At 48.6% G+C, this 280418-nt stretch overlaps 20 protein-coding genes, 4 long non-coding RNA genes and 2 pseudogenes across 42 annotated transcripts; 11 read left to right on the forward strand and 15 right to left on the reverse strand.

Moving 5' to 3' along the window:
* Positions 1 to 9183: 9183 nt before the first annotated feature.
* Positions 9184 to 11809, reverse strand: LOC120640326 (annotated as a pseudogene).
* Positions 11810 to 13544: 1735 nt separating this feature from the next.
* Positions 13545 to 15117, forward strand: LOC120641706. Its single transcript, XR_005662366.1, has 2 exons — positions 13545 to 13931; positions 14446 to 15117. It is a non-coding gene; the product is annotated as an uncharacterized LOC120641706 (long non-coding RNA).
* LOC120641705 (probable cation transporter HKT7) lies at positions 13694 to 19626 on the reverse strand. The gene is made up of 3 exons (XM_039917914.1): positions 18320 to 19626; positions 14376 to 14597; positions 13694 to 14139 (listed from the first exon to the last, which is right to left on the reverse strand). Exons 1-3 carry the CDS (start codon positions 19618 to 19620, stop codon positions 13941 to 13943), a joined length of 1722 nt encoding a protein of 573 aa, XP_039773848.1. The 5' UTR covers positions 19621 to 19626; the 3' UTR covers positions 13694 to 13940.
* Positions 19627 to 30665: 11039 nt separating this feature from the next.
* Positions 30666 to 36819, reverse strand: LOC120641707 (galacturonokinase-like). Of its 5 annotated transcripts, none has more exons than XM_039917917.1 (14): positions 36516 to 36819; positions 35368 to 35481; positions 34500 to 34571; positions 34185 to 34228; positions 33889 to 33997; positions 33745 to 33810; positions 33295 to 33374; positions 32927 to 33026; positions 32312 to 32487; positions 32107 to 32147; positions 32001 to 32029; positions 31863 to 31932; positions 31284 to 31373; positions 30666 to 31188 (listed from the first exon to the last, which is right to left on the reverse strand). In XM_039917917.1, exons 1-14 carry the CDS (start codon positions 36582 to 36584, stop codon positions 30920 to 30922), a joined length of 1329 nt encoding a protein of 442 aa, XP_039773851.1. In that variant the 5' UTR covers positions 36585 to 36819; the 3' UTR covers positions 30666 to 30919. The 5 variants fall into 5 exon arrangements, with proteins under 5 accessions (XP_039773851.1, XP_039773854.1, XP_039773852.1 ...); XM_039917920.1 differs by lacking the exon at positions 36516 to 36819 and adding an exon at positions 35934 to 36490 and having other exon boundaries at positions 33889 to 33962; XM_039917918.1 differs by lacking the exon at positions 36516 to 36819 and adding an exon at positions 35841 to 36486.
* A 10119-nt stretch (positions 36820 to 46938) lies between these two features.
* On the forward strand, positions 46939 to 47816 carry LOC120641708. The gene has a single exon (XM_039917921.1). The coding sequence runs from the start codon at positions 47030 to 47032 to the stop codon at positions 47558 to 47560; it is 531 nt and encodes a 176-aa protein (XP_039773855.1). The 5' UTR covers positions 46939 to 47029; the 3' UTR covers positions 47561 to 47816.
* Positions 47817 to 54311: 6495 nt separating this feature from the next.
* LOC120641710 (nuclear pore complex protein NUP88-like) lies at positions 54312 to 60484 on the forward strand. Of its 4 annotated transcripts, none has more exons than XM_039917928.1 (10): positions 54312 to 54798; positions 55712 to 55863; positions 56213 to 56335; positions 56518 to 56662; positions 57181 to 57242; positions 57469 to 57682; positions 58327 to 59241; positions 59467 to 59716; positions 59826 to 60094; positions 60171 to 60367. In XM_039917928.1, exons 1-9 carry the CDS (start codon positions 54373 to 54375, stop codon positions 60092 to 60094), a joined length of 2556 nt encoding a protein of 851 aa, XP_039773862.1. In that variant the 5' UTR covers positions 54312 to 54372; the 3' UTR covers positions 60171 to 60367. The 4 variants fall into 4 exon arrangements, with proteins under 4 accessions (XP_039773862.1, XP_039773861.1, XP_039773860.1 ...); XM_039917926.1 differs by having other exon boundaries at positions 54318 to 54798; positions 56195 to 56335; positions 60171 to 60484; XM_039917927.1 differs by having other exon boundaries at positions 59826 to 60367.
* A 611-nt stretch (positions 60485 to 61095) lies between these two features.
* On the reverse strand, positions 61096 to 67084 carry LOC120641709 (26S proteasome non-ATPase regulatory subunit 1 homolog A-like). 2 transcript variants are annotated; one of them, XM_039917923.1, is made up of 13 exons: positions 66825 to 67084; positions 65664 to 65727; positions 65473 to 65578; positions 65270 to 65381; positions 65020 to 65188; positions 64697 to 64831; positions 64278 to 64621; positions 64051 to 64186; positions 63718 to 63966; positions 63416 to 63636; positions 63083 to 63341; positions 62168 to 62911; positions 61096 to 61837 (listed from the first exon to the last, which is right to left on the reverse strand). In XM_039917923.1, exons 1-13 carry the CDS (start codon positions 66971 to 66973, stop codon positions 61502 to 61504), a joined length of 3024 nt encoding a protein of 1007 aa, XP_039773857.1. In that variant the 5' UTR covers positions 66974 to 67084; the 3' UTR covers positions 61096 to 61501. The 2 variants fall into 2 exon arrangements, with proteins under 2 accessions (XP_039773857.1, XP_039773856.1); XM_039917922.1 differs by having other exon boundaries at positions 65020 to 65381; positions 66825 to 67065.
* Positions 67085 to 70355: 3271 nt separating this feature from the next.
* Positions 70356 to 82125, reverse strand: LOC120641711 (probable nucleoredoxin 3). The gene is made up of 4 exons (XM_039917929.1): positions 81732 to 82125; positions 80751 to 81242; positions 79442 to 80091; positions 70356 to 70427 (listed from the first exon to the last, which is right to left on the reverse strand). The coding sequence occupies exons 1-3, from the start codon at positions 81813 to 81815 to the stop codon at positions 79510 to 79512; spliced, it is 1158 nt and encodes a 385-aa protein (XP_039773863.1). The 5' UTR covers positions 81816 to 82125; the 3' UTR covers positions 70356 to 70427; positions 79442 to 79509.
* On the forward strand, positions 79320 to 81541 carry LOC120641712. The gene is made up of 4 exons (XR_005662367.1): positions 79320 to 79461; positions 79532 to 79665; positions 79786 to 80076; positions 80794 to 81541. It is a non-coding gene; the product is annotated as an uncharacterized LOC120641712 (long non-coding RNA).
* A 1968-nt stretch (positions 82126 to 84093) lies between the features above and the next one.
* Positions 84094 to 88043, forward strand: LOC120641713 (YTH domain-containing protein ECT4-like). Of its 4 annotated transcripts, XM_039917931.1 has the most exons (10): positions 84094 to 84340; positions 84974 to 85047; positions 85133 to 85307; positions 85630 to 85706; positions 85819 to 86056; positions 86194 to 86261; positions 86436 to 86891; positions 86999 to 87211; positions 87276 to 87407; positions 87498 to 88043. In XM_039917931.1, the coding sequence occupies exons 2-10, from the start codon at positions 84979 to 84981 to the stop codon at positions 87648 to 87650; spliced, it is 1581 nt and encodes a 526-aa protein (XP_039773865.1). In that variant the 5' UTR covers positions 84094 to 84340; positions 84974 to 84978; the 3' UTR covers positions 87651 to 88043. The 4 variants fall into 4 exon arrangements, with proteins under 4 accessions (XP_039773865.1, XP_039773864.1, XP_039773867.1 ...); XM_039917930.1 differs by having other exon boundaries at positions 84095 to 84340; positions 87276 to 88043; XM_039917933.1 differs by lacking the exons at positions 84094 to 84340; positions 84974 to 85047 and having other exon boundaries at positions 85134 to 85272; positions 87276 to 88043.
* Positions 88044 to 88220: 177 nt separating this feature from the next.
* LOC120641714 (serine/threonine-protein kinase STY13-like) lies at positions 88221 to 92289 on the reverse strand. Its single transcript, XM_039917935.1, has 3 exons — positions 92036 to 92289; positions 90584 to 91572; positions 88221 to 88925 (listed from the first exon to the last, which is right to left on the reverse strand). The coding sequence occupies exons 2-3, from the start codon at positions 91495 to 91497 to the stop codon at positions 88586 to 88588; spliced, it is 1254 nt and encodes a 417-aa protein (XP_039773869.1). The 5' UTR covers positions 91498 to 91572; positions 92036 to 92289; the 3' UTR covers positions 88221 to 88585.
* Positions 92290 to 100677: 8388 nt separating this feature from the next.
* Positions 100678 to 101172, reverse strand: LOC120641715. Of its 2 annotated transcripts, none has more exons than XM_039917937.1 (2): positions 100923 to 101172; positions 100678 to 100821 (listed from the first exon to the last, which is right to left on the reverse strand). In XM_039917937.1, exons 1-2 carry the CDS (start codon positions 101127 to 101129, stop codon positions 100684 to 100686), a joined length of 345 nt encoding a protein of 114 aa, XP_039773871.1. In that variant the 5' UTR covers positions 101130 to 101172; the 3' UTR covers positions 100678 to 100683. The 2 variants fall into 2 exon arrangements, with proteins under 2 accessions (XP_039773871.1, XP_039773870.1); XM_039917936.1 differs by having other exon boundaries at positions 100678 to 100851.
* Positions 101173 to 105397: 4225 nt separating this feature from the next.
* Positions 105398 to 108834, forward strand: LOC120641717 (coniferyl alcohol acyltransferase-like). Its single transcript, XM_039917938.1, has 2 exons — positions 105398 to 105877; positions 107563 to 108834. The coding sequence occupies exons 1-2, from the start codon at positions 105464 to 105466 to the stop codon at positions 108487 to 108489; spliced, it is 1341 nt and encodes a 446-aa protein (XP_039773872.1). The 5' UTR covers positions 105398 to 105463; the 3' UTR covers positions 108490 to 108834.
* A 6463-nt stretch (positions 108835 to 115297) lies between these two features.
* On the reverse strand, positions 115298 to 118024 carry LOC120641718. Of its 3 annotated transcripts, XR_005662369.1 has the most exons (4): positions 117716 to 118024; positions 116665 to 117613; positions 116373 to 116571; positions 115298 to 115722 (listed from the first exon to the last, which is right to left on the reverse strand). It is a non-coding gene; the product is annotated as an uncharacterized LOC120641718 (long non-coding RNA). The 3 variants fall into 3 exon arrangements; XR_005662368.1 differs by having other exon boundaries at positions 116373 to 117613; XR_005662370.1 differs by having other exon boundaries at positions 116373 to 117613; positions 117901 to 118009.
* Positions 118025 to 122082: 4058 nt separating this feature from the next.
* LOC120640327 lies at positions 122083 to 134639 on the forward strand (annotated as a pseudogene).
* Positions 134640 to 139484: 4845 nt separating this feature from the next.
* LOC120641722 lies at positions 139485 to 140159 on the reverse strand. The gene is made up of 2 exons (XR_005662371.1): positions 140018 to 140159; positions 139485 to 139835 (listed from the first exon to the last, which is right to left on the reverse strand). It is a non-coding gene; the product is annotated as an uncharacterized LOC120641722 (long non-coding RNA).
* Positions 139825 to 141965, forward strand: LOC120641719 (coniferyl alcohol acyltransferase-like). Its single transcript, XM_039917939.1, has 2 exons — positions 139825 to 140554; positions 140747 to 141965. The coding sequence occupies exons 1-2, from the start codon at positions 140150 to 140152 to the stop codon at positions 141689 to 141691; spliced, it is 1350 nt and encodes a 449-aa protein (XP_039773873.1). The 5' UTR covers positions 139825 to 140149; the 3' UTR covers positions 141692 to 141965.
* Positions 141966 to 143228: 1263 nt separating this feature from the next.
* LOC120641721 (probable protein phosphatase 2C 44) lies at positions 143229 to 148081 on the reverse strand. The gene is made up of 5 exons (XM_039917940.1): positions 147659 to 148081; positions 144846 to 145097; positions 144458 to 144740; positions 144214 to 144368; positions 143229 to 143880 (listed from the first exon to the last, which is right to left on the reverse strand). Exons 1-5 carry the CDS (start codon positions 147779 to 147781, stop codon positions 143740 to 143742), a joined length of 954 nt encoding a protein of 317 aa, XP_039773874.1. The 5' UTR covers positions 147782 to 148081; the 3' UTR covers positions 143229 to 143739.
* Positions 148082 to 151938: 3857 nt separating this feature from the next.
* Positions 151939 to 189859, reverse strand: LOC120641723 (protein FORGETTER 1-like). Of its 2 annotated transcripts, XM_039917941.1 has the most exons (32): positions 189196 to 189856; positions 188555 to 188620; positions 188251 to 188424; positions 188040 to 188170; positions 187848 to 187924; positions 187322 to 187503; positions 187142 to 187219; positions 185951 to 186083; positions 185249 to 185309; positions 184971 to 185052; positions 179033 to 179161; positions 178684 to 178827; positions 178461 to 178563; positions 178010 to 178135; positions 165660 to 165730; positions 165050 to 165219; positions 164879 to 164972; positions 157777 to 157874; positions 157543 to 157678; positions 157335 to 157441; positions 156658 to 156753; positions 156497 to 156584; positions 156295 to 156412; positions 155855 to 155954; positions 155664 to 155787; positions 155511 to 155588; positions 155251 to 155369; positions 154484 to 154537; positions 154240 to 154342; positions 153558 to 153686; positions 152492 to 152606; positions 151939 to 152380 (listed from the first exon to the last, which is right to left on the reverse strand). In XM_039917941.1, the coding sequence occupies exons 1-32, from the start codon at positions 189757 to 189759 to the stop codon at positions 152349 to 152351; spliced, it is 3882 nt and encodes a 1293-aa protein (XP_039773875.1). In that variant the 5' UTR covers positions 189760 to 189856; the 3' UTR covers positions 151939 to 152348. The 2 variants fall into 2 exon arrangements, 1 of the variants encoding a protein (XP_039773875.1); XR_005662372.1 differs by lacking the exons at positions 151939 to 152380; positions 152492 to 152606; positions 153558 to 153686; positions 154240 to 154342 and having other exon boundaries at positions 155511 to 155584; positions 189196 to 189859.
* A 3352-nt stretch (positions 189860 to 193211) lies between these two features.
* On the reverse strand, positions 193212 to 199002 carry LOC120640328. Its single transcript, XM_039916169.1, has 9 exons — positions 198479 to 199002; positions 196534 to 198037; positions 195158 to 195387; positions 194921 to 195085; positions 194690 to 194782; positions 194177 to 194284; positions 193784 to 194090; positions 193593 to 193662; positions 193212 to 193486 (listed from the first exon to the last, which is right to left on the reverse strand). Exons 1-8 carry the CDS (start codon positions 198911 to 198913, stop codon positions 193637 to 193639), a joined length of 2868 nt encoding a protein of 955 aa, XP_039772103.1. The 5' UTR covers positions 198914 to 199002; the 3' UTR covers positions 193212 to 193486; positions 193593 to 193636.
* Positions 199003 to 203309: 4307 nt separating this feature from the next.
* On the reverse strand, positions 203310 to 204395 carry LOC120640329. The gene has a single exon (XM_039916170.1). The coding sequence runs from the start codon at positions 204393 to 204395 to the stop codon at positions 203310 to 203312; it is 1086 nt and encodes a 361-aa protein (XP_039772104.1).
* A 46366-nt stretch (positions 204396 to 250761) lies between these two features.
* On the reverse strand, positions 250762 to 256295 carry LOC120641724. 2 transcript variants are annotated; one of them, XM_039917943.1, is made up of 10 exons: positions 255769 to 256295; positions 254256 to 255099; positions 254054 to 254175; positions 253587 to 253729; positions 253323 to 253512; positions 252807 to 253238; positions 252623 to 252733; positions 252198 to 252515; positions 251508 to 251570; positions 250762 to 251159 (listed from the first exon to the last, which is right to left on the reverse strand). In XM_039917943.1, exons 1-10 carry the CDS (start codon positions 256219 to 256221, stop codon positions 251088 to 251090), a joined length of 2748 nt encoding a protein of 915 aa, XP_039773877.1. In that variant the 5' UTR covers positions 256222 to 256295; the 3' UTR covers positions 250762 to 251087. The 2 variants fall into 2 exon arrangements, with proteins under 2 accessions (XP_039773877.1, XP_039773878.1); XM_039917944.1 differs by having other exon boundaries at positions 254173 to 255099; positions 255769 to 256255.
* Positions 256296 to 266121: 9826 nt separating this feature from the next.
* Positions 266122 to 267182, forward strand: LOC120641725 (ethylene-responsive transcription factor 4-like). Its single transcript, XM_039917945.1, has one exon. The coding sequence runs from the start codon at positions 266264 to 266266 to the stop codon at positions 266891 to 266893; it is 630 nt and encodes a 209-aa protein (XP_039773879.1). The 5' UTR covers positions 266122 to 266263; the 3' UTR covers positions 266894 to 267182.
* Positions 267183 to 269612: 2430 nt separating this feature from the next.
* Positions 269613 to 272879, reverse strand: LOC120641726 (methionine aminopeptidase 1B, chloroplastic-like). 3 transcript variants are annotated; one of them, XM_039917946.1, is made up of 9 exons: positions 272543 to 272879; positions 272162 to 272390; positions 271854 to 272015; positions 271700 to 271741; positions 271506 to 271577; positions 271052 to 271131; positions 270492 to 270589; positions 270012 to 270059; positions 269613 to 269887 (listed from the first exon to the last, which is right to left on the reverse strand). In XM_039917946.1, the coding sequence occupies exons 1-9, from the start codon at positions 272725 to 272727 to the stop codon at positions 269742 to 269744; spliced, it is 1062 nt and encodes a 353-aa protein (XP_039773880.1). In that variant the 5' UTR covers positions 272728 to 272879; the 3' UTR covers positions 269613 to 269741. The 3 variants fall into 3 exon arrangements, with proteins under 3 accessions (XP_039773880.1, XP_039773881.1, XP_039773882.1); XM_039917947.1 differs by having other exon boundaries at positions 272162 to 272481; positions 272664 to 272875; XM_039917948.1 differs by lacking the exon at positions 272162 to 272390 and having other exon boundaries at positions 271854 to 271981; positions 272664 to 272874.
* Positions 272880 to 274695: 1816 nt separating this feature from the next.
* Positions 274696 to 276182, forward strand: LOC120640330 (probable metal-nicotianamine transporter YSL17). The gene is made up of 4 exons (XM_039916171.1): positions 274696 to 274737; positions 274834 to 275163; positions 275283 to 275425; positions 275516 to 276182. Exons 1-4 carry the CDS (start codon positions 274696 to 274698, stop codon positions 276180 to 276182), a joined length of 1182 nt encoding a protein of 393 aa, XP_039772105.1.
* Positions 276183 to 276206: 24 nt separating this feature from the next.
* LOC120641727 (protein FAR1-RELATED SEQUENCE 5-like) lies at positions 276207 to 280351 on the forward strand. The gene is made up of 6 exons (XM_039917949.1): positions 276207 to 276595; positions 277446 to 277710; positions 277812 to 278496; positions 278678 to 279133; positions 279248 to 279526; positions 279629 to 280351. The coding sequence occupies exons 1-4, from the start codon at positions 276495 to 276497 to the stop codon at positions 278983 to 278985; spliced, it is 1359 nt and encodes a 452-aa protein (XP_039773883.1). The 5' UTR covers positions 276207 to 276494; the 3' UTR covers positions 278986 to 279133; positions 279248 to 279526; positions 279629 to 280351.
* Positions 280352 to 280418: the final 67 nt, after the last annotated feature.

The following is a 280418-nucleotide window of genomic DNA, read 5'->3' on the forward strand; positions in this document are numbered from 1 at the left end:
AAGGTGGCTTCCCAACGCGGCCACAGCCCACAGCGGTAGCGAGCAGAATGGGCCCGGCGATGCCCGTGGGCCGCGGCGGCCGAAACCACATACCTCCAACCGGATTTTTTTTCTTTTTTATATTTAAAAAAATTTCAAAAGTATATGTCCGTTTCGAAAAATTTCGAAAATATATCCCGGTTGCCCTCCCAAGAGGCGAAAGGACCTGCTTGTAATTTTTTTCTTCTAATTTGCAAATAGGTCCCTGACCGGGGTGCGTGGGGGCCTGTCGCCCCCCCTCTCGGGCGACTGGGGGCCCCACCCACAGGCGACAGGGGGCTGTCGCCCCCCCCTCGGGCGACATGGGGGGCCCTGTCGCCGCCCCCCACGGGCGACCGGCTCAGCCCCCACTATATAAGCCCTTGATCCCCATTTTTTCTCATTTGAGTCCAAAAATTCCACCAAAAATCTAGAAAAAAAGAGATGGGTGACGAGAAGGGAAACGGTGAAGCCCTGCCGAATTGCGCACTTGTGATCTGCAAGTAAGTACATTTAACTTATGTATTTTTCCATTGGTATTGTATAGTAATTTAATTTAATTAGTGCTATAGTAGAACTATTTAAGTAGGAGTTTAATGATACTTTAGTTACGTAGTAGTAAATTAGTTTAGAAAATTAATACTACGCGTTTATTATTACAATTGCAGTACTATTAGAGACGTGTTTATAAATTAATTACGATTTAGAATAGAATTTCGCATATGCAGTATAGAATTTGAGTGTCATCACGTAGTTATGAATACTTATATGTTGTAGTTGAAATCCATACTTAGTTTTTACGGATTATTGAATAAGGTAGTGAAGTAAAGAGTATAACTCGATAAGTATTCTGTGATATACAGATATGTCGAGCATGATGCAGTTTCAAGTATTTTTTGGTGACTACAATGTTTTGTATGGGCCAAATAGAGTAGACATTTCTGCCTTTAAGTGCACATCTAGCGCCATAGATAAACCTCTGGAGAGGAGTTTTGATTCCATATATAAGTGGCTGCAGTGTGGGTTACGTGTTGATCCGGAGACACATGTGATGACCGTCCAGTCTCTTGTTAATTGGGAGGTAGAAAGTGATTTATGGGAATTGATGATGATACACAGCACTGATGACTGGTAGAAGTACATGCAATCAGCTCTAGAGCGTGGGTGGCCTCTGGCCATTCTTGTTCAAACCCGGAAAAAGACACAAAATGAAATCCAACATGGTGCAGATCAAGCAACTTCGAGTATTCAAAGAGAGACCAACTATGTTGAGCAAGATGAGTCAGAAGAGATAGAGAACCAAAATATCGGACCACAGGGCCTTGCTGATGAGGGAGAGAGGATACATAGCATTGTGGACGAGATGGAGGCAGAAGACCAAACCGTAATGGAGATGGAAGAATATGAGGCTCATCTGATGACGAGCAGTACTCATTGCCAAAAGAGTGGAAGGAGCATGGTTTTGACAATCATGTCGTAGAAGACGTATGAAATCAGGAGTGAGAGTATAGAGGGAATGAGGTAGTGCAAGGTGCAACATATCCAAACATTGAAGCCGTAAAAGATGATGTGAGACTATGGGCAATATCATTGAAACGAGAATTTAGAGTCGTAAAGTCTGGCAGTAAAGAATATGAGGTGAAGTGTGTGAATGATGGATGTCCATGGCGAGTACATGCATTCAAGGGAAAATAGAAGTCGAACTGGAAATGTTCCATTGTGACAGAGCACACTTGTTTGCTGTCAGAAGTTCTTCCCTCGCATCGCAATATAACATGCGATTTTGTTGCAAAGCAAATATATGGGTTGATTATGGACAACCCAAATTATGAGCCAAAAATGATTGTTCGACACATTGAGCAGACTTACCAGTACACCATTAGTTATTTGAAGGCATGGCGGGCTAAACAAAGGGTGTTCGAGATGCGGTTCGGCACATACGAGGCATCATATGATAACCTACCTCGTATGTTATCCCAGGTTGCTGCTAGAAATCCTGAAAGGTTTTATGACACATACCTCGTACCAGCCGTGACTAGGGGGCAAAGCATTATGCAACGAGCCTTCTTTTGCCTAGGTGCCTGTGTTAGGGCATTTCAGTGTTGTCTTCCGGTGCTCTGCATTGATGGCACATTTCTGACTGGAAGGTATAAAGGTCAGATACTCACCGCAATCGGGGTAGATTGCAACAACCAAATAGTTCCGCTCCCATTTGCATTTGTTGAGAATGAGAACTTAGACAGTTGGTATTGGTTCCTTGAATGAGTGAAGGTTCATGTTGTTGCTGCACGTCCAGATGTGTGCCTTATTAGTGATAGGCATGCAGGTCTACTACAATCAATACTGAAATTGCAACGTGAAACTGCGACAACGCCTCCATTGTGGCCCGATGTCCAAAACAGGTGGTGTATTAGGCATATGGGTGCAAACTTCTATGACCACTTCAAGAACAAGGATTTTAAGAACATGTTTAAGAGGTTGTGCACCCAAAATCAACAGAGAAAATTCAATGTATTATGACAGATGCTTAATCAGTTGACTGCAGAGCTAGTGAAGGTAAGGGCATCAGGAACAAGCACGAGTCAGGCTGCAGAGGCTAGGGATTCAATTGAGAAGCCATTTTCACACTAGATTCGAGGTGCACTTAAGGAGAAATGGTCATTCCTTTATGATACCAACGGAATACGGTATGGTATTGAGACAACGAACCATGCAGAGTGTTTCAATATGGTTATGCGTTCTTGTCGTGCCTTTCCTCTTGTGTGAATTGTTGAGTTCATCATGTATGGGTGCATGAAGTATTTCAGAGAGCGTTACATGGCTGCAAGCATAAACATCAGCAACCCCCAAATTCAGTTTTGCACAAGAGTGACACAATATATGCAACAGAAGATTGAAAATGCCAAACTGCACTGCGTCATATCGACAGGTACAATGTAGCATAGATTTGAGGTTCTATGCAAGAATAGAACTGGTCGTGGTATCCGTAGAGATAGGGTGGTACAGAAGAGTTTGATTACAGTAGATGGCAAAGCCTTCTGCTCCTGCATGAAGCCTAAGTTATTGCATTTGCCATGCTCACATCTCATTGCGACATGTGCAGAGTCTGGGTTGCAGCCAGGAGTATTTGTTTCACCTTACTTCAGCAAGGAAGCAGCTGTATCCACCTGGAGACATGAGGTATACGGGATTGGAATAGTGGGACCTTTCATTCAGGATAATGAGGATAAGATGTTTATTCCTGATCTAGCCACTAGGAAAGGCAAAGGCCGTCGTCAGACACGTCGTATTCGGAATGGTATGGACGAGTCCGAAGCAAGCAAGGCACAAAAGCGTTGCAGCCAATGTGGAGCATTGGGTCACAACTATAAGAAGTATCCTCAGAATGCACTTCACGATGCTGCTGACGTCGGTCCTTCCGGAAATCCCAGAGATGGAGCACCTCCTACGTTCAGACGATCATCGGCGAGAATTGCTCGTGGAAGGCACTCGGTGTCATGATCCACCAGTGTGCAGTTTGTACCTATATACTAGTCGTACGTGGAGTTTGTATCGAACATATCTGTAATATGTAGTAATCGTGCGTCCAGTTTGTATGGAATATATCTATAATGTATAAATATCGTGCGTCCAGTTTGTATCGAACCTATCTGTAATATGTAGTAATCATGCGTCCAGTTTGTATCGAACCTATCTGTAATGTATAAATATCGTGCGTCCAGTTTGTATGGAACATATATGTACCTATGTGTTCTCATATATTTTTGAATACAGGTATGAAGATGGACTCCTTGCTAGACCCAGTTATCGACTCGAGCCACAGGTCTTTCTTTGCAGCAGTTGAGCACCGAGCCCTAGAGGTGCTACGTCCTCGTCCACCTGGGGAGACGATCTCTATACACCACGATTGGGTTGACAGGTATGTAATGAAATATTATTGTTTATCACTTATGTATTCGTCGGTATTCCTTTGTTTCGACAGTTTTGTTTATTGCAGGTTACGTGAGTCCGGTCTACTGACTCTGGGCCGTCTTGTCGAGGGTGGGACAATTCAGCTCGACCGATCCCTCCTGACGGCGCTCGTTGACAGATGGAGGCCGGAGACACACATGTTCCACCTCCCGTGTGGGGAGATGACTCCTATGATGTAGGACGTGGCCTACCTCCTCGGCCTCCCTATCGTCGGAGAGGCTGTAGGTCCGCGTGTGGTGGCGGTCTCGTGGAAGGATGACTTGGAGGCCCGTTTTGCCCTGGTTGACCGCGTGGAAGAAGCAGGTCCGATCAACCCACACTCGCGAGCAGCAGATCCTTTGAAGACCTGGTTCCTACAGTTTACAGTACGTATTCATTGCATATTTAAGTTTAATTATTACAATTCACATGTTGCATTGTTAGTTCAAACCATTAATCTTAATTGTTTATGCAGCCTACCCTGTTGCCTGCGGATGCCGACGAGTACAGTGTGACCAGATCGTTGGAGGCGTACCTGCTTTGGTTGTTTGGTTACATCATGTTCAACAACACTCATGGCAACTCGGTCGATAAGATTCTCCTTCCGTATGCACGGGAGGTTGCGGATGGGGATGAGGACGTACCGGCCTACAGCTGGGGTGAGGCGGTACTTGCAGCCACTTACCGTGGACTCTGCAACGGCTGCAGGAAGACACATGGGAACACTATCCTGGCAGGGTGCCCACTACTGCTGCAACTTTGGTCGTATGAGAGGCTAGCCGTTGGTCGGCCCATCGTCAGCCACGAGCCTTACCACTAGGCCATGTACGGCGATGAGGAGGATGACAGGCCCACTATGGGAACTCTCTGGATCTGGCGTCAGGTATGTTCGCAACAAATCTAATTTTGTTATTCATTGTTACACGATGCATTAGTGCACTTTTAATTTTACTTATTCGGACTGCAGAGGTCCTGGGCGCATGCGTAGGTTAGACGCGCATATCCTGAGTTTGTTTCGGAGCTCGACATGCTGACGCCCGAGGACGTTTTCTGGGAGCCTGTGGCTTACTACAGCCGTCCTGGTTTACGACATCGCGGTTGAGGCATATTGCCCCTGGAGAGTCAGGAGACAATTTGGGCAGCGCCAGGAGTTTTCGGTGCCCACCGCGTTGGAGCGTGTCAGTCGCCAGGACCACAGGTAATTATGAATGAACTTGGCTCATACATTCGTGTCGAATCTAATGATTCTTCGTGGTCCACTTTTATAGGTTGTCAAGGAGTGGCTTGCCGTGCTCTGCGATTGGCTCACCAAGATGCAGCCGTGGGTGGACCAATGGGAACAGGCAGATGAGCACTTGGTCCATCCAACAGGACCACACACAGACAACTCCTTTAGGGCTTACCTCACCTGGTACTTACCCCAGACTCGGGCTCATCTGGTTTATGTTGACACTCACTCGCAGCCACACCAGGCGATGTCTCAGGATGGCTATGCCCGGCACCACGTGGAGGCACTAGCTGGCGCGGTGAGTCTCTTGATCATATTTGCACATATATATATATATATATATATATATATTAATATTCATATGATAATTTATGTGTTACTAACTGTTCCTTTACTCAATGGATGCAGTTTCACCTTTGCAACATGATGGAGACAAACTGCTCGACTTACCTGACGAGGGTACGTGCCGGATCCCCAATGACCCAGTTTGAGCAGACAGAGGCATGGTCGAGGCAGCGTGACCAGTTGCGTTCAGTACTGCACAACTTGAGAAGCCATGTGCAGTATGAAGACAGCCACGGGTCGTCCCAGGCCTCGTCGTCGTTCCCGTGTCCGGCGACCGTGCACGGGCCGACGTCTTAGTACTACACAACTGCAGGTAACGTAGATATCTCTTTAAAATTAGATCAAGTGTTGCTACATATTTACTAATATCACAAACAGGATACGATCCAGCTACTGCGTTCGGCCATACTGGAATGTTTAGAGGGGCAGCACCAGTTGGCGGACCGTATCCAGGGATGGTACCAGGGCCACAGATACCTGCCTACACAGGTTAGTTTATATTTCGTATTTCGGTTCCTACATGTCATGACGAAAGACACGAGCGTACGCTAACATCCGCATTTTATGCGTAGGATTCTACCCCGATGCGGGTGCCGGACCTTCTTCCTCCTTTCGACCAGGTACAAAACACTCTCTCAATACTCTCACTAATTTACCACGCAACATATGTTGGTTTACATTTATATGTTACGTAGAGTTTGTTTCGAGTACGTTTGTTCCAGATAACAAGGGCGTCACCTTAGATGAACTCGACAGCTTGACTCCAGACTCACATGGCACGCACGGTGACCCCGATGTCTTGGGGTATTCACAGCTAGGAGGAGCACCACTTGGGATCTCTCAGCAGCAGACACCGTAGCCCTCTTTGCGTCCTGAGCGACAGGTGAGGTCTCCGGATCGTCACACCTACTCCGAGGGCCATGTCTGTGCCCAGCAGAGGGTTAAGAGGGTCCGACGCCCTAGGGGTGGTTAGATATATCTGATGTTTGTATCTCTGATGTTTATTTGTAATGAGATAGCTGTGGACCGCTTATTAGTACACTTCAACGTTCGCATCTGATCACTCTCGTATTTTCCATTACATACGATAGATGGTATGTTTATGTTTCGATGCTCCATTACGAATAAGTACGATTCAAACTCGACATTATGTACATGTCCAGTGAATGCAAGTTAGGTACGAGACATACATACAAGCATAATACAACATTAACAATACTAAATGCGAATACATCTTAAACCGATGAACATCATATGTTATAGATCATGACATGAAATCATCTAGGTCGTCATCCCAGTTGACAGATGGTGGTGCTGCAGGTGGTGTAGTATGGCTCGACGAACCTCTTGCCTTTCCCTTTCTCTCTTTTCTGGATCTACGTTCATGTACAGGGGGAGGAACATCATGTGTTGGAGGCCATGGTTTGGGGGGCATGAAGTCATCCATGTCGTCATCCCAGTTAACACAAGTTTGTGCTGCAGGTGGTGCAACATGACTTGACGAACCTCTTGCCTTTCCCTTTGTCTCTTTTCTGGTTCTAGGTTCATGTAAAGGGGGAGGAACATCATGTGTTGGAGGCCATGGTTTGGGGGGCATGAAGTCATCCATGTCGTCATCCCAGTTAACACAAGTTGGTGCTTGAGGTGCTGCAGCATGACTCGACGAACCTCCGGTCATCTGTTCTTGCGCAGGCCAAGTACTATCACCCGAAGATCTTATCTACCTCCTTCGTCTAGTTTGCGGCATAAGTCCACCGAAGATACATACCAATTTACGGAAATTTGGTATCGATTTGTTAATCAACTCCGTGTCCTCAGGGTAATCCTAGCATATAATTAAACAATAATGTTACTGAAATCATAAATATGGATTCCAAATGACGGACGGGATTAGAACTGAATGAGAGTTATCTTAATGTGCATCTCATACACCTCTGGCCGCATCCATATCTTACAAGAACTTTGTAAGAATCCAATGATATTAGGATGATTCGCTAGTTCACATACTCTCTTGTATATCTTTCGACGTTCTAGCAGGTGTCCTTTTACATCTTGCGTTGTAATACCTCAAAATAATGTGAAATCTTTAAAATCTACTACTTTGGACAACACCATCTCTATCGTACCATCCGCTAACGGATCCAACTTCTTACTGATAACAAGATGGGTCATGATATCAAGTATTATTCTAGATTTTTCTTCGGTCCATGAAAATCCTCCACAATTGGAGGCAGCCATTGCCTTATGCTGCAATATCAATAAGGTACTGTCATAATTCTATTCTAATTCATAATTAATTTAAAAATAAGTCTGTAATAGTACTGAAATTGTAATACTAAATGAGTGTTCTAAAGCACAAAATCTAATTCAGCTAATCCGCTAACTAAATTAAATTGTTATACAATATCAATGGATTCATACGGAAGTTACCGGTAGATCACAAGTGCGCAATTCGGCAGAGTTTCGTCGATTTTCTTCTCCTCACCCCTATCTTTTTTTCCTGAATTTTTGGTGCAATTTTTGGGTTCAAATGAGAAGGGAATGGAGACCAGAACTTATATAGGGTGGGAGACCCCCTGTCGCCCGTGGGGGGGGGCTGTCGCCCGTTGAGGGGGCGACAGGACCCCATCCCTCCACACACCCTCGGCCAGGGATCTCGTTGCAAATTCAAAAAAAAATTACATTAAGGTCCTGTCGCCCGTTGCTTGGGCGACAGGACCCCTGTCGCCCCTGGGGCGGGCGACCGGGGGCTATTTTCGAAATTTTTCAAAACGGACATATCTTTTTGAATTTTTTATTTTTTTTAAATATAAAAAAGAAAAAGACGCACTACTTCCCGGGCGCACATGTTGTGATGTCGATGCCCCGCCGAACCCAACTTACAAAGGCTTAAGCCATACGCGCACGCTTGCTAAAGTGACCATTCCTCCTCCCACATCGTCGTCGTCGTGCAACCTCTTGTTTCAGCAAGAAATCTGGGCCGATCCACAAATTCTGAGCATTCGGTATGTGGGCCCACGGTTTACGGCCCAAGTTGGTCCCGACCTCAAACCTGACCTGCCTCCCTGGCCCAGCAAACTGGAGATTTCGGTATGATTGGTTTGCTTGCAAAATGTTGGTACGCCAAAAAATGTTGGAGGCGGCGAGGGAAGCAACTGCGGCGGCCGGCGGCCTGCGGGTGCGCGATGTCCGCGGAGCTGGAGGACGTCCATGTGCGGCGCGGGGGCATCGGTCTGCACGCCGGCGACATCACAGCTGTCCCCTTCCTCCCTGGAGCGGCTCACCTTCTGGGGTCACCACCGCACCATCCTCGCTCAGTTCATCTCTTGACACTCGGTACATTCCAGCATATAAGGTTAATATATAATCTAGTTGCAATGATGTGGTGGTTGTACCATGAGGATTCCTCCTGACCCAGTTAAGAGTTCACGGGATTTCAGTGGTTCTCACACAACCTGCTGGAGCTCCGTTTACTCATTCCCCCCAAATCCCTATAATTATTCGTAGCACAAAACGCGGGATGCAATTTTGGGTGATGCATGAGGCAGGTCAGGTTTGGGCTGATTCAATTTTTCCCCCTTTGTAATGTTAGGTGATGCCATTTTCTCATCAATTTACAGCTATAAACTTTTGCCTCATGCTCACAGTTTGCTGACAGCACGGTTTCCACAATTTTGATGGATGTGATGTTTTACATGGTCACTCAAGGTTTCCTTGCATTCAGACTTGAGCCTCTTAAACCTCCCGAGGAACATCACCAGGATAATGATCAGTTTACCTTCGTCAGTCCACTTGCCGACGAACCCATACGAAACGGCCTTGCAAGTCGCATCGGGTTTCAGCAATCTCTCACAGCTGTAGCCTAGTGAGTATCCCACATTTCTATATGCGCTGCAAGGGGGGGGGGGGGCGGGAATGTGTGTCATGGTTGTCTGGAAACAGCTAAGATAAAGGTAGATATTTAAATGTTTCAGATCCGATGTGTCTCTGGAAATTTTATTCATTCTAGCTTTTGTTGATTGCTTTTACCTATTTATGCTATACAAACTAGTTCCTATTTGTTTTTGCTTTCCAATATGCACATAGTTTTGGGTAAAGGTGATAACATACCTGACCACTTCGAATATTATGCTGAATATGTTGAAATTTAATGGATCGAGTGACATCGACTTCCTTTCTGTTATACATGCTAAAATTATAAATGTTGCTAAACTAATGGGCTTGCTATTGATGAAATTCTTCCATATTATCCCGTTCTTTTTATCTTCTCCTTTCTCTGTCAGTGTCAGGTCGTCTGCACTATTTGGAAGGGATGAGCCACCAGAAGGATGGTACCTGCAAGGCAATGGTCTCTTGTCACTGGAGTCTACTGGTATCATGTTGATCATGGTATAATTATAAAATGAATGTGAACCATAATAGCTTCCTTTTTAGGGGCACTATGCAGATTGATGTGAAATTTTGTGTGCATGTGTGCTATGTTGACTTTTATCAATGCCTGTTAACTGACCATGTGAGTTTGGGGCTTTTATGTTCCTCCGCTTGTTGGCCTCTACTTGTTTGGCTTCCATAACAATGCAGTTCTTATGAAGTTTTATGTACTTGTTATGACTTTGGTCTATCTTGGTGCTTCTGTTACGCGTGCTGTGGGTGGTATTCTGACTTACTTTTATGCAAGAAGGATCAGCTAGGTAGCACAATTCATTTTTTTCAAGTTATCACCTGGAATTTCATTTAAACAATAAAACCATTGTGAGAATATGCAGCAGCCTTTTGCATGCTAAGCAATTTATTTCATTGTTTGGTCCATTGTAACTATTAGCATCTTCAATCCAGAATCAATCTACACATATTAAGCTTAATTTGCTCTTTGCTGTTAAAACTGAGAAAATGAAATAGTTATGGTGCTTCTTAAACTCCTATAATAATGCATATACAGATAAGATATAATCTACTCATCTGAGTGATAATGAACTTACTGAAATTAACAATGTGAACAGAGGTTGGGGGGCTTACTGACATGAAAAGAGCAAATAGCACCAATATTGCTGGAGAAAGGTTTGAGATGTCAATGACTGCTTCACCAGCATGTCTTGTATTCACACTCTGGAACAGCATGCACACCAACTTCTGGAACCAATTCAATCCCTCCAAGGGCTTTGAGTCCCACCCAAAATAGCAAAGAAGCATCATTTGCAGCAAAGTGATCCCTACTGCAGTCAGAACCAGGTTAATAGCATTCTTCTGTTGTTGCATAAACGTGTAGCCAGTCTCCACAGGGTACTGAAGAATGTAGGTATATTCCTCTCTTCTGCTGACCCTCCCCAAGGCCCATATGCTTAGCCTCAAGAGTGGTGTGAACAATGTATTGCCTGCTAAAATCTGTGGGATAACTAGAAGGAGAAAACCAGGGTTCTTTCTGAATATTGCCATGTTATCATTTACTGGAGTGAAGCCACAGTTTACAATTGAGGACACTGCTGTGAAGATGGAGAACGTCCATATTTTGATATTTTTACTCTTCAGCAGATATTTTGCTTCTGAATCAGTCCAAATGTAAATGGTAACAACTAGACAGCTGCAAATAACACCCACTACAAAGTATCCTGCCACGACATGAGCCAATGTTTTGCAATATTTCTGATTCATGCTTTTGCTTTCCTGTACCTATTTATGTGATGTGGTTACTTCTGGATTAATATCTTCCATATTACTCCAACTCCTGTTTACAGAATCAAGGAAGTCAATGTCCCTGCATGATGAGGGCAGTCTCTTCTGGAGGATCTCATATGTGTTAGCCCTGACATTCAAGTGTAGCCCCAACATTGAAGTGAACACTTCTCCACCCAACAACATTAGAAGGATCAAAACCCAGATTTGCTGGTCAGAGAAGTCCTCCATCTCGACCATTGCCATGCTTGAGACAGTCAGCGTGGACACAGAGGTGAAGGTGAGGTCCAGGCTCCTTGGAGTTGGCTTATGCTGCGGAGTGAGATTCTTAAGGGCAAGGAAACCAATAAACGATATTGAGATGAAGTAAATAAGGTGAACTAACAAGGAATTTCTTTGGAGGACCATGTAAGAGCGTCTGAAGAAATAGTTTGCACATTTGGAGATGGAACAAAGCCTCAATGACAGAAACTCATGAAGATGCTTAACCTTCTCCTTAATGGTCCTAACAACTTCGGAACTATGTATCATGGGCTTCATGGCTATATTTGATGGAAAATGCTGCATGGTAACTAGAACTAAACCAAATCGCTGCATTCTGCACTGTTGGAGGTCTGTGGGCTTTGAGTTCAAATTGTGGGAGTTGGCAACTGATTCTATTTTCATGGTGTTAGAAGGTCTCAAGGATTCTCTCGTCACCATCTCACAATGCGGTTCAGCTCTGGAGCTCAATACGTAGGATGGAGCAAGAGAAGGTGCCAACTCTGTAGTTATGATACTGATTGTGTCTACAGGGCCCAGTCCTCAAGTATTATTGATGTATGGGCAAGCATGTGCTTCTATTATTATAATATGTAACCACCATATGTTCCTGAGTGGAAGTATTCTTGGTGATCAGCATCCTTTATTAAGGATTGTGTTTGCATATGAGGATTATCCTTTATTTATGGTTATCACTTGGCTCAACAATCAAACCCATGATGTCTCAAATACTATCTTTCACAATTGCATCATTCTAGTTCTGAAGATCTGCACCAGTGGTCTATTGCTGGGGCTAGAGGAGTTTCCTTCCTCCTTGCCTTGGCTCTTAGGGAGTGTTACAGTCCCTTCATATCTGTAACCCTTCGGGGGGATGAAGCGTAGTTTTCCCGCGCTTTCGAGTTTTCTTTTTTTAAACCACCGATGTAAATTTCTATATTTAGTTTCTATTCTGCAATGATCCACAGAAGATGGCAATATTTTGGTTATAGATATAAATGATGGTTATGACTTTGGCTGCTCCTTTTGCACTCTCTTAACTGACTTCAAGTTTACAACACAGATTGGTGTTTATTTTCATCTTATTAATTTTTACTAGCGGTGTGGTTTTTATCATCCAGATTCCTTAAACCCAAAGATGAGCTTTATAACTTCATTACTCTACAGTATCTATTGTTGTGGGAACAAATGTGCCACCATCCACAAAGTCTAGTGGAGCTTTTTTCTTTATCTTTAATTTCCCTCCATTTTTCAATGTATCGTAACCTCAGTTGCACATGTGTTACCTCCTTTTATTTCTATGGGAAAGTAATGACTACTGACGTTGGGATATTTTGCAATGTAGTGTTTCTCCCTAGAAACCAGTCTTTTATGATGTCAAATACTTCTAGATATACGATGTAAATTGGCCACCACTTGATGTTGGAAAATCCTCCTCATGATGGGGGCAATGGGGAGAGTAAATGCTCACTGTGAGCTGCCCCACATGTAAGAGAAATATAGCCTAAGGTGTGGACCAATCTTGGTGCATTTAGCACCTAGTGTGTTTCCTTATAAGAGAAGGAAGAAAACTCTAGAAATAGGCGGAGAGAGGGAGCTACTAGATTTCAGAACAGAGCCCCCAAAAGGAGAAGAGAAGAGAGGGAAGAAGGAGATTGAAGAGGAGATCTTGCAAGGGAGCAAGAGGGATTCGTCCTCAAGGTTGTGAATCTTCAGATCCACATCCTTGGTGCCTCCAATCTGCAGTTCCATCATTCCTTGGTGAGGTCCTTCTAAACTCGAGCTTGCAGCCCCAAATCTTGTTGCTGTCAAAGATAGTGAAATCTTGATGTATATGAGCCTCTAGTGCTATTTAGAGAGAAACTTGTTGTAATCCCACGAGCAAATAGTGGAAGAAGATTTGGTTGGTTGGTCCTGTGGGGGTTTTCCACGTTAAATCTGGTGTCTCTTGATTGATGTGATGCTGCTGCGATTTCCTCTACAATATGTGTGATGAATATGTTGCCCTGTGTGAATAGGTTGACATCTTGGGCTGATTTCCGCTGCTACTAACTTGCTGCGTTAGTGAGGTTTTCCCAATCTTTGTAATCACTTCTAACATATTTTTGTATCTGGATGTTATAAACTGCATGCAACCGCTACAACATTCAGCTTTTTTTGGCATCGACCAATTGCAAGAAACTATTGTTGCAGTTGCAAAATCTTCTCTGCATGTGAAGAGAATCAGGCTAATTAGCACATTGATTTTTTTTTCTTGATTAACTTTTCTTGACCTAATCTAAAACTGCCAACACTTGCAGGAGAATCTGTGCAAGGATGACAAGTAGAAGGTTCCCTTCTGCATGAAAAGGAACATATAGTGGGGAAAGAGGAGAGAACAGAAGGCATTTCTTCTTTGTTTTGTGACCTTATATGGATTCTTCATCGGATTCCATAACTGCAGGAACATGCAATGTATCAGGTGCTGCATCTAACTAAGCTTCCAGGCTTTGCCTCCGTTCATGCTGAACTTCTTAAGCCTTCCAAAGAACATCACAATAATTAGTATGAGTTTGCCAGAGTCGCTCCACCTCCCAGCGAAACCAGTCCATTTATCTGTACAAAGTTGGTCAGGATTGATCTGTCTGCTGCAGCTGTAGCCCATTGAAAACCCCACATTTCCATAAGCACTGCAAAACATAACTAAAACATGTCAGATTCAAGGAAGCAAACGTACCAAAAGATAGAAATGGAAATGTGTTTCTTTCAATCTGTATTATTGTCAGACATGTACATTTCCTTAGACGTTTTGCAAACATTTACCACATAACCGCAACTTGAAGTTCTTATTATCGCATATATTATCGATTGGTTCTGTATGCATGATAATTTTATATTCTGTTAACTACTAGGAGTAACCAATTACCTGACAACTTCGACGATAATGCTGAGCACATTAAAGTTGAGGGGATCTTCTTTGAGCTTTCTCCTCTCAGTGATGCAGATGGCGATGACAAAGACTGTCAGGTAGGAGAGTTGTGACAAAACTGTGCTCTTGAGGAACCTGATTCCCTGGCTCCCCGTGGAATTATCCCTTGTGGTTGTATTCTCATCAAATGGAAACCATGTTGTGTATGGAGGTAGATACCTAGAAGCAATAATGAGCAGAATTTGAGACAAGAACAGCTGAAAAAATGTACTTCTACTCAAAGTTTCGGAACACGACTGCTTTACTGCAACGAAACTCAGGTGTGTGCATGCAGTTTTGTACTAAGGCGGATCTAAAACCACTGCGTCATGTAGCATATCTTCTGTTTTCTCTTTGGATGCCAAAACTAGACAACAGGTCAGCTAAGGTGATGTAACTCGGCCTCGATGAACACTCTGGTGCCTTGATTTATCCTCAGCAACAGCAAATGAAGTGACAAGAAGATGGGAACTGTGGCTGAATTGAAATTACGTTTGACTGCTCGTGGCCGCATAGTGGCATGAACCACTGATATGAATGGACTTTAGAGAACAATATGAGAATGGCTTAGAAACATGCAATATCTACTAAAAATCCTTGTCAGTGAAAAACTTCGGTGCTAACTATAATTGGCAGAAGATCATTGGGAAAAAATCTTATTGCTTTCCAAATGTCAACTTAAATGCTTTGTTTTAGTGTACAAGGGCACTCAGTCCGCCTTCAATATCTATGATTGGACACGATAGGCAGGATATATCCATCCATTTCAGTGAAATGTCACCCTCAGAGGATACAGGGTGGAGTTTTTATGTGATTCTATCCTCATGTTCTTTACCCTTTTGGATCTTCTTGGTCTGATGCAAGGCAAGGTGTTGACTCTTCTTGACTGCCTGCATAACTAGCTATTGCCCGTTTCAAATTGGGCGCTTTGGACCAAAATGATGGTACTAACTTACTAGTGCATGACTTGTTCATAAAATTGGTGTAACGGGTGGGAAAGAGTCGTCGTCTCTCATCAACTTGTGTCAACTTTGTCATTCATGAAAGGCAAAGTAACCAAATCGTTCCTCAACACCCGGCTCAATTTAGTTCTTGAACTATAAAAACATCCAATTTAGTCCGTGAAGTACTATCCTAACTGGTCCAACTTTATTCTACGTGGCTCCTCAAGTCACCGTCCAGTCAGCTTGGGATGTGAAATACCATTTTTACCCTTCATCCATAGAGCAGGTTTAACACAGAAAGCTTTCATCCTACATCGAGCCAGACCGCTCCCTCCTTTGCCAGGTCGCCTCCCCTCCTAGGTAGCCTAAGTCGCCGCCCCTCCCTGCCAGCGAAGCCACCGCAGCTAGGTCGCTCGCCGTCCGCATCCAGGCTGCTCTCCTTCCCAGCATCGTGGAGGTGTGAAACACAACTATGGCTGCAAACCTGGTAGGGGAGGAAGCAGTTTGGCTCGATACAGGCTGGAATTCGCCTATGTTAAATCTGTTCTATGGATGTAGGGTAAAAATGGCATTTCACATCCCAAGCTCACTGGACGATGACCGGATGAGCCAACATTGCATGCCACGTCAGACTAAAGGGCGAAGTTGAGCCGATTATGATAGTTCAGTGACTAAATTGGATATTTTTATAGTTCGGGAACCAAATTTGTTCGAGACCCATAGTTTAGGGATAATTTTGGCTATTTTGCCTTCACAAAAAGTAGGCATCCATTGCGGCAAATGTCTGGAACAATTGAAAATTTGTTCTGCAATAAAAAAATATTTCAGCAACAAAACACGAGTGGGCCGGTTTAGGCTCAAAACAAGGAATCTTGTATGGAGTGGGCTAGTGTGGTAGCTCCACTCGGGTCCACAACCCCCCCCCCCCCCCCCAAAAAAAAGGAGAGCATATTCTCGGCAAGTTGATGAAGGCGAGTGGCACATGGGCCTGTGTTTGAATGGAGAGACTTGGAATATCAAAGCTAACCGGCTACCACCATATCTGGTCAAAAATTGTGTGCTTAGAAAATATAATATATATATTTTACTCTATTATTTGGCAGAACAGTCTAGACAAGGATAGCCCGTCCCCGTGAATAACAAACGGCACGAGTGAAGATTTTGGAAGTCGGAGGATAAGAAATTCCTGCCATCACATGCTTGCACCTACGTAAGACGGAAACCGACCAACTTGTCCATTAAAAAGGTTGCAATAATTCATGAGTAGAAAATTCCGGTGTGGTGCTTGTCCGTTATAGAAGATTCCGGCCGGCGCCGATCGCAGACTACCACCGGTTAAGCTTTGCAGGTAAGTGAACATCCTAACTACACCTAATCTTAGATTATTGCAACGTTATGATATGACCTGTGCATTTTACAATTTCCACCTTAAGTAAACTTTACTACTATAGAAAGGGCATTGTTGCAACATTATGATATGACCTGAGCATTTTGCAGTTTCCACCTTAAGAAGCTTTACTAGTATAGCCCGTAAGGCTGACAACTCGCAAAACAAATCGAGCTGAGACTGCGCGACTAGTAAAGTAACGATGCAAGTTTTGTTTTCTTTAGCTCATTGATTGAATCGACCCAAAACTTATGCATTCCATTTTAATTAATTTGCATCTATTTTTCAAAAACACAGCTGAGATTTGCCGTAAATATTAGTAATATAGGAAAAAGAGAAAGCAACCAGCAAAGTACAACTAGCAACTTCTTTTTAAAAAAAAACAAAGAAAGCACACCAGCCACAACTAAACAAGACACTTCCTAAGACCACGAGTAAATTAATTTACATTTCAAATAATAAATGTAGGATAAAAAGAAACTGAACAATTACACAGTACTTAGCTACTTGCATCCTTACACCTAGCTTTGTGACTCAAACTTTTATGTGCGGCCACCAACGGGCTCAACTCACTGAGCTCCCTCTGTTTTTATTTACATATCGTATTAGGTTTGTTTTAAGTCGAATTTGACCAACCTTGATCAAATTCATAAAAAATATTAATATTTATAGTACTAAATTAATTTTATTTAATCTACCATGAAATATATTTTGATAGTGCATATATTGGATAGTATATTTATTGCTATATTTTTCTATAAATTGGGTCAAAGTTAGCCAAATTTAATAAAAAAATAGAAGGAGTAATAAGAAAAGAATATATTAAATTAATCTAAAACTAATAATGGGTTTGATCCTTTTTGGACCCAGGAATGATTAGTCGCGGGGAGCTGCCCGCGAGCATCAAGCTTTTATTTTTCTGGGAGACAAGTGTCACTCGAAACAAAAGGGACACCTGGCTTGCTAAAATATTTATCTCTCAGACTAAAATTATAATTTATTTAATTTTAAGTCAAACTTATTTAGTTGACCATAGAAAAATATATAAATATCTAAAACATCAAAATATTTTAAATAGATAGACCATGGATATATTTTCAGTGTATTTATTTGATATTGTAGATGTTAATATATTTTTCTATAAACTTGTTAAAGTTAGACAAGTATGGTTAGGAGTTAGGACAAAGCTAAAATGGTATGTAAATTGGAACGTATGGAGTACTTTGTGCTGCATATATAGTCAATATGCTTGAAACAAAAGGGACAATAAGCAGCAATCAAGCTATAGAATATACTCGAATAGGTAACATGCACGACGAAGCGCCTACACAAACAAAGTATTGAATAGAGGTCATTGTTCAAATATCATGCATGGCTTGGAGAAAGTAGAATCCCAGTAGCTTGTGTCCTCTGTAGCCTGTAGATTCTAATGTGCTAACGCAGGAAAGTAACTAGTCTAATATGCATCTATCGGCGAGAGAGAGAGAGAGAGAGAGAGAGAGAGAGAGAGAGAGAGAGAGAGAGAGAGAGAGAGAGAGAGAGAGAGAGAGAGAGAGAGAGAGAGAGCTCACATCATGAGGACGAAGAGCACGAGGACGGCCGGCGCGAGTGTGGAGAGGTCGAGGGTGGCCTCGCCGGTGTGCCGGGAGTTCACGGCGAGGAAGAGCGCGTTCGACACCTTCTCCCCGGCGCTCAGCCCCTGCAGCGCGCCGCCCCACTCCATGGCGCAGACCAGCGCCGCCTGCACGGCGATGAACCCGACCACCGTCCCGGCCAGCCTCCAGCACCACCGCGCCGGGAGCAGGTGGTAGTACCCCGTCGCTTCCCTGCCCTTCCTGGCGACCTCCGCGAGGTCCTCGCGCCCCGTCGCCGCGGCCGCCGCCCACACGCACGCGGCCAGCAGCGGCGGGAACAGCGTGTTGCCCACCAGCGCCTGCGGCGCGAGCAGCAGCTGCAGCGGCACGTCCCGCCTGAACACTATCATGTTCTCGTTGGTCGGCATGTACCCGCAGCTGGAGAACGTGGACACCGTCGTGAACACGGCGAAGGTCCACACGTCCAGGGCCTTGCGTCTCAGCATCCGCAGCGCGCCGGGCGCCGCGCGCATGTACGCCGCCACGGCGACGGCGCCCACGACGTGCACCACAAGGAGGATGGCCAGGACGACGTAGAACAGCGAGCGGACCGCATTGCGCCGCAGCATTTTCGCGTCGACCATCGGGGTGCTATACTCTGCTTCGGTGGCCGTGGTAGCTATCGACCACGATTCGTAGGCGTCGGCAGCCTCGGCGCCGGCGGCCGCCACCGTGGGCGTCTCGAGCTCGACGTCGTCGTGGCTGTCTACGCGCGATCTGTTCCTGATGATCTGCTTCCTCAGCTCGAGCCATTTGGACGCGAGCCCCACGAGCGACACGAACACCTCGCCGCCGATGAACATAAGCGCGGTGAGGACCAGGAGCTGGCCGTTGGAGAACACCTCCATCTCGACGGCGGACATGCTCGACACCGTCGCGGCCGACACGGCGGTGAAGAGCATGTCGATGCCGCGGGGCCTCCTATGCGGCGCCCGCACCTTGAGCGCCGTGAGGAGCCCCCACCCGGCGCCGGAGATGGCGGCGAAGTAGAGGACGTGCACGAGGAGCGAGCTGAGGCGCGCGGCGCGGCGCCACACCTGGCCGGCGCTGCACCGGAGCGCGCGCCGCGACCGCGCCACGCGATCCGTGACCTGGTGCTGCGCGTAGGCCTTGGAGAGCGAGCACACGAGGGACGTTGCGCTGTCGAGCACGGCCACCGAGCACCGGTGCAGGCGGTGCAAGAGCTCGCCAAGCTTGTGTGCTCCGGCCATGTTGGACGTGCGAGCTATACTTTGCATGCTCCTTCCGTGGCTTGGTGGTACCTGAGAGCTTGTAGGTCCCTGTATTTATAACTAGAGTCTAGAGAGATGGCGTACTCCGTTCGTGCATCGTTCGTTGAACACGTGGAAACTTAACGGTTGGTCTATCAATTATTTCAGTTTCTTTTTATCCCAAGAAGACAAGTTGCATATATGCTGTGGTAGAAGCGGTTGTTCAGCTTGCTTGTCAGGTGAAAATAAATTTCAAGTTAGAAAGTGGAACTGCAGATAGAATAGGACTCGAAGTGAAAAATATAATCCCACTTGAACTAGTTTTTTTGTTGAAAAATCACACTTGTACTAGTTTCCTGTTAGCAAACAATGCAACGCACTGCTTACCTCCCGTCACTGAAAAGGTACTGTTTTGAACAGGAGAAACAATTCCCCCCTTCCTGTTTTTTTAATCGTGTAAAACTTCATCTTTTCGTTACTAGAGCTGGTCTAAAAAAGGGTGTTTTTTAGTATTTGTCTAAATTTAAATTGTCTTAAGTTTGATCAAATTTATAAAAAAAATACTGATTTTTTTATATGGGAAACATATCCGGTGGAAACTACAACCTTCATTAACATCTATGGAGAAACTTCACAATGGCTATGTGCGTGGTATGTCTATCGATAGCAATTTCATCAATACCACGATTTGTCGATCCAACAAGGGCAGTGGCTATGCATGTAATAAACGGTGTTACGTCTATATTGTGTTTCAAAAAGAACCCATATTTACCCGGTACTCACAAACACCAGAACTCGCGTGATGACATTTCATATTTATTTTCCGTTTGATCTGTGTGAATAATGCGAAATATTTTAGGACCTAGCAGACTAACAATCTGATCTGGCGTGGTCTTTTTCTTTTCCAAGGTATACTAGGTTAAAATCCAAGCATGCAAAAGGCCTGCTTGTTCTAGTAGTAATACTATTATATTTATTTGGCGCTCCGCAGTCAGCATATAGCCAGTCAAGCGTTGGGGGGAGCGAGTTATATAGGTCCCGTTTGTTAGAGCTCCGGCTCCTCGAAAAACAGCTCTGCCTCCGGCTCCTCTGGTGGAGCGGCTTCTCGGGTGGAGCCAAAGTCGTTTTGAAAAATGTTTGGCAAAACAGCTCCACCAGTTGGATTGAGGTTGTGAAATGTCTAAACTGCCTTTTCTTTTTTCTTTTTTCTTTTTTTTCCATTTGCTTTCTTTTCCTTTATTTCCCCTCTTTTTCTTTTCCTCTCCCTTTTATTTTTCCCCTCCTCCTCCTTATCCATTCGGCGCACCTCCCCGGCGCCCGCCTCGCTCTCGCCGCCGCCCAACCCCCCCCCCCCCCCCCCCGCCTCGCTCTCGCCGCCGCCGGCTCCCTCCCCAGCCTCATGATCCCGCGCGGCGGCGGCCCCCTCCCCAGCCTCGAGTTCCCACCGGCGGCGGCTCCCTCCCCCGCCTTCCACCTCCGTCTTCCACCTCTGGCGCCCTCTCCTTCCACCTCTGTCGTCCGCCTCCCCTCCTCCCGGCGTTGCTGCCGCGCGCCCAGCGCCGCTCCCGCCCAGGCCCGACGCCCGGCGCCGCGCCCCTCTCCGCCGTCCGCCTCCTCTCTGCCCGGTGCTGCTGCTGCCCGCCCAACGCCCCTCCCTCCCTCCCTCCCAGCGCCGCTCCCGCCCATGTCCGACGGCCGACACCGCCGCTCCGGCGCTCGGCGCCGCTCTCGGAAATCATCGCCGCTCCTGCTTGTGGGCCCATCGAGGGCACCGGTGGAAACATAGGTCCAAGTGCGGTTTCAAGTCTGGAGCAACTCCATTTTAGACCTTTTGGCAGGGCTCCGGTTGGAGTTGGGTTTGGAGCCGGTTTTGGAGCCCTGTCAAAGAGGCCCATAGAGTACCTAACACGTCACACACGTGGTTGGCTACTAACCATCATTTACATGCTTCTTTTTTCAGCACACATTTTGCACTTTTGTTCCGTTTCAAGAAATGCAAGGGAATACTACAGGTATACCTGTGGTGGGTCGTCAGAGAATAGTAAAGGCCATAGGCTAGGGTGCGTCGAAAAACATGGGACGGAGGAGCATCAGCCAACAGTATTTTTTTCTCACTCTTCGCTTCAACCAGCCAACAGTATTTTTTTTACACCAAACCAACACCAGCCACCAGCCACCAGCCAGCCAACAATACTTTTCTCTCATAATAAATCAGCACCAGTAACTAACCACAACACAGCAAACAGAGTGAGAAGGAGCATCTATCAGACATGATGCATGCTCTGGAAGTGCCAGAGTTCAAGCTGCATCAACCTCTACAACTACATCGGACCTCTATAACTACATGGGTCCCAGGAGCATGCATCATCCAGTTTGGGGTGTGTTTAGTTCGCGAAAAGTTCGCGAAAAAGTTGCTGTAGTACGTTTCGGCTTTATTTGGTAACTATTGTCCAACCATGGAGTAATTAGTCTCAAAAAATTCGTCTCGTCATTTACAACCAAACTGTGCAATTAGTTATATTTTTTAACTGTATTTAATACTCCATGCATGTATCGTAAGATTTGATGTGATGTGCGTCAGTGAAAATTTTTGGGTACTATCAACTGGGGGACAGGGGAGTGTTCAGCGCTGCCAGCCTGCCACCGCACAGGAAGCGATCTCTGAGAGCATGGATAAGAGCAGGTACAATAAGTACACCTCATCAGTCGAATCGACAAGACACGTAGGAAGAATCTAACGTGGATGAGAGAGAATTGGAGAGAGAAAGCCAGCTTGTCGATGCTGCCCGCGCCGAGCGATTCGCCTGGTATGCGACCGCGATGCGCCGAGCTTGTGGCGTCCTGACGCGGTTTGTGGGACCGCCCTCATCAAGACTGCTCGGCGAGCTCGGCGCAGATGGTTAGTAGTGGGGCCTACATAGAAAAAATAATTATGTTGGTGTGTGTGAGAGACTAGTTGTTGTACTGCTTGTCTGTTAAGTTTGTCTATTGGTGATGTGTTTTGGCTTATAGTCAAGCTTATTAAACCTGCTCTAATGGATTTCGCCGGTAGCTAGCTGAGATCGTGCTAGGTCAGAGCGCACTCCAGTAGTATTTATTGTGCACAGTAAGAGGAGTAAGTGATTTCGCCGGCTCACAGGCGTTTCGCTAGCCGCCCGCACACTCTCTCTCCTGCTCTCTCTCTCCACACACATAGGATCCCAACCGGCTCATCGCCAATCACTATACTTGCTCTGAAGATTTTGTTCTCCCTTTTTTATTATCACTAATCTCTCATGTGGGCGCGCCTAAAATACGTTAAACCTAGTTTGAACACAACACTTTGTGCTTTGTTTCTTTGAAATAAAGAGGGGAAACTTATTCTTCTAAAAAAACATGGAAGGCTACCTCCTCATGTGCCTGGCGCGTTGTGGGACCGAAGCCGGCGACCAGAGGGGGGTGAATGGGAGCCGATCAAAATTTCTTCCGAAATTCAAACCGTCGGCCTATATCCCGAAAATCACCCAAGCCCTTAAGCGTTCTGGCCAAAGTTTGGAATAGCTATGGAAAAGCTAAACCAACACAAAAGGCCTCGAACGAGCGAGCAAAACCACGAAGCAAATCAGAAGCGAATTGGGAAAACTGCAGAACTGATCTGCCTGGACCGGTCTGACCGGTGCGCTGGACCGGTCTGACCGGTAGTGCCTACCGGTCTGACCGGTAGCACCCAGAAAACCCCCGAGAAATTGGATTCAAACGGTGAATCTCGAACAAACGACCACGAAAATCGGTGAAACTTGGGGGATTGCTTCGCCCCTATCCCGTGAACATATCCCCAAGAGATCTCGGCCTAAAGATCAACGAATCTTGAGAATTATGGGGAGATCAAAAGGGATTGGGGTTTTCTCAAAAACTCAAGAACTCGAATTCGAACCAGCCAGTGATTCCAGAGGGTTTAAGACTGAGTTAGAAGCACGGGAATCACAGCAAAGAACTCATAACCTCCTCGCAATCAAGTGCACCAAAAACAAAATCGAAATCTCATCAAACAAGGCACAAAACGAGGAGATGGATTGATTCCAACCGCCCAGAGGGCACGAGGAGGTTAGGGCCTCCTTTCCCAATCAAATCCACAAGAGTTCTCACACAAATAACATTCAAATCTACCCTAAAGAGATGAACAGGGAGAGAGAGACGCAGGGGCGGCGGCCTGGGGAACAGAACAATTCACGGACGCAATACAAAAGCCGCAATTAACCTAACACAAGTGAAGGGGTATTTATACCCGCGGGACCGGTCAGACCGGTACGCTGGACCGGTCAGACCGGTTGGTTAGACCGGTCAGACCGGTGCCAGTGACCGGTCAGACCGGTTGGCCTGCAGCACCCCCTGTACAACGATCTCATCCGACGGCCGAGGTTCTTTCTTTGGAACGAAGTCTTCTCCACGATGCCGCCGTCTTGATGAAGATCCATTCAGCGGTTTTGGAGGGTCCGCGAAACCCGGGTAGGTGGCCGGTTTTGAGAAAACCGCCAAAACCTCACGCGCGGGAAGATTCCCGCCTCCACGCCGTGGCCCTAGACGCTGTTCCCGCCTCGGCCTTCTGACGGCCCTAGACGCCGCCCGACGCCCGTCACCTCCTCGCCCGCAGCGAGGCCCTAGACGCCGTCGACGCCCGTCGCCTCCGTCAGTTCCGAGACCGACGCCCGTACCTCCACGACTTGGCGTCTTCAACCGTCGTCCGCCTCCTTGGTTTTGTGGCGCAAACCAAGAAACCCGCCTTCCGTCGCCGCTTGCGCCCTCGATCCAGGAGTGGACGCCACAGCTGCCGCCTGGTCCGAGCTCCGGTCCCGGCTGCCCTTCACCGCCGTCCACCGCACGGTCCATCGGCCACAGCACCTCCACGGCAGCTCCCCGTCGACACTCGACGCCCGTGTACCTGCAATCCAAAGACCAAGCGCACGATTACACCGCACGGTTGACAATTCACTCATCACAGACAGGATAGAGTACTCTCGTTCCTCACGCGTTGTACTTTGGAGCACTCGCACGAGCGCGTCCTCTCTGTCCACACGCAGGGTTATAAAGAGCCGTCAAATTTTGTCTAGATAATCTAACAGTCGGGTACTAAAAAGACCGGACTCTAATTCTATACAATAATTTTAAGTTAAAAAATTAAAAAAATTAAATTGGACTGTGAAGTGATCAATAGAGTCGTGGCATATTACCACCCCTGCCCGCACGTAGTACGATGACGACCCATCGTCAAAGCAAAATTCAGACCGATCGATATCTCGATCGAGAGAGAGAGTCACATGTTGAACGCGTCCATGATCTGATGATTTTGCGGCGACGCTGGTCAAGTTTTTGCTCGATCGGACCTAGCCGCCCGGCATGGGTCACCGCCGCCGGCGGCGCGCGCGCACGCGTTTGGCAGCTGCTGAAGAAATCGAAGACGACGCACAACAACGGCACGGCGCCATTCGAAGACGACACTGCACATGATGGCTGCTGCTGGCTCCTAATGCTGTTCAGGTAGTAATTTGCACCGGCCGCAGGTGGGAATGAATTATAATGCATGATTGCAGGTTGCAGCGAACAAAACAATGCAACAATAATGTTACTGACCCGGCGTACAAACATGTTCATCGGTGATGGGATTAATTATTAGATTATTCTTTATTTTTTAAAAAAGCTTTTATTATTAGATTATTCGCAGGAAGAGGAGGAGCTCCCATGTGGCTCCGGCTTATCCATAGGTTCGCGCACCGTTTCTTCTTTTGATTCTGTATAGATATGGAGATATGTGTGTGCAGTGACTTTTGCTCCAATAAAGAATATGCGCAATCATTTGTTGCGGATTGAAATTTTGGTATTATTTTATAAATTTAGTCAGCATTAGAAAAGTTTAGTTTAGAATAAAACTAAACATCGTATATTATGGAACGGAATTGGAGTAGCTAGCTAGTAAACTCCCCGTTAAAGAAAAATTTCAGATGTAATAACTCAATGTTCATTTCTATATATAGATCCTCGGTGGATCCTCACTAACTTCCAAAATCATAACGATGCAAAAGTAAGTTTAAATAAAAATATATGTGAACTAACTGTTGATAAGCATGAACTTTTTTTGTGGCTTTGATAAGAATGAACTAGAACGGTTAAAATATGTCATATAAAGATCATCAGAGGGAGTAGCGAGAAGCCGAGAAATGTCGAGAGTGGGAGCAGAGCTTCTTAAATCTTGATGGCCAGGGGCAGGGAGTGCATGGCCCCACCTGCTAAAGTAAAATCAAAAGCACTAGATTTAAGCTATTTTCTATAAAGATGAATTGGGCCCCTCTGGGATTTTATTGAAACTCTGCGAGTGGCGGAGGCCGGAGAGCTAAGCTACGCTTAGTTGGTAAGAAAGAGTCCCGAATGGATGTTGTTGTCCATGAGTACATACTCAACACATGTTCACATGTCTTTTATTCTTCTGAAATCGAATTCCAGGATGGAATCATGGAAACGCTGCATGTAGTAGATGGATGCACATAGTGGTAAATCACATGTTAATGTTAAGCATGGTCAAACCTCTAATTATATTTCGAGATGCGCTAGGGCGCATCAATATAGGTATGGATGGTGTCATGGTGGTAGGAGAGTGTACCCCGAGCGTGATCGCGAAAGGGCATCTAGCTGACTTGGTTAGATGGCTCCGATGTATTTCTCAGGTCCTGAGTTCGACTTTTAGTGGAGCGAATGTTAGATAGAGGTTAAAAATTTTCCCCTCACTGGCTAGAAAAGCCATAGTTCGAGGGATTTTCTCGGCCGAAAAGCCGAAGTCGTTTGCTTTTAATAAAAAAACAAAACATGGGGCCATCATACCCCTCTTCCCGATCGAGTTTTATGGTGTACGTGCGCACGCGCGTGTGTGTGAGAGAGATAATGCACGCAACTCTACTTAAAAGAGTTAGAAAGGTTAATTACGTGAGTATGGTGTCAATCAACCCATTGAGTTTAATTCTCCTTTTTCAGTGAAAACAAAAATAGGACTTATATATCTCTTCGTTCATTAGTATTTTAATCTTTATTTTACAAATAAATAGTGGTTCTCTAATTTAACTATAACTTATTTAGGAAGATAGATGCCCAATGTTTTCAGAAGCTCACTCAAAGTAACAAGGACCTATTCTGATATCATACAAAAAATTTTGTTAAAAAAAATTGAATTGATGAGAAAAAGATACACACACACACACAACATCATTATATATTTTTTGGTAGAAAATTTATTCAAGGGGGGATTCAGCCATTGATAGATATAGATACATTGTTTTTTAGCTCAATCTCAACTGGAAGTTATTTAAGTTGGCACCATCGCATTGGTACGGATTTAGTACTTCTTCGACGCTCCCAACCCTGTCAGTTTTAACATTAATAAATCAGAATTGAAGAGAAGTATTTAACTGCATTATTTCTACGCTGATGAGGACAGACGGACTTCAGCAATAAAATGATCTGCATTTGATAATGCATGCATTATGTGCATAATTAACTAGTAATCATTGTGTTGAATACTTAACGGCACGCATGTGAGATCATCTTTTCATCGGGACTAAGCATGTCAGATATCGATTAATTATCATCAATCAATCAGTCCAAGTAGTGCTGAAAGCGTTAATGAAGGTCTCGTGATATAGACTTCAACAAACTCAGACACGCAACTAAAAGATAAAGTTCCTGAGAAGAAAAAACAACCTGCATTAAGCATCTCCTCATGCTGCAACTCTGCCAGTCCTGCAGCATGAAACTTTTAATCAAAGCAATGCATCTCTGAGACCGTTGAAGAAATATCAGTTGTGGCCTGGCCTGAATGACCCACCCCGACCCCTCTACCTCTGGACCAATAATTGCGTATTATATATGACCCATTCTTAGTCCAACTTTGATCGTCCTCTAAATGATTGCTGAATATACAATCCGTACACAGCCACTCCTCATGGCAGCCAAGCAGTTAAGCCATGAGCTCATCAGCTCCTAACCTAAGTGTCGTCGTCCGTTGTGCTGCCGTGGTAGGCTGCACCCGGACCGGCCAGGACACAACAATCGCCACCCCCTCCCCCCAAGTGGCTCTAGATCCTAGAAGGCGAGAACGCCTCATCAGATTTCGTGGATAGCGTGACAGGATGCGCCGGCCGTTGCGTCGTCTGTCCTCGTCATCCTATCCTGTTCTGCTCTTGGCCGGCCGGTTCCTTGGTGCGTCCTGACGCTTCCTCCTCCCGCTGCTGCTGCTTCTTCCGCTTCTTCTTCATCAATCAGAGCACTCGTTAAGATTCTTTTCGGGCGTTTGCTACAGTGCTATATTATTGTCCTTGTGTTGATCTGCGCTTCATTCAGCCTGCTACCGGATGTCGCCAGAAGATTTAGATTACTAAACTCAAACCGTCAACGGCGAGCTCTAATTTTATTTGGCCCAGTGCGCTGGACGCGATGAAATGCTCCATTCCGGCGTAACATGCGTCCCGTTTGGAGCGTACGGTACGGATCGGCCGGCGCGCGGCCTATGATTCTGCCGCTGACACGGAGCACTCTAGCTGGCGGAACGCCCGCCCCCCATGCTGATTAGTGGTTGGACTCCGATCCATCACCAGCCACACCATCTCAATCATTCATCAGCGCCTTGTTTTATTTTAGAGTAAAATGCACAAGGGTCCTTAAACTAGTTGACATGTTCTGTTTAGGTCCATAAACTTCGAAAGTGCATTTTTAGGTCCATGATCTATTCAAGTGTGTCAATTGAGGTCTAAAACGCCTCTGTCAGCGTTGACCACCTACGTGGACCGCCACGTCGGATCTAACGTGGACAACATATTTGCACATTGACCCTCCCGAGCCGAGTCTTCCTCAATTCTCCCCGTCCTTTCAGCTCCTCCTCTGCTCCCGCACCGTGCGGCCGCCGCAGCCCTGTTGCTCGGCTCCTGCCTGGCCGCTACTCGGCTCCCTCCCCGCGCCGGCCATGGGCGCGCCCCTCCTCCCTCCCTCTCCCTCCCTCTCCCTCCCGCTCGAGCTCACGGGGGGCAGAGCAGGGCGCCGCCGCGGCCCCTGCTTCATGGCCAGCAAGGCCGGGCACGCGCGGCGGGCGAGCACCCTGCCTGCTCGCGCAGAGCAGCGAGCCGCGCCGCCCCTCCCCACCTCGAGCTGGCCCGTGCGCTGGCACCGGCGGCGCGGAGGAGGTGCAGAGGACGGCGGCGTCAAGGAGGCGGCGGCGGGCCTCCCTCTGCTCACGGCGGCCACGGCCCCTGCTCGGCCGGGCGCGCGCGAGGCGAAGGTGGAGGCGACTGGGCGAGCGCCGCGGATCCCCGGCCCTCCCCTACACACGCAGCGCGGCGGAGTAGTGCGGACGGCCCGCGGGTGGCTCGCCCACGGCGCGGCGGAGGCAGGGCGGCCCGGGCCCCCTCTCCTACTCCATGGCAGGCCCGCTCGAGCTCGGCCGGAGCGGCGCGCAGGGCGTGGAGGAGCGGGAGCGGGAGCGGCGGCACGGGCCTGCAGTAGGGGAGCGGCGCGCGGGGGCGCGCGTCCAGGCAGCGGCAGCACAGAGCAGCGGCTCCGGCTGCTCTTCCTCCCCTGCGCTCCCGCTCGCCCTCGCACGCGGTGAACCCCGCCATAGCCATGCTCGGCTCCGGCCGCCGCCGCCATGGCCCCGCGCGAGCTGCAGGGGGCGGCGACAGATGGAGCAGGGGATGGGGCGGAGCCGGCGCAGGGGAGGAGAGGAGGGAGGGGCCGCCGCAGCTCCATCTCCCCAGCACCGCAACTCCGTCCGCCCATGGAGCCACGGAGGGCTGTGCCAGGCTCCGTCCACCCATGGAGCTCCGCGGCGGGCCTCGCGGGGCTGCGGCGGGCCGGCGGGGGCCAGGCACGGCGGCCTCCTTCCCCCTCCCCTGCGCCGCCTCCCTCCCGAGCTCCGGCGGTGGCCCTCTGCTCCCCATCCTCCTCCATGCGCGGGCGCGGGGCGGCGACCCTCCCCTGCTCCCTCGGCGGCGAGTGCGGACGGCGGAGCGCGACGGGGAGGAGAGGGGGTGATTTGCATATATGCCCCGCTCTCGCAACAGGCCCAGTCCACGTTAGATCCGACATGGCGGTCCACGTAGGCGGTCAACACTGGTCAAAGACGTTTTGGACCTCAATTGACACACTTAAATAGATCGTGGACCTAAAAATACACTTTCGAAGTTTATGGAACTAAACAGAATAGGTCAACTAATTTAAGGACCCTCAGTGCATTTTACTCTTTATTTTATATATCTACTATCCAGGCGCTATGCAATAATGCGCCTTGTTTAGCGCTAGGGTTCGTTCGGGATCTATCCGAGGATCATGCCGAACTCAACGATGCCACTGGCACGATCGCATCACGACCTCGCACCTGCTCTGCTGCTCGGCCATGTCCCTTCCGTCCTTGGGAGGACGGTCCCGGTGTACTTGTGCGGTTGGGCTTGCTCAAGTTTTTGTTTAACAATTGGAATAAGAATATGATAATCTTTTCCAACTGATTGCTCGCGACTCGTGAGGCCTCCGCGGAAAGGACGCGTCGGAGGCATCGGACCCGCCGCACCGATCGGGATTCGGGAGCCACGAGGCAAGAACATATACCAACCTTTTAATCCGCAGGCACCTAAATCGGTGCAGGTAAAACTAAATAAAAAAATGTAGATAGATGGAGCAAGCAATCATCTGTGTGCATGCAAAATTTGAGCTTGCACAAAAATCTGTGAAGGAGAAACATAAAGGTGAAATCAGCACTTAAATAGTTGCGGGTGGAACTGTTCGTGTGTCCACAATCCGCAACTATTCAAACGATGATTTCTCTTTTTTTCCTTCTTGCATATATTTTTGTTCAAGTTCAACCTTTGCATGCGTGCAGATGATTGCGTTCTCTATCGATCCATGTAAATCCGTTTATAAGGTGGCTTCCCAACGCGGCCACAGCCCACAGCGGTAGCGAGCAGAATGGGCCCGGCGATGCCCGTGGGCCGCGGCGGCCGAAACCACATACCACCAACCGATGGTCTGCCAACCAGTAGATATAGAACATCGCAAACGACGAGAGATTAGTCTACACAGTGCATCCCACCTCTTTTTCGCTCGAAAATCTTATTGTTCGATACAAACGCGAACGCCACGCTTATTGCTTCGTAAGTTCGTATACAAACGAATGGGTCAAATGGACAGCACGCAACGTACAAGGATGCTCTGCACCCTCACTCACTCAGATACTATACGTCGCAAATAACTGACACTCCCAGGCCCAAACGACACGAGGGTGGGGCAAGCCCTCTTCACACCGCCGCCCCCGTCAGGGCCATCACGAATGGAGGCGGTCGTCGGGCAATATGACGCGCGCGGAGTCCCCGGGCTCGCAGACCAGCACGCGGCGATCCTCGGGGATCCTGGACACCAGCTCAGGCTGTGCCTTCTCGTACTCGGCTGCGACGTACCAGGCCGCCTCCTTGGCGCGGTCGCTCTCCACGATCGCCAGGCAGCAGCCCCTGAAGCCGGCGCCGCTGAACCGGGCGCCCAGGACCCCGGGGGCCTTCAGGAGGATCTTGTACAGCTGTATCATCTCTTTGCTCCCTGCAGGTTTCGGACAAACCATTGTGTCACGGACAAATAACTGAAGATCAACAGTGTACTGGTGCCAGCGAGGCAGTGTAATTGTAGCAACATACCGCATTCGTAGTTGAGTATGGAGCTACGACCAGATGCAGAGATCAGCTGCCCAAGTTCTTGCAGGTTCCCACGAGCCCATGCATCTCTGCCTGAACAAACAATAAACTGTCAGGCTGTTGCACGTCCATTTCAGGCTTGCATGGAGACACAAAGGAATGAAGTATCAACTGTTTCTGGGTAGCATACCCAGCAAAACTGTATGATCAACACAAAATGAGCAAGTAATCAGTAGCCAGTAAGGCTAATATGGCAATATACCCAGTTGTTGAGTTCTCATTGGGATACTACAAGTAACAGATGCCATGTATAATGCTGAACATTTTTTTTTTGGTATCTGCACAGGTCAAGACATGTGCAAGACCAGTTTAAACATGAATGGTTATTTTTGAAACAGCTTAATCATGAATAGTAAAGAGTAATACTAGATTATTAGTAAGCCCACTATGATAAGATATGCAGTGAGTAGTATGACGAACTGTGAATTTGTATACATGAGCACCAAACTATATCATGAGAAATATTTAAACTGGTGAATCAAATACATCGAAATGCAGATACTAAACATGTGATTAGCTCACCCTTAGCAACCCGCTTCATTTCAGAAAAGTAGTGCTCAGCTCTCCTGGAAAGATTTTCTTCCAATACACACTGCAGGATCAAATCATGTTGGAATTGCATGGAAAGTTTAAGAAATTGGAGCTAAAAGTAATCATTACCTTCTGAGCCTCATATACAACTGAGTCAACTGTAATCACACAAACAATGGATTTCAGACAAATTATACTTGTAGTTACAACAACTAATATTTCTTAGATCATGTACCATTACGAAGTATATTTGATGCTTCTTCACATCCTGAAGCGCTGAGGATTCAAAAAAGATAGTCAAAAAAAATTTGTCTGCATTATTAACATGGCAGCTATTAAAAGATACTGAAAAACAATAAATCTCAACCTTTTTATAGTTGAACATAAGAGTTTTTTTTTTTTGTATGACCAAACTTAGCTACACTAACAGAAGAACTCACTGCAAAAGAGCACAGGCAGCCTCTTTGCACTCAAAAACTCGTGTATTATATCCACGCTTCTTCGGCAGATTATGTTGCAGTCCTGAAAATGCCAACAAAATATTGAACGGTAGATGTCCCTGAGGCTGCTGGCTTTTACTCAGCTCTGAGAAGTAGACGTAGGAAGGTGAAGCAGTCTACTGAAGTAAGAGAATCTCAGTCACAACAAATGCAAATGGAGAACACTGTAATGAACACCATCCAACAGACTATATGCATGAAAAACACAAAATCCGCTAGGCAGAAGTTAACACAATCAAGGGTCCCCAAAGTTTAGAAGCATCAGCAATTTGAACTTATGTAAAAAGATGGCACTTGAGAAAAATTTAAAAACTAGACCAACCTAGGAGGAACTAGGTGGCTTTATATTTTTATTAAGAAAATAGGCACCCAAAACGAGGATTTGATCTAGGTGGACATCCACACCCACAACCAACTGAGCTACTAGAGCAAAATTTCATCATGCAAACATATATCATAATATTTGTTTTCTTAAATAAGTGAATAACTCAATGTTACCCTTCGAACATGATTAGAAAAAAATCATATCAGATAAAGAAATAAAATAAGTATTACCTTGCAGTCCATGAAGGTGAGATAACCATACTGTGACAACAAAATGGCAGATGGATCTAGAATGCCATTTTCAAGACCCAAGTATTTATTTTCAATGGACCTGACAAATAGGAATAGTGAGTTAAGTGGACTGCCAAAACCCTAATGCCCATTAAGAGTTTTTTAAACACGCACACGCCAGGGTGTGTGTGTTGGGGGGAGAGGGGGGGGGGGCAAAATATTAACTATAAAGTAAGGAGAAAAGGCACGCTGCTAGCGTATTGGACTATGATTTTAGGAAGTTCAACAAAGCTGCTTGTAGTCAAATCAGGTACATGCATCCATGAATCGTATCCTCATAAGATCTTAATGGAAAGGGAAAAACTTACTTGTCCAACTGAATGTTATCCACAGATGATACAACCAGATCATTTACATTTTCTAAAGCCAGTAAATAGGCAATGCCAACCTGTTGAGGAGCATACACAGACAATTAGCTTATGATCGTATTACTGGTCAAGATATTATTTTTCTTACAATATTTTTTGAGGGCATAGGGGAATGTAACAGAAAAATCAACTTCACAATCGTGCACAAACCTTGCTAAGGTCTCCAAGTAACATAATGTGTTTCAATTTATATGCTTGTGAAGTTGATTTTCCATTTATATGCTTGTGAAGTTGATCAAGTTATATAGCAAGATTTAATACATACATAACATGCAAATAATTTAGAACCATGTCTATTGTCCTAATTAAATATTAAGCTCCAACATACAACATATAGGTCTAGAAATAACTTTGCTCAAGTAAATGGATATAACATATCAGTTAGATTACCGCTGCAGAAGAACTAAGCCCTGAGCTATCAAGACCTTTCACACCAGAAATATAGCCTATGATACCCTACAAGAAGTCATTTGTTAGTACTTTTAAAGTTTAAGGTATTCTGGACTGTTTAAGAGATAAATGCAATGGGGTTACCTTCCTGAGATCATATCCACTATTCTGCAGTGCATAAACAGCACCTCTTGCATAGCTTTCCCAGTTTATGTTCTCTGGGTTATCAATAGGCTTTTGTAAGTCATCAACTCTGTTGCCCAAAAACGATGGAACATGTGCGATGCATGTTAGCTTGGTGGTATTGAAATATTAAGTAAGCAAGGATTAAAGCATAAGGAGTCTTATATTTTATGAGCAATCTTTTCCATCAGATTGGGTTAGCTCACTATGCTTTTTGATGGTTAGAGTGAAAACTTTATAGATTTGTATAGTGTTACCTGAATCGTATAACACCTTCAAATTGGCCAGATTGGAGTAAAACCTGTAATCAAAAAAAAATTGCTGGTTTTATAGACAATACAGCACTAATCTGAAATCATCAATAAAATCGCACAAGAAGAACTTCTACTTTGCACAGAGACCATACGTTATCCTTGTGATGGCACATTTATCAAACATGTAAACCAGAAAATATGAATACAAAAATATAAATGCCCAGGAGCCAGTGTAGTGCAATCTTATTAGTTCAGCACAAAGAGTTTAACTTGTAATTTTTTAAAAAAAAACTTCAAGTAAATGTAGTATTTACCAACCTCAGAATCGTTAGAGGGCACAAAACCAAGGAGTACTCCATAATTTATGGTCATTGTTGTGACAATTCCACCCTGTCAGATTGCAAATTAAAATTTAATAAGCAGAATGTGGTGACTGTTAATACAATGTTTCGAGTAACAATCAATGGGGTAGCATAACATTCAAGCATTCATCAGAATGAATTTGTTGGTTCATGCACTCTGATTGGTTAGGCTGCCTTTGTCATAGTACGTATCCAGCACAAAACAGAATAATTCCAGTCAGTTTGATATAGTACGTATCCAGCACAAAACAGAATAATGTATCCTTAGTCAGTGGCACAGTTGACTTCTTATGGTGCAATCCCCACTGTATTTACTCGCTCCTGCCCTTTCTACACCCTAAATCAAAATATTTGAACTGGGGCACTAGGCACATGTTACAAATAAAGGCTTAACTTTTATCAGCAGTAATCAGTTATCACCACCAAATCAAACCATAAAGTTCGTTTATTACACAATTGCTATGCCTAGCTTGATGCAACTTCCAAACATTTGACCAAAAAGAAGCCTAATATGGTCCTGGAATTCCGGACATCATCTAAGGAGACAGGGGGCATGTAACAACTAATAACCAGATTATCAGAAGTCAGTAACCTAAAATTATTGTGAAATCATCAAAGCTTGGCCAATGTTGGAGATGGTGGCACTATGTCAATATATCTCAAGAATAATACAACAGTACATCCAGAATATGACATATGTTGTCATGAGAAAATACAATTGAATGATGTCAACTGGCGAATTCGGGTAACTAACCATAATTTCTACTTTTAATTTCACCCTAATCATTACTTTATGTTCTGAAAAATATGAACAATATAGTCACCTGATGATCAATGTGAGCCCCCAAAGGGCAAATTCTGTAAGGGCAAGCGGCGACTTTAACCTCACGTTCATCCCTTCCACTAATCTCCACAACTATCTTTCGTACAATTTCCAACTGCAATACCACAAACAAGATGTAAAAAAGAAAACATTGCCATATACTAACTAACGAAATGAGCTTAAGGTCAACACCCTGCACTAACATGAGGTTTCACTAGTGAAGCTGCACAAATTAAAGATATTTGAGATCAAGCAATTTTAACGAGATCAATTTCCATCTCACTTATTTGGCTAGTTGCATGAACATGTGAGGTCATAGGAAACTAGCATATGGCAATAATATGCGCACAACCTCCCTGGCTGCTAAAACGGTCATAACTCATATGATGCTTGCTTATTTGAAAATTGAAACCAGGAAGATTTAGGTTCCAATTGAGACCAAGTCAATTATTCGAGAACGACAGCTCATCATACCTCAACACAACTCATCAATGACAAGTTTACAAGACATCACCCCAACACACACTGCACATCTTTGTTTCAGAAGGGAAAAAGTAACACCCTTACTCTTTATCTTCCACACATCATATGAAGCAAAAGCAGGGCAGGATCTTATCCCAAAATGCACCGTATCTCAATAACTACCGCCCAGCATTCCCACATTGATTCCAAGCTATGAAAGGCGTCTCCTGTGCTGAAACTTACACTAGCAAAAGGGACTGCAATGTGTTTAGCTAAAAAGGAATATTCGCATGCACCAGTGACCAGACTACCAAACCAGCACACTAGTAAAAGGGCTATCAACTCAATCAAAAGGACGCATCTGCAGTTAGCAGACACAGCAGAACCGAATCCAGATATAATGCTTAGAGATCAATTAACGGACAAATATATGGAGTACTGGTGCCGAAGCTGTACAACGGAGCAGCCATCGGTGGGCGCCCCCTCCCGAGCATATACACAGACACAGGCAGCTAGTATTAAGCTATACGATGCGGCATCGCACAATCTGAACCCGCGACCAGAAGCCACGCCCCTGAATCCCCCGAGCCGGCAAAATCTACGCCCGCGAGACCGAACCCCACAAGCTACACCCGCGACCCATGCGAATCGCCCCCTGGTCGGCGCGCAATGCCGCCAGCCTCTCACCTCCTCCTCCGAAGGCCACCGCGCCGGGCCTCCTCCACCACCACCACCACCACCACCCGGCGCCACCATTGCTTGGCCACCTACCACCGGTCCACCGCTCGCGCGCTCGCCGCCGGTGGCTCTGGCTGTGGCTCCACGCGTGCGGGCGGGAGCGGGCGTCGGCGCGGCCGCAGTGGCGCAGGCGCGGCCTCGAGTGGTGGCGGCGGGCGCGTGCGGGTGCGGGTGGTGAGATCGTGACCGGACGTGGTGGGGTCGGGGGGGATTTGCTCGCTCCGGCTCCTATTCCCCCCATTTATTATCCCCCCGCGTCCGCTCGGCGAGTCCTCGATTGGGCCGGGTTGGCCTCTTTCCAACCTCCATGGCTGCCATAATTGGGAGAGTGCAGTGGATGGATCAGTGACGCAACAAAGATGTTTTATTAACTTTAACAAATAATATAATTGCTAATAGATGTAAACTCTAGCCTGCAGTATTTTTATCTCACACCAAACAAGTATTAGCTACCGACTACAGTCAGCCAGCAGTATTTTTCTCTCACAATAAATTAGCACCTGCCACCAGCAACCGTCAGCCAATGAGTAACCTATTAAACGTGACAACGTGTTCTGATTTGTTGTGCTTCCAAGTTCCGAGCGCGGGGGGGGGGGGGGGGGGTGTTTGGCGTTTGGCGTTTCGGGCCTTGAGGACGAGGTGCGCCGCTGTGATTTTGCGGCATTCGGTGGTGTTTGGTTGCAAAATTTAGTCCCTGCATATTTGGTTTTAGGAATTAAAAGAAACTAGAGATCATTAAATAAATGCACAAAATACCATATTACTCCTAATCTGTATGCATCCTAGGGGTGAAATAATAGGCCTCATGTAGACTTTTAGTCCCCCAAAAACTTTTGAAGAGTGACTTCTATTTCCCCAACTACCGGTTTAGCCCAAAAAATCTTACCTATTTACTTCTTTAGCCCTATAAATCTCAAAAAAAAAATTGCGTAAGTCTCAAACCAAGCACCACCGCAGCCGCAACCTGCCATCGGCGGCGGCCAGCTAGAGTTGGGAGCTCGCACGTCACCCGCCGGAGGTACAAAAGAGCGCAAGCGATTCGCGAGGATAAGGACAGAGCAGACGGTCCTGTGCTGCAGCGGCCGTGAGTGACCCACTGACCCATGAGCCCGTGATCTGCAGCGCACCAAACAGGGATACAGGATGGTGGGATTTTGTTCTCTTCTTCAGAGATGAGAGATCAGATCAGGAGCGTCATCACCACTCAGCAGGAGGAGGAATTCATGACGAAAACACACTTGCTCGTCGCCACGGAGGCCCACTCCAGGTTTGAGTTATAGCCCAGTTGAAACCGAGATATTTCCGGGCCGACGCAACATGCAGGCCGGGCTGTGAGCCTAGCCTAGCCGCCGCCGCGGCCCCCCGACCCATCTCGCCTAAATCGTGTCAGCCCAACACAAATGGCCCATATAGGCAAAGGCAGCCCACAGCCCAGCTTGACCCAAGTGATATTCCGTCGCTCCATCTCCAAGTCAGTACAAGCGTTGAACACACACAGGTAGAAGAAGTCTCTCGGTCTCGGCAGTCAGCACTCAGCAGCGAAAGCAGCAGCATCTGGAAGAAGAAGAAGAACACGAGTCGCCATCGCTGCGCACGAACAAACTCCGGCGACTGACCGCGACGACGGCGAGTCCGCAGCACGTTTCCTGCTGCTGGTGAGACGACTGACGAGGAATCTTCGTTCGCGGCGCGCGCGGCTTTCTTGACCACCACACCAATTGCTGGCCGGCCGGCTCGATCGATTTCGTTCCCCTTCCCCGGGTGGAACGGCGAATGCCGGTAAGAACACGCTGGTGGCTGCTGGTCGATGTCGATGCGAATTTCCAATCTCGTGGTCGGAGATATTATCGATCGACTAGGCCGAGGATCTGTGCAGTGGTCGCGCGCGTCCCGCCGTGTCATGCTGTCAATACCTCTGCCAATTATAACTTACCCAGTAGTCTTCGTTCTCGGTCGACCTTGCCGGCGGGAACTGATCCTTGGGCGGCCGCAACTTGGTCCTTTGGGTAGCATTAGCAAGCAGGTCCAAGACCCCAAGTGATCTGATCGATCTCGCTCGACCTGTCGCCTCAACTGCGACGGCGAGCTCGGTTCGCACCGCGCGATATGATGATTATCGGATACTGTCTCTGTCAGTGAAGTTTCTTGGTTTCGTATATGGACCGGAATTCCTGTGGTCGAGCGACACGCGCGTCCTCGGAATTGCAGCCAGGGTTTTTTTTACCGACAGGTGACGTCAAACCGCCGCCCTCCGGTAGCGGTATACCGGACTGATTTGACCGGTTACTGTTTAAAACCGGACAAATTCAAATTTGAAACAAAAACACCAGTTCAAACGGCTCCAACCGGTAAGCCGGACCGGTTTGACCGGTTACCGGTCCGGTGAACAAAAAAACCAACGAAAAACTCATTTTAGTTCAAAATTTGAAAATTTGTATAATATGTTTTAGCCTAAATGAACTCTTCAACCCTCTTTTGTACTATTTTTACATTAATATAATGTATAACATGTTTTACATTGTATTTGTATATTTTTGTATGCACGCTTTTTTTATTTAACTTCAAATGCCCGCAAAGTATACTAAATGAACGAATATTTGAAAAAATTTGACACCATTAGATTCGTCGCAACTTGAAGTATTTTTAGAAAAAAAATTCTTTTTTTTGAATTTAAATTTAAATTTAAATTTTAAATTTGGGCCGATTTGAAACCGGCCGGTATCAAAATAAGTCTGGACCGGTTTGACCGGTTACCGCGGTTTCCAAACTGGTACCGGTCGGTAAGAAAAAATCCTGATTGTAGCACGGCATATCGGCTTTGGGACTCAGCTGGGACCGGAAAAAGCTGAGAAGCTCGAGTGCCGCATGCTCCAAAAGCACGAGAAGCGAGGGTTCCAAGCGACATCGATGACCGATTAAGGGCTCGTCCTTTTCGCCGCCTAAGACCGTCCACAGCGATAGGAGGAAATGGAGGAGTAAATCTACTGTTTGACACTGTAGATGCACTGTTTGGCACTGTAGACAGAGAGGGCGTGGGAAACGAGGCAAGAGCAAATTTGCTCTTGCTCTTGCCATTGTGGACAGCCTAAGGCGCACATCATACTACTAGATAATGGTACTGTAGCAACGACAAAACAAGTAGTAGTGGGGATGGAACAAGCTGATGATTATTACTCCCTCCGTTCCAAATTATAAGACATCCCAAAAAGTTTGGAGAGTTAAATAATCTCAAATTTGATCAAAATTATAGAGAAAAATATAAAGATTTATGATATCAAATTGATGGACTATAAAAATATATTAATAAAGAATCTAATAGTACTTAATTTATATAATAAATATTATTATTTTATTATATAAATTTGCTCACATATAAAATTTTTTGACTCTCCAAAATTATCGAAATATCTTATAATTTGGAACGGAGGGAGTACTACTTTATATATCAACATGCATGTGTGGCTCGCTGAAAGTTCAGCGGTAAACAAAGCACAGCTGAACAAACTTCCAGCAATGACAACCACTGCGTTCGGCAGGCTGGAGCTGGAGTGCTGTGAGAGAAAAATACTGTTACCTGGCTGGTGGCTGGAGGCTAGAACTGGAGGGATGTGAGAGGGAAATACTGTAGTGCTGAAGGCTAAACCACCAGCCGAACGCAGTGAACATGTTCAGCGTTCAGCTTTGAAACATCCCTTTCCTCGTGCGCAAGCGCAACCCCTTCTTTTGTTGAACGGTTGCGATGTGCGTGTGAAACCTATACTCCCATGATTCCATGACAATTATATGGTGCGATGTCATGTAGCCATGTATGATGTATCCCGACATTGTTTCCAAGCAAGGACGATTATACAAAAATGTTCGTCCAACGAAGCTGGGACAAGACGAACGCGCCTACTCCAATGATGTGACGGGTGTCCACTTTTCAAAGTCGGGTAATGGAATTGACCGTTGGTTCGCGACAAACGAACCTCCTACGCAGGACTATATATGACGACCTAGGCCTTGGCCTTGTTAGTTGCCTTTAAAATTCCAAAATTTTACAAGATTTTTCATCACATCAAATATTTCAACCTATGCATGAAGTATTAAATATAGCTAAATAAAATAACTAATTACACAATTTGTCTATAATTTGCGAGACGAATCTTTTGAGCCTAATTAACTCATGACAGAATAATAATTACCAAATACAAACGAAAATACTACAGTACTTTGCACCCAAAAGTTTTTATATCTAAACAGGGCCTTTAGTTGATCTTATAAAATTTTTGAAATGAAATCTTTTCACATTTGATGTATTAAATATAGATTAATCATAAAAATTACAGAATTCGTCTGTAAACTGTGAGACGAATTTATTAAGACTAATTAGTCCATCATTAGTAAATGATTACTGTACCAATTACTGTAGCAATTTAGTATCTAATTATGATCTAATTAGGTTCATTAGATTCGTCTCGTAATTTACAAGCAAACTATGTAATTAATTTTTATTTTGTCTAAATTTAATAATTCAATACATATAAAATTATTATTCGATATGATAGTTTTGGAATTTTAAACTTTACAACTAAGGACGTTTTAACCGTGCCAACTAATCTAACTGCCAGTGCCCAGTGCCGCTCCAGTTTCGATGGGGCGGGCGGGACGCTACATCGCTGCATGCATGCATCCTCTGCACAGCTGCACAGTCTCCAGTTTTCGATTATGCTTTTTAGGCCCCCTGCCCAGCGTATCTTTGCATGCAGCGTGCACCGGCCTAGCAGGGAAAAGTCAAACGTAGTCCAGCCAAGAATCTCTAGGACGCACAAGTACTGTTGGTACTGATGCTGTGCCCGTACGGATCAAAGGTAAGGCCATGTTTGGTTGAGGCATGAAAACGTTTTTATGAGAGAGAAATGAAGCTTTGACCACTAATTAGGGGTATTAAATAAAGTCTAATTATAAAATTAACTCCACAACTATGGTACTGTAGCAGTTACTCTAACTAATAACTAATGAGGCTTTTGACCGTACGATTAGTGAATAATTGAGCGTGTTTACTGTAGCATCACTGTAGCCAATCATGATGAAACTTGAGTCATTAGATTCGTCTCGAAAATTTACACTCATTCCTAAAAAAAATTTGCAAATAGACTTCATTTAGTACTACATGCGGGCATTCGTCTTTTTGTGCAAACTTGATGTGACTGTTCGCCAAACATGGCCTTAAGTTACCATGCTGCAGTGCCGGTTTGCTTAAGTTGGCAGTTTTTTTTTGAAATAAAAACAAGTTGGCAGTTGAAGGCTACTGTTACACTACCAGTACAATGCTAATTGCTAAATTAAGGGATCAATTGAACTGCAGAAATGTACTAGTGCTGAAGTGCTGATTGTGAATGTTAAGCCTTGGCTACTAGAAAAACTAGCATTAGTATAGGTCAAACAGTGTGGTTATTAACACCGGCGTCTAGCCGATGGAGGGCCCTTTAATACTGGTTGAAGCGTATCGTCACAAGTCACAGGTCACTAGAAAGGCACGCGGCAAAGCCGCGTAGGACTTGTATTTTATGTCGTAGTATTGTAGTTGGTAAAGATTTTAGATCATGCGTAGAGTAGCAATTATGGTATATAAGTAAATGTACAACATTTTGAAGTAACGTAGACAAATGCATCATTTCGCTGTTTTCGCATAGATGTCATGATGTACAGTCCGTTGTTGCACTTGATATATATTTTGGGCACCCTAATGTGGTGCCAATATTATTTAAGTAATATATTATTTTAGGTATCAAAATGGAACTATGATATTTTTTACTATATTTATTGTGGTGAAAGAAGGAGTAAAGTTATTTATTAGGGAGGACATGCAGTCTAAAAATGCGTATAATTCGACTTTGAATCATAAGATTTCGACTTTGAATCATAAGATTTAGACGCGACGACCACGAGGATGGCGAGAGGGAGGCGGGACGGGGGAGGGCGCGCCGGCGGCATGGCCATGAGACGACGGCGAGGACCGGGTGGTGCAGGAGTTGTCCGCTATCGGGTTCGCGAGGATTCGCGATGGCTCGGATCGAAGATGAAGTGGGTGGGAGACCCGTGCCAAACCGCATTGGACGGACAAGATTGCCTGATCGCTTCATCCGACGATTAATGGGTTATGGGGCGACGTGGCTTGATGGTTTACCCGCTTTTGATGCAGAATTCGTATATACAGATGTGAATTTTTCAAGGGTAAATGTGCATGCACGGTCACGAGATTCAAAACCCACAACCTTCGGTGTGCATGCACGGGTACACGCATAGCTACCCTACCATCTCATCTACGTATCACATGTGACTAGGTGTGAGATGTTTTCCTTTTGAAATAACTCATAGCTAAGTGCAAGCGTCCGGGTCCGACGATTTTTTGCAAAATCAGTGGTAAATCACTGTTTCCCATTGTTCCACAATGAAATCGACTGTGACGTGCAATGAAGCAGATCCCGGCGACATTCTCTGCTGGCTTCACCCTGCCCGTGGAGGATCATTTAGTACCAGATCAAGACACCGACCGGTACTAAATGACCGCGCCATTTTAGTACCGAGCCAAAACACCAACTAGTACTAAAAGGTAACATGCATTTAGTACCGGTTGATGTTTTGGTTCCGGTAATAAAATGGTTTCGGGAGCTTTCAAATTAAGAGTCGATACTAAAATAGCTCTATGCCACCTTTAGTACTGGGTAAAGAGTGATCGGTACTAACCATGTGCGACGAAAGGTCGTTTTTCTAGCAGTGATTGGTCTCTATAAAGTTTTTGACATCCTTTTCTGAATTCCGGTCATAGGATAACACTCGGAGTTTTATTTGTGTATAACGCTACTTTCACTTCCATTTTCATTTCCAATGAGGTTTAGGATTTATGGGGCCTGCAGTTGTTTCTCACCACCAAAAGAAAATCACAGCACATAAAAAAGGAAAAGTTTGAGTTACACTCTCAAACTGTTGCAGAAGTTCGATTTTCAACCTTCAATTACATAACCAGATAACATAGGCTGTCTAACTGTTGAATCTGGACGAATTTGGCCCTTAGGTGGTTTCTAAGGTGGTTCTGTATTTTTAAAAAATAAAAAATCTAATTAGATCTAAAAAACCAAAATTAAATCAGAAAAATATGAAGCTAGTGCCAATTTTTTTTCTAAAAATGCAACCTATCTATTATTACTTTATTTGAATCTTAGTTATTCAAAATAATATATATATATAGACATAACTATGAGAAACCAAATATTATAAAAATAAAAAATATATCTAAATAACTAGAAAGTATCATGCCAATAGATAGGTTACATTTTTAGAAAACTTTTGGTACTCATTTTGTATTTTTTTAATTTAAAATTAATTACTTATAAATTTAAAATGAATCCCCTTCACTCGGACTTTTGTATAGTTCGAGTGTGTAACCCGGACTTTTACCCATAAAAAAATATAAGAAGGAGATTGAGCTTGAAGAAGTCCTAGTGAATTATAACAGCATGCATGACAGTTGATCTTAACTGCTAGCTGCAAGAGAGGAACAAAGGCCGTGTTTGGTTTTCTGCACTAGAGTGTACTACGAAACTTTGACCGCTAATTACGGTGTTAAATAAAGTCAGTTTACAAAACCAACTCCAGAACTCCGTGCTAGTAACTCTGAATAATCTAACGAGGTCTTTGACCGCGTGAGCAGAGGATAGTTACTGTAGTATTACTGTAGCCAATCATCGATTAATTACCATCATTAGATTCGTCGCGAAAATTTTTACCTATTCCTAAAAAGGTTTTGCAAATAGATTTCATTTAGCACTCCATGCATGCGAGATTTTTTCTCAGCTTGTGTGCACTAGGACCTCTATTGTGAACCAAACAGGGCCAAAGTAAATGCATGCACATCACGAGAGCGGTTGTTTAATTGTGTTTCAGCTGCATCTCAGAGTTTAAAATAGTACTCTTCGCTAAGCGCTGGCTAGCTAGCGGAATAACTGCATGTTCTTTTCTTTCGAAATTGCTGTGTCACGTTTCCGTTCATAAATGTTACGAGCAAAAGGCCGGCTACGAAACAAATAAAATTCAGATGCACGTACGTACGGTAGTGTACCCGCGCCAGCAGAGATCGTCGTGATGCCAAGAAGGAATCCACATGACATGCACGTTGCCGAGGCCCGAGAGGGGTAGAGAAACTTTGTCCAAACTCCCACTGATTAGCGGTTACTAATGACTGCTACCTGTTTATATTAGTATGTTACTGAAAAATAGAGTGAAGGGCTTCCGATCCATGCATTACAAATGACTGCTAGCCATGTCGATGCTAGTGTCTCCTTCCCTAGGGCATCTGGATGTACCACCAGGCCTTGTTCTTATTTTTTTTAAAGAAAAAATAGGCTTTGTTGTGGGGGTTTCAACGTTTCACCTCCTGGCCTGTACTTAAAAACACACACTCGGCCTGTGTATCAGATCGACCGCAACTTTCTAGAGGCTACGACCATTCTGAACTAGTACATTATAGCAACATTATGAAGTGGAGGAACTTCCACATGTATACTACTTAACGAGTGAAAATAATTGAGTTTGCTTGGTTTAGTGATGAGAGATGCTCCCATTAGTGCTGATCTTACTGGAGCTTCAAGTGTGTCACGTGCCTCACCGCAATTTGCCACTAACTTACAACGAAAAACGAACTGTAAACAACCCCCCCAAAAAATGTCGTTTCTCATCGGTTGTCACAAGTCACAACCATGACCGCTGACTCGCTGTGTGAGGACTCCACATGACGGAGCGCCTGGGAGAGTACGTATACTACTACGTAGTAACAGGAGCAGCCACATGTCAAGTGTTTTTCCTTTTTGGCAGGTGAGGAAGCCACATGTCAAGTTGTCATCAACCAAGGTGTCAATCATGTTACATCTCTAGATCAAGAGCACAACATACAGTGACACGGGGCTTATGAAATTAAATGAATTGTAGCTATATTAGTACTAGTAGCATTTGGATAGTGAGGAACGGGCCAAATTCTCAGAGCAGACACTACTGCACCAGTAGGCAGCAGTAGCGATGCAAGAAAGGTGAAAGGGAATCCGCCGCTACACTGACCAAAATGATTGGTCTCCTGCTGCCAGCCGGTTCGGTTTCCCCGTCGTGATCCCAAGTAATAATCCATCAATCTTATTACCAACCAAATAATGATCATCGGCCTCACCCTAGCTCGCGAATAAAATCAGCCACCAGCAACTCCTGCAGGGAGACGACGACGACGGCGATGCAACGAACCCCTCGCCATGAGACACTTGCCCCCCGCGTTTAACCACCGCAATGGCGGTGTTCGGACTTTGGTTAAGCACTCAGACTAAAAAAACACGCAGCCATCATGTGGTACGTTCGTACAGGACGACACGATCGGTAGCGCCGGTGCAGGAAGAGATGGACGCCGCCGCCGTAGATCCCAAAATCTGAAGAAAAAGAAAATTTCAGGCCAGAATACTCTATCCAAGTCAATGCTGCCATTGCCAACCGCCAAAATGATTAGAGGCAATCACAGGCAGCTGGCTGGCTAAGCGCAGGAAATTAGTTCTAGTATAACGCCTGGCTGGTGCATTATTCAGTGTGATCATCACACGTCGCTAGTGCCTTCGATTACCTGCCATGTTCTGAATTCTGATCCCTCCCTCTCTCTCTTCCAATGCGTGCATCCAGCAGCGAATCCAGAGGACGTCTCGCTGGATTCCTGGCCGCCCAAAGCCGCTAAGCGCAGAGGCTCCGACGCCCGCGAGCTGCTGTGGATCTGCAGCAGAGGCTCCGACGCCCGCGAGCTGCTGTGGATCTGCAGCAGAGGCTGGAAAACTTGGTCAACTTGTGCTTTTCGAAGCAAGGCTTGTTGGTAAGGTAACCGTAAGCTCTGCAGATCGGCGGCGCTTCATTTGACTGAATATTGAGTGAGCGCAGGTGACGGTAGATTTGCAGCGGTTTTCGATCCGTTTTCCCTGGATCTGAACCGCCCACGGTGCTTGAGCTCCTCGACAGAAAAGAAACAAAATTTCAGATAAGCTTGCACATTGCCAGACTGACGCAGAAGGCCGCATTTTGCCCTAGACTAGATGGCATATTGTACAGTAGAAGCCTATTGAAAAAAAACTGGCATTTTTTTTGAAAAAAAAACTGAACTGGCATTTTTTTTTGAAAAAAAAAACTGAACTGACATTCTCGTTCCAGCAGAAACCTCAACCTATACTCCAGTTAATTGGAACAGAGAGAGAAAACCACAAAGAAAAATACAAGGTGGGACCCACCGGAGAAGGAGCCTTAACTGGGGCCCACACACCCACTCCTGCCTTTAAATTCCCCCCTCCATCGGCGCCGCAGAGCTCCCATCCCACCACAGCATCCCAACGGAACCCGTTGAAAACGCACCCAAGGCCACCATAATTTCCGTCCCCCCAAGTTCGTAGCCGAGAGAAGGAGCGGAAATGGAGCAGTCCGGCCCCAAGAAGTCGAACAAGATCACCGAGATCGTGCGCATGCAGCAGATGCTCAAGAAGTGGCGCAAGCTCTCGGTCGCCCCCAAGCACCCCGGCTCGCCGACCGCCGGCACCGGCGCCGATGGCAACGGAGGCGGCGGCGGCGGCGGCGGCGAGAGCAAGGCCAAGAAGTTCCTCAAGCGGACGCTGTCCTTCACGGAAAGCCCGCCCTCGGGCTCCCCGCCGCCGCCGCCCAAGGGGCACCTGGCGGTGTGCGTGGGCCCCGCGATGCAGCGGTTCGTCATCCCGATGGAGTACCTCAAGCACCGCGCCTTCGCGGCGCTGCTGCGGGAGGCCGAGGAGGAGTTCGGGTTCCAGCAGGAGGGCGTGCTCCGCATCCCCTGCGAGGTCCCCGTCTTCGAGACCATCCTCAAGGCCGTCGAGAAGAACAAGAAGGACGCCGCCTTCTGCTACTGCAGCGTCGAGTACGCCGCCGACGAGGTCGCACGCGGCACCCCCAACAACCCGCTCTGCAGATAGGTGGAGTTCAATAACAAAACAAAGCAAAAGAAAATGTTCTATTTTTTTCTTTTACATTTTCCTTGTGTTTTGTAAGCGTGGTGTGGTGAGGGATGAATCGATAGTATCTCCCCCCACGGAGTAGAATTACTGCCTGATTTTATCTCTGTTGAGCTGAGCTGATCTGGACTGGGTAATGCAGCCACCATGGATGCAACCGAACTATGGAAAGATTGATTGGAAATGAAGGATTTTTCTGTGTTCTGTTGAAAGACAATGAGTAGGAACTATTCCTAACTGAAAGACTGTGAATCACCGATACTTCACTAACCAAGCCGTACCCATATCCGATACTTGCGTATCCGATACTTCGATACTCTGATACTCTCTCTATACTACCACTATGTCATTTTATAAACTCACGTATCGCCGTACCCGTATCGCGTATCGGTGATAAGATTTGATATTTTTTTTTCGCTGTTCGTCCTTTTGTCATCCTTGATTTGCAGTAATTGCTCTTCCAACGTGAAGTGCATCACGGATGTTGATAAAGAATCTTGACTAGTTGGGCATACTATATTGTGCTTCATCAGTACATTTGTGTACTAATCTAATGAAACGGTTGCAACTTTGGAATTAATTTGTGTGTAGTTTGATCAGACGCTGGAATATCAGACTATTAAAGTAATCACTTGTTTTTTTCATTTAGCCAAGAGCCTTTTAACTAATACGCTCCCTATCTCAAAATTTCTCTATTGATGTATCATTGTTATAATCCAAAATCATAATCATGATTATGTACTTTTGAATACAAATTTGGTAACATCAGTTTTGGGTCACAAAATATATGTTCTAATCATTGGTCAAATCTTACCCGAACTCCTTAAAGAAACAAAATATTCCTGTATATTTTGAGATGGATTACTACTCATTAGGGCAAATTATGTGGCATGTTTTTTTTGTTTTTTTATTCAACATGTGGTAAAGATTGATGAAGACTTACCTGAACGAAGGAACCAGCAACAAGCTCTAGCAGCCAGTCGTTTGGTGGAAGTCAAGAACAGATTTCTGTAAAAAGTTACTGGTCCTAGAGCAATGTACCAGTGCATTTCGGGTGTCCACACTGGTAATAGCTAATACTAACTACGTAGTTTGATGATGTGAATGTGGGAGATAAAGGAAAATAATATTTTATACTATTGGACCCACATGCTCCTCTCACATGTTCTTGAGCTATGTGAAATAAATCAACTATTTGTTCGTCGTTAGTGACTACTCTCTCCTATTTTTTTATTGTCACATTAGATCTAGCTAGCTAAATAGCTAACTACTGGGGACGCTCTTAGTTGATTGTTTAATAGGGCCGGCCAGAGGCTAAAGTATCCCTTGCGTCACTGGACTCTAGGAACCGGGGCATCCCCGGCTGGACCGCCCTCCACTCTAGCGAGGACGTGTCTAACGGGATTCGAACCCGGGGTTGCTACTCGAAAGTTGGAGGAGCTACCCGGGTCCTCCTTCCGCTCCTACTTGCTAGTAGCAGCTACGTAGTCTGCTAATGTGGAGGTGAGAGATAAAAGAAAACATTATTTTATATTATTGAACCACACGCTCCTCTCTCATGTTCTTTGACTATGTGAAATAGATTAGTTATTTGCTCGCCGCTAGTGACTACTCTCTCTTCTACTTTTTTATTATCATATCAGATCTAGCTAGCTAAATAGTTAACCATTACGGACGCCCTTGACTGCTTCCAATCAGCCCTTAGTTGTAAGAAGGCAAGGTGCCATGCTTTAAACAGGGTCAGGATAGGAGTTTCAACGGCTCCTGCTCTCACCGGTCCACTACGAGAAGCTTGGCAACTTACGAACGAGCAGGGAATCAACACTTCGTCCTTTCATGGAAGTCCATCGAGGCATCAAGTCTATATATTCCTTATGAAATTCAGATTTGGCTCTCGTTTTGCTGCATCAGGTTCTGTATATTTCATGGTTTGTCTTTTCAGATTTTCATTCTATCTTGAAGGTAAAAGGTTGGAACAATATCTTCAGACTTCAGTCCTTCAGTTCTCATCGCTTCCGTGTTTTTGTGAGCTTTCCATTTCGTTTTAGTTTCTTCTTTTATTTTCTCTTCATAAGGTAACTTCAAAAGACTCTCTATATTCATTCTAATTGTTAAGAATAGAGAGTTTGATGGAAAAATAGGCTCCAAGAGCTTTTCTAAGTGCCTATTCAAATATAGCCGTCATCTATTCCGGATTTTTTGCTAGTCAAAGATAGATAGCGAAAATGACTCTCTAGAGTTTAAATAAGATATAGAAGTATTGTTGGAGAGTGAAAATGTATAGAAATTTTTATGTAAATGACTCTCCAAAAAATAATTTATAGAGTGAAATTTAGAAAGACTCTCGGAGACGCTCAAGCAGTGCTGTTTCTATAAGGATCTATTTGTACTCTTTTCAGGTCAATGTTTTATCCACTGTTTCCCACCTTTTTCGTTGGCTTGAACGCAAAGGAAAAGTGAAGTGCCTTTGTCGGTACCCAGGATTGGGGTACCCCCTCTTGCTGTGCCTAGGCAAGAGTCTCGTAGTTATTCTTAACTACGTCTCGACGGCTGAGCGTCCGGACCCCTGTAGTCCGGAGCCCTACTCTCCCGGCAAACGGACCCGGACCCGCTCCCCGCTTGGGGAGGGTCCGGTGATGCCACGTGTCTCGGAGAAGGGAGTGCTCGGCTAGGGGGCCCGGACCTCCCACCAGGTCCCGGACCCCCAAATACTATCCGGACCCCTTAGTGGGGAGAGAACAGACACCCCGCTTGTCGGGGTCCGAAGCCGCCTGGGGGGTCCGAAGCCGCCACGCGTCCGCAGGTGCGGGCACGCGTAGGGGCGCGGCGCTTCCTCGGGAAGACACGCCCACCTACCGCATTCAATGCGGTAGACGTAAGTGCGCTCTGCCACAGCAGAGCCCGAGGCGACTTTTGCCAGGCTGTACTATTGACCGCGCGTTACCAAGGCGCGCGGTGCAGCCTCTGGCACCGCCCACGCCACGCACGCCAGTTAGACACGACAACTCGACGACGGAGTATCATAACGCCTACGCGGTAGACCCAACAGCCTACGCCGCAACCTACACTACCTCAACGGGCGCCTCGCCGATGGGACAGGAGAAGACCCCCCTCGGTCAGAGAGTCTACAAGACGATGAAGTATATCCAGGAAGAGATTCTCCATCACTATAGCTCCATTAGTGTCTATAGTATACATCCATGTTGGGCCCACCTGTCGGGGTCCAACACCTGTGTACGCGCCCTCCTTGCTCTATAAAAGGGAGACGCCCGTTAGAGAAAGAGGAGGCAGAGGCTTGACTCATCCTGAAACACAAGAGCTATACATCACACAGTGGACGTAGGGTATTACGCTCCGGCGGCCCGAGCCACTCTAAATCCTCGTGTGTTCTTGCGTTCTTGCCCCCAGGCTAGATAGGCCTAATCGCTTAGCGCAATCCCGAGTACATCCCCGCTGGGATTAGGCGGGTGCGTTCCGTCATCCGGCTGTGGGTACCCTGAAAAGTCCACAACAGCCTTTTTTTTAATTAAAAGCTAGGAACAGCCTAATGATTTCATCTGTCATCTTATCAGTGCATTCCCAATAAATGTGGCGAGAAAATTAGTCCTTCGAGCACGAAGAGATCTCCATATTACTCCAAGAAAAGTGGCGTCAGACACCTGATCGCTCGCCGACCTCGGCTGGTCCAACAATTCATCTCGATAAGGTACCGCAGCTTCGCCTTCCAAATCAAACGCATGCAGCACCTCGCGGGAGGTCTACTACGCCTACGTTGAAATTCTGGTTTGGAGCACAAGGTTGTTACGCCCGAGAAGAGAGATGCCGATCCCCTGGAGTCCAACCCAATTATGCATGCTTCTTTATTTTGAAAGCTTGAGAAGCTTCAGCCCAACTCAATTATCCAGTGGCAAGGATACGACATTGTGAATAGATGCGTCATTTGACAAGAAATTGGCCTCGACTACTTCACACACGCATCTCAGTAATCAGGAGGATTTCACCTTCTGGAAGGAATGGCTTGGGCTGGTCAATTATCAAAACTGGAGGCTGAGATTGGCTGTTCTGAACATTGGCTGTTCGCGTCAAAAAAGATTGGCTGTTCTGAACATTCAGACTGTTGACAACTGCATTGTAAGTTCTCTCTTATCCGGTTCTGAAAAATGAACTGCCGCCATTTTCAACCGTTGTATATCTGAACTCTCTTTCTTGGATTTCATGCCAATTCCCAGGAGCCAGCGAGCCTCTCAAGAGCCGGCCATGTGAGGCGGGCGATCGGTGAGTGGGCATGTGCCCTGCACGTTGCGAAGTGCCAGACAAGTCATGGAGATCGTCCCCGTAGGTTGGGGGCGGATTAGTTTTATGGCCATCGATGGCTCGCCAGCAAGCCATTGCCCCAAGTACCTGCAAGGACGGTCCTTCTGATGCGGCTACAGTACTTGCACTGCGTCTGCGTTGGATCCCACGGATCCATTGAATCGCGGTTACCAAGGCGCGCGCAGCACATTGCGTCGCAAACTACCAGTGGTTGCCGGCTGCCGCTGCTTGTTTCTCGGCAGGCGGGTCGCCGCATGTGGGATTCACGCGACTGCGGATGAGGAGAACCGGCCTATGCAATCATAGACAGTAGGATACTGATTGATCTCCTCTTGCTGTCGTTGAGTATGCTGAAAAGGAAATAGGAGCAGATGCAAGCTTTGCTACGCAGAGAAATGAATTGACATTGAAAATAAGGTTCAATTTTGAGACATCACACATCAGTGACATGTGAAATAGATCTCCTTTTCCTTTCACATGTAAGGCGCAGAATTTTCCAACAGAGTTGGAGCTGCAGGGAAGTATTTTTTTTTTGAAGCGACTGCAGGGAAGTAATGAAAGCAACAATTTGCTGAATTCGTATGGTTTATCATAGAACTAAAGACCTATTACTGAATGGAACACAAAGGAAATTTTAGTCACCCTTAAAAAAGAGAGGAAATTTTAGTCAACTTTTCATCTTTACTTCGCAGTATAAGATTCCTTTTTTTTTGGAATATCTTTACAAGTTTGACTGAAGAATTCAAAGCTACCCTTGAAAAAAAGAATTCAAAGCTTATAGTTAGACTGCATATTTGTTTGTTTTCTGAAGCAGTTAATTATTAATTGAAAGTAAAGAACGCTGGATCACTATCGTTATTTGACAGGCAAATGATCACCTTACTGCTTACTTCATCTTTCTGAAAAGAACTTTCTCGTTGTTGCAAGCAAGATGGGGCACAGCAAGGTAGCAACAACAAACAACCACCCTGCTCACTGCTCCTGGCCTACTGACAGTTATGCAGCTGAATCAATAAGTTGGGTCTGTTTCATTTCTCGCAAACATCGAAGCGTGAACGAAATGAGCTTGCCATGCAAGGACATGTGACAGGGCACCTCGATTTGAAGGCAACAAACAGCTCGCATTACTTGTTCTGCCCTGCGGCTGGATGGCCAAGGAGATTTCGTTCATGTGGAGTTGTTTGCAACTGTCGATGACACAGAAGCATGAGAAGCCGATGCAAGTTGTTGTTGTTGTTGATTTGCATGTGATGAGATGTGGAGAAGATTTCTGCTGGTGTTTTGTTTCGAAGTTGTGTCTGAGTTGCCTCTTGCACAAGAGAACTGAAGAGAGATGTTACAAGTGAGGAGAAGAGGCACGTGGTTCTACCAAAGAAAGAAGATACGGAAGCACATGTCCTAAATCCTTGGACATTTTGTCCCAAGTTTCATGTGTGCAGGGAAGAATAAGAAGGCTTAATCCTGATACTTATCAGTTACAATGTGTTCCTAGACTAAACAGAGCTACCAGCAGTACCAGCATACATCACCTAATACTGATATCATGCACACCATAAGATCTTATCTCATACTATTTCGTGCATCCTGATGTCGTAAGGATGTCTAAACCCTTGTCGCCTAACGCCCTAACCACAGCAATGCTGCAGACGAACCTGTGTGGTTTCAGCAGTTTCCCGAGGAGTGAGGTTTCAGGTTTCTTCAGTGCTCAGTGTAATGGAGACAAGGTGACCTAGCATGACACGCAATCAGAAATTCAGAATCACCGTTTGATACTGATAGAACAACGGGGACAGATGAATCACTGGCAGATCAGCACCTCGTTCGCAGCTGCATCAACTCATGAACACACATGGATTCAGACATCGCGTCCATGCCATCCACGTGTCGGAGGTACTAGTAAATGGTTTAGGCTCCATGTTTCGCTGTCCTCGGTGCTAGCTGCCATAAGGATCCTTTGAGCAATCACAAATTGTACGGAAACAAGCAGGCAAGAGAAGCCATTCAGAAATGTTCAGTAGAGCTGGTCGGCCCTACTGCCAAGAATCGGATGCATTCAAACTGCAAACTGCAAAAGCGAGCATCGAAGCATATGAACCTTTCCACAGCATCTGTTTTTGAGCAAATGCAGGTGCCCATCGTAGCGATGTCATGAAGGTGAGTGACGGAGGCGCAAATGGCCCAGGAGAGCCAGAAATGGCGCTGACAGTCGCTGCTGCTGATTTTGGAATTCCAAATTTCCAACCCTCTGCTTCCGTTTCCATTAAGTTCGCTGCCGCTCGGCGTGGCTCTATTCTCCATCTGGGCCGAGTTTCTCAATGGGCCCATTACAGAAGTTGGGCCTGTGTTATGCTGCGTGGCCTTTTTGTTCTTTTGGGGTCGGGAATCGAAACCTCGAATCGAGCCCAACGCCATTTTGCTTCCGACCGACCGTTCCTCTGCACTCGCCCTCGTCGCCGTCGATGACTCGCATCACCGCGCCGCCGCCGCCGCCCTCGCCCCCGGGGTCCCCGCCGCCCATCCGCCACTCGCCGGCGCCGGCGACCCCGCTGTCCCGCCGCCGCGGCCGCCACTCGCCGTCCCCGTCCCTGGCGCTCACCCCCTCCTCATCCGCCTCGACCTTCGCCGCCACCTCCTCGAGGCCCAAGCTGCGCCCCACGCCGAAGCGGGCCTACGCGCCGTCGCAGTGGGTGCCACTGTCCTCCCACCCCGACTTCTCCAGACGCGACGGCGGCGGTGGCGCCGCCGCGTGGGACGCCACAGCGTCGCGGCTGTACGCGTGGGACCCTTCGGCGTGCGGCGCCCACCGGATAGGCGTGCGGATTAGGGACCCGGAGGCGGAGAATGACGGGGAGGAGGTCACCGTGGAAGCCGCCGTGCATTCCGAGGTGAGGTGTTTCCCATTGTGCTCGCGCTTTTCTTCTAAGGTCATGTGAAAATGCTAGGGATCACTTGTGTTCTATCTGCAAATTCGATCGGATAGGAACGTATGTTTGAGAAATCGCTCTAGAGACGACCTCAGTATGCAATTCACTGCCAGTGAACCTTAGTACTAAATTTGCCAGTGAACCTTCTGTTGCCAAGCTGTGCAACAGTGTGCACAATTGGGATTGTTAGTGCTGCGAGTGTTAGGTTAGTGCTGCGAGTGTTAGGTAGTACTCTATGCCATACAACCGTCTGTGATTGCAAAGACTAGAAGAGGCGGGAGTTCCTTCCAATCACCGTTTGCAATATCAGTTCCAATCTCTAGTTTGAAGGGCCTTTATCCCTCTTTCCATTCTGTTGAGCCTGTTATGGAAACAGGTTATTATGAAAGCCTATTATACAAGATTGAAGCTTCTATACATGAAGACTGCAGTTGAACACCATCTTAGGTGATCATTTCTATCTTCTGGTGATTCAGCGGGAACATGGAGGCAGCTGGCCCCCCATCCCTATTATTTCTGCAAAGAAATTCTCTGATTCCTTGGTCACGAATCAGGATAGTACATTGGTGATATTCCCAGTGGGAGCGATATTTCCTCCCCGCAGAGTGATATGATTCTTTTTTGAGATGGTGGTTCTTATGTGATGTTGAGTGCCACTTTCTTTCTGCCCATCTGATTTTATTCTTTGCAGTATCACTTCATCTGACCTCAGTTTTGTGCATGAAATTATGTCATAATTGAGTGAGGGAAAAAATATGCTATGCTTGTACTCCGGGGGCAGAAATCTTTTAGAAGTTGCAACACTTATGCGTTGATTTCTTATGCGTATCATATTCCAGGTACCTCATTCTGATTTATTACTTTTGCTGTACAGATGTTGATGCCAGAGACTGATCTTGGTTATGTGGTCACTCATGTATCACTCAACACTGATGGCTCATCACTGCTTCTTGTTGGATCACATAATCTAAGTGTCCTGTATGTACATGAGAGGGTGTCTGAAGACGGTGATACAATCATATGCAGGTATATCATATATATCTGCTCCATTATGGCTTTATCACGCATTGATGACATTCACTTTTTCCTTCATTTCCTGACCCATTATTTAAGTTGCGAAACTAAAATTGCAACAAAATCAATGGGAAAACATTTTCCCGACGTTCCATTAGTCGTGCACCTGAAGATCATTTTTCTACTTGATACTGTTATAGCTAAATTATTAATTATTGGAGCAGGCGCTCCAAAAGCTTGCATTTTTGTACCCAATACACTAATGAGCTGTTTTGCTATATCTTAGTTTGTTTTGGGTGTCTTTTATACTACATCATTTTCTTTTCCTACATTTGACTTATAGATATGAAATTCACAACAGGACTGCACCAATTGCTTCCCAGATTCTACCTAGCAACAATGATGGCATAAAAGTTCTGCAGGCATCTTGGCATCCTTTTAGCAACAACCATTTTGCAGTTTTGACATCAGATGTTGTTTTCAGGTATGCTAAATGAACTTTGGTTCTATGTGTACAAACGCCATCCTATTACTGTGTAAGCTACACTCCTATGTCTTCAGTTTATTAGTCCATGTGACTGAGAAAGATGAGAAGCGTGTCTTATGCCAGTTTTCCTATATTCTTCTCTATAATCCTTTGATAGATATCAATAAATCATTCTGCAGATTATTTGATCTATCATCCGATTTAGAGCAGCCAGAGCAGGAATTTTTTTTGCAGCCAATACTACCTGGAAAATGTCAGAATGCTTCGGCAATTTGTCCAGTAGCATTCTCTTTTGGGAGTGATCATCTATGGGATAGATTTTCGGTATGTCACATAAATAAGCTTATCAAGATCTTATAAAAGTCCTCGAGGGAAAACTGAACTGTTGATATCGTCCATATTACGTACCAAGAAGAGAAAAATTCTGAATTGGTTTCTTATTCATCTGGATTATTATGGCAACTAGCAACAAAGATTGTAACAGTCATTTTCTACTTAAAGGAGATAATGTGGTCTTGTTCAAATCATCCTCAGGCAATTGACTTATATAATTATAATGTACATGATTTGTGTTAGTGACATTTTTGTACAATGATCATGGGAATAACATGCTTTTTTTTGTGTGTCCACACTATACATATAGTATTTTGCTGTGCAAACTACTCCTGCACCAAGTCATAATAAAGTTACAGAAATACATGGCATGGCTAGCATTTATCGAATTTGTTTTGAAGTTAACATTTGGACATTGCCCAAACTTTATAAATACCATTTAGTTTTGTGTTCGATGGCTTATTCTTCTGCCTGATTTCACATGCACATTAAAGCCCATCTTTATGCAGGTTTTCATCTTATTCAGTGATGGTTCAATTTTTGTGCTATGTCCTGTTGTTCCATTTGGAAGGTAATATGACTTCTTTGTGTCTAATTGTTGAACTATTATGATTTTTCTATAATGTCTGACACTGTTGAGCTACAAATTTTTATATTATTTGTATTTTGCAAATTGAAAATATGGTGCATCTGTTAGGCAATTATGTTGAAATTTAATGCATCAATACAAATACACATGTACTTTCTCTATCTGTGGGTTGATATTTACTTTTGAGATTTGCTTTTCTATGTTGCAGTGACTACAGCAAGAAATATATTCAAGAAATGTATGAAGATGTTAATGCATTTGGATTGGAATCTTCAAATCCAAATGTCGTCACTAACTCACATTTGGCCATAGCTTGGTTGGAGGCAACATTTCCTGACTTGTTACATCAATCAACAGATACCAACTTGCTGATGTCAAAAGCTCATCCATATGCGCCTGTAGATGATTCTCTAACTTTACAGGTTTGCTTCTACCTCGACTTTATGATATATTTGTCTGATATTTTTCTTACCTTTAGTTTTTTTTTTGACCTTTAGTTTTAGTTACTTATGAAATGTTGGGGCATGGGATGCTAGATTTGTACCTTGTCCTAAGTCCTATACTAATGCATCAATTTGGTCACTGTAACATCAAGTGAATACCTTTTTAAGGACAGAACAGCATATTTGCCAGTATATAAAAATCCACACTTGGGGGGGGGGGGGGGGTCACAGTGTTTATTTATGTATGAAGAAAAGGAAATGAAATATTAGAAGGTACCTTACTTTCAATATTTAAGCAGCTTCTATAATTTAATTCATTATGAGCCTTATGTTTCAAGGAACAAAAGCAGTTATCTACTAAATAACTTATCTTTTTTTTTTTAGAATCTACTAAATAACTTATCTGTGATTGCCATTTATTTATTTCAATTTTTTGAAAGGAAAGTCACCAAATATTACTGAATTGAGAAGTTACTAAATAACTTCTGCAGAACTTATCTGTGTTCCTTCATTTATTTGGCATTCCAAATTCAAATTGCTATTGTATATGCCACTATTGTTCTATGCTTTTCAATATGAGGCTCGTGAATGACCTACACTGATCCGGTTGAACACTCATGCAGGGGCCTCTTTGTAGAGTTTGTGAGGAAAACAACGAATCTGAAGGTAAGAGTAGCAATTGTGAAGGCAAAGCTGTAGGTTTTATGTACAGTTCTGCTGGCAAAGATTCAATTCTTGTGACGGCATGGGGTAGTGGACAGCTCCAGGTTGATGCTCTTGCTGATGAAATTCAACCGCAGTGGAACATTGGGATTTCTACTCGACTTAATGTTGATTCACATGGACAAATAAAGAGTGTTGCCATGTTATGTGATTCCAATTCACAAGATCCATTGGCCTTGAGATCGCATCGACCATCCAGTACAGGATCCAATTTGAAGAGCAACATAGAAGCCGTTTGGATGGGGCACTCTCCTCCTTTGCTAAGGCTCGCAATTGTGGATTTGGCGCTATCAAAAGCTCCCAGTGATAGCTCTTTGTCCTTGTTTCCGGATCCGCTTGTTCCAGAGAGATTTTATTGTGCTCATGGTGGGGGGCTTGACATGGTCACACTGCACTTCCTACCATTTTCATACCCTGAAATGGCTTCAACGCCACCCTCCGTGCATCCTATCCTCACGACAGGCAATAGTGACACAAGTTCTCCTTTCCTTTCTGGATTTGTTACCGTAGCTGATGCATATGGTCATGTACAATTAATTGGTATCACATGCCTGGGTGAGTGCTTTGTGGTGGAGATGAAGGGTTGGAAGGAACCAACACCTCTTCAGCTTGACATAGATAGCAAGAGTATTAAGGATGTGGAGCCTCCTGGAACTGGAATGATCAGCAAAGAGCTTATTGCTGGTCCAGACCCACCCATACTTCCATCTTCATCAAGCCTGAAGTCATTGACCCCTGACTCAATTGAAGGAAAATCCACGCTTCATCACTATATTAAGGTCTTCCATGAGTACTATGTGGAGTACGGACACAAGGTATGGAATTTTTACCATGATAGTAGGCAGCCATTATGATATTTGCATATTTTCAGACAATAAAACATGCTATTTGCTATTGTCGGCCATGTGTGGTGGACAACCGAAATCACTCAGTTCTGCAGATACCTGAAATTGTTAGATCCATTACATCATTACTGATTAGATAATAATAAATGAAGGGATGGGAGGAAATATGCTGATCAAGAGTTTAATGATAATTAGGTTTTCATTGAGCTCAAGGAGCATGCATACTATGTGAAGACAGAGCTTGAAGACAAACAGAAACGCTTAGAAGCAGTGAAGAAATCACTTCTATCCATAGAAACCAAAGACCAAGAAATTAACAAGAGGATAGATCGGGCCTTCAAGGTGTATGAATTGTTGGAGAAGCGGATAGATAGCTTCAAGATGCTTCCTGCTGCAAATAAGAAACCATTATCTCAGGCAGAGCAGGAGTTTAAGGCACAGCTTGGTCTGTACATGTGCTAGCTGACCTTTTTTTTTATGTGCTAGCTGACTTCACGTTCGTTTCCTGCAATTTCATATGCTAACAGAATTTTATCTGCTAAAACTTTATGCAGATAGGTTTGCAGATGTGGAGCTGGATGCTTTACGTTCTTCTATTGCTGCCCTTAGCGTGAGGATGAAGCGGTTTGCTCAACAATCTGTGGGAGGTGTAGCTGGCACAGGAGTGGTGCCGTGGCAGGCACCAAAGACGGGACGAAGTCATATTTCAGAATCCCAGATGTCACTACTGAAATCTTCACTCGAGAAGCTCTCGCTCCTTAACGAAGAGAACAATCTGAAGCTTCAGATAATTGATAATGAACTCAAGAACAAAGAGCAATAGGTGATATGTTGACTGTTGTTGTCCGAAGGCAAAAGTGCAGTTGTGCACACAAAACTAACAATCTTTTGGTTGGCAGGTCTTAGCAATACGTGAATTTCTGAATTTCATAGAGACGGCTTGCTATCAAACTTGTACGTGTTCAAGGTCTGGTGGACCTGTGACTGTGAACTCGCCTGAATGCTGCAGCAATATGTTGATGCGAAGTGTTAAGCAGCTAGCATTTAAGTGGGGTATCAGGGTGATGCAACTACCAGAAGCTTGTGTTGATAACTATACTTAACTAGCCCCCCGTAGATCTAGTTCTTGCATCCTGCGAATTGTGATCAGTGTATCTCGTACAGCATTACGGAATTGCAAACTGCCAATCAGATGTGTTTTGTGGGTCGTCCAGTGGTACAGCCGTACAGGTCTAGATGATCGGTGATTGAGGAAGGGTCTGCCTCTGCCTCTGCCGTTTGCCGAGTGCGTCGGATAGTTTCGGGTTGCCGGCTCGCTCCAGTACGGGCGCGTGTTTCGTCTTTCGCATGTTTATGTTAAGCATTTTGTGCTGCCACGGATTATGGTGTTGTAGAAGCATATCAAACACATCAGTACCTAAACCACAACAAAAAGCAACGTCTGTGCATGGAAATTTTGAGGGTGTACAAGGATGAGAGAAAATTACGCGAGTAGTTATTCACGTACAGATTTCTGTTCCTTCTCACACTAAATTTTGCATGCCCATAAATGATTCATCCTCTTCGTACTTCTGTAGTAACTTTTATACACCAGTTTACAGCTGATCTGTCCCTTTCGTGGTGTTCGTCAATTTTGGTTTTGGACGCCGGAAGATGTCTTTAAAAAAAAAACGGCCGTGCCCCTGAAGTTCCTCGGTCCGTCGAAACACCATCAGAATTTCTCATCAGTCTCACTGTTACCCCTTCCTCGTATCTTGAAAAGTACAATTTTCAGGCAAATGCCAGCCAAAAAAAAACTTTGCACGAGTACATAAACATCTTGGGTCAATTCATGTAGAAAATTCTCATGCTCTTATCTTCCCAGCGTTCAGAAATTGTGCAATATCAGCATTGCAACAGAGAATTAAACCGTGGTAGAAACGTGCTTCAGGACAAACATTTGAGCATATTACATCACAGGAAAAAGGAGAAAGCAGGAGGGAGGGTAGGGCTTGACCCAGGCCATATCCCAGATTCCCAACATCGATCCTATAACACCAATTCGAGTAAATTCTCTACTCATGATTCTACTAAGGTCTTCGAACCAACAACAAATTTTCCGCACACTACGTACTCAAAAAAAAAGAGGGGGGGGGGGGGGGGGGGGGGGGCAAGGGCAAAGGTATAGCAGCAGCAAAAGGATTTGTAACTTGAGGCCACCAACACAAACCTCTACAGACCCAGGCATCAATTACGAGGTGTACTCGAAGGGCTGAGGCGGTTGCGGCTCCTCATCGACAGCCATGGCTGATGATCCTGATCCCTGCTGGCCTGCAGCAGCTGCCGTGTTGCCAGTGGTTGCTGCGACTGTTGAGGGGGCATCAGTCAGCGCGAGGTCCTCAGCCTCGGTGGGTTGCAGGTCCCTGAGGAGGATGAATCCAGAGGGAGCAGGCTTCACCGGGACGTATCGGCTACCTTCGATGAACCTGATGAACTTCTCCTGGGCAGGAATCACACGAGCTGGGTTTGTCAGGAGCTGGAAGGTTGGCTCGGGTTCAGGGGCCTTCTTCTCTGAGGCGTTATCAACCTTGGAACAAGAAATACAGGTAAGGTGATGGTGTCTCCAATTATCCTTAAATATAGGGCTCTAAGCCAGCTTATGAAAAACAGAAAATTCATCTAGATCTGGATCACGACAAAGTAGATTTACTAAATGTCCAGACTAGTAGTTTATGAGCTTACCTCAGCTAAGCATCCGGGAACACCATTTTTTATACATGATTATTGATTACTAAAGACTCACTATGGAAAGCATCATTCCAACCTCAAAATATTGCTTAGTCTCACTCATGGATGACAACACAGAATAAAATGTTATAAACGAATACCATGAAGAAAAAAAGAAGACATTTATTACCTGCATCGCCTCAGCATCCTTCTCCTGACTTTTAGCTGTCTTGCCTGAAGAAGAACCAGAAGCCTCTTCTGTGGCCTTCTCCTGGTTAGCTTTGCTTTCTGCATCCTTCTTTGCCCTAGATTTTGCCTTGGCGTAAGTTGACAAAATAGCTGTTGGCAGCTTCACGGTTGAAGTTGTAGTCTGCTGAGTTGTTGGTTTGGGATACTCAAAAAGGGACGGTTTAGCATGTGACAAGAACTCAAACTTCGGCACTTTCAGATCAGAGTTGAGCCCAAGGAAGGCTGTTGGTGAGAAGGCCAGGCTGATGAAATATAAGAGAGGATACCAGTACCAGAACTGACTGAAAACAGCAAGACCAACCACAGCAGTGAGTTTGTCGTGCTTGTTCCTTGAGAGGAGCTTGATTGTGACATTCCTACCACCAGCATCAAGAATACCAGAAGCTAGTATGGCACCCATTTTGCTCATGGTGTCCTCATGCTTGTCAAGAATGATCTTTTCCAGTTGACGCCTGAATGCTCCAACACGAGAATCGAAGGACTCATTGGTCTGGATCATTACCATAGCCATAGCAATCAGAGCTCCCTGGCGCACGAAGTCAACAACATCTGATGTAAGAGGCTCTAGCAAGGAGATCGCATCACTTAATCCGGTTCCTGCACAAGATATCCCAACAGCTAATGCTGCACCATAACGAACATGTGGGTTGTATGATTCAGAGAGCAGGGACACAATTCTTGGAGTCTGCAGAATCACAACAGAAGGTGTAAAGCGCAAATTAAAAAAGACGTATTGATGCTTGTGAGTGAAAGTTCTTAAGTTCATGTATGATAATCCAAGGAAATATAACTGCACAAAACGCATCTAGTTAATCATAAGGTAACCAAATGCAATCTAGCAATTAATTCCACAAACCTGCTCGGGTTCATTGTATAGAACAAATCCAAGAGCCATAACTGCGGTCCTCCGAACATCATCACTGACATCCGATACAGCAAAATGCAACAGCTGGTGGATAGCTTTGTTATTTGCAGTTCCCCTGTAGGCAAGAGCCAATGCATACATACCACCATAACGTAGTATGGGATCTTGATCTCTAGTCATTTGTTCAATCAAGGTGTCTGCTTCTTCTTCCCTACCATATACTGTCAATGCAATGCCCAGAGATAAACCCCTAGAGAAAAAGAGTAGAAATGTCAGAATAGGTGCTTCTTTAGAAATACTGTGCAGCTATTGAAAAGAACTGACCTTATAATCTTTTCATGTTGGGTATCATGTGCATAAGCAAGCATTTCACTAGCCTTCTCGCTGGCAGTCCCAACCATGAGCAGGCCCATGCCAATACCAGCGGCCTCACCAGCCACAGCACTGTCTGTGTAAAGGACACTCTTTATGTCCTCATATATCTCCTCATCCGCAGTTCCCAAAGCTGCAAGCCCAAGTCCCAAACATGCACCATGTTGGATGACCTGTATGGCATTTGTTTGGAGTTAGCGAAGTATGCATGAAGTGAATAACGAGAGAAAAGAACAGGAAGAAAAAATAATCACCTCAGCACTGGTGTTGCGAAGACTTTCACGGAGGAACTGTTTGATTCCTTCACCATGATTGGCATGAATCAGACCTAACGCATAGAGGGCACCACCTTCTGAATATGGACTACCACCACCAACTGCACCACTTTGAGGTAGGTAAGGGGCCATCAAAGCCCGGCCCTGTTGAAGGTGGCCTCTATGAATGACACCTAGTCCAGCAGTTGCACTGAATTTCGCCCAATTGGTTGCTCTGCTTAACCACTCCTGCAATATAACACCAAAATGAGATAGTGCAATGGCTATAATCTCCATATGATGCAGAGACAGCAAGTAGAAGAATAGAAGTACCAGGTTCTCTCTTAGGAAGGTATCTACAGTAGTTCCTGCATGCATGATTGCATTGGCACATATAGTTGCACTGTGGCAAACACTGTTCCTCATTTCCACAGCCTGCTTTATTGTTTTCAGAATTAAAAGATCGGACCTGTTGGCAACCACATCAAATCAGTATCAGGTGGAAAAGCTGTATTCCCAAGGCCAATTGTCACCGTTTAACAAGTAATAAATAACTTTACCTATTGTGGCTATATAGAAATTGCAATGTCAGCTGAATAGAAGTCTCCCCTGATAATATTCCTTTAATTTTTGCAAGCCTGTCAGCATGTGCTATCTCATTTGGATCCACGGTGTGAGCATTTCCATTCGGGGTAGCTGTGTCATCTCTCATCTGAACATCTCCAGCTGTTTCTGTGCCTGTACCCGCACTAGCAGTTTGATCATCTTGTAAAGCTGATCCAGTGTCAGGGTTAGATGGCACAGGAATCGGCGAGGTCAGACGATTTCTCACATTCAAAAGGAAGGCCTGGTTTTCATTCTCAACAAGATCAAATGCAATTTGATATGCGAGAAGAGAATCATCCTGGACAATAATATCTCATGTAAGCAACTGCAAATGCCATCAAATAACGCAGCAGAACAAAGAGCAAAAATGTACCTTGCTTCCAGAAAGCAGCTTGTCCAATATGCTTGCTACGGTTTCTGGCTCACCCAAAAACATCAGACACTGGCAAATACTCAGATAATCTGGATTTGGCAAAGTTTGGTATATTTTAACAAGACAACGGAGAACCTGCAAAGAGAGAAAGAAATTTATACGTCAGAAATAACGACAATTCAAAAAGATCCATGCATTTGCATGGAAGAAAACTATTGAGTTGCATGCACCAACCAATTCAACCCAAGAGCATAAGCTGGTGGGAAGAGGTGGGCAATTCACTTATACTTCAACAAAAACTCAGCCTGCTAGAAATGCTTTACCTCAAAGCGATATTCACGGTGATTAACATATTGATGAGAAAGGTTGATGCAATACGATAGAGCCCCTTGAATATTATCACACCGAACAATTGCTTCCTCCAGCTTATCCAGCCTCCTGCATTCAACAGCCATACCCATGGCCTGTTGATATTTTCCATCAAGGATACACCTGAGATAATGAAATAAGATTAGGTTCATAACCCATCTGATGAACTGACAGATATAACAAAGCAATAGGATATTGTCGTACTTTTCAAGCATCCTCTCCACTATGGCCTCCAATCGAGGATCAATGTTCTCTTCCTCCTCTGTAGCTTTGGAGGCTCTGGTCTTGATACTGGCATACTCGTCTAATGCTTTGGCTGAAAGAGAAAAAATTAAAATTAAAATGATGACCAAAAGATATTACGATAACGGTATCATCATAATAGCTCAACTCAAGACCATTCTCACCTAAAAGAGCATGGGCATAATCAGAATCGTCGGAAACATCAAAAAGAGGTCCAGCACCAAGTGCATATGACAGCGAATCATTTAACTCGCCCAGGTAGTAAAATACCTAAATGATATAGAACAAACTTCAGCATTAAAATGAAGAAGAATGACATTTTCATAGAAATATAAAAAATATCGAAACATAATACCTTAGAAACGACTAGTGCTGCAAGCTGCCTCTGATCAAACTCCTCATCTTCATACAAGCTCTCACTGCAGGAAAAAAGAAACAGTTGGAAGCTAATTAGTGACATAAATTATTGGAAATACTCGGCACACTTTGTGCTTGCTCAGTCATGAACTAATCACCGAAAAATATAGGGCCAGATGGAGTTCATTGTTTCTATGTTACCACCCTAGTATCTAGAATTCTAGCTCCATAAACTAAATCCAAGTAAAATTATAGCTACACTATCAAAAGGTCAGATAACTTCCATGAAGCAAGCAACAATAGTGAAATACTCGGTGAATACAATTACAAACAGAAATTAAAGTCAGATCACATACACAAGGGCTCTCCATGTGGAACAAGCGTTTCAGAAACAAGAAATTTGTAACATAAAAGAAAACAACAACTATCACGACACATAACCACCTAGAAACGATCAGCTTATCATACTGCAACCAAATTGTGCATTTACTGAACATAACAGGGAAAGTCCCTATTGCATGACATAGATTTGATAAAGGAAAAGATAAACTTGCATTTATTTTCCAGTCATCGGTTGAAACCATGCCGATACTTCCCACCCCCAGGTTCACACGATATGTCCCTTATATTTTAAAACATAATGGAAGTCCAAAATTTTATGCTCAATCACCGCTACTCAGTTCACTCCTACTGATATCCCCTTCTCTTGAGGCAAATAGCTAAATCTACCCACCAAAACCCATACTAATCCAAGCAGGGGTAAACGACTGCAGAGCGTTGGAATATTTACTTTGGAGTACCAATTCAGCTACAAGAACCAGTATATAGGTAGGATATCACACTAACGAGCATATAAACGGGAGCTGGGCCTCTGGAATCCCCATCTAACAGATCAGAACAGACCCATGACCTACGGTTCTCTTGCACAAACGCCTGATCGAACTGAATGAATCGAGCAACAGCTACAGAATCAGGCAGCTTCCCCTCCGCAGTCCTCATCAATCAGCGAGGTAGATCGAAACACTAAGAAGTCCAGCTAAGCTGCTGCCTGCGGCGGGCGCCCGAACGAATCGCACAAACACAGCAGCTACAGCGGCGGCGAATAGGCACGCGCAGCGCAAGGGAACGGGGGGACGAGGCAGTAGCGACTGTGACTCACATGGTGGGGACGCTGGTGGAGATCTCGGGCCAGAAGAGGTGGACGACGGAGTTGAGGCTGGCGAGCGCGTGCAGCTTCAGTTCCGGCGCCGGTTCCTGCAGCATCGCGAGGAGCCCGCTGGCGGAGCTCACCGTGGCCACCGCCGCCATGGCCGCGCTGCCGTCCGTACGCCGCCGCCGCCGAGGAGGTGCGAGGGTTTGGGCGTCACGAGTTCTGATTCTGAGTCGGCTCGGCGACGACACGGGAAGGTAAAGTGAAAACAATTACAAAGCGCAAGGTGCGGTATGCAAATATAGGCCTTGTTTGGCTCCAGGACTTTTTTCAGAAGTCCCTATCACATCAAAAAGAATCTTACTATTTTATAGCATTAAATAAAATCTGTTTATAAATGTTTTTTGACAGCTGAGTGCTTTTTCGCGAGACGAATCTAATGAGCCTAATTAATTCATAATTTGCTACAGTGATGCTATAGTAACCATTCGCTAATCATAGATTAAGATATCTCATTAGATTCGTCTCGCAGTTTAGCCCTAGGGTTCTGCAGTTAGTTTTATAATTAATATTTATTTAATACTTTTAAATACTAAAAAGTCCCTAGGACTTTTTTGAAGTCCTGTTTCTAAACACCCCCATAGAGACGATACGAGGGTTGAGTTGTCAGTCAGTCAGTGTAGTCGGACTCGAGGATAAAGAAAATTCTTTCGCTACGGAAAATAAGTTCGAAATTTTCTGTATTTGTTTACTAACAACTATATATATATATCCTTCCACCGAAAAAAACTATATATATCCTGTAGAAAAACTATTCTATGTAAAAGATATTCATTACACTTCTGTAAAAGATAACAAACATAGAAAATTTTCAGGCAATTTTTCTAGTGTTCAATAAATAATCTTTCCCGTAGTCCATAAAGGATACGGGCAATACTTGTGCATCGTATTACGAGCAATTTTCTAGAAGTGGTGACTCGTAAAAAACGACTTATCAATACATGGTTTGTAATTTTGCATACCTAGAATGGGAATGTGAGGCGCGTGTCGATATTCTATCCGCTTGCTCATGCGTGATTACATCTACGTGGATATTCCTCTATTCATTGTTGTTTTGGGCAAATTAAAATTATCTTGCAATGTTTCTAAGCTCATTTGATTTATAATAATTATACTTCTCGTAAAAGTAAGGCTAATATAATTGTTAAGTAAGCTTATTCTTTTCAAAATTGACAATTTTACTACATGGTATAAATAAAATTTAAGTGTGGTTCCGTTAACGTATATGTGGATTCTTCTTTTCAAATTAATTAGTTGTCTTGATCTGCAGATAACATTCAACTTGTTAAAACTAATCACTTGACAAATTCTATATAATTGGTACAACTAACTTAAAGTGCTAATAAAATGCACCGTTTATGTTTGGTAATATTGCATTCTTACCCTTACTTTGAACCCTAATTATGATTTTACTCATACTTTTCTTTGACTTTGCATTTTTATTTCTAACAGTGTTAGTTGCATTCAGAATAAAACCCTACAAAAAATAACAAAAACCCTATAAAAAGACAAACATACCTGTTATCCTTTGTCCCTTTTCCACGGAACACATCGAGCCAAACTCTTCCACTCGTTCTCTCTCGCGCGTGATGGAGGCCGGTGGCCAAGCTGCGGGTGGCGGCGACAAGCCAGGCGGCACGGAGCATGACGACGGGCGTGTGCTTGCCGATTCTCGCTTTCCTCTTTTTTCTATTCGTCGGGATCAGGTAGAGCTTGTTCGGCAGGTTTCGCGGCGGCGGCGAGCAGCGAGGTCGCACCGGAGGAGCGCTAGGGAGTAGATAGGGAGCGGGACCTCCACTGCGGCCTTGAGCTTACTACCCATGCTACCTCCCAGCGAAAGCTTCCTTGACGGCGGTGGCCGGAGCACGGAGCATTGGAACCACCTTCTTGACAAGGCTGGACATGGCGTTGCCGGCGTGGCCCACCACGTTCTCCTTCTCCTACGGTTCAGCATGTGGTTTGAAATGTAGAAAAACAGTAGAAATCCCTCAAATAAAAAAATCGCATGTGGTTTGAACTTACTTTTGTGTGTCATGATGCTGTCAAAATTGTCAATTTTTTGTTCATATATTATTGAAATGTGCTGAAATATAATGGCAAATAAGGATATATTAACAAAGTTCTAAAAAGTCAGGGTATATTCGCAAGGGTAAAATTGTACAATTTAACACTGTTATGTGATGTTCACGGAGTAGAGGTAAAATGAGATTTCATTTCCAAACAATAGGAGTATAAATGCAAAGTGAAAGAAAGTGGAGGTAAGATTACAATTGGGGTTCAAATAGGGGTAAAAACCCAATAGCCCCTTTATGTTTTGCTTGGGATTTGTCGCATTCTCATTGCAGTTCATGTTATCTTTGCTTTTTTCACCGGTAAACAAAAAACAGAATGTATAAGGCACAAGCACAAGTGATTCGTAACTTAGTAGAAGGGCAAGCAAATCAACGAGCTGTTATTTTCAGTTTTGCAGTGTCCAGGGTTAACATCGAGACAGTCGCATTAAGAAAACGAAAACGACCTTGGTTAGCATCGGGAATTAAAGACTGCTATAAGGGCCCTTCGTAAAAAGTGCAACACGTCTGCCATGAGAACTGAGTGTCTGAGTGACGAGGGTCTTAGTGAAATTATCCATGCGATCTAAATTCTTCGCCCTCTTCTTACCCTGTTCCCCTGAGTCTTCACTGTACAGTCGCACCCCGATTTCTCCTCCGTCAATTCTGTCCGACAGCTACTTGGAGTAAGGAAAGGTAATTCCTATTAGCACAGAGTTCTCACAAAGCTTCCAATTATGGTCACGTTTGGTCAGATACCGTTAGGCAATTTCTGCTATCATGATACGCCCCTTTCTTTGCATTCTTCAAATTTGAAGCCGCCGTTTTTTTCAATGATCCCGCTGCCGCTTGGTAAGCTTGGACCCCATCATGCAGCGCCATTAGAACACGGCAACTATATCACTGATTCCTGGAAGTAAAGGTGTGTCTGTCTTAATGTCAATGGCTGCACGCCATATGTTCGTCAAAATAGCTACATGCCTATATGAGATGTTCCATAGGGGTATGGACCAAGTACTCCTTGCATTTAATGCCAATCTAACAATGTTCTTACAAAATCAGCATGCAAACGTATTATTTTTCGAATCATTAGAATTAACTAGCAAATATGCCCGTGTGTTGCTACAGGAAGCTATATAAATATACTAATTAGCATATAAAAATATATACGTTATACACTATATTTATTTTATGATATTATAGTACGTGTCTATTGAGGATTTCAATCTTTTTCTATTTTACTCATCAAATGCTAATTCTAAATAGTTTCAGACCCTTATTAACTTAACATACGGTCACCTGGATTCCGATTAGGATTGCGATTAACCGACCAAGGAAACATTGCTTGCTTTAGTAATAGTAGAGATAGAAATAGAGATAGAGATAGAGATAGAGATTAATTAATTCCTTTTACCAAGCAGGTCTTGCATTAAGCAAATAGGAATCTTATCCATTGCTTTCATTGAGTCCTATAAAGTTTATAGCATGATTGTAGGAGCATTTTGTCATATTCATATATGGGCCGGAGGCCATTACTATCTTATTTGCGGCCTGCGTGCCAGAATGGGCCATGGGCCTTGTACTGAGAACCTGTTATGTACTTATGTGTGAACCTGGAGAGGGCATCGAAGAAAACAACAATGACCTGACTTCTCCGTTCTTCTTCCTGCTCGAGGCAGCGCTGCCGTCCTCCTCGTCGCCGTGCGTGACGCCGGCAGATCCCCACCTAGTATCGTCACATTTGGTATCCAGAGCCTCCTCTCCACCGCGGCGACTCGATCCTATCCTGTCCCGTCGGATTAGTTGACCCTGGCGCCACCATCCACCACCGCCACCACTTCCCGACCTCCACTCAATCCACAACCCAGTTCACCTTCCCCAAGCCCACCACCACCGCCCCCCCCCCCCCCAAAATCTCACCAACGCGGCCGGAAACCACCAACCCTAACAGCAAGGATGGCCACGGCGGAGGAGAAACTCGATCTCCTTGTCACCGAAGTGAAGGCCCTCTAGGCTGGGCAACTCAAGCTGCTCACCACCGTCGACGGTCTCAACACGTGGAGTATCAACGCCGACTCAATCTCCACCGAACTCAGCATGTCGATGAAGAATCTCATGTCGCGCATCGAGGCCTTGGAAGCAGCAACCGCTACTGCTCCGCCTTAGGCCCCGCCGCGCGAGGAAGAGGGGCGGGCCAACGCCACCGCGTCGTACCACACTACCAGGGTGCCGATGGGAGGAACTCTTCTCTCCATCACACCCTGGTCAAGGGTGAGTCTCCACATCCTGTACTGCATACACATGTTGGGGATGAACCTGAGTCCAGTGATAGGAAACACCACAATTTCCATGCCCATCACAGAGAGTACAAATTGCCTAAGTTAGACTTTCCTATTTTCAATGGTGAACTTCCTAGAGTGTGGAAGGAGAGGTGTGAGAAATATTTTGCCATGTACAATGTCCCTGTTCATCTGTGGGTGCCCTTTTCCACCTTAAATTTTAAAGGCAATGCTTCACTCTGGCTTCAGACATATGAGGCCCAGCACACAATAGAGAGTTGGCTAGAACTGTGTGTAGCTGTTGAGGTCAAATTTGGCTGAGATTTATACCAAAACTACATGATGGAGCTCCTGTCCATTAGACAAACCACCACTGTGTTAGAATATGCTGAGCGATTTGAGCAGGCAAAACACAGAGTGCTTGTGCATAACCCCAATATTGATGATGTGTTTTTTGTTCAAAAGTTTTTGGATGGGTTGAACTACTCTATAAGCAATGCAATCACCCTCCATAAATCGAGAACAGTTGATGGCGCTCTCTCTTTGGCTTTCATGCAGGAGGACCTGTTGGAAGCCTCTACTAAGAGGTATCACAGTAAACAAGCCCGAGAGGTTGTCAAATTCAGCCCAAGACCATCCACAGCTTGGTCTGCAGGAGTGCTTGGTTCTAAACCTCAAGATTTTCCAACCGTGTCATCACCAGATTTAACCATTAAACCAATGTGGGATGATAAGTTAGTGGCATTGAGAAAGCAAAGAAGAGCAGAGGGGTTGTGCATGAAGTGTGGTAGCAAATGGGTAAGAAATCACAAATGCCCCAATCAGATACCTCTCTCAGTCTTAGAAGAATTTCTTGAGGCTATGAATGTGGAAAATACCAGTGCAGAGGATCAGGACCAGGACCAAACATCTAGTGAAGAGGAAATGCTATCACTATCTTCGTCTGCTAATGAGGGCACTCAAAGCAAGAGGACCATTAGGCTGCAAGGCCTCATAAACAATCAAGAGATATTAATCCTGGTGGACTCTGGCAGCTCATCTACATTCATTAGTTCAGCTACTGCTCAGAAGTTACAATTTCACCAAGAGGATACAGTTTCAGTGCAAGTAACTGTAGCTAATGGTAGTCAAATTTCAAGTACTAAGATTGTCAAGGATGTAACTTGGTGGACACAAGGTCACACCTTTACTACAGATGCAAGAGTGCTCGATCTGAAATTCTATGATATGGTCCTAGGCATGGATTGGCTAGAAAAATATAGTCCTATGTGGATTGATTGGAAAAGAAAAAGAATGAGGTTCAACCATAAGGAAAAAAGAATCACATTAGCTGGTGTTAAAGACTGCACATCCAAGTGTACTAAACTGCAAGTCAGAAAGCTGCAAGGACTGATCAAAAAAGGCGAGGTAGCACACTTAGTTCAGTTATCTCTCATGCAACCTAATGCCACACCACCAACGGCCATACCACCTCAGCTTCAGGAGCTATTGCAGCAGCATGCTCACTTATTCAACGACCCCACTACACTGCCTCCTGCGAGGGCTTTTGACCACTAGATTACCTTGATACCTGGCGCTCAACCCGTCAATGTTAAGCCATATAGATATGCACCCACACAAAAGGATGATATTGAGAGGCAAGTAAAGGAGATGTTGGCCAACGGGGTGATCCAACCAAGCACAAGTCCCTATGCTTCACCAGTACTGTTAGTTAAGAAAAAGGATGGATCATGGAGGTTCTGCATAGACTACAGAAATCTCAACTCCATAACAGTGAAAAACAAATATCCCCTACCAATAGTTGATGAGTTGTTGGATGAACTCAAGGGGTCACAATGGTTCACTAAACTAGACATGAGGTCAGGCTATCACCAAGTCAGAATGTCGCCTGAGGATGAGCATAAGACAACATTCAAGATTCACCATGGGCATTGGGAATTCAAGGTCATGCCATTTGGCCTCACAAACGCTCCTGCCACATTTCAGCAAATTATGAATACTATTTTTTCACCATTGCTGAGAAAGTTGGTGCTGGTTTTTGTTGATGATATACTAGTCTACAACCCAACATTGGAAGACCACATTCAGCACTTGCAGCAAGTGTTTCGTATACTAGGTGAGCATCAATTTTTGCTCTAGTAATCCAAATGTTCCTTTGCCAAGCAGTCCTTGGAGTACTTAGGTCACATCATCAGTGCTGGAGGTGTCTCTACAGACCCAGCAAAGATTCAAGCGGTGACTTCATGGCCTGTCCCTCAAGATTTGAAACAACTAAGGGGTTTTTTGGGTCTCTCAGGATATTACATAAAGTTCATCAAACATTATGGCATTATTAGCAGACCACTAACATATTTGCTGAAGAAAGACAACATCTTCTCATGGAACCCACAACACCAGCAGGCCTTTGATACACTGAAGCAAGCATTAGCATCTGTGTAACACCCCGGGTGTTTGCACAGTAATTTAAATAGGTGTCTGCACAGTAATTGTGTTTGTTGATATGCATCTTCTGCTTGAAATACTTAAAAAGGACCTTTTTGTAATTATGAAAGGTTATATGTGTAATTATGATTTTATGCAAGGTCCTTTATATAGTTATTTGTGTTTATAGCTTTTATGGAGGGTGTTTGTGCAAAATTTCAGTGCATTTAATGCATGGTAGTCATTTTTGCTTGTAAGTCTACATTTGAAGTGATTTTGCATTGAAAAAGACAAATTTCCTAGAATTCAAAATCCCTTCAATGTTTTTAATTTTAGCTCTTGAATCTTTGGTCAAATAAATTTTTGCACAACATCAAAGTTGTAGATCTTGGAAAATTGAACAACTTTCATGTTGGGCACTTTTCCATTTAAGCTTTAGTTTAAAAGTTATTGCTTGTTTACAGAGAGGTCCCTGGAACTTTTGGAAATTGCAAAATCGCCCTTATCCCCTTCTTCCCCTCCCTGCTCTGCTTCTTGTCGCCGGCCACCGACAGCGCCGCCCGCCGACGCCTTCCCGGCTTTCCCGGCCATTACTCCGCCGTGCGCTGGCGCCCACGCGTCGCGGACGACCTCCTCCCCCTCCTGTTGCTTCGCGCTGGAGCCTCCTGGCCGAGCCACGCGCCCCGCCGCTTCCAGAACCGCCCCGACGGCCGCCACCGCGACGCCGCCGTGGAGCGCCCCCTTCAGAGCACGCCGCCCTCTTCTAGCGAGCGCCCGAGCACTACACCTATCCCAGGACTCGATTTCGTGCATCCCTTTGCTCTATCCTCGCTCCCAAGCCGCAGAACACCACCACCGCCCCGCTTGAACCCCGGCGAGCTCCACCCCGCCGCGGAGCCGCCACTGCAGGCCCGCTCCACCCCTACAGCCCCCACTTTTAGAGTCGCCTCGTCCTAGCGCAGCTCCCAGGCCACTTCCCCTCGCCCAAACCTCACCGGAGCCATCCCGCCGCCGTGCTCCGAGCCCGCAAGCCGCCGCTCGCCATCGACACCCCACCTCCGACCGCCCTAGCCTCGATTCCAAGCACCCAGAGGTGCGCCTTGCACCCGTGAAGCTTACGCACCCCTCCACTCTCGCCGCCGGTGAGCCCCTCGCCGGGAAACGGCCGGTCAAACCCCGCCTCCCCTCTCTGACCCGGCCAGGGACGTCGGTGTTAGAATTTGGAAAAGCCCAGGGGGCTGTCTGCAAAGCTCTAGACTCAGAGGAATAGTGCTCGAAGGACTTGTTTGTAATAGTTTGCTGTGATCTTTGAAATTCAATATCAATTTGTAGAAAATTCTTAAAATAGCAAATCTTGATGTTTTGGAATCCTCTTGAAGAGCTCTATGCATTAGAACCATAATATGTTAGGCTTTAGTTGCAAGTTTTTGCTGTAGAAATTGATTTGTGTTTCTAGTGCATAAATATCAGTTGTTTTTATCTTTTTCTTAGCTACTGTGTGAAGCCTGATCTTGCAATGAAACTTTTATGGTGGTTTACTCATGTGACACTAGCTTTGCTATAAAAATTTCATGATTAGTTCTCTTGTGTAGCCATTTATTTGATTTAATCCTTGTTTATTAGACTTAATTTATGGTAAATAGTTTCTGTTCTTGATAAATCCTGAAATTATTCCTGAGTGTTCATCTGGAGTATCTTAGCTTGTCTAGGAAGTTTGAGCTTCAGTTCATGGCTAGAACAGGAGCTAAAATTTAATCTTGCTAAACTGATGTCTGTTTTGTTTATTTTCTCAGAATAAATTCTGTGTAGATAAACTCATGAAAAATTCACAGTAGCTAGATCCTCACTGTGTAGATCTCATGTTAAATTTTGAGCTTCTGATCTGCTTTATTTTGATTGGTATAATTCAAGCTTGTACTAGGTGTTGCCTGCATAAATAATTTATTGTGTTTACATGGTTAAATGTTTTGGCATGATTTTTACAGGGTAGATTACTTTGTTCATATTCTGTTTAGTGTAATTTTGGTAGAATTTATTACTATTTGTACTCTGATTTGTTGATTTATTTGCAAACCATGACTTAATTGTATAGGAAATCACCACTACTCATTTTATGAAGTTAGTTAACTTCTTTTGTGCTGTTGATCATGATGCCTTGTGTAGTTAGATTTGTTATTTAACTACTCTATAAATGATTGCCCATGTGTGTTTTTAATATTATTCTTGCATTACATATAGATACGACTACTTTGTCGGACGGGACGTACGAGTTGATTCCGGAGTCTGACGGAGGTGATCTCGAAGCTCAAGTAAACACTGCGGAACTAACTGAAGCCCCGGACCAAAGTTCGGAAGAGCCTAGGGCTGAAATAGTTAGCAACTACCGAGAAGGCAAGCCCCGGACATAACCTATACTTCAAATTAATATCATTTACTGTATTATTTTACTTGTGCATTTACAGTTCATAGGAGTTGAATTGAAACCTTAGATGCATGATCCTAGGAACCTATGTCCTGAACACTAGACTTGAGTTCGAATAATTGCTAAGCTTATAGGACCGGTAAAAGTCGAGTGATTGCCTGTCACTCGCGAGCTTTATAGGAATTGATTGTTTACTTTCTGTTATCAATATAAGGACGACAGACGGGGTTGTGTTCGATATCATGACCTTATGTGATACCCCGTCTGTGTTGATGAACTTACTAAGGTCACGGTGTGTGGTAGTGCCGGTTAAGTTTTTGAACGTACTAGCCACATGCCGTAAATATGGTACGCGGTAAGCCTAGTAACCGATTGGACCGGGGAGTGGATATACCTGACACTCTCTCTTAGAGATAGGTTTTATTTTATGTTGCGCAACACTACGACTTCTAGGGACAAGGGTGGACCGGGCACGGGTGGACCTTGGAGCCCTGTAGTCGGGGAGAGTGTTCCTATCCACGAGCCGGAAAGAAAGGCAAACGGTTGTTTGGAAACGACCCGACGGTGTTCCAAACGTGTGTGTTAGGTTATCCTTGCAAGGTTGAATTTCGATTCAGAATCGTCCGCCTCTCACGATGAAATGAGACTGCTTAATTGATCTGCCACACAGAGTAATAAGAGCAACAATATTCTTATTAATTTTGATGTTTGCTTAGAAGTTCCACCATGATTGGACAGTAGCTGCTTACATAGAATGGTTAATCAACTAGAATCTTGAAGCTAAAACTTGAAAGTAAGGACATACTCTTATTGCTTTTCAGCAAAAGGAAAATCAGAGCCTCACAAAACCTTGCATAGTCTAGCTAAGGTGGGCTACATATACCCGTTGGCGGTTAAGTCTTGCTGAGTATTAGAATACTCAGCCTTGCTGTTGAAACCCTTTTTCAGGTATGAGTTTTGAAGATCAGATCGCTAGCTTGACCTATCCTTGCTCGTTGCCTCCTGGCTGGTCCGTAGAGTGGGATACGTCTTCGGCCGGCAATGACTATGACGAGTGATACCATGCTTGGGCTAGCTTGGTATACTTTTGCGACGTGTTGTAGTCATCGTGTTTCATCTTCCGCTGTTTAGACTCTGAACTTATAATCATAACTTGTATAACTGTTTTATTTAAGTTGGCTTTGTAATAATGTTTTTAACTGGTTTGTAATCGTTATTATGCCTGAGTTGTAAAATTGTGGTTGTAATATCTCTGAACTCGCCTTCGTGCGGGGTATGCTTGTTCGATCCGAGAATCGGTGGTTGTATCGGGACGTTACCCGACAGACCAAAAATTGTTCCGTTTGAAGTGCGTTTAAGCTAATGTTGCCTTTATGGTGATGGTTTACGCACTTGAGCCGGGATAATTTAGGCGGTTCTGCCACAATCTGCACCTGTTTTGGCTCTTCCAGATTTTTCCAAACCCTTTACCATTGAAATTGATGCTTCTGCTACTGGCATTGGAGCTGTCCTCATGCAAGGTGGTCACCCCATAGCATACCTCAGTAAGGCACTAGGGGTGAAAACTCAAGCCCTATCCACATATGAAAAGGAGTGTCTGGCTCTGATCATGGCCATCACCAAGTGGAAACCTTATTTGCAGCACAAAGAGTTCACCATTTTAACTGATCAAAAGAGTCTCATTCACCTAGGAGAGCAGAAGATTCACCAAGGCATGCAGCAAAAGGCCTTCATCAAGCTGTTGGGACTCCAATACAAGCTGGTCTACAAAAAGGGCCTTGAGAATAAAGCAGCTGATGCATTATCTAGACATTCCACTTCTGACCAATTGTTGGCCATTTCTGTCAGCACTCCAAAGTGGTTAGAAATCATCATTGAGGGTTATCAACAAGATCCTGATGCCAAACAGTTACTTTCTGAGTTAAGTGTGGTGGGAACCAATGACAAAGGCTATACTTTGACAGATGGTGTCATTCGATATTAAGGAAAAATATGGTTGGGTAATCACAAAGAAGCACATCAGGCTGTCATGTTAGCTCTGCATGCTAGTGGATTGGGAGGCCATAGTGGCATGACTGCAACTTACCACAAGGTGAAATCCTTGTTCTTTTGGCCCAATATGAAAGTTGACATCCAGCATTATGTTTCCAACTGTCAGGTATGTTCCCAGGCTAAATCTGAGCACTGTCGGCTCCCTGGTTTGCTCCATCCTTTACCTATACCAGCACAGGCTTGGCAGATAATTAGTCTTGATTTCATAGAAGGACTGCCGAAATCCAAAAACTATGACACTATCTTAGTGGTTATTGATAAATTCTCAAAGTATGGGCATTTCATTCCTCTGTCTCATCCATATACAACACTGACTGTAGCACAGCTATTCCTGAATCACATATATAAACTGCATGGACTACCCACAATGATTATATCAGACCGATACCGAATCTTCACCAGTTCACTATGGCAGGAGCTCTTCAGGCTAACAGACACCACTCTGAATATGAGTTCCTCATATCACCCACAAACAGATGGATAGACCGAGAGGCTTAATCAATGTCTGGAAATGTACTTACGATGTTTTGTCCAAGCATGTCCATCCAAATGGTCTCAATGGATCTCACTAGCAGAATACTGGTACAACACGACTTTCCATTCTGCATTGGGCCGCACTCCCTTTGAAGTGCTCTATGGAAATCCACCAAGACACTTTGGCATTGTCCCAGACGATGCTTCCACAGTCACTGATCTTCAAGAATGGTTGAAAGAGCGCTCGGCAATGACTCAAGCCATCAAACAGAATCTAGTCAGAGCTCAGCAGAGAATGAAAGTACAAGCTGATAAACAGGCTAGAGAGAGAGTTCAATGTTGGTGACTACTGTCTCCACAGATGAAGAAAGCTCTTCCACCTGAGACTACTGTCTCCACAGATGAACAGATGCAGTGCCTGACCATGGATATCACGGCGACAACACCACAGGTACTTGATGTTACTCTCAAGAAAGTTGGTAACTCTGCTATTCCTCATGCTCTTGTACAGTGGGAGACTTGGCCATTGCATTGGGCAGTCTGGGAGAACATGTTTCTGCTGCAGAACCAGCATCATGGTTGATCAGTGGCAACTTGAGGACAAGCTGCGTCTTAAGGGGAGGGGAATGTCATATTCATATATGGGCCGGAGGCCATTACTATCTTATTTGCGGCCTGCGTGCCAGAATGGGCCATGGGCCTTGTACTGAGAACGTGTTATGTACTCATGTGTGAACCTGGAGAGGGTATCGAAGAAAACAACAATGACCTGACTTCTCCATTCTTCTTCCTGCTCGAGGCGGCGCTGTCGTCCTCCTCGTCGCCGTGCGTGACGCCGGCAGATCCCCACCTAGTATCGTCACACATTTCTCTAGTCCACATTGATGGTAAAACTGCGTAGTTTAACTATACACATATCTTAGATGCTGTCTTCACTAATTACTTTCTTCTACACAGGAGGGATGAAGATCAAAGTTACATTGCTTACAAGAGAACACCCAATGCCTCCCCTCCTGCAGGCATTCATCACAGACATAGGCCTTGGCCATGTCCAATTCGAGCTCATGACTATGTCGTGGATCGTTCACTTGGTGAGGCAGCTTGTCTCCTTCCTTCCTGAGTGCTTCATCCACTTCAGAAACTCTAGATTCCGTGAATGGGAATGCTGTTGCACCATAAGCTGAAATTGCTGTTCTGCCATCTGTTTTTAGAACTTTACCATCCATACCAAGTATCAGGAGTGTTGGGATGCCCTTGACAGCGAAGATTCTTGTTAGCTCTTGCCTGGCAGTGTCAGAATAGGGGATGGCAAGCCAAGGCATAGCACTTAGGCTTGCTTGGAATTCCTCTTTGCTGCGGTCTATGGAAATGAAGATAACCTCAAAATTTCCAGGTCTCAGTATCTTCAGCTCATTGTACACCTCTATCAGCTTTTTCGTGAATGAGCGGCAAGGTGGGCACCAGTGTGCCCCAAAGTACAGTCCAACAGTCTTCCCAGTAAGGTCAGCTATAGAAATCTGAAAAACATTGTCATTGGATGTTGGACTTTGAATAAATGATTAGAGTGAATGATGCAAAGTAGAAATGGATGTAAGCCTAGTGTATGAGACACTTAATATGGCATCACTATCATCAACAACTGCACAATATTTTGGAAGTGTTGTTGGTTAATGATGTTCTACAATCAAATTATCTGAAAATTTACCCCAGTGGATGCTACATTTTAACCCATGTAGTTTGCTTATACAGTATTAAGGAGCTACACTTATTTTTCATCAATAGTGTGTTTTATGCTTTATATGGCAGGAACTATAAGATAAACATAGATTTACAGTATAAATTTATCTTCCATTTCCAATTAATTTGGTACCTTCTCTTGCACAAAAAACTTAGTAAGATCCTAGGATGCATAAGATTGTATTTGCATATTAGCTTGTTGTAGTGTGTATTGTTTAGCTCCTTGCTGTAGTGCCTTTGTATTTTCTGCAAGATTTTTTTTGTTACCTGCCATGGATATGCCTACTGACACAGTTTCCCAATTCTGTATCTTTTTTTTTTCTCAAGTATGTATCTAGACTGTTTTCTCACCTGAATCATGTCCTGGTTATTTCACAAGCTTTAGTAATGCGGTATCAAACATATAACTGATTATCAGAGGCAGTTGATGAAAGTTCACCTTTATGCCATCTGTGCTTATGACAAAGTCTCTGTCCTTGCAGCCAAGAAGCTCCTGAAGCTTACCTCCTTGTCTCCTGGCATCATCCAAGGCTTCTAGCTCCCCTTTCCTATTTGCACTGAAGGGGTATGCATCTGCTCCGTACTCCTCAACCAGCTCCACTACATCATCTTGGAATCCCAGTCCACCAGATGATGTTACTGACAAAGGAATCAGTGCGGGGATATGCTCAATGCCAAAGTGACTGCACAACTTTTGCCTTAGGCTAGTGTTGAATGGCAAAGCGAGCCATGGCATGCTTTTGAAGTGATCCAAGAAGCTTGCCTCGTCATGGTCAAGTGATATGAAGATAATTTCGATATTCTTGCCAGTATTCCGGAGCATTGTGTAGATTTGGATTAGCTTTGGGGTGAAGTTCCTGCATGGCCTGCACCAGTGAGCCGAGAAGAAGAGGCAGGTCATCTTCTCTTCAATGGAGGACAGAGATACTTCCTGCTTTTTCATGAAAGATATCAAATTCCTTCAGTCAGACATATTTGGCTAAAGAAGAATTATTTTTCTTTTGAGAACAAGCACGGCAGAATTTAACGTATTTTTAGACAACAGTTTAGTTTCAAAATAGAACAGTGAGTGATATTATTTTGGAAGAATCATGCAGGTACGTATGTTTGCAATTTAATCTCTGGCAAATAATTCCTTTTATACATGATGAGGAAGTAATGACCACAATGACTTTCTCCTGGAGAACAGCTATATTGATGTCTGTTTACTACGGTAATAGCTTGCTTGCATACCGATTTGTTTTAGAGCAGTACAAATATAAGCTTGCATATGAACTAGTTGTGCAGACTAAACTGAAAAGCCTGCACTTTATTTCCATGAGAGAACTATAGAAAACAAACTTCATTTAGGACAGTGGGACAAAACCAGAAAAAAAATGAAGATCGGAGTTCTATTACCAAATCCTACGATTCCTCTCACCTTTCCTCCGTTGGATAGAAGAGATTCAACACCAGCCAATTGCAACATTTTCACATGTTTCTTCATCGCTTCCTCTTCTTCCATCCCTCTTCCTTACGTCGCGAGTGGCAATAACAATGGAACAAGGAAGAACGCTTGGTTTGTCTTATGGTCTCGTCGTAAACATCGATGATTCAGGTTTTAAGGATGGCCGTTCCTAGGAACAGCATCTTTGGCATGTTGTATTGTTGGGTCTCGTGTGTGCAATTGGCCGAGTAATATTCTAGCAATATGCTTTCCAATATCCCAGCAGATGGAGCCGTAGCCGTGGTGGAAACAACAAGGTCGGATAAGGATAAAAGATGACGGGCAGCCGGGCACCAAATCTGAGCGAGTGCGCATGGGACGGCAAGCAAAGCAGAATGGTGTGCTCATCCTCCAACCCGGCATGGATCCTGATGAAGTGGACGGCAAGCTGCTTGCTACGGCCCCTTTACCGCAGTTGCTGTCAAATGTTCTCCCGTAGATAGAGTAGCAGTTGCTGTCAAATGTAATACAGTTTCTGAACTCTGCTGATCTTTGGATGTCTGTTTGTTCCAACTCTTATCTAATGATGATGATGAACTGGCACCTGCTCCCATAACTTCGTTGAACTACTGGGCTACTGCGCGTCCTTTCAGCCCAGTAGGCCAGGCGTCTAGTAGACCAACGGCGGCCTTTGCGGCAGAGGCCAGCAATCGCGCGGCCCATCCTCCTCCACCCAACCGCGCACAGTGGCAGGCGGCGACGCGGCGGCCGCGAAGCGCACGCGCCACGGCGCCAGTCGCTGCCGCCGCACCCCGCAAGCCACGCCGACGGCGCCCCACACGCCCACTTGCGCGAGCGCCGAGCGGACAGACTCCGCCGCGTCGTGGCAGCTGGTGCCGCCGCGCCGCGTGCCGGTTCCGCACGGCTGCACCTCGGGCACGCTGCACGCCGCCGGCGCCTCCGCGCCGCGCGCCGCCCCCGCAACGAAATTTACGAGCCCCTAGCTACTCTCTCAGCCTACGCGCATCGCGTCATCCGAAGGGCCCCAGAGACGGAGAGGGCAAACGGCTAGTTTCCTCCGCGCCGCGCGCACAGTTCTCTCGACACTCGACAGACAGGACGACGACTCGCGGGGTCGTCGGGCCGTTTGCGAAAAGCACGAGGCCTCCCCCTCCTCTACGCGTTGCCTTCGCCTCGAATCAACCAGGCACGCTGGAGGCGCGGCCTCGACGTGTTCTCTACGTCGCGAGGAAAACGCGTGTACGTACGTGCGCGGCCGCTGCGCTCTGACTCCTTCACAGCCTCCCCACTGACTGGGCGGCGAGCACATGCCGAGCCGCCTCGCCTTTTCAGCTTCGCCCAAACTTTCTTCCCAAGAATGAGGTCCACATCGTCACGTCGTCGTCACCGCGTCGCGATGGTTTGGTAAAGGGCGGATGAGAGCGACCGACGAGAGGGGATTAGGGGGGATAGCCGGATAGGGCCGGGGTGACCATTACCAAGTACTCGCATCTTCTGCAAGATGTCGACCTCGCTCCGATGGTTTTCACATGGGGGCATGAGATCCTTATCCCTTTTGCAAAAGCCCTTGCTCGCTTTGCCACCAAAATGCACCTTCTGTTTTTCTTCTGCAAATGCAAGTATACAAAACCCACACATATGAACAAGCTCGTAGCCTGAATCATGCCAACTCCAAAAAATAGACCACCGCAACACACGGAAGTCTCGTATATACAAAATCATCACTAAGAAAAATCCAAATAAAAATTCTAAGTTTTTTTTCAACAATGTTTCTAGGATGGTTTAATTTTACTCACATATATTTAAAAGAGGACATACGAAAATACATTGATCCACAAATAGGTCAATGGCTGTAGCAAGCGTAGAATGTGGTATGAGCCCGGTAAAAACAAAATTATAATAATGACATAGTTCTAATGTAACGACTCTACATACAATTTATCGAACATGAATTTTTCACATATGCTTGTAACCACGTGATCTATCCGGATTATTCATCTTGAAATCAACAGTCGGATGAATCATAGGTAGGTGAGAGAATCATGGGTAGGTGGGGAATTCAACGGTTGGATGGATATCATGTGAGATGAATGAATGGTTGAGATAAGTCATATGGCCGCAAGTATGTGAAGATACTTTTCCCTAATCTAGTAGACAGTTATAGCACAAATTCTAAAACACAATCAAACATATAGGAATCTGACAGATTTGGTACTAAAAAAATTTATCAACAGATAAATAGCAAATTGTAATAGCAGATTTCTAAATTTGGACAATTATAATAGCACATATCTAGTTGACCTTATAGTATTAGATACGCAGTTCTCCTCAAACAAGTACTCACCACTACAGCTACCAGCTTAGAAGTCACAACTCGTCACCCCTCCAGTCTTGCGCAGGCGCCCCTCTCCAGTCTCTAGCCTCCACCGCGCCACCGCCCTTCGTGCCGAGGCCGTGTCCGCCGCAACTGCGCTTCAGTCCTCTCTTCCTTCTCTCGTTGGCGTCCCCGTCGTCGTCTTCCGCCGCCGGAGTGGAGTGGGCAACTGGGAATCCACCTAGGCTTGGATTGTCTTCTTTTGCTGGTACGGAAGCCCAAGCCCTTGCTCGTAGCTTGTCATATGCAGAATCTTCTCTTTGCTGTGATTCCTTTACTCCAAGCATCACTTTTTCGAATGGATGCTCGATTCCCTTCGGCTCGTTGCGGCTTATTTGCTTGGTGGAGTGCTAATTGCAGTTTATTGTTCCAAAAATTTTCAGGGGTTCAACTGAACCCCCATGCCCCGATGCTAAGTTCGCCCCTGGTCAGTTTGTTATGTGTTCCAATTGCATTTTGGAGCATTTTAGTTCGAGCAAATGTAATTGTAAAACTTCTGCCGTTTATAGCGCTACATGATGTATCCCTATTCATTGTTTCTTCAGTCTCCCCTGAAGAAATAGCATCTGTTTGCTGTATAGTGTATAATGGGAGCTTGTTGGCTTGTTGCCCATGTCTCGATCACATGAAACTTATGTAAATTTAGCCACAGAATCTGGAACGGTATACATATGTTTATTCACTATCATCAGAGCTTTTTTTTTTTAAACCTAGTTCATGTTTGGTTGGGGCATGTTAGTGACATCATATTATATTTATTTGTTACACGCTACTTTGGGCCTATCACAATGCAACTTATGCTGCTTTGCTGAACTTACATATGATTGTTCCTTTTGAATAGATGTTATGGTGCTATCGGAATCACAGATTGTAGTCGAGAAAAATCCTTCCATGAGTGTGGATGCAAAAGAGCAGGTTATGGCAGTAATGCTTGTTCGTTGTTTTCCTCGTCATTGCTGAACATGTAGAATTACTAACAGTAATATTGCTGTTCTGTCAGCTTGTTTTGAGCAAAGATAAAAAAATATCTACTACTGTGGTGCATGCTGCAAGCTACTTAGAATCACCAAAAAGTGCCCAAGAGGAGTCTAGCCTTATGGGTAAAGGTGGAGAACAACAGTTCGGCTACCAGCCCAATGTGTATGCTTCTCAGCCACAAGCACTCTTTTCTGGAGGTTAGACTGTATTTTTTGTCTCTCTATGTTGATGCTTACACCTACCGGGACATCTTTGCACCACATAAAGCATGCATTGATGGTGCACATCATGGTTTAAAATCTCCCCCACAACACACTTTTCTTTGGAAAAAGTTCTGCCTTTAGCTGATTAGCTCTATCTTGGCCTTATGGAAGGGCAGAAAAGAAACGTAGTTACTTCAACTTTTTCCTTTTTTTTTGATAAGGCAGCATATTGTAGTTTTGTTATTTTCTACCTTTTTAGGGCCGTGAATTTTTTTTTCAGATTTACTGTATCTAAGCCTTTTGATTTCTTCTACAGGATATTTAAACCATTTGGGTCAATGGGAACAATATCCATACATGGCGAGTGCGGAGGGTCTTAATGCTGCATACCCTGTAAGTATTGGACTGTTGATCTCTTCCTGCTTATTAATTTTTCTTGATCATGATTGAAGTGATTTTATAACTGATTACTAATGCTTCTCCTCAATATGCAAAAAATTCACAGGTGATGTACGGAGCTTATTCCCTTATGTCAACCCTTGAAGACAACCAGTCATATTTCTCTTTGCTCTACCCCTTGTCAAGTCCTTACTACCAGCCACCTGCTTCTCCAAGCATGGGATATTCAAGTTCCGCTACTGGAATATCACAGTTTGATCCTTTGCACCAGTACTACCTTCCTGATGAGCTTTACTACTCACCGACTCCTGGATTCCATCAGCCTTTTGGTTCTTTGGATGGAGGTACGATTTCATCTTCTTAATATCTACTTGGCTCCTCATAATATATATGAAATTTGAATTTAGGTTTTCGGTATCACTTATATTTTACTATAGTGTACACATGCCATTTTTGTACTGATTTTGTGAAGTTGCTGCAGTTCCAATGCATTCTAATGGTATTCCTGAATTTTTTGGGCAAGGAAACGTACCCCTGAATTCTGGAATGGTATGCGGTTATACAATTGTATTTAGCATGTTCTTCATTGATTATATCAGTGTTATGGTCCATGGTTGGTTCTATTACTACATTGATTTTAAAAGTCAATTTTGTGTTTTTTCTTTTACTGCACTTACCATGCCAGTTGTGTTGTTTTAAAACTGATGGCATGCATTCTTGCAGCACCAGGGTTCCATGTATAACTCTGGATCATACACTGCATTAGAACAAGGTGGCAAATATGGAGGCGGTAGATCATGTTGCAGTGCTAGTAGCAGATTTGACACCTTCAACAAAGGCTTCAAGCATGAGAAGGGCTCTCTTGACTTTCTGTACGAGCAAAGCCGTGGCCCAAGAGCCACCAAAACAAAGAAAGAAGTGGAGAGCTCTTCAGTTGAGGATAAAAATAAAAAGGCATTGTTAATAGTTGATCCTGAGAAGTACAACCACCCTGATTTCGTCACCGAGTACAAGGATGCCAAATTCTTTGTAATAAAGTCCTACACTGAAGATCATGTTCACAAAAGCATAAAGTATAATGTTTGGGCCAGCACTGCCCGAGGGAACAGAAAGCTAAATGCTGCTTATCGTGAGGCGAAAGACAAAGAAGAGTATTGTCCTATTTTCTTGTTTTTCTCGGTATGATCATTCCCTTCACTGTTAGTTTCTCTTTTATCTTTTGCTGAGAAAACAGAACAATTTTATCAGGCCTACAAGTACCAGGTTACAGAATGATTTCTTTGCAGGTTAATGGCAGTGGTCAGTTCTGCGGTGTAGCTGAGATGATTGGACCTGTTGACTTTGACAAGAGCGTCGATTACTGGCAGAATGACAAATGGAGTGGCCAGTTCCCTGTGAAATGGCACATTGTTAAGGATGTCCCAAACAACCTTGTTCGGCACATCATCCTGGAGAACAATGAGGACAAGCGTGTGACAAACAGCAGGGACACACAAGAGGTACAACTAATTACATGATCCCTAATTCTTGTGTTGATCCTTGTGTTAATGGGGTCTCTTGCAGGTGAAACTAGAGCAAGGTGTCCAAATGTTGGCCATCTTCAAGAACCACAATGCCAAGACAACCATCCTTGAGGATTTTGACTTCTATGAGCAACAAGAGAAGGCTATGTTGGATAATAGGCAGCAGCTGAAGGTACAGTGTGCTGATCCCAAGGCCCAGAAGCTGGTGGTGGCCAGTGTAGCAGTAGGCATCGTGACTCAAATCTCAGACTCCTTTGCACAGGCTGTCCAGCTAGAAGAAACCAAGGACAAAGAAATCAGTCTGAAGATTGAAGATACCACATCTGCTGAGAAGGCATCTGCTGCTCCTGTGAAGACTGAAGAAACCACGCCAAAAACGGCAGAATCTGGTAACCTTTTGAAGGGAAGCGGTTGAATTTTCGTTCACCTTTCATGATTAATTCTGAGGAACAGCTGGATCATATATGTGATGATGTGTCATGGAGGCGAGATCGGCAAAGGAGTAGCCGAAAATGGGAGTTGCTGCCTACTAGTTTATAGAGCATGATAGGCTAGAGTTGATGGCTCTATTTCACCACCGGTTTGGCAGGCTATAATATAGTTTCGTAGCTTCCTAAGCTAGTAAGCTCTTCCTATTTTCCTGCATCTCATCTGTACTCTTCTCTGAATGACTTTCACTGAGCCCCCTCAAGAATGATGCCCAGTGACTTGGCCATGAGGGTGAGCAGCGTATAGATATTAGCTTTTGTATAGCTTGCAGTTGAATCACTACTACTCTATTAGCCATTCCATTGCGTCTCCGGAGCAACCTGGTCAGTGGCCACCTCGATCAGCATTGTGTGTGTATTTTATTTCAGTGGCACATGGCTTATTCCATCAACAACTATATCTCAGAAATACGTGAAATTGCTTTAGACTCTGATCAAATTCTGCAGATTAGCTGAAGGCAAATACTATCAGAACTGTTGCCACTGGAACAGGGCCATTGCCAGGAAATTATATATGCTATATACACTGAAGCAACACATGTTTGTGCACATAAGCATATTTCAGCAGGAGGGTCATAACACATGAACAAAGCAACAGGGATAAGGCCGTTACAAGAATAGGAACCCTGCATGGTGTTTTGACAACAGGACATAGGCTAGCCCTAAAACATCTCAAGAGTCTGAAAACACAAACTAGGTATATTCTAAGGAGAGGGAAATATTTGGGAGACAACCTGAGTATATACACACACAGCCATACACTCAGGTGGGCTTTCTACTTCAGCTGAGCAAAGTCTTGACATATGATAAATACACTCAATTATGCTTCCACAGAGCTTTTTCAACTCTACTTTTGTCGGATTCAGTCGGTAGTCATCGGTTGGGAGATGCAACACCGAAATCGGGCCTTGCGGACGGTGCTCAGTATCTCCATCTCAGCATGCTCCAGCATCCGGACAACTTCAGTGAACGGGGGACGCACATCAGGGTTTGGATCCCAGCACCTTGTCATGATCTCGCCGAGGGTGGGCAGGCAGTCCTGGGGTATGGCTGGGCGGACACCCTTGTTCACCACAGCGAAAGCAGCTTGTACTGCTGTCATATTAGCAAAAGGGAGCATGCCGGTTATAAGCTCCCACAGCACAATGCCAAAGCTATAGACATCAACTTTCTGGTCATATGGCCTGTGCTGAATCATCTCTCTGCAAGATGAAAATCAAGGTGTCAAGAATCCTCACCATTTTTAATGTATATGCCAGATTTAAACAACACAAAAATATAACCATAAGCAGCTGGGCTTGTATGCCTGGCATTAGCGTGATCACAATGGACCACACCATTACAAGTAAGGAACAGAAAGACATGAGAAAATGAAACACAATACATGTTTCAAAACATTGGTTCATAAGGTAATCTTTTCTCAAACTACTGTGAGATCCAGACCAGTGCTAACTTGAGGATCAAGTTCGGAACACTAGTTGGGTTCAACTCAATATATATATGAAAAAAGTCAAAAACAGTGTTTTGAATTGGGTTTGAACTTTGAAATGCTTGTCTCTAAACAATGTAAGCCCACATGCTATCATCACAAAGAATACAGCAAATTCACATGCCAGGCATGACAAATGAAGTAGTTTCCAATGGTAGCTGAAATGTTTCAGTATGTGCATATATCAATGTTTCCTGTTGTGTTGTGTACTGCACGTCTGCACGTCTGCACATACTGTGTTCGGCATACTGGGTAACCAACCTCTCCGTGCAAACTATGAAAACTTCAATCTGAGTCATTGGATCAACATCCAAGGGGTATGTGAGATTGGGTAATTTTACAATCTGGACCTGTCCTTGGATTGGGTAATCACACTTTTGCAAATCCCCCCTCTCACCTCTCTGCGCCCCTCCTCTTGGATGTTGATCTGATGGCCCAGATTGAAGTTTCTATAGTTTGCACGGAGTGGTTGGTTTGTACCTGATATGTTCCCTTCATATAATTCTCAATTCTAAATACTCGGAACAATACCCCTTGCCCACAACCCGCAGCTCTTTACACTAGTGCACACCCAATTGAAAATTTCTAACGCCACTGCTTGCCCATGAAAATAAACCAAATACAAATTATGGTAGTGTCGACCCAGATCGTTAGATAATCCCGCCACACCATCGAAAAATATGTTGATAAGATAAGGTTACAGTTTGCCAGTTTGGTACAACAAATCTAAAGAGAAAAATGTACCAGGAAACAATAAACATTAGTTTTGTAGCAGAAGGGTTCAAAAATCGGTATGTCCAAGTGACACATATGATGCATCAGAATATCAACGATATTATTGGGTGAGTGAAATTGTAACTGATATTCTACTTGGGAGCATTTAAGAGTATAGCAGAAGGTGTTTCAAGAGCATCTCTTTTCCTTTCTTTTTGGAGAAAATGGTCATTCTGATATTTCAAGTCTGAAGAACTAATCATTGTTCCAGATGAAAGAGGAAGATGCAAATTTAGTTTTATGTTATGCATTCTAAGTAATTACATATGGAGGTAACAATGCAGTAAAGCAACAGCTAATCTGGGATCAAAGCTTCTATCAAATATCCAAACACAAAAACCTACTTGCATTCCTTGCCATTTTGGCTTTGCACCCTTAAACAAAACCTAAAATATGCAGCAAAGATGTCAATGAAGATAATTCCTGGATAGCATCCTATGACACTATGACCAAACAAGATATAATGTCCAGTATCAAAATACAGAATTGTGCGACCCATGCTTTTATATGTTTAAACATGAAACAGAAATATACTAATTAGAATAAACAGTGAGTAAAAAACTAAGTAGAATAAATGACATCAGTAAGTCAACTTACGGTGCCATCCAACGGTAGGTTCCTGTTTCAGGTGTCATTCCCTCAGTCTTGACTTCAATCCGAGCTACTCCAAAGTCTGCTATCTTAATAGATTTATCACCAGCAATCAAGAGGTTGTCTGATTTTAGATCCCTATGAATGAACCCAAGACCATGAACATAGGCCATCCCCCTTGCAACATCCAATGCTTGCTTCACCGCCAGTTTTAGTGGAACTGACCTGTTCTGCCTCTTTGTCAGAAACTGCCTAACTGATCCACCTTTTGCATACTCCGTCACAATGCACCAAACCACTGGCTTCCTGCATGCTCCAATAAATTTAACTATATTCTGGTGCCTCAAGGTTGCAAGCATCATAACTTCTTGCACAAACTGCTGCTCCATTAACCCGGCTCTCTCTGGATCAGCCTCTGGCCTCTCCAAAAGCTTAATGGCAACATCCTCACCGTTGTAGGTACCCCTGTAGAGCTTTCCAAAGGCACCCTGTGCAAAAGGCATTCCCATGTGGAGCTTAGCCAAATCAATTGTCCACTCCTCATAATCCTTGAGGGTCTCAGTTGGGTACCTTGGGTCCATCAATGCTTGTGCTAGCGCATCATCACTCAAGGCATGAGACACCCGTCCATGGCGGAAAATACTGTGCCCGCCGACTGAGTAATTGCCTACAACAGGTCCCTTCAGGCCCGGATGATTGAGCATCCTAGTATGGGAGTCGCATGACCCTACACTACTGTTGTCCACAGACATTGCAATGGAGCCACCATGCGTGCTGGTCTGCATGCTGTAAAGGCTATCGATGGACATGTTTGAGCCCTCACCAAGCTTCCGGTAGTATGCCATGTCGCAAAAGTTCCCACCATTGTCATGACCACCAATACCACCAATCATGCCAGCGAAATTGGGACCTTCGACCATCGTGCAACAATCTAAGGTTTACCCTTTTCAGAAGTCCACCTGTCGTCCCTGATATGTTGTAGGAACAGTGGCCGCCTGCACAGCAAGAATACATCAGAAATAAGAACTATTAGGGTACATCATTCAGCTACATGTTAAGAACATGTGAACATTCCAGAAAGGATTAAAACAAGGGGAGCAGCCACCGACCCCTATCCCAAATGGGAACTACACCTCCTGAAATGCTCAGAAGCCAACGAATTTGAGTAAAAATGCACTAAGCATCCCCAATCCTCAAGAAAACCATGCCACGGCTGACTAAAGCTGCAGGCTGTACAACGAACCATGAAGCCGACAAGCCCCCGACCCCATAGAAACAAAGGAGAAAAACAAAACGCGCAAAACCAGGGCATCTTTCCTCGCCCGACAACCAAAAAACCAAATCAAACTACAGGAAGCAAACTAGCACCCCCAAGAGAACCCAGCCCAGACCAAATCCCAAGCTCGAACCACCTCCAGCAATTAAATCAAGCTCAAACGAACCCGCAGGAAAGCCCACCTCGCGCAGCTCACGGTTTCCGGCGATTCAGGGGCCGATCGGGACGGGTTGGCGGCGCGGAGGCGGGGGCAGCGGCTGGAGGCGGCGGCGGCGGCGGCTGGGGATGGAGTCAGAGCGGGGAGACGAGGGCGATGACCAGAGACCAGAGGAAAGGAGGAGGAGGAGAGAGAGAGAGAGAGGGAAGACGAGTGGAGTCGCCTCTCACTTTCTCTCTCTTGGCAAGTGCGGTGTGTTAGCAAGAGGGGTGAGCTGGTTAACTGCTCGCGCCAGTGTCCGTTTAGATATATGATATCTCCTCAGCCGAGGGCCTTTACGATATTTTCTTCTCCGCTTTCTCCGCGGATCCGTACCGTCAAAGTTTATAGTCCCGGGGGGTTGATCTGTGATTCCGTACCGTAAGGCGGGCCAGAACCGCAAAACCGGCACCCGGTAACAGCCGAAGCCCACGTGACGTGACGCGACTGGAGGCCGCTGGTGTCGGTAATTAAAAAGGGAGCGCGCGCAAAGACGCAGCAGCATGCTTCATTAATTTTGGCAGCAGCGAATGAATAATAATAATAATAATAATAATAATAATAATAATAATAATAATAATAATAATAATAATAATAATCTCGATGACATGAATGATTGATGGGGCAGGGGTAGGAGGGGCTTTTTGGTTAACAACGTGCCAAATCCGTGGTACGATCGGTGGGCGCGCGTCTTTGCCCGTCACCGGCCCGGCCGGGTCATGGGCCACCGGTTGGCCTTTGCCTATTATTCATCTTTTACCATTCAGCTTTTCATCCATTCAGTGCAATGCCAATTCGAACCAGTGTTTTTAATCCATTCAATGCAGTAGAATATTTAATTTGAAGAAATGGCCATGTCGTTCAGTTATGTTTTTTTCTCTCACTTGAAGTGTCTGTTTTTGGCTGGTCAAGAAAGTGAGTGAGAAATAAAAAAAATGCCAAAAAAAGAAGAGAACACCACGGTCGGTACTCATCATTTGGAGTTTTTTATTTTTATATTATTTTTTCCGATTTATCAAAAAAATATGTCGTGATATTTTTTTTCAAAAATGTCACCCAGCCGCCGGTTCATCCGGCGGAAGGTTGTTACCGCCGGATGAACCGGTGGTAGGCTCATATCGCCGTTTGAATCGGCTGTAACCAGGCGGGCCCGTGGGCCGTGGTGGGCCGGATCTTACCGCCGGATGATCCGGCGGTAATTTCCTACCGCCGTTTGAACCGGCGATAAGGACCGGCATATTAATGCCGCGCTCGCCCGCTCCCCCAGCGCCGCCGCTGTAAGGATCACCGGGGTGTCCGACCCTAGAGGGGGAGGGGGTGAATAGGGTCGCTAATCGCTTTTCTATCCTAGGGCTCAATCTAATTGCATAAGATAAACCTAACACGTCCTACACATGCTAGTTATGACTAAGGTTTATCTATGCTACCCTCTACTTACCCCAAAAGACTTGCAATCTAGCCAATCCTAATCAAACTTACTAGGAAAGTAAAGGTAAGCAAGAAAGAGTAAATGCGGAAACGTAATGCGGTAAGTAAAGCGGTATGGGAGAGGATATGCAAACTCCCGTGAAGACACCAAGACACACGATTTAACGTGGTTCGGTTAGGACACCAAAGTCCCTCCCTACGTCCACGGCCACTTGCTCACAAAGAACAAGTGGGATGCCGAGTCTCTTCGCTTGATCACCGTCTTGCCACGCCTCCAAGGCTCCCGACAAGCAAAGGCTAAGTGACGCCAAGTCACAAAGACGAGGTCACCGCCACCGTCTATCTCGAAGCGTCACCACGGCACCGTCTTCACTATCTTGGAGCTTTAACACCAAGTAGGGGCCTCCTTCCCCGCACAAAGTGTCGTTGCCACTCCACACCAAGTCGGAGGGTCACACGACGAGTACACAAGTTGCTTGCCGCAGCAAGACTTTCTCTCAAGCTAGTTCTCTCAAGAACTAAGCCTAAACAAGCACTAAGCACTCTCACAAGTGTGCTTAAGCCTATATGATGTACAATGAAGCTCTATGGTGGTTGGAGATGATCTTTAGCTCTTGTATACTTCCTTGAACTCCAGCACTCTCAAATGGTGCGGCCTTGGGGGTATATATAGGCATCACAAGCAAATATAGCCGTTGGGGAAAAGCTGCCAGAAATGTGCTTAACACCGGTTAATCCGATGCTCCCCAAATTGCCATCGTCGGTTTAACCGGTGATACTAAACTGCCCACTGAAAACTAGCCGTTACGTGTACGGGCAATCAACCGACGCAATCGACCGGTGTATGTAATATTATCGTCGGTTTAACCGGTGAGTGCAACTGTCCTCTGATCCTTGAAAAACAAACTCTCTGGACAACTGCACCGACGCCATTAACCGGTGCATCATCGGTTCATCCGATGTATGCATTTTTCTTGGTCTGCTTCTGCCATTGCACCGACGTATTCAAACTTCCTATCGTCGGTTCATCCGGTGCCAAACCCTAGCCCGCAGGCCATCTCTGTCATTGCACCGATGGGTACATTTTGCCTTACGTCGGTTTAACCGGTGATACTAAAACTTCCCAGACGTGCTCAAGTCAATGCACCGACGTGTGTAATTTGCTTGGCGTCGGTTCAACCAGTGACTTGATTTCTTTTAGGGGAACCCCCGTAGGGGCGGCCCTTCGGGCCTAGCTTCGCCTCTCTTCTCTTTGTCATCCCTTGAACCTAAAAGCCTGAGTATATCATCTAAGCAAACACATTAGTTCAAGTGTTGCGTGTGTCATCAATCGCCAAAACATTATATTGAAATATGGCATGAGAGGCCATTTTCGCTACAGCCGCCCACCCGCTCCTCCAACGCCGCCGCCCGCTCGCTGCCCCGCGCCGCCGCCCGCCCGCTCCGCCGGCCGCGCGCCTCGTCAGGGCCGCACCCGCACGCACGCCCGGCCCCCGCGCGCCGGGCTTTGGCCGGCGGCGCGGCTCGCCGGCGCTCCCCCGGCCGCCGCACCGAGGCGGCGCTCGCAAATCGGATCGCAGGTAAATTTTAAAATTTAATTTTAGTAATAATAGTTAGTAGATTAGGATTAGAAATATTAGTGATTTGAATATAGTTTTAGGTGTAGAAATAGTTTTACTAAATATTAGTGATTTGAAAATAAGTTATTTTGATACAAAATCGTAGAACATGTAATTGAAAATATTAGTTTACATATGAATATAATTGAAAATATTAATGAGTTCAAACAGACATATTAGTCTCATAAAAATATTATTAATTGATATTATATTACATAAAAACAGAAATTGTTGTCAGTAATAGAAATTGTAGAGAAACAATTAAGATAGATGTAAAAATAGCAGAAATATTTTTTAGCGTTGATTAAATTCTAATGACGAGTAATTATTGTCGTTGATTAAATTCTAATGACGAGTAATTATTGTCGTAAATATTGGCAGGCATGTCAGATGATTTGTATTTTCAAGTGTTTTATGGGTCAGGAGAAATTAGATATGGTCCTGAAGGGGTAGATTTGTCAGAGTTTAGCTCGATCACAAAAAAAAAGTACCCCGAGCTAGAGAGAGGACTTGGATTTCAATATCCAATTGGCTATTTAAAGCTTTCGGCCTTAGTCGAGATGAACATGAGATCTCTGTCATGGCAGTGGTCAGTCAAAGGAAACCAATATTTTGGGAGCTATTGCCGCTTGAAGGGACGCAAAATTGGAGGAACTATGTCAATATAAGTAGTAGCCAAGGCTTACCGCTTGTGTTGTTTGTTCAAGCATTCGGGAAGATTAGTTTTAGAACTGAAGCGGGTGGAGATCATGAAGGGCAGGGAGATATAGTATCGGAAGAAACCGAAACGATGCATGAACCTCATGAAGAAGGTGGTGAACTCGAGATTTTATAAGATGATAGACATGCTCCACACGAACCTCGTCAAGCAACTGGTCAGGCTGATGAAGGGGAAAACATTCCAGAGATAGTTGAAGAGTTTCAGAGGGAGGGTGAACAACAGCACAATGCAATGAATGATGACTCCTCGGATGATGATGATGATGACGATGATTATCATGTCCCACACAACTGGTCCGGGTATGATTTTTCAAAATTAAGTGTAAATGAAGGTGAAGCGGTCCCTTGGGAGTACATGCAAAATGAGGTATGCATCGGTTCGGTGTATGCCAACAGTGACAATATGAACGAAGCTATAAAACGTTGGTCGACTCTCTCTTTGCAAAGACAGTTCAAAGTTGTCAAGAGCAGTCCGAGAACATATGACGTGCGTTGTGTGAGAAGCGAATATCCTTTTAAGGTGTACGCTTCTATGGGCAAGTGGCAGGATTTCTGGGAGATCAAAAAAATTGTGGAGCACACATGCATGCTTGAGCAATTAGAACCACAGCACCGCAATCTCAGTACAGGTTTCATAGCTAACTAAATGTACCCTTTGATCGTGGACAATCCTAGTTATGAACCTAAGTCAATCATTTGTGCTGTTGAGAAGGAATTTAAATATAAAATTAGCTACAACAAAGCTTACAGAGCGAAACAGAAAGCGCTGCAGATGAGGTGGGGGACGTATGAAGCTTCGTATCACAATATGCCGGCATTGCTGCACACTATATGTCTTAGAAATCCTGGTAGCTACTACGACTTGAAAACATATCCATGTGCCCAGAAGCCTGGAATGCAGGTACTCCAACGGTCGTTTTTGGCCTTGGGCGCTTGCATTGAGGCGTTTCCGCACTGCCGGCCAGTCATTTGTATAGATGAGACATTTTTGACAGGAAGGTATAAAGGCACAATCCTCACAGTTGTTGCAGCTGATGGTAACAGACAATTGTTGCCTTTGGCAATTGCCTTTGTGGAGAAAGAATCAGGGGATACTTGGTATTGGTTTTTGCAGAGGGTGAAGCAGATGATTGTCAAAGATGTAGAGAACGTGTGTTTCATTCATGATCGGCACAAGTGTATATTACAAGCAATCGATGACATACAGAATGGTTCTACTGAGTGTAGTAGGACTGCACTTTGGCCGGACCTAAAGAGTAGGTGGTGTATGAGGCATATGAGGGCAAACTTTCATAGCCAGTTCAAGAACAAAACCCTTATGAAGCTATTCAAGCGGTTATGCAACCAGAATCAGGAAAGGAAATTCAACTTCCTATGGAAAAAATTGGATGAGCTAACAAAAAAACAAATGGCGGAGCTAGCAAAGAGATCTGTCAATACAGAGGAGGACGACCAGATCTCACTTGAAGACGTGGGCTTGGACGGTCCGAATGTCAGGCGCAAAAGGAGAAGGGCAATTAAGACATTCTCGGAGTGGATTGAGCACGAACCAAAAGAGAAATGAGCTTTACTGTTTGATGAAGGAGGTGCTAGGTACGGTTTAATGACTAAGAACCTAGCCGAGGTATACAATTGGGTGCTGCGTGGTGTAAGATCATTGCCACTTGTTGGGATCGTGGAGTTCTTCTTGTATCGCACTTGCGAGTACTTTAGGGATCGTTATGCTGTGGCACAGAAAGATATGGTCGATAATCGCAAAGTTTACGGATACAAGGTTATGGAGTATATGGAGGAAGCTTTCAAAAAGGCCCGTTTACATCGGGTGACTCCAGTTGGCTCTATGGAACGTCGGTACGAGGTGATGTGTAGGGACAAAGGCCGAATGGGGGGCCGGCGTGAGAAGCATGCGCATGAGTGTATTCTCCGTCCTGATGCTTGTATTTGCTCATGTCATAAGCCAAAGCTGCTGCACCTGCCGTGCACACATGTCATTGCTGCCTGTTTTGAAGCTGGTGGACTACAGTCTCGTATGTATGTCTCAAATTACTTCATGAAGAAAACTATTTGGATGACTTGGAGGCACGAGATTTATGGGTTCCGCATCCTAGGAGATTTCATAACTGATCCTGGACACAATGTAACTTACATTCCGGATCCAAATCCAGAAATGTTTCAAGGGGTGGGCCGACGCAAGAAAAAACGCATTAGAAATAACATGGATCGATCGGAGGCTGATCGAGACGTCCGCCTCTGCTCGAAGTGCCATGAGACGGGTCATACGTACAAGGATTGTACGACATTGAGTTATGGTGGCTGTACAGATGGAGCGGGCCCATCAGAAGCTGCTCCAAATCCGGTAACGCAGGCAACGGGTCGTCGTGGCCGCCGTCCGAACAACGATGGCCTTATGTGATCAATGACGATTGTCATCTGTGTCATTCGCTATTGAATCATGTTTGATGTTAAATTATGTAATATTAAGAACTAATATGTTGTAAACTGATTTCGTCTTGGCGTACGAATATTTATTGTAATATGTGGCGCAAACGTATGTTCAACTTTGTTGCTGTAATTGGAAATTGAAATTATATGATATGTAATTTGTTGTGCATCATTTATTAGGTTATTACGTTATGTTTTATTTAGTGTTTTATTTAGTATTTGTTGTATTACTTAATGTTATTATGCTTAATATTGTTATTTATGTTCTGAATTTTTTTCTAATAAATCTTATTATACAGGTATGGCGCACGAGGAAGGAGCCACCCCTGAGTTGCTCGATGCTCTCGTCGACAAGCGCCACCGGTCGTACATGTCTGCGGTCCGTGGCATAAGCTTAGGGATGATTCGGGCTCATGTGCCCATGTCGACGATGCCGATACACCGTCGCTGGGTTCCTAGGTACGGGTTACATTTGTCACATATTTTAATTGTTTCCGTAACCGTTTGTTCTAACTTGATGTTTCATTTTCGCGATGCAGGCTACGCGCTTCAGGTCTTCTCCCGATTGCGCGACTTGTGGAGGGAGATATGGCCGACCCTGCACGTCGACCTAGGGACAGGGCTCCACGGTTTCAGTTCGACATGTCCCTCCTCGCGGCACTTCTCGACCGTTGGCGTCCGGAGACGCACACGTTTCACCTCCCGGTCGGTGAGATGACCACTACTCTTCAGGACGTGGCGATGCTTCTAGGCTTGCCGTGTGCTGGACGAGCCGTAGGTGCAGAGGACGTGGGACTCTCGTGGCGCGACGACCTTTTGGCTCGGTTCGCCGGGGTTCAGCGCAACGAGCTAGCGTTGCCGTACCGGCCCTTGCTTGCGAACCACGCACACGGACCGACAAAGAGGTGGCTCCTACAGTTCAGTGTGAGTACATAAATGTTGAATCTTTCCGTACTTATATCCGTACTTAAAGTGGGATGAGTGAGCGGTGTTGAGCGTGCGAGGGTACAAGTCAGGAACGAGAGGTCGTGTCCGTGTTTAAAGTGGTAGCAGTGAGCGCTGTGGAGCGTGCGAGTACTGAAGGTAGGAGCAGTGAGAGGTCCTGTTGTTGTTTAAAGTGCAATGAGTGCGCGCTGTGGAGCGTGCGAGTGCAGAAGCGTGGACGACTGTGGAGCTGTGAGAGGTAATATCTGTGTTCAAAGTGCTTGGACGATGCAGGCAACCCTGCGTGTATAAAAGACCACATTGTGGTTGCCGAGAGCACAGACTTGCAATTCAGGTTCCACTTTTTTTTTAATTAGCCCAAACAAACAGCTATGAGCTCCTCATTCTCCCGGGCAGCTTTCCGTCGGGAAATGGAGGCTAATTTAGGACCCTCTCCTAACGATCCCAATAGATGTATTACAGATTGCAAGGTATGGCCGAAAGGTGTAGAGCCACCCGATTGCTATTGCCAAATGCGGTGTTCCGAACATATTTCGTGATTACGAGACTTTTGACCAGAGGTATTGGTGTTGCAAGAATATCGAGGAAGTCCAAAAAAGAGGTGCAACATCACAGATATAAATTAATTTGTAAATATGCTTTTGTTATTTTTAATAATTTTGAATCGTTTCTTGTTTGCAAAAGTACGCTGGTGATGACACGCATACTCATTGGTGTCATTTCCATGAGTGGATTGACACGTGGATCACTCATCGTGATCAGCAATATATGGAGTGGTTGAAGAAGGTGAATGAAGATTTATGCAAATGCGAGCGTGCAAAATCAGACATGGCGGGATGTGATAAGGGTACTTCCCGTGAATGATTGATGTTGTACTGCCCCGTCTGAATAAATAATATAACGTTTATTCGAATTACCTAAGGCATGCTAGGTTTAGTTTTGGACCTCGTTACCGTAGCTTGCAACAGGACCTGACATGTCATGTCATATGTTGTGTGCGTTGAATTGTGTAGACCACTATTTTATTTGTGTTCAATGTATGAACGGTGATTGTTTTGTTTGTTTTTATTATGTGTACTGGTCGATATATCCCCATGGAGTTGTCATCACGTCGGTCTGAAAAGTTTATTTGAAGAGCAATGCTTCTGAAAAATCTAGTTGTAGCTCATGTTTTATGAAATGGGTACTTGTAGTAGAAAGTACACAATGCAGATTAATTAGACATTCAAATTACAAAAACAATTGCACTGCCATGTACATCGAACACGCTAACGTCGTGTTCCATCTATACCTAACACGCCTTAGGGAATATGAAATTCGAACATTACATGATAGTCATCTACTGAGTGCACCGAGGATACTTCCCCTTCCTAATAGCCTCGGGCCCCGCCTCCTTCGCACGGCGGGCCCTCTCTCGCTTCCTCTCCCTATCAGCTTCACGCTCCTCCGCCTGCCGACGTTCCATATCTGCGAACCTCTTCTAGATCTCTTCTTTATCTTTCTTGCGCTTCTCCTCCATTTTTTCCTCTTGCAGCATTCGCTGCCACCTTTCCGCAGCCCACCTTGCTTCGCGCTCAACGTGTTCCTTAGCTTCGGTCGATTGCTCCGTGTCCAGCCACTGTATGAAATCACAGAGAGGTGGTGGACTCTATTTCCAAGCCGAGTTAGAATTAACTTACTAAACTCCGAATGCGCAAACTAGATAGGGCGAGGTGATACCTTCGCTTTGTCCTTGCCGTAGCACTTTGGCGGATCGTACTCGTAGTTCTCACATATAAAGAACCTCCTGCCGAAGTCATCGCCCAAAACTTTGGACTCCATCAGCTTGCACAACGAACCGCAGAAGCACATTGGAACCTGCACTCCTTGAGGCACAGGTTCTCTAATCTTGTTCCACGGAATGTAGGTAGAACCAGAGAAAGACATGGTGGTAGTGCGGGGATGGCTAGTGACTTCGTATGAGATGGGGCGATGTTCTATTTATAGATGGAGATATTTGGTCTATAGGCATGGTTCACGCATGTCTATCGCCGTTTCAAACGGCCGTAGGCCCTCCCACATTTTTAATTATAGTGGGGGTGCAGAAGAATCTGATGCAAGGTGACAGGACATCGAAATCGTAATTGAAACTCATGAATATCTCATAAAAATATATTTTCACATTCTATTAGAGTTAAATCTAATTTGTATTAATTTTTTAAAAAATATTTCCGTAACCTCCATTATCTCTATTATTTTCTGAAATATCTCTAAACGTAAAGAAAATAATTAAAAAAATATGCGAATACCTACCGCCATTTCAAACAGCGGCAGGTATCTGGCCGTCTACAGTCCGGCTACAGCCGGTTATAGCCGCGCTGTAGCCCGGCGGTAGCACTTACCGCCAGTTCATCTGGCGGTAGGTAGCTACCACCGGATTAAACGGCGGTATGTTTGATGGGCCGTGGGCCAAGGAACTTACCGCCGGTTCATCCGGCGGTAGTTTCTTACCGCCAAACGAACCGGCGGCAGGGTGACATATTTGCAAAAAAATATAACGACATATATTTTTGATAAATCCAAAAAAAATAATATAAAAATAAAAAAATTCCATCATTTGGGAGTTGGGTTGTTTTCGGTGTGGTACTGTCTTCACTGTTGTACGGGCCAAGGCCCATCGTATGTCCGGCTTGGGTGGCCCGTCACTAGGGGCCATTCTTTTAGACCCGAAAGCAGCTAAGGTTATTTTCTCCTGGTGATCAACAACGGGAAATTTTCAAACATAATATTGTTTATTACAAGAATGAAACAAAAAATAGTTGTCACGCTTACAGAACTTAAAAAAAATGGGCGTGCTAGCCAATGAAAAACCAACATGATGGCTAGGTGGCGTGTTTTGAGGAGAGAAAAAAGAAAGTAGCAGAGGAAATCATAAGATAAGAGTCGATTAATACGGTCATGAGGTTTAATTTAATTTAATTTTCTCTCTCTGACCTAGTAGTAGTCATCTTCTCTCACAGCAGCGAATCTCATCCTACAAAAGGCATTTGAGAGGAGGACAAGTAAGAAAGATGCATACGGAGTATGACCGTACCAGAATCTGGAGTTGTTATTACTTTGGACGGTCTTTCTGACGGGAGACAAAAACAAATCTCGTCGTTCGGTAAGCTGATTGCGTCGTTGCATCGTCACCTGCACTGCACGAGTGCACGTACGCCTTCTTGCCTTCTTTCTTACCAAGTCATCATGTCCCATGGCCTGGCCATGCTGAATGCAGGTCATGCCTAAGCTATACTACTATTCGAGCGACCGTTTTGGCAGCTAGCTAGCTTGCAGCTGCGAAGTGTTCTCATTTTGGCCCCTTGGAGCACAGCACACAGCCGCTTCTTTTCTCAAACTCGCAGAACTGAATCGTGTTTGTTTTTCTTATTTTATCTAAACCATTTACATGAAACCGGGCCTGGGCGCCTGGCTCATAGGTGCATCTTGCACCGCGGGAACCTGGCTCGGTCGCTGGCATAGGCAACCAAAGACTTAGAAGTCACATGCCGAGAGCTTGACTAGGCAAGAACCTGACAACCAAATAGCCCCCAAATTAATTTGACCGGGCTGTTCGCTGCCTTGGCCCTCTCTTTCTCTCTCTCTGTCTGTTCAAATTAATTTGATTTACCTTGACTGGTCTTAATTTCCAAATGTAAAAATATATCTTTTGAAACACCCAAAAAAGGAAATGCAGAGTACTATATACAACATCGCGTGAATTTCATTCCTAATATTTTCTCGTGCCACACCTATGGATGTGCATGTGCTCCAGCTAGCTAGCTCTCTGGCCATCGATCTACTGTTTGACAGTTTTTTTTTTGAAAGAGAACAGGCTGGAGTTCTGCCATTCATGTATTAATAAAGTACAGAGAGTACTGTTTGGCGTTAAAAATTGCCTGCGGGCGGCATGCCTTTTTCGTGTGGCGGCCAACTAAACCTAATATTTGGCTTGAATAATGCAAGATTATGTATAGATATTATTCTGAGCTTTGAGGATGATAGCCAACTTTTGATTGATTTTGTTGAATATATATGCTCATTTGTTGTAACCAACGAGAGTTTATCAAAGGTTAAAGCCCACTCCTTAAATAGATGAGTGAGGTTGCTTGTTGATTTCAACTTTGCTTGCTTTCAGGTCTCTTTCTTTTGACAAGCTGATCTTGACTCATTCCCCACAGGACCGGACCGGAGGGGAGGGCAGATCACCTAGCTAGTGAACAGATGTGGCTTTGTGGTCTTTTGTCTCCATGCGTTTATTAGGTACGATATAGATTAGCTCAAGCATCACTGTGTGTGGTAGGTAACCACCAATGTGTATGTATGCGTGGGAGAGCGTGATGCTTCGGCATTGCACAGTTAGGACTGATTCAGTTCATGAAACAAGCAAACGAGAGAAATAAAAGCATCATGCGTGTACTTTAGTGTCAAGCATCTATGTGATCGACTTAGCAAGCATGACGACTGCTAGTAGCTGTATTCTTCCCTTCCCTAATACGTTTTTCATAACCATACATAACAACCTTGCTCACGATGTGGGTTTGGTTATCTATAAACTTTGTCCATTCCTCTGCTCTTATTGTTGATGGGCATCCAAACTTTTTAATAATGTATAACTGAACAAATAATTACCGGGTGACGACTCATATCTTCAGTTCTTCACGGTTGGCAAGACCTCCAAAAGAGAAGAGAACAGAAGCGTCACAAAAACAGATTGTTGGTTCAGTTGATCAAATATGGAGAGGAGAGAAGAAACACGGACGATAAGATGTTCAGTAGGAGTGAAGATAAAAACAGAGACCATTATAGGCCTTGGCGCTTTCAAAAACAGATCCAGCTAGCCATGCATGCATCTCTAGCTTGGTCGCTTCGTCGTCAGTACTGGTTCGATCTCCATATTCGCCTGGACCTGGGACAAGTCTGAACGCAATGCATATATGATACTGTACTACATGTGTATGTACGTATGTACTGAATATACGTGTCCTGTTCTCTGGATGCATGCCACACGTACGTACAGGGCCTTCCCTAATTAATTTCTGAATTGCATTGGTGAGAAGAACTGCGCGCGCCAAGATTCTGTGAGAAGATTTTGCCAAGATTTGAGAGAGAGAGAGAGGGAGATTGACTGATCGAGTTGGTAGATCGGATAGCGTGTGCTTTTGTGATGCTGGGCATGCTGCAATAGAATTGCTGAGACTCACAGTCACATATAAGACGCGGAACAGAGTAATGCACTAGCGAAATACGAGTATGTTCTCCCAGCTATTTTCATTGAAACTAGACATATAGCCCGCGCATTTGCGTGGCTAGTATTGAAAATTCAAAAAATTGCATGTCGTTGTATCCTCACTTAAATGTTATACTATTTTTTTACCATACATCATCTTGTTCATTATCGTAAATTATGTCTTATTGTTGATTAAAACAATTCAACTATGATCTACCTATAATAATAATTTGATTTGTTGAGCTTTAATAATATTATGCAGATAATTATTCTTATTTATATTTTATTTTAATTGATTGTTGTTAGCTTTAGTTTTTATTAATAGTATATATTTGTAACTGATACATAGCTAAATGATATTTTATATTTAATTTTTTATAATGGCATTGGTGGGTGATTTTTAATTAGACACAGGGATATTTTAGGCTAATTTTTATCGTAACGGCAGTGATGGATAATTTTTATTTTTCTATTTTTCTCCGATTAACGTGGGAATTTCTAGATCTTGAGAGCGAACGTAGATGCTCCGTTTGTTGGCCAAATAATAAGATAAGATGGGCGGTTGTTAATTGCATTCCATTTGAAATTTCTCCCACAGCCGATGCATGCGACCTTCCTGCGCAGTACTGGTCTTGCATGAGAAATCGCACACGCTGTTGCCGTGTAAACAACTTTCTCTTAGATCATGTAGTATATTTGATCGCCTCCTCTGTTCATATTCAAATTCTGATCGATGAGGGCAATAGAGCAGGCACGTCATCGGTTCTTGACTTTCAGAGGTTTAATCCGGCGCGCGTTCCCAATGCAGATGTGACATTTAATAAGCACGCACTCTGTTACAACTTACAATTGCACAAGTGTACATGCCATGCCTGCGTGCCTGTATCTATAGCAGACTATATAGCACCTACCTCTGCTATATAAATCCACCCCGTGGCATCCGCAGTTGAAACCAAAGCAAGTGCTCCACCTCCCTCTCCGCTCGATCTCTCTCGCGCGCACTCGCATCAACATGGTCAAGGAAGGCACCACCGACGGCGCCGGCGCGGTGAAGATCACGGCCGTGACGACGGTGGCGCCGGCGCTGCCGGTGCAGGAGCACCGCCTGCCGCTGTCGAACCTGGACCTCATCCTGCCGCCCATCGACGTCGGCGTCTTCTTCTGCTACGCGGCCCCCGGCGGCAGCGCCGCCGCGGTCCTCAAGGCGGCGCTGGCCAAGACGCTGGTGGCGTACTACCCGCTGGCCGGGGAGGTGGTGGCCAACGCGGCGGGCGAGCCGGAGCTGCTGTGCAGCGGCCGCGGGGTGGACGTCGCGGAGGCCAGCGCCGGCGGCGGCGCCGTGATGCGGGACCTGCGGCTGGGCCGCCCCGACGAGAGCGTCGAGCACCTCGTGCCCAAGAAGAAGGCCGGCGTAATGTCCGTGCAGGTCCGACCCATTCATTTCTCCCGTCTCTAGAAAAAAAGTAAATAAGCCAATGAAGCATCGACGCAAACAATCTAAACATGCACGACGATCATTACAAACATGCACAAAACTTTTCTCATAAAAAAACATGCAACAAAACTACTTGGAAAAATAGAATTCGACCGTCTGATCATGTATGCACGATGATTCTCGTGCGTAGATGGAGCATGTGTATGCACTTGATAGTTGATAGTAAACGATGCAGATGCTTGATCCCAGTGCACAGCTCCATCTACGAACAGAGTTGCCGACTAAGATAGGATCTACACGAGAAACCGTACTGACGTGGCAAGAATGTACTACGCGTGCATGCAGTGCACCTGCTTAATATACCTGCATGCGCTAGCAGCAGGTAGGTTACCAAGATGACGTACGGTGTTACAGAATTTTGTGGATCACCAACACGCACGAAGAGTCGAAGATTCATTTCGACCCAAACTTCACCAAAGATAAAAAAGGTGGATCTTTCACAGCTTTTTGGACAGATTCCATGGGGCAGTCAACTACTTACATGGAAACCTTCAACTATACAAATTTTTTTTTAGCCGCAGTATGTCATGCCATGCATCATCGCTTCGTGTTATGTTTCCCCTTTGCATGGAAACCTTATTTTCCTTGAGACCACGACAATGGAATTTTCTAGTTTGCATTGGTACGTATGCCACTTTCATGCTTCATCAATTATCCTACCAACTTCTAAATATTATTAGCACACAAGGCTTTGCATCTGTTCGCGTACACATTAGGTATAGTATATTCTTTTTTCCACTGAGGTAATATAATGACTTGTGCTACAATGATTTCAAAAATTCAGGTCACCCTGTTTGGTTTGTAGCTAGGATCGTCCACGGTGCGCAAAACATTTTCTGACTAGCTAACTAGACTAAGTTATTAGCAAACAAACCTCTAGCTGACTTGTTAGATGGCTCCAGTTGCAGTCCTCATGTCCTAGGTTCAACTTTTGGTGGGAACGGAATTATTTATAAATAATATTTATAGATAATATAATAAAAAACAACACTAGAACTCTGTCGTAATGCAAAAATAAAGGAGTAGAGAGAGCAAAATCTAGCATATTTATCTTAAGTTTTTGTTGATGGTATTTTTGGTATAAGCCTCGCTCCAAAAGTACAATATCACGTCAGCACAGGATGCTAATCATGTGAAAGTATCCTATTTTGACAAAGACTACAGCGATAATAGCTCTATAGCAGTGAAAACGGACAGATTTGGTTGAGTGACATTTGAGACGGTTTTGTAAGTTTAATTTCCAAGTGATTTAAGGCAAGTACATTGATCTTGTCTAAATTACAGTCTCATACATTACGACATAATTTGAAGATGGTTTAACAAAGAGATTTATGGTAACAGTGCTATAGTTTGACTTCCGATCTACATTCGTAGAGAGATGCTTATGCATCCGACTAATTTCTAACAGTTTGTTGCTAAGTACTTCGCCTTCTTTCCAAATTATTAATCGTTTTGTTTTTTAATAATTTGAGAGGGAGGGAGTAGTACTATTCATGAACTGTAGCTAAAGTGACATCATCATTCATAGCTGTTCTGTTTGAACATGTAGTACTACATGAACTAGCAATCATCATGACATCATCATTCATCACTGTTCTGCTAGCACATGCACGCAGGTGACAAAGTTCAGGTGCGGCGGCGCCGTCGTCGGCTGCACCTTCGACCACCGCGTCTGCGACGCCTACTCCTTCAACATGTTCCTCGTCGCGTGGGCCGCAGCCGCCCGGGGCAGCCCCGCGCCGCCGGCCCCTTCCTTCCGCCGCTCGTTCCTCGCGCCTCGCAATCCAGCGCCGCCGTGCACCGGCACCCTCGCGGACCGCCTCTTCGTCCCCGTCTGCCGCGTGCCGGCACTGCCGGATACCACCGCCTCCAACCGCATCTACCGCGTGGCCGCCGCCGACGTCGCGGCGCTGCAGGCGGCGGCGGGGCCCGGGCGCACGAAGCTGGAGGCGTTCACGGCGCACCTGTGGCGGCTGCACGCCCTGGCGGCGTCGCGCCGCGGGATCGGGTCGTGCTGCATGGGCGTGGTCGTGGACGGGCGCGCCCGCCTCCGCGGCGACGGCGCCATGCGGGGCTACTTCGGCAACGTGCTGAGCATCCCCTACGGCGAGATGGGCGCGGACGCCCTGCGCGGCGCGGCGCTCGCGGACGTGGCGCGCGACGTGCACCGGTGGGTGGCGGAGGCGGCGACGGGGGAGCACTTCCGCGAGCTGGTGGACTGGGTGGAGGCGCGGCGGCCGGAGGCGACGGTGGCGAGGGCGTACCTGGGGCGCGGAGCCGGCGGCGAGGGCGCGACGGCTTGCGTGGTGTCGTCGGGGACGCGGCTCCACGTGGGGGAGGTGGACTTCGGGTGGGGCCGGCCGGCGTTTGCATCGTACCACTTCCCCTGGCCGGGGGGCGCCGGGTACGTGATGCCAATGCCGAGCGCGCGCGGGGACGGCGAGTGGGTGGTGTACGTGCACGCGGCGCCGGAGGTGGTGGAGGCCATGGAGGAGGAGCCCACCGTGTTCAGGGCGCTGGAGACCAGCTACATGTTCGGGTGAATTCAGAGCCTGCTGGCCGCCGGCTGGTGGGACGAAGATGATGGAAAGAGATATATCGGCGGTGCCATCTTGACATCGTGCGTGTGTGTACATGTCTAGTTCGTGTTATACGTTGGCGTACGGCTCCGTCCATCAGTGTCCGTGTGTTCTGTATATATGTGCCGAGTTCCGTGGTGTTCACGTGGAACCGCGTCAAGGGACAGTAAGCAACACAGGACAGAACTGCTACTGTAATAAGTGTGGTATATATTTGTATTACATTACCTGATGATAAAGGGGGGGGGGGGGGGGGTACGTACCTTGGCTTGTATAAAGCAATTAGGCATACGCACCAGAGCGCGCAATCAAACTTGGCAGGCGAGCTTATCAGGCGAGCTTGGCCGTGTGATCCAAACTGTCCCCTTTGCGATCAGGAAGCAGGAACTGCAGCCCACCTATGTCTTGATTGTGTCTTTCCACGGGAAGTTTGGCACTTGATGCAAGTCTTGAATAATCTTGTCAGGAGGTCGGAGAAAGGGGTGGAGTTAGAGCTTTGATGGACTTCTTCGTTGCAGCCAATCCCAAAAAACCAGCGGCGACATGTTGTGGCCTTGCTCATGTACACAATGTGGAACATTTGGAAGGAAAGAAATACGAGAGTTTTTGAAGGCAAAACAATAACAACACCTTTTCAATTGCATTCTGAAGGAGATCGAACTTAGGCAGACGGCTTTGAGAGTGCCTGGCGTGTCTTAGTTTGCTATGTTATCCTTTATTTTCTTGTGGAAGCCGGCCGCCATCAAGCGCCAGCGGAAGCCGGTGGCGCCGCTCAGGGACGTCACCAACCTCCTCCTTCCTGAGACCGCGACCTCAATCAAACCTAGAAGAACCGGCGCCGCCGCTCAGGGACGTCACCAACCTCCTCCTTCCTAGGACCGCAACATCAATCAAACCTAGAAGAACCGGACTCCAGCCCCTACCCGCGCCTGCGCCCATGCCTTCGTCCGCCGCCAGTTAGTCAGCCTCCCCTTTTGTGCTCCATCTCGCTGCAACTGCTTCTGCTGGTGGCGCCTTCTATCGCCATTGGGCCCAGGAATTTCTAATGCTGATCCTGATTCGCATACAGTCATCGAGGAGGAGCGCAGTGCGGTTAAGTCCCAAACCTCCACGGTTTACGCGAGGCGCAGGACCACTGAGGCTCGAGGGAGAAGGAGGAGGAGGACCACCACCACCAACAATAAGGGCTCTCTCCTTGGTGCAGCTTGGTGCAATTGATTGTGAGATTTGGACACCGTTACTGGTAGCTTTTTCTGTGGGTGTTAGAGACTTGCCTTGTAGTATGAATTAATCATCCCTGTCTTTAGTTTATGTGGAAACAATATATTTACTGCTAATTTTGAAGAATGACCGTGATCCCTGATTGTATCTAAGAATTAATTAATAGCTAGCGGCTGGTGTTTGTATAGGATAAGAAGGGCTATAACAAGTTATAACCTAGCTAACCAATTTAGTGGTTCTATAAATACAATGTGCGGAGAAATTGGCGACTTTAACCAATTCTATAGGAGAACTCAATTCTTTATTGACCGTAACTTAATATAACACAAGATCCTTGCACTTTTTATGTAGCTACCATACCTGTCGTGGGCTTTTTGGGGTACCCACAGCCGGGTGGCGGAACGCACCCGCCTATTCCCTGAGGGGGAGTACTCGGGGAAGTGCCAAGCTATTAGGCCGATCTAGCTAGGGGACAAGAACGCAAGAACACACAGATTTAGAGTGGTTCGGGCAGCCGGAGCGTAATACCCTACGTCCACTGTGTGGTGTATTGCACTTAGTATGAATGAGTGTATCCTCTGCCCCCGCCAGGCTTGAATCCCCTTCCTCTAGCGAGTGTCTCCCTTTTATAGACCAAGGGGACGCATACACATGCGTTCAGACCCCGACAGGTGGGTCTAACGTGGATGTATAATATACTGCTCAGAAGGCTTCAATGGAGCTACAGCGGTGGATAATCTCTTCTCGGATACGCTTCATTGCCCTGTAGACTCTCTGACCGAGGGGGTTTTTATTTGTCCCATCGGCGAGGCGCCCGTTGGGGCAATGTAGCTTGCGGCGTAGTCCGTCAAGGCTACCGTGCAGGCGCCATCATGGGCGAAACCGAGCCGTCATGTCCAACTGGCATAGTAGACTGACATACGCGGCGTGGGCGGCGCTAGAGACTGCACTGTGCGCCTTGGTAACACGCGACCAATAGTGCAACCTGGCAAAAGCCGCCTCGGGCTCTGCTGTGGCAAAACGTTCTTCCGCCTACCGTATTGAATGCGGTAGGCAGGCGAGTCTTCCAGTGGAAGCCATGCGGTCCCGCGCGCGTGCCCGCACCCACAGACACGTGGCGGCTCCGGACCAGCCCCAGGCGGGGCGTCGGTTCCTCTCTGCTGAGGGGTCCGGATAGTATATGGGGTCCGGGACCCGGCGGGGGTCCGGAACTCCCTGGGAGGTCCGGGGCCCCCAGCAGTTTTGGCTGAGGGCTACCTCCTCCGGGACATGTGGCGTCACCGAACCCTCCTCAAGCGGGGAGCGGGTCCGAGGCCGTTTGTCGGGAGAGTAGGACTCCGGACCACAGGGGTCCGGCTGCTCGGCCGTCAGGGCGTAGTTAAGGATAACTACGAGACTCTTGCCTAGACACAGCAAGAGGGGGTACCCCAGTCCTGGGGTACCGACAGTGGCCCCCGGGCCCACCTCGGGAGAGGTACGAACCTTCGGGTGGGGCCACTATCGTGATGTGTTTCCACGCAACTTGGCTGTGTTGGTGTGCTCCGGACCCCTTGGAGGCCGGAACACCTGTTGCCAGGTTCAGGTACTAGAGTGCTTTCCATAGGGCGGCGAAGGTGTATGCTTGGGTTATGGAACCAATGCCAAGCGGCTACACGGACCTCGGACAGCTCAGGGAGCGAGAAACACTTCCCTGGACCTGGCTCCTGGCGACCGTAGTGAGCAGTCTCCGCCGGAGCGGGCCACTGGAGTGGACTTGAGTCGACCGTGGCGAGCGGTCTCCGCCGGAGCGGGCCACCGGAGTGGACTTCAGTCGACCGTGGCGAGTGGTCTCCGCCGGAGCGGGCCACCGGAGTGGACTTGAGTCGACCGTGGTGAGCGGTCTCCGCCGGAGCGGGCCACCGGAGTGGACTTGAGTCGACCGTGGCGAGCGGTCTCCGCCGGAGTGGGCCACCGGAGTGGACTTCAGTCGACCGTGGCGAGCAGTCTCCGCCGGAGCGGGCCACCGGAGTGGACTTCAGTCGACCGTGGCGAGCGGTCTCCCCCGGAGCGGGCCACCGGAGTGGACTTGAGTCGACCGTGGCGAGCGGTCTCCGCTGGAGCGGGCCACCGGAGTGGACTTGAGTCGTTGCTGACGATCCCATGAATTATGCCACCGGTCCTTGCAGCAATGTGTAGGAAACCAGGTCTTATACCAGAAAGGAGCCCGGGACCTCTAGGGACAGCAGTCTCGGATACTAGGGGACTCGTAACAGGGCAGTGAAGTACGTAGGCTTAGGGTACATTACCAGGCTAAGCTACGCGGAGCTTCTCTACCCCAGGATACGGGCACCACTTCTCCTGAGTATGTCCCTAGGGGTCCGAATTGCCTTCCAGCTAAAAGGGGTGTCCACAGCTGACCGCAAGCCAGCAACTCAACTTGGATCGTTAGTAACTAAAGAAAAAACTCCGTTTGGGAGAAAGACACAGTTAAACCAAAACGGATAAGTGTAACTAAGGTAAAGTTCAGATAAGACTTGAGAAAGCAATTTTCCTTTATTGTGGTTATCGTGGTGTACATCAGAGGTCGGGATTACGAGGCTGGACCTCTACCGCTCTTAGACCACTTGCTGGCGTTGCCTGTTTGTGCGATGAAGCCAAAGATCGGGTTTACAAGGGCGGACCTTTACCGCTCCGGACCACACGTAGGTGCCATATTATTACAAGGATGTGCTCTCCTAGTCCTATCTAGGGGTAACCTACAGCCGCCTTTTGTAAGGCATGCACATTCCCAACCAGAGTGGAATCGCCACCTTGAGTTCACCACAGTCGTCGGAGGCGAAGGCATCCTGGACGTGCCTGAACTGCATCATCTAGCATCATCTCGGGAGCTCGGGGGGCCCTTCCCTGCCTAAGAACTGTCATATGCCTAGGTAGCATGGAGACGAATTCTTTGGCTTTGAATGGGAGTGGCCCAGCCGCCGCCGTCTGCCGCCGGAAGCCAGCCTGATGATTGCTCATCACGAGCTGGGTGCTCATTTGGATGAGCACAGAGTGTGGAGAAGGGCGGTCGTTCGCCGGCTCGACCTTGGTGCTGGCATTAGGCCCCCGCGCCGGGTGGCAGGATCCTGTCTGCATCAGCACCGAGGGAGACTCGGTCCTGGCGAGGGAGGAGATGGCAGTAGACTTTCCCTGGGCCACAGCGGTCGGCTCCAGGCTTCACATTGAGAGAAAGCCTTGAGCTGACGCCATGTCACCGCAGGGGAGTCCTGGTGGTTGCTTGAGAGAAAACCTTGAACCGACACAGAGGTGTTGTAGGGTGACGTACAACGGCGTCTCCGCTGCGCGCCACCGCGCTGGCTCTGAGGTGTCACAGTGGCGGTGCACGGCGACGCACAGCAGACGTTGCTGTCGTGCGCCGCCGCACCGAGGTCACCGCTACCTGGGCGCAGTGGTATGCGGCGTAGGTGGCGCCATGCCTCTCTTCATCTTCTCGTGGCCGTTGCAGAGGATGAGCTCAGCCTCAGAAGCCTGGAGATCTAGCCAACGCTTGCACCTCCCCACGGATGGCGCCAAATGTCGTGGGCTTTTTGGGGGTACCCACAGCCGGGTGGCGGAACGCACCCGCCTATTCCCTGAGGGGGAGTACTCTGGGAAGTGCCAAGCTATTAGGCCGATCTAGCTCGGGGGCAAGAACGCAAGAACACATATATTTAGAGTGGTTCGGGCCGCCGGGGCGTAATACCCTACGTCCACTGTGTGGTGTATTGTACTTAGTATGAATGAGTGTATTCTCTGCCCCCGCCGGGCTTGAATCCCCTTCCTCTAGCGAGCGTCTCCCTTTTATAGACCAAGGGGACGCATGCATAGGCGTTCAGACCCCGACAGGTGGGTCTAACGTGGATGTATAATATACTGCTCAGAAGGCTTCAATGGAGCTACAGTGGTGGAGAATCTCTTCTCGGATATGCTTCATTGCCCTGCAGACTCTCTGACCGAGGGGGTTTTTATTTGTCCCATCGGCGAGGCACCTGTTGGGGCAATGTAGCTTGCGGCGTAGTCTGTCAAGGCTACCGTGCAGGCGCCATCATGGGCGAAACCGAGCCGTCATGTCCAACTGGCATAGTAGACTGACATACGCGGCGTAGGCGGCGCTAGAGACTGCAATGTGCGCCTTGGTAACACGCGACCAACAGTGCAACCTGGCAAAAGCCGCCTCGGGCTCTGCTGTGGCAGAGCGTTCTTCCGCCTACCGTATTGGATGCGGTAGGTAGGCGAGTCTTCCAGTGGGCGTCGGTTCCTCTCTTCTGAGGGGTCCGGATAGTATATGGGGTCCGGGACCCGGCGGGGGTCCGGAACTCCCTGGGAGGTCCGGGGCCCCCAGCAGTTTTGGCTGAGGGCTACCTCCTCCGGGACATGTGGCGTCACCGGACCCTCCTCAAGCGGGGAGCGGGTCCGAGGCCGTTTGTCGGGAGAGTAGGGCTCCGAACCACAGGGGTCCGGCTGCTCGGCCGTCAGGGCGTAGTTAAGGATAACTACGAGACTCTTGCCTAGACACAGCAAGAGGGGTACCCCAGTCCTGTGGTACCGACAATACCATTACATTACTACAATACATGACAACCTTGCCATCTCTTACTTAAGACCTCTTATGACATGGTATGACAAGAGGGTAAGGAAGCACCCCTATTTGTAGGACTTCATGACTCATATGGTTTTGTCATGTGTTCATCTTCTACACACTTCTTTACAAAATATGTAACTTTAGAATTTTCTCCATATTTATCTAACAATACAAGTATCTAATTTCTTGAGTATTTCATATTTTACCAAGAAGCATGTAACCATGGTTCATGTACACTCTCTAATATTCTAGAATCTTTTCACAATTATACATTTCTACTTCAACACCATGCATAAATATATGAGTAATTTTGCATATAATAAACAAATTGCAACTTGGTGCAATTGATTGTGAGATTTGGACACCGTTACTGGTAGCTTCTTCTGTGGGTGTTCCAGACCTGCCTTGTAGTATGAATTAGTTATCCCTGTCTTTAGTTTATGTGAAAACAATATATTTAATGCTAACTTTGAAGAATATCCGTGATCCCTGATTGTATCTAAGAATTAATTAATAGCTTGTCATTGGAAAGGGTTGAATGATGTAGTAATCAGTGAGAGTCAGATCAGCCTCAATAAGATCAGCCTCAATATGGTGCTCATCCTGTAAGCTCATCCAACTTAGCTTGTTAGTAACAACTGTCCAAACCCTCACTGTTCCAGACAGATCTGGAACAGCTGATGGAGTAGTTGTAGTATTATATACCATTATACCTTGAATACGGGCATGCTTTCTTAAAATGCCATGTAGTGATAAAGAGTAGGTTAGAAGAACTTGTGTGAGGTCTTTCACATTTTTAGAAGAACTAGCTTAGTGCCCGTACGTTGCTACGGGTGAAACGAATTCCTTCTATAAGTATCCAAATAATTATGATAATATATAACAATGGAGATATGCATTTAGCTTAAACAAAAATTGTGTGTCCATCCACTAATACTGCATTGCAAGAAATTTAGCTGAAGGCCAGAACTCTAAAATAGTATATACAAGGAAAATTCAAGTCAGCTTTTACAATATTTCCCATTATGCACAAACGATTGTATTTGCAGCACAAGGGTAGTTGTTTTTATCTTCTAGTTAGTATGAATCTATTTAACTTGAACTACCGTAGAGCTAAGCAAAATAACATGCAAGGAGATTCAGGTGACACTGGAAAATACATATGATCCACTATTCTTCATGTAATATTATTTTGCTTTTATATGGCAAAAAAAAGGACAAAAACACCCCCTCCTTATATCCATCGTGCTCGGCTCTCTAGCATCACAACAGCTCAGAACTTGCATCTTCCTCAATGCCTCTTGCCTTCAGGCCACAAGGCCAACCAAAGCTGTAGCCAATGCCTGCACAACTTTGCTGAATCTGCATATTTGAAGCTGCAAAATGTTCAATGGGACTGTTTCAGTCTCATCTCCGTAACTTGCAAACAACGGCGAGAACAGCAGGAGCGATTCCAACTCGTGGACACATGGCATGTTGACCTTACCAGAGTCCTATCTATGATTCGTGAAAAATTTTCTATAGCATGTCAAGACTATTTACTGGTGCTAAAATCTTTTGGATACCTTCACTTTCTATACAACTAAAGTAATCCAATGCATTAAGGAGAACAAAAAACTACCTGTTTGATTCAGAACTAAATTATATGTAACAAGCTAAGAATAATTTAATATAATTTTCTAACAGGCAAGGGTCTATCAATGTACTCCAACCCAATATATCAGATCTATTTATTTTGGAACTCATGTGTGCATCCATTGATGATAACATATTCAAGAAGTAGATTTGAAGGTAGTTATTTATTTCATTTGCCACATTTAAGACATGTTCATATGACTACAAAGTATACTCTAATAAAGCTACAACAAAAGTGCCAAATTTATATTTCTGACTCACTTCAATCTCAGATAACTTACATATTCTGCAATATCATTTTTTTCACAAAGAATTCGGTAGAGCATAGACCGTTCTTTTATCATAAAGACGTACATGGCACGTACAAGAACAAAGTAGAATTATCTCTCACCTTGTTTCAACAGTCTACCTCAGATTGGGAGCACCAGCTGTAGGAAGGGCCTGAGCTTTTCCCAATGAACCAACACAGAAAATAGGATATAATTCAGATATTTGTAAAAAAAACTACAGGAGTTCACCTTCACACATCCCTTCCAGTTCCTCCCTTTCTGTTCCCTTATTCTTTGATTCTTTTTCTCTGTGGTGTGCCCCTAGGACACAAATCACAAGTAGCAGGTAGGGATTTCACATCAAATGTTGTTGTGATTGAAATGGGAACATAATTGGCCAGGGAATAGAGTTACCTCAATGCCAACATCACAATGTTCTTCGTGCTTAGAGAGTGCCACATCACACTTAAAATCACAGATGGCAAATTATAAATCTTGGAGTAAATCATCTGGGAAGACACACCTGATTGACTATCTGATCCCTAAACGAATAGACTAATTTGTACAAAAGTAGGTTAAATTAAAAAATACTGATATGGCAGCCTACCAGAGTAACTACGACAATAAAACCCTCATCTGAAATTAATCTATAGCTTTTTTATAATATCATCTTCATGCAGGGCAGCCATCCAGCACAAATCACAATGGGGAAAAACCACAAATATTAAAAGAAAACGTGACAATGATCATAATAGAATAGTTACCACTCCACCATAGGTATGACTACGGACCACCAAAAGAATCGTCAATAAATACAATGCAACTATCAGAACACTCTTGACACAGTATGCCATTCTAAAGATGAAAAGAAATTGCGAGTGAATATCCCATCAGAGTAACTATGACATAAAGCTTCATCTGGAGATAAATACATAGCTTTGATATATTGTGTTCATCATATAGGACATTTGGAATACCAAAAGCATATCAAACAATCTCCATAGCTTTGATATTTCAGCTCAAAAGCAATGATGCTAGTGTAACACCAGGATAAACAAAACAAAATTTGGTTCGGCTAAGCTAACAACGAGCGATAATTTCTAAAACAGTGCGATTAAATGAGCCATTGAAGCAACTATCGAAATGCTGCTAGAGGTATAGTTAGTCGATCTACTAAAGATCGGGTACATGCCTAATCACCACTACCAGACTAAAACAGACTTGACACGCACGTTCTTCCGTACAATCAAAGGAAACTGGATGTACACGAGGAACTTGGAAGCAGGACCACAGTTAATTTTTTGTGATTTAGGGTTTGGAATCAAGAGATTCTCACTTACTCTGAAGCTTCTTGTCCATGTACCTGCGACGGCACAAGAGCCGAACCCAAATCAGCACAAAATAGCGGAGCAATTAGCAAACCAAGATCTAACTATGAACAGAGTCAGATGCGGTGAGCGCTTACTTCTTGAGATCCGGAGGCTGTCCGAATCCTAAACATCTCGGTTCTTGATTTCTTTGCACAGGCATTGGCCGACCAGGTCGTCCACACCGATGCTGAGGCTCTTGCTCCACTTACCGAGATCACGCAGGGCTGGCCGAGAACTGCGTCTGGTAGAGAACAGAACAAGGAGGAAGAAAGATGGGTACCTGCTTCGTTGCCGCGTGTCACGACCCGTGGCCGCCGGCGATCGCCGGGGCGTGAGAGGATCCAGTAGCACAGAGACGGGAGAGGGGACGGGCGGCGAACCCCGAGCCCCGCAACTTGTTTCTCAAGAAGATGAATAATCGTCCACGATACAAAGGAGCTCGGCCTATATGCGCGAGTCCAGACTGACTTCCCGGTCCCACTACAGACGATATCACTGGTAAATTAAAACAAATGCCGATCACATAGATGATGTGTCCCAAGTACTCTAACTGATGCTGAGCAAAAGAACACTTGCTGTATACCAGAATGTCATCTAAGAATACCAACACAAACTTCCTTAGAAATGGACTCAGGATGTCATTCATTGTCGTGGGATTTCTAGGGTACCCACAGCCGGGTGGCGGAGCGCACCCGCCTATTCCCAGAGAGGGACTGCTCGGGGAGGTACTAGGCGATTGGGCTGATCTTGCTCTGAGATAGGCACACAAGAACACACGATCTAGAGTGGTTCGGGCCGCCGGAGCGTAATACCCTACGTCCACTGGGAGAAGTTTTGATCTCTGTTGAGTTTGAGTATATCCTCTGCCGGGCCTTGGTTCTCCCCAGCCTGAGTCTTCCTTCTAGCGGGCGCCCCCTTTTATAGACCAAGGGGGCGGATACATAGGACGTTGGGGCCCCGACAGGTGGGCCCAACGTGACTGCGCAGCATACTACGCAGAGTATTCAGATGGGTACAGTGGTTACGGATCTTTCCCCCGATACGCTCTGCTAGCGCTACAGTGGTCTTCTCTTGTCCCGTCACCAAGGTGTCCGTTGGGGGAGCGTAGCTTGCGGCGTAGCCTGTGGAGGCTATTATGTAGGCGTCATAATGGGTGAAGCCGAGCCGTCGTATCCATCTGTTATGGCAGACTTGGCAGGCGCGGCGTGGGCGGCGCCTGCGGCTCCACTATCTTGGTAACACGCGATCAATAGTGCCTCCTGGTCAAAGAATCGCCTTGGCTTCCACCGCATCAATGCGGGTGTCCACCTACCACAATAAATGCAGTGGTGGGTGAGGCTTAGTATGGAGACCAAGCGGCCTTGAAATGTCGTGCTTGTAGACACGTGTCGCTCCGGACCACCCCGAGGCAGGGCGTCGACTTCTTCCCTTAGCGAGTGGTCCGGTTACCATACAAGGGGTCCGGGACCCTATGAGGGGTCCGGGGCTTCCGCGGGGGTCCGGACCCCTCGGGAGGTCCGGAGCCCCGGCTGTTCGGGCTGCCCGCCTCTTCCGGGACACGCGTCGTTCCTGGACCTTTCCCAGTCGTGAGGCAGGTCCGGAACCGTCGCCGAGAGATCAGGACTCCGGACCACAGGGGTCCGGCTGTTTGGACGTAGTCAAGGATAACTACAAGGCTCTTGCCTAGATACAGCAAGAAGGGGTACCCCAGTCCTGGGGTACCGACATTCATGATACACTGAAATGTTGCTGGAGCATTGGTGAGGCCAAAAGGCATCACCCTGAACTCAAAATGTCCATGATGTGTTTTGAAAGCTGTCTTGGGTTCCTCTCCCTTCTTCATTCTGACCTGGTGGTACCCTGATCTCATGTCCAATTTAGAGAAATAACTGGTGCCTGCTAGTTCATCTAAGATCTCATCTACTAAGGGCATAGGAAATCTATTCTTGATGGTAATGTCATTCAGGCGTCTATAGTCTACACAAAACCTCCAACTGCCATCTTTCTTTTGGACTAGCAGTACTGGAGAAGCATAGGGACTAGTGCTAGTGGTAATGAGTCCAGCAGCCAATAATTCTCTCACTTGTCTCTCAATTTCATCCTTGTGCAAAGGAGAGTACCTGTAAGGTTTGCAATTGACAGGGATGGCATGAGGCAATACTGGGATGGCATGGTCATACTGTCTCTCTGGAGGAAGGCCCTTTGGTTCAGCAAAAACATCTTGGTATTCAGTCAACAACTGTTGCACTTTGTCAGGGATAGCTTCAGGAGCAGGCTCTGATGGGAACACATCCACTACAGCCAGAGCCCAAACATCATTGCCCACCATCCATTTCTGTAGTCTGTCAACAGATAACTCTTCCAGTGTCTTATGCGAAGTCTGGACCCCTTGCAAAGTAACAGATACACCTTTGTGGTCAAATGACATAGTCTTGGTGTCCCAATGATGAGTAATGGGACTGTGGGCACTCAGCCAATCAAAACCCAAAATAGCATCATATGCAGGCATATCTAAAACTCTCATGTAAGTAATAAAAGAATGCCCTTGAATCCACCATGCTAAGTCAGGTACACACTTATCAGAAATCAGTATATCCCCATTGGCCACTCTCACCTGTTTTGGTGGAGCTGGTACTGGTACAATACCCACCCTCTGCAAGAATGTGGAACTGACAAAGGAGTGTGAGCTGCCACTGTCAACTAAGAGCAGAAACACTTTGTTTTTCACCAAGGATCTTAGCTTCATGGCTTCTCCATGCTCAGTTCCAGCCAAAGCATTCAAGGATAAGGTGCAAAATTCCTCTGCTAGAGCATCTTCCAAGTCTAATTGTTTGAGAACTTCATCAGTTAAAGTGATATCCAAATCATTGAGAACTAAAGCATTGACCTGATTCTTAGGCCTTTTTGTACATTTTGCAGCATGTGTAGCATCATAAGGTTCTCTGCAATAAAAGCACAGGTTGTTTGTTCTGCAATAATCTCTGAGTTGTCTCTCTTTTGTCAGCTGTAGAGGTGAAGCTGATTTGGATTGATCATATTTAGCAGAAGTAGTAGAGGCTTGTTTGAAAGGCAGATGAAATCTAGACCCTGCATGCTTGGTCTTATCCTGAATGGATTGTTGTATTTTAGCCAACATCACAGCTTTTTCCATTGTTCCTGGAACTTGGCCCTGGACTGAATATTTGATTTATGGTTTTAACCCTTTGATAAACTGTGAGACAAAGTAAGTATCACCCATGCCTAGATCATGCATAGCAACCTGATATTGTAAGGCTTCAAACTCAGAAACATACTCCTCTACTGTACCAGTTTGATGTAGCTCCAGCAATTCATCAATAGCATGTTGATAATCATAGGCTCCAAATTTCTGCTCAACTGCTGTCATGAGTTCAGTCCATGTGCCCAAACCATGTTTCAACTTGTAAACTTGCAACCATTTTTCTGCGTTGTCGTCCATGTGCAACGAAGCTGCAGTAGCCCACATTGACTCAGGAATGTTCATCAGCTGGAAGTAGTCCTGGCATTTATCCTTCCAAATCCGTGGGTTCTTGCCATTAAATCGAGGAAAATTCATCTTGGGTGCAAACCCCTTGGGTAGAGAGCGATCAGGCTGATGATCCCGGTTGTGTGCAAACGGATTGCGACCCTGCGGCCCACCGCGAGAAGTACCCTGGCGACTTGGTCGGAAAGGTGGTATGGTGGAAGTTTCAGAAGAAGCTGTACTACCTTGTATCTCCTCTTCAATACGCATCTGTCGAATTGTCAACTGAGCCACTGCCTGTCCTGTGGTCTCAATCTGTTTGGCCAATGTTTGCTGATCCTTAATCATCTGATCTAGTACAGACGCCGAGATATCCACTTTGGCCTCCAATTTGTGTTGCATTCGGTCAACCTCTTCTACTTTGGCAAACAGCAAATCGAAGTTTTCATGAATGCTTTCCCAACGCTCCTTGTCCAAATTGGCCTGGTCATCCATCGCAGACAACAGAATTTGGGTTTGCGCGGAAGGCTTAGGGGGAGCCGTCGTGTCTGCACCTCAAGCAAGCGGACTACGATTCGGATTGATTTAACCCCGGAGCACCACACGAGGCCCAAATCGAAGCACACAAGCCGAAGGAATACAGCAAACACTCACCGAAATCCCCGAGCGTGCGTCGAAGTGTTCGAAGCCGCGCCCGTCCGTGAACCCGGAGTCGCCGCCACCGAGCGCGACGAAGTCGACGTCTCCCAGAAATGTCCCCCAACTTGTCCAGGACGCGGTGTGCGGCCACGGACAAGGTCGATCCCCCACTACAACCTAAGCGGCGCGATAGGAGTTGGTGGTCGACGGCGCCGGGCGGCTAACCGTCGATTTGCGGTGGCCGACGCCGACTGGGAGTCGGTAGGCGGGGCGTGGACGCCGGAATCGGAAGGATTCGCGGCGGAGCAGGTCGAAATCGTCGTGGTGACGAATCGGACCGAGATGGGGATCGGTGGGTGGACGGAGCGGAAACGGCCGAGGATAACCGAATCTGATACCAACTGTCACGACCCGTGGCCGCCGGCGATCGCCGGGGCGTGAGAGGATCCAGTAGCACAGAGACGGGAGAGGGGACGGGCGGCGAACCCCGAGCCCAGCAACTTGTTTCTCAAGAAGATGAATAATCGTCCACGATACAAAGGAGCTCGGCCAATATGCGCGAGTCCAGACACTGACTTCCCGGTCCCATTACAGACGATATCACTGGTAAATTAAAACAAATGCCGATCACATATTCGATGGCGTCTTGTAGGTTCCCGCTTCCTCCGTGTGCGTTACACCGCGCTGCTCGGGGTGCCTCCCTCGATGGTGTGCTGCACAGTCCCTCACGCGACGAGGTGCACAAGCGGCCGGAGGGTGGCCCTGCCGCCCTCGCGCTGCCACGCCGGGTAGGGGAGGTGGTGCCGGCGACGGGTTCCTAGGCCCTAGCGCCGCCGGGAGGTAAGAGAGGGGCTGCTGCCGCACGCGCCCTCGAACGGCTGCGCCGGGAGGTGGAGGGGAGCAGCAGGGCCGGACCCTTGCGCCACCTGCTCCCTCAGCTCGCGCCGAAGGAGAAGATTGGGATCCGCCGCGGCTGGGGATGGTCAGAATTGGCCGGAGATGCAGGGATCCGCCGCAGCCGAGGCCAGGAAGCACCGTCGCCGGTGCTAGAGGAAGGAACCACTCTAGTTCCGGACACCCCAAACCGGACCACTCCGGTTCCGGTAAACCGGACCGGTTTGACCGGTTACCGGTAGAAACCGGTCAAATTCAAATTTGAATTAAAAAAAACTCAGTTCAAACGGTTCGTACCGATATACCGACCGGTAAACCGGTTTGACCAGTTTACCGGCCGGTTTGACCGGTTTGAATTCAAATCCAAATTTAAAATCGCATGTGTAACCGGTTTGGACCGGTATACCGGCCGGTTTGACCGGTTTACTGGCCGGTTTGACCGGTTTATCAAGTGGGCCTTAATGGGCCGTCTCATTTTTTTCTTTTTCTTTTTTGTTTTAAATTTAAATACCCGAAAAGTATGTTGAACAAACGAATTTTTGAGAAAATTTGACACCATTAGATTCGTTGCATCTTGAAGTATTTTTAGGAATTTTTTGAGAATTTTTTATTTTTTTAAATTCAAATTTGAATTTTGAATTTGGGCCGGTTTGGTACCGGCCCAAACCGAAACCGGACCGGACCGGTAACCGGTCAAACCGGACTAGTTCCCACCGGTAAGGGGAACCCTGGTTGTGAGGCGGAACCGTCGAGGGGCAGGCGTGGGGAGAGGGGAGACGGGAGACGGGGCAGAACCGCGGTTTGGCAGATCCACGGGTAGGCAGACTCATGGGGATGGTAGACTCACTTCGTTCTTTTTAGATGGTTCTCCCTCCGTCCCAAAAAAAAACATGTTATTTTAGGAATTTTAGAATAAATTAATAAGAAGATAAAATGATCATATTTGTCCCTATTTATTATCTTTATTTGACGCCGATTGATTCTTACATGCGCATATATTTTCTAAATAGGGTAAGATGACATATTTTTTAGGGTAAGAATGACTTGTTTTTTTTGGGACGGAGGGAGTGGTAGATAAGATTATTGCATTATATAGTGACAGAACTCACAAATACTCCCTTCGTACCCATAAAATAAGTCGTTTACAACTGGATTGTGCTTACTAAGGAGTGGTTAATTGGAGGGTATTTTTTCCTGTTTGCCCATATTGAATGCAATTGCGGGTGCACACCATACAAGAAAGTTTCCGACTGAGACGGTTTAGCGCATCGAGTTGTGAGTAACACCGTGTTTAGTTCGACGCAAATTTTTTTTGTTGGAATCTTACTAATTTGAAGTACTAAATGAAGTTTATTTACAAAATTTTTTGCACAGATGGGTTGTAAATCGCGAGACGAATCTAATGATGCTAATTAATCCGTGATTAATCAATAATTAGCGGATAGTTATTGTAGCATCACTGTTGCAAATCATGGATTAAATAGGCTTATTAGATTCGTCTTGCGATTTACTGCACATCTATACAAAAAGTTTTGTAAATAAACTTCATTTAGTACTCTATGCATGTGTCGAAATATTCAATGTGATAGCTTTTTTGCGTTTACGTGGTTTATGTTTAAAAATCTAAACAAGGCCTAAAGATGGTCGAGGTCGACACCTGGTGGCCACAATATTTTGCTGTTGGCCTCATTTTCCATGGCGCGGCGGAGGTTGCGGCGTGGTGCCAGTCTGGCACGACGTCATACTCCGCGACGACCTCCTCCTTCGGCCCGTTTAGTTTCCAAAAATTTTCGTGTCCTAATTTGGAATGTTGGACTACTAATTAGAAATATTAATTGTGGATAACTGACAAAACCCATTCCACAACTCCGAGCAAAATCGCGAGACGAATCTAATTATGTAATGATTAGATAATGTCGTGCTACAGTAATCAATTTCTAATAATGGATTAATTAGACTTAATACATTCGTCTCGCTATTTCTCGTCCATCTGTGTAATTAGATTTACAATTAGATCATGTTTAGTCCTCGATTGAAAATTGCTACAGTAAACATGATCTAATTCACTGGGCGCGTTTAGTTCCTAATCTTCAATTGACCGGATCTTTCCAAAAATTTTCCCTTAATCTGAAAAAAGAGTCGTTTTGGCCAGGCAAGGCATTCCGTGGACGCGTTTGCCCCTGGCGCTCGCCGCCCGTTCCGCTTCACTCGGCATTAATCACGACGCATCGTTACTCTCCCACAGCATGCTTGCCTCGTTTCGTCTGCGCACGCAGCAGGCCACCAGTTCCTCTCTCCTGCAGCTCCCACGGACGCCATGGAGACCGAAGGCTTGAAGCTCGCTCGCGGCATGGAGTGGCCCATGGAAAAATCCAGTCTTGAACATTCACTCACAAGTAATTGTCTACGACTAGAAAGGAACATATCTGGCCACAAAACCAAAAAATTACATAAGTACTTAGACTCCAAGCCTCCAATTGAGAAACACAAAAGACAAAAAAGTAAGAAATAAAAAAGAAAGCATGAAAGACTAAGATTCGAACTTCTTCTACTTTCTTCATTCAACTTTGTTTTGGTCCTCAAGTAGTAACTCCTGTCTCACTCTCACATCGACTGTCTTCTTAGAAACTTTTGATGTAAGAAACATCGGTGGTCATGCGCTGTCTGGCCACCCCATGATGTATATGTTGGAGTAATGGGCTTGGCCCATTACTTCTAAAGCATTAAAAGAATTTAAAACCCACTATTAATGCTAGGGAAACAATGCTTAATTCCGTACCGGGAATTGAGGAGGATCTCAACCGACTTAAAAGGTGGACTTCGTGTACACCACTTGTGAAGCCGGTAAGAGGAGGACGGTGAACCACACGCGCGCGCGCTCGCTCGCCGCGCCGCGCCGGGCCGGGCCGTGGCCGTGGCCGAGGCGAGGCGCGGCGCGGTGCGGCCGGCCAGACGGGCGGTGCGCGTGCGCAACGAACCTGAGGCATATCGTGCCTATATAAACCAGCACCCTCTCCTCTCATCCTCACTCATCTCAAGCACTCATCCAGGTACTCCTCTTCAGGAGACCTCTCCCTTCTCCCTCAGCTGCTTTCTGCCTTCCCCACCGCTAGCACTGCGCGCACAGGTCTAGCGAGAGCAGGGCCTCCGGAACCTCTGCTCGCTGAAGGTCCTGCACGGGACGCGGGCAATTAGGTTTTTGGGGAGCGTCTTGACGCGACTGCTCGCTCCCTGAACGACTCCTTCGTCTACTTCCCGGCGTAACCGCTCCTGCGAACGACTACTTCGTCTACTTCCCGGCGTAACCGTTCGTGGGACTGCACTGCGAACATCTTCCTGCATCGACATAGTTCGGCTACTTCGAGCAAGACCAGTCGAATAGCATGTTTATTCCAACTGGTAACGGCGCAACCGGTGCCTCCGGCACTGGTCCCGCCTTGGGGTACTTACTAAACCTACTCTGGTTTAATTCTTTGTTCATGCTTATTAGTGAGAATAACATGAACACATGCACATATCTTGTACACACTTTATCACTCATCTATATCATGAAATTGATATTAATATTTGGAATTAAAATATACCGAAAATTGCCTAGATATCTAACAATCCAAAAACCTAATTGTGTTAATAGGCTTTCGGTATCTAGCTTTGCTGCATCAATCAAACCACCACCTTTTGATGGTTCAAATTACAAACGTTGGCAAGAGCGGCTTATACTGTGGTTAACACTATCGAGAGTGATCCATGTGAAAGAGGGTAAGCCTGAACAATTCTCTCCAGAGGAAGGGAGTGCGTTCGATGAGGCTGATATTCTCTTTCGAGGCTTGATCATTAGTGTTCTCGGTGATAACCTGGTGGATTCTTATATCCGGCTGCCAACTGGCAAAGCATTGTGGGATGCTCTTGAGGCTCAATATGGAGTATCTGACGCCGGGAGTGAGTTGTATATCATGGAGCAGTTCCTTGAGTACAGGATGGTCGAAGACCGTTCTGTAGTGGAACAGGCTCATGAAATACATACTCTGGCAAAAGATCTCAAAAATTGCAGCAAAGAGTCCCCATGTGTGTTACCCAATAAGTTTGTGGCCGGAGGTATAATCTCTAAGCTGCCACCTTCTTGGAGGGACTTTGCTACTTCTCTAAAACACAAGAGACAGGAGTTCACAATAGATGGACTCATAGGGACTCTTGATGTTGAGGAGAAGGCGAGAGCAAAGGACATACGTGGGAAAGGAGTTGTTGGTGCTTCAAGTGTCAATCTTGTTCAGAAGAACAACTCCCACAAGAACAAGAAAAAGCCACCGCAGAACCAACCAAAGACTAAGAAGACAACCACTTTTAAGAAGAAGAAGAAGACGGGAGCTTACTATGTGTGAGCTAGTACGGATCACTTTGCTGCAAAGTGTCCGAACCGCAAAGGCAACGACTCCGCCAACATGGTTATTAACGAGCCTGGAGGAACTTCGGGGTACGGTAATTTATTACCTACTGTTCTTTCAGTCTTTGGTTCACCCGAGTGGTGGGTTGACACTGGTGCTAATATTCATGTTTGTGCTGATGCTTCTTTGTTCTCTTCTTACCAGACCGGCGGGACTTCCTCCTTGCTGATGGGGAACGGATCACATGCGCGTGTTCTTGGTGTTGGTACGGTAAATCTGAAGTTTACTTCGGGAAAGACCGTGCAGCTGAAGAACGTGCAGCATGTCCCCACCATCAAGAAGAATTTAGTCAGCGGCTCTCTACTGTGTAGAGATGGTTTCAAATTAGTCTTTGAGTCCAATAAATGTATCTTGTCTAAGTTTGGTACTTGTGTTGGAAAAGGTTATGAAAGCGGAGGCTTGTTCCGTCTTTCTTTGTCAGATGTTTGTAATAAAATTGCATACAATGTTATTAACGTTGATGAAACAAATGTTTGGCATTCGAGGCTTTGTCACGTTAATTTTGGTTGTATGATGCGCTTAGCTAATTTGAGCTTAATTCCAAAGTTCACTTTTGTCAAAAATTCTAAGTGTCATGTATGTGTTGAATCAAAACAAACTCGTAAGCCTCATAAGACCGCGGAGGCAAGGAGCTTGGCACCCTTAGAATTAATTCATTCCGATTTGTGCGAAATGAATGGAGTGTTGACAAAAGGTGGTAAAAACTATTTCATGACTTTGATTGATGATAGTACTAGATTTTGTTACATCTATTTGTTGAAGTCAAAAGATGAAGCTTTACACTACTTTAAAATCTATAAAGCTGAAGTAGAAAACCAACTTGAGAGAAAGATCAAAAGAGTTAGGTCAGATCGTGGTGGCGAGTATTTCTCAAATTTATTTACTTTATTCTGCGAGGAACATGGTATTATTCATGAAAGGACGCCTCCCTATTCACCTCAGTCAAATGGGGTTGCCGAAAGAAAGAACCGCACTCTAACGGATTTGGTTAACGCCATGTTAGATACATCGGGACTTTCCAAGGAATGGTGGGGTGAGGTTATATTGACTGCATGTCATGTCCTAAACCGTGTTCCTACAAAGAATATAGAGATAACTCCATTCGAGGAATGGGAGAAGAAAAGACAATACTGTCATACTTACGTACATGGGGTTGTTTGGCAAAAGTGAGTGTGCCAATAACCAAGAAACGTAAGTTTGGACCTAAAACTGTGGATTGTATCTTTCTAGGTTATGCTATTCACAGCGTTGGATATAGATTTTTAATAGTGAAATCTAGAGTACCTGACATGCATGTTGGTACTATAATGGAGTCCAGAGATGCTACATTTTTTGAAAACATTTTTCCCATGAGAGATGAAACAAGTTCATCTAGGCAAGAGTTCATCGAGGATGATGGCTCTGCTGAGCCGATAGAACACAATGAACATACACTTGTAGAAAATCCTGAGGAGGATAACAATGATGCTCCGAGAAAGAGCAAGAGACAAAGGACTGTAAAGTCTTTTGGTGATGATTTCATTGTATACCTCATAGATGATACACCCAGAACCATTGAAGAGGCATATTCATCTCCTGATGCTGACTATTGGAAGGAAGCAGTAAGGAGTGAGATGGATTCTATTATGTCTAATGGAACCTGGGAGGTCGTTGAACGTCCTTATGGATGTAAACCGGTTGGATGCAAGTGGGTGTTCAAGAAAAAGCTTAGGCCAGATGGTACTATTGAAAAGTACAAGGCTAGGCTTGTGGCCAAGGGTTATACCCAAAAAGAAGGAGAAGATTTCTTTGACACTTATTCACCAGTTGCCCGATTGACCACAATTCGAGTGTTACTTTCCCTGGCAGCCTCTTATGGTCTTCTCGTTCATCATATGGACGTTAAGACGGCTTTCCTCAATGGAGAGTTAGAAGAGGAGATCTATATGGATCAGCCAGATGGGTTTGTATCAAAGGGTCAAGAAGGAATGGTTTGTAAGTTGTTAAAATCTTTATATGGTCTCAAGCAAGCGCCTAAGCAGTGGCATGAAAAGTTTGATAGAACTTTGACCTCTGCCGGCTTTGTTGTGAACGAAACTGACAGATGTGTGTACTATCGCTATGGTGGGGCTGAAGGAGTGATTTTGTGCTTGTATGTGGATGACATACTGATCTTTGGCACTAGCCTTAATGTGATTAAGGGAGTCAAAGAGTTTTTATCTCAAAATTTTGAGATGAAGGATCTGGGAGAAGCTGATGTTATCCTTAATATAAAACTGGTAAAAGAGATCAATGGTGGGGTGATTCTTACACAGTCTCACTATGTGGAGAAGGTGTTAAGTCGCTTTGGTTATAGCGACTATAAACCTGTCTCAACACCATATGATGCCAGTTTAGTTCTTAGAAAGAACAAAAGGATAATGCGAGATCAGCTGAGATATTCTCAGATCATTGGTTCATTAATGTATTTAGCGAGCGCTACAAGACCTGACATCTCGTTTGCTGTAAGCAAACTGAGCCGGTTTGTTTCAAACCCGGGAGATGATCATTGGAAGGCTCTTGAAAGAGTAATGCGCTATCTGAAGGGGACAATGAACTATGGAATTCACTACACCGGGTACCCAAGGGTATTAGAAGGGTATAGTGATTCAAATTGGATTTCTGATGCTGATGAGATAAAGGCCACAAGTGGATATGTGTTTACACTTGGTGGTGGAGCTGTTTCCTGGAAGTCTTGCAAGCAGACCATCTTAACGAGGTCAACTATGGAAGCAGAACTCACAGCATTAGATACCGCCACTGTTGAGGCTGAGTGGCTTCGTGAGCTCCTTATGGACTTGCCGATAGTTGAAAAACCGTTACCGGCAATCCTAATGAACTGTGACAATCAAACGGTAATTGTCAAGGTGAATAGTTCAAAGGATAATATGAAGTCATCTAGACATGTGAAAAGGCGGTTGAAATCTGTCAGAAAATTGAGAAACTCCGGAGTTATAGCCCTGGACTATGTTCAGACGGCTAAAAATCTGGCAGATCAGTTTACAAAGGGTCTTTCACGAAATGTGATAGACAATGCATCTATGGAATTGGGCTTGAGACCCACGTGAGTCATTCTATAGTGGAAACCTGTCCTATGTGATCGGAGATCCCGTGAATTAGGATGGTGAAACAAACTAAAGTCTGACTGTGAGAAGAGAACCTTTGTGAAAAGGGCTCATTCCGTGTATAAGGTGCATTTCTCTTCTAATCTGTATGGCAGGTTAGTCTATACCTTAATGTGTGCCAGGTGGTTTCTTTTAAACAAATGAGTTGTTTTCTTGAAACAAAGATGTTGTCCTACAGAACATCTGAAAGGAACACACCTATATGAGTTTGACCACTGGTCATGGTCTATGAGAATTGGGTATTCTCTAGAAACTCATGAAGGGCCTGGAGTATGACTTATAAGCTCCAAACCGCGGGGATGCTTTTGCAGCCTAGTACCAGTGTAGGGCTCTGGTCAAACTTGTTTGCACAAAACTGGCAATTCAAGGCATAGTCCATTGCACAGTTGTGAATAAGTGTAGCCTTTGTCCTAGATGGAAGTTCAACTTAACAGTCTCTGTCGAATACTGGTATATCAATGAGGGAATGAGGGTATTTCTAGTGTGGCTTGAATTTCTTGGTGGGGATTGTTGGAGTAATGGGCTTGGCCCATTACTTCTAAAGCATTAAAAGAATTTAAAGCCCACTATTAATGCTAGGGAAACAATGCTTAATTCCGTACCGGGAATTGAGGAGGATCTCAACCGACTTAAAAGGTGGACTTCGTGTACACCACTTGTGAAGCCGGTAAGAGGAGGACGGTGAACCACACGCGCGCGCGCGCTCGCCTCGCCGCGCCGGGCCGGGCCGTGGCCGTGGCCGAGACCGAGACGAGGCGCGGCGCGGCGCGGCGCGGTGCGGCCGGCCGGCCAGACGGGCGGTGCCGGTGCGACGTGATGTGCTGAGATGAGAAGGATGTTTTGCAGTAAAGAGTATTAAAACAGAGGGTTAATGTCGTCACTAATGACCGGACATTGAAGGCTCTTTACGACGTCCAGGTTCGTTGAACCTGAGGCACATTAACTGCCGCTCATCAAAGCCATTAATGATGTCCAGGTTCGTTGAACCTGAGGCATATCGTGCCTATATAAACCAGCACCCTCTCCTCTCATCCTCACTCATCTCAAGCACTCATCCAGGTACTCCTCTTCAGGAGACCTCTCCCTTCTCCCTCAGCTGCTTTCTGCCTTCCCCACCGCTAGCACTGCGCGCACAGGTCTAGCGAGAGCAGGGCCTCCGGAACCTCTGCTCGCTGAAGGTCCTGCACGGGACGCGGGCAATTAGGTTTTTGGGGAGCGTCTTGACGCGACTGCTCGCTCCCTAAACGACTCCTTCGTCTACTTCCCGGCGTAACCGCTCTTGCGAACGACTACTTCGTCTACTTCCCGGCGTAACCGTTCGTGGGACTGCACTGCGAACATCTTCCTGCCTCGACATAGTTCGGCTACTTCGAGCAAGACCAGTCGAATAGCATGTCTATTCCAGCTGGTAACGGCGCAACCGGTGCCTCCGGCACTGGTCCCGCCTTGGGGTACTTACTAAACCTACTCTGGTTTAATTCTTTGTTCATGCTTATTAGTGAGAATAACATGAACACATGCACATATCTTGTACACACTTTATCACTCATCTATATCATGAAATTGATATTAATATTTGGAATTAAAATATACCGAAAATTGCCTAGATATCTAACAGTATAAACCGCACTGAGTCGATCTTTACTACGCAATATATCAAGCACTGCCATTGCTCCAAGCTGACCGTCACCAACAAGGACTCTAAGACGGCGCCTCAAGAGGAGAGCAACATACGATGCTACCGCCGTCCGAACCATTGTGTCGGTTCTCTGGTTTTCAGCTGGATCAGTCCCCTATAGGTTGAGGTCCTCGTGGTAATGCCTTCAAGAAGGAAAACGATACACATAGCACCGTCATCACCGGCAGCCAAGCGCCCTCGCTTCTCGGCCGAGCTGCCCCGCCGCCGCCCTCCTTGCTGGTGCCGGACTTCCGGTCCCCAGCTCAGGTGATAGCGAGGAGGAGGGGGAGGGCTGGGGGGAGGGGGGCAGAGGGGGGAGGAAGTCTGGCGGTGGCCCGGCGAGGTCCCTCGTGCCGGGGAGGCACGCCTGCCAAAATGACTTGTTTTGTGAAAACGGAGCAAGAGCCCAGAACGACTTGTTTTATGGGTACGGATGGAGTATAAGATATTAAGAATTCCATAATTTAGTGTTCATTTAGCTTATCACAGTCACAGTCTGAGTGCATTTCATTATCTGAAATATTGGATCACACTCGTAGCTAACAATCTAACATGCACGACGATCATTGCAAACATACACAAAACTTTTCTCATAAAAAAACATGCAATAAAACTACTTGGATGCGCTAGCAGCATGTTACCAACACGCACGAAGATTCATTTCGACCCAAATTTCACCAAAGATAAAAAAAAATGTGGATCTTTCACAGCTTTTTGGACAGATTCCATGGGGCAGTCAACTACTTACACGGAAACCTTCAACTACACATTTTTTTAAGCCATGCATCATCACTTCGTGTTATGTTTCCCCTTTGAATGGAAACCTTCTTTTCCTTGAGACCACGACAATGGAATTTTCTAGTTTGCATTGGTACGTATGCCACTTTCATGCTTCACCAATCATCCTACCAACTTCTAAATATTATTAGCACACAAGACTTTGCATCTGTTCGCGTACACAATAGGTATAATATATTCTTTTTTTCCACTGAGGTAATATAATGACTTGTGCTACAATGATTTCAAAAATTCAGGTCACCCTGTTTGGTTTGTAGCTAGGATCGTCCACGGTGCATAAAACATTTTCTGACTAGCTAACTAGACTAACTTATTAGCAAACAGACCACTAGCTGATTTGGTTAGATGGCTCCAGTTGCAGTCCTCAGGTCCTAACTTATTAGCAAACAGACCACTAGCTGATTTGGATAGTAGCTCTATAGCAGTGAAAACGGACAGATTTGGTTGAGTGACATTTAAGACGGTTTTGTAAGTTTAATTTCCAAGTGATTCAAGGCAAGTACATTGATGTTGTCTAAACATTACAACATAATTTTAAGATGGTTTAACAGAGAGATTTATGGTAACAGTGCTATAGTTTGACTTCCGATCTACATAGAGAGATGCGTATGCATCCGACTAATTTCTCCTTCGTTCCAAATATTAGTCGTTTTGGTTTTTACTATATAATTTTAGATGGAGAGAGTAGTACTATCGTGAACTGTTGCTAAAGTGACATCATCATTTATAGCTGTTCTGTTTGAACTATTAATGCTAAACAATAGTACTAGTAGTACTTGAACTAGCTATAATCATGACATCATCATTCTTCACTGTTCTGCTAGCACATGCACGCAGGTTACAAAGTTCAGGTGCGGCGGCGCCGTCGTCGGCTGCACCTTCGACCACCGCGTCTGCGACGCCTACTCCTTCAACATGTTCCTTGTCGCGTGTGGGCCGCAGCCGCCCGGGACAGCCCCGCGCCGCCGGCGCCTTCCTTCCGCCGCTCGTTCCTCGCGCCTCGTAATCCAGCGCCGCCATGCACCGGCACCCTCGCGGACCGCCTCTTCGTCCCCGTCAGCCCGCGCGCCGGCACTGCCGGACACCACCGCCTCCAACCGCATCTACCGCGTGGCCGCCGCCGACGTGGCGGCGCTGCAGGCCACTGCGGGGCCCGGGCGCACGTACGAAGCTGGAGGCGTTCACGGCGCACCTGTGGCGGCTGCACGCCCTGGCGGCCTCGCGCCGCGGGCTCGGGTCGTGCTGCATGGGCGTGGTCGTGGACGGGCGCGGGCGACGGCGCCATGCGGGGCTACTTCGGCAACGTGCTGAGCATCCCCTACGGCGAGATGGGCGCGGGCGCCCTGCGCGGCGCGGCGCTCGCGGACGTGGCGCGCGACGTGCACCGGTGGGTGGCGGAGGCGGCGACGGGCGAGCACTTCCGCGAGCTGGTAGACTGGGTGGAGGCGCGGCGGCTGGAGGCGACAGTGGCGAGGGCGTACCTGGGGCGCGGAGCCGGCGGCGAGGGCGCGACGGCCTGCGTGGTGTCGTCGGGGACGCGGCTCCACGTGGGGGAGGTGGACTTCGGGTGGGGCCGGCCGGCGTTTGCATCGTACCACTTCCCCTGGCCGGGGGGCGCCGGGTACGTGATGCCAATGCCGAGCGCGCGCGGGGACGGCGAGTGGGTGGTGTACGTGCACGCGGCGCCGGAGGTGGTGGAGGCCATGGAGGAGGAGCCCACCGTGTTCAGGGCGCTGGAGACCAGCTACATGTTCGGGTGAATTCAGAGCCTGCTGGCCGCCGGCTGGTGGGACGAAGATGATGGAAAGAGATATATCGGCGGCGCCATCGTGACATCGTGCGTGTGTGTACATGTCTAGTTCGTGTTTTACGTTGGCGTACGGCTCCGTCCATCAGTGTCCGTGTGTTCTGTATATATGTGCCGAGTGCCGTGGTGTTCATGTGGAACCGCGTCAAGGGACAGTAGTAAGCAAGACAGGACAGAACTGCTGCTGTTATAAGTGTGGTATATATTTGTATTACATTACCAGAAGCTTGTATGATTGTATCTGGTTATATATGAAGCAATTAAGCACACGCACCAGAGCGCGCGATCAAACTTGGTAGGCGTGTTCAAATAAAAATTAATTAAACCACATGCCAGCACAAGAATTCTAGTTTGCTTGGAGGTAGTTGGGCCTCGATTGTTCAGGGTGATTGCATTGGGTCATGAGCGTATGAGGCCTTCTAGTCAGAGAAGCTTAATGTTCTTAGAGCAAGTGTAATAAAAAACTATAAGCTGGCTAAATGTTGAGGTGGAAGAGAGAAAAGAGAAGTAGAATATAAGCTTACAGCCGACTCGGGCACAAGAACAAAAAAGTTTTGTGATAGTGACTAGTGGGCCATACATTAATAATGAAAAACTAACTACTATATGTTGGCTAAGAGAAGGCTGCAACAAACCTTGCAGCCATCAAACCTATAGCCTTCTTTCCCATCCGTCGATTCACCCAAGGCAACTCATATGGCGGGGTCCACTACGTAGTTATCCCACCAGCTCTGCCCTCCTCCCGTTCATTCTCCTCAGATCCAGATCCATGTTCTCCCTCTTTCTCCTTCCCGAAGACTCTTGCCTGAGCACGCAGGGGTGCGGGCGCGCGAAGGCAGACCACCACCAGTGGGAGACCTCCTCGGCGGCGGGCCACCAGCAGTGAGAAAGCTCCCCGGCGGCGGTGGTGCACTAGCTTGCCCGTAGTAGCAGAGGCGGCGCGTTCCCCAAGAGGAGCGGCAGTGGGCAAGCTCTGTGATGGCGGTGGCGCACTCCCCAAGGGGAGTAGCAGTGGGCGAGCTCTCCGCCGGCGGCGGCGGTGGCGTGCTCCACGGTGACCCCAGGTGGAGCAAATTTTTTCAAATTTTTATGCAAATTTTTCTACATTTGTATTCTTTTTTGCGGCAAAAGTTTTTTTACAAAATATCTGAAAATGTTTTTTCGTATTTATTTTGCAGCAAAATTCTCATTGAATACTTTTTTACAATTTTTTTATAGTGGATGCAAAAGTTTTTTCTTCGAATTTTTTTCATTTTTTCTCAAAAAATTCTCTTTCAAAATTTTTCCGTTCTCTCCAATTTTTTTCTTCAAAATTTTCTCCAAAATCTTTCGTGAAAAAAGAATAATATTGTGGGGGCACAACTACCAAAAAGGAAAAAATTGTATTTGTCGAAAATTGATCGTACGGACGGAAACTCACGGGCGACCGTTAATTAGATTCCCCCAAGCCAGCTATATTATTAGCCTTACTCTTAAGAGACAAATTGTTGTCTACTTAAGAGAGACATTGTACTAACATCTACACTTTTCATGGTCTATTTTAATTTAAACAAACTACAAGGATTCTTTTTTAGGGTAAACTACAGGGATTCTGCCGGACCCAAAACTGCAGGATATGAACAGTATATTCTGGGGGGGGGGGAGTGAGTTTAGAAAGTTCTATGAGCCTACTATTTGCAAATTAAACCTAAAACCAAAGATGTTTATGTCAGTGGCCAACACCGTGTACCTGTGTTATCGAGGCTGCCCGTTGTTGGTGCACCTAATGTCTCTCTGTCTCTGATCTGTATGTGTGACCATCATCTCTGCGCGCCTGTGCGGTGCGCGTGCACGACGCGACGATCTGCCGATCAGATGAGACGTGACTGGGTGCGATCAAGCGAGCTAGGCTCCCTCGCTAGCTGATGAACTACGTTCAACATCCACATCCCATCTTAGGCGGATCAACGCAGTGGACACCGCACCACAATTGCCCGTGGGCTTGCGCTCCAACGAGTCGTCGCACGTACGGCCGCTAATAAAATATATATGGGGGAGGCATCACTAGAGGTGGTAAAGGGCCCAAGATTTTGAACAAGAAAATCTAAGAGCTAGGCTTTAAAGGACCGGGTTCTAATCTTATACAATTTTGAACTAAATAATTTAAGAGTCTTGTTGGGTTATGAAGATACCACTAGGGTCATGGCCCATTACCACCCCTAGGCACCACTGCGTGCAGCACGAAGAGAGACGTACGCTAGCTGCCAACACTACAAGCGAGATTTTACTATCCATGATGAACAGTTATTGTCACTTAATTGCAATGGTGACATTTACTCTGCGTCACGAGGATCGCCATAGAACGACGGTCACAAAATGCTGTTAGTGTCGTTTTTTTAGAAGGGAATGTATCTGGTGCAAACCAATGATCTTGTGCAAACCCGTGCAAACCTACTAAAAAAAGTTTCAAAAAATTCTGAAAAAAATCATGAATGTGCTTCTCAGCTTACCTCATCTATATACAAAATTTTATGGTCAAATTCATCTTACTCTAAAAGTTACAAAAAAGATAAATTTTCTGACAACAATAATGGTTCAAATGCATCTCAAATTTGTCTTTTTTGTAACTTCTAGAGTAAGACGAATTTGACCATGAAATTTTATATATAGATGATGTAATCTGAGAAGCACATTCATGGTTTTTTCAGAATTTTTTGAAACTTTGTTTAGTAGGTTTGCACAAGTTTGCACAAGGTTCTTGATTTGCACTAGATACGTTGCCTTTTTAGAATGAAGCGCATTTATGACGATTCTCACACGAATTTATGATGATGCTGCTCGCTCAAAAACGAATTTTTGAGAAAGGAGGCACACGAAAGAAGTCATAGAACGTCATCATGATGCAATGGTGACATTTATGATGCTGCTGCTCACTCGATCATCAGGATCTCGCACGAATTTGTTGGTTGGTACGAGGGAGCGATCTGCTGCCTGCTGGAGTGTGCCTGCACGTACGGCTACACCCGATCGATCGAGCGCGCGGCGTGCGTGCATGATTGGATCCGAGAACTGCAGGTAGATAGGGTTAGTTGGTGGCGATGGATCATCAGAAGTCCATTACCGACAATATAATCGCGTGTTTGGAGTCGTCGTCTGGGAAACCATGATCGGGCAGGGCCACTCTCAGTAGGCAGTAGGCACAGCGTACCTAAGTTGATAGGCCCGCCCTGGTCGATGCAATGCAACATTAGTGCAGAACGATCGAAGGCTATACATTACTCTACACATCCATGTTGCGTCGCTGATGAGTAATCGGGGTGTCACCAACAGGTCATCATCAATGCAAGGCCGACTCACCAGGCGCAGGACGGCAGGAAACAGTCGCGAGCTTCCACAACAAGCACGTACGGAACGACGAACGGGATAAACAGAACAAACATGTCGGTTTGGGACGCGTCAGCTAGCTGCTAGTGCTATGGACGACGACGGAGCAAGCAGCACACACAGAGACGGATCACGGACGAACGAAGCTAGCGTTGGTTTTGTTTTGACGAGCGCTACTACTAGTACTACCTCGATGGAGTAGCGTTGGTTTTGTCCCTGTTGACGCAGGTCCGCCGCGCGAAGCAAGCAAAAAGGGCGGTTTACCAGCCACCGGTCCTTGATCCGAAATCTTAAAGCGAAGCAAGCTAGGCTACCTTTTGCTGTGACCATCCCTGACGACCCTAGCTATAGCTCTCGTGCATGGGAGGAATGGTAGTTAAATTTGCTTCGTTTTGTCATGTCGGATCATGCTCCCGACGGTCAGGGCTACGGTGTGGGCGTGCGGTCCGGCCCGCCATTTGTGGCTTCTTCAAGCTTGCCACCAATAGCAGCCTAGCAGGCTAGCAGCTCTCGCATCTGATCGTGCTTGTCAGGACTCCGGGCGGAGGCTTTATTTGCGGCCGGCCTGGCCTCAACAAAAATCCGAGGTCACATGCATCCAAAGCCATCCACTCCGTGTCAGTGTCACAGCCACTCGCGCAGCTACCTCTTACCTGCTGCTTGCTGTGGGCGCGGGCGCGCGACTACGGGCAACCAGACGCGAACGTGGCAGCTACAGCTACCTCTTACCTGCTTGCTGTTCAGCGGCCTCATCTCAACTCTGATTCTATCTGATGAGCATCAAACACTTGTGTTGATTAATCCCCCCCGTGCAATCGTACGCCCACTGGAGAGCACGACGACTGGCAGATGTGGGTGTGGATGATGGATCATCATCGTATCCGTCGTCGCGTCGTCTAACTCCCTCTCCGAGAGATCCCTCTCGCGTACGTCTCTCTCTTTCTCTCCCAACCGTCAGTTTTGACCATCACAGTGAACTTTGGAGTAGACTACTTGGGAAAAGCATCTCGAAATAGTGTACAGTCTTTTTCGGTTGGATCGGAGCTAGTAGGTACACGAAACTTAATTCGGTGTCACAGAAAAAAAACATCTTGAGCTTGGCCAATCGTGAGTCTGTTTGTGAACTAGTTGGTGTATAAATCATTAAAACTAGACTTGTACAAGAGCTTTGGTAGCATCTCAGGTCCTGAGTTTGACTCCTCGTGAAAGCGAATATTCTAATATTTAACGGCATTGTGCTTTCAGTGGTAGGCGACGTTTCCGTCGACAGTGAAGTGCCTGTGGTGGCTTCGTCAATCTCGAGAATTTGCCGGCTCAGTCTTCAAAAATGCTTAGGATTTGCGCATGTGCACTGTAGCACAGAGCTGAAACGAACCGCTGCAGGCTCCCTGGGCTCCGCGCCATAGCAGCACTACATGATGCTACAGTAGACGGAGCTGGAGTCGGGGAGCCCGGCTCCCCCGGCCAAACGGCTCCTTAATATTAAAAGAAGTCCTGAGTTTCAAAGCTGACCATTTCGACAAGTATGTCATACTCCCTCCGTTCGGAAATGATCTACATATTTTGACTAGAGAAAGTCATTCGAAGTAAAGTTTGACTTATTAATCACTCTTAGAATATAATGTCAATTACGAATAACTCAATGTCATCTCAAAACCTCTTTGAATACATATGTATTGACATAAATTTTATAAACTAATTATACATATAATTTAACTAATTATTAGTCAAAGTTTATAAAGTTTGACTTTCTCTAGTCAAAATATGTAGATCATTTCCGAACGGAGGGAGTATATGCCAACCTGATTCCTACCATTTCTGATTCAGTCTCAGAATGGCATCCATGTCCGAAACCCACAAGCCCAAAGTCATGCCAACGGGCACCAAACCGAACCAACAAATGCAGATGCAGCTAGACAAGCTGCACGCGATTCCTGATTCTTGCATGTAGCAAGAATGACCCACCAAACCTGCAGTTTCAGAATTCAGATCAGCAGTAACATACAGCAAAATCTGAATGCAAAATATAACGTAGTGAACTGCACACATCAGCTGACTAAAACGAGACATTAAACAAGGGAATAGATTAGGAAATTAACTAGAGATTGGATATGCAGTGCCCTGCAAAGTTGCAGTGGTCAGATTAGTTTACCTAACCCCGTCCCTTTAAATACTTGCACCATGGCACCTTAGGAACCTGAAAACTCAAGTCCTACACTCCCTTCATCCTCGACCCCTCAACCTCAGGCGTCAGTAGTAGGCACCACACGCAGACGCAGGCAGCATGGTGAACGAAGCCAGCAAAGAGCACGGCGGCCACGAGGTGACCGTGACGGTGGCGCCGGCGCTGCCGGTGCAGGGGGGCCGCCTGGCGCTGTCCAACCTGGACCTCCTCCTGCCGCCGCTCGACGTCAGCCTCTTCTTCTGCTATCTCCACCCGGCGCCCGCCGCGGCCGCGCTCAAGGAGGCGCTGGCCAAGACGCTGGTGGCGTACTACCCGCTGGCCGGGGAGGTGGTGGCCAACGCCGACGGCGAGCCGGAGCTGCTGTGCAACGGCCGCGGCGTCGACTTCACGGTGGCCACCGCGGCCGCCGGCGCCGAGCTGCGGGAGGTCCGGCTCGGCACCGTGGACGAGGGCGTTGAGAAGCTGGTGCCCGCCAAGAAGGCCGGCGGCGTTGTGGCAGTTAAGGTATGGCGCGCGACGTACGTACGATGACGTTCCACGTAATCCCTGCCACGTTTCAGAGTTTCAACTTTGAAATATATATGTAACATACATGACGTAAAAGTAGAAACCTACTCTATGTAAAACGTAACGTTCACGATTATCGATTAACGCCGGTCGTGCCACTGCCTTGTTGCATGGCACATGCCCACGCAGGTGACCAAGTTCGGGTGCGGCGGCGCCGTCGTCGGGTGCACCTTCGACCACCGCGTCTGCGACGCCTACTCCTTCAACATGTTCCTCGTCGCGTGGGCCGCGGCCGCCCGGGGCAGCTCCGCCTCCGCGCCGCCGGCCCCGTCCTTCCGCCGCTCCCTCGTCGCCCCGCGCGACCCGCCGCCGCCGCGCGCGCCGTGCACCGACGCCCTCATCGACCGCCTGTTCTGCCCCCGCAGCGCCGCGCCGCCCCCACCTGCCGTCGCCGCGGCGAGCTCCGTCAACCGGATCTACCGCGTATCCGCCGCGGACATCGCCGCGCTGAAGGCGTCCGCGGGGCCGGGGCGCACGAAGCTGGAGGCGTTCACGGCGCACCTGTGGCGGCTCTGCTCCAGGGCGGCCTCCCCGCGCCAGAGCCAGTGCTGCATGGGCGTGGTCGTGGACGGGCGCGCCCGCATGTCCCCCGACGGCGCCATGAGGGGCTACTTCGGCAACGTGCTCACCATCCCCTACGGCGTCACCGGCTCGGAGGACCTCCGCCGCATGGCCCTCGCCGACGTGGCGGGCGACGTGCACCGGTGGGTGGCGGAGGCCGCCACCGGCGAGCACTTCCGGGGCCTCGTGGACTGGGTGGAGGCGCTGCGGCCCAAGCCGGCGGCGGCGAGGGCGTACCTGGGAGGCACCGGCGGGAACGAGGCGATGGCGTGTGTTGTGTCGTCCGGGATGAGCTTCCCGGTGGGCAAGGCGGACTTCGGGACGGGGCTCCCGGCGTTCGCGTCGTACCACTTCCCGTGGCCCGCCGGCGCCGGGTACGTGATGCCGATGCCGAGCGCGCGCGGGGACGGCGACTGGGTGGTGTACGCCCACGTGGCGCCGGAGCTGGCCAAGGTGATGGAGGAGGAGCCCACCGTGTTCAGGGCGCTGGAGAACAGCTACGTGTTCCAGTGACGACGTGGATAAATGCTAATGTGTGTCATGGATATCTGCCTGCGCTGCATCATCTAACAGAGTAATCTGCAGACTGCAGTGCGGTGCCACGAATTTGTGCCGGTGGTAAGTATGCTTGTGAAAAATATTATTTGCTAAATTATGTCGGGGAATGAATGTAGTAGAATATGTAATGGTGACAAACAGTGTTATTATTAGTGCCAATATAATGGATTTGACTGTGTCATAAAATGTGAGGTTCATGAGAAACTTATTTTTATAACTATGGAACAAACGATATCTTTTTGTTATTTTTGTATTTTTTTCCTTCTAAAAAAATTAATTTCCACGCCAGCAAATCTCCTGCCGTCCTTTCGAAAGAAAATAAATTATATCTTGGCCTTTAAATCCTAAGGATGCTTCAGGCCGATACTTATTATAAGGTGTAAATCAACCTATTCGTGCAACTGTGCAAATTAACTTCTAATCTGAGATGTTGATGTTATAGATTAGAAGTTTGCACGGTTGCACGAGAATGTTGGTTTGCACTTGATACGTTGCCTGCTATAAAAGATGCATCCCAAGGTACACAAAACAAAATTACTTCTCAAAGAACCAAACCAAACTCAATAATCCGTTAACTTCGCTAATAGCAAATTCCATTGCTAAACACATGAGCAGCTTGCACGCATGTGTTGAGTTGAAAATGGCACACGATTCAATAGTGCTAGGTGAAGCAGACATCAGCTAATTTTAATTAGCAGGTACGGCGATCAGTCGAATTTAATTTGTGCAAAGAAACAGGGGCCCACATTTGTAGGGGTGTTACGGAAATTAGAAGTTAATTTGAAGACATGGAAATTCTGCGGTTGGAGAACTGAAAAGGAGAATCGTTCGTGGGGGTGGTCGTTGTTTAAGATACGGACCACCCCAGGATTAGGGGTGGTAAATGGCCTAAGATTTTGAATTAAAAAAAATTTAAAGGCCGGACCCTAAAAGGATCGAGCTCTAATCTTATACAATTTTGAGCTAAATAATTTAAGGGTCTTGTTAAACTGTGAAGAGACCACTAGAACCATGGCCCATTACCACCCTTACCCAGGTCCTGTTCCTACTTCCTAGTGCTCCCGAAATTGACGATCCAAATGCTCACTCAGTAGATTCTGCACACAGAAACAGAGAGAGAGAGTTGCCCCGTTGGTAACTAGTATGTTTCTAAAAAAATGCTAATTGGATATTAGAATTGATGGCTCCAAAGGGAACCTCTAATTTTGGATGGCAAAGGATTGTTATACTCCCTCCGTTCCAGGAGTTTCAGAATAAGGCGCGCACGTAATTTTATATTCAAATTTTAAAAACTTTAATCCACAATTAATCTTGTATAATAAATTTTTTATCTTATAATAATCATATCATTATATTCATATTCAATAGTAGTTTTATATAACTATAATTTTATTGCTATAAACATTATATTATAAAAAAAATTAAGAGCCAAATATTATTATTGAAGACCGTCCCAAATATTATTATGGTTTGGAGGGAGTAGCTTTCAATATCACACGGAATTTTCTCAACTTTGAACTTCAAATCTGTTTCATTGAGATTAGAGGCCCTCCCCTATGCAATGCGAGCCATAAAAACTAAATATAATAACCAAATTAAATCAGCAAGTTCCTATACACAACCTTTGCCACCATTAGTCCATTACCATCACAAGCACACAAGCACTAAGGTCCGCACAGACCGCAAGTCCAGGTCCACTAGCATGCTCGTGTATATCCTCACAGACGAATGAGCACCCTGCGCACACACTCGCCATCCAGCTTTCAAGTCTTCAATGTCCTAATTAATTCCAGGTTTGTCCACAACTAGGATAGGTACAGCAGATGCTATCAGAAATTCAGCAAATAGGTACAGCAGATGCTATCAGAAATTTCGCAAATAGGCACAGCAGATGCTATCAGAAATTCCGAATTTGGCAAATAAGCACAGCAGATGGTATCAGAAATTTGGCAGAGGGAGACGATAACGGACGATTGTCTCAATCGTCAGTGCGCATGTGACATTCAGCAGCGGAAACGGATGACAATGCAAGAGATATCATCCTTGCTCTTCCTTGCAAGTGCTTCCGTTGTCAGCCGCTTTGCTGCTGCCTGGGGGTCCTTGATGGATTTGACAAGATCAACGGCTTCCTGGTTCTTCATTACCTGCATACAGAAAGGGTACATGGAGTGATAGTTTAGAAACTGGTGCCAAAATACTTTTGAGAACAGAATGCCTCAAAGGCTCAAACATAAATGAGATCTGCATAAGGTAGGCTCTTTGCCAGTGTCTAAACTATTCCCTGCTTTCTTGTTACAGGGAGAAAATATGTTGCCTGATAATGCAAGAATTGGTCAAAAGCAACCAATCATTTCAATCTAGAAGGTGCAGGGTGGTGAAGGACTTAATAAGAGCATGCCAACGGCATTTTGCATAAAGCATGGGGAAAAAAAGAAGTTTGTGAAGGGAACAGTTAGCAAGCAGATTTTGGTAGAAACCTTCCATAATCCATCACTGGCAAGTATGATGAACTCTATACTTGAGTTTATTGGTACATGTCTAATATCAGGCTCTGAACTCAAGTGGGCCTTGAGGCTTTGGTCACCAAATGCCCTAGCAACAGCAAGCTGGCCATTTACCCGAGGAACATCACCTGCAAGGAAACCATAGATAGAATAAAGCAACTGTATCTTCTCAGTTCCAAAAACGATGGACATAATAACACACAAGAAATGGCTGTACCAGGAAATGTTGTTACAAAGCCACCCTGTTTCTCAATCCTCTGTCTTTCATTAGTTGTATGTGGCTCATGGTCAACAGTGAGCTGATTAGCAGAACCTCTTTCACACACAACAGCTCGAGAGTCGCCTACATTTGCTATCCACATATCCTTGCCATCAACTACAATAGCAGTAACTGCTGTAGAACCACCCGGTCCAAGTTGCTTTGCATTTTCTAGAATGTATTTGTTTGTAGAGCGGTATGCATTCTTTATTGCATCTTGAGGGCTATCCCAGAAGACAGGCTGCAGCAACCAGAATAAGGAAACAGTAAGTACGGTATATACACATGGTAACCAGATGATCCCATGTGGTCCACACACACATAGAAAACCGATAGTAACACCTACCTCTTTTATTATGTTGCTAAAAAGGTTAGCTTTCAGGTAACTTGGCACCTTATCTCCCAAATGGCCATCAAAAATGGCAAAGAGGCCTAGCTCATGGTTCTTCTCATACTTGTACTCTGCTACATGGTAGTCTTCCATGTCATGGCCAGACTTGCCTTCCACCAGGTGGAAGCCATGTGTGATTTTGTTGCTTGAGAGTTTACTCCTTCCCTTGCCGGTATCAGCAGATGATGAATTAAGACAGGCTGCACTCTGTCCATGCAAAAGCATGTGATATCAGTAGAATGTAATATCAGTATATCAACTCATTGAGAAACTAATTCTGGCAACAAGTGCTCTACACACATCGAAAAACACTGATTCCAGCAGCAAGTGTTCTGCACACAATGATTAAAAACAGACTCTCACAGCAAGCGTTCTACACATATTGACAAAAAAAAAATTGATTCTGGGAGCAAGTGTTCTACACATATTGAGAGAAAACTGGCACTGTCCAGAAACTGATATGGGTGTGTTCTACACACATTGACAGAAAACTAGTTCTGGCATAAAGTGTTCTATACACACTGATTACAAAAAAGGTTACAGTGTCTGAAACTAGTACTACACAGCAAATATTCTAAAACCAAATCAAAGGTGTAGCTTAAACAAGGAACTTGCCTTCCAATACAGCTAGCTGTCCAAATGTTGCAAAAGAACAGGTATACCACGCAGATAAATTATGGGAATTTGAAATTGCAATAATAATCATTCATGAGGAAATTAATAAGCATATCACCCAACTAAGGTCCAGGTGTAGGGTCCAAGGCTGCAATGCAACAATAGTTGGCCCAGGTCAGCGACAGGTAGCTGGCTAGGGGTAACACTCTTCTTTGTTTACTATCCAAAGCCTAGTAGACAACGCACATGGCCGCATCCTGATGATCATACGGGCGGATATCTTCCCTGCCCTAGTTCGAGGTATCTGCTGCACTTCACAGGCCCGTATTTAGCCCCGTGCGGGCCGTGCGACCGCACAGGGCCTCCAAATTCGAAGGGCCCCTAAAATACTATGTATACATTAAGTATAATTATATAGAGAATTTAATTTAGTTGATTGTTGGCCAAATTTGTGGCAAAACGTGGCCCAAATTGCTCCTGGAAGATGAATCATCGTAGGCGTATCGCTTGCCGCTTCTTTTGCACGGGTGCTGCTCGGGGTCACTCGTGTGACCTCGAGTGGACCTGTCACAGCACCCCAACCTCTTCAGAATTCCATGTTTTGGGTCTAAAGTCGGCCCAATAAACCAAGCCACTATGTTTTGTTGCTAGAATAAATTTCTTTTGTTCCGTAATAATTTTTTTTCTTGCGCAAACAATAATAATTGTTGCAGCAACAATAAAAATTCTAGAATAAAAAATAGTTATTAGGCCTTGTGTGATGATTTGACTGTCAGTCACACGTATGACTTCTATTATTTGCGCTTTCACACAGTACATCGCGCTTGCCAGCTACTATTACTTGTCATTCGCGATTCTGCACTAGGCCACTAGGGCCCAGTGCATTGTTTCGCACAGGGCCTCCGGATTTGCCGGTACGGCCCTGGCACTTCAGGTGCTACTTTATCGGTGGTCCATGACAACCTGTGACCCTTCTTATTAAACATGTGGTACAAGTGTCGAGCACCTCAAGTTACTGACACTTGCCACAACAAAATGAAATCCCCAGGATTTCATCCGAGTCGTGTGGCAGCTGCATTTCCAAGGCAAGAAGCCGAAAACTGATGTTTCCTTCCGGCACTTGCGAGCAAAACACAATCGATTTGCTTTGTGATACGATACAACTGCTACTGCTCCAGGGACCACATGTAGTCTGAGCTCGATAAGAACAGGCAGGATTGACGGAGGACCTCACGGTTTGCGCAAAGGGGTCGCTGTGCCTCAGGCTACGGGGAGAAGCGGACTGGCCGAGCAAGAGGATCCAATCCAAAAGGGACAAGTTGCTTACGGCTGGCGTGACATGCCGGTGCCGCATGCGGTACCGGGGGTGTTTAGTTGCGCTCCGTAAAATTTTTGAAAAACCATCTTTCTACATTTGAAGTACTAAACATAGACTAATCACAAAAATAATTACAGAACTCGTCTGTAAATCGCGAGACGAATCTAATGAGCCTAATTAATCCATCATTAGAGGTTGTTTACTGTAGCAATTTAGCATCTGATTACAACCTAATTAGGTTCATTAGATTCGTCTCGCCATTTACAGACAGCAGTCGCAATGCGTTTTTTATTTCGTCTAGATTTAAGTCTTCATGCAGGTGCCAGAATTTTTTTTAGAATTTTGAATTTTGTAACTAAACACCGGCCCAGTCAAAAAGGAGGCCCTTGTTGCAAAAGTCCGACTTGGCTTGGAAGTTGCGCCCCCAAACCTTGAAATCTTGTGACTCCGATTTTACAAGTTGGCCCCGATTAAATCGACTAACCTTCTCTTGTAAAAAGCAATAAACGACCAGACCACAGGTCCACAAGTGTAATTGTACCTAAATCCGTGAATTCGTACGAAAATCGTATGACCCCCCTTAATTGCACCACGAACTGTCGTGACGTCGTGTGCAGAGCACTAATCGAGCGTTGTCGAATGGTTTTGGTAGAAAATTTTGGAGTAATCTTTATCCACAGAAGAGTGGAGGACGCTTTGTTTGACAAAAAAAAGAAGAAGAAGAAGAAAGAAATTGGAGGATTAAAACTGACACAGACACCAACACACAGGGATAACTAATTATCATCAAACAAAAGAAGAGTGGTAGCAATCGAGCGAGTGGATTCAGGCGTACCCGGAACATGTTGAGGAAATCAGACCGCCTTTTGCCGCCGCAGGCCGAGGAGGACGAGGCGGCGGTGGAGGGCGAGCAGGACGCCGACGACGACGCGGTCTGCCGCTCCATCCGGCCGACCATGTCAGGGCGGGAGCTCGCCGCGGGCCGAGACGATCAGCCGCCGCCGACCACAGGCAGTCGCGAGACGAGACGCCGGGGCGGGGGACGGACGGACGAAATTAAGCTGCTCGCGAGGACGACGGGACGGAGGGAGCCCGAGATCTTTGTACGCAGGCCTCGGGCAGAAGCGGCCGCGTCTCCGTCTCGCGTGTGATGGAGGGAGGCGGGGCCTTGGCTTCGTCCACGGTTGCTTGCCTTGATCCGATTCTGAGGCCGGACACTTGTGGTGTGGCTGTGGCGTGAAGAAGAGAGAGAGAGAGAGAGAGAGAGAGGAGGGGAGAAGAAAGGGGGGCGGTTGCTGTTTTGTGATGATGATTGTGGAGGAGCCGCGGAAAGTGGGGCCCACAGCGGAGTGAGCGGGGAGGTGAAATCGGCAAAACCGAAGAAACGGGGCCGAGTTCAATTATTCACATTATATGCAAAAAAAATGCAGGCGGTTTTTATCATGGACAAAAAAAGAGATTTTCACAGGAGACATTACGTGAAGAGCCATGCAGTAACCAACAAATTTGATCTAGGATATCAACGAACAGATTTTATAAGTGTGCTGCTTCGTGCTTAATGTGAATAACTTAACGGCTTTTATTTGATCATAAAAATATGGGATGCCGACAAAATAGTTGACATAAAATGTCCAATAGGATGTGTTGTCGTTAACAATTTAACAGTTATGTTTGGATAGTTCCTAAAGTTTTTTTTTGCGAGGAAGGATAGTTCCTAAAGTTGATGACATATAACTTTATAAATTTTTAAATAATTGTATTCAGTCTTGATATTGTAAGGAAAGTTGTATATCGTACATCTTGTTTGCGTGATACCGAACTCGTACCGAAAATATAGGCGCGTATTGTCTTCAGAATCGATAAACATTTTACATTAAAAACTAAACTGGACTAAAGGGTTCACTGCCAATAACTTTGAGATTACCATCTTAGTAGGCTTCACATACGTCACTCGCTGTTAATTTTCTTTCTACCTTTTTTTCCCCTTTCAAGTGAGACTTATAGTTCCGCAAGTTAGAATCATACCGGTCTCTCACTCTCTCTGAGATGACTCACTCTTTGTTGTTTTTACTATAGTAGAAAAGGCACTTTAAGTTAGGCAATTTGACATGACTTGGGAGATCCTGTAACGCTTATCTTAAAGAAAGGTACAAAACAACATTTGAAGATCGCGGATTGCCTCATTGCCTTTTAATTTCTTTTCTCATTTCGTCTTGGACTCTTGGTTATCCTTTTCTTTTGCCGAGCTTGGAAGCTTCCGGGAAGCTTCCTACGCCCTCCCTCCCTGGTGAATAATGCTAGGTCCACACAGCTGTACACCAAAAGCAGCATGATGGTCTATCATTTCACATGTTGTAACTCTGTTCTTAACAGCCTACTAATCAAGAAGCCGTGCTTGTGTTTTCATGTATGATGTATCCTTTCCCCAGCTTCTGAGGTTGCATATAAAAAAAAACAGCTCGGCAACAGTATGGGCTCAAATAATCTCTTTCCGAAAGAAGACAAGGCATGAAAAAGTATAGCCTTTTCCAGCTAATCCAACAAAATAATAAAAAATTGTTTAAGAAATCAACAAATTATATGCGTCAAGCCGTGCGCCTTTTTCTCAAGCAAATTCGAGATAGGTTCTGTTCTAGCTACAAGCATCTGACGTGTGCGTGTTTGGATTTGGAACTCCCCTCTTATCCTTGGTGCGTGTAGCAAAATAGGTGGCGGGTTGGACCTATTGCCCGTTGACCTGCTCAAGGTCTCCGGGATGTGGTGGATGGTAGCCTGCCGGTCAGACCGTCGAGGCCAGGCCACCGGCCCAGAGTCCCAGAGACCTAGTGGCCCCGCCTGCCTGGTCGGCTGTAGCCTGGGGTCCACATGTTCAAGTCCTAGGATCACCGGGACCCGGAGACACAGACACGGGACCCCGTGGGCCCCCGGCGCCGCGGAGCGGGGGGTCACGTGACACGTGCGCTAGCGCCGCACTGTGGCCGGCCGCTGGCGCCTGTGCACGGTGCGCGCGACCGAGTCCGGTCTGCCCGCTCGTGCTGACCTGCCAGTCGCCTCCAGGATCGTCTGCGGCGTGAACAGGCGAGGCCGCAACAGCAACAGCAATCTGGTATTATTAGACCCTCGTCTGGATACAGCGGTAGTATCTCATATATACACATGCACGCACGCACACCTCACTCACACCCTACAACAGAGTTTAAATGAGGAAAAACCGTGATGAGAAACACTAGCGAGTTTAAATGAGGAAGAACCGCGGTGAGAAACACTAGCGTCGAACTAAAGGTAGGTTGTACACCAGCCGCGCTACCAACCAAGCTGGTGCTCGTTCTCAACAGCATGCTGCTAGTTTCTTTTCACATTCTGTTCGGCTGGTTGTGGCTGGTGCTGATTTGCTGTGATAGAAAAATAGTACTAATTGACTGGTGGCTGTTACTGATTTGATGTGTAAGAGAAAAAATATTGGTTGGCAGCAAAACAGAGCGGCAGTAGTTCATCATCACCATCCATGCGGCCATGCTCTGGTGCCGGTGAGTGGTGAGGCAGCTTCGTCAGTCCCCCAAGTCCTAACGCCAGTCACTGCTAAGTGAAAAGCAGTGTGCTTTTACGGACCGGGCCCGGCTCGATCGGTGGCCATCGGATGAGATAAAAAATGCTGGCTGGCCTAGGAATCGCTGGGCTGGGCAGCCAGCCGTTTGGCAGACTAGGTGGAGCCGAATGGTTGAGGGATAAGACGCCCGTCTTCAACCTTCCTTCCTCACCAGCACGAACAGTGAATACTAGTTGGTGCTATTCATAGCAGCCACCAGCCTAGTGATTCCCAGCCCAGCCAGAGCTTTTCAGCTCATCCGAAAAGAGCCCATCTCTCCGAAACTTCGAAGGCAACGCACGCACGCCTCACAGTCACCGCACTGGGAAAAGGGAAAATCTCGTGAGGTCACGGTCACGAACCAGCCGAGCCTCGGGGCAGAGCTCGGCGACGCCATTGCCAACCGCACAAAACTGCAAGCGAGCACGCAGCCAGAAAGGCAGGGACGGACACTGGCATCACCGGGGCGGACGGCCCCCGAAGGCCCGAACCCCGAGCAAAAATACACCCGGCTTCTCCTTGTGCGGCTGGGAGCGCGCGTCGGCTTCTCCCCGGGGTGATGGTGGCGTCGCCACCACGGGCGTGCTCGAGCACCGGATCAGGTCGCGACCTGCGGGGGCGAGTAGGTGAGTGCGTTGTATGATTGCGGCTTGCCCGGGAGTGGCGCCAGCGGCCAACATCCCAAGGTAGTCGCCCTGGCCACTCCATGACACGTCGCGGATAATGATGGGCGAGCTTTGGTTGGATAGGACTTTTACTTTCTTTTGTTACCAGCGGGCAGCGTCGTGACCTCCGATTTCCAGTAATCTACTAGACCACAATTGGCTGCAACTTTCAAACCAGTACCTGATCCTTTCGTCACGAACAATTCGGAAGCTTCTAGCACAATGTTCGATAAAGTATTGAACTACTCGAAGCTTAATTTACTTTCAGCTCCAAAGTGAACTGAGTCGGTCAGGGGGTCAAGAGACCAACGACTCCACGAAGACTTTGGTGTCATCTGGGAGCTTCTCGACCTCACCTTGCAATCAGAACAATACAGCGTCAAGCATCAACTACTGTACTGCTTGAAAACAGACGTCGCCAAGTCACGGCCGGTGTTCAACAAGTAAATGTTTCATGGTCTCAAAAAGAGAGAGAGAGAGAGAGAGAGAGAGAGAGAGAGAGAGAGAGAACATGATGGAAAGTTAGTCCCAAATCAGCCGTCAAACAAACAAAATGCAATGGAGGCATCTTGTCAGTTGTCACCGGACACAAGGTTTAGCACCAACTCCGTCCATCCATAAAAGAATGCTTCTCGCTTTCTAAGGAGTCAACTAATTCTAAGTTTAACCAAATTTATATAAACAGTTTATATTACAAAATAAAGATTATTAGATGAATCTATAATATATTTTCATACTAAATCTACTTGTTGACATAGATGTTAGTAAATTTTTTTTGTATAAATGTAATCAAACTTAAAATTATTTAGCTGATCAGAAAACGAGAGTTGCATTCTTTTAGGGACGGAATACACATACGTACAATGCATAATTTTACCATAATATAGACATGTCTCAAATTTTCTTGTTTGACATCGGCAACAACGCCACAGTCCCCCCCATATTGCGCCTTTCTTTGGGGTTAACCGAGTATTTTTAGTAGCTTTACGTAACAATATATAACATATAGACCTGGTAGAGAACAAGGGGAGGCAAAGAAAGAAACAACTGCGGCGGCACACCGCGTATTTTACATACAAAAGTTGTCCGTATATACCTGCCTAACCTGTAAGCTAAGAATTTCGGCGCTTCAGATAAGTTAGCTTGCTAGCTCCCTAGAAACAAAAGTAAATGTTCAGAGGCACCAAAGGCTGCTGCGTCTGACATCAGAACGGTAACTAATAAACCGGCAATACGAGTGTGGGTGAGAAAAACAAAATTGAAGCCTTTCCATGTCAATCATCAATATCCTGGACCCATTGCAACCCTGCATAAAGACAATATTTAAATTGAGCTTGTACATGATAAAAACGAGGAATGGAAGTTGAGTTAATAAATTAAGCCATATTAGAGGAATGCCATGACATCAGAAACAAACCTGTTAGTACTGATTCCACTGCTGAATTTGGAATCAGCAGTCCAACAATTCGTTGGGGACTGTCATTTGTTGTAACTAAACGGACGACACGTATTCTCTTGTGAATCTGACGAACCTGTTAGATTACAACAGCGAAGCATAGGACATTAAGTAACACTAGACAGTGGGAGAAGTCAATTTGTGCCTTCGTTATATTGTGATATGCTGGTCTCCTAGGATTATCCTAAGGAATGCCCTATGTCAATAAGATCAACAAAAAGTGATAGTAACAGCTGAACATCAACTGACCATATGCATTGTTTTTTTCCAAACATATAGTTCTAAAATCTAAACTCCAATGGATAGATAAAAATGTAAGCTTAAACAGACAGAAAAGGTACCCATGATGGTACTTTGTTTGCTGTCTATCTCCAATCCAGCCCCATCCTCCATGTAGATTATGCCACCCCCTCAGGAGAATTGTCACTCCTAGTTGCAATATGGCATCAAAACTGCACTTGAACTTTTTTCTGTCTATCCCTCAACTTCCTGCTTATTATTTTAGTTACTTGGAGACCATTATTTCTGGGTGCCTTCGATAGGAATCCTTAAGGCTATATTGTGTCCTTACTCTGAGGAGTGCAGTGTTATAAGTGGTTTGTACATCTAGTTGGAATTAATATACCATTGTTAGCGAGGCTATTAGTGGGCTGGCCCTTGGGCCGTGGCGCCCAGCCTAGGCGGCTAGGGTTGCCCTTTGGGTTTATGGTAATTGATCTAGATTAGGCAAGGATCTCCGTTGATTGGGTGTATTTCTATAAGCCCTAGATGATCCTTGCCTATATAATGTATTCCTTGTACTCTCATTAATCAATCACCAATTTTCCGAGCCATATCTGCTTTCAACCATAGAGGGGCCAATACAAAAATATAGGCAATATGACATGTCTTTAAATCAGATCAACGAGCTGAATCCAGAGGAATCACATCATTTAACTCATGATAATAACCAGCAACAATACAACTTGCAAAGAATAGGCATAGAAGTGAACAATACAACTTGCAAAGAATAGGCATAGAAGTGAACCTGCTTGGCTAGGGCCTTCTCTATTGTACCCCAAACAGGAAGTATGAGGCCACCCAATATATTAACCTCTTGCAACCTTCTACCTACGGTACAGTAGCTCCCAATTTTACATTTAGATCCATGCATACACTGAAATGAGGAAAAGAAGCACTGGATCAGTAGTGCACATAAAAGAAGAAAAGTACAGAATAAGCTTACTAGCTATTTGGTCAAACTTAAACGAAATTAAGGGTGTAAATGTACTATGGAAAATAAAGTTAGTCAATCCTCAATACAAGGACCAATATAGAATGGATCCACAAACATATAGCTATTCACCATAACCATCCAGAGATTTGCATGCTCAGACATTATGCGGCTTGAAAACCTCTGGATACCAAACAGCGAGATGTTGCTTGCATAAGGGATAAATCAGAAAAAAAAACATGCCAACCACTCCAGCCCTGTGCTGTGACAGCATGCTTAAAGCTTTCCACTTCACAAAACATTGATGCCTGAACATAACTTAATAGTTCTCAGAGCAACACTAATAACACGAGTACAAGACCCTTCCAACTTGCATCTCTCTGGCGTGCGTAGGCTACACAATTTTACCTACTAATAAGAAAAACCCGATATTTTACAGAACATCAATACATAGTGTCATGTTCAGAGACCAAGGAAACAGAATTTGTGACATTACCTGCTTCGATGAAGCATCATACTCTTCCTGCCATCCTTTACTAACTTTGTCTATTGATGACACCTTCCTGTACTTGCTTTTCAGTTCAGTTAAAGGCATCTCCCTGCAAAAGTAAAATGGAGCTGTAACAAAAACTAGGAACTTCCATCCTTTACATTAGATATGAAATCTGCTAGGCTGCATGAAGTGTAAAATGCTAACACTAAACCTTGCCAAGGAAAAAAAAATGATGAACCGAAAATACCTTAATGCTTCACCAATAGCAGGTCGGATTATTTTATACATTCCTTCAGTTGAGCTGGTTCAGAAAGAATTAATAATGACTCAATTGTAACATCGGATCAAATAACAAGCACATTAGAGTAAACCTCTTTTTCTGTTCATATTTAAATCACGGTCTCTCATACATGCAAGTTTCTGTCACTTCGTATACACTAGAGTCAAACCTCATTCCAGCATTCTTCGGTTGCAACAGAATTTTTTAACTTTTATTTTTGTTTTTCCTTGAACGACGCAGGAGTAACTTTTATACTTGCCTCTTCCTTTTTATAAAAGGTATTACATAGTTCTCAAGAAAACATTAAGATTTCCATTTTCTTCGTAAAATACAGCAGGATTATAAAGATAGATTCCATAAAAAAAATCAAAGATGAATTTATTGTTTCTTTGTTCTTACTAATCTATCCTGCTCTCTCCCTAGATGTATGTGGATCTTATTTCAACAATGCTAACATATTGCATGGCATGGCCAAGGAGGGTGTGTACAGCAAGGAGCATTGCAGCAGATGCAACAGCCAACCCTAGGGTTAGTTAACGTTCATGTATATCCAAAATTTAGTTAGGCATAGATTATTAGAGGTTAAGATAGATGCTGGCACTTCATTTGGGATTAAGCAAGAAGAGATATCAAACTATTAATGGAATATACTTGTGTTCATGACCATCGAAAGGATGCCCATGGCATTGCACAAGAGCTGAAAACCAAAGCATTGATCATCATCCAAAACATACCCTTCAAAAGCTAGAATGAAGTGTCTTCTCCCCATCCATTCCCTTCTGGACTCATAAAACCCATTGTTTGATGAACCAGCACCATCTTTCTGCCTTTCCTCAAGCGTCGCCTTTGCCGACTTTACACGTGCACATGTTCAAAAAAAGAATTATGCAGGTAAAGAAAACAGTCCAACCACATGGACTTTACTCAAATACAACTACAATGATGACTGTGTTCTCAAGGAAAAGCAATAATGGCTCCTACATTGTCTACTTACCTCCCAAGTCACTCCCCGATCGAGGGTGAAAGTAAATAGTAACGTCGATGCACCAGATAAGCTATCAGTATGAACTGTCTGCATGGAAAACATGCATTGATGGTTAATGAAAATCGAGCTGCCAAAGCAAACATCATCACACCAAAACATTACCTTGGGTGCTTCTTTCATTTCAATATTCTTAGCTTTGAGATCAACAATTCCAGAATCTAGTTGCCCTTCTATCCGTGCATTGTGAAGGACAACATCAAGTATACTTGTAAAAAGATCAAACAACCTGCTCCAAAGATTGTGTTAGAATAGTCGAATCAACTCTCTAAAGGTATGTGGATTGTGCACTTCACCTATTCTGAATGTTTGGAGCCAATCCCAAAAGACGGTTAAGAAAACGAGCAACATCATGCATATCTGAATCTACAATCCGACCAGCAAGCTTCCCTCCATCTTTTCCATTGCCAGATGAAAATCATTTAGTGAGCCAAAATATTTAATACTGAACTATACATAGAATACACATAAATACAATGGAAAATTAACAACTATTACAAGATTCTATACAACAATCAAAGGGAAACCCTTTATCTTCAATTTAATAGTGCCAAAACAGGTAGACAACAAATAGTTGATATTAAACATTCGAACTGTCGTTATGTGAAAAAAGGCAAAATATAAGCAGTTAAGCACATCCATCATGAAGCAATGTGATCATAAACAAAGGTTAATATGCTACCAGTATACCGAAACAAGCATAAAACTTAAGTTAAAATGTTTTTTATTAACTTACATACAACAGCATCCCTGATAATTCCAACTGATATTAAAGCAGCTTTTGCTTCATCAATGAATGCTTGGATGCTAGCTTCATCATCAGAACATTCCGGAGGAACAACTGGAAAAGAATCCTGGTCACCTTAAAACCAACTCTTAGAATGTTGTATGGACAAAAAAAGGAAATAGTTCATAAAATTAATTGTAGTAGTATAAACCTGTTCCATTATTCCCCTATACATCATGGTTAACGCCTTTTTCCCATAATTACTATCATAGTTAAAAGCACTCAAAGAAAGTCCAGCCCTGCCAAAGTAGAAATCTAGGCTCAGAAATGTTTTGACTGATGTGTTATTGCAACTTAGAAATTGGTAAAAACCTGCGATCTCCTTGTGTTAAAGCGCCAAGAGACTCCAGCCTTTTTGCCACAATTGATGCAAATCGCTTTTCACCGCCAAGATTTGTAAAAAGGAGCCTACAGTTGAGCTCCAATTTTTTCAGACATATAATCAATCTATGAATGATGCAAAACAGTTTGAAATGTGAACATAGTAACCATGTTAACTCGCCAAGAATTGAGACTGGATACATGGGCAACCAATACATTTAGGCAAAATACAGTAATTCCCCCAAATTAAAAATCACCACTCGATTATATCAACATTTGACAGATGCACAAATACTCTGAGAACATCATATTTGTGAAGTCCTTTTCAAATAGAAACCTCAATAGGATCGCTCGTATAAATTTGCTGATTCCATATCAAACCAATCTTGATAAAACAAGCCTGTATGCATTCTTAAATACAGGATATGAAAAACAGAGACTGTAATACTGCATATAATGCATTGAGAAGACATTAGTTGTTCCAGGTTCGCTGGCAGCCATCAGTAGTTACCAGCACTAAAAGAAGTTCTGCACCTACATTCAATCTTCATTTGCAAGGAAAACCCCGCAAAACCCTCATTCACAAGTGACATACAGCAACCAACAGTGCACAATCAAAATCCAGACAGACAAGAAAGACAGAATGTTCATGTAAATAAATATCACACCTATATTGAGGTGCAGAAGTTTGATTAGAACGATGGGTTCTCCCGAACTGCTGTATTGCACGGTCTGCGCTCCAAGGGAGTTCAAGCGTTATGTGTACTCTTCTCCTCTGCGAAATTAATTTAAGAAGTTTGAGCATTATTCTGAATTTCTGGTAGATTAGCATATGGCATTGTTGCAACAGATGGCTAAAATGGAGCAACATAAGACCTGATTTTTTGCCCTTCTATCAGCATGGAGAGAAACGCCAGCTGATCCTGCTTCTGATATAATTGCAATTAGTTTTTTACCATCCATAAATTGCTGCTTTTCGTGCATATTAATCATCTCCATTGAGACTTCTTTCCTACAAGCAATGAAAAAATATAACTACAGAAATGAGAATATACATGGGATTCGTTGAACCAGAATATAAAACATAATAGCATAAGCAAGCAATCTCACGCGTTCCGCGCCTGATAAATCACGCCTTTTCCATCCGAAGCTCTTATTAGCATGCCACGACGTCCCGTTATTTCTGCGACATTGTCAGGCCCCCCCAGCTAAAAACAAATATGGAAACTTCTTAAATAGACACGAATTGAGATCTTATGTGCATAATCGTCTGACTCATCGTTGCTTTAAGTATGGCAATGCATGAAGAAGTGAGACAATAGAACAGAAAAGTATACTAGATGATGAACAAAAGTTAGAGAAATAAAGCAAACTCAACAAAAAAAGATCTCGTAGTCAGCCAAAATGGATGTCATAAAGCACAACAATTTTAGCATGTACTAGGGCTCTATACTGAGATCTGAGTTAAGATATATCAACACTGCGTATGTCATGTGCGGGTGCGGCCCATTAGGGCTCATATGATGGAGGAAGGGAGCAACACATGTTTCTCCTTAGGGCCTGTGGTACTGTTCATGAGCGGGTATTCCCGCCAGTCATTATGGTTGTTTTGTTATCTAAGAGATTAGATTGACTTGTTATCTATTTCCTTTAGTTTTGGGATAGGTTCTATAAGGTTCAAGTCATCTCAAGGATGGGCTTGTACCACTCTTTTCATAAAAGCAGGAAGAATATTCCCAATACCAGTCTACCATCTACCCCTGTGCTGTGGTGCAGCTGCTGGTAGTCAACGTAATTGCGCCGCTTGAGTTCACGGCCATCTAAACCCAGTCAATGATACCTTAATTTATACCAACCACCCCTTATTGAAATAGTAAGACCAATAAGGCCCTGTTTGGATTGGAGGAATTCTGAATGAATTATAGAATATAGACTGATCCATTCCTGTGGAAAGGCTTTTGTAGTTTAGAGTTTGAAACAAAGGAACAACAATTTCCATTCTTGAGGAATGGCTCCCTTCCATGTGCACAATGAAGGGGGAAAAAACATCCATGTGGGACTGATTACTGTATGCTGATTGTCAAGGATACTATTACTCTGAAATTTAAACTCTCTATGTGGGACTGATCCCACCACTACAACTGGGCCCCAAGGGCTACCACGAATTGGGCCAGGGTGTTACAGCCTTGTCGAGTGGTAATTAATGTTTCTTTTATAAACCAGTAATTAACTTTGAGCCCTGGTGAAGAATTTGGAAATCCTGGGCACCAGCTAAGTGCAAAATATTTCTATGGTTGGCAGTAAGGAACAGGTGTTGGACAGCAGATCGTTTGGAAAGGAGGAATCTTCCACATCCCGATCATTGTTTGCTGTGTGATCAAGAACCTGAAAATATACAACACATACTTGTTGCCCTCTGCAACTCAAGGGCCAGGTAAGCAACCTGCTCACCTTCCTCTCCCTCTCCTCTGCTCCAAGGTAGAAGAAGAGCTGAGCTCCTCTGCTCACACACACACTCTGCTCTCTGCGTTGGCTGAGAGCTGAACACTAGAATGTGGCAAAATGAACTGCCTTTTTCTCATTGCATTGCATTCATATTTGTACACCATTGCTACCTACTCTAAGGTGCTACCAGTTAGAGCTGAGTACAGCTCCACTAACTAGTACTGCTCAGATCATGCCACTAGCAGCATGGCTGATAACTTCTATCACTATTTGTACAATAGTGGCCTAGTGCCATAAGTCAAAGATTGCTGCAAGCAACTGCAGACTGCCTGCGGTGCCTTGACCAAGATCAAATGAGGGCAGCTGCAGATTATGTCTTACATTACTTCCCCTAATCCTGTTGCTAGCCCTGGACCTCATCCATGCCGATCATCTTCCTCAATTCCGAGAACCGAAGACGCCCGAGTGACTTGGTGAGGATGTCAGCGAGTTGCCATCCGGTGTCGACGAACTCGATGACAAGGTGCCCCCCATCGACGCAGTCCCGAAGAAAATGGAACTTCACATCGATATGCTTGCTTCGGTCGTGGAGGATGGGGTTCTTTGCCAGCGCAATGGCCGGCTGGTTGTCCACCTTTAGTGCTGGCGGGCGAGCTTCAGCGCCAATGAGCTCACCCAACAGCCGGCGCAGCCAAACGACTTGGCACGCCGCGGTGGCCTGCATGTACTCGGATTCACAGGTTGACAGCGCCACCACCTTCTGTTTCAGTGACTGCCAAGCCACCGGTGCGGCTCCGAGGAAGACGAGCACACCTGTGGTGCTCTTCCGTCCATCCACATCTCCAGCCATGTCCGCATCGCTGAACGCTGTCAGCTGAAGCCTGCCGTGCCTGGGGAAGACGACGCCCATGTCCAGAGAGCCCTGGACGTAGCGCAGCACCCGCTTGACCGCTGTCCAGTGGTCCTCCCGCGGGTCTTCGAGGAAGCGGCTCACATACCCGACCGCGAACGTGATGTCCGGCCGAGTATGCGTCAGCCACCACAGCCCGCCGACGATGCTCCGGTAACGCGTTGCGTCCACCCTCGCCGCCGTGCTGTTTTTCGACAGCTTGATCCGCTCCTCCATCGGCGTCGCCATGGGCTTGCAGCCCGTCATCCCGGCCCGCTCCAGCAGCTTGAGCGCATAGGCGCGCTGACCCAGCGCGATGGAGTCCCTCCCCTGCTTTACCTCGATGCCGAGGTAGTAGGAGAGTGCGCCGAGATCGCTCATCTTGAAACGAGCCGCCATCTCGCACTTGAACGCTTCAATGTCCTGCGCCCGAGCTCCGGTGACGATCAGGTCGTCCACGTACACGCCGACGATGAGCTCTTCCTTCCCCCGTCGTCGTGTGTACAGCGCATGCTCGGTGGCGCAGCGTGCGAACCCAAGCTCACCCATGGTGGTGTCGAGCTTGGCGTTCCACGCCCTGGGAGCTTGGCGCAGCCCATACAGAGCCTTCCGCAGCCGGAGCACCTTGTGCTCTGCCCCCGGCACCGCGAAGCCCGGCGCCTGCTTGACGTAGACCTTCTCCTCCAGGTCGCCGTTCAAGAACGCCGATTTGACGTCGAGGTGATGGACCTGCCAGTCCTTTGCCGCCGCAAGAGCTAGCAGCAACCGCACCGATTCCATCCGAGCCACCGGCGCGAACACCTCCTCGAAATCAATCCCTTCACGCTGCACAAAGCCACGGGCAACGAGCCGAGCCTTGTGCTTGACAATGGCGCCGCGCTCGTCCCGCTTTACCTTGTAGACCCATTTCAGGCCAATCAGCCGGCATCCCGCCGGCGAATCGACCAGCTCCCAGGTGCGGTTGTCCTCGATTGACTGCATCTCCTCCATCATGGCCTTCCGCCAGTCCGCGTCACGCTCCGCAACAGCGAACGTGGCCGGCTCCTCCGCGCTCATCAGCATGAGCTCTGGATCGGTGAGACGCGAGGCCAGCCCCGGCAGTTCTGCATCACCGATGACGTCGTCCACTCTCCTGAATCGGAGCTCCTCTCCGTCGTGGTAGGCATCCACGAACTCCGAGTAGGAGGACGGGGGGGATGCTAACTCAAGATCCGCCGCCGCTGTCGGGGTCCCCTGTTCTGGAAAAACAGGGGAGGCTGGGGACGCTGAACTCGCCGCGCCAGGACTTGGCGGAACCTCCGCCGTGCCAGGACTTGGAGGCTCCACCGCCTCCGCCCCTGGCTCCTGCGCAGCCTCTGCGCCACTCCGGCGCTCGATCACCAGCTGGTCGATGATGAATTCGCCCGTCAAGCCGCCGCCGGACCCCTCTGCTTCCCCTGCCGCGGGCGTGCTCCATCTCCATGCCGCCGCCTCGTCGAAAACGACATCCCGGGACACCACCACCTTCCCCCGGGCCGGGTCGTAGAGCCGATAGGCCTTCGTCCCATCCTCATAGCCCAGGAACACCATCTTGGTGCTCCGATCTTCAAGCTTCCCAAGGCCTGGCTTGACAGTCTTCACATGCCCGATACAGCCAAACGTGCGTAGGTACGAGACATTGGGCTTACGCCCATGCCACGCCTCATACGGCGTCGTCCCCTTCAGGGCTTTGGTCGGTGAGCGGTTCAAGATGAACACCGCCGTGCTCACTGCCTCGCCCCAGAATTCCGCCGGCATCGCCTTTGCCTTCATCATCGAGCGTGCCATCCCAACGATGGTTTGATTGCGCCGCTCGACTACGCCATTCTGCTGCGGCGAATATGGCGCCGTCAGTTGACGCGCCACTCCCTCTCCTGCGCAGTAGCTGGCGAATTCCACCGCCGTGAACTCGCCACCATGGTCGGTCTTGAGGACGCGCAGCCTCTTCCCGAAGTCCGCCTCTGCCCGCGCCTTGAAGCGCCTGATGGCCTCCGCCGCCTCATCTTTGCTCGTCAGGAGCTGCAGCCACATGAACCGACTGCAGTCGTCCACGAGCAGGAGGAAGTATCTCCGACCACCATGCGTCGCCGGTGTGATGGGCCCGCACAGGTCCCCGTGGACCAGCTAGAGCACCTCCTGCGCTCGGTACTTGGCCGCCTTTGGGAACGGCAGACGCCTCTGCTTCCCGGCCAGGCAGCTGTCGCAGAGCTCGTCGACGTGCTTGATCTGCGGCAGCCCGGTCACCATCTTGCCCAGGCGTCCAAGCGCCTCGAAGCTCAAGTGGCCGAACCTCCCATGCCACAGCCATGGTTCCTCCGTGCACGCCGCTGCGAGACACACCGGCTGCTCCACCTTCAAATCCAGGAGATAAAGCCGGTTACGGGAACGTGTTATCTTGGCGAGAAGATGCCGTTCCCGGTCCCTGATGCTCAGTACTCCGGCCTTGATGAGCACCTCCGACCCGTGCTCATCCAGCTGCCCCAAACTCACAATGTTTGAGCGCAGCTTGGGAATGTAATACACGTCCTGGAGTGCGCGGTGCTCGCCGTTGCGGCACCTGAAGAGGACCGTGCCCTGCCCGCGGATGATGACCCGCGAGCCATCGCCGAACTTGACCGTCCCGGTCTTGCTTTCGTCGAGGTCAGAGAAGGCGGCCCTGCTCCCCGTCATGTGGTTGCTGGCCCCAGAGTCCAGGTACCACCTCTGCTCCAGCTCGTCGCCGACCGCGCCCAGCAGCACCCGCGCCTCTGGCTCGTCAAGGTTGACGAGCTGCGGCGCAGTCCTCTGCTCCGTGTCCGCCTCCTCTGCTTCGCCATCCTGCAACGCGCAGTACTGCGCCATCAAGAGCGCGTGGTCGTCGTCGCTCTCTTCTTGAGCTAGGTGGGCCTCCTCCTTCTCTTTCCGCTCCGGGCACTCCTTAGCCCAGTGCCCGATCTTGCCGCAAGTCGAAGTTCTTCTTCTTCTTCCCCTTCCCGCGCGCCTTGTTGCCGCCGGCGTTCCCGCCGCGGCTTGAGGAGTTCTCCCCGGTCCGCCGCTTCATGCGCGCGTTCCACTCCTCGGTGAGCAGCAACTTGCCGCTCTCCTCTTTCTGCTCCAGCGGCGCATCAGAACGCCCTACGGCCAGGCGAAGTCGACCGACGACGTCCTCGAGCGAGACCTGATCCAGGTCCAAGGTGGCCTCGATTGTAACCGCCATCTGGCTGTACTTGGCCGGGCACGCGCGGAGCAGCTTGCAGACGACGTCCTCCTCCTCCACCTTCTTCCCCAGCGTTGCCAACTGGCTCGCCAACGACTGGAGACGGAGCGCAAAGTCCTCCACAGCCTCGCCGTGGCGGAACTTCAGGTCGTCGAAGTCCCTGCGTAGCTACTGCGCCTTGGCCCTCTTGGCTCGATCCGAGCCAACGCGGAATGAAGCAAGCATGTCCCACGCCTCCTTCGCCGTCTGCTTGTTGCCGATGGCCTCGTGGAACTCTGGTGGCGTGGATGACAGCAGTGCGTCCATGGCCTGGACGTCTTCATCCTCTTCTTTGGTGCCGACTTCCACGGCCGTCCAGAGCTTGCGCGCCTTGAGCCGCCACTTCATCAGCACCACCCACTCGCCATAGTTGGTGCGAGTGAGCTGCGGCCAGTCCCGCGAGCTCGTCTCCCGCACCGTCCTGATCACAACCTCCGAGACATCCTTCCCCTTGTCGCCTGCACTGGACGCCGGGGAGTCTTCGCCAGCCATCGTTCAGCCGCTGGGCCGGAACGACACCGTACGGCTCTGATGCCACTTGTTGCCCTCTGCAACTCAAGGGCCAGGTAAGCAACCTGCTCACCTTCCTCTCCCTCTCCTCTGCTCCAAGGTAGAAGAAGAGCTGAGCTCCTCTGCTCACACACACACTCTGCTCTCTGCGTTGGCTGAGAGCTGAACACTAGAATGTGGCAAAATGAACTGCCTTTTTCTCATTGCATTGCATTCATATTTGTACACCATTGCTACCTACTCTAAGGTGCTACCAGTTAGAGCTGAGTACAGCTCCACTAACTAGTACTGCTCAGATCATGCCACTAGCAGCATGGCTGATAACTTCTATCACTATTTGTACAATAGTGGCCTAGTGCCATAAGTCAAGGATTGCTGCAAGCAACTGCAGACTGCCTGCGGTACCTTGACCAAGATCAAATGAGGGCAGCTGCAGATTATGTCTTACAATACTCACCACATGTGTCTTTGCAAGAGAGTTTTGGTTTCGAATTCTAGCAAAGTTTGACTGGCAGGTCTGCACTCCATTAAGGGATGAACTCTCCTTCTCAGAATGGTGGAGGACGAGTGTTAAAAAAATTCAGAAAGATAAACGGAAAGGTTTTAATACTTTGGTTATTTTGGGTGCTTGGCTTCTTTGGAAACACCGAAACGCTTGTGTGTTTGAAGGAGACCGCCCAAATTTGGACAGGTTACTGCAGGCGTTCAAGGATGAACACCACTTGTGGTGTCTGGCAGGGGCTCGAAGCCTCAGCTCCTTGAGTGCTGGTCAAGTGTTCGGACTAGGCTAATTCCTAGTCCTTGTTAGTGGTCTCGGGTCAAGCTTTTGTTTTTCTTAGGCTACAACAACATCATAGTGTATCACAGCCCCTCACAGCTCGGCTCGGAGTGAGGCATGCTAGTTTGTAAGGGGCCGGTTTATTCTCTCTATTAATACAAAGATACGCAGCTCTCCTGCATATTCGAGAAAAAAAATAAACCAGTAATTGATTCTAAATATGTTGTATCCTACCCCTTTTATGCTATATGTGAACAAAATGCCATAAAATAACAGAAAATCGAGAAACAACATGGACATAATGTTCAGCCTTATTAACAGGAATAAACAAAACTACCTGATCAATGATATCATCCAGAGGATTATTAGGAAGATCCAAGGAACGTATTATATCCAAAATCTTCAACTTCTTCTCTACTGCAGCATCATACCTGACAAGTCACAAAAAGCAATCAGCATAAATTGGGGCCCACATGAGCATATAAACTAGTAAGGATCTGATTCGTACCTCTTTGAAAAATCAGTTACATGGGCATCTTGCTCTATTTCCTCATCTTCTACTATCTTGCATGTGTAGCATGCCCAATCATCAGTCAACATCCCAGTCCAAGGTGGTGTTAGACAATTTGGGTGAACATGTCGAGAACAACCAGAACAATGAAGCAACAGGCTCTTTTCCTGACAGATCAGATATTATTACATAGAAAGAGAACTTCAGGAAATAAAGTTGAAAATAGAAATGACATTGAATTTTCAGAGAGCTTTTAACCTTTTAAAGTTAAGAGACATTATATTGCTCTGCAAGCATTCTACAACCAGAGCTAGTTTTCGGCATTATTATCAAGCCTCGGCCACAGATATTTCTAATATGGCCGAGGTCATGGTAATATGAAAATGAAAGAGTGATGACTACAGCAAAGGCACTATGCATAGTGCACAAGAATAAATAGTACGAACAAATATGAAAAACAACCATTGTGAATACAGGCAAGGTCATTGAGCACATAAAAAAGATACATCACCCTCAATGGAGGGAAAAGAATGTGACAGAATAAATGCAAATAACTCTGTATTTAGCATAATATACTATATAATTAATAGTATGGAAAAAAAGTTACCTCCTCTGTATTGCAGATTTGACACATGTGGAATTCCTCATCAGATTCTGTTGATTCATGATCTGATTCAGCTGGAACATTTCATAGATATTAGCCATATTAATGTTATTAATCAAAAGCATCAATGCAACAATAGAACTCCCTCTGATCGGGAACCTGAGCCATTTAAGACATTTGTATGGTCTACAAGATGATAATATTGTATTTAAAATAAAAAACAACACAAAATATTGGAATGGTTCTTTAACATCAATTATATGTTCTCAATCTATGCAATTCTTTATGTATTGATAGTTAGCTTTGACTGACACAAATACTAGTACAGCCTAAATTTCAAATTCGAGGGACTAGAGCTTATATGTATCATGCTACATAGAACATTTGGTCATGACCATAGTCACAGAATTCGGGGTCGATGCCTCGTCCCACGACCCGGGAACGCCGTTCCGATTCGAGGGTCGGGGTCGAAGAGGGTCAGTGTCCCATTCAAGGTTGGATCGCGTCCCGGTTTGAGAGGGGTCGCAGCCCCATTGCTAGCAGATTTAATTGGGATAAGAAGGTTATTGATAGCGGATTGATGTGGTTTTTATTAGATAATAAGCTGAGTACGTGTAGTATGATCTAAATGTACTATTTTGTATGTTTCTTATATGTTTGTGCAGATTAGTTTCTTCATTAGTAGCGCGCGCGCGCACACACACACATATATATATATATATAGTTTTTGTCTTTTTAAAGACGCATCGACCCGAAAATATCGACCCGGATGAATTAGAGTCGCGTTCCACATAATAATTTATCGTTCCATAGAGATATACCCCCTTCGTACCACAATTTTATAAAGTGACGTCCCTCGACCCTCGACCCCGTTCCTCGACCCGGTCGACCCAGGAACTTTGTGACTATGGTCATGACACCTCAAAGTGGCTGATCAACAAGTATATACCTCTATGGAGTAAGGCTACTATAGTATGCCACAGCAACTGTTACTGTCATGTGGGGCCGCACGTACACTAGGCGCAAGAGGGCCAGGGACGTGCGCCGCGCAGAGGAACGCGCCCAAAGCGCGCAGGTTGAGCCGCCCAACGGTGGCTAGTTTGGAAAATAGGATCTGTTATCTATTTTGGTTCCTAGAATTAAGGAGATCTTCTCCAGTCGGTTTTGGCCTACGGGCTTATATATTTGTAATCAAACTCTTGGAAGGTTTAAGGAATACATTATCAATCTACTACCTCTCTTCCTCCTCTGAACAAGCCGACGGCTGAGGAGCAAAACCTCGCCGGCGGCGACGTACCGCGGCTACGAACTCCGTAGCCGAGGGCCAGCTACCCTAGGTTCCGACATCCTTGACAACCTGGTATCACGATCCAGACGATCCTCTCCCCCTCCACAGCCCTCACCACCGCCAGCCGCAACGCCGCCATCTCCGTCGTCCTCATCTGCTGCGTCTTGTGCCGCCGCCATGGGCGACCAGGTGGACGACCTCAAGACCACCGTGGAGTCCCTTGTTGCATCCGTCAAAGCCCTCCAGGCCACCGCGGAGGCCAACACCAAGGCCATCGCCGATCTCGCGGCCGATCGGTTGGCGGGCTCCAACAGCAAGCAACCCTTCGGTGAGCATCACAATGATCGGCCACCGAGGTTCCAGAAGATGGATTTCCCGCGCTACGATAGCAAGACCGATCCTCTCATCTTCATCAACCGCTGCGAATCCTACTTCCACCAGCAGCGAATCATGGAGGAGGAAAAAGTGTGGATGGCGTCCTACAACCTCGAAGATGGGGCGCAGCTGTGGTACATGCATATCCAAACGGACATGGGTACTCCGTCATGGCGCCGCTTCAAGGAGCTGCTGAACCTCCGCTACGGGCCACCTCTGCGCTCCGCGCCCTTGGCCGAGCTCGCCGAGTGTCGCCGCACCGGCACAGTGGCCGACTACATGGACCGCTTTCAGGCGCTCCTCGCCCGCACGGGTCCCCTCCTGGAGGAACAGCGCATTCAGCTGTTCACCGGGGGCCTCATGCTGCCGCTCAGCCTCGACGTCCGCATCCAGAACCCGCAAACCCTAGACGCCGCCATGAGTCTGGCCCGGCAGTTCGAGCTGCGGGGGAACAGCACACCGCGCCGGCGCCCAGGGCCGCAACCAGACCTGTCCTGCCGGCACCAGCCCCTCGTCCTGCACCGCCAGCGCTGCCAGCGCCGCCGGGACCGAAGCCGGCCCTCCCAGTTGAAGGCCGCCCCATCAAGCGCCTCACCCAGGCGGAACAAGAGGAGCGACGTCGCCTCGGGCTCTGTTACAACTGCGACGAGAAGTTCACCCGTGGCCACAACCGCGTCTGCAAGCGGTTGTTCCTCCTCGAAGGCGTTGAAGAGGAAGATGACGCCGCCCTTCCGGAGCATGCCAAGGCCGCAGACCAGGAGGAGGCGCCCATGTTCTCCTTGCAGGCCCTCGCCGGGGTTGCGTTCACCGACACGATGCAGATCGCGGTCGGCCTCGGCGCGGCATCCCTTGTCGCCCTCCTGGACTCCGGCAGCACCCACAATTTCATCTCGGAGGCTGCGGCGCACCGCTCTGGGCTACCTGTCCATCGCCGCGCGCGCCTCACGGCCATGGTCGCGAACGGAGAGCACGTTAAGTGCCTGGGCGTCATCCGCGGCGCACTGTTGAGGATCGATGCCCAGGGTCTACCGCCGCCGCGCAGCCGGGACCACGCCATTACCTTGGTTCCGGGCTCGCCGCCGGTGGCCGTTAGACCCTACCGCTACCCGGCTTTGCACAAAGACGAACTGGAGCGCCAATGTGCAGCCATGCTGGCCCAAGGGATTATTCGGCGGAGTTCCTCGGCGTTCTCGTCTCCGGTGCTCCTCGTCAAGAAGGCGGACGGGTCCTGGCGCTTCTGCGTCGACTATCGTGCGCTCAACGCCATCACCGTCAAGGACGTCTTCCCTATTCCGGTCGTCGACGAGCTACTGGACGAGCTCCATGGCGCCCGATTCTTCACCAAGCTGGACCTACGATCTGGGTATCACCAGGTCCTCATGAAGCCCGAGGACATCGACAAAACCGCGTTCCGCACCCACGACGGCTTCTACGAGTTCTTGGTGATGCCGTTCGGGCTCTGCAACGCGCCTGCGACGTTCCAAGCCTTGATGAACGACGTGCTGCGTGCCTACCTCCGACGGTTCGTGCTTGTTTTTTTTGACGACATCTTGATCTACAGCTCGTCTTGGGCGGATCACTTGCGCCACATCCGCGTCGTCATGGAAGTCCTGAGACTGCACCGCCTCTTCGTCAAGCGCACTAAGTGCTCCTTCGGCGTCAACTCCGTCTCCTACCTCGGCCACATCATCTCCGCTGAGGGCGTCACCATGGACCCGGCCAAGGTGCAGGCCATCCATGATTGGCCTATACCGCGTTCGCCGCGCGCAGTGCGGGGGTTCCTCGGCTTGGCGGGCTACTACAGGAAGTTCGTCCACAACTACGGCGCCATCGCAGCCCCCCTCACCGCGCTCCTGAAAAAGGAGGGGTTCACGTGGAACGACGATGCCACGGCGGCCTTCAGCGCCCTCAAGGCGGCCGTGACATCCGCGCCGGTGTTGGCCCTGCCGGATTTCGCCAAGCCCTTCGTGGTGGAGTGTGACGCGTCTAGCCACGGCTTCGGCACGGTGCTCATCTAGGACGCACATCCGATCACGTTCTTCAGTCGCCCGGTTGCACCACGCCACCGCTCCCTGAAGGGAATAAGTCTTGTACTCTTGGTCTTTGTGGGGCTGCAGCATCTCCTTTTTGCTGCAGCATGCAGTGGGTTTGTGCTGCCCCTAGAGGACAGCATCTTGGACTGTTTTTTAGTTTGCTAGGACAGCTGCAGTTAGTAGGACAGCAGCAGTTAGCATCTACTTTTCTAGGACAGCAGGAGCATCTTAGACTAGGCAGTTAGCAGCTCCTTGGCTGGCTGTATATATGTGTGGCCACCCCTCCCGTTGGAAGGCATGGCATTGTGAGTGTGAATGAAGAAAACCCAGAAAACTTCCCCAACTTGAGTGTCATCCTCTCAGCTCAATGAGAGTGAAAATTGAGCTGCTAACATCTGGTATCAGAACCGTACTTTCCTGTAGGTTGGATATCTCTTGCTCCTCCCCTTCCCAAGCCTCTGTAGCAGCCCAACCACCACCACCAGCAGCTAGCGCAGCAGTAGCAGCTGCACCAGCAGCAGCAGCAACTGCACCAGCAGCAGCAGCTGCACTAGCAACAGCAGCAGCAGCTGCTGCTCCAGCAACTGCTGCAGCAGCAGCTGCTGCACCAGCAGCTGCTGCACCAGCCGCTTCTTCCCCGTTCCCTTCCCCCTCTCCACGCAACAGCCCCTTGGAGGCGCGCCATGTCCGACGCACCGTCTCAGCGCTCGGTCGCCTCGAGCGCACGGCGCCAGCGAGACGCCGAGCTCGCCGCGGCAGAGGAGCGCAGGCGAGCGACGGCTCAAGCCGCTGCAGCAGCGGCGAGGGCGGCCAGGCTAGCTGCAGCGGAGCTGGCAGCGGCCAGGGCGGAGGTGGAAGCAGAGGAGGCGGAGGATGCGGAGCGTGCGCGGAGGTCGAGGTTGAGACCTTGCGCGGCAGCCTCAGCGGCTCCATCGCCGGCGACGCCACCGCCGACGAGGACCTTGAGGAGTTGGAGAGGGAGAGAGCGCGGGGAGGCGACCGACGCGGTGGGCAGCAGCCCACCCCGGCGGCGATGGCCTGGACGGCGGCGCGCCCGGCGGCGCTCCAGGGGCCGCGCGCCCGGCGGTGGCCTGGACGGCGGCGCGCCCGGCGCCGGTCCAGGGGCCCGTGCGCCCGGCGGCTGCCTGGACGGCGGCGCGCCTGGCGGTGCGCCCGGCGACGGGTCCAATGGCCGCGCACCCGGCGGAGGAGGCCGCGCCCCTCTGGCGGCGGCGCGCAGGGCGGAGGCGGCGCCCCTGGCGGCGGCGGCCGCGCCCCTGGCGGCGGCGCGCAGGGCGGTGGCGGCGCTCCTGGTTGGGGTGCGCGCGGCGGCGCCCCCGGCTACCACGGCCTCCAGGCGGTGGTCAGGGACGTCGGTCCCGGCGGTGGGTGGCCCACCCTCACCAAGACCAACTACGTCGAGTGGGCCGCAGTCATGGAGGTGAAGCTCCAGGTGCGGCACATGTGGGAGGCAGTCCGGTACGGCGACGTCGGCTACGATGAGGATCGACGGGCGCTAGATGCTCTCATCGCAGCAGCCCCGTCCGAGATGCAGTTCACGCTTTCCAAGAAGCGAACTGCCAAGGAGGCCTGGGACTCCATCGCTGCGGCACGTATCGGCAGCGACCGCGCCCGCAAGACCACTCTCCAGGCACTTCGCAAGGAGTGGGAGAACCTGGCCTTCAAGCCAGGTGAGGATGTTGATGACTTCGCCCTCCGTCTCAACACTCTGCTGCAGAAGGTGGTGCAGTTCGGCGACGACACCTACGACGAGGAGAGAGCCGTCGAGAAGCTCTTCCGCTGCGTCCCCGAGAGGTACAGACAGACCGCTCGCTCGATCGAGTCTCTGCTGGACCTCTCCACCATGACGATCGAGGAGGCGATAGGTCGCCTCAAGGTCGTCGACAGCGACGAGCCACAGCCTCCCTCGGGAGGCATCTCCATCGGTGGGAAGCTCCACCTCACTCAGGAGCAGTGGGAGGCTCGGCGCGGTGACAGGAGGAGGGGGGAGCCCTCTTCCTCGACAGGTGGCCGCAAGCGCGGCAAGCCGCGAAAGGGGCGCGGAGGTGCCCAAGCCGGGGCACGAGGGCGCGCCGAGGGTGGCGCCCGCGGAGATGCTCAGGGCGGCGCCGCTGACAGGCCCAAGGCGGCACGAGACGACGCCTGCCACAACTGTGGCAGGCCCGGCCACTGGGCCAGGGACTGCCCGCAGCGGAGGCGTGGGGGCCAAGCCCACGTCGCGGAGGCCCAGCCGGATGACGAGCCGGCTCTGTTCCTACTCCACGGGGACATGGAGCCGCACCCGACGGCACCGCCTGTCACCGCTCTACTCCACCTCGACGAGCCGCGTGCCCGAGTTCTCCTCGGCAACGGCTCCGACGACGACAGGGTCGATGGCTGGTACCTCGACTCCGGCGCCACGCACCACATGACCGGGCGGCGGGAGTTCTTCTCCGACCTGGACGTCGACGTAGGTGGCTCCGTCAGGTTCGGGGATTCCTCCGCCGTGGAGATCAAGGGCGTGGGCTCCGTGATCTTCACCGCCAAGTCCGGAGAGCACCGGATGCTCACCGGAGTCTACTACATCCCGGCGCTGCGGAACTCCATCATCAGCCTTGGGCAGCTCGATGAGAGCGGCTCCCGTGTGGTGATCGACAGCGGGGTCCTCCGCATCTGGGACCACCGTCGCCAGCTTCTCGCCAGGGTGGTTCGAGGGAAGAACCGCCTCTACATCCTCCATGTCGGGGTGGCCCAGCCTCTTTGTCTTGCAGCTCGCAGGGACGACGAGGCATGGCAGTGGCACGAGCGCTTTGGGCACCTCCACTTTGAGGTCCTGAAGCGGCTCGGCGCCAAGGAGATGGTGCGAGGCCTCCCGTGCCTCGACCACGTGGAGCAGCTCTGCGACGTCTGCGTGCTGACGAAGCAGAGGCGGCACTCCTTCCCCCAGCAGGCGAGCTTTCGAGCCAAGGAGCGGCTCGAGCTCGTACACGGGGACTTGTGTGGCCCGGTGACACCGGTCACACCAGGAGGACGGCGCTACTTCCTGCTGCTCGTCGACGACCTCTCCCGCTTCATGTGGGTGATGATCCTCGGCAGCAAGGGAGAGGCTGCGGACGCCATCAGGCGTGCTCAGGCTGCTGCGGAGGCGGAGAGCGGCCGCAAGTTGCGCGTGCTGCGCACCGACAACGGCGGCGAGTTCACGGCGGCCGAGTTCGCGGCGTACTGCGTGGATGAGGGCATCCAGCGCCACTACTCTGCGCCGTACAGCCCGCAGCAGAACGGCGTCGTCGAGCGGCGCAACCAGACGGTTGTGGGGATGGCCCGGGCCCTCCTCAAGCAGAGGGGGATGCCGGCTGTCTTCTGGGGAGAGGCGGTGGTGACGGCCGTCTACATCCTCAACCGCTCGCCCACCAAGGCACTCGACGGCATGACGCCGTATGAGGCTTGGCATGGGCGCAAGCCGGCGGTCTCCCACCTGCGGGTCTTCGGCTGCCTCGCGTTCGCCAAGGAGCTTGGCCACATCGGCAAGCTCGACGACAGGAGCACTCCGGGAGTGTTCATCGGCTACGCGGCGGGTTCGAAGGCCTACCGCATTCTCGACCCGGAGACACAGCGTGTGCGCACGGCGCGCGACGTTGTGTTCGACGAAGGGCGAGGATGGGCGTGGGACAAGGCGGTGGACGACGGCTCGGCTCCGACATACGACGACTTCACCGTCGAGTACGTCCACTTCGAGGGAGCTGGGGGAGTAGGCAGCTCTTCTTCGCCGAGCGTGCCTACCCCGGTCCCCGAGCCTCCACCGACTCCGGCGCCCGCCACACCGGCGGCACCACGCCCTTCCGCTACGACTCCGGCTGCGCCGAGTTCCTCGGCTGCACCACCACAGCCGGCGACGCCGCGCACTCCAGTACCGATAGCTACTCCTCCGGGCCCGTCTACTTCGACACCTGCTCGTGCTGAGCACAGTCCGGTGGAGTTCGCTACTCCGCTCTCTCACGACGAGGAGCGCGTCGACGCGTACCATGACGGCGAGCCGTTGCGGTACCGTACGATGGAGGACCTTCTCGGTGACCAGCCGGTGCCGGGACTGGTGCCTCACGACCTGGAGGCGCAGTTGCACCTCGCGTGCAACGACGGCGAGCCTCGGTCTTTTGCAGAGGCCGAGGGACACGCGGCATGGCGTGCCGCGATGCAGTCGGAGATGGACGCGGTTGAGAAGAACCGCACTTGGGAGCTTGCTGATCTCCCTCGCGGTCACCGCGCGATCACCCTTAAGTGGGTGTTCAAGCTGAAGAGGGATGAGGCCGGCACCGTCGTCAAGCACAAGGCTCGCCTAGTGGCACGAGGTTTCGTGCAGCAGGAGGGAGTCGACTTCGACGATGCCTTCGCTCCCGTGGCACGGATGGAGTCCGTGCGACTCCTCCTTGCGCTAGCTGCCCAGGAGGGCTGGCGTGTCCATCACATGGACGTCAAGTCGGCGTTTCTCAACGGCGACTTGAAGGAGGAGGTCTACGTGCACCAGCCGCCGGGGTTTGCGATCCCCGGCAAGGAGGGTAAGGTGCTACGTCTGCGCAAGGCCCTCTATGGCTTGCGGCAGGCCCCGAGGGCGTGGAACGCCAAGCTGGACTCCACGCTCAAGGGGATGGGTTTCGAGCAAAGCCCGCACGAGGCGGCCATCTACCGGCGGGGCAAAGGAGGCAATGCCCTACTGGTGGGTGTCTACGTCGACGACTTGGTGATCACCGGCACCAAGGATGCGGAGGTGGCGGTGTTCAAGGAGGAGATGAAGGCCACCTTCCAGATGAGCGACTTGGGGCCTCTCTCCTTCTACCTGGGGATCGAGGTGCACCAGGACGACTCCGGGATCACACTCCGACAGACCGCCTACGCCAAGCGCGTCGTCGAGCTCGCTGGGCTCACCGACTGCAACCCAGCCCTCACTCCGATGGAGGAGAGGCTGAAGCTGAGCCGTGACAGCACGGCGGAGGAGGTGGACGCTACTCAGTACCGGCGTCTTGTGGGGAGCCTCCACTACCTCGCCCACACACGGCCGGACTTGGCGTTCTCCGTCGGCTACGTCAGTCGGTTCATGCAGCGACCGACGACGGAGCACCAACAGGCCGTGAAGAGGATCATCCGCTATGTTGCGGGGACTCTCGACCACGGTCTCCACTACCCGAGGTGCCCTGGGGCGGCACACTTCGTCGGCTACAGCGACAGCGACCACGCCGGCGACATCGACACCAGCAAGAGTACGAGCGGGATCCTCTTCTTCCTCGGCGAGTGCCTCGTTAGCTGGCAGTCGGTCAAGCAACAGGTGGTGGCCTTGTCCAGCTGCGAGGCCGAGTACATAGCGGCCTCCACCGCGTCGACTCAGGCGCTCTGGCTCGCTCGACTGCTTAGTGATCTACTCGGCAGAGACACTGGAGCAGTGGAGCTCAGGGTGGACAGCAAGTCCGCTCTGGCCTTGGCGAAGAACCCCGTTTTCCACGAACGGAGCAAGCACATCCGGGTGAGGTATCACTTCATCCGAGGCTGCTTGGAGGAAGGGAGCATCAAGGCGAGCTACATCAACACCAAGGATCAGCTTGCGGATCTGCTCACCAAGCCCCTTGGGAGGATCAAGTTCCTTGAGCTTTGCTCCAGGACCGGGATGGTCCAACTTTCCCACAAGACGACGCACAAGGCTTAGGGGGAGAATGAAGGGAATAAGTCTTGTACTCTTGGTCTTTGTGGGGCTGCAGCATCTCCTTTTTGCTGCAGCATGCAGTGGGTTTGTGCTGCCCCTAGAGGACAGCATCTTGGACTGTTTTTTAGTTTGCTAGGACAGCTGCAGTTAGTAGGACAGCAGCAGTTAGCATCTACTTTTCTAGGACAGCAGGAGCATCTTAGACTAGGCAGTTAGCAGCTCCTTGGCTGGCTGTATATATGTGTGGCCACCCCTCCCGTTGGAAGGCATGGCATTGTGAGTGTGAATGAAGAAAACCCAGAAAACTTCCCCAACTTGAGTGTCATCCTCTCAGCTCAATGAGAGTGAAAATTGAGCTGCTAACACTCCCTCGCTGCATGAGCGAGAGCTCATCGGCCTCGTGCAGGCCGTTCGCCATTGGCGGCCATATTTGTTGGGCCGCAGCTTTCTCGTCAAGACGGACCACTACAGCCTCAAGTCCGGTGCGTCCAACACGGTGGCTGACGCTCTCGCGCCGGGACACGGATGAGGGCGAGGTGTTGGCGATCTCAGCGCCCCGCTTCGACTTCATTGGGCACCTTCGCCACGCCCAGGCTCTTGACCCAGCTCTGATCGCCATCCACGACGAGGTCCGCGCAGGCACGCGCGCCGCGCCATGGGCGGTGGTCGATGGCATGGTCACCTATGATGGGCGACTATACATCCCACCGTCCTCGCCACTACTCCAGGAGATCATGGTGGCTGTCCATGATGATGGGCACGAGGGCATCCACCGCACGCTTCATCGTCTCCACCGCAACTTTCACTTTCCCAATATGCGTCGTTTGGTGCAGGACTTTGTGCGGGCATGCCCTACTTGTCAGCGGTACAAGTCGGAGCACCTTTATCCGGCGGGACTGCTCTTGCCGCTTCCCATCCCTACGGCCGTTTGGGCGGACATCGGCCTCAACTTCGTGGAGGCACTGCCACGGGTGAACGGGAAGTCGGTCATCCTCTCCATTGTCGACCGCTTCAGCAAGTACTGCCACTTCATCCCCCTGGCGCACCCGTACACTGCTGAGACCGTGGCGCAGGCCTTCTTCGCCGACATTGTTCGTCTCTATGGCGTTCCACAGTCCATGGTGTCGGACCGCGATCCGGTGTTCACTTCGACGTTCTGGCGCGAGCTGATGCGACTCATGGGTACCAAGCTGCACATGTCCTCAGCCTTCCACCCGCAGTTTGATGGCCAGACGGAGGCCGCCAATCGCGTCATCATCATGTACCTCCGCTGCTTCACCGGAGATCATCCTAGACAGTGGCTGAGGTGGCTACCGTGGGCGGAGTACATCTTCAACACAGCATATCAGTCTTCGCTCCATGAGACGCCGTTCCGTGTGGTCTATGGGCGCGATCCACCGACCATCCGTACGTACGAGCCCGGCGAGACTCGTGTTGCTGCGGTGGCCCAGGACATGGAGGCTCGCGCGGCGTTCCTCGCCGACGTTCGCTACCATTTGGAGCAGGCGCAGGCTGTGCAGAAGCGCCACTACGACCGGCTTCATCGACCGGTCTCCTACAAGGTGGGCGATTGGGCTCTTCTTCGACTTCGCCAGCGTACCGCCGCCTCCCTCCCCAACACGACTACAGGCAAGCTCAAGCCTCGTTTCGTCGGGCCGTACCGCGTCGTCGAGGTCATCAACGATGTCGCCGTTCGCTTGGAGCTACCCCCGGCTGCTCGTCTCCATGATGTGTTCCACGTTGGTGTGCTCAAGAAATTTGTCGGCGCGCCTCCGGCTACACTGCCTGCGTTGCCCCCCATCCACCATGGTGCGGTGGTTCCAGAGCCTCTTCGGGTTGAGAGGGCTCGTTTGGCGCGCGGTGTTCGTCAGATCCTGGTGCATTGGCGTGGTGAGTTGCCTGAGTCGGCCACTTGGGAAGATCTCGACACGTTCCGTGCTATGTATCCGGCCTTTCAGCTCGAGGACGAGCTGGATCTCGAGGGGGGGAGAGATGTCATGTGGGGCCGCACGTACACTAGGCGCAGGAGGGCCAGGGACGTGCGCCGCGCAGAGGAACGCGCCCAAAGCGCGCAGGTTGAGCCGCCCAACGGTGGCTAGTTTGGAAAATAGGATCTGTTATCTATTTTGGTTCCTAGAATTGAGATCTTCTCCAGTCGGTTTTGGCCTACGGGCTTATATATTTGTAATCAAACTCTTGGAAGGTTTAAGGAATACATTATCAATCTACTACCTCTCTTCCTCCTCTGAACAAGCCGACGGCTGAGGGGGCAAAACCTCGCCGGCGACGACGGACCGTGGCTACGAACTCCGTAGCCGAGGGCCAGCTACCCTAGGTTCCGACGTCCTTGACAGTTACAGTGTATAGCATGCAGTAGGCACATTGAGAGAAGTGCCAGTTTTTCTCAGGGACTCATTTATTGCATGTCAAGTTTCGAATAGAGCACTGTACGACTATATTTGGCATTCCTGATTTGAATCATACTAAGTATGGCATGGAATATTCAAATGCCCCTAAGCTTACCGGACCTTCCCATGATCCCAAAAGTCATCTTTCTTTTTCAAACTCATTTTCAAGCATGCATCTTGACTGTTCTGTAATGGACGTATAGTGCACCCAAAGCCTATACCTGATTGGTGATCAAACCATACTGCACTGGCATACAGGGTAATTTCTGTTCTTTTTTCACCATATAAAGTTGTTAACTTTTCACCTCAATTATCTTTCCATACATTTTTACCTCATTATTTATCTTTTTGTTCATTTTTCATTGCATTTAAATCATGTCACATAACCATCAATTCATCCGCTTGTTACTTTCTCTTTCTTTGGGATATTTTCTTCTAGTTACTACATTTTTTTTTCAATATATCTACTCTAAGAATAAGCTGATATACTGTGAAAGTAACATGCTTGCTACATGGTTAAAAACACGAAACTATAACCATGTCATTACCAGGAAACTTACATGGAGAATAATCATCGGTGTCGTCATCGCTCACATCTACCATTTTCGCTACTTTCCTTACTCGCCCTTTAAATGATACATCCAGTGCTGAATGGCGCTTCCGCTGAATCTCTGTGACTTCTTCACCTAAAAGAGCAGGCAGCAGGAAATATCACAAGAATTGAGAAACCAACATGCAGAAATTTAATATTAATAACTAGGCACCATGAAAATATAAATACCCATTTCCCCAGATGTTAAGCCCTATTGGCTAGATGAGGAACGGCCAAACCCCAGAGCATAGCTTTGCTATTATGGAAGTGGAATATATGACACAACAGAAGAAAAGACCATTAATCATAAACTTGGATGTACCAGCACTTCCAAGTATTACACGGTATTTCCAACCAAGTTGGACCACAGGATGGTAAAAAGTGGGTACAATTAACATGCTGAAACAATCACAACAAACCTTGCTGAAAAGAATCAGGTTTTGGAGGCAAAGGGTAGTTTTCTTCTACAAGCTTTAAGAGAAGCTCCCGAGGACCAGAAACAAAATCTTCCATTTCAACTCCCTGATTCAAATTTCAAATAATCAAGCCTTTAGATTATTGGAGCATTAATCTAGTTTGCAAGGATCTGTGCTTGCTACAGAAGGACAGAAAGAATTTTTTTTGTAGGAAATGTGAACAGACATATTTGGTGACAGCTTCCTCAGTTCGAGCTTCTCCAGTGCTCTGAAGACCAATCACCACACATTTGTTCTCTGCCAAGGCCTCCTTAGCTAATCTCACAACAGCAGGTACCTTCGCAGACATGCATATGTGCCTGAAGAAACGCTGCAAAACATAATCCATCAGTTATGAAGCATAACAAATAGCGAGTATTAGCATGATAGGCAATTCTACCAGACTCAGTACACCATTATTAGAATTATTTACTAATTTCAGCTCTGTCAAAATAGGGGCCATACAATGTTTGGAAACTATGCCAAGGCAATAAAATTGCATAAAAGCTAGTTTTGAGAACAAAAGGAAGTAATACCTGATGGCTAGCCCAATACAGCCGCCATATTTGATTTGAACTGCCTTTCTCTTCAGCAATGAATTCACTAGCTGATAGGAGCTCAAGGCGCAGTTCAGCCCAAAATTCAGCCGCCTTTCTGTACATGTTCTGCATTACAAATGAAATTATAAAAAATATGAAACTGTATCAGGAGCTATATATGGATCCACAGCTTAGGAAAGCTAAATAAGCTAAAGTTGCACGTGGATGTAACTACAAAACAACAGCAAAGCCTTTTAATCCCAAGCAAGTTGCGGTAGGCTACGACAAAAATAAACAATGAATAGAATAAATATGTTATCATGCATTTGTGTTGGAGAGAATAATGACTTGTATTCCTCCAACCCTAGAAGGGTGGGTATATATAACACATATACATGGGCCTCTAGATGGGCCTCTATACACATGGGCTCAATATACTCCAACACCCCCCCCCCCCCCCCCCCGCAGTCTGAACTACCGGCGCAGCGGTGTTCAAGACTGGACAACAAGAAAGCTAACACCCCCCGCAGTCTGAACTACCGACACAGCGGTGTTCAAGACTGGACAAGAAGAGAGTACAAAGGGCAAATACCCCCCCCCCCCCCCCCCCCCGCAGCCACAACTAGCCACCGGCTACGTTGGGGCTGGATCGAAACTCCGAGAAGGTCGAGGAGGGCAGTCCCTTGGTGAAGATGTCAGCAAACTGGGAGGTAGTCGGGACATGGAGTACCCGAACATCGCCGATTGCGACTCTATCGCACATGAAGTGTAGGTCGATCTCCACGTGTTTCGTCCGCTGATGCTGGACGGGGTTGGTGGAGAGATACACGGCGCTGACGTTGTCGAAGTAGACGAGGGTGCTCTTGACGAGTGGGCTGTGGAGCTCCGCCAAGAGCTGTCGTAGTCAGGACGCCTCCGCCATGCCGTTAGCGACAGCCCGGTACTCCGCCTCGGCACTAGAGCGGGAGACAACCGGCTGCCGCTTGGACGACCAGGAGACCAGGTTGCCGCCCAGGAAGACGGCGTAGCCGAAAGTGGAGCGACGAGTGTCCGGGCAGCCAGCCCAATCAGCGTCGGTGTAGACCACCAGCTCAGCAGAGGACGAGAGGTGAAGCACCAGGCCGAGGTCCACAGTGCCACGGACGTACCGGAGGAGACGCTTCAGCGCAGCAAGGTGTGACTCCCGGGGATCATGCATATGGAGACAGACCTGCTGAACAGCGTAGGTGAGATCCGGCCTGGTGAAGGTGAGGTACTGCAAAGCGCCGGCCAGACTCCGGTAGGCAGTAGGATCAGCCACCGGATCACCCAGATCAGCAGACAGCTTCGCCTGAGTGTCGACAGGAGTGGAGCAGGGCTTGCAATCAGTCATCCCAGCCCGCTCCAGAATATCGAGTGCGTACTGCCGCTGGTGAAGGAGAAGACCAGACGGGCTTGGCTCAACAGTGACGCCCAAGAAGTGGTGGAGCTGACCCAGATCCTTCATAGCAAACTCCTGCTGCAGAGAGTAGATAACACTCTGAAGTAGCTGCTGACTGGAGGCTGTGAGCACAATATCATCGACATAGAACAGCAGATATGCAGTCTCATCCCCACGGCGGTAAATGAAGAGAAACGTGTCGGACTTGGCCTCGGTGAACCCCAATGTCAGCAAGAACGTGGCGAACCGAGTACCAAGCCCGAGGAGACTGCTTCAGACCATAGAGAGACTTGTTGAGCCGGCAGACCATATCCGGACGACTCGAGTCCACAAATCCCTCTGGCTGAGAGCAGTAGACAGTCTCTGAGAGAGTGCCGTGAAGAAACGTTTTCTTCACGTCCAGCTGGTGCACAGGCCAGGAGTGCGAGAGCGCAAGCGAGGGGACCGTGCGCACCGTAGCGGGCTTCACCACTAGGCTGAAAGTCTCGTCATAGTCCACACCAGGGCGCTGAGTGAACCCCCGGAGAACCCAGCGAGCCTTGTATCGCTCCAGTGTGCCATCAGCCCGACGCTTATGCGTCCAGATCCACTTGCCAGTCACCACATTGCAACCAGACGGACGCGGCACGAGGTCCCACGTCTGGTTGGCAAGAAGAGCCGCGTACTCCTCTTCCATCGCGCAACGCCAGTTAAAGATGGCAACGGGTCGGGTTCGGATCGGGTGGAGTCTCCGTGCACCCAAAACCGAAACCCGAAATCGAAACCTGAACCCGAACCCGAAACCGATTCGGGTGGAAATCCATCACCAAAACCAAACCCGCAGATACCCGAAACCCGCGGATAAATATACACATATTCACATGTATGAACAAGAGGCAACAAATAATAAATATTTTCATGAGTCAACTTTCAATAAATTTAATAGTCTAAGTAAACAAGTTATCATTAATATATTATAAACATGAGTTTTAATTCCAAATGATTTATTTCGGATATCCATTGGATATCCACGGGTGGAAACCAAAACCCGAAACCGAACCCGAAACCAAACCCAAACCCGAACCTGAAAACCGTGGGCGAAAAACCAACACCAAACCCGAAACCCGAAAAACCGAAACCCGCGGATACCCGCACCGAACCCGATCCACTGCCATCTCTAACGCCAGTGAGGATCTGCCAAGGCGTCGCGGACAGAGGAGGGTACCGGAAAGACCCGCGGCTCTCCCTCAGTGGCGGAGAGAGTCGCGGCCTGAGACGCCATCCGCCGAGTCACCATGGGATGAATATGCCGAGGATCCTGATGGATGACTGGCGGGTGGTACACCTCCGGCTCGGCTCGAGAGGGAGCCGGAGGAGGCGGCGGCGGCGACGGCTCCGGTGTAGGCGTCGCAGGAGCCTCCGGAGCAGGAGGCGGCGCCGGTGTCGACACCGACCGACGCCGGTACACCTGCACCGGCTGAGCGTACCGCTGCGGCGCCGGTACAACTGCACCGGCTGAGCGTACCGCGCAGGTGCAGCGCGAGGCACCGGGGCCGTGCATGGAGCAGCGGGAGACAGCGGGTCTGCGTGTGGCACGACCGGAGGTCCGGGGGCCGCGCCGCGCCCGAGGGCACCAAGGCCGCGCTCGGCGCAGCAGGGATCACCGGAAGCGGTGCCGGTGCGCCGGGAAAACCTGTAGGGAAAGGACAGACAGGTAACGGTGGCTGAACCACCGGGTCAGTCGGAAACAAAGACTCCAGCTCGGTGTCAGGAGAAGGTGTGGAGGAGGTGGAGTAGGGGAAATCCGACTCGTCAAAGACGACGTGTCGGGAGATCAGGACGCGGTGAGAGGTGAGGTCAAAGCATCGGTACCCCTTGTGGTCAGGGGAGTAACCCAGGAACACACAACGAGTCGAGCGGGGCGGCAGCTTGTGAGGAGCAGTGGCGGTGGTGTTAGGGTAATACGCACACCCGAAGACCCGAAGGTGGTCGTAGCGAGGAGGGGTACCGAAAAGAGCGTAGTGTGGAGTGGGAGCAGGAGAAGCAGTGGACGGAAGCCGGTTGAGCAGGTAGGTGGCGGTGTGGAGGCTCTCCGCCCAGAAGCGTGAGGGCAGAGAGGCCTGGATCAGAAGGGTGCGCACGACGTCGTTCGTCGTGCGAATCATCCGCTCAGCCTTGCCGTTCTGAGGAGAGGTATACGGACAAGACATACGCAGCTGAACACCCCGAGAAAGGAAGAAGGAACGGGAGGTGGAGTTATCGAACTCCCGCCCGTTGTCACACTGGACAGCCTTAACGGTGAGGCCGAACTGAGTGGACACCCAGGCAAAAAAGTGGAGGAGGGTGGGTAAGGTCTCAGACTCGGCGCGCAAAGGAAACGTCCAAGAGTAGTGCGAGAAGTCATCGACCACCACCAGATAGTACTTATAGCCAGAAAGGCTAAGTACAGGAGAGGTCCACAGGTCACAGTGAACAAAATCAAATGCACGTGTCGCATGCGAAGAAGAAAAAGGGAGCCGAACATGACGACCGAGCTGGCACGCATGGCAGAGGGGCTCAGCAGGAGCCCTAGTACCAGGAACATCGGTACTACGACTGAGCTGAGCCAGAACGTCGCGGCCAGGGTGACCAAGACGGCGGTGCCAGGTGGTGGAAGACGGCGTCGCGGCAAAAGCGGCAGGCCAAGACGGCCAGGGGGAAGAAGAAGGCGAGAGTGGTGCAGCGGAAGAAGGAAGGCGAAGGGTGTAAAGGGGCCCCCGTGCTGTCACACCGGAGTAGCGGACGCCGGGAGGCCGAATCCTTTACAGTGAGGCCAGAAGAATCAAACTCGATGGAACAAGAATTGTCAGCTGTAAACTGACGAATGGAAAGAAGGTTATGAACCATCTGAGTAGCAACAAGGACATTGGGAAAACGAAAGGAACCAGGAGCAGAACCCACGGCGGTGACAGGAAGGCAAGACCCGTCACCAACCATGATGGAAAAAGGACAAGAGGGGTGTGGGGGTCGGACAGAAGAGAGGATACCGGCATGTGGGGTGGTGTGGAAGGAGGCACCCGAGTTGGCGATCCACTCAGTGCTGACCGGCGGCGTCCGCCCCATGGCACTGAAGGACGGCGCCAGTGCGGCCTGGTCCCACCCCCAGGCCAGGTCGGATGCTGGCTGGGTGGAGCGGGTGAGGTCCAGAACGGCGCCGGCTGGGGCTGACGACGAGCCCCCACCCCCCGACCCTGAACCGGCCACATCGGGATGCACCCTGGCCATGAGGCGCTGAAGGATGGCCAGGGCATGCCTCCAGGGCAAGGAGCAGGAGTGGGAGGAGTGCCCCGAGCACCACCACCAGGAGCCAGAGTCGGGTGGATCCCCGAGGCCCCGGGGAAGGTGGATCCGGCGGCCGGTGCGGCGGCGGCGCCCTGGAACAGCGACGCGCCGGGGGCGGCGGCCAGCGCGGCGCGCGCGGCGGCGAGGGAGGCGGCGGCCGGCGCGGCGGGCGCGACGGCGGCCTGCGCGGCGTGCGCGGCCTCAGCAGCCTGCTCGATGGCAGGAAGCGCGTCGAGCTCGCGTCGCAGGGCACGCCAGGCCGCAACGGCAGGGGCCATAGCAATCGCAGGGCAGGAGCCTTGAAGTTCGCGGGCAGCAGCGGCTGCAGCAGGGGCTGCGGCGGGTGCTCCTCCTGCGCGGCGCCCAGGATACCAGCCGCCACGAAGGGGTCCCCGACGGCCTCCACGGCGGCTGCATGCTGGGGCTGCGGCGTCCACTGCGCGGCGAGAGATCCAGGGCCGGTGGAGGCTGCAGCGACTGCATCCGCGCCGGCCGCGCCCGCGGCGGGGGCGGCGGCGGCAGCTACGGCGGCGGCGGCCCCGGCCGACGGAGCAACGCGCCATGCGGCGGCGGCGGCAGCAGATCCAGCGTCCAGCAGAGCAGAGGACGCGGCGCCGGCGGCTGGAAAGAAGGTCAACGCGGCGGCGTCGGGGGCAGAGGAGGACGCGGCAGTCGGGATCCACGCTGCAGAGGAGGAGGAGGGGGAAGGGAGGGGCAGCGGCGGCGGCTGCCATGGGAGGAGAAAATACCTAAGCAAATGATACCATGTTGGAGAGAATAATGGCTTATATTCCTCCAACCCTAGAAGGGTGGGTATATATAATACCTATACATGGGCCTCTAGATGGGCCTCTATACACATGGGCTCAATATACTCCAACAATTTGCACAGGATAGAGGAGTTTGGTGGTCTTCAAACGGGTAGGCGCACTATATGTAAACATAAAATAAACTTTTTCCCCAGCTCTTAACTTCTGTACATAGACGTTTCCTTTTATAAAATTTGCTGTAAAGAAAATTAATAGGAAGAGCTCAGGGGTTGACTGGTTGCCCTTTACGAAAAATCACTCATAGAACAGAAGAAAACATTGATATGGTTAAAAAAAAGAGGCAAAGTCGGTAAAGCATAAAGCAGAGAACAATTGGAGGAGAACATGATTAAACAAAGTAAAATTTCAAATGCAGAAAGCTTGTCATTGTCATATCTCATTTTACCATCATTCTTTCCTCAAGCGGAGCCTCCACGATATCAAAATCAGCCCCCTTATAACTTAGAGTACGGCATACATACATACCCCTGCAACAATTTAATGAAAGCAGCACTCAATAAGCCGCAATGATAAATCAAATGCACCATCCACTACTTAAGACAGAAGAGGCTGGATGAAAACTAATCAGCTCTCATTTACAGAAAGCATGATTGGGACATGGTACCCATTACATATGGAATCTTCATGCACATAGCAACGGAAATTTGGCGGAAGAAATGCTACCTAGCTTTCATGTCCATGGCAACAAGTTCAAGGGCTCCCACCCCACCTTTCTCAAGAGCACCTGAAAAAGTTTCCATAAATGTGAGCAAGCACATTTGGTAGGTTAATACTGGAATTTACAGGGCATACAAAACTAATTCAGGGCATGTGATTCTTGAAGTACAAAGACTAGCACAATCATAAATAAATCATGAAATAATAAGTGACTATCATAACAACCAAACCAAAAATCCAGCACTATAACCACTTCTTAGATGATAATTCAGATTAACTATCAATGCATTTGAGTTACCAAGAGCAGCAGCAAACCAACGTTGTCCCTACAGTTCTGCTCGTATGATATGTTTCAGTGATCCATACAGGGTTTGCTCGTGTGATCAGAGGATCCTTGTACAGTTTCTTTTCTTTATATACATACACCACCACAGTGGGGCTTCCCCCGCTGTATAGCTTTCAAAAAAATACAGGGTTTGCTCATTCAAACAGAGCCATCCTTTACTTATCACACTGCCACGCTGTAAATGATGAAATTCATATACAAGTCTAATGTGGCCATAATTTAGTGTCCATTAATGGTTCTTAGCACCACCAGTATGTTTGCTGCCAGCATGGATGCATCAATTACTTATTTAGTGCAAGTTAAAATGTAAAAGAAACACAAACAAAAGGAAGGGTTCACTAAAAAAGGATGAAGCAGCTAACCTAAAAATTGCGGAAAATTATCAAACGATGTTCCTTCACCCCAAAGTCCAAGTCGAACCATATAGCCCAAATTTCGAGGTTCTGATGCACCAGTTGCTGAGCAGTAAACAACCCGAGCCTCAGGTAACTTTTCCTGTGATGTTTAGTCATGTTACAATAATAGTCCAACCAAGTGTGTTGAACTTACAAATATATCATGTGACCTTTCATAGATTAGTTCAATGAAACATTTTTTTACAGCAGGCAAAAGAAGGAAAAGAAGAAATTATAAAATTGTAACATTTCTTGTAATGAGACGAAGCTTGAATTTTAAATAGCTACTAAATCTACATTGGTCCATGTATAAGGAAGCTTAAGTTGTGAAACTGAGAATCTAGGTTTTCCTTAACTCTCTGACAAGAAAGAGAAGAAGGCCCAAGCTCAAAGTTGGATCGACTATTTCATTCTGTGCCAAAAGTTAATGTGTGGCCAGTCCTCCGTGAAACCCAAAAGAAAAGGTCCATAGATGGATATTCTATTAAAGAACACCCTTTAAACAAAAGGGTTGCTACCTTGACTATTACTACATCCGCATTTATGGTATGTTTTACTCATGTTGGTGTGATGCACATCCAGGACCATTGAAAATTTATGCCCAAAGTATTGAAACAATAGCTTGGTACGCATATTTTAAATCGTCAAGCTTTGTACAGAGCACAGCAGTTTGCAATGCTGATTACATCATCAGCGTGCATGTATCTGATGATTCAGTTAAACGATAACCCAAGTTCCAAAAATACAAGGACAACTAATAAAAAATCTTGTCTAGTTCTGAAAAATCTTACCAAACATATCTGCACTAGCGCACCTAATAGTTGATCAAAAATGTATTTTCTCATACTGTGGAAACCCCCCAACTTTACATGCAGTGATACATTACGAAAACATGAGCATTTATGTTGACATCAGTTTAGTCTCTGGAATTTGACGGAAAGAATCAGATATGGCATCTCCTTGAATGTAACCCTATTTAAGAGTGCATGATTCTTATAAGAATGATTCACTCAATATCATCACAAGCACTTTCACAGTATTAAGCATAGTTTATCTGGTATGTCACAATAACTCACTAAATTGGAAATATAAAGATGAAAGGTTTCCTTCCCAGCAAGATTACGATAAGGTCAAGCATTTATGGTATGTTTTACACACCTGAATCTCAAGAACTGCTTTACCAGTGCGTGTGGGTTGGCTCCCTGCATCAGGAATCAGATTTTTGGCCTTGTGGCACTGCAAGAGACATTGTTTCAGCATACACCGCATTATTTAGGTATACAGATCTAGCTAAATGCATATTTACCAAATGAATATAACTGAAATCGAATACATAACCTCATCAAACACTAAGAGACCGTCAAACTCGTGGCCACACCATTGAACCAATTGCTGTAAACGGGAGCGGCCTTTCTCAGACGATGCTATTAAGCTGCTATAAGTTACAAAGATTACCCCATTCTTAATCCCAATGGCCTTCGAATCTAGCTTCGAATACGGTAACTTATTTAAAGGGTGCACTGCATAATACAAATACAATATCAGTTGCCAATATCAACCATATACGTAGATAAATCAATCTGCTACAGCTAGAAGGCAAGTTCTTCTCATAATTGAATATGTTGTGTCCATCCTTTCATGGTGCGAAAATTCATCAAGGACTTCCCAACTCCCAGAAATAATATTTTTTTAAAAAAAAGGTGTCTTAGGACACCACTGCTTATTCAGGCTTTCGTTATCCAATAACTTTATTTCCTGATCACTGTGTTCACACTAATTCAAGCATTTCCAAATATTGTATGGAAATCGCTTTCTGTTGAAGGTGCAATATCAATCACATTGCAAAGGTGAAAAGGCCTCACACCTTGGACACACTTTGCACCAACATCATCTAAATCTCTTCGAGCATCATACTTCAGGTCAGAACCAACAGACACCCACCTGGAAATTGCAACCAACAGCTAAAATCAAGCAATGAAGAAACAGGAATAACTATAAGAAGTTGATGGAAATTCATCAGAATTAACTGATGAATGTGATTTTTGTGAAGCCTTACACTGCCTTATGTCTTCCCTGCTGCCAATTTTCCCAGATTAATCCAGCAATTGTTCGACCCTTACCAACACCAGCCCCATCACCAATGAAAAAACCTGCTCTATCACCAGTAGGGAGATGATGAAGATGCCGCTGTCATACAACAACACAAATATTTACAAGAGGTGTGACATATAAAAACTTCACAGAATAATCATAGGATGATAACCGACCTGACAAGCATAAACTATTGTTTCGATCTGCAAACAAGACAATGCCTTCGTCTCATCCAATTCATCCATGATATTCAATTTGTAAGTCGGTTCAGGAGGTTGTACAGCTGATAAAGAAGAAGTTTCTACAACTGGATCTGGATGAGACAGACCGAGTGATAGCTTGGGAGGCCTCTGGACATAAGTGTAGGCATAGCAAATTCACAATCAATTGGATAAAAGATTAATGTTGGTATCTATAAGCATTAGAAAGTAAATCTTCAAGTCCATATGCAGGATCAAAGTCAATGGAAAGAGTACTTACATAGTCAGTAAAAGTTTCTCCAACTGTGCCACCTTCATCTTCTTCGCGCTCAACGTCAATAGCAACCTGATTGATAAAGTCCCAGTAAGTTCAAGTCTGCAAGCCTCTTAGTATGACATATGAGGCAACCATTGGACCCTGAAGCACTAGTATGATAAAACATACAAAACAAACTGAACATTTATGATAAAATGCTATTGAAACTGTACAGATTTGCAACAGCATATACATCCTTCAACTAAGAGTATACAACAAAAAACAAACATGCAAAGCTACATAGAGAAAATCTGAAGGCTGTAATATGAACCGTGCTAACTTGCCCCATTAATTCAAAAAAAATGAAAGTAATTATTGATTAGCCAATTCAGCTACTGCAAATAAAAGCACATGCCCCAACAAATGGAGCACCATCACGCTGAAGGAAAGAAGCAGTGCACAATTCAGACATCTGTTATCTATGTCTGCCACTACAAATTGATAGAACATGCAATTCTGTGCAAAATGTATATCAATGGAACTCTGATTCAGTATAGAATTGATGTATCATATAGAGAAGCATAATGCCACTTCATATCCCGACCAATTTCGATTGTCCTGTCGATTGCTACACAAGGTACTGACACGGTTACAAAGCAACATACCTCATTGATCTCCTCAGGCTCAGCAGCAGGCAGCACCATAGGAATCGTTGCGCCAGGCACCAGTTGCAGAGGCTGCGCAACGCCAGGCGGCAATATTTGGAGGAACGGCGCCGGAGGCGCCTGCGTCGTTGGCCCCGAGGCTGGGGCGAGGCCCGATGGCGGGGCGCTGTTGGAGGAGGCAAGGAAGTTCTGGAGCTTGGCATGGTCCACGGCGAGGTCGACGCCGCACAGCGGGCAGCGGAAGCGGGCGAGGCCGTGGGGCACGTTGAGGACGGCCTGGCAGTGCGCGCACGGGAGCTGGATCTTCGTGGGGTCCACACCCTGAGCCGGCGGTGCGCCCCTCCGGGGCTGCGTACGAGGAGGGAGAGAAGGCTTCGCGGGGGATTTGGGAGGAGGCGACGAGGTGGACTTGGGCATGAGCTGCGGCGGGAGGCGCTGCTCCATGCGGCACTTGGGGCAGATGAACTCGATCATGCCCGGGCCGACCGCGAGGACGTCGCGGCATCCGGCGCAGCGCACCTGTACTGGCGCGGCGGCCGGGGATGGGGACGAGCCGCCGGCCATCGGCGGCGACCGCTCCGCGAGGGTTTCGGGGCAGGGGAGTGGGGTGTCTGGTCTCGGTCTCCTTCCTCGCTCGAGAAGAGCAGGGGAGAAACCGAAACGGCGTAGCCAGTGGGTTGGTTGGTTTGGGCCAGTATTTGAAGATTTCGAGGCCGGTTGGGTGCCAAATGGAAATCAAAGACTCCAAGAAAAAATATATGCTCTGTCAGACTGTCACTAAGGTGTGGACAAATTTCGAATAGCCCACAAACTGGCCTGGCCCAAGCTCACCTATCCATCCCTCTCCGCTCGGATCCTCCGCATAGGCTGCTGCTGTAGAGGAGCGACGACCGCCGTGCTGTCCAGCTTGGCCACCCCGTCAGGCCCAGGGAACACTGACCGCGGAAGCAAAGTTCGGCGCTGAGGGGAGAGCCTGGTCCTGATTAAATCGATTGTCCAAGCTCTTCCTTTGTACTGCATGGGGGTGTTTAAATTGAGTTCTGGTCTGTGTGAAGAGCTCACGCGCAAAATCCGACGCTACTGGTGGCTGGTGGGGAGCTGAAAATGGTGTTCACAAGACTCATTGGTGTGCACGGGAGAAACTTTATCAAGTCCAAATGCCATGGTGGTATGGGTTTCCGTGATTTGCGCATTTTTAATCAGGCTTTGTTGGCTCGGCGGGCATGGAGACTTTTGTAATTTCCGGACAGCTTGGCTGCTCGTATCCTGAAGGCAAGGTACTATCCTAATGGCCACCTAATTGACGCAGTTTTTTTTTTTGGAATACCTCGTCAACCACCGTGTTCAGCAGGCTGGAGCTGGAATGATGTGAGAGAAAAATACTGTTATCTGGCTGGTGGCTGGAGCTGGAGTAATGTGAGAGAGAAATACTGTAGGGGCTAGAGGCTGGAGACTAGCCGAACGCAGTGAACGTGGAGAGCTGTAGAATATGGTCTTGAATTATTGAAAAGGGGAATTATCTGCCGTGTGAGGAACGGTTCCAGCATTCATATCTGGTGTGATCAATGGATTCCTAGAGAGGTATCGTTATCTGTTATTGGTAAGAAACGACGCAATAGTGAAACGACGCAATAGTGGTAGGAGCCTCCATAGCACGTTCTAGATTCGACTCCTCATGAGAGCGAATATTTTGGGATTTAACATTGTTGTAGATTAAGTGGTAGGCGACGTTTCTGTCGACAGTGAGACGTCTATGGTGACTTCGTCAATCTCAAAGATTTGTCGGTTCAGTCTTCGAAGATGCTCATAGTGATAGGGTTTGCATACATGTGTTCATAGGGATATGAGTGTGCGTGCATTATGAGTGTATGAGTTGTACTGTGTTATTAAAAAAACGCGATAGGTTGCGATGGGTCTCTGAGCTCATGACCCAGCAACCAATACATGGAACATGGACTTGATTAAGGGTGTGTTCTACCCACCGGATGTGGAGGAAATAAAAAAGATAAAATTGCTTTAAGAGGCCAGGATGATTTCATTGCTTGGCACTATGAAAAATCCGGGATTGTTTCAATACAAGTGCATATAGGCTGGGTTTCAGTATAGAGTATGGAGAAAATAGTGAAAGTACAAGTACAAGGCCTAGAGGAGATCAGGGTTTTTTTATCCGACCGCCGGTACCTAACCGCCGGCCACCGGTTCCGATTTACCGGACCGGTTGGACCGGTTACCGGTTGAAACCGGTTAAACTCAAATTTGAATTTAAAACCCGCAGTTATACCGGTTTCGAACATCTAACCGGCCGGTTTGACCGGTCCGGTTTGACCGGTTACCGGTCGGTTTAGGCTAAATTCAAATTTTTTTCTTTTTTAGTTTAAATTCAAATGCCCGTAAAATATACTAAATGAATGTTTGTATAATATGTTTTAACCTAAATGAACCCTCCAACTCTTTTTTTACTACTTTTACATTGTATTTGTATATTTTTGTATGCATGTTTTTTTTTAACTTCAAATGCTCGCAAAGTATACTAAATGAATGAATATTTGAAAAAATTTGATACCATTAGATTCGTCGCAACTTGAAGTATTTTTAAGAATTTTTTAGAATTTTTCCATTTTTTCGAATTCAAATTTAAAATTTGAATTTGGGCCGGTTTCTAACCGCCCGGAACCGGGCCGGGCCGGGCCGGTTTGACCGGTAACCGCGGTAACCGGTCCGGTTCCGAGCGGTTTTGTTGAACCCTGGAGGAGATACGACCCTATGGAGTGCCCGGGTTCCACCAAACGTCAAAATTTGTGTGTGGAAGGCAGCCAATGCTTGCCTACCCACAACGAAGAACAAAACAAGAAGGAACCTGGAGGCAATGGCTACTTGTCCCATATGTGGTACTGAGGAAGAATCAGAATACCATGCTTTGATCAGATGATGTCCAAAAGCTGGAGACTTGAGAGATGCAATGAGTGTGTGGAACTGTGGATATTGCCGGCTGAGGAGAAAATCCGAGCTGATGGGCCAGACTGGCTTGTATTGATTCTTGCTGAGTGTAATCCAGAGATGAGCGATAAATTCATGTTACTTCTCTGGCGTACATGGTATGTTCGGAATCAAATCAAGCCCGAGAACGCTGCAATGACAACAGAGGGTTCAAAGCGATTCTTGGAGAGTTACTTCCAATCTCTGTTTGAAGTCCATCAACGGCCAGGGTCAGATCTGAAAAGGAAAACACTAGCACGTAGTGTAGATTTTTACAAACTCACAAGTGTCGTGGGTCATGATGCCCCTTCGCGGTGGATGCTGCCCTATCCAGGGCGAGTCAAGATCAATGTTGATGCAGCTGTTAAGAACAGTGGGCTAACTGGCATTGGTATTGTTGCAAGGGATGAACAGGGTGCAGTTTTCAGCCCGTTCGGATGAGCTAATAAGCTCTGGCTGGGCTGGAAGCGCTGGTCCAGCCGGTCGGCAGCCGAACAGCTGAACGCGGCTGGCAGCTCTTCAGCCTAGCTTCCTTCCCGCATCACTGGATGATGCTGACACCAGCCAACCAGCGCCGTATCCAGATTGAATAGGGAATACCAGATTGAATAGGGAACACCAGCCGATTCCAGCCCAGCCAGCCCTTTTCAGGGCATCCGAACATTTGTTGGCATCGGAGGCAGCTCCGATTCAACTGTGTGAATGCGGAGGAAGCTGAATTGATGGCATGCAGGGAAGGGCTTTATTTGGCGATCCAATGGATTGATCGCCCAATTACACTAGAGACAGACTGCCTAACAATCTGTCTGGCTCTCAAATCCAAGGACGAAAATCGTTCAAGCCTAGCACTGCAGCTGAACGAAGTGAAATTGCTCGGCGATGAGCTACGAGAGGTTGAATTCGTGCATTGAAATAGCAAAGTACGCTTGTAGGGAGATGTCATCGTCCGTGTGGCTTCGAAATACTCCGAACTGTGTTGCTCACCTAGTGGAATCAAATTGTAACCCTATTATGCATTAATAATAAAACTCAACCTTTCCTCGCAAAAAAAAGTACTTTGAAAGGTATTCTCCCACAATCCCATGGATAAATGCAGTCAAAGATATTCTCGACTTCCGAGTGAACTCAAGGTTTCGTGAGCCAACATTACACAAGATCAGTAGAACACTGAGCTAAACCCCCTTGTTTTTTTTTCGTGCAGCTATTGCCGGCGGTACCATGGAAAGGCCCTTGGGATCCAGCATTAGGCTGAAGGATTATACAGTAGATCGTTATATGGCTCCAAATCTTCATCGGATCCTGGGGTATGTTGGACCTGAATGGACGACGACGACGTGGATTATCTGAATCAGTAGCAGAAACAAAGACAATGGATGGATATTCTCCGAGAGGTGCAGGTCAGAATTACAGCCGGAAATTACTTGTGGGATATAGTCGACGGAGAGGGAGATATGCCTTCGAAACTTTATCGGAGCCTGGGGTATTTTGGACCTGCATGGATGATGATGATGATGATGACATGGATTGACTGAATCAGAATCAGTGGCAGAAGCAAAGATAATGGATGAATATTTCCCACAAGCTGCAGGAAAAAATTACGGCCAGATATTACCTGTTGAAAACCTGAAGGTGCCGAATGATGACGGTTCACCTGCTCGCTCCTCCGGGGAGTTCACGGCAGCATCTGCACCCTCCATGTCGGCTTTACCGGCATGCACCTTTTTCTGCCTTTCTTCCATAGCAATAAACTTCTTCCTCAGTGAAGCTGCCTCGTCTTCAGCCTTTCTTTTAGCCTCCATGGCTTCCCTCAAAGATGCCTTCAAGCCTGGCTTCCTACATCGCCTGGTTGGGCGGGACTCCAGTCCAAAGTCACTCCCCGACCCTTCTGTTTGCTTTTGGCATTGTTGAAGGAATCGTTCCTGTATGCAAAATGAAATCTCAGCTCTTCCATGCACGCCACATAAAGAAAAAGCTTTTAGTATGAATTTAGTTTCTCGTGTCTCACAATGGTATCAGCTGTCGCCTTCGGCATTGGCTTCCCACCCTTGGGAGTGTGAGTCAATATGAACAAATCCTGAACTGTAGGCTCATCATTATTAAGCCGTTTTTGCCTCTGTTGCACACAATAACGCAATTAATGCATGACTAATAATAAGGCCTTGGCTTTTTCAGTTTAAGTCATAACTCATAAATCCCATCACATCGCAATTTACACACCAATTAGGAGTACTAAACATAGACTTATTACAAAACTAATTTCATAAGTCGTGACTTAATCACGAGACGAATCTATTAAGCCTAATTAGTCCATAATTTGAGTACTAATTGCTAAAGTAACCATCCGCTAATCGTGCATTAATTATACTTAATAGATTCGTCTAGAGCCCTAATTGCAATTTATGCAATTAGTTTTATATTAAGTTGGCATCTGAACATTCGAATTGACATCCGAATATTCGATGTGTCAGCAACTTAAAAAACCAAACGAGGCCTGAAGCAAAGGAACAAACTTAATTACCTCCTCTTCAATTCTGCATGCAAAGCTCTTCGTTCCTGAGCTATGATAAGTGGTTACATTTGCCTGACAAGCCTTATTTCGAGCACTTGCAGCCTGATCATTGAAATAAGCTAATCATCCAGCAAGCACCACAAATCGCAAAATCAGAATGGTAGCACAAGCTATGCAAACCAAAGAAAACAGTATGTACTACCTGCGCTTTTCAGTACTCCAATATTCAACTAAGAATCACCACTGTTCTTCAAGAACACGAGGATTCCGATCAGCAAGGCGCTCCTCTTCTGTTTCATGAGCATCAAAATGCTTTTGTTTTAATATAGATTTCCAGCTCTTCCACTTCTTTCCTAAATTTTTCACAATCCATAACTCACCAACTGGAGCAATGTCAAATTTGAGCTACAGCAATAAACAAATTGTGTAAGAGAACAAAAAACGGACGCTAAAAACAGAAATCGTATTAGTGCATACCTTGACAATATGACGCATCACATCCTTGTTTTTCTCAGGAACACTTTTCCAACCAAGATGTGAAAGTGGTGCCAATATTCCATCCCTTGCTAATGTGCCCAGAAAGGAAGACAATGTGGCTGCTTCTTTTCCAATAGGCAAACCTGAAGCGTTCAGTGAAACTGGTATGCGCATGCCCTTAGGCATGGTCCACAACTTCAGACATACTGTTGAACCACGAGGACGTCTGCCTATTTGGGGGGGGGGGGGGATCAGAAGTTTTATCAGGTTGTGCACTCATTTATGATGAATCACACATAAATTGAATCGACATGGCTTGAAAACAGTGGATTGCCCAAATTACCATAACTTGTCATGATAATGAGATAAAGAAATGCCTGGGCTCAAGGTCAATTGTTAAGCCAAACAACAAAAGGGAACTGAGGCCAAGTCAGTCTGCATTATACATCAGATCATCAAACCTCATGCCTCCTATGTTGGACTGGGAAAACCCAGTACAAACACTCATGTTTCGAAATCGATTTGCTATGTTAGGCCAGTCCAAGTTAACAAAATCTTGTTCCCATGAAACAGATTTGGGGTGGGGGGACATAGTCTCTAGAAAGGAAAACAAAACAACCGCTACCAGCTAGCCATGCTGGCATGCTGTACTGGTCTGTAAGGGTGCAAGGCATTTAGAAACTACCAAAAAAATTGACACCCATGAGTTCATTGCAGTTGCAATGAAAAAAAAACACATGTATTTGATGCAATGCAAGTCTTCTATTACTTCCATAAAATAAATTCAATTTTCTAAAAATGTCTACTAACTAATTATCTCACTGGACCCACCAGTCCAGACATTAAACACAGACCAAGAGGCAGAGTTGTACTTCAACCTCGACTTCTGAATATTAACCCTCAATCAGTTGACCAATAAGAGGAATTCATCAAACAAAATAACCATTCAGTCCCCAAGAGGTCACTTTTCTCCTAGTAGTATGATTTGTCTATTAAAACCCAAAATTGCACAGCTAATCTTAATATTAATGTGCAACTTAGTTCTTTGATGGAACTTCCATAATTTATATCGAGAACATGACAGTGATTAAAAAAAGAACCAGAGTATTAAGGAAATTAACAGCAATTTATAATAACAACTAACACAAGTATGTTTAAGTTTTTTTTTAAAAAAAACATTTTCTCTACCTTCCAACAGATCAAATAATCAAAACACTAGCGAACAGCATGGACAAATAAACTACAAAGCCCTTTAATCCTCTTAGAGAGTAACTGTGATAACCCCATAAAAAAACTCCTCCATAGGGTCATTTTCCACCCTTTGTTTATGTCTTATTCATGCCATGCACAATAAGGATCGCAAAAGTAAAAAATACCTTTATTCTGAGATGCTAGCTGTACATCCTGTCCTTTAGAATCCATTGAGTCATGCATGTATGAGTATGACTCACCAGTATGGTGAATCAATGTCTTGGATGATAGCTTTGCAAGGGCCCTTCTAACATCCATAGGAATATAGGTACGAGCAAACTGCTCAGGATCGGACATGTCGGGATTTGAGGAAAAATGCTCAGGATCAGACATGTCAGGGTTTGAAGAAAAATCCTCAGGATCAGACATGTCAGGGTTTGAAGAAAAATGCTCAGGATCAGACATGTCAGGGTTTGAAGAAAATTGCTCAGGATCGGACATGTCAGGATTTGAAGAAGGTATTGGAGTTGAATGAAGGTTCTCCAGCTCATTACACCTTGTTTGACGAATCTCATGTGAAGGGAATGAACTAGTACATAAATTGTTGATGATTCTATCAATATCAGGCGGATCAGACAAATATTGTACTGGAGATGCGGTCGACTGCTCATCAGGCTCACTTTCTGTCTGTCTGTCATATGTAGTGGCAATTGGCATGAGGCCATTTGGAGAAACAGCTTGACACCCAACAGCTTGCCTATGTATTAGTTGGGCGTCCATATCAGGTTGTCTATCTATTGCGGCAGAAGGATCTTTCGCCAAACGTTTGCTACGCCTAAGCTGAAGACCTGAATTTGCAGAAAGCAGACCCTTCTTTTTCCTTATGTGAACTCTGTGATGCCCTGGCTGTTTTCTTTCTAGATGAGTTACTTGATTATCTAGTTCCCTGCAGATCGCAGCATCAGATCGTTCTCTCGACATCTGTTGTATAGAATTATTTGGTGTCTGCCCCTGTCTCTCATCTGCATTTGTAGCATTGAGGCCAATCAACTGCCTTGTCCTCCTGCAGTTGTTATTGTCTGCAATAGTTTCATTGGCCAGTCTAGTGCATGCATTTTCCCTGTGGTTTGCTTCATTTGCAGGCTCTTGTTGCTTTTCCTGGACATGAATTGCCCTATTTGCAGATTCTGCCCGAGCATGCTCCAGAGATGTCACATAGCAAGAAAGTTGTTTTTGTGGCTTCTGCGTGATCTTTTTGGGAGTCAGCATGTTTCTCTTTTCAAGATTTACAGTTTTGGGGCAAACTGAGCTCCCAGCTATGCCATTAATATCTGTTATTGTTGTATCATTAATATGTGAAATGCATCCTGATTCCCTAAATATAAATAGTGCGGAATTAGCAGAATTTTGCAATGCCTCAGTAACTCGGTCTGGATTTTCTTGATATGTCTGCTTTGTACAAACAGCATGGCTAGAAGGAAGATCTTGAGGTTGATGCCTGACCTCATTTAGAGGCTCTCCATGTCTATTTTCTGCACTAGCAATCCTGGGGCCGTCTATGTTCCTCTGCTCCTTATACCTTCCGGTATCCTGGTTAACCCCATGTATCTCCTCTCGATCAACCGTGTAATCAGGATGCTCCGAGTCTTCCTGCTCTGCAATAAGCCGATTAGGACGCTCTGTCTGTGCCTGTTCAATACAAGTTAGCTAAATGTTAGGTTCTAGGGGGATTAGTCTTACACAATTTGCAAACTTTGGATGCTCTTGCTGCACCTGAAAGTGCAAAAGAAGCAGCCAGAGGTATTGAGGAGTTTCCTAGATTATTACATTAAGTTGCCACAACACCAACTACTGCACCACCCCCCTCAACCTTGAAGTGTGGTATGTTAACTTTGTTAAATTGTACACCTCTCTTAAAAACAATGGTACACCAACTACACAGAGGCTCACTCTATTGCGACCATCAAAGACTCTTCTACAAGTTATCCAACCCAAAGAATAGAGTTTCAAACTTCTTAACTTCGCGAACATAAAAGACTTAACTACCATTGAAGCAAAGAGGTAGGACAAATAAAACAAAATAGCACCACTGAGCCCAGAACCTAGAAGAACGCAGCAACGGCACCATACCTCTCGGGGTTGGAGGATGGGTGGCGCCGAGGAGGAGGCGCCGAGAGGCACCACGGGGATGGCGTCCGCCGCGGCGGCGGAGGACAGGAGGTAGTGCCTGAGCCGCGCGGTGTCGACGGCGAGCTCGGTGCCGCAGAGCGGGCAGGCGCAGAGCGGCATCCCGACGGGCACGCTGAGGAGCGCGCCGCACGCGCCGCAGGGGAGCCGCGCGCCCCGCACGTCCGCGGCGCCGCGGGGCAGCGGGAGCGCCTTCCGCCGGGGCGGCGGCGGCGGCATGAGCTCGGGGGGCAGCGACTGCGGTGTGGCGCAGTCCGGGCAGATGAACTCCGTCAGGCCCCGGTCCACCTCCAGCGTCTCGCCGCACCCCGCGCACCGCACCTCCAGAGGATCCGCGTCCGCCGCCGCCGCCCCCGCGGCGGGCGGCGGTGGCGCCATTGCCTTCTCTCGACAAGGGGGAGTGGCGTTTTTTTCGTACCTGCGGCGCTAGACGAAAGTGGGGAATTGGGGATCGATTGACCTGTTCGAAAGGGGAAGAAGCGTCGCGCTTGGGCTTTCATTAGCGACGATCTGGGTTTTGGCAGCGGAGAGTAAAGTGACGGTCTACCGCTAGCCGTACGGTACAGGTGAATACTTGAGTTTTTTTTTTTTGGCAAGAACTCAATCAGCATTTTATTCATTTTAGCGAGAGAAGAGGAGCCTGTCTTTTTTTTTTTTGATCAAAGCCCTTAGGCAAGCTTTATTGATTGAGGATAGTTACATCATTAACTAACAACTGGAAAATGAAACTAGGGGGATCATCGTCCCAAATACAGTTTTTTTAGAAGACATAGCTTGCCTAGCTAATTCATGTACCACTTGATTTGCTTCCCTGCTTAAATGTTCAATGGATATCTCATCAAAACCATTCCAAACCGTACTGCATTCATCATATATTGCGGCCGCTGAATTTGCAGTGAACCCTTCATCCTTCATGATGTCAACGACCTCTATACAATCCGACTGAACAATTAGCCGATTACCTCCAATATATTGGGCTAGCATCAAGCCCTCCTTCAGAGCAAAGGCTTCCGCCATTGGTGCATCCACTAGATAGGGGATAAAGGTGCTTGATGCCGCAATCATACCCCCCGAGCTATCTCTGATAATGGCGCCTGTACTTCCACAGCCCCCATTCTCATCATAAGAAGCATCTATGTTTAGCATGAGGTATCCCTCAGCGGGTTTTCTCCATCCCTCTCTTAACTTGGCATCTTTCTTCCTCGCCATCTTATAATTCTTTGTCAAAGACACAATAGCTAGGCCAGATCTTGTTGGTGGTTGTACGGTTTCTCCATGCGTTAGCTGCCGCCTTTCCCACCACAAGTACCAGCCTCCAGTTAGAATAAGCTCAGCCAAGCCTAAATCAAGACCATTTACCTGCTTACCTCTATTGATCACTTCTTCCAAAACAATGGACCCCGAGGGATCGGCCACTATCAGGCACCTGATTTTTTCCCAAACACCAATCGCCCTTCAAACTGCTTTGGCTCGATCACACGTGAAAATCAGGTGTTTAATATCTTCTGCTCCGTTGTGGCACACCGGGCATCCTCCCTCCGGTATAACATGCCTATTAGCTAGTATTGCTTTGCATGGCATAAGACCTCGAAGATCTCTCCAACCAAAATTTTTCATCTTCCCCGGCACTTGGAGTTTCCATAAGTTTTTCCAAACTTGACGATTACTGGTTCCACTTCCCTGGGGACCAGCTATTCTAGCTCCAAATTTCTTCTTCCATTGGCAATGATAAGCTAATTTCACTGAAAACAAGCCACTTCTATTAAAGTGCCAAGCCACACAATCTTCTCTCCCATTGGTAATAGGTATCTGCAATATACGGTTAGCATCAACACTCTCAAAGATTGATTGCACCAGGTCCACATCCCATGATGCATCCACAGGATTAATCAACTCATCCACTGTGCTTACTAAATTGTTTCCTCTCCGTGTTTGAATTTTCAAATTGTGGCTGCTGGGGATCCAACTATCCTCCCATATCCTAATCTGTGTACCATCACCAACTCGCCAGATGTACCCAAGTTTGAAGCACTCTAGCCCTGCTAAAATGCTTTGCCAGGTATAAGAACTCCCACTTTTCCTTTTCGCATTTAGAAGCTTGCCATCAGGATAGTATTTCGCTCTTAATACTGTGGCACACAGTGAGTCAGGTTCTCTAAGCAACCTCCAAACTTGCTTTGCTAGCATTGCCAAATTAAAGGACTGCAAGTCCCTAAACCCCATACCTCCTGATCCTTTAGGCATACACATTTTCCACCATTCTTGCCAATGAATCCATTTATGATCATTGTCATCACCCCACTTGTAGTGCGAAATGGCATTTGTTATTCCTTTACATATGTTTTTAGGAATTTGAAATACCATCATCGAGTATACTGGAACAGCTTGAGCAATGGACTTAATTAATAGCTCCTTACCGCCTTGACTCAAGAGTTTTTCCTGCCACCCATTAATTCTCGAGTTCACCCGATCAATAAGATGGCGGAAGCAATCACTGCGATCTGCTCCCACCATTGCCGGTAGCCCCAAATATTTATCACTTAGGGATTCAGTCATTATATTCAAGGATTCACACACCTCTGCCTTCACAGTCACCTCTGTATTAGTTGAAAAGAAAATACTTGATTTTGCTTCACTAACCTTCTGCCCTGAGTTTGCACAGTATCTGGTCAAGGAATCAATGAGACAATATGCATTCTTCTTATCAGCATGCATTAAAATGAGTGAATCATCTGCAAATAACAAGTGTGAAATAACAGGAGCTTCCCTGCACACCCTGACGCCCTCCAACTCCCCTCTTTGTTCAGCACCCTTCAACATACATGAGAGCCCTTCTGCGACAAGGAGGAAAAGGTATGGAGACAATGGGTCACCCTGCCTTAATCCCCTTGTTGGTAAAATAGTTTCTGTTTCTGCAGAATTGAAGCGGACCCTGTACTTCACTGATTTAACACAAGCCATAATGAGCTTCGCCCATCTTTGATCAAACCCAAGCTTCAACATAATTTTCTCAAGGAAAACCCATTCAACTATGTCATAAGCTTTCCGCATGTCCAATTTCACAGCACACAACCCCCTATTTCCTTTCTTCTTTTTCATTGTGTGAATACATTCATAAGCCAAAAGAATATTATCTGTGATCAATCTCCCCGGAACAAAAGCACTCTGATGGTGACTAATAATATCTGGTAAAATGACCTTTAATCTACTTGATAGGGTCTTTGAGATTACCTTGTAGACAACATTGCATAGGGAGATTGGTCTGAACTGGGCAACTTTATATGGGTTGTCCACCTTCGGAATCATCACAATTGTTGTTTCATTCCACCCGTCTGGAATTGTCGCATTATTAATTGCCTGCAACACTTCATCAATCAGCTCATCCCCCAGCATATACCAAAATCGTTTAAAGAAAATTGCGTGTAGTCCATCCGGTCCCGGCGCTTTAAGATCACCAATACTGAATAGGGCATTATTTACCTCCTTCCTGGAGAAAGGAGCAAGGAGAATATGATTCATATCAGTAGTGACCCTGCGGTTTACATCCCTCAATACCTCCTGATCAACTTCATGGACTTCAGAAGTAAACAGGTTAGTAAAAAACTCCTTCACCATCATATTCATATGTTCGGCATCCTCATGCCTTACCCCATGTTGATCTACAAGGCCCTTAATCATATTCCTTCTTCTTCGAGACGTTGCGTATTGATGAAAAAAATTGGTATTTCGGTCCCCATGCTTGAGCCAATTTGCTCTAGCCCTCTGTACCCAGTAAATCTCTTCCTGCTCCAACAGCAACTCCAATCGCAGTAGGATCTCCTTCTGTGCCGCTAATGAGTCATCCGTCAGCGGCCCACGTCTCAACCTTTCAAGTTCCCTCTTTAGTTTCTTCATGCGATGGACAGGCTTTTTCAGAACCTCGCGGTCCCAAATATGCAAGTCATTATGAACCACCCTCAGCCTTGCCATCAGACTTGGGTCACTGCCTTGCGACACAGCACGAGCCCAAGCAGCTTGTATTATTTCCTCTACTGTCTCCTCCTTCAGCCATCTAGCCTCAAATCTTCTTGGTCCCTCCTTGTGGGTAACTTGTACCCTTGAGCCATCTGTATCAACAATGAGGGGTCGGTGGTCAGACTTGACCATCTCCCCATTGGTGAGTTGTGCCTCTGGGAATATAGTGTTCCATTGTATATTAGCAACCCCCCGATCCAGGCGCTCTCTGATCCTTCCTCTCTGCCATGTAAAAACATCACCCACATAGCCAATATCAGCTAAATCACAATACATCAGAGTGTTTTGGAACGCTTGTAGTTGTGCTTGCGATCTAGCTCTGCCCCCTCCTTTTCATGATGGAACAAAAACTCATTAAAGTCTCCTATAGCCAGCCACGGGAGGGATGAATTGCCATGCAGAGACCGCAAGGTCTCCCACATCAACTGTTTTTTATCCCAACTCGGCTCCCCATAAATACCAGTAAGCCTCCACTCCTCATTCCCTCTAATCACCACATCAATGAAATATTGTGAGACACCTTGATTCTGAATCACAATATCCTTCCTCCACAACATGAGCAAACCTCCACTTCGTCCATCACTTTCATGAATGATAAAGTGATCACATCCCAGCTTTCGCTTTAAAATCTCTGCCTTCGCTTTTCCCAAATGTGTCTTAGACAGAAAAAACACATCTGGTCTTTCCCGCTTCTGGATTTCCAGAAGCGCACGAACTGCCCGGGCACTAGCAAGTCCCTGGCAGTTCCAGGCCATGATTTTCATTGCGCCCGGTCACTCTCCTCAAAGGAGAGCGCCGATCTTATAATGTTTTTTGTAGCATTGCTATCGTTCCCACCTTCACTCCTCCTTGGCCTTTTCTTCTCCTGTTCTTGCAGTGGACTAATCGCTGCTTCCTTTTGGTCTTGGTGCTCCAAGAGAGTGACTTGCATCGCCACTCTTCCTGTACCCTGAGAATCAACAGAATTTTCATCATCCCTCTGATATGTTTCCATGTCTTCATAAGCATCCTCAGCTCCATCACCTCTTCCCCCTCCTCGTCCACTCCCTCTACCCCTTCCTCCTCGTGTGTCATCCCTTCCTGGCACCGTTGGCATAAACTGGACACGAAGCCAATCTCCCCACTCACACGTTTCTCTACTATCAATCCCGTCACCACATTCAGTGACCTCATGTCCCATACATCCACAGAAAAAACAAAAAGCCGGAAGCTTTTCATATTGCACTAAATATTTCATCCTTTCTTTAAGCGTGATGGGCACCACTCGCACCAATGGTTTCTTCAGGTCAAGCCAAACCCTAGCACGTAGATATGGTGTAGGATTAATTTTGCCCTCATTCATCACTATAGTAATCGGATCTCCAACTTTCTTCACCACCTTCTCCGCCAATTCCCGCTTCCTCATTAGCCCCTCTGGGATCCCTTGGATCCTTGCCCAAACTGGAATCTTATCCAACTTGTATGCATGAACATTAGAGAAGCCATCGTATTCCTCCATCACGATCACCGCCCCTCTAAACAACCACGGCCTTCCTTCCATCACCCTCGACCAATCTCCAAGGAAATGGAGTTGCACCAGTAACAAATTAGGATCCAGTACCTTGAAGGTCACCTCTTTAGCCACTGCCCAAGCGTTTCGCAAGGCGCTGAATAGTGCAGCATGGCTGAACGGCTTCGTCGCATGAACCCTAAATAGGGCTAGCCATCGAACATCCTTGACCAGCTCTTCAAACTCCTCAGAGAAATCGAGATCTTCTTCTTCCTCGCCCTGCAGGTTCAGACTCTCCAAGTGCTCCTCCAAACTAGGCATCTTCCCTTCTTCCTCCATATCCGTCTCCTTCCCCATCTCCTTCTTGGATTGATTCGACATGCAGCAGCACCTGAGTTACCCGGCTCCTCGCTGTGGAGGGGCACAACACAGGCTTAGGCTTTGGGTGTCGAGATCACGACGATCTCGTCACTTTTTTGGTGGACTCCGGCGTCGCTGCCAGAGGAACGTGAAACCCTAGTTTAGGGTACCGCTGCATTTGCTGCTGAAAGAGGAGCCTGTCTAGTTTAGCGCTTGTGTTGCCTGAGTTGCTTAGTTTTGTTCATGTAAAAAACCTGTACTAAACTCCGCGGCTTGTTTCCTGATATAGTAGTGCTGTCGGATACCATGATTAGGGGCACCCTAATCAGGGTAATAAAATCGTCCTAAAAATGCAAACACATGCTGGGCAACCAGGCCCACGAAGGCCTACAGCCTCCTTCCGACCTGGAAGAAAGGAAAGGACTCAAAGAAGCCCAACACACGGCCCACGTACGCAGTGCGGCCCATCCGCACCCCCCTCGGACCCGCGGGGTGATCTCCGCCTCGCTCGAGGGCTCCCCGCCGAAGCCCTCGACCGCGCCCCGCGCCTCCGCCTCGCTCGAGGCCACCCCTCGACGGAAAGGACAAACGGCCCTTCCACTCACTCGCCCGTCGTACGGAGGCATTAATGCCAACCACTCCTCCACAGCGCCCGGGTCAGACGGCGTCAGGCCGCCATTCCCCACAGTGGCGGTGACCGGAGTCTCGTCCGCCAACTCCGGTCACTGCTCCGCCATTTCAGACGCTGTGGCGACACTGTGGGAACTTGCAACGTAGTGCACGACGTGCTCGGCACTGCTCCAGCTACTATACTGCCAACTCCCCATACCTCCTTCGTACTTTCCCTTCCGCGGAGCCCTCGAACGGCATGGGCACGACCCTCGGAAGCGGCTCCGGCCTTGACCTGGACAAGACCCTGGCCTGTAGGACCTTCGGGATGCCGCCACGCCACGCCTGGAGGAGGGTACCACCCACAGTAACGACCACGCCACCCGCTAGAGCCGCCAGGACGCCGGCGCAATCCCCGCAAGACCAAGGACGACTGCCACGCCCGGCGCCATTCCCCACAGTGTACTTCCCACAGTGCTCGACCACTGCACCCCCGCGATTCGGGGAGAAGACGACGACTTCCACGATCCCCTGTGCATGTACACCGTCCCTCCTTGTGTCTATAAAAGGAGGAGGCGTGCCTTCCCTTAGGGGGGTCGGCCCATTTTTTGGTAGAACACAACGCTCAGCACTACTCACAGAGCACATACGCTCTTCTAAGCCCCGATATTGGCGCTCGCCTCAATCAACTCCCCCTCTAGCAGAGACTTGGGAGCTTCCCTCCCTATCTTGCCTTGCTTGTACCCCCCACTACAGGCACCCCCGGTGCAGGACAGTACAGTGCTCTCGCACACACCTTTGATGGACGTACGGCCCCACGGCCGGAACCAGGATAAACCCGTGCGTTACTTTGTTGCCTCTTGCATCAACATCTGGGACGAGGAACACGCAACATCATTACTGGTTGGGTCCGGACCGCCGGGTCAGGACACCGACAGTTGGCGCGCCAGGTAGGGGCAGCTGCGTGACATTTCTCTTTTGTTCCCATTTGATCTCCAAGGATGGCGAGCAGATCCAACCCATTCCCCATGAGCACCTCGGATCCGCTCCCAGCGGGATACGTGACCTGGTTCGGGAGTCTTGAGTTCAGAGCAACCGGCAACGGTTACCTCAAGGAGCTCCTCTCGCAACAGGCGCTTGGGCCAGCACTCGCGATAAGCGCGCGTGGAGCGGCGCCGGGCGGCACGCCTCAGCTCCCCCATGTGGGTTGAGGTTGCCATGTCGCAGCTCAGCGTCACGGCCGACGAGGCCACCGCTTCGTCATCACGTGCCTCGGCGTCATCTACGCCGGCACCATCATCGAATGCAGCCCCGGTGCCTCCTAGGGGGGGCGACTGCGCCGTCGCCCTTTCCCTTCGGGATGCGCAACGCTATCACCTACGCCTCTTCGTCCAGCACCAACTTCGCCGAGTACAAGGATTTGCCGGGTCATCACCTCCTGTCGATCCGCAACCTCATCGCATCATCTCCTGACGACTCCTACCCCGAGACGGCGAGCTCGATCGCCGACGACATCAGCTTCTTCATGGACAACTTCACGGCCGAGGAGGCCGAGGACTACTCCGGGGTCCGCGACCCCGACGCTTTGCGCTCGTTCCAGCTCGCGGCAGCTTACTGCCTCACCTGCTCCGAGGACTCCAGCGAGGGGGATTACGATCCCACTCGGGAGTGCTTCATGGTCCAGCTCGCGGGCGGGCAAAACGACAACGCTCCGGGCAATGACGGGAACGGCGGGGCAGACGCGCAGGTAAACCAACCAGTGGTGCCGACCGCGACCCCTTCTTCTATTCAAGCTCGGCGGCGCGGCAGGCACAGCTGGCGCAGCTCAAGGAGCTTCAAGCCAAACTCGACGAGCAGCGTCGGCAGACACAGGAGCTGCGCACCTCACTCGAGCAGCAACGCACCGCGCGTGGCGCACATGCCCAGGAATTGAAAACGGCCGGCGAAAAACTCGTCGCTGCGGCCTACCTACTCCAAGCAATGCCCGAGCCGTCGACGACTTCGGGTCGCAACCTGCGCCGCAAGGCACAGGCGCTCATCGAGCAAGCTGCTGTGCAGCAGGCCGAGAGCTCTGCGTCTCGCATGCGCTCGGTAGTCCCAAAGTAGTCCGGTGGGACTGCACGGTAGGACCACGAGATTTCGGTGCACACTCCACCAGGAGGGAAGGGAAAGGCAGCCGCAGCGCACGATGCGAAGGCACCCTCGGTGCACGACCGCATCGGAAAGACTCCCGCAAGGGAGCGACTCCACGACACGCGCGGACATGGCGGCGACGGCGACGCCCGCAACATCATCAATGGCAGGAAGTACACCCCTCGATGGGGTGGACGTTTCGACCCCGAACATGACAGGGGCGAGTCACCGGAGCCTCCGGGCACTCGTGTGTTCAGCCGGGAGATTCGTACCGCTCCTTTTCCCCCACACATTCGACAGCCTACCACCCTCGTCAAGTACTCGGGCGAGACCGATCCCGCAGTCTGGCTCAACGACTACCGCCTAGCATGCTAGCTGGGCGGTGCGACGGACGACGCGTTCATCATCCACAACCTTCCCCTTCACCTTGCTGACGCCACACAAACGTGGCTCGAGCACTTGCCCATGGACCAGATCCACAACTGGGCCGACTTAGTCCAGATCTTTGTGGGCAACTTCCAGGGCACGTACGTGCGCCCTGGGAACTCCTGGGACCTCAAAGGGTGCCAGCAGAAGCCCAATGAGTCCCTGTGCGACTACGTGCGGCGCTTCTCCAAACAATGCACCGAGCTCCCCAGCGTCACCCACGTCGAGGTCATCAACGCCTTCCTCGAGGGCACGACGTGCAGGAACTGGTGCAGGAGCTTGCGCGAAGCCGTCCCGCCAACACCAATGAGTTGTTCGACGCTGTCACCAACTACGCCACCGGCGAGGAGGCCGTTGGTGCCATTTTCGACGATAAGCCGAACAAGTGCATGGAAGATGCGCCCGCAGAGGGCAGCAACGCCAAGACCAACGCCCTCGCCAAGAAACAAAAGCGGGGGAGGAAAGGGAAGAAGCCGGCCCAACCAAACCAGCGTGGACCAGGGCAGGCGGAAGACTCCGATGAGGCCTTCGTCGCTACCCCGGACCGCAAAGGACCTCGAGGCCCCCCTCGAGGCGGTGGCAGCCTGTTCGTCGACATGCTCAAGAAGCCGTGCCCTTACCACAAGGGCTCCGTCAACCACACCCTCGAGCAGTGCGAGATGCTTCGAAAGTACAACAACCGCGTCGCGCATCGCGACGAGGACAGGAAGAAGGATGCTGGTGACAAAGGTGGAGACGACGAGTTCCCCTGGTGGAGAACGCCTTCTTCATCTTTGGAGGACCGACGACAAACATGACTTCTCGGCAGTGCAAGCGAGAGCGCTGTGAAGTCTTCTCCGTCACCAAGGCCACGCCATCCTACCTCGACTGGTTGGAGGATACCATTTCCTTCGGCCGCGAGGACCACCCCGACTACGTCCCACACCCGGGACGGTACCCGCTCGTTGTCAACCCCATCATCGGCAACACCCGCTTCTCCAAGGTGCTCATGGACGGAGGCAACAACCTCAACATCATGTACGCCCACACCTTGGAGCTCATGGGGATCGGATTGAACAAGCTCCGCCCCAGCAAGTCGCCATTCCATGGAGTTGCGCTGGAGAAGCGAGTCCAACCCCTCGGCCAGATCGACCTACCCGTCTGTTTCAGCACGGCAGCCAACTTTCGCAAGGAAGTGCTCACCTTCGAGGTGGTGGGGTTTCAGGGAGCCTATCACGCCATCCTTGGTTGTCCCTGCTATGCAAATTTCATGGCCATCCCCAACTACACCTACCTCAAGCTGAAGATGCCGAGCCCGAGGGGCGTCATCACCATCGGCTCCTCGTTCGAGCACGCCTACGAGTGCGACGTCGAGTGTGTTGAGCACGCGGAGGCCCAAGCAGAGGATGAGGCCCTTGCAGCCACCCTCGACAAGATGGCAAGCGAGGCCTTGGACTCCACGCACCGACACGCAGCCAGCTTCGAACACGCCGAGGGTATCAAGAAGGTGCCCCTCGACACGAGTCACCTCGACGGCAAGGCATTGTAGGTCAGCGCCACCCTCGACAGCAAATAGGAAGTGGTGCTCGTCGACTTTCTCCGCGCCAATGCAGACATCTTTGCGTGGAGCCCCTCGGACATGCCTGGCATACCGAGGGAGGTCGCCGAGCACTCCCTTGATATCCGACCCAACTCCAAGCCGGCGAAGCAGCGCCTGCGACGCTTCGACGAGCTCAAAGGACGGGCGATCGGCAAGGAGCTGCAGAAACTTCTGGCGGCCGGATTCATCAAGGAGGTATTCCATCCCGAGTGGTTAGCTAATCCTGTATTAGTGAAGAAAAAGAATGGAAGTTGGAGGATGTGCGTAGACTACACTAGTTTAAATAAAGCATGTCCGAAGGTTCCCTTTCCTTTGCCACGTATTGATCAAATTGTAGATTCAACTACGGGATGTGAACTTTTATCCTTTCTTGATGCTTATTCCGGTTACCACCAAATCAAGATGAAAGAGTCCGACCAGCTCGCGACCTCTTTTATCACACCTTTCGGCATGTACTGCTACGTCACGATGCCCTTTGGCCTCAGAAACACCGGAGCTACATATCAGCGGTGTACGCTCCATGTATTCGGGGACCATCTCGGGCAGAATGTAGAAGCATATGTCGACGACATCGTTGTAAAATCCAGGAAGGCGGACGACCTGGTAGCCGATCTCAGGATCGCATTCGATTGCCTAAGGGCCAAAGGGGTAAAACTCAACCCCGAGAAGTGAGTGTTCGGAGTTCCTCGAGACATGCTCTTGGGCTTCATTGTCTCCCAGCGGGGCATCGATCCCAACCCTGAGAAAGTCTCGGCCATCACTCGGACGGGACCCATCCGAGACCCAAAGGGGGTACAGAGGGTCATGGGATGCCTGGCATCCCTTAGCCGATTCATCTCGCATCTCGACAAGAAAGGCTTGCCCCTGTATCGACTCCTGAGGAAAACTAAGTGCTTCACGTGGACCCCCGAGGCTCAAGAAGCCCTCGACAGGCTAAAGGCATCGCTCACTCACACCCCCATTCTCACACCACCCATAGACGGCGAGCCCCTCTATTTGTACGTAGCTGCGACGACCCAGGTGGTCAGCGCGGTGATCGTTGTCGAAAGACAAGAGGACGGCCATGCTCTGCCTGTCCAACGGCCGGTGTACTACATCAGCGAAGTGTCGTCCGAATCCAAGACACGCTATCCGCAGATCCAGAAGCTGCTATACGCAGTGGTTTTGGCTCGGCGCAAGCTGCGCCACTACTTCGAGGCCCATCCCGTCACCGTGGTCTCGTCTTTCCCCCTGGGAGAGATAGTCCGCAACAGGGAAGCCGAGGGTAGAATTGCAAGTGGTCCGTAGAGCAGATGGGAGAAACTCTCACCTACGCCCCTCGCAAGGCAATCAAGTCCCAAGTCTTGTCCGACTTCGTCACTGAGTGGACGGACACTCAGCTACCCCCACCACAAATCCAAGCTGAATGCTGGACCATGTACTTCGACGGGTCGGTGATGAAGACCGGCGCTGGCGCTGGCCTCCTCTTCATCTCACCCCTCGGAAAGCACATGCGCTACGTAATACGCCTGCATTTCCCTGCGTCTAACAACATGGCGGAGTACGAGGCCCTCCTCAGTGGCCTCCGCATCGCCATCGAGTTAGGCATCAAGCGCCTCGACGTACGTGGTGACTCTGAGCTCGTCATCGACCAAGTGATGAAGGAGTCTAGCTATCATGACCCGAAGATGGAGGCATACTACAATGCAGTATGCCGCCTCGAAGACAAGTTCGACGGCCTAGAACTCAACCACGTCCCACGCAAGTACAACGAGGACGAGGCCTAGACCCCTCGGCGGACGAGCCCGAGCCCATGGACACTGACTTCGAGACCTCCTCCATGGACGAAGCCGAAGCACTGGAGATCGACGAGCCCCCGTCTCCGCAAGATTGGTGCACCCAGTACCTCGACTGGATGATTCGAGGGATCCTACCCCCGAACCGCGCTCAGGCGCGGTGCCTCGCTAGGCGGGCCAAGTGCTTTGTCCTAATCGAATACGAGCTGTACAAACATAGTCCCTCGGGTGTTTTGCAGCGATGCATCCCCATCCCCGAAGGCAAGGAGCTGATCCTTGACATCCACACTGGCATCTGCGGTCACCACGCTACGCCGCGCACCCTCGTGGGTAATGCGTTTCGGCAAGGCTTTTACTAGCCCCCCCGCGGTCGCCGACGCCACCGACGTCGTGCGGACCTGCGAGGGTTGCCAGTTCTATGCTCGAAAGACGCACCTCCCGGCCCATGCTCTGCAGACCATCCCCATCACATGGCCGTTCGCCGTGTGGGGATTGGACCTCGTTGGCCCGCTGCAGAAAGCGCCCGGGGGCTACACCCACTTGTTGGTGGCAATCGACAAATTCTCCAAGTGGATCGAGGCTCGACCCATCGGCAATATTAGATCCGAGCAAGTTGTTCTGTTCTTTATTGACATTGTCTTCAGGTTAGGGGTCCCGAACTCGATCATCACCGACAACGGTACCCAGTTCACAGGCAATATATTCTTGGCATTCTGCGACAGCTACCACATACGCGTGGACTGGTCAGCTGTGGCGCACCCACAGATGACTGGGCAAGTGGAGCATGCCAATGGTATGATCCTCCAAGGACTGAAGCCAAGGATCTTCAACAAGCTGAATAAGTTTGGCCGGAGGTGGCTCACAGAGATACCCTCGGTTATTTGGAGCCTGAGGACGACCCCAAGTAGAGCCATGGGCTTTACCCCGTTCTTCCTCGTCTATGGCGCCGAGGCCATGCTTCCCACGGACCTGGAGTACGGGTCACCGAGGCTCAAGTCCTATCAAGAGCAGCAGAACCAGCAGGCCCGCGAGGACTCACTGGATCAAGTGGACGAGGCTCGAGATATGGCGCTCCTACACTCTGCGCGTTATCAGCAGTCCCTGCGAAGATATCAAGCGTAGAGAGTTCGGCGCTGAGACATCAACAAAGGGGACTTGGTGCTGAGGCTCCGACAGGACAACAGGGACCGCCACAAGCTCTCACCACCATGGGAAGGCCCATACATCATCGCCGAGGTGCTCAAGCCCGGCACGTACAAGCTGGCGAATGAAAACGGCGAAGTCCTCACCAATGCTTGGAACATACAGCAGCTACGTCGCTTCTATCCTTAGAGTTCCAAGCAATTTGTGCATCGTTTGTACTCGCATTTACGATTTCCCGAAACAATAAAGGAGTATGCTTTACTTGCTTATTTTTTGGGAACCTTCCGGACCCTCGGGGGCTCGGAGGCACACGAACACTGAGGTACGCCTGGCTTTACCCTCAGCAAAGCCAAGCCTCCCTCGGGGGCTACTACAGGGGGAACCCCCGAACGTCCCCAAAAAATCGCCAACGTTTTTTCGAAAAAACGGATGCGAGGCATGAGCAACTACAGTACGGGGCCAGCCGAGCCGTGGGGCCGCCTACGCCTCCGGGATACGGCACCCCACCTCACCACCTCACGCCTAAGTCGCTTATGAACGCGAAATTTCTCGCAGAAGTTTACCAAAGTCGCATATGAGAACACGGAAATAGAGTAAAGAAAATGAGGGCTCGAACGCACAAGGCCTCAATGGGCCACACTGTCGATTCACAATAACCAGTTCCTTACATCCATAAATACTATTACGATAAAGTACTAACTTATTACATGGGATCCGAGGCCCAGACTACCTACAGGTTACCACACCCCCCTTGCGGGTCTTCTACAGCATCGAATTCCGCAATGGGGGGATGTCGGCTTCCAGCTTCGCGGCCAGCACGGTGGCGAACCCCTCGACGGTCGCATCGGCGTCGTCTATGATGGCCGACGCAGTGTCCGGGCTGGCGTCGTTGGGGACCACGTACCCCGACGACACTCTCTGGAGGTCCATGATGTAGTACGTCGAGGCCACGGCGAGGGCTCGCAGGACACCAAGGCGGAAGGTGCTCTTGGCGTGCTCGGCGATCTAGCCACCTAGCGCTCGCAGGCGGCTGATCACCGAGCTACCAGACACGGCACCCTCCCCCTCGAGCTCCTGGCACACGCTCACAGCGGTCCGCTCCAGGATGGTGTATTCAGCCTGCGCCGCTATGAGCGCGGTGCTGACTGCCTCCTTCGCCGCAGTCTCATCCGCCACTCTCTGCCTCAGCTCTGATCAAAGGAACCAAGATAAGCTGCGACGAATCAGAATCCAACAATAGTGAAATCTTGAGCACTCACCCGCGACATTATTCTGCGCTTTCGCCTGCTGGACTCGGGCGGCTCCTTCGAGCGAGGACAAGGAGTCTTCCTTCTCCTTGAGGGTGGCCTCCGCATTCCGGATGGCCACCTCCTTTTCCTCGAGGGTCCCGGAGAGAGTGGCGACGGCCGCCTTCTCACGTTGGAGCTCGGCCTCCTTGCCTTGGAGTTCGGCCTCCTTGTGCTGGAGCTCGGCCTCCTTCTGCTCGAGCGCCGTCCTAACACGCTGCAGCTCGGCAGTCCGCGCCTCGGCCTCCTGAGCCTTCTGCTCCGCCGCGGCCCTCTGGACGTCGCGCTCGCCGGCGGTTCGCGCCAGCTCTTCCTCTAGCACCTGCTGACGCGCCCCCAGATCTGTCATGTTGGTGTTGGCGTCGATGTTCTGGAGCACCAAGTCGGCATTGTGCTGCCCAAGACAGCGTATTTGGGAGTACAACCGGTTTAGCTCGTCGCTCTTTCTGCGCGAGATGTCCCTCAGCCGCTGCGAGTGGAAGAGCGTGAATGAGATGCACAAAATCAAGGCCAAACACAAATGATTCCGGGGAGAGAGCCACCTACCTGGCTGATTTGGAAATCCGTCGTTCTGTGGAGCTCCAAGGCGCGGTCGAGGTGGTCCAGAATCTGGGAGCCGGCCTCAATCTACGCCTTCCAGACGGCTTCCTCCTCCTGCTCGTTGCGGAGAAAATCCAAGGGGACCCCAGACTGGATGATCGCCCCGTGACGGGGCCCCTCGGACGTCCCCGCGTTGAGTATCTCCTCGGAGACCGACATGAACTCGGCAATCCGGTCGGCAGCGCCAGTAGCAGCAGCAGGGTCGATGTCCCTTGAGTCCCCGTACTCCTCGCTGCTCTCCGGCTGCTGCACCACCGGCACCACGTTCTCCGGCGCCACTTGCGCCATCACCGCTGCAACAACCCCGTCGTCCCGGGTCCTCGCAGGCTCCGGGACACAGGTTTCCTCCTCTGCCGGCGCCCTTGGCGCCGACTCCTCCTCCGCGACACCCTCGGCCCCAGCCCTCGGGGGCTCGAGGACAAGGGTCTCCACTTCTATTAGGCTGGCGGGGCGCTCCGAGGCGTCCCCACCAGCTCCTTTACCTGCGATCGGCCGGGCGGCACTATCCGCGTCGCCCCGACCGGCCTCGACTTTGACATCCGGCCGGGTGGCGTCATTTGCGCCGCCCCGGTCGACCTCCCCCTCGGCGTCAGCCTGAGCGGCTGTTGCAGCGCTGCCCTGGCTGGCGTCGCCCCTGCTCTCCGGTGCTCGAGCTTGTTGGGCCTTCTGGGCCGCTCGAGCCATCGCCTCTTGGAGCTTTGCGGCCTCCGCCACAATATCCACAACGGGCAGGGGCTGTGGTGCGTGTGCAGTGTGGCGCGTGCCCCAGTCTTGAGGGCCTTGGTCGGCGCAAGAAGGGTTGCATCCCTGGAGATGGCCCCGGAGCTGGTAATCGGGGAAGAAGCGCTGAAGTCAGCAGGATTGGGGGGCCAATTAAACGAATGCGAAGAATAAAATCAAAATCACTTACCCTGACCGGGCGCTCATGGTGCGCTTGCCCGAGTGTAGGATCAAGAACACCGACTAGAGGGGGGGTGAATAGGCGGTTTAAAATCTAAAACCAATAACACTAGATAAATTTAATTAGTAACAAAGGAAAGCCCTATGTCATGCTATTACTATCTCTAGATGGGTTTGCAACCTAGGGTGACAAGACACAAATCAAAGCTCTAGTAAAGTAAATTGCTCAAAGTAAAGACAAGAATAAAAGTGAGCAAGAGAAGTAACCAAGCTTGACACAAGAATATATCCCGTGGTGTCGATGACTTGCCGGTCACCCCTAATCCACATTGAGGTGGATTCCAAGAATCAACCGCTCCTCTATCAAGAACCTCTTGATCTTGAGCCGGCTTGAAACAAGGAACCGCTCCACACCTCGATTCCACTAGAGTTGCTCTTCACCACTCCGGTGAGGTGAGCACAAGACCTCTAACAACCGAATTCGGGGCTCCTCAACAATCTCCTTGGAGGTGCTCCACGAAATCCTCTTCTCCAAGCCGTCTAGGGAGCGGCAACTCCCAAGAGTAACAAGTTGATGACGCTTGCTTGAAGTTTCCCTAATGCCACAAAGCTCAAACTCTTGATGCAATGCACTAGGAAGCTCTCACACTCTCAAGAATGCAATCTCTAAGCAAGTGTGTGAGAGAGAGGGATGCCTTAGCTCTAATGTGTCAAGAATGCTGTCCAAATGGCCAAGAGACCCACCCAATGGCTGGGCATTGGGTATATATAGACACCCCTTCAAAAACTAGCCGTTACACTCTTTTCTGCGAAGTCGCGGACCGTCCGCGTTTCAAAAGCCGGACTGTCCGCCGTTATAAACCAGTGAGTCAGAGTGCAATTAATGCATGTCAGAACTAGCCGTTAAGCCCTGGCGGACCGTCCGCGCCCCAGGGGCGGACCGTCCGCAGTTAAGAGTTCCAAACCACCAGAGACTAACATCGTCTCTGGAACAACTTTGAGATTAGCCTGCGGACCGTCCGCGCCTCAGGAGCGGACCGTCCGCAGTTAACTTTTCAGCCCAAACCAGAGAAACAACCTCTCTGGTACAAAACTGAGATTAGCCGGCGGACCGTCCGCGCCCCATGGCCGGACTGTCCGTCGTTCAACTTTGAAGCCCACACCAGACAGACACCCTTTCTGGTACAAATTTGAAAAACAGTGGCGGACCGTCCGCCCACCTGGGCCGGACCATCCGCGAGCCCACCAGAGACTCTGCAAGCTCTCTGGAACGGGCGCGGACTGTCCGCCCCTCTGGTGCGGATTGTTCGCCGTTACTCAGTCAGCTCTCAAACTTAGTCTTTTCAAATCTTTTCAAAACGCCGTTAGCCCTCATGCATGCAACTAGACATTTTGAGCAAAATGGCACTAAAGACCCGTCAAGCATGAGTACACAACCCCTCTTGATAGTACGGCTATCTATCCAACAAATCCGGTCACTTTTCATCCACTAAACGCCTTGTGACCGGTAAAATACAAAAGCCCTATTTTATACCTTTGCCTTGAGCCTGAGCTTTGCTCATCATCTCCAAAACTCCATACGTTCACAATCAAATCTCTTTCATCCGTGGATCAACCTATACTCATTATCTCAAATGAAATCGTTAATCCACAAACCGTTGTCATTAATTACCAAAACTCGAATTAGAGGCCTAGATGCTTTCAATCTCCCCCTTTTTGGTAATTGATGACAACACTAAATTTTGGAGTGGTAAAGGTTTTCAAGTCAACTTTATACACTAGGCATAAGGTGGACTTGGAATTGAACTTTGGAAGAACTTACTCATTTTCTTGAAAATTTCAGAATATGGTATAAATAAATTCACCAAGTTCGATGAGTAGAGAGAACTCCCCCTTGATATGTGCATATAAATTTTCATGAATACCAAGTACACATATATATATTTGAAACTTTTGACAGAGTTTTCCCTACAAGTGGAAATCGAGGCATACAAGATACAAGATATATATGATATGAAATTTTAGCATGGTTAGCACAATCTCACAACCACAAGATGAACAAAAAAGATAAGAGTAGCACAAACTGTCATAGTTCATCACACATTACAAGCCAAATGTTCAAATCCAAACACAAGTCTCAAACCGATCAAACATAAATAAGTAAAGCAATAGTTCAACACAAATAAGCATGAGTGGCAAGCGGAAGCCGAAAGCGAATGATCTCCATGAGAAGTCCATGAGCTCCCCCTAGATCCAAGCACTCCAAAGCACTTTCTCCCCCTTTGGCATCAATTGCCAAGAAAGTCAAACCATCGGCGGTGGAGGAGGTGGCGGTGGGTAGAACAGCTGGTGCGGGTAGAACTCTGGAGGCGGCACTGGAGCCGGAAACACTGAGTAGAAGTGGTCAGTAAACCCTGTGAAGGTTGTGCTAAAAGAATCAAATCGCTGCTCTAGCTGCTCCTGCCTCTGATCAAGCTGCTCAAACTGCTCAGAAGAGGGAAAATCCTCAAAACGTGAGTCAAGAGCTGCTATATCTGAGTGTAAACTCTCATGAAACCCCTGAATCTGAGCCATCATGGGCTGGAGCATCTGCTGCTGCATGTTCTGAAAGTTAAGGTTCATTTGATTTTGCATCTGACTAGCCAACCCCGCAATCTGAGAGGACATGCTCTCCTGCATGGATGCAAAGTATGGCTCAAAGTAGCCAGCTGGAGGGGCCCACTGCTGCTGTACTGGAGGATGCGGTGGTGGCATGGCATGCTGAGCTGCAGCTGCTCCCATATGAGCATCATCATCACTATCATCTTGCCCCTATGCTTCAGCATCCATATCATCTCCAGGGAAAGGAGTCAGAGGCCTCAAAAGAAAAGTATTGTCATTCTTGAATGGCCTGAAAGGAGTGTGCTTGCTTTCACATAACCCTCTGAAGCTAGTCTTAACCTTGATGATGGACATAATGTATGGAGCAAAATATAAGTTCATCTCCATGTTAAGCCTCAAATCTGCAAGCTGATCCATGATAAGAGCAATGACATTGATTCTATTTCCATTCATGATATGAGATATCACATTCCAATAGTGCCCTCTAATCTTGTCCTTGTTGCCACTCTTAGGTATGAATGTGACTCTAACAATTTTATTGATCACTGCAGGATGATGCCTCAGACCCTGAGTGCCCCTAAAGCTTCTAGCAATTCCAAGATGTGCAGGCTCATAGAACATGGGGTAGTCATTCTCATCTAGAGGGTTTTCTAACACAACATTCATACTTTGCTCACTATTGATGAAATTATAATCCAATTGATTTGCCTCAGCAAACTGTGCAAATGTAGCCCCATAGGTTCTTTTGCCAGTTGTCCACCTAAATGTTTCCTCAACCATGTTGATCTCTAGAGTGGCATAGAACTGGCGTATCACTGTTTCATTCCAATCACACCTATGCTGCAAAAAATTTGCTAACCCCATTTGCTGAAATCTATCTACTAGATCAGTCATGACTTGTTGTTGTCTCATATAGCCTAGGTCAATGGTCTGATGTTTGAATACATTTTTCTTAATTAGATGACCAAAGTAAACATCTTTTTGTACCTCGGTTTTGAAGAAGAGAATGTTGGTGTCACGAGGCAAGCTGAACTGATCCACTGCTCTTGCATTTGCATAGCTTTCTGCAGCCCACTGTCGACTAGGTAGATCCAGCCCCATCAAATCTGTAACATCATTATCAACCCCCTCAGTATCTTCCTCTGAAGACTCATCACCAACATCTCCCACTGAAGATGCAGTAGCCATCTCACTGACATTTGGAGCATAGTCCACATCATCCGAGTCATCACTGTCTCTTTGTCTTTTAGAAGTCATTGCCTTCTTGATTTTAGAAGCTGTGGCCTTGATGATCTTCCGGGGTGGCCTGAGTTCAAGATTTAACCATAAGAACAATTACTAAAACAATAGGATCAATCCATAATGATATAACTCAATTCAGCTTTTATCTGAAAAATCTGATACTAGCGGACCGTCCGCACTTCTGAACGCGGACCGTCCGCGGTTCATGAACTACCACGGCGGACCGTCCGCGTCCAGCAGGCGGACTGTCCGCGACCCATCTGTTCTGCGCAGGAACACAAAATCGCCCTCATCTTTGATTCACCCATATTTTGAGTTTTGATTCAAATCCACCAACCAAATTATAACTATAATATCTCCTCATCACTAGGAATAAGATCCCCCAAGTATTTTCAAGAATCCATGGTCCAAAAATAGATCGGAGCATCTAACCCTAACTCTTTCCAATAAAGAAATCCAAAAACAAGAGTTAGGGATTCATCGAAATACCGAGAGGACATGATGCACAATCTTGAGAAGAGTCCGGGGATGTTCTCGGACCGTCCGGGAACCACTCCAAAAAGGCTTGACCTTGTTGTCTCCCCCACGTGCTTGAGAGAGAAAGAGAGAGAGCCTTTTGGAGGATGTGTGCGGTTTGGTGGGGGAAGTGAGAGGGACATCCAATATAAGTCAAGTCTGGCCGACCCCACCATTCTGTCCAGTCGCGGACTATCCGCGGTCCTTTGGCGGACCATCCGCATCTGAATATTTTACACTGCAACCCGACTGACACTGCCTCTGGCAAATTCTGCACAGCCTCTGGCGGACCGTCCGCGGTCCTTTGGCGGACTGTCCGCGGTGTATTCTTGCGGTTGACAACTTCTCTGCAGAGCCTCTGGTGGACAATTCTCATGAACGGCGGACTGTCCGCCCCTTACCCGCGGACTGTCCGCAGTACCAAATTTCAGTCAGCCCAGAAATTTGCCAATTTTCTCAATTCCAACTCCAATTTGGGATCATTGCTCATATAAAAATCCAAAAATTTCAAATATTGCATGAAAACCTTCAAAAGACTCATATGAGTGTAACACCTCAGGTGTCAGTACATTTAAATACCATCAATGTACCTTAGTTAAAGTTAAAAGAAAAATTTGGGAAATTGATTCAAAGAGAAAGGGTCAAATAAAAGACAAATTATACAAAAGAAATTAAAGGAGACAAGAAAAAGAGTGAAAAGCTATTCAAATTTTAATTCAAAAAGGTGCACAAAATTTTAGTTGGCTCATGAGAGGTGCTTCAATTGACATGTGCTCAATTGAACTTCAGCCAAAATCAAGTCAAAAACTGAATAAAACCAAAGTCCTTTTGTGCAAATTTGCAAAGGTACAAATAGTTCAAAATGTGGGTTTCAAATGAAAATTTGCATAACACGAAAGTTGTAGATATTGAAAAGTTATGCAAAAGTGGTATTCAACACTTTTCCATTTGAGCCCTCCAAATAGGAGATAATTTTAGTTTACCGAGAGGTCCCTGGATTTTCAGAAATCACAGATAGGCCCTCACCTTCACCTCTCTCTCTCTCCCCGGTGCTCTGTTTCCCGCCGCCCGCCGTATGCCACCGGTGGACTTTGTCCACCACGCGCCCGCGGCCAAATAGACCCGGGGAAACCTCTCAGCGCCACCTGGCCGCCCCTTGGCACCTCCTCGCGTGCACACGCGTCCCAGACGCCTCCCCGAGCCGCCACGACACCCCGACCGGCGCAGCGCCGCTGCCTCCTCCACCCGTTCGCCGTCGAGTCGCCCAGGGCCAAATCGACCGCCCCCAAACACCACTTCCCTCGCCCAGGCACTCCTTGGCCTATAAGAACCCCAGAGCTCCACCGTCGCCCCCCTTCTCCTCCTTCTTCCTCCTCCCGCCGCTCCGCCATGGCCGACGAGATCCAACTCGCGCGGACCGGCTAACCCAGCCCTACATTGCCCCATCCGACCACCGCAGCAGCTTCACCACCTCCTAGTTAAGCTACACGCGCGCGGAATCGAGCCAAATCCTTCTCCCGACGCCGTTCCCATTTTGCGCCGCCGCCGGCGAGCTCGGGCTCACCGCGGACCGGCCAGCTCAGAGGGAGACCGAGCACGACAGCTACCCCAGAAGCATCCACAAGCTCACGCGGTGCTCGTGTGCGCCTTGTTCCCCTACCCCGAGCCCTCCTTCACCTCCAGCGCCGGTGAACCGAACAACCGCCCCGCCATTGACGCCGACGAGCTCGAATCCGTGCGTCAAACCCTCGAACGCCGACCAGGGTGGGTGTTCCTCGATCCTTACTCTTCCACGCGCCTCCCCGTTGCAGCCCCGGTAAGCCCTGCCTAGCAGAACACCACCGGCGAGCTGCAGCGGCGGAGAAGGCCGGCGAAGGACCCGGTTGTAAATTCTTTTTTTTTGTTCAAGGGTGTTTCTGCAAGTATTCCAGTGTATACCAGTGAATTTCTAAAATACGAAACAAATCACAGAAAAATCGTAAAAATGTAAAATCAACTGATCTGTATTCCTTGTAACAAGATCTACAAATTTTGTAACAGTCACCCTTGCAGAAACTCAACCGAAATTAATCTGGGAAAAAGAATAAGAAAACCACCTTATGCATGTTCAGGAAGTTCTACTCAGCAAATGACCTTGATTTTTGGACATGTTATCACTAATGGAATATTAAGATCACAGTAAAAAGATGACACCCAAAAAAAACAGTTATCATGTTGGAACAATCAAGATTCTCTAATCTGTTGTTGACATTCTCGAATTAATACTGGAAAATATGCACATGAACTTGATCTGGAATTTTTACTGAATGTATACGAAACTGAAACCCTGTTAATCCCTAAATTTCAGATTTATTAGAGTTCATTTGCTATATACCATGATTTATGCTTGTTTAATCAACTTAATTCTTCATATATAGTTCTTATGCTCAGAAAAATCTATATTTATTTCTGGAGTCTCTTTTTAGCTCTATGTTCCTGTCTAAAAGTTTTGAGCTACAGTTACTGATTTTTGCTTTGATGAATAATCATGCTTAGCATCTTTGGGCTAGATTTACTATTTTTGTTCTGAGTAATCTACAATGTTTCTGATCATGATTTTTGGGAATGGTCTTGTTTAGAGTATTTTCTACCTATAATAAAAAGTTCAGATGCAATACTAGTTAAATGTACCTTGAGAAATCTATGCAAACTCATGCTAAGTTAACTGCATAACTAAATTATCATATTGAGTTAAATCTTGAAAAAAATTCTGGAGAATTCTTAGCTCATGAATAGTCTCTGGTAAAAATTTGAGAGCTATATCCCTAGTAAAATTCTCTGTAGAATGAATTTTAGTTAAAAGCTTGCTGTTTTTGTTCTTTTTGTCACCTCAGTTATATAAGTGAATAAAATCTGGAAAAATTTCAGTACTGAGTATATGCTATGAAGTTGCTCTCGTAAAATTTGTAGCACCAGAAACCATGTCAAACATTCTGTACAAAAAGATGAAGTAATTAGAGTAGTCTACTTACATGAATAGTAGTGGTAAATGCTTTATGGTCAATGGCTGAAATTTATACCATGAATGTTTAAGTTTGGATCTGTGTTACTTTAGTTTCTCATCAATAGCTCATTAATAATTGTATTGTTAAGAAATAATGAAAGCGTGCTATGTGTTGAAATTGAAAAATGAAAACTAAAACCCCCACTCATTCATGAAGAAACGTAGTTATGTTTACTACTCTATAAATGACTGCCCATGAAATAAAATGTTGAAATCATCACTAAAGTAACTTTTGTTGGACTACAACTTTATCGTGAAGGAAAGAAATTGTTATCCATAAATAACACATAATCTTGCATTGCATATAGAAACGGTTAATCTCGCGGACGGTGACTACGAGTTGGTACCCGCGGACTCTCATGTGGATCAGGAGGTCAATTTGAATTGTGCTAACTTGCCTCAAGACCTGGGTCAAACCCCAGAGACTTTTCTGCCTGACAGTGCCCAAGAAGGCAAGCCCCGGAGCATAATCCCACTATTTTTCTGAATTATCATTAAGCTATCTATTTATTAATGTATTGTAATATTTTGTTTTCTGCATTTAAGTTTTCTAGGCGTTGATCGAAAACCTTAGATGCATGATCCCTAGGAACCTATGTTTGATACCGGATCTTTTTATCGACTAGTGGCCATGCTAAATAGGTACGGTAGAAGTCGAGTGGTTTCCTGCCTCTCGCGAGCAAATAGGAATTGTACTGACTTTTATTCCTGTTGAAATGTAAGGACAACGGGCGGGGTTGTGTAGTTGTGATACCCCGCTGGTGTAGTCAAGAATGGCTAAGGTCGCGGTGTGTGGCTCATTTCGTTAAGCGTTTGAAAGTACTAGCCACATACCGAGAAATATGGTAATCGGTAAGCTTAAGTACCTGATTGGACCGGCGAGTGGAACGACCTCGCACCCTTCTGGTAGAAGTAGGGTTTATATTTTTGTCGCGACGTACGGGTGCAGAGTGGTCGGACTCTGTAGTCGGGGAGGGTGCCCCAGATCCACGGACTGGAAAGAAAGGGGAAAGTAGCGTGGGCGGGAGCGAAGTCGATCCCCATGCGTGTGGTCTAGGTTCCCCTGGCTAGGTTGAAATTCGATTCAGAATCGTCCGCCTCTCACGGCATGAGATTGCTTAATGTTTTCGATCACATAGAGTAACAAGTGGAACATGATGATGATAATGCTGCTGGTTGATTAAATGATTGCTCTACCATGTTTGTGTAGAGTTGGATGCAAACTTAGAATGGTTAATCTAACTAGAAGATGGCTAAATAAAATCTGAAAATAAGGATCAACCTTTAGTGGCATTTTTGGCAAACAAACCCTACCAACCAAGAAGCCTTGCATGTTTAGTTATCGGACTATGTTATATCCGGTGACGGGTCAGTCTTGCTGAGTATTAGTATACTCAGCCTTGCTTGTGGCACTGTTTTTCAGGTACTAACTTCGAAGATCTGTTTGCAAGTCTTACTTGGCCGTGTACCTTGCCTCCGGGGTGGTCTGTTGAGTGGGATGACCCTTCAGCTGGTGCTGACCACCCTTCTGCTGAGTGACGCATTCGTACGGGCTTTATCGATGCGTCACGTTATCTCGCTAGTTATCTTTTACTGCTCCCGCTAAACGATGAGACTTGAATAATTTGAGTAGATGGAACTCTGTAGTACTTTACTAATCTGAACATGGTTTGTAATAAATTTCCTTTCCGCTGCAATCACTCTGAGATGTATGAAATGTTCTGTGTTGTAATCTCTGAGCTCACCTTCGTGTGAGTGTTGTCTGCTGATCCTGGAATAGCGTGGCTTTTATCGAGGCTTCACTCGAGGAACTACCGGTGAGTGCCAATTTGGGTCAGAGTTGCTTAGCAACGAAGATCAGTGCACCCGGGCCCAGTAGTTTTGGGTGGTTCCGCCACAATGAGCAAGTTTCAACAAGAATTCAAAAATAAATCGAGTAAAAACATGAAAACTCATAAATGGCTCAAAAATACCTCAAAAATTCAGAAAAAAGAAACAACTAGTGCATGAAAGAATCATATGCCACATGTGCTAGTTTTCAAGCCACATTTGAGAAGTCAATGATATTTAACTCATTTCTCAACTTGGAAAACCGAGATTCATCCAAAGGCTTGGTGAATATATCGGCTAATTGATCATCCGTGCCAATACCATCAATCTTGATATCACCCTTGTTCACATGATCTCTAAGAAAATGATGGCGGATATCAATATGCTTGGTTCTTGAATGTTGAACCGGATTATAGGCAATCTTCACGGCACTTTCATTATCACACAACAAGAGAATTTCATCAAATTTCACACCATAGTCAAGAAGAGTTTGCTTCATCCATAACAATTGTGCACAACAACTTTCGGCCGAGATATATTCCGCTTCGGCGGTTGAAAGAGCCACGGAATTTTGCTTCTTTGATGACTAAGATACAAGAGATCTTCCAAGAAATTGACAACCACCGGAGGTGCTTTTCCTATCAACCTTGCACCCCGCATAATCCGAGTCCGACAATCCAACCAAATCAAAATGAGCACCCTTGGGATACCATAATCCAATATTAGGAGAATATTTCAAGTATCTCAAGATCCTTTTGACGGCGGTCAAATGACATTCTCTAGGTGCGGCTTGAAATCGTGCACACATGCAAACACTAAACATGATGTCGGGCCTAGATGCGGTCAAATAAAGCAAACTACCAATCATAGAACGATAAAGCTTTTGGTCAACCGGGTTACCTCCCTCATCTAGGTCGAGATGCCCATTGGTGGCCATAGGAGTCTTGATTGGTTTTGCATCTTCCATACCAAATTTCTTCAAGATATCCTTCACATATTTTGATTGACACACAAAGGTGCCTTCCTTGAGTTGCTTGATTTGAAGTCCAAGAAAGAAACTCAATTCACCAATCATGGACATCTCAAATTCCCTAGACAACATTTCACCAAATTCCTCACAAAAACTTAGGTTAGTTGAACCAAAGATAATATCATCAACATAAATTTGACAAACAAACAAATCTTTACCAATATCTTTAGTGAACAAAGTAGTATCAACCTTACCAATTTTGAAGCCCTTAGAGATAAGAAAATCCATCAATCTTTCATACCAAGCACGTGGAGCTTGCTTAAGACCATAAAGAGCTTTAGAGAGCTTGTATACATGATTTGGCTTCTTGGGATCTTCAAAACCGGGAGGTTGCTCAACAAAAACAAGTTCACTAATCTTGCCATTCAAGAAAGCACTTTTCACATCCATTTGAAAAAGTTTTATGTTGTGAGAGCAAGCATAAGCTAATAAAATTCTAATAGCTTCTAATCTAGCAACGGGAGCAAAAGTTTCACCGAAATCCAAACCTTCGACTTGAGTGAAGCCTTGAGCTACCAATCTTGCCTTGTTTCTCACAACCATTCCATCTTCATTTTTGCTTGTTTCTAAAAATCCATTTAGTGCCAATAACATTATAATTCTTGGGCCTCTCAACTAAATCCCAAACTTGATTCCGGATGAAATTATTTAATTCTTCATGCATAGCATTCACCCAATCCGGATCTCTCAATGCTTCATCTACACGATTAGGTTCAAGAAAAGATACAAAAGAATAATGTTCACAAAATGAAGCAATGCGAGATCGAGTTTGGACACCCTTACTAATATCACCCATGATTTGATCCACCGGATGATCCTTTGCAAGAACATGATGAATTCTTTGAGGAACAATGTGTTCTTGAGTTGATGAAGAAGGTGCACTAGATGAACCAACTTGATCTTGTACTTGAGAGTCATCATTACTTGAATCTTGTACAATTTGTTGTGCTTGATCATTTGAGATAGAAGTTGAAGGATTAACTCTAATAGAGATAGAAGGACCATCTTCATCTTCATCTTCTTCTCTTGGTCTAACATCACCAATTGACATATTTTTCATTGCATTTCTCAAACCATCACTTCTCACATCATCAAGATTTTCTTGTTCATTATAAGAACCATTGGTTTCATCAAACTCAACATCATATGCTTCTTCAACAATGACATGTCTTTTGTTGTAGATCCGATAAGCCTTGCTACTAGATGAATATCCAAGAAGAAAACTCTCATCACATTTGCTTTGAAACTTTGATAACCGAGTTCCCTTCTTGAGAATATAGCATTTGCAACCAAACACTCTAAAATATGATATATTTGGCTTCCTTCCAATGAGCAACTCATATGGGGTCTTGTTATGAAATCTATGGCAATACAATCTATTTGAGGCATGACAAGCTGTGTTGATTGCTTCGGCCCAAAAGCTATCCGAAACATTATACTCGGAGAGCATTGATCTTGCCATATCAATCAAGGTTCTATTTTTCCTCTCAACAAGACCATTTTGTTCCGGAGTGTACTTGGTTGAGAATTCATGCTTGATTCCTTTCTCATCACACCATTCCTCAACTCTTGTGTTTTTAAACTCACTTCCATTGTGACTCCTCACTTTCTTCACTTTGAGCTCAAATTCATTTTTGGCCCTTGTAAAGAAGTTCTTGAATGTGTCATATGTATCGTCCTTGTCATGAAGAAAGAAAACCCATGTATATCTTGAGTAATCATCTACTACCACAAGACAATAGCAATTTCCACCAATACTTCTATATGTTGTAGGACCAAATAAATCCATATGCAGTAATTCCAATGGTCTCTCGGTTGACATGACGCTCTTAGTGGGATGAGTATTTGCAACTTGCTTTCCGGCTTGACATGCACTACAAAGCTTATCTTTATCAAACTTCACATTCTTCAAGCCAACTACTAAATCATGCTTCAAAAGTCGGTTGAGTTGCTTCATGCCAACATGACCAAGCCTTCTATGCCATAACCAACCCAAAGATGATTGAGTGAATAAGCAAGTGGACAAGTTTGCCTCTTTAGTAGCAAAATCCACAAGATATACATCCTCATGTCTAAATCCCGTAAAGATGTGATCTTTTCCATCCAAGCTAGTCACTACAACATCATCTTTAGTGAAACTACACTTATATCTAAAATCACAAAGTTGAGTGACCACTAAGAGATTAAACTTGAGAGAATCAACCAACAATACATTTGAAAGAGAATGATTGCTTAAGATAGGAATTGTACCAACTCCTTTGACTTTGCCCCGGCTATTGTCACCAAAGATGATGTCACTATAGCCACCCACATTCTCATCTAGAGAGGAAAACATCATTTGATCTCCGGTCATGTGTTGAGTGCATCCACTATCAAGCACCCAATGTCTTCCTCCGGACTTGTAATTCAACTACAAAGAGGAAGTAACTCTTTTAGGTACCCAAACTTTCTTGGGTCCTTGAACGTTAGTGACGACATTAGTGACCAAGACTTTTGGCACCCAAATGGCATTCTTTTTAGCACCATTTATAGGTATCCCAACAAGTTTTGCACTAACATTGCCATTTGAATTGTTCATAAGCATGTAACTTGAATCAAAGGATATGACTTTCTTGTTGGTGCAATTCTTCTCAACATGACCAACCTTCTTGCATTTTTCACAATATGGCTTGCCACTACTCTTCACAAAGGTAGTTTTGGTTTGCACAAAAGCCTTCTTCCCTTTCTTAGGAATATATCCAAACCCTTGCTTGTTCAAGGTGAACTTTTGGCTTGCCCAACAATGATTAAACTTTGCTCTACTGTCGTGGTGCTGCAAACCACAGCCGGGTGGCGGAAGGCACCTGCCCTAGCCCAGAGGGTGTGAACTCGGGGGTTAGCTAGTCTTAGATCAATCTTCCTCAAGAACACAAGGAACACAGCAGGGTTTAGAGTGGTTCGGGCCGCCGGAGCGTAATACCCTACGTCCACTGTGTGCTGTATTGCCTTCCCACGAGAGTGAGGAGGTGCGAGAGCTTCAGTCTGTCTGGATTGTGGAGATTGTCCTGTGCACAGCGGGCACCTCCCTTTTATATCTCAAGGGGGCGCGTACACGGCTGTTGGATCCCCGACAGGTGGGTCCAACGACCCGATATAAAATAACGGGGTGTTCACACATTATGGTGTTGCAGGCAATGGAGATCTCTCTCTTGGATTCCCTCGCCTGCTCCCGGAGCCCTTCGTCCATCATGTCCTAGCGTCTCGTCAGGTCGGGCCCGTCGTAGCTAGTGGCACCGCCCGTCACATAGCTTACGCGGGTGGTGTAGCTTGCGGCGTAGGCGGCATGATGGAAAAGTGCCGTGCTGTCGTATCCATTTAATGCAGCAGTCGGGCTCTGCGCGCGCGCGGCTCAGGCGGCTGCACTGTGCTTCTTGGTAATACGCGGCGCGCAGCAGGGCCTGGCAAAAGGCTGTCTTGTGAACCGCGGCGGCAGAGCACGCCTTGTCCATCGCATTAAATGCGGTAGGTGGGCGAGTCTTCCTGTGGAAGGCTCGCGCACGATCCCACGTCTCCGGGACACGTGGCGGCTCCGGACCCCTACATTGTGTGGGCGTTCGGACGGGCGCAGGAGGTCCCGGACCCCTATGGGGGTCCGGGCCCCGGCGGTCGGCACGGAGCTTCCCTTGTTTAGGGATACGTGGCGTCTCCGGACCCTTCCCCAGGCGGGGAGCGGGTCCGGGGCCGTTGGCCTAGTGAGGGGAGAGCCTGACCGGTGGGGCCTGGCTACTCCGCCTTTCCCGCGCAGCTATGGACAACTACGCGGGTCCTGCCTTGCTATAGTAAGAATGGGTATCCCTGTTACAGGGTACCGACAGTGGCCCCCGGGCCCACCTTGGGGAAGGTACGAACCCACAGGTGGGGCCACTTCTGCGATTTGGCTCTGTATGGCTTGAAGTTCCTTTCTGCAGGGGTCTTCGACCGGCCTTGACCACCCGTCGGGTTGGATGCTGCCTCATCACGTCGCAACGGATTACTGACTATGGGCCCCACGATAAGTGGTTCACCTAGTCACACGCGCGACGCTCGGCATTGTTGCGGCCGGGGTAAACGGATCATTTACCACCGGCGCAGCTCCCGAAAAGCTCGGCCACGCCTACGATTAATGCGCGCACGTCAGCTCGGCTTCCGCCTTGCTTCACGCGCGCGGGCGACGGTTCGGATCCCGCCTTTTCACACCCTCGTTGATTACCCACCCTCCTTGACAGGTGGGCCTGGGCCCCCACGTCATGGACTGGGCGGCTAACTCCGGGTGCGGGCGTCGCTTGAGTTCCGGCGACGGTTCCGGGGCGCGCTGGTTGAGTCAGGCTTTATAGCGGGGCATACCGCATTCCACGGTTGCTTTCCCACATTCGTCTTCTTCCTCCAGCCTTTGCGCCCCTTTGCCTCCGAGCCTTCCTCGCTCTTCTCTTCCCCCTACACAAGCTCCTTCCTCGCCCACCAAGAGATGGCGTCCCTTGTCCATCCCCGTCGCTTCCAGACCGAGGGAGAACTGAACACAGTGCGCCGCCTACTTGGGTGGAGCGCTCAGGAGACCGGCTGGGGCGTGCGAGCAGGCTCGGTTCCCCTTGGCAACCTCCGCACCGGGGAGTTCGTGCTATTCACCTCGCACATCTCCGCCGGCGTGGGACTGCCGATTTCTTCATTCTTGCTGCTGCTGCTGGAAGACTTCGGCCTCCAACTTCAGCATCTGACACCGCACTCCCTCCTCCTGATGTCCATCTTCGTGCACCTATGCGAGATGTTCGTAGGAGTTCGGCCCTGCGTCATCCTCTTCCGCTACTTCTTCATTCTGGTGAGGTCCGGAAGGAGCAGGGACGAAGTGGGAGGGTACTATTTCCAGATAAGGAGCGACCTGCCGACTCCTTACATTCCCGGCCTTGCTGGCGGAAGGTGGGAGGAGTGGCGCAGGGATTGGGTGATCGCCACCACCGAAGCCAACGAGCGCCTTGCCCTGCCGACCGCGGGGCCCGCCACCGACAAAGCATCTTGGAGGGCCAAGCCGTCACTGCAGCCGGAGTTCGACTCCATGCTGGACAAGATCAGGTCGCTGGCGGAGAGCGGCCTCACCTCATGGCACGTGCTCGGCGACTTCGTGAAGCGGCAGATCGCCCCCCTGAAGCAGCGGCCACGACCGGCGTGGAGCTTCACCGGCCTCAACGACTGCAGCAGGACCCACCGCGGGGAGGGAAGCGACCTGACCCAGGAGGCCTTGGAGGTCCTGGTGCGGAACGTGACGGGAGACACCTTCATCCCGGAGAACCTGATCCTCCCGCAGGGCATAGTCCCCCTCTGCGAGGACTCCGCGAGGGTGGCAGTGCTGGCAACCCTGCCGACTCTGGACGATGGGGGACTGGCCCCACGCCAGACCGGAGGCGACGCGAACCGCGGGCTCCGGATCCCTGGCACGTCCGGGGATCAGGCTACGCTGGGCGCTGCGGGGTCCGGCGTTACTACGAAGGGGAAACAGGCCGCGGCTAGCAGCGCGGCTGCGGCCGGTTCTAGCCGGGCTCAGAGCAGCTCCGGTGCGTCGTCGGGGGACGCAGGCCGGCGGAGGCTACTCCGGGGCGACGGGACCCTGGTCTCGGAGCCCGCCGCGAAGCGCCAGAGGTCTTCTGAAGGCGCAGGCCAAGGTAGCTCCCGGGCTGCCGGCCCCCACGGGTCCTCTGGCGCCACTGGGCCACCACCATCGCCGCCGAGGAACTCATCGCGCCGGCAGCGAGAGCAGCAGCAGCAGGAGCAGCCGCAAGAGTAGCGGCAGCAGGCGCACGGACAGCAGCAGCAACAACAGGTGCGACCCCGGGTTGCGCCCATGCCGCAGCCGCAGGAACAGCAGCAACGGGTGCAGGCCCGGGTTGCGCCTGCATTGCAGCTGCACGGGCAACAACAGCAACAGCAACAGCAACAGCAGCAGCCACAAGAGAAAAGGCCTGGGCTCCGGGGACGCTGGGTACCCGGTACTGTTGGGTTAGTGTCATCCTGCTCCCCTTGCCTGTGCCGGTGTTCTGTTTGTTTTTGTTGATGGCTTTTCTGCTTTGCTACCAGGGCTTCCCGCCCCAGCGGTTCTTCTACCACCGTTGGCACATCAGCAGGTGCCCGGGCGGCGGCGACCTCGGCATCGACAGCGACGGTGGCAGCAGGTGCGGGACCCTCAGGTGCGGCGTCCTGCTGCTTACTTCGTGGCATATGATGCGATGCTGACTGTCATGCCATTTCCAGACTCTGCAGTGCTCAGTGCAGGAGCGGCGGCGGCGGTGGTGCCGGTGCTGGGTGCAGCCGCGCCCGACACGGTGGCGGGGGTGCCTGTGCAGGGCGCAGCCGCTCCTGACGCATCGGTGGAGGGGGCACCCGATGCGGGCCGCGTCCGCTACGGCGGCAGCGGGAGTGCCAGAGTTAGGCTCGGCCGCGTCCAACTCGGCGGCAGCGGGGGCACCAGAGCTGGGCCCAGCCGTGCCCGACTCGGCGGCAGCAGGGGCGCCGGAGCTGGGCTCGGCCGCTCCTAACTCGGCGGCATCGCGCGGCCCGACTCGGCAGCAGCAGGGGCGCCGGAGCTGGGCTCGGCCGCTCCCAACTCGGCGGCATCGGGGGGCGCCGGAGCTGAGCTCGGCCGCGCCCGACTCGGCAGCAGCGGGGGCGCCGGAGCTGGGCTCGGCCGCTCCCAACTCGGCGGCATCGGGGGCGCCGGAGCTGAGCTCGGCCGCGCCCGACTCGGCAGCAGCGGGGGCGCCGGAGCTGGGCTCGGCCGCTCCCAACTCGGCGGCATCGGGGGCGCCGGAGCTGAGCTCGGCCGCGCCCGACTCGGCAGCAGCGGGGGCGCCGGAGACAAGTGCCGCAGCGGAAGCCCCTACCTCCAGCTCCGGTCCTGTTGCGGAGGAGGAGTTGGAGGTGGTGTTTGGCAGACGGCTCCTGCAGCTCCAATCCCGGAGGAGGATGCGACTCCGCTTCCTCAGGTGCTGTTGCGAGTTCGGCGGTCGATCGAGGAGGCAACCTCCTCTGCCGAGGCGGCCTTCCGGCGGGAGTGGTCCGCACTGGAGAGCGAGCGCCAGCGCCTCTCCGACTGGCACACCCGCCTGGAAGCGCACACGAAAGCAGAAGCCTCCCGCGCTGCGGAAGCTCGGTCGAAGCTCAAGTCGGACCAAGAGGCCTACCGAGCCAGCCTTAAGAAGGTGTTTGACCGAGAGCTCGCAGTGTCGACCCGGGAGAAATCCTTGGCGCAGCGGGAGCAGGACTTCACCCTGGAGGTTGTTGGCTTCGCTGCTCAGCGGTCCGACCTCGAGGCTCAACTCGCAGTTCAACAGTCCGAGCTGGAGACTCGCAGCGAGGGCCTCGAGTTCCGGAGGCAGGAGCTCGACGTCTTCTCTGCGACTCTGCAGGGATGGCGCGAGCAACTGCAGGAGAGAGCCAGCCAGCTGGCTGCCGACGAGGCGGATCTGGAGGAGGGCCGGAAGTCCCTCGCTAAGCGGGAGGCCCACGCCACCGGCATAGAGAAGGAGCTCGGGCGCCAGCGAGACTCGCTCAAGAAGCAGAAGGCATCGGTGGAGCGGAGGAAGGCCAAGCTCGAGGAGAGGTCCCGCGAGCTCGAGGAGAGGTCCCGCGAGGTGGAGGTGGCCAAAGCGACCCTGGACACCCGGGTGCAGGAGGCTGTCCGGGAGGCGGTCCAGAAGCACCAGGAAGACCAGCGCGCTGGAGCTCAGCGGATCGCTGACTGGGCGGCCGAAGCGAGCCTCGCACTAGTGCCATTTGGAATGAGCCCGATCCAGGTGGCGGAGCCGCCAGCTTCGATAGCTGACGCCCTCCCAGTATTGAGCTCTGCTTCGGATAGGCTCCAGCGCCTGGGGCCGGTCCTTACTGGACAGCTTGAAACCGAGGGCCGCGAGCTGATCCGGATGGTGGCGGAGCACATCCTGACCTGCCTCCGGAGCCACGACCCGGCCATCTCGCTGTCACCCGTGGTCGATGGCCCTGTAGCAGAGACGGAGGCCGCCGCTCGGGACAGCGTGCGGGAGGTCGTTGACTTCGTCGCCGCCTACTTCAAGCGAGAGCCTGCGGACCCTTAGGCTGGGGATTGTATCTTTTTTTTTTGCACTATGTAACAAACATTGTATTAGTTGAAAGTTTTTGAAATAGAAGAAACTTCAACTTAGCTGTTTGTCGATTGTTGATTTGCGGTATGCGGCACCCCGGCGCCCTGGCCCCCTGGCGGATAGGTTCAGTTGTTTGGACCTGTCTGCCACGTGAGCCGTAGAAGATACTCCGGACCTCCTTGGGCATAGGTGTCACAAAGTTTGTAAGACGAGCAAGCGTCTTGTTCCCTGCGTAGCATACAGAACTACAGAGAGAAGAGTCAAATTTGCTTATATGGTAGCAATGATACTGCAACTTAGCTGTTTGGCGCATGCAGAATCCATTCATGGTGTCTGGGACAAGGTGGATGCTCGGGCCCCCTGGGAGATAGACTCAGTTGTTTTGAGTCTGTCTACCATTGAAACCGGACCTTGGTCTGCATGAAGGCTTTGAAGCAGATGCCAGGACCCCCTGGTAGGTAGGCTCAATGGTTTGAGGCTTGCTACCACCCTAGAGGCGGCTTATCCTGTGTACCACTTCAAATTCACAGCTTAATAGCAGGCCCGCGGGACTCATCCCTGACCAGTGCCAGGCTGGTGCAGGGTCCGGGGCTCAAGATGCGCAGGTCCAGGTCGGTCAGTGCTTGTTACAGAGTGGTGGAGTGCGTAGGCTTAGGGTCGGAACCAGGCTAAAGCGCTACGCAGGACTCCGGACCATTCCAGGAAACAGCACGATCTTTCCGGACCTGGCTTCACTGTCCCAGACCCTTCGCAGCAGTGGATGAGGTCACTTTGCTGTGCTCGATCCTTTGAGATATAGTGCTGGACATGCCATGTTGGACTTAGGAAGCCAGCTCTTGAGTTGGGACGAGGTCCGGGCCCCTAATTACCCGGCTCCAGGTACTAGAGCACTCGTTACAGGGTGGTGGAGAGTGCAGGCTTTTGGGTACGGAACCAGCTAAGCGGCTACACTGGGCTCCAAACCGCCCCAGGAAACAAGTACCCGCTCCCCAGAGTAGGTCTCTAGGGGTCCGGACCCCTCCCCAGCAGCAAGAGGGTCCGGACCTGTACGGTAGTCCAGCAGCTCAATGCGGATCTTAGTTGCAGCAACAAGAGTGAAGGTCCCGCGGGGGTTAGAAAAAGGTGAAAATTCCGAGAATCGAAATGCGTAATTTAACTTTGACACAAAGACAGAACTTAGGAGAAGATCTTTCCTTTGCAATCTCGATGTACATGGCTTGCACGATGGATGTCAGAGGCCGGGTTTATGAGGTCAGACCTCTACCGCTCTGATCCGCGCGTTAGCCGACGGTGCGATGGATGCCAGAGGTCGGGTTTACGAGGGTGGCCCTCGACCGCTCTGGGCCGCACGCTGACTCTATCTTATTACAAAGGAAAAGTTATTTCCCTGCTCTGCCTAGGTGTAAAACTTACGCAGATGCTCTATGTTCCATGGGTTGGGCAGCGGCACTCCGTCTTCTGTGGCGAGGCGAACGCATCCGGGCCGGCATACCTCCATAACCTTGAAAGGCCCCTCCCAGCTGGGGGAGAGTTTGTGGAGCCCCGCTCGGTTCAGGATCCGCCTGAGGACGAGGTCGCCAGCCCGGAGCTCCCTACTGTGCACGAACCGTTGATGATAGCGCCGGAGCGCCTGGTTGTAACGTGCATTTCGGATTGCTGCTCGCCACCTTCGCTCGTCAACGAAGTCCACGTCGTCGCACCGCAGCTGCTCCTGCATGGATTCGTCAAAGGCCTGGACCCGTGGTGAGCCCAGGTGAATTTCTGGGGGAAGGCATGCTTCAGCCCCGTAGACCAAGAAGAATGGAGTCTCCCCGGTAGCTCGGCTGGGTGTGGTCCGGTTGCCCCATAGTACACACGGAAGCTCGTCAACCCATTTGGCACCATGCTTTTTCAAGCAGTTGTAGGTGCGGGTCTTGAGTCCCCTGAGGATCTCTGCATTCGCTCTCTCAACCTGTCCATTGCTGCGGGGATGTGCCACGGACGCAAAGCATAGCTGGATGCCGATGTCCTCACAGTACTCTTGGAAGAGTCTGCTTTTGAATTGGGTCCCGTTGTCCGCGATGATACGGTTTGGGACGCCAAATCTGCACACAATGGACCTGAGGAATGCGACTGCTGATTTCTTAGTAATATTCACCACAGGAGTAACCTCCGGCCATTTGGTGAACTTGTCGATGGCGACATAGAGGAACCGGTATCCACCGACAGCCCGGGGGAAAGGCCCCAGGATATCCACACCCCACACAGCGAATGGCCATGAAGGTGGAATCATCTGCAGAGCTTGAGCTGGGGTGTGTATTTGCTTTGCATGGAACTGGCATGCTTCGCAGGACCTTACCAGCTCAGCCGCATCCTGGAGTGCTGTTGGCCAGTAGAAGCCATGCCGAAAGGCCTTGCCAACAAGCGTGCGAGAGGAGGAATGACTTCCGCACTCGCCTCCGTGGATTTCCGCGAGCAGTTCGCGGCCCTCTCCCTGGGAAATGCATCGCATGAGGATTCCGTTGGCGCCACGGCGGTAGAGATCCCCTTCTACCACCGCGTAGCGTTTAGCCAATCGGACTATGCGCTCAGCGGACACATCGTCATCAGGGAGGATGTTATCCTTCAGGTAGTCCCGGATCTCGGAGATCCATGCATCGGGAGCTCCCAAAGCAGGTAGGGGTGGCTCTGTGAGGACACCAGGCTCCTCAACAGAACACACAGCCCCAGTTGGGCACCATAGGTGGAATGCTGCCGGGACCGCTAGCTTCGAGGTGCCAGCTTGATCCCCGTCACCCGGCTCGGCAGGCTGGGCGGTAGGTTTCAGCAGCCGTCTTTCAAAGACACCCTCGGGCACAGATGCCCAGGTAGATGCTCTCGCAGAGAGATCATCTGCTGCTGAGTTGTGCTCGCGGGGAACGTGTTGCAGTTCCAAGGCGTCGAAGTCCTTCTCGAGCTTCCTCACGTGAATGAGGTATGCCGCGAGCTGGGGATTGTTGCAGTTGCAATCCCCTCGGACCTGCTTGATGATCAGCTGGGAGTCCCCTTTCACCAGAAGCTGCCGGACCCCCAATGAGAGGGCTTGCGTCAGGCCGAAGATCAGAGCCTCGTATTCCGCCATGTTGTTAGTGGCCTTGAACTCAAGGTGCACCATGTACTTCAGCTGATCTCCGTTTGGGTCGATGAGGACCACACCAGCCCCGGACCACTTCTCGCGGGCGGACCCATCAAAGAAGAGTGTCCAGTGAGGCTCGGTGAAGACTGGTGTCCTGATTCCCGGCTCTGGGGGTCCAGCATTTATGACCGGACCCCCAGGGTTGCTTGGGGAAGGAGTCCACTCCGCTATGAAATCAGCCAGGATCTGGCTCTTGACCGCGTGGCGTGGCTGGAAATCCAGTTGGAATTCTGCCAGCTCTGCTGCCCACTTGGCGATATTGCCTGTGGCGTTGGAGTTGTGTAGGATTGCTCTTAATGGGTAAGAGGTCACTACAACAACTCGGTGTGCTTGGAAGTAGTGGCGCAGTTTCCTGGACGCAATAAGTATTGCATAGATAAGCTTATGCGTCTCAAGATACCTGGCCTTTGCCTCGTGGAGGACTTCACTGACGTAGTAGACTGGCTTTTGGACGGTCCGGACCCTCGTTCCTGGGTCCGGCTCGCCCTTGTCCATCACATCTGTCCCTTGGGCCCCCAGTGGTTCTGGGTTCCCACTGGGATGGGACTCCTCCGGACCTGCCTGTGCAGGGCCCGGACCTCCAAGCTGGGGTGAGGCTGACGGGCCCCCGTGTCCAGGGTCCGGCTCACCATCCTTGGCCAAGGGGTCCTTGGTGTTCCCCTGGGGAGTTTGCTCCATCCTTTCGGCGACCAGCACCATGCTGACCGCCTCCGCAGATGCAGCAAGATACAGAAACAACGGCTCACCGGGTTCTGGAGCCACCAGTACAGGCAGCGAGGTGAGGTGCTGCTTCAGCTCTTGGAAGGCTTGTTCAGCCTCTTCGGTCCATAAAAATGGACCGGACCTCCTCAACAGCTTGAAGAAGGGAAGGGCCCTCTCAGCCAGCCTTGATATGAAGCGGCTAAGAGCAGCGAGGGATCCAGTAAGCTTCTGGACGTCCTTGATCTTGGCTGGGTTTGCCTCAATGCCTCGATGTGAGACCAGGAAACCTAGCAGCTTCCCTGCTGAGACGCCAAAGATGCACTTCTCTGGGTTCAGCTTTGTGCGCGTGGCGCGAAGACGGTCGAAGACGAGGGACAGGTCCTCCACTAGTGTTGACCCTACCTTAGTCTTGACTACAATGTCATCGACATACACCTCAACAATATTTCTAATTAGATTACAGAAGGTTTTGTTCATAGCTCGTACAAACGTGGGTAAGGCATTCCTTAGACCATACGGCATGACAATGTAGCAATAAAGCCCATCTACTGTTACAAAGGCAGTATGCTTCCTATCCTCTCTAGACATCTGAATCTGGTGGAAACCAGAGTATGCATCTAGGAAAGACAAAAGCTCACACCCGGAGGTGGAGTCCACGATCTGATCGATACGCGGAAGAGGATAGGGGTCTCTTGGACATGCCTTGTTGAGGCTGGTGTAGTCGATGCACATCCGGAGCTTCCCGTTGGCCTTTGGGACGACGACCGGATTGGCCAACCACTCGGGGTGGTGGACCTCCTCGATGAAGCCGGCGTGTAGGAGCTTGTGGACTTCCTCGCGGATGAAGTTCTGCCGCTCCACGGACTGCTTCCGAGGCTTCTGGCGCACCGGCGTGGCGTCAGGGTAGATCCTCAGATTGTGCTCGATCACTTCCCTGGGGATCCCGGGCATCTGTGACGGTTCCCAGGCGAGCACGTCGACATTTGCCCAGAGGAAAGCGATGAGCGCGTCTTCCTATTTCTCCTCCAGGTTCCCCGCGATGCGGGTGGTCCTGGTGGAGTCTGTTCCAATCTGTACCGACTTCACGGGAACTTGGTCCGGGTCAGATGGTTGGACCTTGGGAGCCTTTGCAGGCGCCCTGGGTTGCGAGGTGGACGGATCCTCCTCGGAGCGTGCAGCCTCTGCCGCCAGAGTATGCAGTCTCTCAACTGCAGCAACGGCAGCGGTGCGGTCACCCTGCACGGTGAGGACTCCGGCAGGGGAAGGCATCTTCAGGACCAAATACCCGTAGTGGGCAATGGCCATGAAGCGGTAGAGTGCAGGTCGGCCAATGATGGCGTTGAACGGGAGGTTCACCTCCGCAACATCGAACATGACGCTCTCTGTGCGGAAGTTCTCCTCGGTCCCGAACGTGACCGGCAAGGTGATGCTCCCCAGGGGGAACACCGGGTGTGGGCCCACTCCGGAGAATGGGCGAGAGGGAGTCAGCTTGGACTCTGGGATCTGCAGCTGCTTAAATGCTGCATAACTGATGACGTTGAGACCAGCCCCACCGTCAATCAGCACGTGGTAGAGCCTCACGTTGGATATGACAGGAGCGGTGACTAAAGGTAGCACACCAGCTCCGGCCATATTCTCCGGGCAGTCGGATGGCCCGAAAGAGATGGTGGTGTTCATCCACCTCTGGTGCGGCGCCGCCCTCGGGACCCCCGGCTTCACCGAAAGGACCTCCCGGCGAAGGGTCTTCACGTCCCGCCGGGAGACAAGCTCCCAGCTCCCGCCATACATTACGTACAGCTTCTTGCGGCGGTCGCCGTTGTCGGAATCGGAGTCGTCGTTGTGGTAGACGCCCTTTAGCTCTCGGGCGGGGGATTGGTACCCCAGCTCCTTCTCCCCGGCCGCGGCCCCACTGTCAGGGGCCTTCTCCTTGCCGGCCCGCTGGCGAGGAGGGGGTGAGCCATCCTTAGAGGACTGCTCACGCCGCCCACTGACCCGTTTCGCGAGCTTTTGGATCTCGCGGCAGTCAGTGGCGCTGTGGCGAGCGGTGGGATGCACTGGGCATGAACCTCCACTTCCACCTTGCGGGCGAGGGCGTTTGCCGTGTGTATTCTGGCCCCCAGCCGCTGCAGCCGCAGCCGGCGCCGCTGCTGGCGCTGCTGCTGCAACGACTGGTCCGCCGGAATGCGGCTCCCCGCGACCCCGGTTCTTCTTCTTCTTCTTGCCACCACCCTGAGCGGTAGCACTGGAGCCACCAGCTTTGGTATCTCCATCTTGGGGGGCTGAGTGCCATGCACGGCCCTCAGCGGCCCTGGCACACTTGTCTGCCAGGGAGAAAAGCGTAGTGACACTTTCCACCTCATGCGTCGCCAGCTTCTCGAGCATCTTCTCATCACGCACCCCCTGGCGGAAAGCAGTAATAATAGATGCATCTGAGATACGAGGAATGGTACCTCGTACCTTGGTGAAGCACGAGATGAAAGCCCGAAGCGTTTCCCCGGGTTTTTGCCTCACGGCGTGAAGGTGTGCCTCCACACCATGCTGCTGGTAGGCGCTGGCGAAGTTCGCTGTGAACCTCGCACAGAGCTCTTCCCAGGACTGGATCGTCCCGGGTGTGAGATTCATGAGCCAGGTCCGGGCTGGCCCAGACAAGGCTACATGAAAGTAGCTTGCCATGACGGCGCCGTTGCCGCCAGCCGCTGTGATGGCGGTAACGTACACCTGCAGGAATTCCGACGGGTTAGTAGTACCGTCGTACTTTTCCGGCAGGTGAGGGCGGAACTTGGGTGGCCACGCCACGGCGCGGAGGTGCTCCGCAAGCGCAGCACAGCCCACCCCGGCCACCGGTGCGCCCGACTGAATCCGGGCGTTCACCGGAGGCCTGGGTGCCGCCGCGTCCAGATCAGCATTGAGGTTGCGTCCCTCAAAGTTGAGACGGCGCTTTCGCTCCCTCTCGACAGCGATGCGGGCATCCTCCCCCGCGCGCCGGCGGTTGAGCTCCGCCCGCAAGTCTTCTGTTCGTGCACCCCTCACGGTAGGGGAGCGCACAGATGCCGATGCACCGCCCTGACGCTGGTGGTAAGGTACCACCACGTTGCCAGGCGGAGGTCGTTGCCCAGTCTTTGCAGAACTGGGGGAGGCCTGAGCCAGATGGAGGAGACGATCGACGTCGTCTCGCCACTGCCTCAGGGCGTCTGGCGAGGCTGCCTCAGCCGGGGGGTTGCGAAGCAATTCCCTAGCCGCTGCCAGCGCTCCGCCGCTCGCAGCCTGTGAGGGGGCCCTTGATGGACGCCCTGACTCTTGCCGGCGGGCGGCGTGCGCCACCGCCAACGACGCCTGCTCCACAGGCACAGTTGCCCCTGGAGCAGGAACGCGAGGGGCATGTGGCGTGGAGGACGCCACCCCCTCCGTCATCTCCACGTCGTCTACGCGAACCATGGGGACGAAGAAGATGATGGAATGCGACCAGCCCCCCCTACCTGGCGCGCCAAATGTCGTGGTGCTGCAAACCACAGCCGGGTGGCGGAAGGCACCCGCCCTAGCCCAGAGGGTGTGAACTCGGGGGTTAGCTAGTCTTAGATCAATCTTCCTCAAGAACACAAGGAACACAGCAGGGTTTAGAGTGGTTCGGGCCGCCGGAGCGTAATACCCTACGTCCACTGTGTGCTGTATTGCCTTCCCACGAGAGTGAGGAGGTGCGAGAGCTTCAGTCTGTCTGGATTGTGGAGATTGTCCTGTGCACAGCGGGCACCTCCCTTTTATATCTCAAGGGGGCGCGTACACGGCTGTTGGATCCCCGACAGGTGGGTCCAACGACCCGATATAAAATAACGGGGTGTTCACACATTATGGTGTTGCAGGCAATGGAGATCTCTCTCTTGGATTCCCTCGCCTGCTCCCGGAGCCCTTCGTCCATCATGTCCTAGCGTCTCGTCAGGTCGGGCCCGTCGTAGCTAGTGGCACCGCCCGTCACATAGCTTACGCGGGTGGTGTAGCTTGCGGCGTAGGCGGCATGATGGAAAAGTGCCGTGCTGTCGTATCCATTTAATGCAGCAGTCGGGCTCTGCGCGGGCGCGGCTCAGGCGGCTGCACTGTGCTTCTTGGTAATACGCGGCGCGCAGCAGGGCCTGGCAAAAGGCTGTCTTGTGAACCGCGGCGGCAGAGCACGCCTTGTCCATCGCATTAAATGCGGTAGGTGGGCGAGTCTTCCTGCGGAAGGCTCGCGCACGATCCCACGTCTCTGGGACACGTGGCGGCTCCGGACCCCTACATTGTGTGGGCGTCCGGACGGGCGCAGGAGGTCCCGGACCCCTATGGGGGTCCGGGCCCCGGCGGTCGGCACGGAGCTTCCCTTGTTTAGGGATACGTGGCGTCTCCGGACCCTTCCCCAGGCGGGGAGCGGGTCCGGGGCCGTTGGCCTAGTGAGGGGAGAGCCTGACCGGTGGGGCCTGGCTACTCCACCTTTCCCGCGCAGCTATGGACAACTACGCGGGTCCTGCCTTGCTGTAGTAAGAATGGGTATCCCTGTTACAGGGTACCGACATCTACTATCATAGCATTTTCTCAAATCATTAGTCAAGCAAGTAACCTCTTTCTTTAACAAATCATTTTCCATAATGAGAGATTCATTGCAAGAAGGGTTATCAATTTTGGTGCAAGGAGAACTAGTAGAGCTAGAACCACAAGATTCATCATCAATTAAATCACAACTAACACCAATGCTCAAAGTTGCTTTTCTTTTATGATTAAACAAGGTATTGTGAGCTTCCTCAAGCTTCTCATGAGTTTCTTTGAGATTCTCATGAGAAGTCTTTAGCTCCTCATAGGAATCTTGAAGAGAAGTAAACTTCAACTTCAAGTCCTTCAACTTAGCTTTTTCTTTTGTCATGAATTCATCGGCATCATTAAGCATTTCAACAAGATCATCATATGAAAGTTCATAAAGTTCACCATCTTGTTGTACCTTTGCACCACCCTTTGCCATAAGACAATGTGGTGTAGAGAAGAGTGATGGAGCCTCCTTGATGGCGATCCCGGCAACTCCCTTGGATGGCTTGTCATCATCATCATCATCATCATCATCATCGGAGCTTGCATCGGAATCCCATTCAACAAAATAAGCTTGGCCATTCTTCTTCTTCTTGATGAACTTCTTTTTCTTCTATTCATCATTTTTCTTGTCCTTTTTCTTGTTTGGACAATTGACAATGATATGATCTACTTCACCACAATTGAAGCAAGTCTTGTCCACAAAAAGATTTTTTCTTGATGATTGACCTCTCTTGCCAAAGTTCTTCTTGCTCATCATTCTATTGAATCTTTTGACAAAGAGAGCCATCTTCTCATCCGATTCTTCTTCTTGGCATCCACTTTCTTCTTCATTTTTACTATCTTGAGCTTTGAATGCCACACTTTTCTTTTTCATATCAATTTCTCCCCCATGAGCTTCATCTTGAGATTTCTTGAACATGTCATGGGTGAGGATTTCTCCCAATATTTGTGTAGGAGTTGCGGTCTTCACATTTGACCTTACAAATAAGGTCACAATTGTGTCATATTTTTCCGGAAGACATCTAAGAAACTTGTGGTTAAAATCCCCATCCGGTACCTCAAATCCAAGTCTCTTGAGGTCATTCACAATGTCATTTAGCCGGTTGAACATCTCGGCTATACTCTCATCCTTCTTCATGGTAAATTCACTAAAATTCCCTTTAAGCAAATATAACTTTGCCTCTTTCACAGTTGATGTTCCCTCATGAATTTCCATAAGTTTCTTCCATATGTCATTTGTATTTGTGAGGCTCTTGACTCTATTAAATTCATTTACATCAAGAGCACTAAAGAGCACATTAACCCCTTGATCATTTAGTGTCTCATTTTCCTCATCTAAGGGTGTCAAACTCTTTGGGTCCAAAATGACATATCCATCATTTACTACTCTCCATAGCTTTCTACTCATGGCTTTGAGATGAGCCGACATCCTAGTCTTCCAATAATCATAATTGTTCCCATCAAAGAATGGTGGCTTCCCAACACGAATCCCATGATCACTAGTCATTGTTCTACTCCAAGATGGTTAAATCCGCAATTAAAGGAGTACTTAGCTCTGGTACCACTTGTAGGATCAAGAATACCAACTAGAGGGGGGGTGAATAGGCGGTTTAAAATCTAAAACCAATAACACTAGAGAAATTTAATTAGTAACAAAGGAAAGCCCTATGTCATGCTATTACTATCTCTAGATGGGTTTGCAACCTAGGGTGACAAGACACAAATCAAGCTCTAGTAAAGTAAATTGCTCAAAGTAAAGACAAGAATAAAAGTGAGCAAGAGAAGTAACCAAGCTTGATACAAGAATATATCCCGTGGTGTCGATGACTTGCCGGTCACCCCTAATCCACGTTGAGGTGGATTCCAAGAATCAACTGCTCCTCTATCAAGAACCTCTTGATCTTGAGCCGGCTTGAAACAAGGAACCGCTCCACACCTCGATTCCACTAGAGTTGCTCTTCACCACTCCGGTGAGGTGAGCACAAGACCTCTAACAACCGAATTCGGGGCTCCTCAACAATCTCCTTGGAGGTGCTCCACGAAATCCTCTTCTCCAAGCCGTCTAGAGAGCGGCAACTCCCAAGAGTAACAAGTTGATGACGCTTGCTTGAAGTTTCCCTAATGCCACAAAGCTCAAACTCTTGATGCAATGCACTAGGAAGCTCTCACACTCTCAAGAATGCAATCTCTAAGCAAGTGTGTGTGAGAGAGGGATGCCTTAGCTCTAATGTGTCAAGAATGCTGTCCAAATGGCCAAGAGACCCACCCAATGGCCGGGCATTGGGTATATATAGACACCCCTTCAAAAACTAGCTGTTACACTCTTTTCTGCGAAGTCGCGGACCGTCCGCGTTTCAAAAACTGGATTGTCCGCCGTTATAAACCAGTGAGTCAGAGTGCAATTAATGCATGTCAGAACTAGCCGTTAAGCCCTGGCGGACCGTCCGCGCACCAGGGGCGGACCGTCCGCAGTTAAGAGTTCCAAACCACCAGAGACAACATCGTCTCTGGAACAACTTTGAGATTAGCCTGCGGACCGTCCGCGCCTCAGGAGCGGACCGTCCGCAGATAACTTTTCAGCCCAAACCAGAGAAACAACCTCTCTGGTACAAAACTGAGATTAGCTGGCGGACAGTCCGCGCCCCATGGCCGGACTGTCCGCCGTTCAACTTTGAAGCCCACACCAGACAGACACCCTTTCTGGTACAAATTTGAAAAACAGTGGTGGACCGTCCGCCCACCTGGGCCGGACCGTCCGCGAGCCCACCAGAGACTCTACAAGCTCTCTGGAACGGGCGCGGACTGTCCGCCCCTCTGGTGCGGACTGTCCGCCGTTACTCAGTCAGCTCTCAAACTTAGTCTTTTTCAAATCTTTTCAAAACACCGTTAGCCCTCATGCATGCAACTAGACATTTTGAGCAAAATGGCACTAAAGACCCGTCAAGCATGAGTACACAACCCCTCTTGATAGTACGGCTATCTATCCAACAAATCCGGTCACTTTTCATCCACTAAACGCCTTGTGACCGGTAAAATACAAAAGCCCTATTTTATACCTTTGCCTTGAGCCCGAGCTTTGCTCATCATCTCCAAAACTCCATACGTTCACAATCAAATCTCTTTCATCCGTGGATCAACCTATACTCATTATCTCAAATGAAATCGTTAATCCACAAACCGTTGTCATTAATTACCAAAACTCAAATTAGGGGCCTAGATGCTTTCACCGAGCCGCTCCTTCGGGCCCGCGGCACTCTGACGCCTCTCGATGACTGACCTGAGGGCGTCGTCCTCAGGTCGGCCTGGAGCCTCGAGGCTGTCTGCGCAGGCGTCTCCGCACTCACCGCGGACCCGCCACCACCCGTCGACACCACGGGCGCGGGTGTCCTCCTACCCATCGCCGGTGTAGACAACCTATGTCCTGTCACGGGCGTAAACGATCTCCCGCGCGCTGCCAGCATGGGCGACCTTCGTCCCGCCACTGGCGTGGGCGACCTCCACCCAGCCCCTACGAGGGGTGGATCCACCAACGACCCCGACGTGAGCCTCGCCTCACCCAGCGTCACGGGCACGTCCTCGCCGCCGGCCCCTCGATAGACCGGCAGGGAACCTGCGCCGGTCGCCACCTCGTCGTCGTCCGAGAAGTTGATCTCGGCATCCGAGGAGTCCTCCTCCTCCTCGGTGGACTCGGGTGTGGCGGGCCTCGGCTTCCCCTCCGCGTGTGCAATTTTGCACGCCTTGTCGTGTTTTTCCTTCCTCTTCCTCTTCCTGGCGGCGGCCGCCTCCACCGCGTCCTTCTGCTTCTTCACCGCCTCTACGTGCAGGCGGTTGACTTTGCGTTCCTCCGGGACTGGAGGCCTCGAGGTGTAGACCCTGCGGCTCAACCCCTGTGAAATGCAACCCAGTCAGAATCAGGGAGTGGGGAAAGGAGAAGCACAAATCGACAACGAATTGAAACTGGAACTTACCACAGAAAGGTACCCCGTCTCGGGGCGCATCTTGATCTTCCAAAGATCCTCGGGGTCGTCGGGGAACTCCGCCACCGCGTTCCTCGCCCTCTAGAGAGCGACGTCACGGGGGAGCAGCACGAGCGACGTCCTCGAGCCCAAGACCGGGGCCTTGGGGGTGAGGTCGAAAATCGGCAGGCTCCTCTCCGTGAGAGGAATCACCCTCTACCGGTGAAAGTTTGCAATGACAGTTGCCGCCATCAACCCCTTCCTCGCCAGGTGCCGCAACACCTCGGTGAGCACTTCGAGCCTGGCCTGATGCGCTGGGGACGATACCCCCCAGTCCCACTTCTCCGGCCTCTCCCGGAGCACCTTATTGGTGAACGCCGGGAGCCGGTTGCCGAAGTTGTGCAGGTAAAACCATCCTCGAGTCCACCCGATGTTGTTCGTTGTCATCCTGTTGGGGATGTACAAACTCCTCCGGGTTGGGCGCAAGTGGAGCATCAGACCGCCGGCGAGGGCGAACCTCTTCGGCTGGCCCTGCACGTTCTCGATGAAGAGCTCACCGCGGAACAAGTGGATCCATAGATCCCAGTGCGCCTCGATCCCCAGATACCCCTCGCAGACAGCGACGAAGACCGCCGCCTGCGAGATGGAGTTGGGGCCGAAGTTGTGCAGCTCCATCCCGTAGTACTCGCACAGCGCCCGCATGAATCTGCCGATGGGGACGCCGAATCCCCGCTCGAGGAGTCGCACGAGGCTCACGACGTAGCCCTCGGGGGGATTTGGTTCAGTCTCCTCCGGCCGTGGGGGAATCCACGCCGGCTGCTCCGAGTCGTGGTTAATCGGAAGCAGCCTATCTGCGGCCAGCTGCTCCAATACCGCGGCGGTGGCGGCGGACTTCCCCCACGGCAACGGCTGTTGGACATCCGACATCTCTTCGAACCGCTAGGGGATGCGGGAAGGCAAGCTCTACGGTGGCTAAGGTGTGCTCTCGCTCTTGGCTCTGGGCTCAGGATGCAGGGGAGGCGGAGAAGGCAGGGGAGACGAAGGCAAAGCGGCCAGGTGAGCCCAAACAATCCCCCCTTCCCCATTTTATCCATCAAGACGGGCGGATTTGCCACCGTGGACCGAATCCACTGCATTCAATGCGGTAGATTTTGCTGGTGCTGATGGCTGGGCCCCACGACCGCGAAGTCCCCCATGCGCGCACTTGGCAATAATTACGGCACGGTAACCGACGTGCGCGGCGCAGCTGTAGCACTGTTCCATCCGTCAGCCGCCACCCTCGCCGCTTCGTCTACCCGAGGTAGCCGCCTGAAAAGGCGCGCCCGCACTGCACCGCACGTACCGGGCCACGTCGCCCACGACCAACGGAAGACCCGCGTGCACGACCTGCGACTCCGCGCCGTTTGCGAACCGTGATGGAATATTCCTTTTGGGGGCTCTTCACCCTCGAAGGAACCTCATTCCGAGGCCTTACTGATCAGGGGTTCGAAGCCTGGCCCGTCGAGGGTTCGACAGGTGCCCCAGATCGCCAGAGTCAGGGACTGCATGGATGTGCCATACAAGCTACCCTCGAACACGGAGTTTGAGACATCCTACGCAGTGTTCAAGGCCAGTCGAGGGTGCTTGGCAGGGGGATCCCATCGAGGGAGAGCATCGAGCCCTTGGACCCTATCGAACGGGTCCGAGCCCCGCCTAGCAAACCTTTGCGAGCACTTTATGTGACGTGTCCATGGAGCATGAGCCGACCCTTATCAAATGGGGCACGGACGTCCACTTGAACCACCTGATAACAGCTCACTGAAGCAGCCATAACTCGCGGCCCGGGCATGGGTAACATGGTGCGCTTCACCCCTCCTCCCTGTGGAAGGGCGACGAGGGTCGTAATAAAAGTCGAGGGTCCCCTGAACGCCTTCACGCAGGCCGGGGCTCGGGGGCTCCTCACACACCGCGGCTCAGGCCGCACCCTTGAATGGATCGACAACCGTCGATTATGAAGTTCCATGTGTTTAACCAAAACTCCCACTCTTAACCCGCGCCTGCCAGATGGTTTAGCAGGACTCTGGGTCGCTGTGCCAGCACGAAAAACACCGAGGCCGGCTGAAAGGAGTGCTGATGCCGGCTGAAAAAGACACTAGACGGCCACCCCAGTAAAGCAACCGAGCAGGGCGACGTTTATAGCCGTTGGACAAGTGCAAACACTCCTTCAAGGCCTCGGGGGCTACACCCGCGGGTGCGCTGACACGCCCCCACGGAGGAAACTTCACACATTCGAGGACCAAAATCCTCTGCAGGGGTGATGCCCACCCATACACCCTCGGTCGTCCTCTCCGCAAAGGAGAAGGAGACTTCATTGCTCTTTACAAACAAAGATTACAAAGGGTTACCAACTCGAAGCCGTCGAAAAGTACAAACGCCTTGCCACCTGCATGGCAATTTTCCCTGTCTTGGGGAGGAGCGAGCGCCGATGAAGAGTACCGAGTCCTTGGCCGACATCGCGACCAGGCTGCTCGGGATTGAAAGGAGCAGCCCCCAGACCGCACGGGTCCGGTGGGATGCCCTCCTCTCAAGCTTTCTTCTAGCGTCTCCTCCACCGAAGACCTTGCGGGGGGTCAAGCTGGCGGACAGCACCCTCTGCACCATCTCCCCGAGAGCGACGTGGTTGCCAAGAGGGACGATGCGAAGAACGGCCACCAAACCTGGCGCCGATGTCATGGTCAGGCGTCTCAACGCCCCTTCAGACTGAGGGACATCGCAGAGGCAGGACCCCTCGGGCCCAATGTTCTTCTTCTAATCCCACTGAAGCCGAGAGATGGTGAGCACGCCCTCTCCAGCTTTCCCTCGCCGCTCGCAAACATTCTTCTAGCATCAAAGCCTAAAGAAGCCAGGTCACCCCGTCCGGGGGACGACCGTGAAAGGCAAAGGGAAACATTACTAGACTTAGGCGATGCTAGAAGTAAGAGCAGAGAAGTTGGAGAGGAAAGGGAGTCCCACGATCCCTATTTATAGCCTCATCGGGCGCCAAGCTTTAAGCCTATCGCAAGGGGAAGGCTTGGACTGCCCGTGACGGTGCGGCACCCCACGAATAAAAGATGCCCTTGGTTACCGTGCCGAGACGTGACCAAACAACGCAAAGCCGAGCCCCTGGACGCTGAGCAGCCCAGCATCGGCGCTGGCCGACTGCCCTCGAATGGCGCGTCGCAAGGCGACCAAGGAAAGCAGGGTTGAGACCCTGAACGCGGGACCGCGCGGCAATACGCCAGCTGCAAAGCGGAAGGTGCCATCATGGCCCTGGCCTGCTCAGTGCGCTGACGCGTCTCGTCACCGAAACAAGACAAGAAGGGGCGCGCCTCGGAGTACTTTTTCAGCAGGCGCACTACCCCGACCGACGAGTTGTCGCATCCGCCAGGCCAGCATCCGGATTCGTCTGGCGGGAGCGCAGCACCGATCGATCACATCAAGGGGTAAATTTGACGAAATACCCTTTGGCCGAATCCCCTGACTCGACCAAAGGCTCGGGGGCTACTGTCGGATACCATGATTAGGGGCACCCTAATCAGGGTATTAAAATCGTCCTAAAAACACAAACACATGCTGGACAACCAGGCCAACGAAGGCCTACAGTCTCCTTCCGACCTGGAAGAAAGGAAAGGACTCAAAGAAGCCCAACACGCGGCCCACGTACGCAGTGCGGCCCATCCGCACCCCCCTCGGACCCGCGGGGTGATCTCCGCCTCGCTCGAGGGCTCCCCGCCGAAGCCCTCGACCGCGCCCCGCACCTCCGCCTCGCTCGAGGGTAGCGAGCCTGCCCTCGAGCGAGCAGAACGTCTCCGCCTCACTCAAGGCCACCCCTCGACGGAAAGGACAAACGGCCCTTCCACTCACCCGCCCGCCGTACGGAGGCATTAATGCCAACCACTCCTCCACAGCGCCCGGGTCAGACGGCGTCAGGCCGCCATTCCCCACAGTGGCGGTGACCGGAGTCTCGTCCGCCAACTCCGGTCACTGCTCCGCCATTCCGGACACTGTGGCGACACTGTGGGAACCTGCGACGCAGTGCAAGACGTGCTCGGCACTGCTCCAGCTACTATACTGCCAACTCCCCATACCTCCTTCGTACTTTCCCTTCCGCGGAGCCCTCGAACGGCATGGGCACGACCCTCGGAAGCGGCTCCGGCCTTGACCTGGACAAGACCCTGGCCTGTAGGACCTTCGGGACGCCGCCACGCCACGCCTGGAGGACGGTACCTCCCACAATAATGACCACGCCGCCCGCTGGAGCTGCCAGGACGCCGGCGCAATCCCCGCAAGACCAAGGACGACTGTCACGCCCGGCGCCATTCCCCACAGTGTACTTCCCACAGTGCTCGACCACTGCACCCCCGCGATTCGGGGAGAAGACGACGACTTCCACGATCCCCTGTGCATGTACACCGTCCCTCTTTATGTCTATAAAAGGAGGAGGCGGGCCTTCCCTTAGGGGGGTCGGCCCATTTTTCAGTAGAACACAACGCTCAGCACTACTCACAGAGCACATATACTCTTCTAAGCCCCGATATTGGCACTCGCCTCAATCAACTCCCCCTCTAGCAGAGACTTGGGAGCTTCCCTCCCTCTCTCGCCTCGCTTGTACCCCTACTACAGGCACCCCCGGTGCAGGACAGTACAGTGCTCTTGCACACCCCTTTGCTGGACGTACGGCCCCACGGCCGGAACCAGGATAAACTCGTGCGTTACTGTGTTGCCTCTTGCATCAACATCTGGAACAAAAAACACGCAGCAACATCACTGGTTGGGTCTGGACCGCCGGGTCAGGACACCGACAAGTGCTTCCTAAAAAATCATTTTATTATTATTTATTATTATTTTATGTAGCTAGTTTAACATAATGATTTTTCTGCGAAACAATTTTAACATAATGAATTATAGGCCGACTTAAACTAGCATCTCTACTAGGCATGCCCAACACATCTCATGCATAAACTTGCATCCCTGGCCAGTAGGGAATACATCTCCTTTCATCTTTTTATTTTTTTTGAAAGAAGATCTCTTTACATCTCTTACCATGCCTATGCAAGGCAACATGTGCGTCGTACGGCTTATGCAGTGAAAATGGACTAAAGGTTGAAAACTTGTGGCAACATATGCTGCATTCGCTACATGTAGCGGTGTCTGAAATGCTGCAAACGAGGTCGGCACTTTTTTTTTAGAGAAACTGCAGTACATTTGTTGCACGAAGCAACGAAATGTATCTCCATCGTTGAAATGCAACAATTTCCAAAGTCCAAAACAATACAAGCAACAATTTCCAAACTTTTAGTAATCAAGCTAAGGGATACTCCATATCATTGACGGTCAAAGCGTCGAAGCGGGCGCCCAGCCACAGTCACACCTGACGCAGTGACACCTGGGTGAAAAGCCGTGCATTTCAGCATTTCTCTGGAGCACGATGGGCGCACAAACATCTGTCACAATCTCCAAATAACACTGTGATGCAATTTAGACGCTTGTAGACACCACTTCCTCATCGTTCTCCTCGTGGCTTTCCCCAGTCTGCGCATCTGACGCATCCTGCAAAGCGGGAAAAAATAGATCACTTCATATCTGCGCCAATTGAACAGGCTGAAGGGAAAAGCCCGGTTTATGCATGCAGGAATGCAGGCCGAGCAATTTATGATTTGGAGTTTAGTTAAGGAATAATCCTATTTTGTTGACAGAACAGTCCCCAATGCCCCATTCTCTTCCATGACCAGATATGCAGCTGTTGACAACTCTAATTTCTAGCTGATCTTATTTTTCTACCAAGAATACTAGTGGTGCAATTTGATCATCAATACAGAAACGTTGGTACCAAAAACATTGTTTATGTATTCCTTGTTCTAGAATGCCACACCTAAGTTTCATAACTTGATGGATTACCTGATTATGTCTTGACTGATCCTTCTGGCCTCCCTCTCTAGCTGTAGAAGATCCAGGGGCATGCTACAGAAAGATACATCAGCTGAGCCTCTAAACTAAGGCCGTGTTTAGTTCATCGCGAGTGTAAACGCAAAAAAAATTTTGCGAAAGAATCTTGCCAATTTGAAGTACTAAATGAAGTCTATTTACAAAACTTTTTGCACATATGAGTTGTAAATCGATTTTTGAATCTAATGATGCTAATTAATCTATGATTAAGCAATAATTAGCAGATGGTTACTGTAGCATCACTGTTGAAAATCATGAATTAAGTAGGTCCATTAGAATCGTCTCGTGATTTACAGCTCATCCATGCAAAAAGTTTTGTAAATAGACTTCATTTAGTACTTCAAATTAGCAAGATTCCTTCGCAAAATTTTGCGTTTTTGCGTTTACGGGGTGGGAACTAAACAGACCCTAAATGAAATTAAGCCTCCTCCAACGGCCAGCTCATAGCCAGCTAATAGCTTTCTTTTATTCGATGAACAGTGCACGCTAGCGCGCACGTTCGCCAATGAGCGCCCCTCTCACAGGCACGCTCACCCAAGCAGCTGCCGATACTGTGCCGAGCTCGCTTGAGCCAGCTGCTGCCTCTTGCCATTGGAGGCGGCCTTAGATGAGAAATGCAGTACTCAATTATCCTTCGCATACCTCAGGATCAATACCTAATGGTGGCACGCCACGCAAACTTTTCTCCAAGGACTTAAACTTCTTTTCCCAGGTTTCATTTAACCCCTGCAGGGCCTGGTTAATCATCTGCTGCACCTGCTCCTGCGTGAACTTCTGCCTGTGCCCTTTTATATCAGAACTATTTGGCATGGACTTTGCTAACTCATCAACCTTGTCCTTGTCAATGATACCAGTGAGCCCATAGTACCTTCCACGGTTCCGACCTCCTACTTCCTGCACCCATGCAAGGTGGGGGTGTATCTTATCACCAGCCTCGTCCATACGTTTCTTGAAGCCCTCCTGAAAAATGAAGTGGATGCAAAACACGGTTCAGTAACCATTTGATAAACTCTCCAAACACTTTGCATGTCGTAATGATGCAAAGAACATGAACGTCAAGCACCTACCACAGTTCGCTTTGCTCTCTCACTGACAAATTCCCCTGTGCCACCATTGCGCCTATGGGTCTTGTTGAATACCTCTAGTTCTGACACTGGCACCCCACCATTTTCTATAACCTATTCAATTGAAACAGAATCAGGAATTGGTGCTGAAATGAGTTTACCAAGGAGATTTGTCTTTATGTCTTACCATAATCTGCCTATGCATCGCAATGCTCCGTGAACCTGATGTGTGATGAGCACGGCCTCCAGTGTATCTGTTCTTCCTATTCTGGGAAGACATCTTTAAGACTTCTTCTTTGGCCCAGTGTTCACATAACCTCTCCCACCAACTTGGATACATCCATGCAGGGGGGAAACGTTTCCACAGTAATGGGTCATCGTCATAACTTCTCTCTAATGCCTCCTGGTCCTCTGCTTCTTCTTGATCTTCATCTTCTGACTCTGCATGTCTGTTGGACCTGTGTGCACCTGAAGCTTCATTAGATTTGTCTAGTGCAGCAAACTTCACTCTAACCTTTCGCTTCTCTTCAGATAGGATGCCAGCAAATTGTCTTGCTACTCTGCGCTCAAATAGCTTCAGACACTCTGCTTCTCGGCCAGGGGCCCACTTGTAGCGTTGCTAGTACCATTGAAATATGAGGTCAATGGTTAAATATCTTCAATAATACTTCATAAAGCAAATGTGTTCGGCTACTTTACTTACAAGAAATTCATTCAAAATAGCATCCCTTGTTTCTGGGGGATACTGTTGCCACTGGAGAACCACTTCTCCATTGGGAGGAACTTCTCTTCGCTGACCAGCTGGCAGATAGGTAGACCCAGGGTACTTCTGCTTCAAAAGAATAGTGATGGTAGAGGCCACCTTAGGGCAAGGTGGGTTGACATCCCATTTGCTGCCAAGTAAGTCAAGACTCATGAACATAAAGAATATATAAGAAATAATTTGTCAACTTATTGATACACATACTCAATAATATTAGGTGTCAAGACAGGCCTGTCAACTTCCCTTCGCGGTTGGATTAGTCTTGTAGGCTGATGTCCACGACCTCTGCGCTTCCCTGACGATTTCACAACAGATCCTAATAGAGAGTTGCCCCTCTGTGCACCCTCCTGAATGAGTGATTCTCAATGAAATTATCATTTAAACGATGCAGATATATTGGACATGTAGCATTCATGGAGAAACTTAAACCAAGTCCCTTCAGTAAGAAAAGTCACATAAAATTGGCGGGTAATTTATTTTTACTATAAACACATATCATGTGAGTATTAGACAAGATGAATGATACAGACTAACTTGTCATGGTAGAAGGCAGAGATGAGGTGGGCATTAGGGTCGTATGTAGCAGTGGCAAACAGATAGTGAGGTGCCACGGTGATTGCTGGCAGCCTAAGCCTATCAGAAATGAGAAATGATCATCTGGCAGTGCATGCCTGAGGACAAATTTTGGAGAGAGGTGCATCCTTGCCATGGCCTTCAATAATAGTCACGGTAGGAACACAGATCATGCAACTCAGAGACAGATAGTGGTACGACCTGAAGGTTCTCGTACCTGTTGCACATGCATAATATGAAATTGATCCTCTGGTGAATGTGGCTGCTCGTCGCCAATTCTATCAAGCAAGTGTTCACCCAGGACCTCCGGAGGGTACAATTGACTGTAGCAGAGTGGGAATTGCCCATCTTGAGATGCACCATGATTTGATTGAGGTGGCCCAGTCGCTGCATCAACTTGGCCTGACTGGCTTGAGCTTGCTTGAGGCATTTGGTGCTGAGGCAATGGACTGGAACACAGATTGGAGATGATTTTATCAATGTTTAGAGGATCCGAATCACACTGATGCAATGCAGCTGGCTGCTGGACAGGCTCATCGTTGATAAGATTTTCTGGCTGCTTTGACAAACGTGTACTACGCCTAAGATGGACCCCTCCATTTGGATAACTAGTCAAGCCCTTCTGCTTCCCCTTCTGAACACTGGCACTCTTGCCGCTCCTTTTCCTCTTCAGATTCCATACAGTTGACTTGCTGTGATAGTCACCTTGGGCCTGTTCAACACGATTGGCTTGATTTGGGGCCTCTATTGTTTCGTGCTGGATGGTACTTGGCACAGTTCGATGTTTGTTTATCTGTTGTCCATGACTTGTGAAGTCCTCTACAGGTCGCTGTCCTTGTGCACGAACTGGATAATTGGAAGAACAAACTTGTGCCCAAGAGGCACAGCTTGCATGTATGGGAGGCTCTTGTCGTACTTTCTCCATACCTGTAGATTCAGGACAAGCTGGCAATTTAGTTTTTGTCGCACTAGACTTTGCAACGGTCTTATTGATTGGCTCGATACGTGACTCCTCTCTATGAGCTGAATAGACACTGGGCTCTTTTTGTGCCAACATAGTGTGGATTGTTCCTGTTTTGGAAGAGCTGAATGTCTCCTCTCTGTGAATTGTACGAGTCAGGTGATTATACTTTTCTACTTGACCCTGCTCCACACAAAAGCATACAAAAGGAAGTAAGACAATAAGAAAATACTGTATACATCTCTGCACAAAAGAGTAAAGAAAAGATTGTTCTAATATAAGAGATTCTGCAGAAGTATAACTGTCATGGCTGTCGCTGATATTGACAAATCAGGTCATTTGAATGGTATAATAATCGATCTATCAATTTTGTCTTCCATGCCTGGAAAATTCCCGCACTACCTCTGTATCAAACCCTCTTCACCAAATCTCTATTCAAATTTGTAAAACATATCTGTCACCAGCAAAAATTTGACTAGGCATACAGTAAGGCAGAATCAGACTCATGATTTCTGAATTCTGATACAGAGACTTTGAGTGGTCCAAAAGGCAAATACAAACTAAAATGCAACCATAGCAATGCTGATAAACCAGAAATTCTACAGCGTACAGACACAAAATGCAGGTGAGCCTATTCTTGCTCGATTCCACAATGAAAAATATAGAAGACCGATGAACATCAGGATTCTAGTGACAGGGTAATAGGGGATATATTGTTAAGTTAATACAACGCTTCACTGGGACAAATGCAGCAAGTTAAACTGGTTTACAGAGCGCCAACCAATCCATATAGTGAAAATGAACTTTAAGCATGTGTGTTCTGGTAACGATTCTAAAACACTAGAAACGCACCTCGGGACGGCGGTGTGGGGATGGCCTCGAACTCAAAGTAATGCCGGCCGGGGGCGGCGCCAGGACGGAGACTGTGGCGCGGGGCGGGGAGGCGAGGTATGCTCGGAGATGCCCGCCGTCGACAGTGAGCTCGACGCCGCAGAGAGGGCACGCAAAGCGCGCGAGGCCCGCCGGCACGCTCAGCAGCGCGGCGCACGCGGCGCACGGCAAACTCGCGGGGGCTGGTGCCACGGGCACGGGCACAGGGACAGGCACAGCGGCGGCGGGTCCGCGGCCAGGGATGGGAAGCGCCCGGCGCGGGCGAGGCGGGGGCGGCGGCATGAGCTCGGGCGGGAGCGCCTGCTGGGTACTGCAGTCGGGGCAAGCGAACTCGGTGAGAGCCGGCTCCACCTCCAGCGTCTCGCCGCACCCCGCGCACCGCACCTCGATGAACTCCGCCGGCGGCGGCGCCATGGCGGCGGGCGAAATGGCTAGGTTTCCGCTTTTCACTCTCGGGCCCTTGGGGTGGGGAACGGAGCAATTTTGAGTGAGATCAGCGCGCGGTGGCAAACGAGTTAAGGAGAGACGCGTACAGACTATCCCCAGAAACCGGTCGCTGCGGCCGTCAGGAAAGAGGGCTCCGCGTGGTTTTCGGATTTCAGCGGGGTGATCCAACATTTCTCCGCTTAGAGGGGAAAATTTGCACCAAATCTGTTCCTTTTTTTTCTATCTTGCTGTGTTGAAGTGCAATGTGTAAGAATTAAACTCGGAAACATTACAAAAGAAATGAGGCAATCATAGGAATAGATTGAATTAAAGAGCGAGGATATATGGTATGAATTGGTTTAATTGCCATGTGTTATGTCTGATTCTCAAATTTCAAGGATTGAACAGTATAGGAACAAACTACAATATTACATTTTTTTCGATTTTGGAATAAGTTCGGGCCCACTGCAATATTACATATGTCATAGGGTTTTAGTCTTTGTAGGGCAAGTACGACAGTGCAGACAGCTGCTGCCTCTTTATCACAAACAGATAGGTTAAACAGACGGCTTGTACAATGTGTTGTCTGCTTAGCTGTCTGTAATGTGTTTAATTTATCCTTTTGATACAGAAATTGTGGTGATCTAGTATATACTTAATCCTTGTTGACACTTTGTTGCATACACGAGAATGCACAATACATTGTAATATTCACATGACTCTTGCCGATTGAAAAACTCGAGCTCCTCCATGGCTGGCGGGTAGAAGCTCACTATTAGTCAAAATGCCGATGATTTAGGGCGTAACAGAGCTTGAAATTTAAGAGAAAAGAAAGAGGACAACGAAAGGGTTTCGTTTTACCTCTTACTTGCGCTGGAGATGGATCATGGTGGCCGAAATCTCGCGAGGAAGAAGGCAATGACAGTCTTCTCTATGGCTGACGGATAGAAGCCACTGTGAGTCAAATTGCTAATGATTTAGGGCACGAGAGGGGTTGGAATTTGGGGGAAAAGAAAGAGGACAACGAGGGGGTTCCGTTTTACCTTTTACTTGCGCCGGAGATGTATCATGGTGGCCGGAATCTCACGGGGGAAGAAGGCGATGGTGGTCTGCTGCATGGCTGGTGGACAGAAGCTCACTGTTAGTTAAATTGCCGATGATTTAGGTTATGGGATGGCTTGAAATTTGGGGAAGAAGAAAGAGGACGACGAGGGAGTTCTGTTTTACCTTTTACTTGCGCCGGGATGTATCATGGTGGTCGGAATCTCGTGGAGGAGAAGGAACTTGTGGTCTGCACAAAACAAGCGAGCAGACTGACAATGCACAGCGAAAGGGCGCTGGTTGAAATCAAACCTGCCGCGCAACAGATCGTGTGCCTCCGTCCTCTCTCCGAATCACGTCGTACAACGGCCGACCTCCTCGTCGCTTCGCCTGGGAGCACGGGACGCAGCCATAGATGAACGAGTCGACGGGTGGGGAGTAACTGCACGCCGTGAGGGAGATTTTTGCAAAAAAATTGTTGCATGTTTACGGCTGACAACGGTCCGTTGTACATGCCCTTAGCCAATTTGTCAGCCTAAACAACATGTGCAGCTTCTGAGACATTCCTTTAGAGTTCATCCACAGCTGACACTGGAACAGAAATTCATATATTAGGAAGCCTACAAAATGAACCTGCTAACCCTTCATCATATAGAGAGGAGCCGCATACTGAGCCACTCAATGAAACTATTTCCAGGCCCAGCAAGAAGAAATATATGTTTGCAGCTAGCCCTTATTCTTATCCAGCAAGACAGGTGCATGAGGAGCTTCCTAATCAGGCCGTTTATGCATTGGAGGCACAGGGAACGCCTTCAAAGTCTTCAGTTCATACTGACAAGGTAGAAGATAGGTTTGGCAATGGCAAAGTTATAGTGGGCAGCAAGAAGAAAGTTGGAAATGTGGTTGTCCCTAGTATCATTGAACAGGAGAGGACAGAGTCTCTGGATCAAGCTATGGACGAGCAGCAGGCTGGTGAAATTCCCAATAATATGGTTCATGCAGACAAGGTGCAAGCGGATTTTGCCAAGCGAAGCAGGAAATGGCAAAACGAGTGCCAAATGTAGTAGAGGAAATCAAAAAAATATAAGGGAAAGTAAGATTTTATGAAATTATTTAAATGATTTGCCTCATCTCAGGTGTAGTAAGAGCTTGGTAAATAGGTCGATGGACCCAGTTGACATTGATCCTTTTGAGAAGATGCTTCCCCGAATCAAAATCTATCTGAAGATCCAGGGATTGAAAGAAATTTAGCAGAGCCTGACCCTAGTCCTGCTCAGTACCAATTTCCCCATGGTGGCTCTAATGAATGGGATGCTGTTGATGCAACTACACAACCTGCTTTGAATCATGGTGCACAACAAGCTGACCAGTTTCCACGGACCCACATGTACTCTCCAGAGACTAGGCGGGCACTTCCACTTGCAAGCACAAATTCATCACATGACTGTGAGATACCTCAGGAGAGCTCAACTGGGGTCGGCCAACTGAATTGATACAGCCATAGAGGTTATGCAGAAGTGCGTTCAAATCCAGTAGACAAGAACCGTTTGGAACAGCATGGAAGGCAAAAAAAGAAGAAGGAAAAAATAGTTTCACTGGCTCTTCTTCAAATGGTGAGGCGCGTCCCGAAGACTGTCCTACAGTTGCTTTTTTTTAGGGCAACTGTTCCTACAGTTGCTGATGTTCTCATTCACGCTCGCTTAACACACGCACTCAGCCGTTGCGCCATTTCTGAGCTGAACTGCAGTACAACGTTTTTCAGCTTGTTTCCACGAGCGCGACTATTGAGTTCGTTTTGCAGTTTGGTTAGATTCCTTGTAAAAGCTTGAAACTGTCATAAATATCTACCTCGCGTGATCTTTGTGTTCGCATGATTCATTAGGTTCCGTGGTCGGAGGAGATGATCCATCTGCAGCCTGCAGTAGACGGTGACGGTTACCAGGTCGAGGACGAGGAGGCGCACTCGAGGTCTCGAGCTGAGCCGGTCGTGAGCTTCGCCGTACGTGGCTCATCAGATCTCTCGCCTTCCTGGAGTTCGTGCAGGACGGCGCCTTGGCAGAGGAGCAAAAGCAACTCTGCCGGTAGGGCCCAGGCACCGACACCGTGTCGCGTCTTTAATTTGCCGCAGTGGCACGAGCGATCACCCGTGTATGGTGTACATCTTGTGGAGGCTTGGAGCCATGCCGTGGTAGCCAGATTGCTAGGCGCGAGCTGGTCATCTTCTCCTGTGCCCGGCCGTCGTGGGACTCCGTTGGAACCTCGCGGACGCGGACTGACTGGTGACCGGTGGCCGATGCAGCACGTAGCCTCGGAGAAACCGTCGGTGCGATGCGGACGAGACGATAGGGGAGAGGCAATAAACCACCCCCACGCGCGACGCGCCGGCCGGCGGTCCGCGACAAACAAAGAGCGCCGCCGGGTGTGACCGTGGTGCGCGCGCGCGCTTGACATCCGGCAAAGAGCAGGGAGGAGGAGGAGGAGGCGGATTTCCGACCTGCCGACCTGGGGTTGGGTTTCCCACCGGCCACCGCCCAAATCCGGCGCCGATGACCGGCCGCCCCCTCCGCGCTTCACGTAAGCAGCGTCCAGATCCCCGCGCGGATCTGCGCGCTGCCGCCTGCCGGGGGGCAAAAATTACTCGTTTTCCACCCTCCCCAAGCGCGCGCACCATTGCTGTTTCTACATGGCCATTTCGTTCGGAGACCGTGGAATGGAGTGGAGAGGAGAGGAAAGCAACCTGGGCGGCGGCCCACCGTTGCGTTGGTTCACTTGCGGTTTCCTATGCAGTCCAGTAGTTCACTCCAGTGCTTCTAATGTTTGATTGTTTGTACTAGTAGTTCACTCCAGCTGAAATTCTACCTCGGACGATTTCGATGTCTCCTCTGTTGTCAGTTATTAAAGACGCATGCGTATCTCACATCACAGAATCTGCATTACACTAATTAGATTCCATGGACGGAGAAAATTATCCAGCTGCAGCAGACGACGGCGAGGACGAGGAGGAGCCACCGATCCGAGCCGAACGCGAGGCTGCTCTGCTGGGTCGCCCAGATCTCGCGCCGACGCCTTGGCCTGGGAGCAAAGCAACCTCTGGTGGCAGCACCTTTCCTCTGTTCAGAGTCAGAGGTCCGCCGAGCAGCACAGCGCGCGGAGGCCCCCTCCTCGCCCCCGCTTTGCCGCTGGCCACGCGGCCGTCACGCGGGAGCTGTCGAGGGCACGCCACCTGCGCGTGCGCGCCCACGCGTTGCGCCCCCGTGGGCAACGTGACGCTGCCACCGCCTGTCCCGGCCCCCGGTTTCCTCGCGGCCGCGTCGCCCGCGCTCGCGGTGCCGTCAGCTACGCACGATCCGGTAGTCCGGCGCCGTCGTCAGTCACCGTCAACGTGCCGCGCGTCGACGCATCCCGTGTCTTCCGAGCGTCGCGCGTCCGCGTCGCCTTTCTTTTAAAAAAGAAAATAAATTTAATTTGCCACGGTAATTCGTGATTTGGCTCGTCTTGGGTGTAATAGGGACCCGGATCATCCTGTTAGTATTTGGGCGCATCCCTTCCCGAATTTGTAAACGTGTTTATTGGCTCGTGACATCACTGAACCTTTTCTTTTTTTAAAAAAAATGAAAGACATCACTGAACCTATGGTGAATTAATAAAGAGCCAAAGTTACTATAGAAAAAAGAAATTCGTGAGCCAAATTTGTACCCGACGAGAGCTAAACCTGGTCCGACCGTGGGTGAGAACTGGCTCTGTCGGAACCTAGACGAGAGCTAAACCTGGTCCGACCATGGGTGAGAACTGGCTCTGTCGGAACCTAGCACGATCACTTCACGATGACTGGAGAAACCGTCGGCGTAATTCGGACAGGAAAAGGAAAGGGAAAACGGAGCCCGTCGGTCGGTCGTCGGTGTGAGGTCTGAAACGGACAACGCCGTGCGGTCGGCGAGCGGTTGGGACTTGTGAGCGAGGCGAGACGGGGGAGAGGGAGAGAAAAAAGAGGGGAAAAACAAACAGAAGAATATAGACGGGGCCCGCGACGTGCCGGCCGCCGATCCGCGATATTGGCTGTATTTGGTTAGGGGCGAAAAAGTTTTGATGGAAACTTTTGCAATTTTGACAACTAATTAGAAGTATTAAATTAAGTCTAATTACAAAAGCACTTCCATAACTATGGGTACTGCAACAATATTGTACATAATGAGGCCTTTGACATATGATTTGATGATGATTACAACATGATCACTGTAGCAATATTGTATCTAATCATGTATTAATTAGACTCATTAGATTCAGCTCGCATAGTTACATCCATCTCTAAATTTTTTTGCAAATAGATTATATTTAATATTCTATGCAAATTCTCTTCTCGCGAAATTTTTACTGTTACAACGAAACACGGCAAAGGGCGGGCGTCGTCGTCGTCGCCTCGCCCACTGGCGTCCGAGCTGTGTGTGCGTGTGCGTGTGCGTGTGCGTGTGGAACGGAGAAACCTCGCGGCGTGGGGCCCCGCCGCCGCCCCTGCGAGCCGCAGTCGCGCCCGTCGCCATCCGTGGCCGCTGCGGCTGACATGTGGACGCCGCGACGGTGGCGGCAGCCAGGGCGTCCCCTCTGCGCGCGGCACGACCCGATCCGGCGTTTCTACGCGGAGAGCGACGGCGCGGCGGAGGGGGACGGACGGTGGGAATGAAAGCCTTGCTGCCGCGGAAGGACGGGCGGGGCGGCGAACGTGACACCCACCGCGCAGCGCAAGGCTCGGCTCGGCCACCGTGTCGTGTCTGTCAGGTTCGGTGGTGCTGGTGCAACCGTGCAGCCAGCTTCCTCGACCCGGAAAAGCTGGCGGCGGCGGCCGGAATAGTTTATACGTGCACGCCTGACACCTTGGGCATGTACGCTTCTCGGGTCATCGTCAGGCAGCCTACGAGCAGCATGCATACAGAACGGTCCTGTTTGGTTTGTAGCGCGCTAGTGAATAGGGACACTTTGACCGTTTATTATGGTGTCAAACAAAGTCAGTTAACAAAACCAACTCCAGAACCCCGCGCTAGTGACCCTGAAGAATCTAATGAGGCCTTTGACCGCGCGAGTAGAGGATGGTTACTGTAGCAAATCATCAATTAATTACCGTCATTAGATTCGTCGCGAAAAAGTTACATCCATCCCTAAAAAAGTTTTGCAAATAGACTTCATTCAGTCCTTCATGCAGGAAAGATTCTCTTCTAGCGCTAGTATTCTAGCGCGCATCCAAACAAGGCCAACTTTATATGTTTGGTAGTAGCAAAAACTTGGTTAGTACCAGAATAATACAGTTTGTGTTTTTCAGATTGGTGTAAAGTTTATTCAAAACATCAAGGATAATGGTTCGTAGCATGCCTTAGCAATTTCTTTAAAAAAAACTACGAAATTAGGGCTAAATGAAAATTGCAAATCATATGAACCACGAAATTAAGGCTAATTAGGACATCAGAAAACTTAATTAAAGAGCAACTAGGCTAGACTGAATAAAATTATTATTTTCTAGTATAAGCCTTAGGCTTGTCCGCTTGTGGATTGTTTCCTTTATCCTCAAATATGAGGTGTCATTCAAAATATGTCACTAGATATAAGTGATTTTTGATGAATTTGCTCACTGCTCATTTAATTTATCCTCTGTTTTTTTTTCCGACAATCATATCTAGTGTTACCTTTAAAACACTTCGGCTTCGCACTCCACCAGGTTGCCAGTATTTCCGACAATTAAACCAACTCCCAAATGGAGCAACGTCTTAATCTTAAAAACATCTCACATCTCTTAGGTCAGTCTCAGTGCACAGTTTCATAGTAAACTATTTAAACCGAGAACTATGTAATTATATCAGATGGGTTTCATGGTTATCAACATCTCCTCACATCCCATAAAACTTCATTCTTCTCTCTCCTTGTCATGTCAGTAAAATTGATCATATTTAATGACATGAAACCCCAATTGAAACTGACCTTACACTCAGATGCGTGTGCATGTGACAATTAATCACTGTCAAATATGACTAATAAATAGAGACAAACAATGTCATTTTATCTTCCTATAAATCTATCATAAATTTTCTAGAATATTGTGTGTGGGTGGGTGGGGGGCAAAGGGAGTAAGGACATGTTCGCGAACCTGACGCTGGTGCTCACTATTGTACCTGCAATTTATGTAAACTTCTATATAATGTATACTGTTAGTAGAAGATTTTTTCTGTAAACAAAGTTTAATTTGTTATATTGTTCTAAAATTATTTGTCATCGTTTTTTGAAGACGACACCAGAGCAGGGCGAAGCTATATAGCAATTAGAAGGTACTAATGCACCTCCTAAAAAATAAAAGGAAAAAGTCCAATTTACTCCCCTCAACTATAGCCAAAGTCTGGATAATTCCCTAAACTATAACTTAGTTCAATTTATCCCTTAAACTATGTCATTTAGTTTATTTTACCCCATAATACAATTTGTCTTTTTTGTTACTCCATATACAAGTTGAATTTTAATTTCAAATTTTGCAAGGTGGTAGTGCCAGTGGACATCATAATAAATATTTAGAAAAACGTTATATTTTTTCCATTAGTTTTCATATAATTTTGAACTCAAATAATTAATTTATTATTAAATATCCTAACCTATCAAAATAAAATAATGATAAAAATTATGATGCATTTTTTCTAACATAAATTATGGTGTGTACTATTATCTTATAAAATTTCAACTTAAAACTCCGTCTATGCATGGAGAAATGAAAAAGACAAATTTATTAGGAAGTAATTTGAACCAAAGGACATAGTTTGGGAGTAAAATAAACCAAACAATAGTTTAGGGGGTTATTCAGACTTTATCTATAGTTAAGAGGATTAATTTAGACTTTTTTTCAAAATAAAAATAGTAGTTAAATCTATACACACAAGACAAATGCACCTCCTCCGATTCGTTCTATCCTCACCACTGCACCGGGACTGGAGGCCCTGCTAACCGCGCAGAGAACTGGAGGCGATAGCCGCGCCAGAGCCAGACACGCTCCCGCCGGCGGCAACGGCAAAGCACAGGGGAGGAGGGGGGCAAACAAAAACGAGCGGTGGCTTTCGTGGCATCTTCCACCGCCCAAATCCGGCGCTGGCGACTGGCGGGCCCCCTCCCCGGCTGCACGCAAGCAGTATCCAAATCCCCGCGCGGATCCGATCCGGCGCCCTGCCGGCCGTCTGCGCGCAGCCGCCGCCGTGCCAGGCAAGGAAGACGCGGGGCAGGTGCGGCCGCCCCGCGCCGTCGCCCTCACCCCCGTGGCCCCCGCCGCCCGCCTGCCGCGAGCCCTCCGCGCTCGCCTCCCCCTCCTAATCCATCGCGTCGCTAACTTTCAGGGGAAAAAAAACCCATCGCGTCACGCTCACACGTCGCGCGGCACCGCACCGCGGGCCACGCGGCTGGCGACGGTGCCGGAGCCACAGCCACCGCCGGGCCCCGCCGCGCGGCACCGCCCACCCGTTCGCCGCTCGCTCGCTCGTTCATGCGGTGCCGCCGCGGAGTGTGCGAGAGCGACGCGTCGTGCCGCGCGCGTCTCTGGAAATTGCGACGTCTTTGCACGGCCCCGTTCGCTCGTCTGGCAGGCGAGGGCGCCGCCGCCGAGACGGAGTGGAGTGGGCGGCCGAAAGCAACCGGGGCACCCGGCGGGTGGGCGGCGGCACACCGTTGGGCCGGTTTGCGGTTCGCCAATTCAACCCGTGGTTGTCCTACGCGGAACCGCGCCAGGTTGCGCTTGCAGCTACCGTTCGCTCTCCGCCAGACGCGAAGCTACGCCTACGCCGACGGGGGCAAAAAAGTTTCTGCGCCCTTTCCAGTTGGAACTACCGTTCATGGATTGATTTACCGGGACCATAGTTACCGCCGGTGAATGAAAGAGTGACTAGCCCAGCTATGCGAAGCTTCAAGCACACAGCCACACAGGGCTTGTTTGCTTGGTGCCTTGGCAAAGCTGTCTGCAGCGAGGCTCAGGCGTCCAATTTTGATGGCCTGGGTCAGGATTGAAAGCTGCCTGCAGCGAGCTCAGGCGTCCAATTTTAGTGGCCTGGGTCAGATCGCTGCCTGGGCGGCGTGCTGCCTGGTAGGGCTGCATCCAAACAAGCCCGCACTGCCTAGCTCAGGCCGTGTTGAGATAGAGCGCAAAATTTTTTTGCGACGGAATCTTGTTAATTTGAAGTATTAAATGAAGTTTATTTATAAAATTTTTTGCACAGATGGGTTGTAAATCGCGAGACGAATCTAATGATGCTAATTAATCCATAATTAATTCATAATTAGCGGATGATTATTGTAGCATCACTGTTGCAAATCATAGATTAAGTAGGCTCATTAGATTCGTCTCGCGATTTACAGCCCATTCATGCAAAAAGTTTTGTAAATAGACTTCATTTAATACTCCATATATGTGTCAAAACATTCGATGTTATGTTTTTTTTACGTTTACAGCGTTTACGGTTAAAAATCTAAACATAGCCTCAATTGACCCGGATCGTTGAAAGATAACAGAACTGCGGCCGTGCATTTCAAAGGACGGCGGAGACTGATGAATGGAGGGACAGAAAGCAGGACCGGAAGTACAGCGCCGGCCACACACGCTGACAGGGGGGACGCGCCGTACAACAACCGAACATAGTACTCTGACTGACGGACCGAGCAAGCAGCCGCACCACCAAAAGAGAGGAGACGAGGGAGGAAACGGCGGAGCGGGAGCACAACGCGGGGCGGCCGCCCCCACCTCCGTCGCTGTGGGCGCCCCGCCGCCTGTGTGTGGTCAAACCTCCCCTCCCGCTGGCTCCTCCTCACCTCCCGCCTCCCCTATTAATACCCCGCCCACCTGCCTTTCCTCCCCGCACTCCAGCGCCTCCGCCCAGCGCACCAACACAACAACCGCCACCGCCCGCGCCCGAACACTTGGCGCCCACCACTCGCCCGCCGCACGCTTCGTCGCTCGCTCGCTCCCTCCTCCGGTTCCACCATGGCGCCCAAGAACAGCGCTCTCCCACCCGCCAGCGCGGCCACCGACGGCATGATGGAGCCGAGGTTCCGCGGCGTCCGGAAGCGCCCCTGGGGCCGGTACGCGGCGGAGATCCGGGACCCCGCCAGGAAGGCCCGCGTGTGGCTCGGCACCTTCGACACCGCCGAGGCCGCGGCGCGCGCCTACGACGCCGCCGCGCTCCACTTCCGCGGGCCCAAGGCCAAGACCAACTTCCCCGTCGCGTTCGCCGCGGGCGCGCACCCGCCGCCGCCCAAGATGCTGGCCGTCAGCCCCAGCAGCAGCACCGTGGAGTCCTCCTCCCGGGACTCGCCGGCCGCGTCCCCGGCGGCGGCCCCCGCGCTGCCCGCGCCGTCGCTGGACCTGAGCCTCGGCATGCCGCCCATGGTGGCCGCCCAGCCGTTCCTGTTCCTTGACCCGAGGCTCGCGGTGACCGTGGCCGTGCCGGCGCCAGTCCCCTGCCGGCCCGCCATCGTCGCCGGCACCAACAAGGCGACCTGCCGTGAAGACGAGCAGAGCGACACCGGGTCGTCGTCATCCGTGGTGGATGCCTCCCCGGCTGTCGACGTGGGGTTCGACCTCAACATGCCGCCGCCGGCCGAGGTGGCGTAGGTGGACCGGCGCCGCGCCCGATGACACGACGAGTCCTCCCCAGAGCTCGCATAGAAGATTAGAACTTGTATTAGTACGTAAGAGGTTGGTTAATCGATCGTTTAATTGCCGCGATGGTTTACTACTTACTAGCTGTACATAGGATGTTCTTTTTGCACCGGCAGATAGGTATCACAAGAACCGCTGCCGGTGTTGCCAAAATACACAATACCAACACAAAGCGTTTTGTCCTTCGTTGTAACATATTAATCGCTGATTAATGAGAAATCTACCGTCTTTTGCTCGCAAATTGTCTGTGCTGTAGTATGTTCCTTCTAGCTACCTGCTGATTTGGCTTCAGAGTTTGCAAGAATAATTCAGAAGGGAAAAAGGACTTGAGAAATGGACTTGCAAAATTGAGAAAGCTAACTTTAAGTTTTAACTGATCAAGCATAAGATCATCCAATCAATAATGATTTTGATGTCAGAAGCCTGGTTGAAAAAGAAATTGTTACGGAGAGTCTTTTGGTGCTACCGATCTCCTCTTCAGCAGCTTACTGCTAACTTACAGTGCAAGTATGCAAGGTAGCATGTTGAACCGTTCTCCTCCGTGAATTTCCGTAGCACGGTACAGGTTGAGTTGTGTTTGTGTGTTCGTCCTCCCGCACCATACGACCAGCTTGCATTGACAGCCAAGCCTGAAGGGCGGAGCGTAGCGGAGGACGACGACGACTCGGGGACGACGCGGAAAGCCACGCAGAAAACCGTGGCCCCTCCTCGAGCTTGACGAGCCGGCGCGGGGTCGTGCCGCGCGGCGCGGCGCGGCGCTGCGAGGGCCCCCCCCTAGACGAACTGGTCCACCCATCCACACTGCCCTGGAGCGAAAGCAAGAGCATCGCCTTGCTCCCCACCCCACCCACCCACGTACGCCGCGACGCCACGGGCCACCTACGGGCTACGGGCGGTCGCCACCCCGCGCCGCGGCCCCACGCGCCTTTGACGGCTTCCTTCCTTCCCTCCCTGTCGCTCGCGCAGGCGCTTCGCTTGCGACCGCGGCAAGCTCCCTCCCCACGTCCCCGAGCAACACATGAGGCGGGTGGGGTGGGCTCCACCCCCGCGCCGCGTCCTCGTGGAGTCATGTGATGGAGCGCCAGGGCGATCAGCGTCGCGCGGCGATGGTGGACTGCCCGGCACCTCCAGCCGCCGCGGCGGTAGCTTTGGGAGCTCTCTCAAGCAAAGCAACCACCCCCGCTTTACGACGCCTCGTGTTGTTCCGATCTGAGTCCAGGCAAAGTTTCATCTTTTGTTTTTTTCATTTTGCTAAATGGAACCCTGAGGTCCCAGGCTGCTGAATTTGTGACAAAAATACACATTCCCCCGCAAAACTGAACTGAATTCGCGATCCGAGCGACGATGTCACGATAAAATTTTGACGCCAGATTGGCATAAGTTGGCGGGGGAACGGTGACCCGGATGTGTCCGAGAATCCAGTGACATGCTGGTGGTTGGCCTCGCTCGGTGCAGAGGGCTGCGATACACATCAAGTCAAGCTGGGAAAAAGATGGGTAGCACGAAGTGCTATCACGGATGTTTCTGGCCCGGCCGTTCAGCTGAATATTCCGCGAGACGAAGCCGCACCGTGGTCAATGTTCATACTATCGTGGAGCACACACAGGTGACAGGTCCCCGGGCTCAGGTCAGGTCAGTCTCCACCCGTAGGGGAGCGCGGGAGGCGGCGGCGGCGCTGGCAACCTTTCCGTTACGATTCCGGGCCGCCCAGCCACGGGCGGCCCGGCACGTGCCCGCCGCGGAATATGCCGCACCTCGGCGGCTTTGGATCTCAGGCGGGGCGCCGGCCGGGGCGGAATAAAGAAAGAAGCCGCCTTTGCATGCACGATGCCGCCGCGGCCGGTGTGCGGCGCGGACCCAATCCAATCCAGCCTGCCCGCCCGTGCTCCAGCGGAGACGGCGCCGAACGGGCTGGGCGCGGCTTCCACGGGCGGAAAAATTAGGTGGCGCTCGCGCGGGGTCGTGTCGGCCACCGGGCCGCCAGCGTCCTCCCGCCGCCTGCGGGACAGCGCACACAACCTGGCGGTGGCGGGCGGGCGCCCGCAGCGCCGGGTCAACAAAGCACGCCGCCTGGAGATCCGCGAGACCGCAGCTCGGCTCCGTGCGTGCGGGCGCGGGTGCGTGCGGTTGGCGGGCGGTTAGCCAACCCACCCCTCTCACCGTCTCACGTTCGTTCCGGGTCGGTCGTGTCCATGCGCCAGGGGAGCGATACGGCGAGGCGCGGGAGTGGGTGAGCAGGTTCCGGAGTTGATTTACCGTGAGGAGGCTCGGGCACCCATCTGCGCAGCGCAGCGAGCGGCTCACGCAAGCTACCGCGGGGCCGCCTGGCGCATGAGGCTGCCGTGTGCCAATGCCTACCAGCCGGGTGCCGTGGTGGCGCGGGCACCCCCGCTCCCGCTCCACGTCTCGGCGCCGCCGCCGCGCGCAAAGCCACGAGCGGCGCAACTGCTCCCACCGAGGCAGCGGCGGGTGGTGCCCGCACGCACCGCATGGCGGCTGCCCCCCTGCGACGCCGTCCCGCTCGTGACGCGACAGCGCTAACGCCTCCACGCCGGCACGTAGGGCGGCCGGCCGAACCCCAAGCACAGAGCTGAACCACAAGAACCAAGGGGCGGCGAGAAGCCGAGAACCAAACTGAACACCTACCGGAAAGTTGAGTAGTTGACGCCCGGAAGCCTAGAACTTGTCCTCTCTGGCTAAAATCACCATTGCAATTTTCAACTTTTAGAAAGTTTTGTACGCCATCTAGCAAGAAGATCTATCACCTCCAACATCCATACAGATCACAAATGAATTCCCCCTAGCATTTCGTGAGGATCTCGGCGCCGGTCCTGGTGATCAGAATCGTGTGCTCAAACTGGGCAGCCAAGCTGCCGTCCGTCGTCACGGCGGTCCAGCCGTCGTCCCACATGTCGCAGACGGTGCTCCCCATGGATAGGATCGGCTCTGGACAAGAAAGTTCGGCAGCATTGGCAGCAGTCAGGAACACAAGCGCGTGACCCCGAGAGCAAAAAATCAAAACTGGCTGGCTTTACTGAGTTCGCCAAGAATGAGTTAGGACCCTGCGTACCTATTGTGAATGTCTGCCCTTCAACCATCTGACCCGGCTTGTTGTTACCTGTTCAAGTCCATAACAGTCAGGTCTAGAAATTGCAAAAGTTACCACTAGAAGATCAATGCTAACAAAGATCTTCCAGACCTATCATTAATAGCTACTCTATCTTTTGTTGCAGATATAGGCATGCCACCTATTATTGGTGCAGAAAAATATTGTTTCTAAGATATGACTCTCACCAAAACCAACAATCATGTTTCTGTATGATGACTGATTAATTCAGTTAACTAGATGAAACGGCATAAAAAACCTAAACTGAATGTCTGCAGCCTGGTTTCGTCATTCGAAAATATCTAAACTTCAGCAAAATCTGCTCTTCCTCTCAAGAGCAGTTCTTATCTAACAAAAAACATTTATTCTCAGAAGAAAAGGTGCATGAATGTATCCACAATCACAGAACAGCTTATATAGGCAAATGCTAAACCTGTTACTTACGCTGGTGATATATAATTGGTTCTGAATGAAATACTCTGCCAACTCCATGCCCAACAAAACACTCCACAACACCAAATCCATGCCTCTCAGCATGTTCGCTGAAATGGTCAAGCAAACGAGTGGATTAAAGCCATTATAGTAGTATCTGATATGAAATAAAATTTGATATAACCACGGTAATCATGTAGGAAAAAGTAGCTGAAACTTGCTTTGGAATTCATTTTACATCAATGCTGGTGTGCAAATATGGGAGACATTGACTGGATGCATGAAACAGGTAGTAGTGTTTCATAGTCAAAAGTGTTCCATTGTTCTCATGCCACTTTATATTATGCATTGGCAACAATATTTGGTTTGACAATGCTTTTTATTCAGAACATTGCTTCTTTCAATCCTGGCCCAAAGATCTAAGAGGTTTCCTTTCTGGCAGAACTAACCCAGTAACTATACCAAGAAATACAGTCAAAAGCTGATATTGAATGAACTATAGATACAAGGGATCCCTAGATACAATTATCATTGCTTGCTGGCCATGAAATAAATCAGTGGAAATAGCATACCTTATTCTTCTGCCAATCTTCTTAAAGCTGGTACCATGTTTGCATGTTGATATGCCTCTGAGCAGGCACTCTTCGGTAACCTGATATGCACAGTAGTATTCTGGTTACTGAAGCTTACATTATTAGCAGTCGTCCTTAGCCACAAAAAATATGTATATGCAAGAAAACATGTACGATGATACATTACACACCTTACAATAATTCTTATCTCCTAATCAAGCAATTTTTTTTTTGCAGAAATCACTCCTTAGGAAATAAACCAGTGGCCAATGTGCAATTTTACCTTTGCATTATGAAGATTTGTCATCAATTTATGTCCCATATAAAAGTGGGAATGAAATAAAAGGAACGTGTAGAGTTACAATGTGTGGAAACTAGAGCTGCTATTCATGACTAAAAAATAGTAGATCGCAAGAGCAAGCATTACAAGTGCTCCAGAGAAAAGGGTAGATACCTTCACAAGTCGTTTATTGGCTTCGTCAACTTCTCCACAAAGAAATGTTTTAGAGGTGTCCCCATGATAACCCTGAAATGGTGAGGGCACATCAGGGGACGACATCCAAATTAAATTCCATGAAGCATGAACACTTGAACTCAATACTATGAAGTGACAATAATTATATATGACCAAGAGAGTAAACAACGTACATTCAAGTAGACAGTGACATCGATGTTAATTATGTCTCCATCCTGGAAAATACTAATGCAAGATAATTAGTTACTCCGGCTGTGGAACTGTGTAGTTGAAAGGCCCAGAAGTGTGATATGGGCAGAAAACATGTCGATGCAAGGCTTTCTGAACCTGTAGTTCGCGTGAATCAGGAATTCCATGGCACATGCATTCGTTCACTGATGTGCATACGCTCTTTGGAAACCCACCATATCCAAGTGGGGATGGATAGGCTCCAGCATCAATGATCATCTTGTGCACTGCTTTATCAATTTCGTCTGTTGTTACAGAGGGCTGATAGAAAATGCAATAGATTTCTCACTGAAGATATACTAATGATGAAGTACAAAGAAAGAGAAAAATGTATCTTATAAACAAAATCAGCATTTCAATCATGATTAGGTTAAACATAGTAGTGGAAGTGCTGAGAAGCATCTTACTTTCACTAATGTTCCTGCATATTCAAGAACACGAGCAGCAAGCTCGCAAGCAGCTCTCATGTGGACGATGCTCTCTTTGTCGTGCATTTGTATCTCTTTTGCTATCTCTGGTACATCTTTTGTGCCAACATAAGGAGGTCGAGGTATGCTTCCTGGTACAGGAAGTGGTGGGCTAACAGTTCCACGAATCAGGGCTGCTCTTTTCTTTGGCTGTTCAGACTCTTTTGACCTTCGAGTTTCAGTTTCAGTAAGCATCAAAATTAGTATGCAGGTAGAGTGGTACAGACGCAGTGGCACTAGCAGTCCAGCACTCATATGCCCTACGTGATTAGACAATTGGTTTCGAATTACATAACGGAAGCAACAGGGAGGATTCTATACCTCGTACTTGCTTTCTCCAAACCCCCCAATCTCTTTGCTTGGACAAGGAAAAGCTTCTTCTTAAGGCATGTTCTCCCTAGAATAGTTGAAAGAAGACACGCCGCCGGAGAGAACAGATTACCTCGGCCACCGGAGAGCAACGGTGCGGGGCAGTGGAGCTCCATGGACGGGACTCTAGTCGCCATTAGAGCCGGCGGCGGTCTCCCACAAATCTGCAATGGGGCGAGCGACGGGGTCGCCAAATTGGATTGGTAGTCGCGCGCGGCGAGGGGGATGGAGCCTGACGGGACGGACAGAGAAGAAGAGGATAATGCGAAATGAAAATAGATTTTCGCCTCTTTTCATCCCAGCAAATGAAGGGCCCGCCCGATAGCTGAACCTACTGTTTTACAGAACCCCCCTACATCTTTACACAAAACCCCCTAATTTTTTATCTAGATTATTAATCCGATCCAAATATTTATATAAAACCCCCTAAATCGAATCGCGATCCAATTGCGATCCGAATTTATTATGAAATTACCTCCTATACTGGGTCAAAAAATTTACAATAGGGCTATTGTTCTGGTGCGCCGGTTTCCTCCCGCGAATGACTACGACTGCCGCCACTGCAAATAACATGTATTTTCCAGAGATCCTCATCCTGCTCCAAATAAGCACTCGCCTCGCATCATCATTCTAGTTTCGCCTCAAGCAAACGCACCTCGTCGTGCTCCCGTGCTCCGGCCGCGACCCCATCGCCGTCTTTCTGGGAACCAAACTATGGCCGCATGATAGAGAATTAACCTCGGCGAACATAGTACCTTCCCACCTACGATGGCAGTCCAGTAGTACGGCAAGCAGAGTACGAAATCGCAACTAAAAATTTGGAAGAATTCCTCGGACAAGAGTACGGTGGGCGAACACCCTGCAAAATCTGAGCGAGTTTTTGCCATAGCGGCCTCATCCGGCGCGACTCTGGAGAGAAGTACTCTGCCGCCGTGTCGATTCGCTCGCACGGGGTTCATACTGCGCATCAAGCCCCTGCCGACATGGACGCCGGACGAGGAGGCGCGTCTCCAAGGAGCACGGCTTACTGCAGTGGCGATGCATGCCATCACACATGACGAGGCGTGCCGCAAGCCTCAAGCCCCCAACCATTGTTGGCCCTCAAGTAAGGTTTTAAATAGGCAGTTATAGCTGTTAGGAGGGCAGCCACTATGATATTTAGTCTGCTATAACCTACTTAACGCCGTAACGACAGCCCTGCCGTTAAACACCGTAACGATAACCCTGCCACTAAACGCCTTAGCCAGCGATTTAAAACCACGCCCTCAAGCTAGACGAGTTCGTCCGAGATTTCGTGAATCAACTAGCAACAATGTAGTCACTGTACATATGTCTATGCAGTCAATTCATTTCTGGGCACAGCTGATTCTACATGTACGTTGCCAGGACAGCATCCAGGCGCTCACTCGTTCTCGGCGACAGGAACATGAGGCAGATCGGTGGGCGCGCCTGGACAACATGAGCATGGACCGGAGCACGGAGCCGAGAGCGTCCCCGCAGATGAGACCGGCGGCGACCGCAGACGCGCGCCGTCGCCGTCGAGTCTCCTCCACAGGTACATCCCGATGCTCCCGATGGAAATGCCGATGGGTACCTTGGGCGGCATGAAGAAGGCAATGGCGACGGCGATGGTGCACGGGAGGTACCGCCCGACGCGCCAGCCCCTCCGCGCGGACACCTCGCGGAGCACGCTGTTGGCCAGCGCCACGGCGAAGAAGATCTTGCTGAGCAGCAGGCTGTGCCTGGGGAACGCCTGCTGGGACACGCCGAGGATGGCCATGCCACGGTACACCTTGGCGTACGGGGCGACGGGGACGCCGTCGCCGCCGTTGTACGCCCCGTACAGCATCCAGAAGATGACCGGGTTGATCACGCAGCCGAGCGCCGTCCCGGCGACATGGCTGATGAGCATGGCGTGCGGCGAGGTGAGGGTGAGGTAGCCCGTCCTGAAGACCTGCATGAGGTCGCCCGCGGTGATGACGGCGGACAGCATGATGACGCCGCCGGCGAGCCCGGCGACCACGCCGCCGTTCTGGAGCCCCACCCACGAGCCGAAGGCGAGCACGGCGATCTTGCCGTACGTGGGCCCGAGGTTCGCGGACGTCATGCCGATGCCGTACGTGTTGCAGAAGGCGAACAGCGGCACGGTGAGGTACGCTTTTGTTCTGCTACCGCAGGGTGGCCGGTACCGCCAGAGTTTTTGGCCGTAGATTCAGCTGCAAATCCGCGTTGCGGTGGCGCAGCTCCCCTTCACGCGCCAGGAGAACGCCGTGATCCAGACCTTCGTCGTCTCCTGCGCCAACATCGCCTACACCGGCGGCTTCGGCTCCTACATCCTGGCGATGAGCCGGACCTCGGCCGTGGACGGCGGCCCCGGGAACAGCGGCGGCAACGTCGCGGAGCCCCAGATCGTCCGGCTGATGGCGTTCCTCTTCCTCACCAGCTTCGTCGGCGTCTTCGCCGTCAGGCCCTTCAGGAACAGCCTCGTCATCCGGCACAACCTACCGTTCCCCACCGACATGGCCACGGCGCACTTCATCAACAGCATCCACACGCCGCACGGCGCCAAACAAGCAAGGTAACACTAAGTCACTAACAGTCGATGTCGATCCACCAAATTAATACTCCGTTTTTGTTCATAAATTAGAAGCAACATGTCTTACAATTTTTTTCCCGTTTTCTCACGCCGCAGTATGCAAGTGTCAGTCATGTTCAAACCTTGGGTGGAGCTATCGCGTCGTCGCTCTGGCAGTGGTTCTACGAAGGCGGCATGCACTGCGGCTTCCGGTCCTTCCCCATTTTCGGCCTTACCGCAGCTCGATTTGGGTACGTAACGTAAGCCAGAAAAAAAAATTCTGAAAATCGAACAAGAACACCATGAAGTGTTATTGTGTTAAGCTCGATCCAAAACATGCAACGTGTCAGGTTCTTCTTCGACTTCTCGATGACCGACATCGGCATCGGGTTCTTAAGCCAGTACAAGGTCACCATCTCGATGCTCGCGGGATCCGTGGTGTCCTGGGGGATCATGCTGCCGTACATCATGACCAAGGAGGGCAGCTGGTACCCTCGTGGCATCGGCGTCATCAACGCCTACCGATGGTTCATCGGGATATCCATGGTCCTCGCTGACGGCCTCTTCCACATGCTCTGCATCCTGCTCCGGACGCTCCGCGGGATGCGCAGGCGGCGGCACTCCCGGCTCGCCACGCTGCCGTCCATGTGCCTCGGCGCCGACGACCGGCCGCCGGCGCGGAGCTTCGACGACCGGCGGCGGGCGCAGGTGTTCCTTCGCGACCGGGTGTACGACCCGGCCGCCGTCGTCGGCTACATCGCCCTGTCAGCCGTCGCCATCGTCGCCATACCGCGCCTCTACCCCCAGCTGAGGTCCCGCCACGTCGCGCTCGCCTACCTCACCGCAAACGCGGATTCTATACCGCCGGGTGGTGCGTACCGCCCCCTGACGGAAGACCAGGATTCTCCAGCTTCTGCTCTGAGATTGGTGAGCTATATTCCCGTGTCTGCGACGTGGACAAGATTAGAAACGCAATTTGACACCGTGGCAAAACCGGTTCCGAGTGAAGTCAACTGAACAACAGTAAACCGATAACCGTGTTCACACTACAGCCAATACATCTCGTGGGTTGGGTTCCTTCCAGTAGAAGCATTCAATTGGAAGCTTCCAGTAGAAGCACTCGATTCCTTCCCATGGAATAGATCACCAGTACAGGATGCGCCCCTCCTCTCACCCCTTCCATGGATCCTCGTCGCCTCGTCATGGACATTGATCCGGTCACGAAATCCCCCCAGGCCATCGACGAGATTGCGAGGGGCACCAAGCCTAGCGAGTTTCCTGATGGGGCGATTGCACTAGTCGGGATTGGAACTACCAAGAAGTCAATGGATGCATCGACGACAGCTCAAGAAGAGAGTGGGAGCTTGCAGAGCGCAGGCGTCGGAGCTCATGTGCCAGAGCCGGCAAACCTCACTGGATCTTCGTCGCGGGTAAGGCCGTCCACACGTTCCTGTACCGTAATAGGATTATAAGGAAAACAGCTGCTCGGATTAGAAGTAATATAGCTGATCTGCATTAAATTTGGATATGGATTGCAATTATGATATTTCTCAACATGCAAACAAAAGATTAAAAAAAGGATACTTTAGCACTGAACCGATTGCTTGTACCAAGTTCGAGTAGAAATACATTGAGTTTGTTGATTACATTTGCACTGACCCAAAATTTCCACCAAGGTTCTAAATAGCGGGCTAAGGGGTTTAGCGGCTGGCCTCTGAAAACAGCTAATAGCGGGCTAAATGAGGCTATACCGGGCTATAGCGGCTAAATTACACATGAGTTCAAATAGCGATACCATGTCTAAATAGCTATAGCGGGTTATAGCGGAAGCTATAGCGGGAGATTTAAAACTTTGATTTCCACACCCTAGAATATATGTGTTGAAGAGCAAATTTGGATTGATAAATTACCCTTGATTTTATGTGCGACTATATATTATCAAGCATTGTTATAGGCCTATTGCACACTCCAAAAATTTGATTAGTGCTAAGTCAATACACTTGCATTACTACCAGTGTAAAAAATAGCACGCTATAGCGCCAAAATAGCGCCGCTATAGCGGCCAGAAATAGCTGTCGCGATGCTCATTAACACGCTATAGCGCCAAATAGCGCCGCTATAGCGGTAAAATAGCGTTTTGTCCAAGCTTCCGCTAAATTCTATAGCCCGCGATTTTAAACCTTGATTACTACCATTAAGCTTTAGATGTTTATTTAAACTCATCTGTGCGTGCACAAAAAAATTGTTAACTTAAAAATACTTCATATATTGTGCTGACAGACCAGGGGCTAGGAATGGACCTGACTACAGGGATGCCCCATCAGAGGAAAGTGCTATCACTAGAGCTCTACGGCGCGCAGCAACCGCCCCACTGGGGGCTCCGATCTTCTCCCCCCATGAAGGTACAACATTCAACAGCCATGAAGAAGCGAGGGATTTCTACAACTTGTATTCATGGGAAAAGGGATTCGGAGTTCGATTTGGTCGTGGGCGCAAGAATGCTAGCAAATATCAAACAAAACTGGATATTGTCTTCTCATGCGAGGTAGTTTAGAGAACTTTCATGCTTTTGCTACACATCATATAAAAAAGGCTCTAAAGTTTATCACTGATCCATCAAATATTCTTGTAAAACTCTACTTGCAGGGTACCAGCAAGAACAGCAACTCTTCCATCCGGACAGATTGTGCCGCCAAGATTAGATTGCACAGGAGAAGCGACCATGCTTGGTACATAAGCAGTGTCAACGACACCCACAATCACAGGCTTACGGAGGCATACAGCGAGAACAAGCAATGGAAGTCCCATGGTTACATAGATCCATCGACAAAGGATCTCATCAAGAAGCTAAGGGAGAACAACATTAGTGTAGGCAGAATATGCAATATACTGGGAGTCTCTGATGGTGGATCAAGGGCAAGGATGAGGAAGGAGTCCGTGAGGTCAATTTGTGCGAAGCTGGCACAAGAAAACATGCGAGATGACATTGGCAAGACATTGAGACTGCTAGATAAGATGAAGGAGACTGACCCAGGACTGGAAGTAAGATTCCAGATCGACTCAGGTGATCGGCTGAAAATGATGCTGTGGTGCACAGGCAAAAACAGGCTGGACTATGCTACTTTTGGAGATGCCATCACATTTGATACCACCTATAGAACAAATCTATACAGCCTCCCATTTGGCCTCTTCATGGGTGTTAACAACCACTTCCAATCTATTGTTCTTGGTGGATTGCTACTGACATCAGAAAAAACATCAGACTTCGAATGGGCATTTACTAATTTCGTTGAGATAATGGGTGGTAAGGCCCCCGTTACCATGTTGACAGGTAAAAATAAAAATGCACATACCTTGGCTGCAAATCAGATTCCCATTTTCATATATGCATGTTTGTGTCTTCAAATTTAGATAACACCATCCCATTTCTAATTATTTAATTTCCATGTTCTCTTCAATTCAGTTGTACAACATCAGAAAAAAGAATGACCAATGTAGTGTCCTTTGTGCAGATCAATGTGCTGCAATGGCTAAGGCAATGAAAACATCAATGCAAGGAACAAAACATAGATGGTGCAGATGGCATGTCCTCAAAAATGCTAAGGACAGATTGGGGAAGGTATACTCAAAGCATAAGAGGTTCAAGCATGATTTCAACAAACTCATTACCGATGAAACAAATATACCTGCCTTTGAGAAAAAATGGTGTGAATTGGTTAAGAAATACAAACTTGTGAAAAACAAGTTTTTAAAAAGGTTGTTCAAGCACCGTGAAAATGGGCAAAGCCATCCTTCATGGGTATCTTTTGTGCTGGTATGACAAGCACACAACGAAGTGAAAGCGCCAACCATATGCTGAAAAGATTCATCCAGCGTGCTGCTCCAATGCACCTGTTCGTCGCCAAATTCAATGAATTTCAAAGTGATAGGAATGACCAGGAGGGAAAGGAAGGGTTCGTCAAAACCAGGTATGCTAACAGCACAACAGAAAAAAAGGACTTCCTGAGCTAAACTTGTCACCCAAAATCATATTATTGTAATGTACAGTACAAGCCGCTTAGTGTTTCTCTGCTTTTGTTCAGGTGAATCGAAAGCTGAGAACTGGTCTCCCAATAGAGGATCATGCACACACTATTTATACAAGGGCCACGTATGAGAAGTTTTATGATGAGCTATTTGAATCAAGCAAGTACACTATAAAATCCAAGATTGGTCAAGATGAGTATGTATTGACAGACGCAAGAGCAGACATGGAAGATGCTGCAGCTTATATCCACGTGAGGCTGCAAGGCACAGAGCGTGTAACCTGCGAATGTGGCCTCTTCGAGCATATGGGCATGCTTTGTCGTCATGCACTAAAGGTAAGGACTTCGTAAAAAACACCACTGTGAGACATTTTAAATAGCAACTACCCAAGATCACCCCACAAATCACAATGTCCTAACCCTGGTTCCCAACCACAGGTACTTGTACATCTTGACAGGCAAGAGATACCCCCTGGCAACATACTCCATAGATGGACAAAAGATTGCGTTGAACGGTCACTTTCAGAAGAATCAAAGTTATCCCTCATAGTTCATAATGACAAACTGCGGAAGTCGGAAGAAGATGCTGCTTGATAAAGTTTTTGAAATTGCAAACAGGGAAGCGACCTTGAGCGAAACTGCATTCCATCAGGCCATGGATGCAATAACGGGATCTTCAAGTTCTGATCCTGTATTAGCTAATTCAGATGATCCAAATATATTGGCAGCAACCTTCACTGGGCAGCTCCAACCTACTGCTTGTCCACCACGCACTGTCCTAGGAGGTAGGCCTCCGAACACAGGTCTCAAGTCATGGCTAACGAGCAGGAAGCGTCCACCCAAGGATAAAGAGAACACCCCGAGCAATTTGATAGCGGATTGGCCAGAGGAGGAGAACCCATCCACTAAAAAGAAAAGGTCACTTTCTGATATTTTGTACAACTGATCAAGTTCAAGCAACAAAAGATTGCCTAGATCAGATCTCAACTGATGCCAACTACCACATATTCATCTCATTGCCTATTATCATGTATTAGATGACACCTATATATATGAGTTATCCTGCAGAACTATTATAAATTAACTAAACTTGTACTGTCCAGCATTGGAAACATTGGATCATATTGAATTCATGCACTTGTCGCATATCCTATTTTTGAATTCATGCTTGTCTGATATCCCATTTACTACTGTTGCTCATTTGTTGGTTCGGTTCTCTCTCTTTTGT

The sequence above is a fragment of the Panicum virgatum genome, chromosome 7K (genome assembly GCF_016808335.1).
Source record: "Panicum virgatum strain AP13 chromosome 7K, P.virgatum_v5, whole genome shotgun sequence".
In the NCBI taxonomy this organism is placed as follows: Eukaryota; Viridiplantae; Streptophyta; class Magnoliopsida; order Poales; family Poaceae; genus Panicum; species Panicum virgatum.

Excerpts from the sequence above, each read along its gene's own strand:
- LOC120641715 (XM_039917936.1), bottom strand. The coding sequence starts at position 101,129 with ATGTCTTTCTCTGGTTCTACCTACATTCCGTGGAACAAGATTAGAGAA. Across the intron at positions 100,852-100,922 it reads ACGGCAAGGACAAAGCGAAG|AGTCCACCACCTCTCTGTGA; the intron begins GTATCACCTCGC and ends GCTTGGAAATAG.
- LOC120641726 (XM_039917946.1), bottom strand. The coding sequence starts at position 272,727 with ATGGCGACTAGAGTCCCGTCCATGGAGCTCCACTGCCCCGCACCGTTG. Across the intron at positions 272,016-272,161 it reads ATGCAGGAACATTAGTGAAA|CCCTCTGTAACAACAGACGA; the intron begins GTAAGATGCTTC and ends ATTTTCTATCAG. Across the intron at positions 271,578-271,699 it reads ATGTCACTGTCTACTTGAAT|GGTTATCATGGGGACACCTC; the intron begins GTACGTTGTTTA and ends TCACCATTTCAG.
- LOC120641725 (XM_039917945.1), top strand. The coding sequence starts at position 266,264 with ATGGCGCCCAAGAACAGCGCTCTCCCACCCGCCAGCGCGGCCACCGAC.
- LOC120641717 (XM_039917938.1), top strand. The coding sequence starts at position 105,464 with ATGGTCAAGGAAGGCACCACCGACGGCGCCGGCGCGGTGAAGATCACG. Across the intron at positions 105,878-107,562 it reads CCGGCGTAATGTCCGTGCAG|GTGACAAAGTTCAGGTGCGG; the intron begins GTCCGACCCATT and ends ACATGCACGCAG.
- LOC120641727 (XM_039917949.1), top strand. The coding sequence starts at position 276,495 with ATGCATCGACGACAGCTCAAGAAGAGAGTGGGAGCTTGCAGAGCGCAG. Across the intron at positions 276,596-277,445 it reads TCACTGGATCTTCGTCGCGG|ACCAGGGGCTAGGAATGGAC; the intron begins GTAAGGCCGTCC and ends TTGTGCTGACAG. Across the intron at positions 277,711-277,811 it reads ATATTGTCTTCTCATGCGAG|GGTACCAGCAAGAACAGCAA; the intron begins GTAGTTTAGAGA and ends CTCTACTTGCAG.
- LOC120640329 (XM_039916170.1), bottom strand. The coding sequence starts at position 204,395 with ATGGGGAAGGAGACGGATATGGAGGAAGAAGGGAAGATGCCTAGTTTG.
- LOC120640328 (XM_039916169.1), bottom strand. The coding sequence starts at position 198,913 with ATGGCGCCACCGCCGCCCGCCGCGGGGGCGGCGGCGGCGGACGCGGAT. Across the intron at positions 195,388-196,533 it reads GCTAGCATCTCAGAATAAAG|GCAGACGTCCTCGTGGTTCA; the intron begins GTATTTTTTACT and ends CCCCCCAAATAG. Across the intron at positions 194,783-194,920 it reads GTGTTCTTGAAGAACAGTGG|GCTGCAAGTGCTCGAAATAA; the intron begins TGATTCTTAGTT and ends TTCAATGATCAG.
- LOC120641721 (XM_039917940.1), bottom strand. The coding sequence starts at position 147,781 with ATGGTCGGCCGGATGGAGCGGCAGACCGCGTCGTCGTCGGCGTCCTGC. Across the intron at positions 145,098-147,658 it reads ATTTCCTCAACATGTTCCGG|AGTGCAGCCTGTCTTAATTC; the intron begins GTACGCCTGAAT and ends TTGCATGGACAG. Across the intron at positions 144,741-144,845 it reads TTAGCAACATAATAAAAGAG|CCTGTCTTCTGGGATAGCCC; the intron begins GTAGGTGTTACT and ends TGGTTGCTGCAG.
- LOC120641705 (XM_039917914.1), bottom strand. The coding sequence starts at position 19,620 with ATGCAAAGTATAGCTCGCACGTCCAACATGGCCGGAGCACACAAGCTT. Across the intron at positions 14,598-18,319 it reads GTGCTCTTCGTCCTCATGAT|GTATCTACCTCCATACACAA; the intron begins GTGAGCTCTCTC and ends TATTGCTTCTAG. Across the intron at positions 14,140-14,375 it reads ATTATCGTCGAAGTTGTCAG|TGCTTATGGAAATGTGGGGT; the intron begins GTAATTGGTTAC and ends TATGTTTTGCAG.
- LOC120641723 (XM_039917941.1), bottom strand. The coding sequence starts at position 189,759 with ATGGCCGGCGGCTCGTCCCCATCCCCGGCCGCCGCGCCAGTACAGGTG. Across the intron at positions 155,589-155,663 it reads AAATGAAAGAAGCACCCAAG|ACAGTTCATACTGATAGCTT; the intron begins GTAATGTTTTGG and ends TTTTCCATGCAG. Across the intron at positions 154,538-155,250 it reads TTCATTCTAGCTTTTGAAGG|CTCAACTGAAGGAATGTATA; the intron begins GTATGTTTTGGA and ends TTTCTGAACCAG.
- LOC120641719 (XM_039917939.1), top strand. The coding sequence starts at position 140,150 with ATGGTGAACGAAGCCAGCAAAGAGCACGGCGGCCACGAGGTGACCGTG. Across the intron at positions 140,555-140,746 it reads GCGGCGTTGTGGCAGTTAAG|GTGACCAAGTTCGGGTGCGG; the intron begins GTATGGCGCGCG and ends ATGCCCACGCAG.
- LOC120641709 (XM_039917922.1), bottom strand. The coding sequence starts at position 66,973 with ATGGCGGCGGTGGCCACGGTGAGCTCCGCCAGCGGGCTCCTCGCGATG. Across the intron at positions 64,832-65,019 it reads ACCGTGAATATCGCTTTGAG|GTTCTCCGTTGTCTTGTTAA; the intron begins GTAAAGCATTTC and ends CTCTCTTTGCAG. Across the intron at positions 63,967-64,050 it reads CCTTCCTAAGAGAGAACCTG|GAGTGGTTAAGCAGAGCAAC; the intron begins GTACTTCTATTC and ends GTTATATTGCAG.
- LOC120641724 (XM_039917943.1), bottom strand. The coding sequence starts at position 256,221 with ATGGCGCCGCCGCCGGCGGAGTTCATCGAGGTGCGGTGCGCGGGGTGC. Across the intron at positions 252,516-252,622 it reads AGAGAGCAAAGCGAACTGTG|GAGGGCTTCAAGAAACGTAT; the intron begins GTAGGTGCTTGA and ends TTCATTTTTCAG. Across the intron at positions 251,160-251,507 it reads ATCAGTCAAGACATAATCAG|GATGCGTCAGATGCGCAGAC; the intron begins GTAATCCATCAA and ends CCCGCTTTGCAG.
- LOC120640330 (XM_039916171.1), top strand. The coding sequence starts at position 274,696 with ATGCCGATGCCGTACGTGTTGCAGAAGGCGAACAGCGGCACG. Across the intron at positions 274,738-274,833 it reads AGAAGGCGAACAGCGGCACG|CTCCCCTTCACGCGCCAGGA; the intron begins GTGAGGTACGCT and ends GCGGTGGCGCAG. Across the intron at positions 275,164-275,282 it reads CGCCGCACGGCGCCAAACAA|TATGCAAGTGTCAGTCATGT; the intron begins GCAAGGTAACAC and ends CTCACGCCGCAG.
- LOC120641713 (XM_039917930.1), top strand. The coding sequence starts at position 84,979 with ATGGTGCTATCGGAATCACAGATTGTAGTCGAGAAAAATCCTTCCATG. Across the intron at positions 85,707-85,818 it reads GTCTTAATGCTGCATACCCT|GTGATGTACGGAGCTTATTC; the intron begins GTAAGTATTGGA and ends AAAAATTCACAG. Across the intron at positions 86,892-86,998 it reads CTATTTTCTTGTTTTTCTCG|GTTAATGGCAGTGGTCAGTT; the intron begins GTATGATCATTC and ends ATTTCTTTGCAG.
- LOC120641714 (XM_039917935.1), bottom strand. The coding sequence starts at position 91,497 with ATGGTCGAAGGTCCCAATTTCGCTGGCATGATTGGTGGTATTGGTGGT. Across the intron at positions 88,926-90,583 it reads ACCTACCGTTGGATGGCACC|AGAGATGATTCAGCACAGGC; the intron begins GTAAGTTGACTT and ends TTCATCTTGCAG.
- LOC120641710 (XM_039917925.1), top strand. The coding sequence starts at position 54,373 with ATGACTCGCATCACCGCGCCGCCGCCGCCGCCCTCGCCCCCGGGGTCC. Across the intron at positions 54,799-55,711 it reads AAGCCGCCGTGCATTCCGAG|ATGTTGATGCCAGAGACTGA; the intron begins GTGAGGTGTTTC and ends TTTGCTGTACAG. Across the intron at positions 56,336-56,517 it reads ACATCAGATGTTGTTTTCAG|ATTATTTGATCTATCATCCG; the intron begins GTATGCTAAATG and ends ATCATTCTGCAG.
- LOC120641708 (XM_039917921.1), top strand. The coding sequence starts at position 47,030 with ATGGAGCAGTCCGGCCCCAAGAAGTCGAACAAGATCACCGAGATCGTG.
- LOC120641711 (XM_039917929.1), bottom strand. The coding sequence starts at position 81,815 with ATGGAAGAAGAGGAAGCGATGAAGAAACATGTGAAAATGTTGCAATTG. Across the intron at positions 81,243-81,731 it reads TTCTATCCAACGGAGGAAAG|GAAGTATCTCTGTCCTCCAT; the intron begins GTGAGAGGAATC and ends ATGAAAAAGCAG. Across the intron at positions 80,092-80,750 it reads TAAGCACAGATGGCATAAAG|ATTTCTATAGCTGACCTTAC; the intron begins GTGAACTTTCAT and ends AATGTTTTTCAG.
- LOC120641707 (XM_039917916.1), bottom strand. The coding sequence starts at position 35,571 with ATGTTAGTGCAGGGTGTTGACCTTAAGCTCATTTCGTTAGTTAGTATA. Across the intron at positions 32,148-32,311 it reads GCTGCCTGTGCTCTTTTGCA|CGCTTCAGGATGTGAAGAAG; the intron begins GTGAGTTCTTCT and ends TTGAATCCTCAG. Across the intron at positions 31,374-31,862 it reads AATGAAGCGGGTTGCTAAGG|GCAGAGATGCATGGGCTCGT; the intron begins GTGAGCTAATCA and ends TTGTTTGTTCAG.